Here is a 288,358-nt window from a genome sequence, read left to right as displayed (position 1 = left end):
TTCGTTTTAAGCGATTCCCAATATATTTCAGAATATTCACACAAAGTTCCAGAGCCTAATTCTCAATATTTCCGTAGACACAAAGCCAAAGGTAGGCGAGGGTTAGGTAGTTACGCTGTGACCGGACAGCTATAGTACAAACTTTATCTTCTTTCCTCGACTTTTCATTTTTATGATTTCTTTGAATTGGCGAACATGAAGGAAAAAAAACGAATGAACATTTTGAAATGAATCATAGCTTGTTCCCTTCAGTATTAAATTCTCTTCTATTTGAACTAACAAAATAGATAAAAAAAATTTTTCAAGATTTTTATACCAAGTTGAAGTGAATTTTTGTTTTATAGAAAGGCATTTTTTTTCTTTAAAACCTCCAAAAAGTTGAAATTTTGGAATTTCTCTCAGTTTTCTTAGTTCATCTAGAATAAAAAATCATGATAATTAGAAATCCATTTGAATTTTTTGCTTTAGATAATATAATAATTACGAGCTGTATCTTGTACGCCAGTTGGAAACTCCAGCGTTGCAGCGCTTTACTAATTTCTCTGTTAAACATTTTTTTCAACTTATTTTAACCAGTACAAAAAATTTTTATACTTTTTAAATGTTCATTAAAAGATAGAAAAAACTTTGCAGTGCTAAATTAATTTTTTCCTTAAAAAAAATCGCAAAGAGATGCAATTTTTAGACCTCATCAACCAGGCTCCCCCCTTAATGCAATGTCGGGTGCCTATTTCTTAATGCGGCATGTGTTTTGGTCGATTTATTTCTCTGAGCTTGCGATAAAATAGATTTAAGGCTCACCGACGGATCTCGAACAGTTTTTCTTGCCATCCATTGGAATTTAGATCACATGTGAGCAGCCTTGGTCTATAAATTACTGAAATATAGCAAGTTGTGTCCAAACCAAATGCTTTTACATATGAAAATAGGATTTGATTGCAAATTGAGTTGGCTAACTTAAATTAATTAATTACCAAAATTAAAAGTCTAACTTTTACACTGTACAGTACAGTACAGTACACTAAATGAAAACATAAATTTTATATTAAAAATTATCTTGTTATCATTATATAATATTGTAATCAATACCAAAATACACTATATTTTTATCACCTGTATTTTTCTTTAATATTATCATGCCTTCTACTTATTATGCCAATGCTTGAAAATGTAATATTAATTGCTAATAAAATCTGCGAATCGAATTTACTTATGTATATATTCACCCCACTGTGGCAATACTTTCTCTCAACTGCAATAAGTCTGCTCACTTTGCTGTAAACTGCTGAAGTCATTACATGCGTGACAAGCAAAAGTTTGCATCATTCATTTGCAACAAGTTCATTTCGCTCGTGCTGGATTTTGAACGCTTTCAAAGCTGTTGGCGTACTTGGAGTTGCTGTGAGTGGCTCAATTCCTTCGTAGCTGTCTAAAAGTACGTGGCCTAGTGTTCAACATTTTATAATTTTTTTTTTTCTCCAAAGTAAGTGAACAAGTTTATATTGTTGAATCCGCATTCATCAAAATAAGCAACACAGATTTTTTTATGTATGTATGTATAATAAACTTCAAGCAGTGAATATATTTAATTACGGGTGTGTAAGTTGAACAAAACAGGACAATAGCTAGCTATTCGTGGTTCGATTTATCCATTTCCAATTCCTTCATAATAACAGGACAGAAGAGTAGAAAAGAAATATCATTTTTCATCTGAAGATTTTTAAGACGGAATGTAGACGTGCCGCAACTTTTGTTATTGTAAGAAATTGAAGGATAATGAAAAAAACACAAAGAGATTTTGAAGGAAGCAAATAGTCATTCATTTTTGATAGGAAATTTTTCAAAAATGTCACATTAGGCTAATTTTAAAAATTTGAACATCTTAGTGGAAAACTTTGCATGATTCTTGTAACAAATGTCAGGCATGCGTTGCGCTAGTATTCTAACTTCTTCGGGACTGGCGCGATAATCGCTTACGCGATTTTGCCGAGTTTGACCAAGCGCGCCAGCCGTTTCTTTATTGTGCTAATCGGAGCCAATTGGAAACACCAATTGAAGCCAAGTCCTTCTCCGCCTGATCTTTCCAACATTAAGTAGACCTTCCTCTTCCTCTGCTACCAACAGTTGGTACCGCATGGAATACTTGCAGCATCGTTTGTTTCTATTCGGTCGACATGACCCACCCAACGAAGCCGCTGGATCTTTATTCGTTGCACTATGTCTATGTTGTCGTAAAGCTCATTCAGAATGTTTCTCTCAAAGTCTCCAAGGCACTCCTCATGGCATGTCGTCATCGTCCAAGCTTCTGCGCCGAATTCTGCAAGATCGTTTCACATGTCTTCACACACTCGTCCAGTCAGTCGTTGTTCAGATGGCAATGAAGTGGCATTGTGTTCATTTTTTCGTATATCACTAGCATCATCTTGGTATTTCCGTAAACAAACCGCTTCGTGACCCCAGTTAGGTCAGCCTTTTAGCTGGTTCTATCAAATTTGCTGAGAGCCGGATAACGGTGTGTTACTGGTCACACCTTCTCAATTCTTTTCACCATGGTGCCGCCTTAGGCTTCGGAATGATTTTATATAGGGTGGCGCAAAATTACACCCCATCGGAAGTTTTATAATTTTTGCAAATGGCGTCGTACGTCAATCATATTTGGCAAATCTGAACTTAACAGCTGCAGTATACAAACAAGCAAGTAGTGGAGCGCGTGAAGGTCAAAATATAGACTTTCGTCACTCAAAATAATTTTTTTTATTTAGTAAAAATAACTAAATTAGATAATTAATTTTGCGCCACCTGATATATTGAGTAGGTTTTATAAAAGTAGTAACGGTATAGTTATACGTATAGCGAAGGCGGTCGCAGTAGCCCAATGGCTTCGTGTGTGGCTACACTACTGTTCACAGGCTCAAAACCTTGGCAATAAGGTTATTCTAATGGCGGTTGCTCCTCGGTAGACAATGGCTAACCTCCGAATGTATTTCGGTCATTAAAAACACTGTTCCATGAAAAATCGGTGAAGCACTTAAAAAGGGTGTGTATACATATAATTTACGAACGATATCATTGGTACGGAAATGTTTGTGTAGAAGAAAAGTCCAACGCCTTTAGCTGCAGCACCACATATTTTAGATGTAGATACTACTCAAAAATATACTACTCAAATCACTTAAGAACACATTTTCTTTCAGCAAAATTTTAAATGCAGGAGAAATCTTTAAATAAACTGCATATAAAAGAAATGTAGATTATCAAAAGAAAGAAGCAATAAATAAGACAAAGAGCAAAGGTGCCAACAAACTTATGACGAGAAATGTTTCCTAGCTCAGGCACAAAAACATGTATTTTAAAAATTTATAAATTTATACTTCTCTTAGGGTATTATTGGCCTTTTTTGAATTGGCGTAAGCTTTCAGTTACCATCAATGGATGCCTAATAAGCATGTATGTATCGGGTGTTTTTTAAGAGCTTGAGAACTTAAAATGAGAATACAAAACCGAAATATTGTTCAAGAAAATTTTTTGTATTATAATCCGGTAGACGATTTCATAATTTGCTAAGCGCGCCGTCTTATTTCCGCCAATTTCCACAATTTAGAAGTGTTGTTTTAGCGTAAACGATTCATTCATATGATTCATGATGGCTTGCCAAACTTGCCATTCTCATCTGTCAAACCATAGTTGTTAATATCGATAGTTCTCAAGCAGCTAAAAAACACCCGATATATACATATATCTAGTTTTTATTGCGCCCTCTATCGTTTTTAATTCTTATGCACTTCTTTGAATGAGCGTTACCTTATGTCAGTAATTCTGAAACTGAAAAACACTGCCTTGACTTTTGCTGTTGTTATTTTATCGGATAAAATTAAGTGAAACAATAAACTAACGAATTATAAAACTTCTAATGCGACTTAGAATACTCGCACAGGTGAGATGAAAGTATAAGTCAGCACTACTGCCTTCTAAGTCTTGTGAACTCGAGTGAAAGAGGAGAAAAAAAAACCTTAACTGGTGCAGGCCAAATCTTGAGTTATCTAATAATGCCAATGATTTGGCCCATTTCTCGTCGATTGTCAAAGGGATTCTGCGATACGCCGTATTTGCTTTATCGCTCACCATGAGAACTTTATCTGTTTTCTATTGTATGGTCTGCGTCAAAAAGAAAAATATTTGAGTATGTTAAAGCTGTGATAGAGAAGGAGCTAATGGAAGCAGACTTCCAATACTGTTTGGAGCAGTGGAGTTTATAAGGTCACCACATTAATAAGTTATGTTAATATACATACACATATTTATATATACATACATAAATTTTTTTCAAATCAAAGTAAATTATTTTTTTCTATAAAGATTTATTTCATCCTACAGCAAAAACCACGTAAATACAAGTAACAACTTCCATAAAAACTTCACATTTTTCATTGAATGAACTAAATATACTAAAATGAAGTAAAAAACCATAACAATGAATATTAAAAAAATAATAATAATAGTAAAAAAAAGGGCTACATATTATTTTGCTCAAGAGTTCATATATTATATAAATTTAGCAACAACACACGTTCCACTTAAATCTTTTCTGAAGTAGCAATTTTGTTTCAAATTCATTTTCATACATACGAAATACGGAGAAATTTACCAAAAAGTGTGCGCCCTGCTTTGCCTGCCTCTTTCAGTTTATTCAACCGAACCACGATTTGTCGTTAGGGCAGCAACAATAATGTCGCACTGGCACACAGGCACACGCATACATGAGCATTTGATTTTCTAGCACCACGCTCTATTTGCGAACGTGGCGGCCAATTTGACCCAAGCCCTATTGAATGGGCTGCAAAAAAAGCACGTAGAAATAGAGAAATTCGTGAATTTTGTAGCAAAAGCAATATTCGCAAATTACTTTCAACAGTAGCAGCAAGTGCTAGGGTACAATTGCATATACATATATATAAAGTTACAAACATTCACAAATAGGTACACGCACTCGATCAGCGCGTCAATTGGTGGGGCGTGCAACAACGTGAAGAATTTATAACATTTTTCATCGAACGTGCCAACATCACCCTCCAACGCCCTTAAATGACGGCTGGCAATGACTACGAAATCATTGCTGGTCACTTTTTTCAAATGCAATCCTTATTTTTTGCGATTTATGCAGCTTATACGCTTTTGACAACTATTTTGCTCTTTTCTTTTCTTTTAAAGGACTTGCTTTTATGCATGCATTTGTGCAAATTGAGTTCTCTTGTATGGAATGCTTCTTGGGTGTCTTTTTTCATTAATTTAACTTCTCACTTGAACGAAATGAAATACAGAAATTTTTGTGCAACTCCGATCATAAACTTTGCACTGTGTTCCATCAATCTATGATTGATGGCTTCGGAAAATGTGAAAAGAAAGCGCAAGGAAATTTAGTAACCTCTTGTTGTTTCCGGTGTGGAACGAAAATCACTATTGCGCTGAATTCTCAGCACTTTATTTCAAGAGTTAATGTGTGGTGGAAAATTTAATGAACGATAACAGTACTTAAATTAAAAAGGTTTTTGAAATGTTTGAGGAATTTATCTGGATTTCCTTGGTTTTTTTCATGTGTAGGATCAATAAATTGGTTTGTAAAGCTTAAGGGGGAATTTCGAGCATTTTTTGACGATGAATAAAAAATTGATATTTTTACGATACATTTTTATCATTTATTTATTCATATATTAGGAGCACCCAAAATAAATTTGAAAAAAAAAATGAATTTTCATGGAGTTATGCGTCCTTGAAGTGAAAGGGGGGAAAAAAAGGCAATGTCCCCGTCGTCACGATTTCTACCCTTGTGGTCATCTGAAACAAAAAAAATATATATATAAATTCTTAATTAATATGAATGTCATTATCGTATGAACCTGAAAAAACGGAAAAAAAAATTTTCCATAAAATGGCGGCTACTCAAAAAATTCAGGTCGATTTTTCTCTTATTTTTAAGCTTTCTCGAATTGTTTACACATATTAAAAAATTGAAATTTCCAGTTTTTCGAGCTTCATACGATAGAGATATATTTAAGGAATATTCATGATAAATTTCAAGCACATCGGTTGATTAGAACTTCAGATATCGTGCCGACCGTATCGAAAGAAGTAGTTTCGAGAAAAACACGTTTAAAGTTCGCCGTCCGCTCAAACAAGTCTAGCTGTCGCGTCCCTAAAATAGTTGTAACTTCGAAAATAATTCGAATTTTGAAAAATCCTTTAGGGAAGATATTTTTGAATACTTAAACTATCGAATTTTGAAAAAAAAAAATTTTCGATTTTTTCAAATTTCTAGACTAGAATACCCCCTTAATAGTTTTTTCAGAGGTATCACACCTTATGAAAAAATTGTGTACTACTTTTTTCAGCACAACCGTCACAAACTTTTAACTTGGAAGGCATCAACGCTCGTCTTTCAAAAGGAATAGCAGTTGTCAAATTTCATAATTTTCTATTCTTTTTTCTATTTTAGTTTATGTAACATAAATGGTCTAGTGAAATTTTTCGAGAAACTATTTTCTTGATTATTGTAACCATCTAGTGAACTTGTAAATGCATTATTTTTCAAACATCTCTAAGCAAGGATCAAAAACCCCCCTATTTTGAAGTATCTGGATTAAAATATTTAAAAAAATATTCCTCGTTAAACTCTACTACATATTTATAACAGAGGTATTTCGCTTAATTCACTTTACCCACTTTTTCGCAAAACGCTCCGATTCATCACTAAAAAATTAATTTAGCTATAGAAAAAGAAATTTTACCTGAAAATGCGAAAAGCTTTGAGTTTTTTCGTATTGCGTTCGTAGCTTCATTCTGAGTTGGAATCATTGAACCCCCAAAACAACAACTCCACTGCTTAATTCGCTTAAATTTTGACTGACTGACTTTAAATTTAAATTGGAAGTATATTCATAACTAGCTTTAACCAGCGGCCCCGCTCGCGTAGGAGTAGTTTTGAGGGATTTAGAATATGTACATATATAAAAGAATTACAAACAATAATTTCATAGAAAATAATTTTTTATTAATAACCATAATATTACAATACCCGGCATCCGTTGCTATGCCTCGTTGAATAAAAGCAAAACAACCAATCAGAAAAATATCAAGCAAAATTATTTTTATTATTTTTCTATCTCAAACCGCTTTTGAACTTTGCATTTGGGTCATAGTTGAACAGCTTATGCGGATTATGAAGTCTAGAGAGTGCTATAAATAGTGGGAAATTGGAAAAACTAAGATTTTTTAGATTAAATTTAAGCAAATATTCGATTATTAGTGACGAATGAGAGTGGTGGCGTGGCCTGGGGGCTATGGGTAGGGAGTTCCATCATAAAAACATGCCTATAACCTTCATCGGGTGAAAATATGAATGTATAAAAATTTGTACGTCACTTGGTGCTGTCGTTTCGTAGTAATGCGCGGACAATATACAGACATTCACCTTTATAGTATAGATTACATTCTACTATAAGAGTACGGAAGAATTTTTTCCAATATATATAGTTTTTTTACAAAAAATTTTTGGATAACTTCGGTCTTTGAAATTTCAACCTTTTATTTAGCATGCGTGTTCAAAAAAATCGATACATAAAAAAGGTATACGCGCTTTCATAGATATTCACATGTTTAATGGAAAAAAAATCTCCAGTTGCAGTTGGTTCGGCTGCGCGCCCTGCCAAGAACAAATTTGGTCGCAGAAAAGCTATGTTGCCACCTCAGAATTTTAAAATATTTTTTTCTTTACTGGAAAACATCTAAAAAATATGCTTGCTGCTGCCACGGGGCAGAAAATTATTAATATAAAACTCTAATTTTCCGACGTTTCTCCTAAGAAATATTTATAAAAATGTAATATAGAATTTCATGCACTTTATGTGATAACTTTTTTTTGTATTCAAACTCCACTTAACCTCTAATTTGATTTATTAAGCACGATTTTTGCTGAACCATCGATGTGCCATTATTTTCGCATTAACACTCCACGCGCCCAAGTGCAGCATGAGAGTGTGTGTGTGTAAGTTATGATATATTGGTACAGCATCTGGTACCATTCGTCGTTTGAATCTATTTGTATTATATCTTTTTCTCATCTCAAGCTGGTCAATCTGCGTTTATAGCATCTAAAAAAACCCTCGTGATTTATTACAAATATTCCATATTGATTGAGATTAAGAAAATAAAAAGGTAATGAAAATAAAAGTTAATTGAATATTATTACTCCTAGGACCTTTCGCGCTCTAAGCTGACTGCCACAGAAATCGTTTACACATAAGTCAACCACGTTTATTAAACATCCGCAAGCTGTGGCAAAAGATGTTGAAACCACCTCTTATTCGCTGCATGTGGATGTATTGACTTGTATACATATACCATACATACCAAAACACACACAAGCACGCAGCGTACTTTCCTGAAGCGGTGAAAGAGCGGAATTTTCAATTTTCAGCTGCATTATGACACTTTCCTTGGCTTTTGTCACCCATTTATGTATCTACGCATATATATATATTTTTTTTTTGTTGGGAAAAATGGTGCAGAGGCTGCTTACGCGTCATCCATTCTGGCTGAGTTAGAAGCGTGGATTTTGCTTGTTTATATCTTTTTGTTGTCTTACTGTTATTATTTCTGCTGCAATAACTTTTGCTTTTCTGCTGTCAACATTTGAAAAATATTAAATTTATGTCACGCAGTTAGTATGGTTGGTGTAGTGGTTGCTTTTTTTGTTGTTGTTCCCGTTTGTGGCATTTCACAGCTGTCACCAGTGCGCTGCATTTGCACAATATTTCTCATGTTTCAAGACGTGTCTTCTAGCTTCGTTATACACTTGCATTTATCCATTTAATGCCAACCTTTTACTTGCTGTGTACGTTGGCAATGGGACTTTGCTTTAGATTTAGCAAATCCGATTTTGTATTATAAAGTTATTCATGCATGGATATAGTAATTTTCCGAGCTCGTCACATATTTCATTCAATAATGCTTGAGTTAATGCACAAGGGCAAAACCAGATCTCTCTCTCAGGAGCACACGTGTGACTTTCGATTACAGAAAATTTCAAAGTGAACCATAAGAGTACGATGTCTTCCAGAAATTCTAATCCACACAAATCCACTTGTAAGTGCTTAAAGTCACGTTTTCTCTGAACTGATAAACAAGTTTCTTGCTCAGTACTAGTAAGATTTCGCCATTTGTGAACCGCTGATTCGATGCCGTTACTCTCAACGTTAGTGTCAAAGGAGAAAATATCGTTGGCAGTGCTGAAAATTGGACATACCTGATAGTGCTCAGTCCTCAGTGAATTTGATGGACTAAACCATTCAGCTGACGTAATTTTAGATTTTGGTTAAACACATTTTTTCACAAACAACCATTTTCTTTTTATTCTCTTGTCCTGTTTACTCAATTACTTTTATGAAAGTATAAAATACATTTTTGTTGTATACGCTGGGCAAAAAGTAAGGTGAATTTGGTTGAAAAATGGAAAATCTTTATTTATTCTTTTAAATCAATTTCATCCCCTTCAAAATAATCCCTTCTCGATGAAATATACTTATGCCAACGATTTTTCCAATTCCCGAAACATGCCAAATAGTCCATTTCCGGTATAGCCATCAGCACCTTCTCCGATTCAGCTTTTATCTCCTCAATCGACTCGAAACGCGTTCCCCGGAGTAGTCTCTTGAGTTTTGGGAATAGCCAGAAGTCACACGGAGTCAAATCAAGCGACTACAGTGGTTGCGGAACGATATGCGTGGAATTTTTAGCGACATGGTCACGAAGAACGAGTGCAGTGTGAGACGGTGCATTATCGTGATGCAAAAACCAAGAGTTGTTGGCCCATAATTCTGGTCTTTTTAGACGAATTGCTTCACGTAAGCGACGCATAACGCTCAAATAATATTCCTTATTAACAGTTTGGCCAGGTGGAAGGAATTCATAGTGCACCACACCACGAAAATCGAAAAAACTGTCATCATGACCTTTATTTTTGAACGACTTTGACGTGCTCTTTTCGGTCTGGCCTCGCCTTTAGCACGATATTCGCTTGATTGGTCGGTTGTTTCAGGGTCGTAAGCATAAATCCTAGTCTCATCTCCCGTAATGATGCATTTGAGCTTGTCCTGATAGTCTGAAAGCATTGTTTCACACACATCAGCGACAACTTTTTTCCAAGAAATTGAGAGTTTTCGGTACCAAACGAGATTTGACTTTTCGTAGGCCCAAATGGTCTTTCAAAATGGCTTTCACAGATCTTTCTGATCTTCCGATCATATCAATAAGGTCTTTAACAGTCAACCGACGATTTTTGAGCACTAACTCCTTCACTTTATTGACGTGTTGGTCATCTGTTGACGTCGATGGTCGTCCGGAGCGCTCCAAGTCATCAACACGTTCTCGACCTTCTTTGAAGTCTTTGTACCACTAATAAACATTTTTCTGCGACATGGTGGAATCACCATTGCCTTCTGCAACATGCTAAACGTTTCCGCAGCCGAAATTTCATTCCGCAAACAAAATTTGATGGCACCTCTTTGATGGCACTTCTATGCTCCATCAAATCAGACATTGTAAAAATCGAAAAATGCACTCTTGGTCGTTTGGTAAACACAAGCGTAAATATAAATATTACTGATAATGACATTCACATGAAAGTTGGCCCAGATGTTATTAACAGTGACAAATAAATTCACCTTACTTTTCGCCCACAGTAGTAAATGGACATCACACTTGAGGCATCCGGTTAATGGAGTCCCAGTCTCCTAGAGTCGGCAATATCTTTTTTCACTAAGCACAACCCTCTGGCCGTTCTGATCGTAGCAATCAGTACTAGCAGAGATAAGTGGAAGTTTATACTTTTCGAGCTTATAGAATACCCAAGATATTAGAGATCAATTTTTTGTTGAAATTGAGGGATGCCCGCTTTTTCTGTAGCTGAATTCCGAGAATGGATCAAATTCAACCAACGGCACAATTTTCGATTTTTAGTTGAAATTACTTTTTGTTGAAGCTCACTCAAATATCTGTGTTAAAGAAGCTAGGAATTAAAAGCAAATATCCCAATAGCAGTTTAATATTCTTAAATTTATTATTTTACTGTTAGCGGTAGTCCTCTTTAACAGTGATTTTGATCGAAGCGATCTTTTTATTTATTTGACCTTTGCAAATTCTAATTTCTTAGAATTTAATTTAACACTTTTTATTTGTTCATGCAAAAGTCAAGATATTTGGCAGAATTAAGCACCAAACATCAAGGCAATTTTCTTATACCTATTCCATAAACAATTAGTTTTTTACTTTTCTAAAACAATTTTAAAACGTGCAGCCTAGCACAGCCTATACGTGCATGCATGTATTACATCGCCATAAATAATAATAGTACTTTCCTTTCAGTGACGCAGTTATAACGGACTTACGACTGGCAGGATTGCCTAATATATAAGCTGAAGGCTATATTCACTGAAACCCAAAAAAATATGCAACAATAACAAAAAAATATGATTCTTGCAAGTTATTTCTGCCATTCTGCTAAGTAATACACGTAGTGATGCACAAACGGAAGTGATTATAAAACGGATGTTATGGCAGCCCATGGCTGAGTGGGAGTGCATAACAATGAAGCAACGACGCCAAAACAATGCCGGTGAAAACACGGCTGAAAAACAAAAACGGGATAAATGGAGCACCAAGCTGAGGCAGCATTCGGCAAATCGACAGCACTACCTCTGAGAATTCAATAGAACGCAAAACACACCGTAAACACCAGAGAGCACAAAAGATAAAAAGAAGAAGAAGAAACACTGCAAAAAAGGCATCGAAAAATGGAAAGGAACTTCTTATGAAAATGACGAAGGTACTGTTTGTCAGCTCACATTCGTATGGATTAGTGGATTCTTGTCCCTTTTGCTTTTTTTTATTTATGTTTCTTAAAAGGCTGCAAAAGATAAAAAGCAACAAATGTCGCGTATACGGCAAGTAGGCTGGGTGAGTAAGCGAATATTCTTGTGTGTTAATGTAGGCAACAACTTACAGCCTCGCGCTGAGTCTATGCCAACACTACAGAACGCCACACAAGGTGTGTGAAGTTGTGTGACGATACCTGTGGGAAACAAGCACACTCATATACTCTCATATATACATCAGTGTGTTTGCTACAATGGAGTGATTTGCTGTGCCGCGCAAAGAAAGCCAAGAGCAATCGTCGACAGTCGACAATCGACAAGCACGCTGTCAGCCGATAGGCAGTGCAGTGCATTCAAGAGCAATGACACATATGTAATATAACATGTTATATAAGTACGTGTAAAAGTGCTGTGAGCACATACAAACGCGCGTCTATATTTAAATGCGAAAAGAAAGACACAAAAGCCGGCTGAAAGGGGTTTAACTGGCGCAACAACGATGTGAAGGCCTTTAAAAGAGTATCATGTTTTATTAAGGAATTAAAGTGCTTTGTCGGCTTAATAGACGTGTCGAAAGAGAAACATGTGTATAAGCATAGTATTGAAAATTGTTTTTGTATTTTTTTCTTGTGCCTTTTGGCATCCTTTCCAGCACTTATTCGTCTTCGACTTTTGTTCATTTTTTCAATGCTAACAAGGCATTATTGGCCGGTTAAGCGTATTTGCCATTTTACCGAGATAACGAAGTTTGAAGACAACCAAAAGCTGGCTGAAACAAGAAAAACTAAAACAATAAAAAAAAAAACAACAAACAAAAATTCGTAAACAATGCTACATAAGAAACACGGCAGAAGCGCGTAATAGACAGAAAAAAGGAAAAAGTAAAAGGAAAAGAAAACAAAAACAAAAACGAAAACAAAAACGAAAAAGAAACAAAAAAGAGGAATTCTAGACTTCTTAAAAATCGCACTTCACAAATCTACTTATGCTTATAATGAGCCTTTTTCAAAAAGCATTCGATGCAATAAATATTTCAAAGTTATTGTCTATAATTTAAACGTATACAATTTCTAATACAATATAGCGTTTGCTTTTTGAACCACCTATTTTTTTGAGAATCGTAACACAAATGACATGTCAAACGTGTTCATAATTTACTTAAAGGTTTGACATTTACGAAATGGAACGCTATACGCTTGAACAAAATTGGGAAATATTGAAAACCTATTTCCAAAGTGGTGAGTGTTCTTCTTCTTTTCTGATTAAGCTCATTTTCACATCGGTGGCTATGTCAATAAGCAAACTTGTCGGATTTGGGGCTTAGAAAATCTACACGTTACTGTAGAGAAGCAAATGCATCCACTACGAGTCACTGTTTGGTGCGGTTTTTGGTCTGGCGGCATCATCGGGCCATTTTTTTCGAAAATGAGCGAGGAGCCGCGGTTACAGTAAATGGCGAGCGTTACCGTGACATGCTCAACGAGTTGTTTCCAAAAATTGAAGAGGATGACATGGACGATATTTTGTTTCAACAGGATGGTGCAACTTGTCACACTGCCAAAGTTACACTCAAACTTTTTGCTACCGTTTTTCAAACCCGAATAATTAGCCAAAACTTCGATATCAATTGGGCGCCTCGGAGCTGTGATTTAAGCCTGTTCGACTATTTTTTGTGGGGAGCCGTTAAGGACAAGTGCTATGCGAATCATCCAGAGACGATTGATGCTTTGAACACGAAATCGAAGCTGCCATTCATGAAATTGCAGCCCAAACAATCGAAAATATGCTTAAAAATTGGGTTGATCGAATGGCCTACTGTAAAGCCAGTCATGGCAGTCATTTGAACGATATTATTTTTCATTCATAAATCACAATGTTCAATGCTCAAAATAAAAAATAAGTTTGAACAAATATTGATTACTTTTTTTTATAGCCGATTCAAAGAGCAATTTTTACATGGCCCTCCCTATAGTTATTTTTTTAAATGCTACCTAATGCCAACCTAGCAGCCTAAAATAGCGAAAACAAATACAAATGACAGAAAAACTTTAAATACTAAAAAAAGAGACGAACTTATAGTCAATATGACGTAAAAAAAGCAAAATTAAACAAAGAAAACTAAGGCACTGCTCGAATTGCAAAGTTTGCTCAAAATGTCGAAAGTGACAAGTGCCGAAGGCATGTCTGAGAACAATCGCCCTAGTCGGCTACAGTAAGAGGCTGTAAATTCACCGCTGCTTTTGCTTTTTCATTCACTTTTAGCAACTTTTTTTATGCACATGTGTATGAAGCAATAAATTTTCTGGTCAAAATTTTCCTTCTTTCCCTGTTGAGATTTCCTACAATTTGCTTTCTTTTGCCACCACCAGAGGTTGCTCATAAATAAAAAAGTTATGTGCAATAAAATGTATAGTTTATGATCCCTTGTGTGGCATCTTTATTTTCAATTTTTTTTAATTTTTTGTCTTTGTTTTTGCATCATATATTTTAAAGCTGAGTGAAACCTGCATGTGCTATAAAGAGCATCTACAGGGTTCGGCACTCGAACTGTGACCAATTAAAAAGGCCGTAAATTCAGTTTATTCAATTCAAAGTAAAAAATGGATGATAATAAGACAAAATGAAGAATCAATTTACTTTTTTATGATATGACCATCATTCTGTCTTGACTCTTGAGACTGTCCAGAAACGAATCGCAAGCTGCCCGAATGTGACTTCCAGGTATTTTGGCTTACTCGTGAACAATGGCTTTTTTCAGCGCCCCGAGACTTGTGAATCCTTGCTCTCCAAAATTGGCCAAAGAGAATAATCCATCGGATTCACGTCTGGTGAATTTCAAAGCCAATGTATGGACATTATGAAGTCGGAACATTGTTTTTTAGCCATTCTTGGTTCACTTGAGCTTTGTGAGACGGTGCCGAGTCCTGTTGAAATGTCCATGGTCTGCCACCGAAATATTTATCTGCCCACGGCTTCAAAGCAACCTTCAGAATACTTTCCCGAAAATATTTCGCATTTATCTTAACCGCAGGCTACGGTTACAGCGTCGCAAACCATTACCTATGGCGAGTGCTGCCTCCTGGTGGCCAATCGATGACTCAAATTCTCGTATGAACGGTCGATAAAATAAACCCTTTAGTTTTGGGAGTTTACGAATTGCTCAATTTGAAGAAATTTTCTCGTCAGGAAACACAATGTTGGGAAAATGACCGCTTTCGGTCAAGTGAAGTATTGCCTTCGCTCTCTCAAGTCTGACTTGTTGCTGCTTCGATGTGAGATCACGCACCTTTGGATCTTGTAATGCTTGTCTTTGAGATAATTTTTCAGTATGCGGCGAATGCTACATTAAGATATTTTCAGTTCTTTCGCCTTTGATTGGCACTTCGTGGGGGATTTCGCTTAAGTCGCTTCTTCACTTTGTCAACCATTTCACGTGACGTTGCAGTCTTCTGATGACCACCTCCATAACGTTTCGGATTGCTACCGGTATCATTATAACGAGTAATAGTGCGATAAACAATAATTTTATTTACTTTAAGGTGCTCGAGCTCACGAACAAGCGCTGGTTGTGATTTTCCAACCAAATGCAATAACACTACTACTTTTGAAATCCAGTACTGATTTTCTTTTTTCATGTTTACTCTCAGCAATATACTTCCGCGCGAATAACGTCTTGCGAGCGGATCGATAGTAAAAAAAAATCAATTTTAATTCCTTTTATTTTAGAAGTTACTTTATTGAACTCTAATTATCGATTGACTACAATTTATTTTTGGTTACTAAAATAACTTATTTTCTATGTCAGTTAAATTGCAGACATTGCACTAATACAAATAAGAATTGCCGTTATTGTTATTCTTATTTGTTTCTTTTTCTTTCTTAAACTTATTTGAATATTTTTGCTGCTATTGCTATTCTTATTTGTTTATTCCTTTTTATTTCATTCCAACACTTATTGCAATATTTTTCGTTTCGAATTTCTTTCCTTATGTTTCCCAATTAATTGGACTTGTGGTTGGCGTTTCATGTGACGTAACCCCTTCATTGATTGAGAAATTTCCTGAGTTTTCAAAGCTATATTTAATACAAATTTTTTGTTCTTTTTGTGTGGTAAGTGAATAAAAGTACTAAAATTTTTATTATTGTCAGAATGGCAATAAATGTTAGTAAGTTATAAGTAAGTTGTGCTGATTTTTTTGTGGTATTGTAGTTCTTCTATTTTCTATTTGTTTTAATAATTGTTTATTAAAATAATTTCATCAAAAGTTCTGAAACCAACTTTTATATTATTAATATTTATGTTGCTTAGTTCGAAATTTTTAATATATATTTCACAACCGTAAAAGAGTATTAGATAATTTTTCTTTTTGTACAATCAACAATATCAACCGTTTTTGATGCTTACTGTTTCCTCTTTATTATTTTTTCTTTTGCTAGAATTTTTATTAAAAATACATAGTTCAGCTTGTTTTAAATTATTTTTGTAAAAATCTTTTCCGTGTTTATAAAATGTATTATTCAGTTCAATAACATCTTCTTGCTCAAAAATTAGTTCTTCGTAGTTATCATTACTTATTGCTATTATTGCTTTATTAGGAATATTAATTGCGAACATTATTTTATTTTCCCTATATCAGACTGTTCCTAATTTTACATTTTATTACTTATTGATGTCTACGTTATAATTAATTATTTCTTCATTTCTGCGTATATTGTCGGACATAATGTTTAATTTTGCGGAAACTATATGTGACCTGGTCTACGAAAAGGTACCTTACGTGCGAAAACAAGTTTTCCAGAAAACAGCAGTTAAAGTTTAAACTTCTAAAAACCCTTGTAACTTTCTTAAATATTAATATTTTTCAATCCGGTTTAGCTTATTTTCTTCAGCATAGATCACAGCATCAATAGAATCACAGAAGCAGTGAAAAACATTTTTTATATATAAATAAATAAGAAAAAGTTAATGCAAATCGCAGAAATCGTTTTAAAAAATAAGTTAGCTTTTGTACCGACATCCATGTCAAAAAAAAACTTATAAGATCCAGTGACAAAAATTTTTCGAAGTACTGAATACGATTCTGGTGTCAAATATGAAAAAATTTAAATGGCATATCCAAGATGGCGCTCCAAACATAGAAAAAATAATTTAAGTTTTTCAAATAGCAACAATAACTATAAATAAGTGACACATGTTTGTAAAGGTTTTTAAAGCCACTGACTACGAATATAATGTCAAATTGACAATTTTACAGTTGACAGCTGCGTTACGTCTCCTTATTCTACTTCGTCGCTTTTCTGTTACTACGTTTGTGTTCACAGTCTTAGTCTTTTGTTCTCAAAATAGTGAAAAATGAGTGTTGACGAGGAGTTGAGTGCCGTTTACAGTAAATATTTTCCTAAAAACGATGAAGACGATGATGTTAGTTCGAATAGTGATGATGATGGTGAACTATATTTGACTCATTCAGAAGATGACATGGAAAAAGCTTTTGTTAAGATAGATTTATCTACTGTGGATGAAAAGGAACAGGAGCTGGTAACCAAATTTCTCTCTAACAATTGTTGTACTAACAAATGCCAAACAATTGTACCACGAAAAATGATGGAGAGTACGCGAAACAGCTGTTTAGAGTTATCAAAAATTTAGCTCGATTTATTAATACTAAGTCATATCGAAGCCGGAATTATGTGTAATGAAGAATTAGAAAGTGTTTATTCCAATCTTGCAAAAAATTTCAAACGAATCCGATGAATTTTGAGTTTGGCATTTTCCATATTGGATCCATCATTTAGAATCTTTTAAATTTGATATTGGATTCGCAATTAGCGACACCAAAAACCCCGAGTGTAAAGTTTCAAGCGGATCTGATGAATTTTGAAAAAATATGTCCGCCATCTTGGATCCGCTATATTGAGTTTCTGAAATCTGATATCGGATTCGTAATCAGCAACGCCAAAAACCCCCGTGTATTGTATCTCAAGAGGATCCGTTAAATTTTAAAAAACATGTCCGACATACTGGATCCGCCATTTTGATTTTAAATAATCTCACTTCATATTCAGCGACCTCGCAAACCCCCGAATAACAGTTTTTAAATATTTTAATTAACTTTTGATTTTGAAACAATGCCACAATTCGTGACAAAAATTTTGACAAATCTCTAAAAACCACCATTTATAAAGTTATGAATACATTTTTTGTAACAATTTTTTTGAAAACAGACTTCAGTATCGTATTCACTACACCTCAGACTGTCCAGGAATGGTTCAGTTTCTAATTTGCACAAATTATTGTCTTCGTTATTCTAATTTGTATCATGACAAAAAAATAAGTCTTCTTCGTATTTGTACTTTTCTTTTTTTTTACTTTTAACAACTTTTAAACAAATTATGACTTTCTGGTTTTCACCATTTTAAAGAGCCTTTCACACACTATTCGAATCCACAAAAAAGTGAAAAATGATTTTTTGACACGTAAGGGGTACCTTTTCATAGACCAGGTCACATATTGTTTTGTATGTGTTCGACATTGTCTTCTAACATTTTTATTTTCATTAAAGTATTAAGGTATGTGAGATAAACTGGTTACTCGGATTAGTGTATCCTGTTTCAATTTCGTTAAATTTACTTATTAGCTCTTTTCTGTCGTCTTCTATAGTGGTTTTTAATTTCTTGAAAGTTTAATTGAAATATCTGTTAATTTGTATATTTTTGTTAATGTTGGAGATAGTCATATGAGTGTTCTCGTCTATGATCTTCGATATTCTGTCTATCATTGTCCTCCATTGTTCCGCATAACCATTTCAAACCGGTTCCTAATATTTATAAGTCCCCTTTTCTGTCTGTTACAATGTGTGTTTGGTACAATTGTGTGTAATTTCATCCTTTTGGGTAGATGATGTGTAAAACAATGTCGTACTCCGTTACAATATTGACGTCATCTAATTTTATTTGCGCGAATCCATCGTTGCCGGTTATTTGTTGTATCATCAGTGTACTATTAGTTGTATGTAACGCCATTATCAGCATTAGTATCCAGTACACCTGCAAATTTTGTTGGTCGTTTAATGTTTATTGGGTATATATTTCTTAAATTCAGTTTCTTGTATTTCGGTTCCTTTTTGTGCCTTAGTGCTTTGTAATTTTTTACGTAATCTTCTTATTGTGATTGTTGATATTCTTTTCTATTTCCGTTCTGTTTTGAAATTCTTTTGTTTATTTTTTGTTTATTATTTTTCAATTTTTCGTGAAGTTTTTATCTGTCTATTCGTCCTTCTACTACGTCAATTAGTCTAGCATTAATGGTTGAGTGTATTGATTTGTTATACCATTCTGTACTTTTAAAATTTTTTCAGCTATAGAAATTCGTGAGTTTCAGCTTCTAAAACACGTATTTTTTCTCTGATTGAACTGTGAAATCTTTCGATATCCGAATTACCTGTATGGCTATTTGGCTTAGTAAAATGAACGTTTATTTCTTTCTATCTGAGAAATTCTATTATGTTGACACAATTAAATTCATTGTCTAATATTTAAAGTTGTGGCGTTTGACCCTACTAGGGTTACACTGTTTCTATCCGTTAACGGAAGTGTGATCGCATGTTTCGAAAACCTGTCAATAAATGTGAAGAAGTGGTGTTTGCTGTTGGTGTATGTGTCGCCATGTACGATCTGATTAATGTCGTTTTGGGCTTCTGTAAGATTGAATTTTGGTCTTAATGGGTTTCTGTCGTATTTCGATTTATTATAAACATCGCAATTATTAATAAAATTTTGTATTACTGTTTGTAGGTTTTTAAAATATATAATGATTTTTAAGTTGGTATAATTTTCATTTATATCTGGATGCCTGGTTTCATTTTTATGAAACTTAGCTATGTATTTTAGGGTTTCTTCTTCATTCGCCATGTCTTTAGCATGATATATATGTGGATTTATAAAACTTCAATTGTGTGTCAAACAGTTCTAAAAATATTTGTTGGACAAGATGGTATTGATGTTTGTTGAGTGTTGAATGTATTAAAATTTTACCTTTATACAAATAACGTCTAAATATATCTATCATAAAATTACTTTGTATGTCATTGGGGCTTATGTTAATTTTTCGTTTGTTGTTGATTATATCGATTTCCCTTTTTTTCGTCAGTATTAGTTGTGTATGAAATCTGTTAACTGATGTATGTATATAAGATTGGAAAATGATCGTTCTGTTCTTCTTCTTGGAAGTGAATGGTTGCACAGGTACTCATGTTATCAATTTGTTCTCCAGTGTATATTTCAAACGTATTTGTGTTGATTCTGCTTAAGAAGACTGCAGCGTTATTTTCTTTTCCTTTTATATAATTTATATTTATATTGTATTCTCCCAACTTTAAAATTCATCGCTGTAGTCTTCGGTTTATGTCTTTTACGTCCTGTTTACATTGGAGCCAGCTTGGTGCTTGGTGATCTGTTACAAGATCAAATGGCTTACCATAAATGTAAGGTCGAAATAGTTGAGTGCTCTACTGGGTCAACTTATCGGATGTACTTCATGTGTTTCGACGGCGCCTATTGCAAGGTCGCTTGCATCTGTAGCAATTTAAAATTTTTTATTAAAGTGTACAGTAGATTCCGTTTTTATGCGGTATATACGTTCCGCAAGAAACAGCATTAAAAAACAGCATAAAAAACAGCATAAAAAAAGCTACCAGTTCTATAGTAAAACTATAGAGAGGTTTCAAAAGTGCTAAGAACCGCATAAATCTGAAATAATGTAGTAAAATCGCATAAACAAAATATTGTATTTTTGAAAATTATATCTTTATTTAAGAATCGTTAAGGATTTGGCGTAAAATCTCTTTCGTCACTTGAGGAAATGTACACGTCTGATCTGGATGGTGATGCAGGCTGTTCCATACTGGTAGGGTTAGCATTTTTTATGTAATCTGTGATGAGTTTTCGCTTAGCTGGTTTAGAATTTTGTTTATATGTACAATTCATGATAGGTCGACATGCATTTTTTATTTTTTTTAAAAACCGCACTATTTCAAAACCTCATAAAAAAACCGCATAAAAACAGAATCTACTGTATTTTCAAATTAAATTCATCATTCTCGGTTATCTCGTTTAGCTTTCTATAATCGATTACTATCCGCCACTTCTTTTTCTTAGAATTGTCCATTTTCTTTGGTACAATCCATAATGGTGAATTGAAGGGTGAATTGCTTTCCTTGATTATTCCCTGCTCTAACATTTCGTTTATTTGCGTCTTTATTTCTGCTTCGTGTACTTGTGGATATCTATGTATGTATATATTTTCGCGTAAACTGGTTTACTAATTGTTGTAATAATTTCATGCTGAATTTCGTGTGTGTGAGTAAGTTTATCGCCTTCTTTAAAGAATAGAGCGGTATTTGTGCATATTATCTTTTCGAGTTGAAATATTTCTTCTTTATTCATTTCATTATGAATAAGTTTTTTATTATTTCATCATTTTGTTGACATTTTTCCTATTCACAGATTTGATCTATATCATAAAGGCAAGCTTTAATAAATTCAATTTTTGTGTTATGAATTTCTACGACCTCATTTGTAACATTTGTATTTGAGGAAGCCTTTATTTGAGAAGAAAATACGCTTCCACAGTTGGAAAGATATATAAAATGTTCCATTCAATATATCCTAAATCCTATTGCTTATAATATACTATACAAGGTGTTAATAAAGAATGTAAAAATTTTTTAGGTTTTGATGTATGGGCCAAATGAGCAAAAAAGTCATAATAAATTTGGGTTGTATTTCGAGATATGCCAAGCTTTTATTTTTTAGTTCGTATATTTTCTTACAGGCGCCGCTTAACTAAATATTCTGCAAAACACAATGATTGATCCTTTGGACGTAATTTCCTTGGAACCAAGGGTAACATATATGGTTCCAGTGTAACGCTACTCCAACTCATCTTTCGATAGCCAATAGTTAACATTTATACCACATTTTTTTACGTAGATCGGTAGGAAGGAGCGGGATATCCTTAGATGACGTGCCTACTCGGAAATAGAAAGAGGGCACTGATTATACTAAGTAACTTGTTATAGGTATATATAGTACACATTTTTAGAGGTGTTTTGCTTTATTTCAACGTTGAAATTGAGAATAGTTGAGACTATCCAATTAGGGCGGAATTTTTAATTTTATTGACTCATCTTCAGTAAAACTCTCAAATTTGCATGATTTTAATGGCACTTTCAATGATTAGTGCACCGCAGCGTGACGCATTTTCCACATTCATATTGCAAGAGTGGAATTATTGGGACCACCGCATTTCCATTGAATGCGATACTACGTTTTATCGCTTGTTTTGCCCGCCTTGCTTTAGCCGAAGTGGTACCGAAAAATATATTGAATTTTCTCTTTTCCTGTCACAGAACTTTCTTGAAGTGTATAGTACGACAGAATGCAATAAATAAGTACCTTGTAAGATATGGCAAACCAAAAGAAATTTTTAGAATATTTTTAATACGTCTTGCGTATATTTCTAATAAACTTGAAAAGTAGTGGTCGACTGATTTTGGTTAATTGTAGTATATTCAGTGGCTCCCGAGATAAGGAACAAAATGTGGTCAGACAGCACCTAACGATATATTTTCCAGCAAGTAAAAATGAAATAGGAAAAAGGGATGGGATATCGGTGGCATTAGGTGGCAACCTGTTTAAAAAACTATAATATAGAAGGCAGATAAGTAAAATATTGGAAACAATTGAAAAGAATCATTCAGCACTTCACGTAACAAAAAAGTTAATGAAGAATTTTAGCCGGCTAACTCCATAAAAGATATGAAAACGGGAGTGCATGTTCACTTCAGCTTTAAAATTGAATTAAAGTGGAATTGAGGCCTTCTGGTCTATACTTACTGGTGTGGATTTTGATATATGTATGCTTTCAACAAAATGGTGCGACGTGCTACACAACCAACAAAGCAATTAATTTATTCCAAACTAAGATCTCAAGGAAAATAATTTTATGTTATTTTTCAAATATTCGCCCAATTTAACTCTTTTAGGATATTTTCCGTAAGAGCATCGCAACGACTGAGTTTAAACGAGTAAGCAAGGAACAATTGAGTCTCCTAAAATTAATAACAGCGTGAAATCGTCTACATAGAGCACCAACTATGCCCAAAGACTTTCACCCAAAGAGTCGATAACTGCGATCATTCATGCGGGCGACATTTGGAAATAATAAGCTTTTCAAACATTCAATTAAATACTTAAGCTCAAATGTAAATGAATTGCAAGGAAAATTAGTTGAGAAAATGTAAATGTCTGGCCCCCTACTCAAAATTCAGGACAAATTTATTTTATAAATAAAATTCACAGCTACGGCAGCTTTTCGTGTTATTATTAACCGAACTACGTGCTTACACTTATTCACCTACCCACTTACTCAGTTATTCACGAACTCCATAAGAAAATGCTGGCAGACTTGCCTACAGATGGTGGCTGTGAATTGGCTGTCAAAATTTACAAGCGATTTGCAATGCAAATTAAATAATTATAAGTTACTTGTCTTATTTGCCCTGCTGACATTTTGAACTAGAAAATCAAGCAATTAAAAATAATTCCTAATGAAGATCAAATTAATAATAACCAAATGGAAGGGGGAATAGTTGTGTATGTGTATGTATGTGCGTAGTATGGTTGGGTATATGAAATACTGAAACAAGAATAAATTCAAGTAAATTAAATGCAAATCCTTCTAGCAGATGCAAACAAATTCGAAAATGGATATTAACAACAGAGAAGTAGAATGAAAGTGAGCTGCGAGTTTTGCGGCAGGAAATGCAAATTATATGATGCTGTTGAAAGTTTTAGCGCTTTCCTTAAACAATTTAAAATTATACGAAAATAGCTGCAAAAATAGTTTTACCTATTTAAAAAGAATCGATTCAAAAAAAAAAATAGTACCGCGAAATGGGTCATAATAAAATGTCAGTGGCTTGCCTTTACCCTTAAAAGTCCAAATGTACCCTATACGACGTAACGCGAGTGGGAGTATTTTGTTAGCTACTGTGAACCCTGCTGGTAAAAATTTCCTTAGGTAAGTAACTAAACAAACATCACTTGTTCTAACCTCTCATGCTGATGAAGCCTTGATGACGATGAGTGTCATCGCGAGACGCGGAGAATTGGCGTCACAATTCTTCCTCTTGAAGAAACTTTCACAGCCCAAGCTTCTGCACTATAGACAGATACTAGAGAGACTTATAAAGTGCTAGACTACGCACGATTGAAAAAACATTTTTTCTGCAAGAGAAGCATTCTGTTATGTTATAAGTAACCAAAACTTTACATGACCGTAATTTAGAAGCAAACACCACTAAAATCACCCTTCACCCTTTCTCTCTTTTCGAATGCGATCTCAGTTGCCGGTTGTAGTCTTAAAAAGCATAAAAGCATGATGAGATCCATCAAACACATGTTCTCAATTATATTCTCAATTATTTATGATATCCAAATCTGATAAGGCGTACCTACTGTGTGCGAGTATGATTGCAATCCAATTTTTCAACTGGGATGATAAGAATTCTAAGTCCCAGAAAATCACATGCTTCTGTTACTACCATTTTAGTACCCCAAATTCCTTTCTTTCAAAGAGCCCCGATATTGAATTCCTTAGTCGGTACTTTGATAAAAGGCAAAAATAACTAATTTCAAATTGCATTTCCTCGCACTTGCTATACTATCACATTTCCACTAGGTTTGCGTATTTAGATTTCCATGTATGTTGGTAATCGGATCAAATGGCAACCCGCTTATTAAAAGTTTTCCGCGCATATTTTACTAATTTATGAACTCCAATTTTCAGATCCATGAATTTTGACACATCCGCTAATTGATGTCTCCTACTAATTAGCAGCATGCACGTGTGTTAATATTACAAGCACAAAACACACAAACAACGAAAGACTCAAATAAAATTGTGGGCAAAATAACTGCAATTAGAATCAAACAATTTTGCATAATTAAATGTTAATTAAAATAAACAAATGAATGGCATCACTCATTCACCGCGAAGCACAGTCGATATCAAACTACTTCCATCTAACCAAGTCATTTTGTGAGGCGAGTTTACAACGTGTATTTCCCAAAAATATTTGCCACCATTTTAATGTTCAAAAGCAAAAAAAAAACAAAACTTGCTATATTAGTGCTGCGGTGGAAACCACTTTTGCTTGGTTGCCCCGCAATTTACAATTTATTGAAGCACAATTTTCGCAAAAACAGTGACAACCAAACAATTCTAAATAAGCATTTAATTGGCAATGAACTGTGAAATCATTAACACATATATGCGTAAACAAATAAAATGCAATCTAAAATCAACCAGCCGTTTAGCTGTCAACTGTCAATTGAAATTGCGAAAAATTTTAATGACGCTGTCCATCAGTGGCTGATAAGTACCATTGAAAATATACATTTAAATTGGAATTTAAAAACACGCCATGCATATGCGGCTGCCCTTTGAGGGGCTAATTTTCACTTATCAATATCACGGCTGAAGCAGGTATCATTTCAGAGTACTGGCGTTTGTTATTGCAATGGGTTGATAGGGGAAAAATATGCGTCCAGTGTCTTTGATAAACTGCCTTACCCGTTTTTTCAAGCCACCGTCAAGATAGCCATTGACCAAAGCTTTTTCCCTTTCTAGGCCAAAATTTTTTCAAAGTAAAACATTTTTTGCAAAATCAGGCACAAAGAAAATTCTGAACAAGTAACTAAGCACAAACAAACTCTTTTTTAAGACGCTAGTATCGGGTTTTTATTATCTACATGAGAACTATCGATATCGATAACTATGGTTTGACAGCTGCGAATGGAAAACTGTGAATATGAGCCATGCATGCTGAACTTTTGTTTTCAAAAATGTATCAGCAACTTTTCACACCGCGCTACTAAAAAAAAAAAAATAATTGGCGCGTACACTTCTGTTAGGTGTTTGGCCGAGCTCCTCCTCCTATTTGTGGTGTGCATCTTGATGTTGTTCCACAAATGGAGGGACCTACAGTTTCAAGCCGATTCCGAACGGCAGATATTTTTTATGAGGAGCTTTTTCATGGCAGAAATACACTCGGAGGTTTGCCATTGCCTGCCGAGGGGCGACTGCTATTAGAAAAATGTTTTTATTAATTTTGCTTTCACCGAGATTCGAACTAACGACCTCTCTGTGAATTCCGAATGGTAATCACGCACCAACCCATTCGGCTACGGCGGCCACCGCGCTACTACTATTCTAAAAATACGAGAGGTGCCTTTTATATTTCGGGATTTGGCAACCCTGGTGTTTCAATCTGACAACTGACAGCTGTATCACAAAGTTTGACATTTTTCGGCTTTTACGTACTCAGAACGTTTTGAAATACCAGCGCTATTTGTGTTGTTTACAGTAACTTAAAGGATTCATCTCGGTCCAAAAATGGAATTAAATCGTGAACATTTTCGTGCGATTATTTTTAACAACTTTCGACGTGGATTAACTCAGCAATATTGCATGGATGAACTTAATTCATTTTTTGGCGATGAAGCCCCATCAAGGACCAGTGTTTATCGTCCTCGTGGTCGTAGTTCACTCCAAGTCGAATTTCGTGAAGGTCGTCCAAAATCAGTTGTTTTTCCGAAAACCATTGATGCTGTGCGCGAACTGATATTGCAAGATCGTCATGTGACCTATCGTGAGATTGAGACAATCTTAGGCATTAGTGGGACCAGCATACATTCAATATTGCATAAACATTTGACTGTCAAAAAAATTTGTTCGCATTGGATCCCACACAATTTGTCAATCGCTCAAAAAACGGCTCGTGTCGATTGGTCGAAGGAAATGCTCAAAAAATACGATCGCAGGGCTTCGAAACACGTCTATGACATCGTGACAGGTGATGAATCATGGATTTACGCGTATGAGCCCGAAAGTAAACAGCAGTCGACTGTATGTGTGTTTCAAGAGGAACCAAATCCAACAAAAGTTGTTCGCGCACAAAGCAAATGGTCGAAGTTCTATTGTATATTTCCAAACTAAGTATCTCGCCAAGATATGTATTTTAACCGTTTTGTCTCAAATACTTTTACAGAAAGATCGATCAAAGCTATGAATAGGCGGATTACAACTAAATATATGGGTGGGGTTATTTACCTGCAAAACTGTAGAGATCTTGAACGAAAACAGCGAAGCATGAAATAACACTCTTCCCATCTTGTTAGTGGAAATATGACTGAAAGATGGGAGTAATCAACTACAGCAGACGTAGGAAGTGCGGTGAGCGAAGAGCAAGATAAACCTTTAATCAATTCTTGCGCTATGCACTGCGCTGCAAAAAAATAACGCGATAACGCGTATTTGAGGCATGACATATAAACATTTTAACTGAAAGCATGCTAAACACTTGAATAAAAACCAATTGTTCTATTTTTTTTATTTTTTATTTTAGTTAAAAAAAGTTCTTAGTGAATACTGCCTTACTGCCAATACAACTGATTCAAATTAATAAGTAAAAGGAAGACAGCTTGCCTTATAAGTCCATAGAAAAGGCAATTGAGTTTTCGAAGATGAAAACTCAAACGAAATGGAATTCGAGATCTCATTAAACTTGCAAAGAGCCCAAGCAATAGACTTTCAAAGCATTGGACTCGAAACAATTAAATGAAAAAAAAAGACAGCGAAGGAGTGCTGTCAAAAAAACAAGAAAAAGTCACATAATTTATAAAATCTTGGCCTTATTCAGCAAAATCACAGAGATAAATGCATTTCATTTGCAGCATCATAAAAACGAATGAGCATAAGGCACGTAATTGCATTAAAAAAACCGGAGTAAGAAGAAAATCTCTTCAAAATATTGAAATTTATACCTTACCTGATATTCCAATCAGATAAATTCGTAAATCAAAAACTGCTGCAAATTTGCTTTTTGGCACACTGCAATACTAACCAATTTACAATATTTCATAAATGTCACTCATACGCCTTGACGAACAGTGACTCAAAATGTCTAAATTTCCCGGAAATTTAATGATAAAAAGATTGAACGACAATTGCATTTTTTTTTGGAACTTTGGCGGCCGCCGTAGCCGAATGGGTTGGTGCGTGACTACCCTTTGGAATTCACAGAGAGAACGTAGGTTCGAATCTCGGTGAAACACCAAACTTAAGAAAAACACTTGTGCATTTTTCTACTAGCGGTCGCCCCTCGGCTGGTAATGGCAAACCGCTGAGTGTATTTCTGCCATGAAAAAGCTCCTCATAAAGGAGGCTTGAAACTGTAGGCCCCTCTATTTGTGGAACAACACCAAGACGCACACCACAAATAGGATGAGAAGCTCGGCCAAACACACAAAAAGGGTCTACGCGCCAATTATTATATATATTATATAAAGAAAAAGTACTGCTACACTGCACAAATAATAAATACAAAAAACAGCACTCGGATTATAAATCGTATTTTTTGTAAAAAGTGGGATCTATCCCAGAATGACATGCAGGCCATTTACTCCTGTTGTGAAATCATAGAGGCTATTGATTCTTTAGCATGGTGGCCTAAAACTAGGTGAAGGACCGCACGATTTTCATGGCTAGGATAATGCGAAACTGCCCCATGAATGCGCTTCTCGTGAGCATTCCCTACCATGATAAAGAAAAAGGCTACCTTAGGAGCACTAAGTCTTAATAATATTTCTGACCAAAGGATCGCAAATTTTAGTGGGCATATGGAATCGCTACGAAAATGACAAACAGTTCTGTAGTGCAATTGCGTGATGCGATACTTCCAGTACCAAAGATATGTACTTTTAATCTTCTACAGTTTCAGTGGTAAATTATGACTGTATCTCTCCTACAGACAAGTAACCTGGCTCGGAAATCTGGTACACAAATGGGTCAAAGCTTACGGCTGTTAGCACTAATATGGATGTCTTTGCATTGAACTATAAATGATCTATATTCATGGGCACTTATCGCGCGTAGGTTCACTCTCTCAGGAGGAAATCCATGGCATGGAAATATGTGGCGAGAATGCCTTCGAGGAGACACAACTTGGAACCGCATCTGTGCTGCGTCGCATGCCTCAATCTCTTCGATACCCTGCAACACCGTTTTGTTTAGCTTGGCTTGAAGATTATGATGGTAACAATTTAACGGACTGCCTAGCGAAATCAGATGGTATCTCACCAAAGCCACATAAAGCAATTTATCAAAGATTGAAGTTAGGAAACTCAGGCAACTCTGAATGGGGAGTCGAGGATAGATGCAGGTTAGGCAATTTAGCTTTCCTTCCAGCAAAGCATCAACAAACGGAATAGATGGGGTTTATAAACTCTCATTGGATCGTGCATAGGGCATTGTAGTTTCACTATCATTTCAAGTAAGTAAAATTAGTATAGGCAGTGTTTGTAAACTGGGCTGTGCGAATCTACTTGGATTTATAAGTTTTGAGGTGGCACTCAAACTCATCAGAAGCCGCTATTTAGGCTTACGGTCAAGCACAATACACCACATTAGAGATCGTGAGAGAAAGTGCATTATGAGAAAGTAATAATAATAATAAAAAATCGTCCGGTGTCCAAAACCTAAAGAAGAATAGTTTCAGTATAAAAATGAAAGTTACCTCATTCAAAATAATTAAGTCTTTCATGACCATAAACTCAAACAAAACATTTTTACTTTATACCTAAATAAGTCGGCTATAAGTTTAAAAAGAACTTTGAATTAATAATCCCTTATGCGAAGTTTGAAACAGGTATCGGGTCAAAACTAAGGAGTAATTCCAATTCAGTTCAGCCTTTTTAAGGTTATGTTGTATACGAAATATGCCCCTATCTTAGCGTATTTCTTCAACTTGAATGGATCTCTAACTAAATCTTCCGCATCCTCCATAACAGAGCAATTTTTCAAGGAAGAGAATCCTATAAATAGGTGCATGTTCAAATACGCTTGCCTTTCTCATTTACAGATACTAACGCAATTGGCTGTACTAAACAATTAGTTTTGTATTATTTAGAGGGCTAGCAACCCCTTAAGTACACCTTGACTTTTACTATATGCACCTAAACTCTTGACTGAGCTTAGCTTAAATCGATTGGAATCAAAGCTTGCTCTACAAATAACACAATTTTGTTTTCTCTAAACTGCTGTTCTGTCAACCTAAGAAAAGGAAATAGGTATTCCCTATATCTAAGAAAGCATGTCTTCAATGTAATTAAGCAGGTAAGTGTCGCGCATGGAAGACACAACTTCTTACTTAATATCCAACATTCCATACATACTCATATTCGATTAACTACAATGGGCGTGGTGATTAATCAACAACAGCTGTAGCTTCACTTTGCCACTCTTGGAAATCCCTTAACAAGCATCACATGAAGTCACGTCCACAAATAACGGCCACATTTTCTGCTGCCACAAAAATTAAACAAACTTTTCAGTAAAAAGTTTAAATTAATGTTTAATATGCATAAAATGTATAGTATCCACATAAATTACGGGTAGAAAAAGTAGCAGTCAAAAGGAGAATTCAAAAGGAAAAATAAATACAAATATCAATAAAAAGGACGGACAAATTAATTAAATGCGTTAATTCATGAAAATGTTGAAAAATAAAACAAAAGAAACAAATTAAAAAAGTCAAATAATTTTATTGTGATAACAGGCCTTCTACATGTAGATATAATACATACACATATATAGGGTGGCGCAATTACAAGCGTTAATTCAAAAATTAAGAGAAATGAAAAAAATCCAATTTATTTGGTATATTTGGATCGACCTTTAATGACAACTCCGAGGAGGCCAATTAACAGCGCAAACGCGATTATGAAACTTAGAGCGCAAAGTCTCAATTGAGTTTGGTAGTACAGTGCGCCAAGTTGCTAGAACGAAAAATCGAAATCGAAAATCTTTTCAATTCAGCGCAGAAGGCTATAGTCATAAATCGCTGTAGTCATAATGTCACATTTAATCAAAAATGTTGTAAAAAGTCACGATTATATTTGAGTACAACAATGACAATTAAGGATTATGGATGGGAAAACGATGAGTGGCAAAAAGAACATTTCGCAGGCGATAGCCCCTCGCCTTTTATATTTCGGGATTTGGCAACCCTGGTGTTGCAATCTGGCAACTGACAGCTGTATCGCAAAGTTTGACATTTTTTGGCTTTTACGTACTCAGAACGTTTTGAAATACCAGCGCTATTTGTGTTGGTTACAGTAACTTAAAAGATTCATCTCGGTCCAAAAATGGAATTAAATCGTGAACATTTTCGTGCGATTATTTTTTACAACTTTCGACGTGGATTAACTCAGCAATATTGCATGGATGAACTTAATTCATTTTTTGGCGATGAAGCTCCATCAAGGACCAGTGTTTACCGATGGTATGGTGAATTCAATTGTGGTCGTAGTTCACTCCAAGACGAATTTCGTGAAGGTCGTCCAAAATCAGTTGTTGTTCCGAAAACCATTGATGCTGTGCGCGAACTGATATTGCAAGATAGTCATGTGACCTATCGTGAGATTGAGACAATCTTACATTCAATATTGCATAAACATTTGACTGTCAAAAAAATTTGTTCGCGTTGGATCCCACACAATTTGTCAATCGCTCAAAAAAAGGCTCGTGTCGATTGGTCGAAGGAAATGCTCAAAAAATACGATCGCGGGGCTTCAAAACACGTCTATGACATCGTGACAGATGATGAATCATAGATTTACGCGTATGAGCCCGAAAGTAAACAACAATCGACTGTATGTGTGTTTCAAGATGAGCCAAATCCAACAAAAGTTGTTCGCGCACGAAACACTTCCAAGCAAATGGTCGCCTGTTTTTTCGGAAAAACTGGACATGTCGCAAGAGTACCACTAGAACAACGCGGAACATTAAATTCTAAGTGGTACACAACCATTTGTTTGCCAGTTGTCTTCCAAGAAATTAGGAAAACTAATCGCCAAAGACGGATCACTCTTCACCAGGACAATGCGAGCTCTCACACATCGGCTCAAACAACTGCATTTTTGAGCACCCAAAACATCGAATTAATGGGTCATCCGCTGTATAGTCCTGACTTGGCACCGAATGACGTACGTAAAAAACAAACTGAGAGGTCAACGTTTTTCGACACCTGAAGAAGTGGTTGCGGCATTCAGAATGCTTGTTTTGGAGGTACCTCATTCAGAGTGGCAAAGTGCTTCGACAATTGGTTCAAACGCATGCAAAAGTGTATAGATCTTCATGGAGAATATTTTGAAAAACAATAAAGTGATTTTTTTTCCGAAATATAAAAGGCACCCCTCGTAAAAGCAAACCTATAGCAGAATATTAGCTTTGCGAAAGCAATGCAGCTGAGTAATAGATGGTACAATGATTTCAATCCATTATCTTTTATACAGAACTTGAAGTTAAGGGTCTATTCGAATGGTTTCAAAACAGGCACCTACCACTGACAAGAGAGTTGGTTTTTTTAGCTTTAGAATCTTCCCTGTGCGCTCTCAATTCACGTCTAGCCAAAAGGACGCCTCACCCATTCTTTCCTTGAGAGGAAGTGAGTGCAGCGCCATAGCGACATCGGTAGATATTGGTGGTTAGCCTCGATTTTAACTTAGTGTAAAAATAAAATTAGTTTAAAAAAATTACATTTATTTGTAGCGCCCTGTATTGTACATCTTTTGTAGGTGGGCGCGCAATTAACGTGATGGTGAAATACTGTAAATGTTGTCATTGCAAACGTTTTATGTATACTTATATAGTATATTTTGTGTACGAAAAGCGTCCCTGCCGACGCTACAGGTACTTCGTTTATTATATTTATTTCAGCCGCATCGTTGTTTTTGTTGTTGCCATTATGGTTGTTATAACATTATTAATACGCTTGACAGCGCTTACAATGCCGCCAAGTGTGCCCATAATTTATGCAAAACGTGTGAAAAATTCAAAAATTTATAAAGGATAAAAAATCATGAGCACTGATGTATGTGAGCGATTGGGTACAACGTTGAGGTGGCAATATTAAAAACTCTTAGGGCAAAGAACGGGCATATGGTGATGCAAATTCATTAAAATTTCTATAATTGGAAGCGTCTGTATTGAACGTGTGAATTTCTGCCAACGGTCGCAAATGAAATTTAATTTAATTAAAAATGATTTTCAGAATTAAAGTACATTGAAGACAAAGGAAAACAAATATTTTTCTGAAAACAGTCTATATATAGTCTTCAAGTAAAAGATATTCTAGAAAATAGGGTGAAATAAATGTAAACATGCTTGGGTATGAATAATGGGTTCTTAAAAACGGTATTCCAACAGTTTTCTTCAAATTAGGTCATCACTCTGTGTGGAATACTTATAAGTCCGAAGTCAACTGGCAGAATTAATTTTGAATGTGGTCTTAGACCATATAATTTTATCGTGGCAATATAGTTGACTATACTCCGCGATGATGGAACTTGGTACCAAATACTCTTTATAAGTCCAAAGACATGTTTGTCCTATTAAAAGCCATCATGGATTATGGGCGAAAAGCTCATTTTCCGTTAACCAAAGTGAATAATGCAGACGTTGGAATAATTAACTATATATATAGACAGCGGCCGCCATAGCCGATTCGGTTTGTGCGAAAACTCATCGTGGGCATAAAAATTATAGAAAAAGTTGTTTCTACTACCGGTCGCCGCTCAGCAGGCCATGGCAAACTTCCAAGTGTTATTCTGTCATGAAAAACTCGTGAAAAAACGTAACTAAACCGTCATTTGTGGAACAAAATTGAGACATACATCACAAATTGGAGAAAAACTAAACATACAACAAAGGATGTACGTGAATAAAATAGACAATCCAGCTTAGAATGATCATCGAGCAACGTGTTGAGTATAAGTCTAAACTGCATTAGCTTTTTATTGACTTTAAAAATGGCTTCGGCAGAATCAATCGTGAAGCCATTTCGTGGGCTCTGCGAAGAAGAGGTACCCAGATATGGTGATTACTCTGATAAGGGAGAGCTACAGAGACGCCAGCTGCTACATCTTTCACACAGGTTTGCTTTCTGAGTCTTTCCAGGGGCTGAGCGATGTACGTTAAGGATGCATATTATCCCCAATGTTGTTTCTTCTTGTACTCAAGGACGTCAATAAAATCAGCATAAAGACCTTCAGTGGCAGATAAACAACCAATTTACTGGCTTATAAACCTTGCCACCTGTAACTGATAACTCAAGCTATGCAGGAAAGCTTCAAGGTACTGACCTCAAGACCTATGCTATAAAAACAAAGCGCTGAATATCAAAGAGGCGGCACAACGGTTTGAAAGTATAGACAAACTTTGCTACCTGGCTATATGGTCACTCCCGAAGGCAGCTCTACCTCAGAGCTGGAGTGTAGGATTAGCAAAGCTATTTAACTGTCCATTGGCGAAGAGGCTTCGCTGACGCCCTATGGCTCAGTCGTACGACACGAATAAACTCAAATGCTTAATAACATACTGGTGTGGCAATTAATGGGGAAGTTCTCCACTACGTTGGAAATAGATTTACTCTAAAAGTGTCTACACAAAATTTGAAATATCCATTCCCATATGCTTAAGCGCTTAAGTGAGGTACTTGTGAGCAAATTTGGACAATGGCGATATACAATTTTCTCGAATTAGAATATCCTTGAATAAACGTCTAATTCGGCGTTTCCTAAAAACCATATCATTCATAGATTTATCATTTTTGTTACACGTATTGGAAAAAATTGCATATTTAAAGGCATCTAGGCGGATTCTAAAAAACATTGTCGTCAACGCTGCTGCAGCTCTTTTTTAAGTTACACTTTAGGTGAGACACATTTCTACCATTAACATTAACGAAATTGCTCTCAATAAAATTTGTGGTCAAATGAGTTAATTAAAGTGTAACAAGTTGGTAAGACACAATCGATTTTTGTGACGTTATTAGTTGGTATTCTTGTAACAAATTATTTAGGGTAATAAATCTGAATTATAAAACTACCTATCTATTTATAATAATATATTAACACAATTTGTTCAAGGACAGCATTAATGCAGAACAGCATTGCCAGGCAATGGCAAGCCTCCGAGTGTAAGAAAAAACTATTCAATGCAGATTCCTCCATTTGTTCAACAACATTAAAACCCACACCACAAATAGTAGGAAGGACTAGCCCAACCACCCCATAAGAGTGTAAGTGCCAATTATATAAGGCATGATATGCGCTTATCTAATGATATAGAAAGGGAAAACTTACGTCTGGTAGCATCTTAAATGATGTAGCTGAACATATTTGCAGAATTATATCTAAAAAGCCATAACTTTTTCATAAAATAAAAAAATGCCACCAGAAAATCTCAACGCAGACGAGAACAGCAATAAAGAACAGAATATCAAAAAACAGCAACAAGAAAAAAATGTCAACCACACCGATGGATGCAATTTATAACCATAAGCACCATAGCATTCCCTGCAGTCACCACACTCAACCACTGTTGTTGCAGCCGTTATTCACACCATTGTTGTTGCGTTCGGTGTCACTGTGCTTTCTAGGCGCCGCTGCGCATTTTATGACATGACATTGTGACAAAAATCGCCAACACGTCGGAACAATGCAGTGCTACAAGAAAAATAACAACAAAAAATATAAACATCACTCAGGGTCATAACAACAGCAATCTCTGCAAAATATAACAAAAGCAAGCAGCAATTATGGCACAATAAAAGCTTGAACAGCAAAACAAAAAATACCGCAAAGTTGGAAGCAATGTAAGCAAGCTAAAACAGTGCAGCAGAGCAAACTAGTGCAGAGAATACCCAAAGCAAAAGCAGTAGCCTCGTTTTGCTCACAAACAACAGGACACAGCACATTGGGGTAGCATATGTCGCAATACTGGTATCACCGTTGCGACGACCACCCAGCACCTGTGGTAAGCTATTTAAATGGCTGCATTGGCTGACAGCCTGGATGACTTAATTATGTCTTTTACGAATATATTTTACATACGCACTCATACATACATATGCAGATGGCACTCGTATAAAAGTTGGAGCGTTCGTTGAACGCTATACCTTAGCTTTAATGGAGAAGTGCGTGTAGACGTGTGTAAGTTCATCTGCACTTTGTTTGCGCAAACGTCAGCACTATAAATAATTATGCGCACGAAATAAGGTCAACTGACCACATGCTTGGCCAGACAACACTTAAAATAAATAGAAAAGTACGTTTGTGTGTGTGAGTGTGCATCCAATACTTTGGAAACTCATTTCGTGTTTGATGAGTACCTACCCAGAAAATATTCGTACGAGAGTATTGTGTGGACAAGTGCAGCAAAGGCCATGTGCAGCACTAGTTGCAGCAAAAACATAAGGAAAACATGTGCAGTACCGCCACACATACTACATGTACCCCACAAACATATTCGGAGCACTAAGAATTTATTAGTTTGAAAAGAGTCCAAGTAAAATGAGTATAAAAAAAAAGTCATGTAACACGTATATGACACAATGACACCCGCCTTAGCCGAATGGTATGGTGCGTGACTACCATTCGATAACACCGGGCATGAAACACCCAATGAAAGAAAAAGTTTGCTTTTAATGCGGTCACCCATTCGAATAGCAAGCCTCGAGTGTATTTTTGATATCAAAAAGCTCCCCATAAGAAAATCACCCACCGTTCGGAGAGATCCCTCCATTTGTGGAAAAGCGGCAAGACGCCCACCACAAATTGGAGGAAGCCAAAACATCAACAAAAGCTTTAAGCACCTATTGTATATTTTTGTATAGGACACATATTGATGCAAATTATGAGCAGCCAATTTATAAACATAGAACATTATAACTTCGCAATTTGTAATGAAAATATTTTGATAAATTTTTTGTCGACATGGGCATATGAGCGGCGCCCTACTCAATCTCCAACTCTTCGCGAAGCAATTAAAAAATTGATAATTTCTAGAGTGGCACTAGAGTGGCAATTTAGTAACTGAATTTAGACACACATAAGTCTATATGTTTTCTCCGTTTTCTCTGAAATAGATTTCGAATATTATTATTCTTAATTTTTTGTTATAAGTCCCCAATCAACTTTTTTTACTTATGTTATATTCTTTTGCAATGTGTCCATATATATATCATACATAGTTTTCGGTTACGAAAAACTCATTTCGGATATTTATTGTGATCAAAGCTCTTCACAGTTGTAACCTTCAGTTTCTCACATTAATTATACTGAGACGCCAAAGTGCCAGTTGAAGTCTGTGCCCACGTGTTTTCCTATATATGTCGAAAAAGGTGCTCATTAAACTGTAAAAGGCAGAAGAACAAATGTAATGGTATCTATAACTCCTCTAATTACACTGCACAAAGCAAAAAACATGGTTCTGACAATGGGTTCTGGTAGAGGAGACGAAAAATCGTGATACTCGCATCAGCGATTTGAAAGTTTACATCTGAGTCAATTTCAACAAATAGTTCTGTATTTAAAAGTAGCGAAAAGCGATGTTTTTCTTTTAAAAACTGTCAATCCAAAAAACACATACTTATATTTTCTTCGAAAAAAATGTAAATAAATAAAAACAAAATTATAGGGAATTAATAAATAAAATCAGGAATAAGGAGGTCCGAAATTCATTTCAGAGCAAGCTTTTAGGGAGTTTTTGTCAAAGCAAAATCCGCTACTTTTAAGAGCAAATTAACCTGTCCAGACCATTTTAATAACTGGCTAATATGTGTGTAAAAGCAATTGTATATAAAAAACACCAAAACCCAAAAATAGGAAAAACAGTTTTCTAATAGCGGTCACCCCTCGGCAGGCAATAGCAAACCTCCGAGTGTATTTCTGCCATGAAAAAGCTCCTCATAAAAATATCTGCCGTTCGCAGTAGGCTTGAAACTGTAGGTCCCTTCATTTGTGGAACAACATCAAGACGCACACCACAAATAGGAGGAGGAGCTCGGCCAAACACCCAAAAAGGGTGTACTCGCCAATTACATAAATATATATGTATATATATATATAACAACGAAGACCCTTTTTGTGAAACAAAGTCATCAACGGATGGGCCTTTTTTTGTCTCTAACAAAATTAACCCTTAAATACATTTTCCACTTTGACTTTTTTCTGAATTTCGAACCTTGGTTTATAAAGATACTTATGGAAGATTTTTATAATACATCTTTTTTGAAACCTTTTAGTTCATTGTATCACTGTGTTATTAGTATTGGTTTGCACAAAAAATTAAAAATTAATATTCCATCGTTTTCCAATTTCATTTTCTAGAATATACCAGTTAAATTTTTTTATGATAAAAGAAAATGCGGGCTATAGTATTCCACTTCACTCTTTTAAATGTGTTTTTAATGTTAATGATGCGTCATCTATTTTATTTATTGCGTCCTTTCGTATACTTCAGGGAAGTATACTGAGTCCCCCCCTTTTTAAAATATTTGTTATTCGCATTTCCAGTTTTAATAACGGAAATTTTCTTTTATATGCTGCTGATTGAAAGATATACCCGGTGATTACAAATACAGGAGACTCTGTAAATTATCACTCTGATCTGACTTGTTGCTTAGTGTAAAGAAATAAGTGAAATTAAAATTTAAGCAAGTGTTCTTATGTCTCTTATAAATCTTATTGTCATATACCTACGTGCTACCGTATTGGTGGTTCTAGTTTATCCGATCTAAGTGAAATTATTAATCTTAGTGTGGTATTTGACTCCAATTCTCTTTTCAACTACACCATTTAAACTGCATGTTTAGCATTAATCTGTTTTTCATGGTTTTTAAGACATTTTTAGATTATTAAATGAACAAACAAATAAATATATTCAACCATCCCATATGAACAAAAAGTAAAGGCCTGTCATAGCCCTCGATTTCATGCTCAAACTCAAAAAAATTTAACATTTCTTCGCAGAAGCTATGGAAGTAGCAAACATCACTCCCTCTCTAACAAGAGGTACTAAAACCATACATAAGTAAGATTTTTTCAACCGATTTGCTCAATTAGGATATCGTCAGAAATGTTATAAGTCAAACCGTATTTCAATTTGATTATCTTCATAATTTGTCCCGCAAACTATTTTTTAGAAGACTCTAATTTCAAAGTTTCATTCCATATTTTCAAAATTTGTTTAATTGAACCTTAATCAGAGATAGAAAAATTACCTTTTATATAAGATATTTTCCGAGATGGACGGTGTCATAAATTAACAACTAACTATAAATGAACTTCTTTTGCCACACAGTGTAATATGTATAATTGTGACAAATGTAGTGAATAATGGGGAATAGAATTCTTTCTGGAGCATTCTACCTCTATTACTTTTTATCAAATATTTTTAGATTTATTTATATTATATTTTTTCTAATTTGAATGGCAACAAATAGTTCTGTATTTAAAAGTAGCGAAAAGCGATGTTTTTCTTTTAAAAAGTGTCAACCCAAAAAACACATACTTACATTTTCTCCGAAAAAAATCTAACAAAATAAAAACAAAATGATGGGGAATTAATAAATAAAATCAGGAATAAGGAGATCCGAAATTCATTTCAGAGCAAGCTTTTAGGGAATTTTTGTCAAAGCAAATTAAGAGCAAATTAACCTGTCCAGACCATTTTAATAACTGGCTAATATGTTTTAGCGGACTTCATTTACATTTTCATAGCGGCATTTATTCCTAAGAGAGATGACTCCAATTTGGTTAACATTTATTTTCATTTAAGTTGCCACGGAGAGACCAATTTTGGAAGCCACTGAGAGTCAGAAATGAGTTTGAAAATAATGTAAAGAGTAAAAAAGGGTGTTGAGCAAGAATCCGAAATAAGCCGAATATGATGGCTCAGATATGGCTTACTAGCGACATCAATATCTATAGAAGCCGTGCGTGCTGCAATATGCTGAATGGCCTAATCGTTTGAGGGCTTGTGTAAAAGCAAATGGTGACCATTTCAAATGAAAATTAAAATTGTTTCTTTTTAATATTTACATGATTAAATAAAAATAACTTGAATAAAAAAAGTATTATAATTTCATATCTATAACGGGCTTAACTTGTAACAGAACTTATGGAAACTTATGGAAATATTAATTATATTGAACCTGGTTTGATGAATGCATTTAAGCTCAAGTATGTGGAACCACCTTTGCAGGAAGGGAAAGACTTTCATCTCGAACTCTTAAATCAGCTCATTGTGAGCGTAAGAGCTCTGAAAATAAAATGAATTTAATGACTCCAAATGTTTGCTGGGTACACATTCGGGCACCTATATAGACACATATGCACAACTAGCTGTCACATTCGGTATAAACAAATTTGCCCATAACACGTAAATATTTAGATGCACGCCTGGTAAATATTTCAAATAGTTACTTTGCAATAACCACATTTACAAGTTGCAAGACCCAACGCTTTCCATTGGCGATTTTCCTAACTCCATCATTTTCTTATCTAGCACGTTAAACCCCTCTTCGCTTTCCATCTTCCCGAGCTGCGTGTAGCTTTCGATTTGTTAGTGGTTGTCATGTAAGAATTTATGTGCTTATGCAGCTTTGTGGCACGTTGTAAATTCAGAAATAACTTTGTATTTTCCTCTACAATAAATTTTATTTCACTTCATGCAAACATATCTATGAAGGCATACATATAAATATGTATAAATATGTATGTATGTGCACATGTACATACACTTTAAGTGCTGTAGTTTTTGCTTAGTTAGCAAATGGCACTGAGAAAGTGACTGCCCACACGTAAGTTTATGTGACCATACATTCACAAGAGTTTCAAGTTGAAAATCTATTTAGAAATTTATGCAAAAGAAACATTAAACTTCGGTAATTGTGAGCCGCGCCGCAAGTTGCATGTGACATGCAACACGACAATCGGGTTTTTGGACAATATGATCGTTTTTAGAAGAATGCTAGGACTATACCTATTCTCGCTCAACTGAAAAAATGTTTCTGCTGCATTGAGTCTACATGGAGAAGTGTACATTCCGCGCCTCAGACTGTTCCTGAAGCATAGAGCGATCCACAAATTCATTTAGGAGATTTATTTATTGAGGACTTGGATTTCAAATAGTTGTATCTTTTAAAGGCTGACTCAACAGTGATGCAGCAATAGTAGAAAGCAATTATTTGGAATATATTAATTTTTTCATTTCAACTTAGCCATCGAGCAATATTGAATTGAACAACGTGTGAAAGTGATCCGAAAGAGGCACAAATTAAAAAAACGGTCGTTCTTCCGGTCAATGTGACCGGCCATCTAAGTCAACAGTAAGAAAACTGCTCTATTTGAGGTACGAAAATCCACATGTAATTGATTAAAAAAGTACGAACCCACAACGAAGCACTTTTTGCTGTGTGAATTAGATGACATAGACTTTGATGATATGTGGATTCAATAGCTGCTGCCACTTAGACTTATTTCTCCTAGGCAACGAGAAAAGTGTAACCTACGCCAATAGCCCCGAGAGAATTCCAGAGCTAAAGAACTTATAATTTGCGGTATAAATGATGTTCAGCCCGAACTGTACCAAAAAGCCATGGAAAATTTTCAGTTGCGTATTCCAGTTGTCAAAGGAGTCGTGATGGGTATTAAATGGATGTGTCTTGTCTCCTATTGTGTTTCATGTCATAGATTTGAAATTATGATGAAATAAAAACAAAACATTTCGACACATTCGAAATTCTGCGAACTAATTAAGCCTTAACTTCATATATCCTTATACTTATATGTATACTAGGGCGGGACGATTTAAAAATCGCTCATTGCTCTGTGAAAATCGTATTCTAGGGATCAAAATAAGAAACTTTCCCGAAGGAACCATACCTCTAAAACGAATTCTGTTGTCCCCCAATTTCAAAATATCACCATTTTTGGCTATGTTTTTTCTTTATTTTTATTTATTTATAATACAATAATATTTATTATTTATTTATAATAATATCTATTTTTCCTCTTAAGAAATTTATTTAGTCAGAACATATGTAAATGAAAAAATTAATTTAATTGAGTTATAGAAAAGAAACTAAAAAGTTCGACTCAAATTGGGGGACATCAGAATTCGTTTTAGAGGTATGGTTCCTTCGGCAAAGTTTCTTATTTTGATCCCTAGAATATGATTTTCACAGAGCAATGGGCGATTTTTTTGCCTCGCCACAAAAGAAACTAAAAGTTCGACCCAAATTGGGGGATATCAGAATTCGTTTTAGAGGTATGGTTTCTTCGGCAAAGTTTCTTATTCTGATCCCTAGAATATGATTTTCACAGAGCAATGGGCGATTTTTTTGCCTCCCCACAAATCGACCCGGCCTAATATATACATATAATTGGTGTGTACAATATTTTTTCTCTGTCTGGTCGAGTTCCTCTTCTAATTCATGGTACGCGTCTTGATGTTGTCCTACAAATGGAGCTACCTACAATGATGTGGCAAAAGTACTGTTTCCAAAAACTTCTGAACAAAACAAATAAATTTATTTCTAAAAATGATTTTGTTTAAGCATATTTTACTCACAAAAATATAAAAATAAATCTTAGAAATGTTTTTTTTTTTTTTAATTTTCGCTTTATTTCTTATTATAGGGAAACTTAAGCTATTTTGAAGCATTGTACGTGAGGCAATGCTTAACGGCCGGGATGTGCTTTAGGTCGTTGTCCTGGTAGAACTAAAACGTTCTTAATAAGCCAAAATTTTCGGGACTCTGTTTCAAATTAATTTTTAGTTCATCGCCGATTCGATAAATTTATTCATCGTTGATTCAATAAATTCTAACTGACTCACACCACTTGCAGCTATACAATCCCCCTTTATAGAATAACTCCACCACAAGATGGTAATCGGTCGGTGCAAGGTCCGGAGAATACGGCAGATGTTGAAAGAATTCCCATTCGAACTCTTGGAGTGCGGCTTTTACAACTTGTGCAACATGGGGCCTGGCGTTGTCGTGAAGGAGTATGGTTTGACCATGTCGATCAGGTCTCTTCAGTCGAATAGCCTCATTTACGTGATGTAGCTGGGCAATATAGGGCTCCATGTTGACCGTGGCCTTCTGCTGCGGGACGTTTCATCGTCGTCAAAGTCGTCATTTTTAAACTTTACCATATCCGTGCTGTAGATTCACCTATAACAACTTCCCCATACACGTCGCAAATGTCCCGGGCTGCTTCAGCAGCTTTTTTACCTTGATGAAAAGCAGGTGTCGAAATTGTTGATTTTTGCCTCCTGGGTATTGTATTTCTAAACCTCAATAATAAAAAATTAAATAACTCAATAGTACAATTATCTAAAGCAACAGCAGCCTTTGAAACCACCGTACAATACATATACTGAAAAAATTCATAACCGAGCAGCGTTTAAAACTCATAAAACTGCATTCCTAAAAATTATGTTCAACAAAAAATATTCAAAGAGCGCATCGCCCAGTTTACGACATACTCATATCTGCCCAGTAAATTTGCCACATTTAAAGCGACACCAGTCTCACTCACAATCCGTGCAGACTAAAGAATGGACCATTTGATTAGTTTTGTTTTATTTATTTATGAATCTGCAGTATACGTGCCTTACAGACTAGACCAAAATTTAACAAAAACACAAAATGGGGGAGCTAAATATTAACAATTAAATTTATAATTTTTACAAAACTTTGATCTTGATAAAGCAAACTCAGTAAGCTTCGAAATATGTAGATAAAGCATTAAGTCCCCTAAGAGCATGAGCGATAGGGACCTTACTCGCAAAATAATTTTGAAATTTTTTCCCAGAAAAAGAGTAACAGTTGTCTAGACTTATCTTTGGAGCATTAAAGCCTATCAGCTCAAGTAAAACTTGTCAATAAAGGTACCATTATTAACGTTGAAATTACCTTCTCTTTTCTATCCTTCCTTAGCATTAGGCGAGAATAGGAGGGTGGTACAGTAGCCTCAGATGGCAGGGTAGGTAATGCATGTTTAAAAAGCATTTTTTAATGCGGTGGATACTACTTATCGAAAGTTGGTACTCCGTACTCCAAGTGAAACCGAACATGGGGTCTATACATGAAACGGATATACTACGACGAACGAAGGTCAGACTGAATCATTTTTGTAAAAATAAAATTAATATGACTACTGAACAAAAAATTAATGTCGAATATAAATCCAAGATCTTAAACTCAGTTACACTATTAGCCTTATAATAGGTGGCGCAAAAGTAACCCTTCGATGTTTTTTGGCTGTAATTTAAAAAACAAAATGAAAAACTTTGATTCTTCTTGTGGATTATTTTTATTTGGTCTTTTAATTTTTTTTTACATCAAGTCGAGAATATGATGTCATGTAAATGGCCGACGCCACAGTTGATTGCCATTTGAGCCCTTTTTATGGCATTTTCCATCACTTTGGCCAAAACTTCCGGCGATAGGTCCTCACATTCTTGACGGATATTGTCTTTAAGAGCTGCAAGAGTCTGAGGCTTGTTGACATAAACCCGCGAAACGGAACTCGTTGATCATTGCTCTGTAGCGCTCACCATTCACAGTAACCGTTTGGCCCACGACGTCTTCGAAGAAAAAAGGTCCGATGGCTCCTCCGGCGAAAACAGTACACCATACAGTGACTTTGAGCTGGTGTAATGGCTCTTCGTGGGTTACACGCGGATTTTCAGTGTCCCAGAAGCGTACATTTTGCTTATTTACGTACTCGCTAAGATGGAAATGGGCCTCATCACTCATGATTATTTTTGATGAAAAATCATCTTCCTCTTGGTGGTGATTAAGGATGGCTTGAGCGTATGTTAGACGCGATTGGCAGTCAGCAGCTAATAGCTGATGCACCGTCTGGACTTTGCACGGAAACATCTTGAAATCTTGTACCAAAATTCGCTGTAAAGGCCGTCGACTGATACCCATTTGCGTGGCACGTCGTCTGGTCGATGTCGACGGCGCTTCAATATTCCTACATCCTCGGCTACAGCAGCAATATTCTCTGCAGAACGGCTACTCCAGGGTCGGCCACGCCTGGCAGCATCTCGTGTTGTGCCAGTCTCTCCGAGGCGAGCGGCTAAACGTCGCAGTGTTTCACCAGTAGGCGTTGGACGGCGAGGAAATCTGCGACGAAATTCACGTTGTGCCAAAGTCACCGACCGATTATTGGTTAAATAAATAGTCAGCAATATTCCGCGTTCTGGAGCAGTGTGGCGTAACATTGTTTATTAACGTGTATTTCGCATATGTTTACTACACAAATGTCAAAACAGAACTGACATTAGGGGCCAATCGCAAAATTTATAGCATTTTCTGATAGGAGGATTACTTTAGCGCCACCTGTTATTTAGCTTACTCTACCAAATCTTGTCAAACTTGGCTATAATGAAGAGAAATTATTTTAACCTTCCTACAGCTTAAACAAACTTTGAATTCGCAATTGCATATATAAGTAAGAATATTAATAATACCGTGGAAATCGTCCTTGGTTCGAGATATTAGGTTAGGTTAGGTTAGCCTGCTTGGCAATAAGCCACGCATAGACCTTTTGGTCCCTAGCGATACCAGATGGAGACCGACCTCTATGAATCCCTAAAGTAGACATCATGTAGGATGTCAGCGCTTTTGGCGAATCTAAGTAGGTCTGGGAGCTCCGCTTTTGAGACGTCTTCCAGACCCTCAAACAGTGGGGCTCCCAGGCATCTTAGTCGCGTTTTTGATAATGCCGGACAAACGCACAGAAGGTGTTCTAAAGTCTCCTCAACATCCTCTCTGCATTTTCTGCATTTGTCCGTGTTAGCAATCCCTACCTTGTACGCATGTGCAGCCAATAGATTGTGACCTGTTAGCATACCTATGATAGTTCTGCATTCCTTTCGCGAGAGCGTAAGTACGAATTGAGTGAGTTTTTTGTCGTTAGTTCTACACATGAGTTTTGCTGTTTTGCATGTGGTCAGGTTAGTCCACCTAGCTTTCACTTGCCTTTTCATGTGGTCGTCCATTTCATTGTATATTGTGTTTAGCGGTCTCGGTATGTCGTTCTCTTGTTCAAATGGTAGTCTCACAGCACTTTTTGCTATCGCATCTACTATTTCGTTCCCTATAATGCCTTTGTGACCAGGTACCCAGTAGATATGCAGCCTACTGTTTTCGGCTAGCCTTTCTATGGCCTCCCTGCTCCGTCGAACATTTTTGGACTTAATACAATATGAGCTTATTGCTCTTATTGCTGCTTGACTATCCACGTATATATTAATTGTTGAGTTCTTTCTTGTTCTAGTGTAGGCTAGCTCCGCGGCCTTCCCCACAGCAAAAACTTCCGCTTGGAAAATACTGCTGTGGTCTGGCAGCTTGATAGAGTGCCTTATTCCTAGTTTTGAGCAGTAGATACCCGCTCCCACTCCGTCTGGAGTTTTCGAGCCGTCTGTATAGATGTAAAAGGTTCTATGGCCAGGCTTCGTGCCTTTGTGCCATCCCTCCTCTTCAATTGTAGTGCGGAACCTTCTCTCCCAATTAAAGTACGGAGTCATGTAGTCTGTGCCACCTGAGCTCCACTTTCCTATTGAGCTGTGACCGAAGGTTCTGCAGATGAATACCCCCGCAGCCATTAGCCTCCTCGCGGATTTCGCTGCCAGGTTTTCTGCCATGAGGTCAATAGGTGGCATGCTGAGTATCATTTCCAGCACCGCCGTTGGAGTGGTCTTCACCGCTCCTGTTATGCACAGAGCAGCGAGTCGTTCAATCCTTTCCAGCGGCATTAAGTATGTCAGTTTTTTTGTCGCAGTCCACCATACTAAGGTTCCGTACAGCAATATCGGTCTGACTACTGCTGTGTAGCACCAATGCATCAGAGAGGGTGATAGACCCCAAGTAACGCCCAGCATTCTTTGACATGCGTACAACGCATTACTGGCCTTTTTCACCCTCTCCTCAACGTTGTGCTTCCACAGCAATTTGCTGTCCAATATTACTCCGAGGTACCTTGCATAATCTTTGAGAAGTAATTCGTTGTTGCCTAGCTTCGGGAGGTTCCACGCCGGAACTTTGTACTTCCTGGTAAAAAGTACCATGTCCGTTTTTCCCGCGTTTATCCCTAGCCCTGCGTGAGATGCCCATTGGTGTATCGTTTTGAAAGTGCTGTTCATCACATTACTGATGGTGTCCAGGTACTTTCCTGTAACTACTATAGCTATGTCATCGGCATATGCCACTAGTTTAGGTGCCCCTCTGTCAAGTTTCTTAAGAATTTCATTTGCTACTAGTAGCCATAATAGCGGCGATAGTACCCCACCTTGCGGAGTACCTCTGCATGCATATTTGGTGACGGTCGCATCGTTCCACTCCGCTCTTATCTTTCTGCTAGCTAATAGCTGCCTTATCCATAGATAAACCGCGGGTTACACATTAAGTGACTCGAGATATTAGATTTAAAGAAAAATTAAAAAAAAAAAATGTTACTCTACACCCACATTCAATCCCTGGCAGATAAAAATGGCTGCTTGATCAAGTTGTGAATTTCGGATTTTTCATTAAGTGTTTCGTATTTCACTTCATTAAAAACGAACATTGTTTGGAAACTATTCGGCAAATTATTTTAGAAACAAGTATGTCTTTTGAGCTATTCAGAAAGCTATAACATTCTAAGAATAATGTAATTGAAGCACAGCAGGTAGATCAATTAACGAATTTTACGCGTAATCGTTTTTAGTCTGCTTATATAAGACGGCCGTCCCGGTAACCCAGTATAATAGAATATTATTTATAATGTAGTATACAGCCTTAACCATGTTTAGGCAGCGCTTGACCTTCAATTTTGCGGTCCGAGTATGCATAAATGCACACACAGTCTACATACATAAATATATATATATTTATATATACATACATATATATACATATATATATATATTTATATATATATGTATGTATGGATTTGTGTGTCTTAATTATGTGCTCACAACTGAATTGTATAACTTTACCAGCCACAAAATCCCTTTCTGCACTCTCCTGAATTATTACATTAAATTTACCCAAGTCTAAGACCGCAAAATGATACACTCACATTATTTCAACTTCAAGAAAGCACGGACACTAATATCCTCTCTATAAATGTGGCAAACTACGTACTATAAATTTAGGTTAAATAAACCCGCCATCAATATATGTTAAAATCATCACCATCACTATCATCATCATCGTCATAATAATCATCATCCTTATGAATAACAAACCAATTTCTATGCACCTCTCGATTTGCTTTGCAAGTAATTACAAATTCTCATTTTGATTTTGAATTTAAAATGCGGTTTTGCGGCTACCAGCTCAGCTTGCATTGCCATGCCATTACATAATCGTACATGAGCCGACAGTCTATACACCAGCACTTCCTTCACATCCTTTCTACACTCACTACCAAATCTGCTTCCCATTTTGCATATTAAGCAAGATTAAAGTTATCTTTGTAGCTCGAATGAGTTTCGCCAGCTAAACAATGAAAGCATAGAAATATTGCAGTGAAGTGAGTCGATACATAATTGAGTATGGCTGGCATTGACAAGTGAGCCAATGCACTAGCCGGCTCAGCTGAGAGCCTCACCACAGCTCATTAACTGCGTATCCGACTAACTTTTGTACGAATGACCGATTATCAGACCACACTCCATATTCCATTGTGATATTACGCTAACTTTGGTTTATTTAAATTATCTAACTTAATATTGCCTTTGTGGACATAAAATCCTTCCATTCACTTTGGAACTTCGTTTACTTTTGGTTTGACTCTATCAGATTTTCTAGCGACTTGTTTCATATGTTGATTATTTTTCTATTCCCCTGAGCTGTTCGTTGACTCATTGCAAGCATTGCAGACTTCACCACAGTTAATTAATCAACTCAATTGGAACTTCCTTCAGTTTAATTTTTTTTCTTTTGTTTTGCGGTAAAATCATTTCCTCGGCCTCTTTTTTGTCTCTTTATATTTAGAAATTTCATAGCTGAAGAATTCCAATTTGCATTTCAATTTTAATTTACAACTTTTTGCCGGGATTGAGTTTTCATATGCTTGAATATTTTAGTTTTTAATGTTTGTTTCTTAATTTGCAGAGTCAGTAATGTCTGTGAACTTATTAAAATGAAATATGGTATTTTATAACTCCGAGACTAGCAGGATAATTCAAAAAAATTATAGTTAGGTTAAAATTTGTTGAAATTTATTTAGATTTATTCATTTAATCTACGCTTTCGCTACGTTTTTTAAAGAAAACAAAAACGATAAACGTCGCTTTAAATTTTATAATATTATAAAGAGTGACTAGATAGCAGTTTTTTTATCAACTTTTTAGTTTATTATTATTAACTAATTATTATAATTCACTTTTGTAATTGTTCTATGAAAGAATCAAAAATAAAAACTAACTCACAGAAATTTCTGCTGGCATTAATAAAATTCGCTACTATCTATTGATAAAAACAATGAGCCATCTGTACATAATATACATATATAATATATAACATTATGTACATCTTGTTTCGTCGTGTCTTTCTCCTGCTAACCGGCACCACCAAGTCCTGCCTCACCTGATCTTTCCAACACAGACGAGGTCTTTCTCTTCCTCTGCTAGCAACAGCTGGTACCTCATCAAATACTTTCAGAGCTGGAACGTTTGTTTCTATTCGTGCGACATAATCTAGGCAACGTAAAGCTCATACAGCTCATTGTTCCATCGCCTGCGATGCTCGCCATTGCCAACGTGGAAAGATCCAAAAACTTTTGCAGAACCTTGATGATCTCGAACGTTGTCATTATTCAAGCTTCTGCCCCATATGATAGGACAGGCATGATGAGATCCTTATAAAGTGTTTTGTTCCTCGAGAGAGGACTTTACCACTCAGTTGCCTACATAGTCCAAAGCACCACTTGCTGGCAAGAGAAATTTTACGTTGGATTTCAGGGCTGGCATTCTTATCATTCTTTATCATCGTTAATGCTGGTTCCTAGATAAACGAAGTCTTCTCAAAACCTCGAAATCTTAACTGTCAACAGTGACGTGGATACCGATACGGGAGCGCGCCTACTGTTTGTTTGATAACAGATAGAACTTCGTGACGTTGGTCACTGGTTGATGGTGATATTCAGCCTTACATATAATATGCTCGCTAGAACCTTATAGGCGATATTTAAAAAACTAATTCTACGAAGATTGGCTTAGATTGCACTATCACCCTTCTTGTGAATTGGGCAGAGCACACTTAAATTTCAATCGGCAGGCGTGCTGATTCATTCATCCGATTCATCCGACCACATTTTGCAAAGGAACTGATGAATGCACCTTACCACCGGCAGTCCATCGGTTCCCGCGGCTTTGTTGGTATTTAGCCGCGTTGTCGCTATTCTCACCTCGTCATGGTCGGGTAGCGGGACGACATTCCCGTCGTCAACGATTGGGGTATCGGAATCTTCACATTATCAGAGACATGCACAGTTGTCACTATCATTTGTCACTTATTAACAAATCCGAGAAGTTAAGTTAAGCAGGTTCTGGAAGTCAGTCGCCAGAACCCCCTCTTTGTTCTTACATAAAACATTATGTACTTAAGTGTACTTATTATGAATTATTATGTATGCTAACAATTTGGCCGCCGCAGCCGAATAGGTTGGTGCGTGACTATCATTCGGAATTCACATAGAGGACGTTGGTTCGAATCTCGGTGAAAACACCAAAATTAAGAAAAACATTTTTCTAATAGCGGTCGCTTCTCGGCAGGCAATGACAAACCTCCGAGTGTATTTCTGCCGTTCGGAGTCAGCTTAAAACTATAGGTTCCTCCATTTGTGGAACAACATCAACACACGCCACAAATACGAGGAGGAGCTCGGCCAAGCACCCAGAAAGGGTGTACGCGCCAATTATATATATATATATACAATTTTGTATTATGTTACCTATAGATACCAAAACCACTTAGGTGACTTTTTTCATATTTAGATACGATAATTACTGTTCAAAACTGTTAGAGCTATTCTTCATTTTCGCATAAATAAAAATTAAAACTAATAAATTCAAACTAAATTGAAATTATATTAAATAGTATAAAATGGGTCTCCGAAAGGGATATCCGTGTGTTGTTTAAGTTCCGAAGGCTTGTATTAATTCCCGATATACTGTAAAAACATGCCAAAAACCTGCGATACCGGTCCTTTTTAGTTTACGAAAATCACGCAGTTCTCTTCAATTAATCCAGAAAACCCGGGATAATAATTTGAACCTAATATTTGCTTATATTGGTTCCAATTAAAGTGTTTGGAAAGCTTTATCAGACAACTGACTCCATACAGCACCCCGTTAGTTATAAATTAGTAACGTTTGGCGGCAAAAAAATTAAGGTAATGGGAGAATTACGAATTGAATGCATATAGAACGATGACAAATTTTAACCTTGCTAGTCGTAAAAGGTTTTTGACCCATAAGATTGTGAACCCATATTGGAAAAAAACGACTGCGTGACGACGACGTGAACGAATAAATATTTGCCACAGTAGGCCACGGTAAAGTAAAAAAAATACTATGCTGATATAGTCAAAAATCCAGCATTTGAACATTACGCACCGAAGAAAATTCCGCACACAATAAAGCATCAAGTAAGAAAGGATTAAACGGCATGGTTAAGCTGGCCGTCTCAAAGAAAAAAGTAAATTAAGACTTTGTATTGGTCCGACAGAAATTAACAAAAATATATACAGACGATATCATCCTCGACAGACGATTGCAGCAATTGTCGCCTAAACGCCTAAATATTTCACATTACTAGACTACAAAAAAGGTTTTTGACAAGTTTAAGTTTCCAACAGGACAAATAAATATCTGACAATGGCCGCTTCCTGAGGTTGGTATTCCTTCAAAAGATTACCACTTGACCAAGCATCAAATCCAGAGGTTTAGCAAATTATGATGTCACAGTTGTTAGATTTTTGTACTAACACGAAAATATCGATAGATGACGTTTTAATTCACGCCGAAACAAAAGAGCAGCTTTAGTGACTCAAAATACTTTCAGATGCAGGTCTTAAGCTAAATAAAGAAAAGTATGTATTCTCCACTAACAAAATAAAATTTCTAGGCCATACGCTCTCATCGGACGGAATTTGGGCAGATCCCAAAAAAACTGCAGCAATAAGCGAATTAAAACGTAAAATAAAAACGAGCTTCAACGTGTACTGGGGATATATGTATGCTATACAAGCGCTCGGAACGTTCGAAGCTTTGGAGGAGAAAATTGCCGATTGTTTGAGCCATCCCCCGGTGATCGTTCATCAATTGGCCAAAATGAATTGACGCCGTTTTACTATTTTATTTGATCACCCTGTATTTGAAGATAAATTTTAAACCATCAGCTTCGCCAGCTTTTCTCCTACAGAAGTGTCCAGACTACGCTCAAATCCTCTAGACAGAGTTAACTTTCTCAATTATAGTTTCTATGTAAATGGATGCACACCAAAGGCTTCTTCGCCTCTTTCTAGGGGCCTTATCTTAACTCGTTCTCTCATCACTCCCTTACCTTGAGAGTCTGTGGTAAGCCGATATCTCAGCCATTACTTTCCAAGTTAGGTTTATTGTTCCGCTATTTTAATTAGTTTCGTATCTACTTTCGCGAAGGAGAAAGATTTATTGTTGTGGTTTGATTCCAATAGTACGCCGAGCTTTTGCAACCGTATCTTGGCATGCTTTTTGTTGCTTCGCCAGAAATCTACTGCATATAATCAGAATTGGAAAACTCTTTTTGTAACAACATCTCAACTTGATAGCAATGTCATCGGCATTTGTAACTTGTGATAACGAGGCGACATTAGCGGTGTCCTTGTTGCTTGTTAAAACCACGCAGTTAGTATTTCAGTGCTAGGAGTATTATTAAAATGTTAGAACTGATCCTATGCTCTGTAATATGTTACGCCCATTGCTTTTTGTACTCCGCCATACACAGCTTTCCTTCTCAGCCTGCCACTATATCTCACCTCTGTCAGACACAGTGTAAAGAGGGAGTACCTAAGTTCGACTCTCTGTGCATGAAATAGCAAAATGATAGAAAAAGTTTTTTCTTATAGCGGTCGCTCTTCGACTGGTAATGGCAATTTGCCATTATATTTTTGCCATGAAAAAGCTTCTCGGAAAACCATCTGCCGTTCGGAGTCGTCTTAAAAACTGTAGATCCCTCCATTTGTGGAACAACATCAAGACGCGCGCCACAAACAGGACATTTAATATCGCATTGGGTCGTATAAAAATTGAATTTAGCCCTACCAATCTACCATCGACTAAATTTCCATTATACATCAAGGCTTCTCAGCTTTTGTTAAATTTTTTACTTCGTGAAAAAGTAAATTTTTTGTTTATAAAACTTGTGAAAACTTTAATAAGGCTTTTTTTAAAGTCAATTTAATATAAACTAAATTTCAAAGAAGTCTGCTAAGCACTAATCGCCAAAAATTCATGAACTTGAAGTTTGCGCATGGCGTGCTCACGAAACGATAATATTTTCATATATTTATATATCAAATATTATTTAATAAATTGTGTCTTAAATTAAATTTTATTAAATGCGTATCCACCTTTAAACTTTACAGTAATAAATAAAGATGGAAAAAGAGCATAGCAACGAAAACAAGTGGGTGGGTCAGTTAGTGCTGACAAGTATCACACAGTCGGTAAGACAGCGTTTCACTTAATACAGTAATTTTGCACAACAGAGACCCACACATATATACCCGTATATGTACAATAAAAACTTTGCAAGGAAAACTTATTAAGCAACGGCGATTTTTCAATATTGTGCAACAAATATTACTGAATAGCAACAAGTAGTCGCTTACTATTGGGAGTGCCTGAATTAACACCTTTCATTTAAGTGTTTATGGTTGATATTAGTCTACTTTTTCCACTCATTTGCTATTTATTTCATTCTCTTAGAAGTAAGTTTCCATTCTATTCCATTCTTCAAATACTATTATTGTTGATAAATGAATCCTTTAGAATCGGCTGCTGGCGGCTGCTGCTGGTTGCTTTTCAATATTCCTCCTCGCATCAGTCATTCAGTTATTCACTCAGGCATTTATTTGTTCATTTAGTATCCCATTCAGTTTGTTGTTTTCGTCATTCGCTTTTTTCCACTTCAGTTATCTCTATTTTCCTCAAGTTTACGGTTCGCTTTTAGGATATTGGGTTTCCTTTTTTTAATTTTGCTTTTTTGGCTTATTTTACTGTAGGTACATTGAGACGGAGTGGGCAAGAATGCATCAAATTTTTTTTCGCAATTTGTTATTTTCTCTTTTTGTATTATTCCTCTTCCGTCATTCCTCAAATTGTGTCTTTGTTTTATTTAGTTAAGCGTACTTTTAGCTAGTCGCATTTCAATCTCTTGAAGCGTGTCTTCAAGTGCACCAAAAATAGAAAATAACACTACTGGCAATTTTGAAAGTGGAACTGTTTTTGAAGGTGGTGGCAGCTGAAGTGCTTCGAAAGTTTGAAGGTCTATCGTATTTAAATTGAAAAGCGCTTAAGCGTTTATTTTTTTTTTGCTTTTATTTTTTCCCCACAATTTCGTTTGAACGTGATTTTCAAGGAACTAAAGCAAAAAGAAGTAAAAATTTTAGTTGAGAATGAACGGAACTTTTTTTAACTAGTACCATATGTACTAGAGATGAAAATCCCGAAATCTCAGCCTTTTTTGAATTCCAGAAATCCCGGGAGTATTTTCATTTGCAACATCCCTTTATAAAACAGCTGAGTTGCAATTTGTGGAGGATAGTTTTTCAGACAGTGCTTCTTATCAGTTGGGTTTCTATGCAATGAAGTGTGTGATAACGCTCTCAAAGTTTTGATTTCTTTAAGGTTTCAGTGAACTCAACAAAAACAATAACATAATCTCAAAAAGTAATTCACTAATACATTTTGAGTACAACAAACCCTACATTTCGTTTAATTTTGGGCAACGAAGATTAATTTAAGTGCCAGACTCTTGATTGACTGGGACATTATATTAGGTTGGGGGAAACAATCCATTATTTTTGCATAAAATTTTTGCGCAAATGCTTTAAAACTGTTTTATGAGCGATCTTTAGATCCTGGGCGATACTACGACTACTAACATGCCGGTCAACTTCGATTTTTTTTTTTGTGAAATGTCACCTGGACAACGAGCATCAACTTTAAATTGTTTTGTCCATACTTTAAGAGATATTGATCACTACAGCTCAGAAAATAATGGATTTATTTTTCCCCAAACTAGTATTTATAATAAATAATTCGGTTACAAGTATAGTTTTTTCAAAAACCAATCAATTTGTTTTTTTTTCTGACAGTCTTGACAGTTAATTATGAAATTGTAATCAATTCCTCAACGCAACAAGAAGTTATTAAAACTTATTCATAAAATCAGTCCCTGCTCACCAAACGTTCGGAAAGGAAATCATTGTAAGGTATAAGGCACATTTTTGAGACACATCATGCATTGAGAAAACGTTACTGTTTGTTAAATATTTCATCCGGCGGTATCACCCATCCATATTTATTCCAAGATGCCCAAGCAGCTGTGCTCACTAGAAATGGCGATCTATATTAGATGTGTTAACAAGCTTTTTGTGTCCCAGTATGAATGGTATTCATTTCACAAAACCATGTCTGGCTCCATATACCATCACTCATAGTATTAAAGGTACGACACCATACAAAAAAAAAACAAAGTGTGTAAAGAAGCCATAAGCGATATTAAAATAATTATTGAAGAGTTCATACACAGCTAACGTGGTCCAACAATTGGAAAATTGGATCTGAGAGAGAACAATGAGAATACTTTCAACAATCAACACCGCCGCGCAAACAAGGTAACACCGAGATGTAGCAATGATAACACAGGCCGACAAAATTTAACCAACATTCAGACCCAGAAACCAGACTATATATTTCCGAAGGTTTATGATGCGCTGAATCCAAAATTAAAGGATGGCATCTTTAAATACAATCCTTCTTTTTTCAAATGGCGTTTTGTTTGCTCAAATATCATTTTTTTCGCAGAGATATCGCATTTTGAAATTTTCATGTTTTTTTTGTATTTTTTGCACTTTTAGGTTAGGATATCTCGAAAACCAGAGCTGATAGAGCAATTCTGAGGCCAGATTTGGATTCAGCGCATCATAAACCTTCGGAAATATATAGTCTGGTTTCTGGGTCTGAATGTTGGTTAAATTTTGTCGGCCTAGTTCCATTAAACACGAAAGATACGATTATCGTAAAAACTCAAACTAATAAATTAATTTTAGTTATCAATCCGAATTTTGCATGGACAGAGAAGCAGATATTAGTTTAAATTATTTCGGATACTTTTCCTTGTAGACTAGTGTAATCAACGACGTCGACGCTCAATCCTATGCGACTCCATCTTTCCCTCTACTCATATACTTATTACTTACTCAATGATGCAGTATTCCTAATGCTAAAAAATATACCACATATGTTTTTACCCTAGTGCCAATCGCTACGAAATCTGATAACACGTGTCTGGTGTAAAATTGAGGCACGCAATGATCACTTCTAAACACTGTTTGAATGGTGGCAAGTGATTAAAATCGAAGTATGCTATATATAATATATAAAATATAGGAATTAAATGTACTGAGCTAATATCGACAAGGACATTGAAAAATGCATAAAAATACTCCTTGAACGACTATTTTGGCTTGGTCATATCACACGTATGGAAGATGATGATCCAATGAAGTAAAGTGTACAAGAAAGGCAAGATCAAGCCTAGATGAACCAAACTGCGTTTGTTATGAGTACCTCATGTTAATTGATGAGGGAAAGAGTCAACTGGCAAAATTTCTAGGGAACGCGCCAAATCGGTAAACAATAGACAAGCGCCTTAGCTAAAGAATACGGGGAAGCCTGAAGAGCTTACAAAAGCGGAATAGGTGGATATTTCGAGGTCAAAAGTGTCTGTCGTATCATATATAAGAATCATCAAAAACCTCGGAAGATTATTAAAAAAATTATAGAATACGTATATATAGAGCATAACGGAGAGAGCACACCGATGAAGTCTAGCCGAATTCGGTTAGAAATGCTTTCGACCGTTGGAGCAAAAAATTACTGCTACCATACTACAATAGTTAAGCATTTATGATGGGTGAAGGATCTTAATAATTGGGCATAACAAGACCACAGAAATTTTAAAACTAACTCAAAAATGTGGTTTTTTACATAAAAACGCTGCAAGTTTTTTCTCAGCTGAGTCTTTCATAAAAGCCCTTTTGGACAACTGTATTGTACATGTGTGAATTAATCTTACTCGATTGGAATATGGTGAGTGATCAGCAGGAAGGGTACTAGAAACACACACTTCATTTAAGATACTGTGCGGCAGGTCCAATATTATTAATTGGAAGATAAACTTGGGTGGCGCAAAATTAACCATTCAACTTTTTACTAAAAAAAAAAATTATTTTGAATGACGGAAATCTTTATTTTGACTCTTACGTGCTCCATTGCTTGTCTGTTTGTATGCTGCAGCTGTCTAGCTCACAAGTGTCAAATATGATTGCCGTAGGACGATATTTGCAAATATTATAAATCTTTCCATAATTGATTAATTTTGGGCCACCTGTTACCTAAGACCACAAAATTATTCAGGAAGAAAAAATTTCCATTTGTGCCTGACTTATAGAGCTAATGCAGTCACAGGCTTCTGTAAATGTTTCGGAATGAAAGTTTGAAGTTGATTTTACAGATTTTTAAAAATAAGGGTTAACATTTGATAAGAGATATTGGGTAAAATGTTCGACAAAAATATGTTCCATTGAATTCTACATGGCAAGCATGTATGTATATGCTTAAAGACAATATTAATGGTAAGTGTAATCTTATTTGAGTTTTTCAAATAATTTGGATCAACTTAAGACTAAGCTTGTATAACCTCAATAGACGTAAACGCCGTCCAAAAATGCACAAAATTAAAGAATATTTTCGCGTACTTTAGAAGAATAGTGTTAGCTGAAATTTTAAAACAAATTTACTTCTAGGTTGCTTTTTCTTCATAGTAATCAGAAGGTGCAATGTCTGGGGAATATGGCGAGTGGACCAAGATTTCCCAATGCAGTCCCTGTAAATATTTCTCGGTTTAGCAACGTGTGGTCTAGCGCTGTCAAAATTATGACAATAACTACAGTCTGTAACAATCGCCAGTGATGGTTTCAGATAGTTTAAGGAAATCACAATATATGACACCCTTCTGATCCCACCAAATGCACAACATAACCTTTGAAGCATGAATATTTTTTTTCGCTGTCGATGAACCTGGTGCACTTGGAAGGCTCCAATATTTTCAACGCTTAGGGTTATCATAATAAATCCATTTTTCATCGCCAGTGACGATGCGATAAAGAAAACCAAACGTCTCTCGATATCCCTCTTCTTCAATTGATGTGGCCCCCAGTTACCTGCTTCCTGGATCATTCCCATCGCTTGCAACCGTTTACCGACGATTGATCTCTCAACATCCAACTCTTTAGACTTACCATCGGGAGTCGACATGCTTCTTCATCCAATAATTGATGCAGTTGAGTATCTTCGAATTTGTTCGGTGCCTCTTAGCGATATTTATCATTCAGGTCGAAATTTAAACCTTGGAAGCGTCTAAATCATTCTTTACAAGTTGTATTTGATTCAACGTGATAACCGTAAATATTGATCAATATACGACAAGTTTCAGTTGCACTTTTCTTTAACAGGTAATAATGAAGCATGACTTCCCGCATATGCTGTTTTTTTTGGGACGAGCGAATACATTTTTGACGTCAGATAAAAAGGCTGTTTACGCTTCAAACGAATGTCAACTACTGCGATCGAGACCTCACACATACCCCTTCAAATTACAAGTATATTACTAGAGCGAACACAAAAATAGTATCAGCAGCGACACCTCTTTTGCGAGGGCGGAAACTTATTCCCATACCCAATAAAATGGAGCTCGTCTCGAAACAAGGTGTTTGTCATTTGCCAATTGAATTTCAATTTGAAAAAGAAATCAATTATTTGGGATAAAGTAGTGAAAAAAAATTGAAGTTCCAGATCTTTCCTCTACAACTAACGGGTGATTTTTTAGCTATTATCTTTTTAAACAGTTGGTTTAAACACCTGACGCAAGTTTCGTGTTTTGTTTCACTATCAAACATTTTCGGTTTGGTCTATAATTTAGCCATGAATCGTCTTACAAACGAACAACGCTTGCAAATCATTGAATTTTATTATAAAAATGCGTGTTCTGTTAAGAAAGTTTATCGCGCGCTTCTTCCATTTTATGGTCAGTTTAATCGACCCACTGAAGCGGCTATTCGAGCTATTGTGACTAAATTTAGAACCAAATTTACATTATTGGACATCAAACCACCAATACGCTTACGTAGAGTGCGAACTGAAGAAAATATCGCAGCTGTATCCGCCAGTGTTAATGATGACCATCAATTATCGATTCGTCGCCGTTCGCAGCAATTGGGTCTCTGTTACTCAACAACGTGGAAAATTTTGCGAAAGGATTTAGGTGTGAAGCCTTTCAAAATACAGTTGGTGCAAGAATTGAAGCCGAACGACCTACCGCGATGCAGAATTTTTGGTGAATGGGCTCTTGGAAAGTTGGCCGAAGATCCACTTTTTCATCGAAAAATTGTGTTCAGCGACGAAGCTCATTTTTGGATCAATGGGTACGTAAATAAGCAGAATTGTCGATTTTGGAGTGAAGATCAGCCAGAAGAATTGCACGAGCTGCCAATGTATCCAGAAAGGTCACAGTTCGCTGCGGTTTATGGTCTGGAGGTATCATTGGACCGTACTTCTTCAAAGATGCTGCGAATCGTAACGTAACTGTGAATGGTGAGCGCTGCCGTGAAATGATATCCAACGTTTTTTTTGCCCAAAATGCAAGAGCTTGACTTGCATGACATGTGGTTTCAGCAAGACGGTGCCACATGCCACACAGCACGCGTAACAATGGACTTGTTGAGAGACGAATTCGGTGAATATTTTATTTCACGTTCGGCACCTGTCAATTGGCCACCCAGATCGTGCGATATAACGCCTTTAGATTATTTGGGCTATGTTAAAGCTCATGTCTATTCACACAAGCCTGCTTCAATTAACGCATTGGAAGACAACATTAAAGCATTTATATGTGAGATACCGGCCGAAACATTGGAAAGAGTATGCCAAAATTGGACTAAGCGGATGGATGATTTGAAGCGCAGTCGCGGTCAACATTTGCATGAAATAATCTTCAAACATTAAATTACATGGACTGTACTATCGATTAAAATAAAAATTTCATGCATTTTTCTGAATTTTAAGTGTTTTTTTTCAAAAACTTTCCTATAGCTCGTAAAAATCACCCTTTATAAGGAAAGTATTGAAGTATAGCCGCAACCTTAATACAACAGATTGTCAGCTGAGCATCACCTACAGAGAATACACACTACAGAGAGAGTAGCATATATAAAAAGTTTAAGTTGAGTTCGATTTCTATGGTTCGCATTCACTTACATTTCATTAAACTCTCATTGATTTTTATTCAATTTCCACCATTTCATTTCATACCATTTTTAACCATTTTATTTGTTTTCCTTTAACTTAATTCTCTACTATCCCCTCAATTCAGTTACATTGCATTTATTTATCTCATTACATTTCAATTTCAGTACATTATATCAAACAAAATTATTCCCTTACCTACTGTAATCCTTTAACCACAAATCACATTTCAGAGCATATCCGTCGAAACTTATTCAATATTCTCTTTAGGCCTTTTTAATAATTACAATTTAATACTCTCTTGAACATTTCTCAATCGCTCAGCAGGGTGTCCATTTCAAATATTTCAAGTATTACAAATATCCTCCTCCTATTTGTGGTGTGCGTCTTGATGTTGTTCCACAAATGAAGGGGCCTACAGTTTCAAGCCGACTCCGAACAGCAGATATTTTTATGAGGAGCTTTTTCATGGCAGAAATAATAGCGAATGTTATTATACCCATATAATAATACCAGAGGGCAAGTTGGGAATTTATAGGAACAAACATACCTAAAGCCTCATATTCACATGCACACATTCTCAAATATGCTCGAAAGGGACGTAAAAGCTGTTGTCGCAATATGAAAATCAATACAAAACTCGCCACTTAAAATCGCTTCCGTCAATACAAACTAAATGAAGGTAGCAAACAAATTGTTCGTCAGCTGGGACCTTCGGCCTATCAATCGGCTTACTGTTGTAATAAAGATTAGAGGCACTGCATAATTGAGATATTGAGAAATCAAGCTACTGCGATATGTGTTGAATATCGTGAGCTAGCCAATATATGAATATCTTAGTGAGGCTCCTCACCCATGCCGACTTATTTGCCTTTGTGCAAGAGTGTTCATGTTGTTCTTCGTCAAGCCCACAATTCCCCTGATGACATGTGCATGAACACCATTCGTCATTTTGTTGTTGTTTTTGCTCTAAAACTGAAAATACGGTCAACAATGCACGCAAAAAAATATGTTTTTTTTTTGTTTTGTGTTAGGTTCAACTTTAGCTGGGGCATTTCACCACAATCTTCAAACGTTGACTGCGAATGATGGTGGCAGTGAATCAGCAAAGCCAATGGAGCACCTCTGCGCACTCGTATACTCGTATATACATAAGTACGAGTACAAGTGCATGCCTTACTTTGCACAGAAAATAGAGAAATCAAACGATTTTACCAAACCCGCTTATTTTCTATTGTGTGTGCATTGTTAGTTCAACATTAGTTTGTATATTGGTGCTGTTTGTACTCCCTCTTGCATTGTATACCAAATATTGGACGCTCAATTCGCAATCCCTTGCCTTTTTCTCTACACATATTTTCTTTTATGAAATCTTAATGATAACAAACCTCCAAAGGCATTGTCAGTGATGACTTTAACACTTGACTGCATCAATACAACCGTCAAGCTGGTCAATCAATTGGTCACTTGTTGGCCCATCTGATTGTTAGCCTTCGGCCGCAACATCAAACTCAAAGAGGATTACCTCTATTTAGCTTTAGCAAGTTAATACTTTTAGATAAGTGGTGTAGAAACAAAACAAATGATACAACTTTTCGCAAATAGCACCATTTTCAAAAGCAAACAGAAAGAGATTATACTCGTATATGAAAAACCATATGTTTAGAGCTAGTCTCATAAAATACAAAACGCTGACCGCACAATTTTACCCTCGTAAGCACGAAAATTAAATTACGACACACATCCTTTGACATATATTTATCAGTATAAGTATATAATACATAAGTTGGCATTAATGGTGAAATCGCTTAAGGTTATATAAGGTTTTCCAATAAGGGCTGATCGATATTGAAGTGGAATTAAAAGAATTTGTATGTGAGATATTAGCTAAATTGTTTTTACTCTAGAGATACATATATTCCTGTATGTACGAATTATAAAATCATTCAAAAGTTTGTGGAAGCTTCGCATGGTGACAGTGATATGAGAGATTCAAATTTCAATAGCTCCACTGCATAGCTCCGTTGAATAGGAGCAATGGCCTATGCTATGTTTGTATTGACGTCATCGCTCTATTGCGGCTTATTGGCACAGGCCCGCAACTGAAAACCTGATAAGAGAAAGTTTAGCGGGTCAAACTGCATGATCTAGATAAGCAAGTCCCGACACGTACGTGAGAGATAACCATAACTTCCAACTGTACATAATAAAGATTTAAAACGGCACGTCTATTTCATGCGTATAACCAGCCACTATGATTTGGCTGTAGTATTGTAATTAAATAACAATCTACAGAATTGACAAACACCGCTAAGCAACATGTCCGTCATAACCTCAACGCTGTCCTTTGGCATTTGACCGAGCTCCTCCAACAATTTTTTGCATGCGTCTTGAAGGCTTTTTAGATGCATGCCGCCTCTAAATGGCAAAAAATTTCTATTTAGAGCTTTTTTATAGCAGAAATATACTACACAATTAGAATAAACCTTTTCTATTGTTTGCTGTTTCATAGCCACACACTTACTAACAGGAATACAAATTTATAACGCATTTTAGAAACAAAAGCAAATGCTCATCAGAAGCATCAAAGGCATCAAAAGCTTTACAATTACAGCTTGTATAGAAGTGGATTGGAGACTGGCGAATTAAAGTGAATTAACAAAAATATAAAGGCAAACGCATGTTGCAAACGTTACCAAAGATAACAATTTTGTGGGCCTAGTTACACAATTCTACAGATGCTTTACCTGGAAAATAGCCATTCTTGGCAAAAAGGTACTGCTTTCGCACATACAATCGGCATATCACGTTTAACGCCCCATGTTCACTGGAGATACGTAGATCAAGAGCACACGCAGTTAAGTTAGATTAAGATTTGAAAACCTACTTAGCTTAAATTTAGTTAAAAGCGATTTAGCCTTGTTTTTTTACAAAAAAAAAAAATGTTCATAAAAAGGTACATGGTTCATGTACAATAGTTAATTGCTTCCTCCTTCTTTCGGCTAAAGCGTAGTAGTGTGAAGCAATGGATGTTTTTATTATATTGAATGGGATAGGAACTGCCACTGCCTCTGCTATATGTAGTGCCGAACCTTTTCTTGCTAAGGTCATCTGCTATCTCATTACCCTCTATATTCCTATTGTCGGGAACCCATATCAACGTAATTCGAAGCCAATGGCCAAGCAATTCAAGTTCCTCCCTACACTGTAAAACTAGTTTGGATGAAATGGAATTGGTTGCTTGACAGCTATTCTTGCTCCTGCTTATGTAATTTTCTTCATAAGTTTTGCATGACTATTAAACACAAACTATCTGCGACTCGTGGGTTTTCTAACTATTAAATCGAGGCAGTAGTTTTGAGTCATGCCCAAAGGCAATTTCTGTATTTTCATATATGTATGCATATGTTGAAAATTTATGGAATAAATTTGAATATGTTAGAGATGATTTAACAGATTTTTCATTTCTTATGTAAAGGTTCAAAATAAATTTTACGATGCATGAATTTTTATTTATTTTTTTGCATAGTTAGTTTTACTTAAATTTTTTGGCGTGAATTCCTTTCAAAAAGTTCATAGCTCTTCAATCTTTCCAACTCTTCACATAACTTCAGTAGGTATGCACACTGTCCTTCCAATTTGATTGCAACTCAACTACCCGCCGTATGTAAAGAGTGTTTTTTTTAGAGGTTAGGTTTTCAAGTTGGCACTACTTTTTTCGTAGATGGTCTTTTTGACAGCTGTCACTTGATTTATGCTCAGTTTAGTTTGCCATTTCATAATGAATAGACTTACACCTGAACAACGTTTGCAAATCGTGCAAATTTATTACGAAAATAATGGTTCGGTTCGCGCGACGCATCGAAGAAAATTTTGTTCAGCGATGAAGCTCACCTTTGGTTGAATGGGTATGTCAATAAGCAAAATTGTCGCATTTGGAGTGAACATAATCCACAAGCCATTGCTGAGACGCCGTTACATCCTCAAAAAGTCACTGTTTGGTGTGCTCTATGGGCAGAGGGAATCATTGGTCCATATTTCTTTAAAAATGAAGCCGGCCATAATGTTACAGTCAATGGAGAGCGCTATAGAGCCATGATTAATGACTTTTTCGTGCCTGAATTGGACGATGTTGATGTGGACGACCTTTGGTTCCAACAAGACGGCGCTACATGCCATACAGCCAACGCAACAATCGATTTATTGAAGGAAACTTTTGGTGAGCGCATTATCTCGCGCCGTGGACCTGTGGCGTGGCCTCCAAGATCGTGTGGGGCTATGTGAAGTCGCTTGTCTACGCAGATAAGCCCGAGACGATTGACGTCTTGGAAGAGAATATTCGGCGCGTTATTGCTGACATACGGCCCCAATTGCTGCAAAAGTGGTCGAAAATTGGGCCTCTCGGCTGGAATTTATTCGAGCCAGCCGCGGCGGCCACTTGTCCGAAATCATTTTTAAAACATAATGGCAAACCCTTATCTTTATAATAAAGCTAAATTCTTGGCCATAACATTAAATTATATACGTTTTATTTCATCTTGAAAACCTAACCCCTAAAAAAAACACCCTTTACTTTAAATTGTCACAGTCCCTTCGCTTGTTAGGCGCTGTTGATTGTTGGGTCAAAGCCATTAAGCCCATTTGACCAGCAACCGTAACCCAACATACTGATTTCCAATGTATGTAAATAAAAATATGAGTAAAATAAAAAATCATTGAATATTTAAAGCACTTCGTATAATGGAAACGCAAACAATATGCCATTAAAGCATTTTGGCATGAAAAAATCTTTCTCAAGACCACTTTTTATTCGATGTCGATGCTCGCAAAGCCGTTAACAATGTAACTATTTGCCCCATTTACAAAGAATAACATAGTCAAAAAGTCGTTCAACGACGCGGAAAAGTAAAAATAAAAGTTGAAGCATTTGATTGCCAAAAAACTTAAAAGTTACAAAAATGCTACTTCTTATTCGTTTTGTGCATGGTATTTTACAACATTTTCGAACCCTTTTTCTTTACACCTGCTTCTAAACACTTAAGCTATGATTGAATTTCATTTTTCCTCCTTCAACATTTGTTGCACCTCATTCTGGTTTGTTGTATTTTTTTTTTTTTTTTTTTTGTTTTTTTGTTTTTATGTATGTATTGATGTATTTCTACCCCATTTTCTCACCCTTTCTGTTTACACCATCTTCTAAACACTTAAGCTATGATTGAATTTCTTTCCTTCTTCAACATTTTTCTTTCCTCCTTCTGTTTTTTCTATTTTTACGTTTGGTTTGTTCAAGCTTCGCCACCAAACCAGCAGCAACAATAACAACGCGTCACCGCTTCGTGTGGTTCACATAGCAATCGGTGTAGTTCCTTTCAAATCGCACGTGCATAGCAACACTGCTATTTCCTATTTTATTTCCGGTAATTAGCACTTTTTAAAAGTCACAATGAACATTCAACCTGAATGAAAGAAGTGAAGTAGAACGAGAGCTTTCGGCACTCAAGTTTCAGCCCCAAACTTCAAGTAGATAAGTAATTGTGATGACGATGGTAATGCCACACGTAATGATGACGATGATGATACGCACATATACATATAAACAAATGCATTTATCTACATACTGATGTACATACATATGTATGTATCTATGCAAGAAGCGAAGTGAAGTGAAGTGAACTGAAGTGAAGTGAAGTGAGCTCCAAGAGAATACCAGGAATGTTATTTCTTGTAATGTGATAACGGTAGGATGCTAGATTCGGGAGTGAATGTGTGTGTGTGTGTGTGTGTACATATTTCGGTTTCTTGAAGGGATATTTCAATTGAGATAAATTTATTCCTCAGTTGAGGTTAATTGACTTGAGAACACAATACATTTCATTAAAATGTTTGTAAAAGCGGGACGACTATTTAAAATTAAATTCGAACACATTGATTTTTGGTTTAAAAGGTTGAGTAGATTTGATTTAGTTGTTACAAGTTACAAGTAAAAAATATTGGGAACTTTGTATATGCAGTGTATTGTTTTAGTAGATTTACGAGAAGCAGAATTAAATGTGTATTACATTTTAGTTTTTAGATTTTTCTGTGCATAAAATTGGTGGACTCTTTTTTTGCCAAAGACACTCAAAATTTTATATAACAGATATATTAATATTGAAAGCGACGCTGGAACTTAATTCAGTTTCTAATGGGGAAATATTATTCTTGAGAAATGTATGAGTTTAAATAAAATTTGCCCTTCTATCGAGTAGATATCTAGGTAGATGTGTACGGCTTGGGTCTTAACAACATGGAAAAATCGCATTTGTTTCAATTTTGAAAATTTATACCATATGGAAGACGGGCGTGGTTACTAACATATTCCGCTAATTTTTAATATCAAACATTCTTGAACCAAGAGAGGTCCAGATGTTATGATTTATCAGATATCTGAACTTTTTCTTAAATCACAAAAAATACATCCATTTCTATAGAAGCAACAGTTTTGGTGCGTCTACAGTAAATTTAATAAATTGCATATAATGTAAATACTTTAAGTATAATTACTCTAGACCTAAACTCAACTTAAAGATGTTTGCTTACGTAGCAATATCCGCTTACGTGTACAGCTTCATGCCAAACAAATAAGAAACGCAATTTTTCATATGTTTTTATTCTCAGTTTTATTGAGCTCGATGAATACTCCGAACAAAAAGTAATAATAAATAAATTAATAAATTTATTATTAGTAACGGAAACAGCATAGAGCAAAAGAACAAAGTAAACAGTAAATAAAGTAGGAAAGTAAAGTGAGAAGGAGAGAAAACAGTATACCTCTTTTGCGGTACTCTTCACTCATACTATGCAAAAACCTCCAATTATCTTTTAACATTTCCAAGGATATATTGGTAATAGAGACCTTGTTATCGGCGACTCTTTGTTCCCGCACAAAAATAACCATAAAAAAATATTGATCATATTTGCATAAACCGAATGTAGACACGTAGCCTTTTGGATGTGAGAAATAAAATAAGCGCCGACATTGCTTCAGATCACCATCTTGTGGTTGCAGAAGGCCGCGACAAAATAGCACGGAGTGATAAAAAACGTACTGACAAACTCGCAAACTCCCTCAAGTACGCCGTGAATTTGTGGAGAAATTTAAGCTTTGTTAGCAATCAACCGCCAATTCCAACGAATCCCCCGAAACTATCTGGAACGAAATCAAAACAACATTTTTAAATGCAGACTTAACAGTGTTAGGCAAAAGTAACCGAAATCTGAAGGAATGGATTAGTGCAGAAACTTGGAAAAAGATCGAAGAAAGAAGAACCGCTAAGGCCGCAATCGACCGAGATAGAACAAGACGCGAAATATCAGGAACCCAAAAACAATATTCCGTACTTAACATGTCGGTAAAACGACTGTGTAGACGTGATAAACGCGAGTGGACCAACTTAATCGCAGGTGATGCAGGAACAGCAGCCATATCAAGAAATCTAGAGGCTCTTTATGAATGCACGCGGCGGCTAATCAACAGGAAAATACCAACAAGCTCACCAGTAAAAAATTTGAGCGGCGATCTGTTAACTGATCCAAGTGAGCAACTTAAAAGGTGGTTTGAACACTTCCAACAAATTCTTGAGCTCGCACCCAAACTAACCCATCCATCTGATTGGTTACAGAGCGTACTAATCAAAATACTAAAAACAGGATCGTCAACTGATTGCAATTACTGGCATGATTCCCCTATGCTACTTAGCACGACATTGAAAGTCTTCTGCCAACCGCATACAAGATAGGGTTAAAAAACCACTCCAGAAGGAATAAGCTGGTTTCCGTGCCGCGCATTCATGTATTGACCATATTGTTTCCCTTAGAATGCTTAATCAACCACTTCAACTGTAAAGTAATGCCTGAAGCAATGCTCTCAGAACCAATCGAAACAGTTTCGGACCTCAGACAAGGATGCATCCTTTCTCCTTTACTGTTTTTGATTGTAATTGACGAAGTCGTACTCAATGCAACTGACAAAAGTCCTCGAAGAGGTATTGTATGGATTGTGTTGACGACATCGTTCTTTTCTAAAGTAAATAGTCTCATCTGCAATCAAAACTTAATGATTTGCGCGAGCACTCTTTAAGATACGGTTTCAAAATAAATAAGAAAAAAATCAATTAATATTTATAAATGCTACCCAGCCCAATAACACATATTACCATTGATGGCCAACAGATTGAAGAAGTTGAAGAGTTCACGTAACTTAGTAGCCAAATTACTGCAAATAGTGAGGCTTTCACTGATATAACAGCAAGATTAAACAAAGCAAAAGCAACATTTGCAATGCGCAAAAAGTGTAGTACTCCAAGCGGCTTATGGTGAAAACGAAAATATGATTTTAATTCTAATATCAAACCGGTCTTATTGTATGGTTGCGGATCCTGGCCAGCATCAGAGGAGATTGTGTTTAAACTGTAAACGATTGTAAATCGATGCCTTCGTAAAATAATACGCGCTTGGTGGTTAGAAAATTGGATAGCGAACGCTGAATTGCACAGAAGGTGCAATCAAGTTGCAATCGACGTCGACATCCGTAAGAGGAAGTGCGCATGGATTGGACACACAAAACCAGCCCAAGAAATACCAACAATGGCCTTAGAATGGGTATAGACGCAGGGGAAGACCAAGAGCGATCTCACCTGAACTCAACTGAGGCAAAATGCAAGCGACAGAAATCATTAACTTTGGCACTATGCGCCACATAATCGTACTTGTAAACTGATTCCCGATTTGCGACCATGGTTAAATCTGAGTCTTGGAGATACAACCTACCATGTGACACAGTTCCTTTCTGGACATAGAGGCTTTAGGAAATGTCTGCATAGGTTCGGGTATGATGACAGCCCCTACTACCCTGTGTGCATCAATGTAGAAGAAGAAGTGGAACATGCCAGTTTCCACTGCCCACGTTTTATAACAGGAAGAATAATTCCAAGTACAACTGACGTAGTCGAGTTCATGTTGCAATCGGAAGAAAAGTGGGAGGAGGGAGCTGCATACGCTACTAGAAGTCAAAAAGAGCTCAGATACATTGATCAAATGAGACGCATTAGCCGATAGACATTGACGAAGCTATATAGCTAACCAGCCCTGCGAAGTAATACGTTGAAGCAGTTCCGCTGGAGAGTGGTGGAGGAGACGGAGTTCAAGGGTTTAGTATGTAGGTGTACGTTTTGCAAGTCCAGACAGTATGAAAATTACTGACTGTGCGTGGTCCCGAATGAGGTGTAACCCTAGCAAGCAATATGAATCGTGCATGCCGTCTAAGTTGACGGTATCTATGAAAGATTCCCCCTTCGTTAACAAAAAAAAACAAAAAAAACAAAAAAACATGTGTAGACACCTATAATAAAAGGTAATGAAATCAAACAGAACGACAAGTGAATGTAACCGTAACACAACATCCCTCAAGGGAACTCACGGGTATACACAAAAGCACATCTAAAATACAAATCCACCCAGCAGGGAAATGCTTTGCTTGCAAACAAGTAAAACTATGAACAATTGTGTTTTCAATGCACTCAGAGTATTTTAGATGACAACGTTTTAAGAATCATTTAGTTTGTGAGATTACCGAACTTCCTGTCCAAAGATGTTAAGAGTTATAAAGCAACTACCCTAATGTCTCGCTCTGGCTCAGTCACACCAATACGCGACACTAATACTTGTATGTATGATACTTTGAAAGAGCTTTGGTGTATTTCATTCAGTATTCATGTATTCATACGAGTAGATGTTGGATATGGAACATAAAAAAACTTCAAAAACTCTGAATTCTGTGGCCACACAATGGACTAAATAAACTAAGTAAGCCTCAACACAAACAGTGTAGAGTGGTAGTCACTCTAAGACTGGCTATAGTAGATCAGAAAAAGTTTGACGGATATCCAGAAAGTACTTGAGAGAATCATTGTACTCTTTTCATAGCATCCCTCGAGATGTCAACGAACGAGCTACGACATTAAGTTTAATCCAAAGCACCTTTACATAAATGGATACACAAATGACAGGTTTTAAATAAATTCATGATCACCCTAGTGAATTTTGAAGAAAAGAACTGGCAAAGCTTTTTTGTCTGCTAAATTAAAACTTTGAAGAGGTACCATTCAAATCAAGAAGAGTAATTAGCTGAGACAGAACTGTAAACGAGATTATTTTCCCGGATTAGCTGATGATTATTCGTAATTATCAGGTCAAACCATAAGTTCGTGCGTATTTTCCCATAATTTCACTTTTGTATGGATTTTGCATACAAAAAATTATTCGCGGAATATAACGGAACTATTTATATTTTCTTTGATATATTGTGCATTCAACAAGTGATTTTAATCGCGGATAGAAGCACGTGTTGTTAAAAAAGAAAATGGAATCTTCGAACGCGTATAAGAAGCATATTTTGTATTTTTTTTATAAAAGTGGTAAAAATGCAACAACTGCTGCTGCAGAAATAAACACTGTTCACGGAGAGGATACCGAGGTGGTAACTGCGACGTGGAGGATGCCCCGCGCGCTGGTCGTCCTGAAGTCTTTAACTCCGACGCCTTGTTCGAACTCGTGGAAGATGAGCCAAATTTGACAGTCGATGTGATAGTTCAGAGGTTAAATTCATCGCATGGAACAGTTCACAGGAACCTGATTTAATTGGGAAAGGTTTCAAAGCTGGGAAATTGGGTTCTGCATATACTTTCCGTCGCCAACCTTCAGCAGAGAGTGAATGTGTGTTCTCAGCTGCTGCAACGGCTTGAAAATGAAAGTTTTTTGAACCGTATCGTTACTGGTGATGAAAAATGGGTCCTTTGCAGTAATTCTGTTCGCAAACGCCAATGGTTAGATAAAGATGAAACACCAGAACTGACCCCTAGAGATGGCCTTCACCCCAAGAAGATTCTTCTGTCTATTTGAATGAGTCACTTAACAAAAATCGACCGTCTTTAGTGAATAGACGCAAAGTTTTGTTTCACCACGACATCGCAAGATCTCATACCGCAAGGCAAACATTAGGCAAGCTGAACGAGCTCGGATGGGAGCTAATGCCGCATCCACCATACTCTCCGGATATTGCACCTTGTGATTATCACCTTTTCCGTGGACTTCAATCCCATATTAGTAACAAGAACTACTCAAAAGAAGCTATAAAACGGGATATCGAAGCGTATTTTGCCTCCAATTACAAAAAATCTTTTGAGCAGGTAATTAAAAATTTGCCTAAACGATGGGAAGACATTGTAAATAACGCAAGCCGACAGCATCTCAGACCCAGAAACCGGACTATATATTTCCGAAGGTTTATGATGCGCTGAATCCAAATCTGGCCTCAGAATTGCTCTATCAGCTCTGGTTTTCGAGATATCCTAACCTAAAAGTGCAAAAAACACCGTTTTTGCCCATATTTAAGGTTTTGTAGCCTTGAATATTTTTTCTTTTACCAAAATTAAAGGATGGCATCTTTAAATATAAGCCTTTTTTTTTAAATGGCGTTGAGTTTGCTCAAATATCATTTTTTTTCGCTGAGATATCACATTTTGAAATTTTCATGTTTCTAAATTTTCCTACACCTGAAAATCGATTGAGATAACATAGACATGATATAGTCGATTACTAATTTTCTTGAATTGAGTCTTATTTTTCTTTGCGTCTAAGTTAACGACGACAACTGTCACATGTTTGGACCTTCACCTCAGAGAGTGCGAACTTGCGTGTTTTTAAGCGATGACACCATTGACCCATTTTTTCTTTAAAAATGCTACTTTTCGGTCAACAGGAAGCGCTACAGAGGCAAGAGAAATGATTTTTTATGGCCCGAAATTGAAGACAATAGCTTGGGCAAAATAGCGCACCTGTGCTACACAGCACATGCCACAATCGACCTTTTGCGCGTCAAAGTCAGTAATAGTGTTAGCATCCGTCTCGGCTATTTCAATGTGCCACCGCGATTATTCACTCTTTCTAATAAAGCAATAATATACCGAGAAAAATTTATTTTTGTTAATTTTTTTTAATTAAAAAAAGACCACTATGTGACCTGGTCATTATCAAACTAGTTCTCATTCGGCGTAATAGCGCTACTTGGGAACTCCAAAATTTATTCTGCTAATTCAAATTCTCCCTACAAGGCGTGTATGCACAGGTATTTGTGCAATCGTAGATATGTAAATGCAAATGAGCGAATGCTCACAAATAAAAGGACGTAGCGCTTAAATATTTACCACGCAAGCAATGCCAAAGGCAGCTATGGGAAGTGGCCAGGCCTTAAGTGGCAAGGTGCTGGTAGTGATGGTAAAAAAGCTTGAGAAGTGAAAAGGTTAGCGAGGTGAATTCAGCAGCAGACAATACACAGTGTGGATGAGGTTTGACAAGTGCTTGGCTTAATGCACTGTCGCGTAGTTTATTTTGCACTGAACACACTGAGCACACTTACATGTGATACAGATATCGTCGTATGTTTGTATGTGCATTCATTTACTTGCGCTAACACAAGCACTAAAGGGACAGTAAAAGGATTTTTGCGCAAAACAATACACATAACTAACAAATAAACGAGTGCACAAGCGCTTCTTCACTTTCTGCTTGCTCAACCCATACATGCCCGTAAATATGTACATATGTATATGTATATATGTGCAAAACTGTGAAGTAAGCGCTCGGATGCACAAGGTATACAAATGGATACGCACATGAACTCATATACGTACATTATATTTATATGTACATATGTATGTATAAACTTGTGGTCTTTTGTGCATTTAGCGCTTGGCTTTTACGTTTGCTACTTCTCGAGCATCACCTGCTATTAACTCTGCTTGCTGTTGGCTGCAAAAGAAAAGCCACCTGCGTCTGTTTATTTTCGTACTGATGTTCACTTTTGTTTCGCCATTTTCTGTGTCGACTTTTTCCACTAGTATTTTTTTTTTATTTTTTTTTTCTATGGATGTAGACGGGTGTATGGTTATCACTCCATAAGGTCCCCAGTTCGATGCCCACTCTGTACATGAAAGATAAAAATAAATAAATAATTGGCGCGTACACTTCTGTTAGGTGTTTGGCCGAGCTCCTCCTCCTATTTGTGGTGTGCGTCTTGGTGTTGTTCCACAAATGGAGGGACCTACAGTTTCAAGCCGACTCCGAACGGCAGATATTTTTATGAGGAGCTTTTTCATGGCAGAAATACACTCGGAGGTTTGCCATTGCCTGCCGAGGGGCGACCGCTATTAGAAAAATGTTTTTATTAATTTTGCTTTCACCGAGATTCGAACCAACGACCTCTCAGTGAATTCCGAATGGTGATCACGCACCAACCCATTCGGCTACGGCGGCCGCCTGTACATGAAAGATAAAATTATATAAAATATGACTTTTTTATTGTTTGCCCCTCAGCAGGCAATAGTATGTGTCCAAGTGTATTTCTGCGATAAAAGGGCAATAATAAGGTATGCCATCTATATAGAACATCAATTAGGCATGCACCACAAGTTGAAGAATAAGCTCGGCCAAATACTTTACAAAAGATAATACCCCTATACATACTTATACATGTGCATGTATACATAGGTACATAAATATAGGACATATTGTTTTCCTTCACATTTAAAGGCAGGAAATTGTTGTTATTTTCGGATTCGTGCACGTAAAAGTGTACAACATAATTATTTATATTTACTATTATGTGAGTGTGCAGAGGAGTGCTGAACATGTTATTCCTTTGAACACACTTTCCCATACCTATTTCACACAATTTTTTGTTTTGCCAGCAGCGCCACTAACTGACTATGTTCAGTGGGAGCACGTACAGTATGTATGTACAAAAATGTTGACGTCAGCATAACAGTAATTAGTGTTCATTAAGACGATTCACCAAAATGTTATAATGCTGATATCCTAACGCATGTAGGCTCTCAAACACAAAAAAAAACAGATTAAAGCAAACTAGCTGCTGCGCACGTAAACTGAAGCTTAAGTAAACAAGCTTACCTCAACACAAACATATTGAGTTGTGAAGACATACACACATCTCTACGTATGTCTTGAGTATGAGGTTTAAAAGTACCAGAATATGCTTAAGTTAGCTTAACATGGATCCTTACTTATGAACTAGTGAACTTACTTGTGAATTAGTGTGCCAAATTCAATATATACATACATCGTGTGTGTGTAAATATAAAATACCTGTAACTCATTAAGCATCGGTAACTATGTTGCAGATGTCAGACCAATCAAGCAAGCAAGTAGACAAAAAATTTAGCATAAATCGATTGAGTAATTTAACTAGAAACAAATTTGGTCGAGATGTCGGATAATATTTGAGCAAATTAGGTATTTTTAGTCTTAAATTAATAAATAGAACAAACAGATCTAAAACACACTGCAACAACTCGATAGCAATGTTTGGATATTAGGATGATATATTAGGTAGGTAGGTGCGATGGTTGAAGTGCCAGTCTGACACTCCGTTTTGAAACGCCGTTTTGATACCATTATGAGACCTTCAACTGGCAGATATCTACAACCAGCCAGAGCTCTTGATATAATGGAGGAGATCGATTGGATTTAGGTTGACGCACTGCCTCAGGCTGTCGAAGAAAGAAGCACCCAGTGACATTAATCGTCTAGCTGCCAAACCCGGACATTTACAGAGAAAGTGCTCAACAGTCTCCTTTTTCTGAAAGCTCCTCACAGCTTAGGGGTTAAATAGTAGCCCTAGATTTTCCGCGTGTGTGCCGGTCGTCCAAGGACAGGTAAACACAGCTACGAGTTTGGAAATTGAATGGCGAGGAGTCCAAAGGACTTTCTGAGTCCTTTGTATGATATATCGTATTGGGGACAAAGAGTTTTCGAAATAGCACATGAAGGAATGGAGCTCTATCTTTTCTGCGCTTTCCTGAGAAATAATTTATGCAGTTCCCCTTTAACCATTGTCAGAAGGATGCCAAAGACCGGATAGGAGATCTCTGAGGCCAATTCAGTCCCTTTTCTGGCAAGCATCAGTAGTTTCATTCCCCTCTATGTTCCCAGATCAGAGAAGTGTTACCTGCGCACCCAAGAGATTTGATCTTCTCTTTACAGGAGCTTACTAATTCCGTTCTGCACCATGGTGTCGTCAGAGCCTTAATCGCGCCTTGACTATCGGAGAAAATGTTGTAAAGGTAAAGGTTGTAAAGGGTTAAGGTATGGCCCTTTAGCACTGCGACCATATTGATCTATTGTGCACCCTATGCTGTCTATTGACTGTTAAGTATGCTTATGAATTGTACCAGCTCCTTCTGAGGGAGTGATTGAAGGTCTTCATCTGTAAGCATGAACTTGTTTAAAAACCTTTTCCTTCTATGCGTCAACCCCGGACATTCGATAATGAGATGTTCTATAGACTCCTCATCTTCGCAGCAAAATCTGCAGGTGCTGGTGTTAGTTATGCCTAATTTATGTAAGTGTTTGTTGCAGGTGATGTGACCCGTGAGGGCGCCTGTGAGAGTGCGAATGCTCTTTTTGTTTAACGTGAAGGCCATGTTAGCTCTTTTAGCGTTGAAACTTAGGAACTTTTTGGAGTGTCTAAGACCCTCTACGTTGTTCCAATGCTGATTTAATAGAGTTTTGGCCCAGTATTTTACTTTTTGTTTCAGGCTGTTTTTGTTGAATCCGAACATGGGACCAGGTCCGATGAAGTTTTCATCTGCCCCTTTTTTGGCTTGAAAGTCTGCCTTTTCGTTACCGTCATATCCCTCATGTCCCGGTACCCAAATTAATGAAACATTGTTTTTGGATGACAGGTTATTGAGTGCCTTGTGGCATTCTAAGAGGGTTTTTGAGTTGTAGGTATAGCTATCTAAAGCTTTTAGAACTGATTGGCTGTCCGAGAGTATTTTGGTCTTTACTCTCTTATGGTTTCTACGTTGCATGATGTTTGCTGTTTCCATTATTGCGTATAGTTCCGCTTGGAAGATGGTGGTGTCCCTGGTGAGAGTGTATGATTTGTGGATTCTGGGCCCCACCACTCCTGCTCCTATACCATAAGGTGTTTTTGATCCATCAGTGTACCATTTTGTGAATCATCATTCATCCATTTCGGGTTTGTTTTCCACTCGATCCTCTCAGGAAAGGTAACTGTGTATCCTTTTGTGAAACAGAGGGTTGGGTCAATGTGGTCTGAAACTTGAGCCATGCTTATGGTGTTTTTGATTTTATTTAGGATAGTTAGGTGACCGGTGAGGTTGCCTAATTTGAAATTTTCTTTCATGTGTAGCATGAGTGCTTGCGTAGCTGCTTCCTCTTGGATTGCTATATGCAGTGGTGGGAGATTAAGGAGTGCTTCCATGCCAGCGTTGGGGTAGTTCTCATAGCCCCTGTGATGCATAGGCAAGCAAGCCTTTGTACTTTTCCCAGTTTAGTTATCGCTGTTTGTTGGATAGATTTGCTCCACCATACTAGTGCCCCATACAGTATGATTGGTCTAACCATTTGGGTGTATATCCAGAGGGCCATACTAGGGCTGAGGCCCCAGGATCTCCCTAGTAATTGTTTGGGGAGAAAATGTTAATACATATCTCCCTCGCTCCCGCGTTCCCTAAGCATTTTGCATGCTTGCAGGATCGCAAAGACTTCTGCTTGAAAAACACTAGCAGCATTCGGCAGTTTAAAGGAGATAGAAAAATTGGCTGCTTTAGAGAAAACCCCTGCTCCGACTCCCGATTCCATCTTGGAACCGTCAATGAAGACAGAGGTGCAAGCTTCAGTGCAGATTTTCCCCTCGATCCAAGATTGCCCTAGCACGACCCTCAAACTCTAGTTTGCGGATAGAGAGATCTGTTCGAATTACGGAGAAATACGGTGTTAACTACTCGAAAATACTACTATGTCCCTTGAGAGATTGCCTCCAGAGGCCAATCTCCTTTAACCTGATTGCAATTTGAGCTGCGATGGAAATAATGGAAAAGTCGATAAGTGAGTGCAAAACGACATTCAAGGTAGTTTTTCATGCTCCGCTGATGCCAATGCATGCAGTTCTCCCCAGTTTAGTGATATTATAGCCCTCCCGAAGAGCTTCCCACCAAATTAGGCATCCATACGTTAAAATTAGCAAAACCACTGCGTTGTACATCCTCAGCACGACCTGTGGTTTGAGTCCCCATTTATTACCGAACATAGATTTGCAGGAGTAGAAGGCTATACTGGCCTTCTTTACCCGATTTTCAATGTGTAGCTTACAATGAAGTTTGGAGTCAAGTAACACTCCAAGATACCTAACTTCCGATAAGAGAGAGAAAGCGTGGTTGTTTAATTTGGGAAGTTGAAAGGGTGGATGTTTAGATCATATAGTAAAAGCCCCCAAAGTTTTTGCATTCTCGGGTAACTTGTTTTTTTGTAAAGGTTAAATAATTTTTAACAAAGTGCCAGATCGCTTTTTGAAAAAGTGAAGAAGCGATTAATTTAAAATTTAATCCATTAGCTTAAAATAGGGTAGTTTTGTCCCTTTTATGGAAAAGTTTAAAAAACCATGCATTTGTAAGTAAACTGTTTTACAAAATTATGCCTCAAAAATTTCACTGTTGGTCCTTCCAAACAAAAGCTGCATAAGAATGCACCGCGATTTTTAATGTTGAATTTGTAATAGAGTTTCTTATGAATTTAAGCACTTTCTCAGGCTACTTCTTCCATACCACCGATTGATTTAGAGCCACACCATTGATTTAGAATCTTCACCTTATGAGAGCACCACATTTGGAGATGATACGCTCTGAAGTTACGTTATCCACTTCGTAGAAACGGGAGACACTTACTTTTACCAATCCCTGTTTGCTGAATTGATATCGAAGATTTCAATGTCCCAGTGAGTATTCAGTGAGAGTTCATAAGCCCTCTCTTTATAGGTTTTAGGAACCTACTTGATACTCTCCTGGAAGAAAGAATATACACTTTTTCCTGCCTCTGCCCAGAACTTTTCACTCATGTCGTATGCATTCCTTATCTTCCCAGTCGTTGCCCAAACTCAGTTTCACAAGGAAGTTTTAAATGGTGAGCGTGGCATAAGCAAGCCAATTGAGACTAACTGAAAATTTCTGTGAACATCCAAAAATACTTAATTTATCTAGGCGTTAACTTAACTTATGAAGAACTTAATTATGTTTACTCAAGCTGCCAAACCAGGTTACGATAGTATACATCCCCATGCCAAATAAATAAGAGCACGCAATTTTGTAAATGTTTTTCTTTCAGTTTTATTCAGCTTGAAACCCACTCAAAAAAAAGTACTCCCTACCTCCTGTAAATCGATCCTAACCCTAAACTTAGTCATATTCTTTCCTTTAACTAAAGCATTCTTTTAAATTTATAGTAAACCTGTCATGAAGTTCTTAAATAAGGCGGATGACCCATTAATTCGATAATTTGAGTGCTCAAAAACTCTATTGTGTGAGCTAGTATGTGAGAGCTTGGTGAATACTGATTCGTCTTCGGCGGGTCGGTTTTTCTTACTCCGAAGTAAGTAGAAATCTATGCAAGTGGGGAATGTTACTGATCGCCATTCACTTAAGAGTGGCCAGGACGATTCTTCTACATATGGTTCAAGCAGCTCACAACTTCCGGGGTTAGCCCAAGTATCCTCTGGGTAACTTCCGAACACCCGTTTTCCAGGGAGCTGACGTGAGAAGGTAAAGCATCCCAGGATAGCTGGTTGTGCGCTGGATTTGTTGCTGCCTATAGAGCCACGCTGCGATCGCGCGCAACGCGAGTCTTGTGGGATCGCTACCGGGAGCTAAAAAAGGAAGGGAGACGTATTAGCAGGCAGAAAAAAGAGGACGAAATACGTGAGTGCGTGGGACTTGGGATACTTCAGATGCTGGCGCTACCCGATCATGATGAGGTGAGAATAGCGATAACGCGGCTAAAGAACAACAAAGCCGCGGGCGCCGACGCTTCTACACAAAATGTGGTCGGATGAAAGAATCAGCACGCCTGCCGATTAGAATTTAAGTGTACTCTGCCCAATCCATAATAAGGGTGATCCTGAAATCTGTGCCAATTATCACGAGACTAGTCTTCTAAATATCGTATTTAAAGTTCCCACGAGCGTACTGTGTGAAAGGCTGAAACACACCATTAACCAACTTATTAGACCCTATCAGTGTGGATTTAGACCTGGAAAGTTCACCAAATCTTGGAAATCCCCATGAAAGCAGAATCGACACACACCATATTTTCGTCGATTTCAAAGCTGCATTCAACAGTACGAAAAGGAGTTACCTGTATGCCGCGATGTCTGAATTTGATATCCCCGTAAAACTAATAAGGCTATGCAAGATGACCAGCAGCGCCATCAGAATTGGGAAGGACCTCTCGGAGCCGTTTGATACCAAACGAGGTCTCAGATAGGGTGACTCGCTGTCGTGTAACTTCTTTAAACTGATATTGGAGACAATCGTACGAGCCGCAGAACTTAATCGCTCAAGCACAATTTTTTATAAGAGCGTACAATTGTTGGCTTATGCCGATGATATCGACATCGTCGACCTTAACAACCGCGCTGTTAGTTCTGCCTTCTCCAAACTGGATAAAGAGGCAAAGCGAAGTGCCTGCTGTTATCAAACAAACAGTGTTGACAGTTATGATTTCGAGGTTTTAAAAGACTTCGTTTATTTATGAACCAGCATTAACACCGAAAACAATGTCAGCATTGAAATCCAACGTAGAATCTCTCTTGTCAACATGTGCTACTTTGAACTAAGTAGGCAACTGAGTAGTATAGTCCTCTCTCGACGAACAAAACTAACACTCTACAAGGCTCTCATCATGGCCGTTCTAACGTATGATGCAGAAGCGTGAACGGTGACAGCGACGCTTGGAGTGTTTGAGGGAAAAATTCTGCAATATTTCCCGATACCATGCTGATATTCACGCTCTGCCAGGAATGGCAGGCAACTCATGGCATGGCCTAGTACTGTCAATCCGGAAATGTAATGAGAGTCCATTACATCTGTGACCACAGCCAGTATGTATTTAGATGCAACTTTTTTCAGGTAAAAATTCTCAACAAAAAGAAATATGTATTCAATATTCTTAATTTTATAAACCGACTTACGCTTGGTTGTCCAAATTAAAGTGATCCTTTAATGTTTTTAAGCAGCATTACGCTTTAAAGTTAGTGAAGTTAATAATATTGCATACTTTTCCATATTAAATGATTATTAGCAAATATCTACACACATTTTATTTAAGCTAACAGATTGCTTCATTATAAACTGCGGACAAGTTCAAAGACATATGTCCACAAGTTCGAGTTCTCAATGGCATTGTAATGTAAATACAAGCTTATCAGCTTTCATGCCACCAAAACCAATGACAACAGCAGTGGAAACCATAATTCCATAAGCCACAAAACCGTGAATTATTAATGATGAATATTGATTGCAAAGCAACAACAAAGTGAAAATAACCAAACTCCATTTTTGCTCAATAATATCGATTAAAGTTAAAACAAACAATGTTTTTGTAAAATGTGTATAGTTGTGTGGTATGTACGAAAGGTACCCCGTAAGCAAACGTTGCCAACATTTTTGACACTACGATTTTGATAAACCAATAACGTGCATTAGAGCAAGTGAGGTCCTCAACTTTTATTGATCTCCAGTGGATGCAGTGCTTGCATATAAACAGGTCCATCGCAAATCCAAAAACGATGTAAGTTTAGCCATAAGTGAGCATGGGGAGTACAATCTTTTAATTCACCTCGCATGCCCATAGCTTGGCTTATAAAATAACTAAAAAAGTTTGTATATCAGTTTTCGTTCGTTTCGAAATTGGTGTATTGTGAAGAACTTGAGGTTTCCATGAATTTAGATATCCAAAAAGCTTTATTCTAGATGTTTATAATAGCAATCAGAAAATCGGTCGTTAAGCTTTCAGGTTATTTTTCCGTCAGTTATTGACATTTTACCTTTATACAGCCTGTTTACCCCAACCATCTTTTCAGTATATAAACAGCTAAATATTCTGAAGCCATGCGCTAGACGAAAGATTAATAATGAAAGATCTCACCATCTCCATAAATATTACAATAAAACTTTCGTTCTTGTGATCTGACCCTGACCTTGCATCCAAAGAAGGCTCCATCCGAACTCAACTTAGATTAGACGAAATCATTGCCACGACTGAAACTACCTTACGGCCCTCAACCTCTACTTCGTGCGACGCGACGATGCCTTTTTAAAGCATCCACTGTTTCCCAGAGCTCACTAAAGGATGCTAACTCATCGTCTTTATCATGCTTCAAATCCTGACCACCTTCCCAACCACCTCCTGTCACAGACAAATAGTTTTAGCACATAATAATAAATTAGGCACTACCTTCCTATTATATACTTTTCACCGTAATTTATGCGGGGTCCGGCACTTGAAGTGTAACCAATTAAAAAGGCCATAAATTTAGTTTGTTCAATTCAAAGTAAAAAATGTGTGAAAATAATACAAAATTAAGAATCAATTTACTTTTGCTCAATATAACCACCTTCTGCCTTGATTATGGCCTTGAGATGGTCCGGAAACGAATCGCAAGCTGCTCGAATGTGACTAGCAGGTATTTTGACCTACTCGCGGGCAATGGCTTTTTTCAGCGCCTCGAGACTGATGAATCTTTTAGTTTGGATCTTGCTCTCCAAAATGGTCCAATCGTATTTGCGTCTGGTGAATTTGAGAGCCATTGTGTGGACGTTATGAAGTTCGGAACGTTGTTTTTTAGCCATTCCTGGCTCACTCGAGCTTTGTGAGACGGTGTAGAGTAGTGTTGAAACGTCCCTGGTCTGCCACCAAAATGTTTGTCTACCCAGCGTTTCAACCTCCAGAATACTTTCCCGATAATATTTCGCATTTATCTTGACGCCAGACTCGATGAAAACGATTGGAGAGCGCCCATCTACGGTTGCAGTGGCCTACCATTACCTGTGGCGTTTGCTGCCTCCTGATGGCAATCGATGACTCAAATCTTCGTATGAACGGTCGGTAAAATAAACCCTATCGTTATGTTTTGATGACCACCTCCATAACGTTTCGCATTGCTACCAGTATCATTGTAACGAGTAATAATGCGATAAACCAAAACGTTATTTAATTTAAGGTGCTCGAGCTCACGAACAATCGCTGGTTGTGATTTTTCAGCCAATTATAATGCAATCAAATTATTACGATTGAAATCCATTGCTGATTTTCTTTTTTCCCGTTTACTCTCGGCGAAATGCTTCCGCGCGCTTGTAAACAATACTCTGGACTGTCATTTAGCCAACCGTGCATCAGCTGCGTGAGCGGTTTGAGGTTGGTTCCACTTCGAGTGCCAGACCCTGTACTTGTACTAATGCACGTAGCGACGCTCCGATCGTCACATAAGTATGGCAAGCATTTTGTCGTAGTGCGTCCAATGGTTTCTGCTTAGTCCGCAGACATTCTGCAGAATATCTAATAGACTCTTTTGTGAGGAAATTATAAGTCGGCCGCAACAAGAAAAGGCGATCCCAAAGATCCAAATTGCCTACTCGGGAAGAGTTTCGTCAACTTCAGAACTCAACCGTAGAACTCTTACTGATTACAACAGGAAGGAATCATATATTTACTTACAAATCTTGGAGGCCTATCATTAATTCCTATCATTCAATTCCCACTAAAAATTTGAATCGATGCCATGCTGAAAGAATTTAATTTCGAAAATAACATAAATGTGAAATGTGTACATCGTCATCATATGAAGTATGCACTTTACTAATTAATTCAGTAATCAATAATTATGTGACATCCAGAATTATATTTCCGTGCACAAAAAATTCGAAGAAGACTTCAAGAAGATATGCAAACAATCCATGAGGCGCCTAGCTATGCCTTCCATATAACTCTGGTATTTATGTTTATTGAAACTAAAGTTTATTCGTAGTTCCAGCATGGCACTTGAATGTGTTTGCGTCAATATTTGTGTGTAGTGCTGGTTGGATTCTGCTATCATGGAGTTATTTACATGCTATGAGTGCACATATATCGTTCACATTAGCTACTTGGCCATTGGAGTCCCACATAAATTGTTATTTGTACGATTGGTAGCAAGTTTAGTATGATTTTAGTTTTGTGCTCCTACACTATTTACTCATACACCGTGATGGAGATGGCGCAGCTATATCGCTTTCGGTTTTTTGAATGTCTCTTTTATAGCAATAATAATTTACAACACTCCAATGTGTACACGACAAATGTCGATGGAAATAAATTGTTTTATCCAACCATCGATGCGACGAGTACAACAACAAATAGCGCAAAACATTACATGGAGTGAAATGGTGCAGAGTGAAGGCAGAGAATGGAAAGTAGCGGAGTAACTTTTAAATTGGCCCAAATGCCAAAGTGCATTCTAACTAAAAACACAAACTTACCACTTTTATACACACATACATACATATATACATATATAGGCACGTATGCAGATATAGTGTCGGTTTGACGTCATGCGCTTTGTGTGGCAATTTGATTGTTTGCATAGCATCGCATGACCGGCGGTGAGTCCAAAGTGAAATGTCAACCCTGCAGGCGATACAATTTGTCAATTTCAAATTTATCGTCAGAACGCATTGCACTTCCGCTCTGCCACTTCTCACATACAGTATTGCTTGTGATATTCGAGTTGTTTAAAATTTGCCGCCAGACTTTAACAACTGCACAATTTACTGATTTTGTGTGTGTGCGTAACCAACGATGTATTTATTTTACTACTATAATAAATATTATTCTAGATACATACATATATGCAGAGTTTTTAAGTCAGAAGTTTTATTACTTGTGTAATTCTCATAAGGTCAAAAGTTCAGCGTTACCCATTAACGCTTGAATAATAAAATACATATATGTTTAATGATTGCTCAAAATGGGAGAGAAAAGCAAAATCCTTAAAGTCAAAATTCTCAATCTAGACGAACTGGTTCGAAAATGTAGATTCCAGATAAGTGCATTGGAGCACAGAATAGCTAAATATGAATAAGAGAACTAAAGCACTACGAGTATGTGTGCTCTAGTGGCCAATCGCCCCGAGTGGCAGCTTTACTTCTTTCATGCACCCAATGTTTTATAGTTGTTCCTCTACCGCTGAAACGACCTTATAAAAATAGCTAATTCTATATTAATAATTATAACGTTTTCAGATTTTCGAAATTCGTTTCACAAATCAATTGCAATACGTTGTGATTCCGATTCGAAAGCTTTAGAATTAAACAAAATTTGTATGTAAGTGCAATAGCTCAATGATAAACGATATTAATATTTATTACATTTTTTAGGATAGAGCAAACTTTAAATATACAACGATTTAGGGCAAATATTTTCTGTGAAATCAATCATCAAAAAGGCAAGAAAATTTTTGGGTAGGTTTAATAAGAAATAAAAATTCTGAAAGTACGCTTTACTAACCAAGGCGATAAATAAATTGCTCCTCACTTCAAAGTGCTCTTTGGTCCTATTCGGTTTCTCAGCAATCCATAAAACAAACAAAAATACCAGTCTAACGGTTAGACTTGATAGAAGTGAAACCTTCCGTAAAACAAACTGAGAGAGAATGAGAAGAAAGCAGCATTAGGAGCGGGATAATTATAGGTTCATTATAATATTGCTATAAAGTTCATATTTTGTTTTCTTCATTTTATTATTATTCATCCTCAATGTTTTCAATTTCAACAAATGATACGAGTGGCTTATGATAGCTAAAATATGATACAAATGCTTTGGTTTCAATGTTGTCAACATATCTTTGAAATACCGCGTCAATTGTTGTTTTTGATCGTGTTGTCGATTCAGTGCGATTGTTACACATTTTTAAATTGAATGTTGTATTGAGAAAGTCAATTAAAGGAACCGCTGTGTCCAATGCAAAATTTGCGTTAAAATCGCCACTTAAAATCATTGGAACTTTATCGTAATCTTTTCTAAGTACCCGCGATACTTCTGGTGTATACTTTATTAAATTTTCGTGAATGAATTCCGTGATGCTATTTATTGATTGATTCGGTGAAATATAAATTGCCACAATTAAAACTGTTTTTCCATTGCTCAATCTGGTTTCGCATGCACATATTTCTCCCACTTTAGAGAGCTGAACAGACAGTGATTCTAGTTGCTGTGTATTCAGATTTATCTGTGGAGTTACAATACGAGCACCGTCATTTTGATTGTGGTATATTGCAACACCGCCTGCAATTGCGGTAAATATTTAAAAATGAAAATATTTACGAATATAAAAATACGGACGCAATACAGCACACGCGGTTGCTATTATGAGCGTCGTAACGCGTATAATACACAGACGTACTAACATACACACAAACATTCGTAGGACGCTTGGTCTAAGCAAGTATTAGGTAGTGTAGTATACATACTACAATACTCACTATACTAGCGTGGCTCAGCAGTACGCAGCCACACACATATACGTATATCAACATATTATATAACGCTTCGTAGTGTCGCTTTTTCGTTTCATCGAGTCTCAAATCACTGCCAACGATTCTAAAGAAGTTTTCACTTCAAAAATTTGTAAATTACGAAGCCACGGCAACGCGCGATTAATTTAGTTAAAAACTATCATTTAAGCCGAAACTTTTTGAACTTAGCTAGAAACTTTTAATGGAAATATGAATTGACCTTTAAATATTACGAGCCAGGAGTTTAATAAGCCCCTGAGAGAACGAAAATACGCTTATCGCCACGACAAAGTGGCCGTGGTTAGCTGAGAAAACGGCCCTGAAAGTGTAGGCTACATCTCTAAGGTATTTACTTCATATCTTCTGTTTCTATTACAACAATGCAGTCTCCAGTGAACTGAGAGCTTCTGTTCTTGAATCCATGGAGATATATTAAAAGAAAAATCTTTAAAGCTAAGTACCTTTTTAATAAAAATAACATTGCTTGACAAAATCCAACTATCATATTTCCAAGATAACAAGGAAAAAATACGGTAACGGCAATTTGAAAGTTTTTTTACTATAAGTCTCTTAATACCTCAAAGGTCGAAATTCAGCAAAAACACCAGATATAAAATGTAAAATGTGTATGGTAATTTATATGTATTGAAATTTTACCGAAATAATTTTTTGAATATACAATAACGAGGTTAACCCTTATTCACATTTTCTATTTTTACTTACTTCCCTTAAACTTTTTTCGTCGCTTGCAACTGAATCTTTGAATTGAAACTCGTTATTTTTTGTGGTATGCAGTGTAAATTAAATGTTCTTACGCTTAAAATGTAAGTAGTTTTGAAGCAGTGAGCCAACAAAGCTTACCTGTTATTTTCCAATAAATTATGTATTTTTCAAGTACATAAAATAATTTCCATATAATAATGCAACATTTGGCCTAAATTTTCATTGTAAAATATTGGAAATTGAGCGAATGGCAATGAATATCCGGAGACGCCGCAAAAAAATGCTGTTTTTGGAATACATCATAGCTCGCAATAGAATCATCTGAAATAAAAAAGCAATCAAAATGCATTTGATAAAGCAGAAGTTTCGCTTATTCCTGAGAGGAATTTTTTCTATTTTTCGGGCCATTTTTGATATGTGATATTAATAATGATTGAAACAAAGCAAAAAAGCTCCTAGGGACATCAGTTCTACAGAAATCAGAAACATTCTAAAATTTTTGAAAAGAACGCACTGGTTTTAGGAGAAATAGGGGCAAGCTCCCCCGCAGCATCACACTAGGCTATGACCATGAGTGTGTCCCACAGGACAACCGCTTCAATCTAACCTAACTTAACCTAACCTAACATCCTTCTGGAACCACATGTCATCCAAGGTTGTGATTACCCTTTCAACAATATTCCAAATGTGTCACAAAGCCTCTGCACGGAAAAACCACGGGCGCCCTGAGCGATAGTTTCCCTGTAAAATGAAAAGATTTTGTTCCGCGAAGTATCTAAACTTGCAAAGGTCGCGAAATCCTTCTGGCCACGGGTGGATCGGCCACCGATGGCCGTGGGATAAATATGCTTACTGTGATATTCGGCATTACTTCAAGTCTTTTTTTGAGACAGCTGCCTGGAGGATAAGGTGAAACCATAAATTATATCAGGTTAAATTTTATCCAGTTCCAATAATTGTTTTTATGGCCAAAATTGAAAGTAGATCTTTCCCGAAAATTTCAAAATTCTCAAATGCAAGTTTTATTTCATGATATTTAAAGAAACTTCAAACTAGCCCAATTGTAAGGATATAAGTATGTGTTTTTTTACTTTTTTTGCGCTTCATTGCCTCCGATTCCTTTGAAGGGTGAGATGAACAAAGAAGATATTTATACAAAAATTTTGAGTGGAAGTGCTATATTTCCTACTCCTCTCCTACTCTTTACTAATCAGGTGCCCCGCCTGATTTATTAAATAGCTAATTTTCTATACTGAATAATTTCTCAACCCATTTCTTTATTTTAAATTTCTCAAAAATATGTATTCGGTTGTTTTGTAGAGTTGAGACTAAACTCGTCTAATGTCAATTTTCAATATTGTGTGTTTAATTAATTGGAGAATGCAAGAATGCAATAATATGTATTGAGTGCAACAAAATCGGCAGCTGCAAAAATATATTTAAAAGTTAAAAGTTAAGGTGGGGCTGAAAACAAAGTAGCCAGAAGAAACGACCATAGTAATATTCACATGGAAATACTCGTACATGCTCAAACATCTTAAACCAATTTGCTTACATGGAATTGATGTAAAAATACAAAGAGAAATAAAATTCAAGGGCATAAAATTTAACCAAAAGTGACTATGGAAGGCGCATATAATCGAGAACTGGAAGAAGTTGTATACACGACTATAGTCAGATTTTTAATTTCTTACATTAGTCTAGTAGAACTGCAGGACGAAGCAATCCGCAATAAATAACAAGGTTATAAAGGCTTGCGTGTCTATGCATAACAGGAGCCATGAGTACATCTCCCACGGCATCAATGAAGGTTCTTCCAGAACTCATACCTCTTCGCATTTATAGGAATATTCAAAAAGGGCCATCCAAAGAATAACCATGGCCCAAAAACAAACTAATTATTGCTGAACCCACCCCTGAGATCTCAATGCCATAGGACATAATGCTACCGATGTTGAATTTTTTGAAACGCTTCAAGACTGTATTGGACAATAAAAAGCTTTAAGAAGATATATATAAAATCTATAGGATAAAACAGAATGTGTTAACACGAGGAAGACGAAGGGACAAGTGACTTCGGATCGGAGAAAAAAGACTCGGAAGTGCTAGACAAGAATGCAAGTATATTTCAAGCGGAAATCTGCGTATTAGAAAGATGCGTTCATTTTAACCCTGAACGCAATCATAACAACAGAAGCATAGCTTTCCTTACTGATAGCTAGACAGCAATCAACGCTCTCAAGGTGATATCAACCCTGGTGATAGAACTACTTGAGAAACTAAATATATATATAGCCCGAACAACCAAGTAGCTTTAACCTAAACCGATTAAAAGATTTTAGGAAAATAAAAAAGACTAATTTTAGAATCATCACATGAATTTCAACAGGGTATTGTAGATTAAATTATCATCTTACTAACTTGCAGATTCTGTAGAGAGGAAGACGAACCACCAAACATGTGTTGGCATCGTGTTCATTATACAGCAAGCATTGGAAACTACAGTATGTGAGATTGCGATCAGTTAAGAAAAGTTTGATATTATCGGCACACATTAAATATTTAGCAAATTTAAATTTATATGGTAGATGGTTAATAAATATTAAGAATAATAGCGGTTCACAGTGTGTCCCTTGTGGAATGCCTATTTTCGATTTGGTAGAACCAATCGGCACAAAGCTTACTGCCTTGCAAAAAGTTTGATTATAAAGGTAAATTTTAGCGGCATGTTTATCTCTGCTTTCCAGATAAACCAAGTTTAAGCGTTCTATTTTTGAAAGCTTGAAAATTCATTAGAGTTGAACCAGCACTGAAACCATGACATACGTGTCTGACTTTCATTAGAGAGTAAATGGGCCACTAAAGCGCCCCTCTTAGCTGGTACCCAAATGAATGTCACCTCTCTCAAGAAAACAAGCTTATGAGCTTGTTTCACTCCTCATGATAAGCGGTAAAAATCCTCTGTTCTAGAAGATTGAGGTATCCTTCTTTTTCTTATGCAAATAAATAAAAGAAAACAAAATGATGATTCCAAAATGATCTGAGTTTTAAGAAAAATGTATTATATTTATAAAGATATAAGACTTTAGGATGTCAAGCTGTTTTAATTGCTAAATTAGCTCCTAATAAAACATTTTGAGACAACGAAAATTTTCGGTATATGCTTTTTCTTAGCCGATTTTTTATGAATATTTATAGAGAAGCTTATATATATATTTTTTTTTTGTTGCGTCAATCGCCTTTGCTTTGAAGCGTTGAAACACCAAGGACGGTCAGGGCGTCGTCAACGTGGCCTTTCCAACGTAAATGAGGACGTCCTTTTTAGCGAGTTCCCCTAATGCATTTCGAAAAGAGCACTTTATTTGCTGGAGCGTTTTTGTCCATTCACTCAACGTGACCTAGCGAGCGCAACCGCTGAATATTGCACTTTACTACGTCGCTAGCAGCGTACAGCACATTTTATAAACGCATTTTTTAATTTTTAGAAACCTTTAATCTTTGACCCCAAGTAAGATCACCTAGTAATCGGAAGTTCTTCTTATAATACGTTCATTTATAAGTAGATGATCTACTTTTTCGCGCTTAACTCCCAATCCGTAATTAAAAAGTGAGATTTCCCATATAAAATTCCTCTCCCAAAATCTTAAATTATAAAAAAATCCTATTAATAACCATACTTTTTGACATACAACCTTGTGTTTTCTGTATATCTACTATTATTTTTACGCGTCTAAAGAAAAACGTCAAAGTAAAAACTAAATAAAAAGGATGCCGGCAAAGAAAACAGGTTTGTATTCATAATTCTAATCAAATGTTTGGTAGGTATTATTAACTATGCATTCATATAAAAGAAAAAAAGTGTGTGTCCATAAACGGGTGTCCTCATGTTACTTATTATAAAATATATATATATGTATAATTATCAAATTTCGAATGTGTATTGCTACCATAATTTGTTGAAAGTTCAGTAAACGTCGTTTACGAATTTCCTCCAACTGTTTATTATTAGCAGCCAATTGCGCCATTAAATTAGCTATTCCTTCTCTTTGTCTTTACTTCACATCGTAAGGTATAATTAAACAAACCAAAAACACCGAAATATTCCACCAAAATAATTTCTATCAAGAAAAACTTTTCACAACAGTATTGACAGCTGATTGTCAATTTTGCCATATGTGAACGGGTAGATTAATTTGGTGGGTTTATTGTTAATTAATTCATATGTAAACGTACTTTTACCTTCTAAATGACATAAATTATTTCATCCTTCTTCTATGGAAAAGAAAGCAAACTATTTCCATATCACTTACCATTTACGGGTATTTAAATACCCATTAAGGAAATTCTATGGGGTACAGCTCACAACGTTCGTAGAATATTTCCCCAAGACAAATATTACTCATATTCTTGATGTATCATTTTATTTTATTATTATTTTTTCAATATACTATATCTTACTTTCTTTCATATCGAGTGCAATCCATTGAATTGGCGAACTCCTTTTAAACGATGTAGTTCGATAGATGCAGAAAGCCATTCCCATGAAGCAACCAAAGCCCTCGCATAGCAACTCAGAGCAACCAAATACTACACATGCATTCAACAACAATATCTGCAGATCTTTCCTATCGAATTATGGAAGCAGCAGCTTAGTGACCATAAGCACTTCGAATGCTGCTGTTGATTCTCCCCGCTAAATTCATGACAATTCACCAAAACTGTGCTACACACTATGAATGCAATATAAAAGCCATGCCACATACATCACAATGTACATAGCACTGTGTTAGTTCCTTATGATGGCACAGTCTCTAATATGTAGAAAAAATGCACGCAATTGAAATAGTGTATCTTTGTGTGCGTATGTGTATTTATGTGCTTCCGGCAGCTTGAAAATCAAAGAAATATTTTCACAATTGAATGACGCACTGTTCGAACCAGAGTTGCTCGGCAAAATGTAAAGCCGCTAATGTGATTCACCTTCTCGCGTTTATCCTTAATTGACTTGCTGTGAGATTCATTTTAAAGTGCCCACTCAAAACAAAAGACTCTGCAGTACGCACACAATCATACACACTTATATTTGATGGGATTCAAATGCACACTCTACCATTTGCTGCTCAGTCAATTTCGATAAAAGCAAAATGGTATAGCATTGTGGATGTTACGCGAGCATTGCGTTGATTTTGATTTTTCGTTTGTGATCGTATGCAAGAATGATGGTGGTTGCTGGAAACCCTATTACAATGGGTGTTTTGCTTTTCTAATATCCCATACAGAAAGACACACATGCACATGTAGTCGTCCAAACGAGGTAACTTAGGCCATTTCGCGAATGACCGACACATATTGGTTACTAGCCTGCTGGGAATGTCTGAACTACATAGTGGCAAATATCTAGTTACAAACTAGTACGGTTTCGCCAATTGAGAAACAACAGGTGAAGCGCCAATTTAAACTAGGAACCAAAAGTAACAGTTATTTCAAATGTGACAAATAAAAAAAGTAGCTCCATTTTTAGAATTTAAACAACAATTTGTTATATAGCAGTTAGTGAAAAGTATGTTTTTCCTACTTAATTACATAATTAGGTCACTGTTGGATTTCAAAAAATCAATTTTTCCCCTTAAAAGGTGCCGATACTTAAAACAAATATATCATACTCAGCATTAAGCCATGAAAAATATCTTAATACTTCAATTTTGAACCTTTGACGCAGCCATCTCAATCCAGTGTGTACCGTGCCGAAAACTTCAGGTGCAATTCGGTTAAAACTAGATTTTTCAAGTCGTCTGTACTCATAACTGGAACAAATCTTTGGCGACTTGCTTTTAACTTTTTGCACAAAACGATGCATTAAAAACTCCTACTACTTGCAATAATTTTTCACATGTACATATATTCGAAAAAAAACCTAATTTCTAGATTACATAGTTCTTATTTTAAAAAAATTTCGCATAATTTTCTTTAAAATTTTTAAATTTTTAAGGCGATTCTTGCAAAAAATTTGTCTCCGGTCTAAAATCGTATCATGGCTACTTAGCCAATATACTAAATTTGATCAAGGCTAAAATCCTTGAAATAAAGTCCTAGAATCCTTTTAATAATAATCCAAGAATCGAACCCACTGATTGGTATACCAGCGTTTACTCTATCGACTATTACGACAGCGGCAGAAAGGCAGCTAGGTTATAATTTGGATTATCATATATATTATCGTATAAAATTTGCCTGTTGCGTATATGGAAAAAGGGCAACAGGAAAACCCGAACTAGTCACGCCTCTTAATTCACTGGTTAGAAGCGCACTTGTATCGAAAGATGGAGTATATGACCATGCCCATAGTTTATATAGAGTTTATATAGATGTGTGTATGTACGCAAATCGCCATCAGCCATATCAGCAGCAGTGATGAAGCGTATAACGGAAAATTGTCGGCTAGCTGGTGTTACGTTGTTGCACAGTGAAAATTTGTAGGCAATAAATTGAAGAATTAGAATTTGCAGAGTGGAAATGTACATGGTTTTCGAGAAATGAATGTAGGTATACTCAAGTGTTGCATTATAGCTGACTGTGGGGCTATACTTCAGAAACTTTAAAGAAAACAGTTATAATTTCTCCATCTTGTTTTGTTCATTAAAAATAATTTTTCTGGCTTATGTGAAAACTAGCAAAACTGCCTGGCCCAAAGTTCTTCTCTTATGCAAGAAAACTAAACAAATTTAAAAAAATACTTTTGGACCAAAAAGCAAAGCAAACTTGTTGTAAAGATTAGCAGTTGTAAGTGCATAAATGCTCATAAATACATAGCAGGATTTAATTGCAAGAGCCACAACTGTTAACACTTGAGCCTTGATAATTCTGGATATCACACTCATGTACATTGGGCCATAAATGCAGATTTTAGAAAAAAAAATCAGAAAATATGGCTTTAATTTTGAGATACTAAAACACTTAGAATTATAACAAACTTAAAAATAGATCCATGTAGCATTTTTGCCTCCATAGGTAGTAACAGAGATAAAAATTGTTTGAAACGGACAGAACATAAAGCTTTGAAAATACATACTCTACTTTTTTGCACACCCCTATATTTTCCTGTGCATGTCAACTACTGTGCGTTTAGCAATTGGGGAACATTCACCCCTCCATGCCACACATTTAATGCCGGAAATGGAAAATGGACCAACGGACTCTGCACTCTGTGGGATGTGTAACAAATGTGGGTTATTTACCCGGCAGTTTATACGGCGTTTTCTTATTGCAGTGCCGACTATTATAGTGCACTCGAACATATTTTGTTGCTGTCTTTGTAATTCCCTGCGCCTATTTTCGGTGTTGCTGTTGTTCCTACTGTTGTCGGCCATTTGATTTGCATGCGCTCCAGTCGTTTTTGGTTTGCTCTGCTCCGACAATGCCTTCACCGTATATATGTATGTGCCAAAAGAAACAACCATTCAATCTGGCCGCCTTTGCGTATACGTAATAATTTCAATACTGCCAGCTATTTTGCACAATTGAAAGCATACTGCGATTACGGTTATGTGTTGGAGTATTGTAAGTGTACCATTTGTTGCAGTGGCGGCGATTGTGAGGCTAAATTACATAAACATTGACAGATGGCAGTCGAGTACTTGGTGAAGTCAAAGTGTTCAGCAGTGCGAATGAGTAACTGTATTTATTCTCGCCTATGCGTACGTATGTAACGCGCGTAACAATGCTTGAAGAATTTGCGGAAATTTGTGTTGAATAGAGGGCACAAAAAATTTAAGCTTATTTCGGGAGAGAGCTATACTTAATTGTTTCACAGGAGATTGTAAAACAGATTGGTAGTGCTAACGGTTATTATTTTATATTGTATTTATTAAGATTTAAAAAAAATCTAATGTTTGTTTCAAAAAAACATTAAAACATTAGTTTGATTCCCTTAAAGGATAATTTAATCAAATTAAATAAAAATATGAAAAATCAAATCAAATAAAATAACAGAAATTAGAATTAAACGAAATAAAAAATATAAAATGAAATAGATTTTAAAAAATTTATGTCATAAAAAATAAGATATAAAACGATATTTCAAGATCATATCACAGAACTAGTGAACGCTTTGGAATTGAATGAAGATAAAAAGTTTAAGTCAAATATATTGAAAAGCAGTAAGAAATAGTAATAGGACTATGAATAAGTTCGTGCGGTTTTTTTTCGAAATTTGAAACTTTATTGACGTAAAATGGTTACAAATTTAATATTCAAAGTATTGTCCATCGCTTACTACTACTTTTTCCCATCTTTCTGGCAATTCACGGATTCCCTTTGTGAAAAATTCGGTCGGTTTTGCCGCAATCCACGAATCGATCCATTTTTTGACTTCATCGTAATTACGGAAGTGCTGGTCAGCCAGGCCATGTTGCATCGATCGGAAGAGATAGTAATCGGATGGCGCAAGGTCTGGACTATACGGCGGGTGGGGTAGGACATCCCATTTGAGCGTTTCTAAGTATGTTTTGACCACTTGTGCAACATGTGGCCGAGCATTGTCATGTTGCAAAATAACTTTGTCGTGTCTATCGGCGTATTGCGGCCGTTTTTCTCGCAGTGCTCGGCTCAAACGCATCAATTGTCGTCGGTAGACATCCCCCGTAATCGTTTCATTCGGTTTCAGTAGCTCATAATACACAACACCCAGCTGGTCCCACCAGATACACAGCATAACCTTCAGGCCATGAATATTCTGCGCCGACGTCGATGTTGAAGCATGGCCAGGGTATCCATACGTTGCCCGACGTTTTGGATTGTCGTAATGGACCCACTTTTCATCGCCAGTCACAATTCGATGCAAAAAACCCTTTCTTTTGTGCCGTTGAAGCAGTTGTTCGCATGCCATAAAACGGCGTTCAACGTCTCTTGGCTTCAATTCATACGGCACCCAATGGCCTACCTTTCGGATCATTCCCATGGCTTTTAAACGTTTGGAAATGGTTGATTGATCAACTCCCAAAGTTTTTGCAACCTCTTCTTGCGTTTGAGCCGGATCTTGATCGAGCAATTCCTCCGATTCAGTATCCATGAACTTTGGCGGCGCACCCTCGCGTTCTTCGTCTTCCAAGCCAAAATCACCACTTTTAAAGCGTGCAAGCCACTTCTGGCACGTTCGCTCAGCTAGAGCATGCTCACCATAAACTTCCACCAAGATACGGTGACTTTCGGCTGCTTTTTTCTTCATCTATACTAATATTATAAAGAGGAAAACTTTGTTTGTTTGTTTGTTACGAATAGGCTCAAAAACTACTGGACCGATTTTAAAAATTCTTTCACCATTCGAAAGCTACATCATCCACGAGTAACATGGATCATATTTTATTTTGGAAATAGGGCTCGAGATATAGGTCAAAACGTGGACCCGGGTAACCTTCGGATGTGTATGTACAATATGGGTATCAAATGGAAGCTGTTGGTGAATGCTTTAGTCCAGAGTATCTTTCATGCCGCTCCATGACTAGGGTCTCGAGATAGAGACCAAAACGTGGACCCTAGAATGTGTTTGTACAATATGGATATCAAATTGAAGCTGTTGGTGAATGCTTTAGTACAGAGTATTTTTCATGCCGCTCCGTGACTGGGGTCTCGAGATATAGGTCAAAACGTGGACCCGGGTAACCTTTGGTTGTGTATGTACAATATGGGTATCAAATGAAAGCTGTTGATAAGTGCTTTAATACGGGGTAATTTTCATACCTATTGATGACTAGGGTCTGGAAATATATGCCAAAACGTGGACCCGCCGTGTCTTTGCACCGAATTAAACCAAACTTACACACATTGTTAAGGAGGTATTGAAGATGGGTTTCGTAAAGTTTGGTTGTAATTCGGAGCACTGGCAACGGGTACAGCGTTCTTTTGAGCCAGCCATAATGTCGCTTACTTTTTTAACGCTTGGGGCGGAACTGAACTGTCAAATTGACAGTGTGAGTTACAATGTGTCAATATTTCTTTCTGATTTGGATGCCATAAGGAAAAAGCGTAAGTGCAACATGTAAAAATTGTTTGTGAATTTTTTTGGAGTGGATTTTGGAACAGTGAATAATTTCTTACGAAATTTGAGAATATAATGTGAAATCCGAATGAAATTATGTGTTCGTGGAAAAAACAATTTTTTTCGTTTTTTTTTTTTTGAAAAATATAAATGGATAATGGTTAAAAAAGCTCCAATGCTTAATAAAACATATAAATTGAAACGAAAAATTCATGGATGATCAGGAAAAAGACGGTTGTTTCTTAGTTATTCATTTGCGTTGATTTGAAATTTAAAAACAATCTTCTTTTTTCCTGATTTTCAATTTGTATTTTATTATATTTACCCAAAAACAAATAGAAAAACAAAAAATATTGTTTATGCCAAAGCGATTGAATAAAGAATAAAGAAATAAATAATATGAAAACCATATATTTTCTGTTCTAAACCATATCTATTCTATTTTAGTGTGCCCAGCGAAGGGGGCGGGGTTTGCTAGTATTAAAATAATGAAGAAAAATTCCCCGCAAAAACACATTATTTGGCACGAAATTCGACATTTTCAAGTGTGGTAAAAATATTGTTGTTTACGCTTCAAATAAAAAACTTATACTGACGTTTGTGCCTTACGACAGTAGCTCTCCAATGAATGTTTGGAAATGTGGATCGATGGAATAATAATCAAGTTACGCCATCTGTTGTAAAACCGCACGAACTTATTCATAGTCCTATTATATAAAATAAGATTAAATATAATTGTATAATATATAATACAATCTGTTAATATTAACAATAAGTAAAATTAAAATGTCCGTTCCCTTTGGAAGAAAACAGTGGTATTTATTTAATTATATTTATTTAATTTATTTATTATTTATTTATAATTTTACTAACACAACATAGTTTTCTATAATTTTATTTATATTACAGTACGAGCAAGATCTGTCGGTGTCTTGCGCTTTAGTCTTCTTGGGTGAAGTTCCATTTCAGGTATAAGTCTCATTTCATAGTTTTTGTGCTCTAATAGTCACAAGATATGCTTACTGCTGCTTCTTTTTACTGTTTCAGTGATAGTGTGTATGCCGAGGTCGCGGTGAATATCGTCATTTCTTATGGACCAATTTGCGTTTGTGATTGTCCTTATCATCTTAGATTGACTTCTCTGTATAATTTGTAGGTTTGACTGCCAGTAATCCCCCGAATTCTAGTCCGTAGGTCCATGCCGGTCTAATTATTGATTTATATATAATTTGTTTATTAAATAAGCTTAGGCTTGATTGTTTTCCTAGTACCCAGTAGACTTGTCGGAAATTGTTTTTCATCTCGTTTCTCTTATTCAGTATGGGATTTTTCCATGTGAGTTTTGAGTCAATCGTGATACCTAAATATTTTGCACTTAAGTGGATTTTTATGTCCTCTTCGGTAATTTGGATTGGATTTCTTGCAGATTTCCTCTTCGCGTATATTACATGTTGTGTTTTGTCTTTATTGACCTCAATGCCCCATTTTTCAAACCATTGTGTTGTAGCTGATAGCGTATCTTGCAGTGTTTTTTCTGCTGCTTCTTCATTGTTGTTAGCTGACATTAAAACTGTGTCGTCTACAAATGTAGCTATCATTGATCCTCGAGTAGTTGGCCTTGGTATATCTGCTGTGTATACTAAGTATAGTATAGGGCCCAGTACGCTTCCTTGAAGTACCCCAGCTGTCGCCATCAAGATATGGGAGCACTTATAGTCGTATTTTATGTAGCTTTTAAGGATATTAAATATGTTAAGTGGTAAAATGTTTTTTAACTTATGTATATAGAAGTCCTTTGTGCCATACTCAGCCAAAAGCTTTCGCGATGTTCAAATACACGAAAATGCAATATTTCTTCTTATCGAAGTCGTCTGTAATTTTGTTTACTATTCTGTGAATCTGTTGCACAGTTGAATGTTGTTTTCGGAAACCGAACTGGTGTAAAGGGATAGCGTATTTTTGTTTTAGAATCGAGTCAATTCTGTCAAGCAGTATTTTCCCACCAATTCGGGGAGGATGGACAGCAAGCTAATTGGTCTGTACGAGCTAGCAACAGTGGCGTTGTTTGGCTTGGGAATCGCTATAACTTGTGCAACTTTCCATGCTTTTGGAAAGTATTGTAGCCCAATTATTCCGTTGAAGAGGTCTCGTATGGAGTTTATTGTAGTATCGGGTAGCTCCTTAAGTATTTTTCCGTTTATTTGGTCATATCCCGGTGTCTTTTTGTCTTTAAGTTTCTCTATATAAAATTTTCTTTCTTCTTTTGTCATTTGTATTGCGTCGTCTGCATTTTCAATTAAGTTTGCTGTATTTCAGCCTTCTCTTTGCTTGTTGTTGCCCATGTGCTGGAATTTCTTTTATTGGAGGCTTGTGTATGGTTTTTTAGTGAGTTTTTTAGTTGCTTTCCATAGGGAATAGTTGGTAGCTGTAGTTGTTTCGAGACTGCTAAGGTACTACTTCAGTTAATTGTCATTATGTTCTTGGAGAGTTCATTTGGTGATTTGTTTAGTTTAGTTTTATCGGCTGGGTATTTGGAGCGTTGCCAGTATTTTCTAAGTTTGCGTTTTTGTCTGATTTTCTCTAAAATAAAGGCAGGGATTTTCTTTGTTGTTAAAGTGTCTAATATTATCGTTTAAGTATACAATTGCATAGTCCAGTTCGGTGGTGGATTTCAAAGAGACTCTGGTTACCATGTTTTCTTTTATGAGATCAAGAAATATATTTCAGTTCGTCTTATGGTTATATCGCAAGGTGATGATTTTTCCAACAGGTCTATCCTGGACCGTTAATATTATTGGTGAGTGGTCTGATGATAAGTCGAGACATAATTTTATTGCAATATTTTCATGATTCAGGTTTTTCGTAATACAAAAGTTGATTAAGTCAGGAAGTTTTTAGTGTCAGTTGGCCAATACGTCGGGTCTCCTGTGCTTGATATGCTGTTATTTGCCTTAATGGCCTTATATAGGTGCCTTCCTTTAGTGGTGGTTATCCTAGATCTCCATGTTACGTGCATTGTAGTCTCCTCCTGCTAGGTACCGGTTTCCAATTGATTTAAGATAATCGAGGTATTGATGTTTTGCATTATTATACTTGGGTGGACAATAAACAGCTCATATATTTATTGGGCCAGTCAAAGTGTTGATGCAGAATGTAGTCGCCTGCATATGTCCTGCTCTATATCTATCCAATTCTACGCATTTTATTGTTCTTTTTATTATGATAGCTCTGCCTCCATGAGCTTTGTTGTCATGGTGATTTGTATTATAGATATCGATGTTTGGTATGTTTATATAGGTATTCTCAGTGGCATGGGTTTCAAAAATAAGCATATCAATTGCATTGTCGGTTAAAAATATTTTCAATTCTAGTAAGTGGCGGTATAGTCCGCTAGGATTCCAGATGGCGATTATTAATTTATTGTTTGGCAATTTCAACATGATTATCATTCATCTTATCTTGTGCAGGAGGGGTTGATATACCATTACAAACAGCTTAAAACACCCCCCCAATCGCCGGACTTAAATCCTATGGCATCTTCTGGAACGGAAGATACAATCTCACCACATAACGTCAAAGGATTCTCTAAAAGAGGCAATAATTGCTGAAACCGAAACTTCAAATCTGGTAAATAGTATGAAGAGACCGTTATTCAGTCTAAAGGAGGGCCCACAAAGTATTAGCGCGTTACAACTGCAATGGAGCCAGCTGATTACGTTACCTGTGCCAATACTTTTTTGATGAGAATTTGTGCCTTATTTTACCTTTCAAGATTGAGCTTGGTACGTCGAAATTATTATTTTTTTTTTGTTCAGACACGTAATAAATAGGTACATTTAGAAAATACCGTTTTCTATTTTTTTATACTTTCATTAGAAGAAAAGTTATAGCACTGAGAACTTTGATTTTTCGAGTGTGCCAATACTTTTTTGATTTACTGTAGTTGTTTCATCATTTGTATCAATTCTTGTAAGTAGTCTTGTCGTTGTGTCTTAAAAGTGTATAAAGAAAATACGGTGGACGCTGTAGCGGAATAGGTCGGTGCGTGGCTTCCATTCGTGACCATCCAGCTTCGAATCTCCAAGCATGAAACACCAAATGATAGAAAACGTTTTTTCTATTATAATAGCGATCACCTCTCGGCAGGCAATGGCAAACCTCCGAGTGTATTTCTGCCATGAAAAAGCTCCTCATAAAAAATATCTGCCGTTCGGAGTCGGCTTAAAACTGTAGGCCCCTCCATTTGTGAAACAACATCAAGGCGCACGACACAAATAGGGGAAGAAGATCGGCCAAACACCCAAAAAGCATATAATCGCCAATTATATATACTATAAGTATATATAAAGATAATATAGAATAAAGAAGGCGAAACCTCAAACAGTTTTTCTTTTGAACAACTTGGCCAGTATTTTATTTTTTGATATTGCCTATTTCTCAAATGCACAAACTGGAATAATTTTTAATAAGTTACGTAAAGATCAAGAACCCACAATTATACACAAAAATGAAATAATTGCATGCCTATAAAAGTTCAGTATAATTGAACCATTGCGTTATATAATGCGTAGCTTTAATATTTTTATTTTCTTAATTTTGAACATAAAACAGGTAAATGGAACAGTTTATTTTTTCAGTTTTATTTTATTATATTGTACATATAGAACTTTATTTTAGTTTATAAATCGTAGAGAATTATCATAGTATAATGAAACTTTGCCACTGATGTAAATTTAATTGTTGCGCTTAAACTTTATATAAACTTAGCTGAGATATTGTAAAGTATGTATATTTTAGTTCAAGTTTAATTTTTTATATCTTACAGTATATCACACCAATAACAGTTAGCTTTTCATTACACATTCTTCGTCTAATTATTGTAACTGCCATACATAGATTTTACATGCGGTCGAAACATTTATGCTCACTGCAGCAAATCATTGTTAACTTAAGATACAGGAGATACTCTTCCCAGTTTTTGTGTGGTTTTGGTATTCTTTAGTATGAAACCGGAGAAAGAGAGATTTGTAGACCATGACATTGAATTTCTTTGTACGCAGTCCAATATTTTATTTATTTATAATGTAGGAAAAATATAAAAATAAATCAAAAACATTTGATTTTACAGCGTTTCGGTTGTAAGACTTGGTACAGGAAATATTGATAGTTTTTATATCATCCACTAATACATAAGGGAGATTCTCTTACTGTGCAATCGTGTTAGACATCGAGAATCCTTCTGTTTAGGTTTGGTTAAAGCATTCTTTGGTTAAGGTATTGTAAATAAAAGATATCAAAAATAAGGAGTGGAGCTAATTTGTGTATGAAAACCAGAAATATGAATTTCAGTTCATTAATTCATAATTTTACAATTTTACATATACTTCCTCTGCCATTGTGGAAATTTACACTAAATTTGAAATACTCTTCAGAAGACATACCTTTTTCGAAAACATTTGTGCATTAAATTTATGAATTTACTTTTCATGTCTTTAAATTTAATTTTACGTTTATTTCCTCTACCGTTTTAGAAATTTACGCTAAATTTGAATTGCTTCCAGAAGACATGCATTTTTCCAAAACATTTGTACATTAAATTTTGAAATTTACTTTTCACGTCTGCATTTTCCTGAATAGTCGCCCCGAAGGAAACTATTTATTTTCCATTGCATAGCATCGCATTCGCACATTTCTTATTCACTCCCTATATACTATATTGTTATCGTTTTTGCAGAAAACAATACTTTTAAAATTATCAGCACCACATGCGTTTGTTATATGGCTTTCTTAATAAATAAGTTTGTATATATTAGTATTTATCAAATCGACATGGTTTTGCTGTTCTTTGACAACAGTTTAACTAACCACGCCTCGTTATTCTAGTAGGCATTGTAGTTGGGATTGTAGGGAGCTTGTTTTTCGTAGCCGCTGCTTGCATTATTTGGTTGACCAACCCCTACACCTGCCACAGCGGCTTCATAGCTGGGTGGGTTCATAGTAGCCGTAGGCATTGGTGGATACGGTGCCACATAGGCTTGCACGCTGTAAAATAAATGTCAATCAGTAATCAGTTGTTGAAAAATTGTATACAATTACGAAAAAGTCGAAAATCACTACACTTACCCAGGCGCAGGCGATGTCGCAGCTGGCATCGGCATCGGCATTTGTCCGTGAGCGCTATGAAACAAGAAAAAGGTGGAGCGAAATTGAAATTTAAATACACTTCTGTTGCCATTGTAAATGCTTATTCAGCAACTTGTTTGAATTGGCGCTGATAAAATTGTTTATAACTTACGTTGCTTGTGTTGGATATGGCGGGTACACGGCTTGCTGTTGATAGCCGGTGGCAGGCGGCATTTGTGCGACCGGGTAACCACCCGGTGCGGTGTGCGTCGTTGATGTCACTACAACGGGTGCTGCAGTTAGGGAAAATAAGAGAGGGTAAATTTGATTGGTATATAAATATAAAATTGAATTTATTACACGATCTGAATTCGAAATTTGTTAGAAAGGCCTTTTTTTAAAAACATTTTTTAACAAAATGTTCAATTGAAATTGGGATCATATTAAATGTATTTTTTGTATGAAGCAATAAGCGCCAGTTTGAAATGCGCTTTTGAAATATCAGGTCAGTTCATAAGTTCGTGCGTTTTTTAAAGGTGGTTTTAAAATTAATAAAAATATGTTTAAAGTATTTATTAATCAATAATATATTTTCCTTCATTATTTACATTGTCTTCCCAACGTTTAGGCAAATTATTAATTCCCTGCTCAAAAGATTTTTTGCCCTTGGAGCCAAAATACGCTTCGATATCCCTTTTTATAGCTTTGAGGAGTAGTATTCGTATACGCTTGTGCGCTTCGCTAATGTAGTAGTTGCTCCGCTTAACAGCTTAAAATCATAAGACTAAATAAAGATAGCGGGAAAAACTTAGAGACAAAAATGTTCACGAAAGAATGCTCTATAAAAAAGCTTTGATGTATATTTTCCATAAAATCAATAAAAAAAAAGTTATTACGCTTGAAAACAATTCATCCCTTAATTTTTCGCGTGATTTTGTTTATAACTTTTTTATTATTAATTTTACAATAAAAAATATTGAATGAAAGTTGTAGATAATATTATTATCTACGAAAAAAGTATCTTACAAAATTTTCGTAACTATCGGAATTCACGAGATAAACGCAAAAAACCAGTTACACCCTTATTTCTAAGAGGGCGCCCGCAGGACACAACCCCCGACCCCGAAAACTCAAATTTAAGTTCACGGTGATGAGTTTTACATAATAAAACCATAAACTCGCATATTCCTAAAATTACTTACTTGTCTATTTTTTTGGTCTCCTTTTACTGGACTAATACGAGGGGTGCCTTTTATATGTCGGGATTAGAGAACAAAAACAACTTTTAATCATCGAAAATCACTTTATTGTTTTTCAAAATATTCTCCATGAAGATCTATACACTTTTGCATGCGTTTGAACCAATTGTCGAAGCACTTTTGCCACTCTGAATGAGGTACCTCCAAAACATGCATTCTGAATGCCGCAACCGCTTCTTGAGGTGTCGAAACACGTTGACCTCTCAGTTTGTTTTTTACGTACGGGAATAAAAAGAAGTCATTCGGTCAGGACTATACGGCGGATGACCCATTAATTCGATGTTTTGGGTGCTCAAAAATGCAGTTGTTTGAGCCGATGTGTGAGAGCTCGCATTGTCATGATGAAGAGTGATCCGTCTTTGGCGATTAGTTTTCATAATTTCTTGGAAGACAACTGGCAAAAAAATGGTTGTGTACCACTCAGAATGTACTGTTCTGCGTTGTTTTAGTGGTACGGTTGTGACATGCCCAGTTTTTCCGAAAAAACAGGCGACCATTTGCTTGGAAGTGCTTCGTGCGCGAACAACTTTTGTTGGATTTGGCTCATCTTGAAACACCCATACAGTCGGCTGCTGTTTCCTTTCGGGATCATACGCGTAAATCCATGATTCATCACCTGTCACGATGTCATAGACGTGTTTCGAAGCCCCGCGATCGTATTTTTTGAGCATTTCCTTCGACCAATCGACACGAGCCTTTTTTTGAGCGATTGACAAATTATGTGGGATCCAACGCGAACAAATTTTTTTGACAGTCAAATGTTTATGCAATATTGAATGTATGCTGGTCCCACTAATGCCTAAGATTGTCTCAATCTCACGATAGGTCACATGACGATCTTGCAATATCAGTTCGCGCACAGCATCAATGGTTTTCGGAACAACAACTGATTTTGGACGACCTTCACGAAATTCGTCTTGGAGTGAACTACGACCACGATTGAATTCACCATACCATCGATAAACACTGCTCCTTGATGGAGCTTCATCGCCAAAAAATGAATTAAGTTCATCCATGCAATGTTGCTGAGTTAATCCATGTCGAAAGTTGTAAAAAACAATCGCACGAAAATGTTCACGATTTAATTCCATTTTTGGACCGAGATGAATCTTTTAAGTTACTGTAAACAACACAAATAGCGCTGGTATTTCAAAACGTTCTGAGTATGTAAAAGCCAAAAAATGTCAAACTTTGCGATACAGCTGTCAGTTGCCAGATTGCAACACCAGGGTTGCCAAATCCCGACATATACAAGGTACCCCTCGAACATTTGTATGTATGTATGTACATCAGAAATTTGTAATACAAGGAGAGGCATTGTACATTTTTGGTAAAAAAACTAAAATTAAAAAAACAAGACACAGAAAAAGTAGTCAAAATGTCGGGTTTCTTATAATACGTATACGAAAGAGTTTCAGCTTGGTAAACACCGTAGTGGTTTGGAAGTCTGTAAACTTCCCACAGCGAGAGCTACTAAAAGAGATAAACATATGGAGGATGTTTAGACAGTGATTTCTGTGGAAGCTGCATTTGAGGGTAGACAGGAGATTATTCAACATTTCTTACTTACTCAACATCAACTACCTCTGGGGTGTGTATAACAAAGTCAATGTTTCATATCAGGAGAATGTTAAAGCAGAACTGGGTTAGTATTGACAAAATGATCTATTCCTCAACATCACAATGCATCTAATAAAACAGCTAACCTAGTAGTAGTATTTTTGTATTACAAACACATAAGTTTTGTAAATATAACGTCATAGCAAAACGTTTACTCTTGGCGCCAAACCCAACCCCTATAAAGCATATGCATATAAAATGCATAGCAATTGCAACAATTCAAAATAGTGATAATAAAGATTAGATTTATAAACATCATTTCAGCACATTCGTTTTATCTATTTCACACTGCGAAAACAAAAAACTCTACAAAGCACTACCAACTTCTTCACACTAACGGCAATGCGAATACTTGCGCAATAGTCAGGAACGCCTGCACTTTATTTTTCAGAAAATCCAATATGAACATAACCCTAGGGTCCGAAATTTTTGCTAAATACCCTTATTTCTGATTTACACCGGTAAATGTTGACATTCACCATGCACTAATGGTGAATGTTGAACATGTTGGAGATTTAGATTTTCTTCTCCGTAGTTCAGTCGCTATAAAACGACACAAGGATAACGTAACTTTTTCGCCTCTTTTTCTGAAAGGAATGACCAAGAATTTAAAATACGCGGCAGTACAGAAAAGAAAATAATGCTATTATAATAAAAAAAATGCTTACTTATATGATTCAAATCTTATTTATTGCAACAACTTAAACTATTATGAAACACTTTGAATTGCACAAGATTCCCTTGCTTTTACATTTATTTTTACATTTATTTGTAGAACACTTCATTTTGCAATGAAAGCGTCTATAACCTTGTCCATTTTTGTTGCATGCAGTAGTATATTTTCTATATTATATATTATATTATATAAGAGCCGTAGAACTTAATCGCTATCGATATTGACATCATCGGCCTTAACAACCGTGCTGTTAGTTCTGCCTTCTCCAAACTGGATAAAGAGGCAAAGCGAATGAGTCTGGTGGTGAACGAGGACAAAATGAAGTACCTCCTGTCTTCAAACGAACAGTCGGCGCACTCGCGTATCGGCACCCACGTCACTGTAGACAGTTATAATTTCGAGGTTGTAAAAGACTTCGTTTATTTAGGAACCAGCATTAACACCAATAACAATAACAGCCTTGAAATCCAACGTAGAATCTCTCTTGCCAACAAGTGCTACTTTGGACTAAGTAGGCAACTGAGTAGTAAAGCCCTCTCTCGACGAACAAAACTAACACTCTACAAGGCTCTCATCATGCACGTCCTAACGTATGGCGCAGAAGCTTGGACGATGACAACATCCGATGAAGCGACGCTTGGAGTGTTCGAGAGAAAGATTCTGCGTAAGATTTTTGGGCCTTTGCACGTTGGCAACGGCGAATATCGCAGACGATGGAACGATGAGCTGTATGAGCTTTACGGCGACATAGACATAGCGCAGTGAATAAAGATCCAGCGGCTACGTTGGCTGGGTCATGTCGTCCGAATGGATACAAACGCTCCGGCTTTGAAAGTATTCGATGCGGTACCAGCTGGTGGTAGCAGAGGAACAGGAAGGCCTCCTCTGCGTTGGAAAGATCAGGTGGAGAAGGACTTGGCTTTACTTGCTGTGTCCAATTGGCGCCGGTTAGCACGAGAAAGAAGCGACTGGCGCGCTTTGTTAAACTCGGCCAAAATCGCGTAAGCGGTTATCGCGCCAATTAAGAGGAAGAGAAGTAGTATATTTTCTTTCGGGGCCGCTCTTTTTGTAGAAATAAACTTGTGTTTTTCAGTCAGAATTTGATGTGAAGACGTTGTAGGTTGTGGGTCCTCTTCAATATTTTTCTTTGGAATACGGTTTTCGGTATGACTACCGCTCAATTTTTTTTTATAAGTATTAACAGTTTCTTCAAGCTGTTCTTCGGTTTGAGAAGTATTAGCAAATTCTTCAAGTTGTTCTTCAGTTTCAATATTTGCGATTTGTTCGCCAAACGTTTGTAACGCTAAACATGGCTTCATAAGGACTTTGGCGCGTTCCTTCGTGGTATGTAGTGTTCTTGGCAAATTGAACAAAGGATAAACCATCTGACCATTTATTTGTATCGTTATCGTTCATCCATGCAGTTAGCATATTCTGTATATCCTGATTGGCCCTTTCAACTGAGCCTTGTGTTTGACTGTGACAAGGCTTTTTATGAACTATTTTAACATTTCGGCCATTCACGGTAACATATATACATATAAGTACATATAGTACAACCATATTATCAGAACGAGTGCATACACATAAGGCCATTAAAATAGGTGGTAGGTATGTGATTTTTTTTTCATAGATTAACCTAACAAATATAAATAATAATTCAAGGATCTTTCAACACTGAAACTAGTGACAATCAAAACAAAAATTAAATTATCGAAGATTAATCAATAATCACTGTGTCCACCACGATTGTCAATGACGTTTTGTATTCGATTTGGCATTGAATTGATAATCCATCGGCAGGTTTCTGTATGAGTGGAATACCATAGGTTTTTGTAATTTTTTGTGATAATTCCTTTTTATTTTTGAATGCCTCCTTACCAATTCGCTTCTTTAAATATCCCCAAAAGTTTTCAACGGGGTTTAGGAGGTCAGCTGACTGGTTTGGCAAATCCATAACTTTAACATTATTTTGTAAAAACCGATCACAATCACATACCAACATTGAGTAGTGTTATGTGTAATTATCTTTAATGAAAAGCCACCGAAGTAGCATATTCTCATCAGCAAATGATAGCATCACTTTTTGAAGTATGTCCTTCTAAATAAAATTGTCCATTTGATTGGTTATGAGGTGAATTCTCCATACTAAGGGAAGCATGGTCAAATCATTATGTTGCCGCCACTGTGCTTTATTGTTTTTTTTTTTTTTTTTTTTTTGTGATCTGCGGTGAGAACTCTTGCCCTTTAGGACGTCTGACATGGCTTTACAACAAAATTTTGTTGGACCGTCCAAGTGATACATTGGAACGATTTTTTTGGTTCAAAGATTCACAACAAGTCTCCGCTTTTCAACTATAACTTCTGCTCAAATATGAACGAAACGGTATCAATAAAACGGTCCGCGGATGACATATGGCAAAAATAAATTTTTTGTTTTTTGGTAGGACTGTTATAAGCTTACATGGCAACTTTCAGCGTGATATGTCACATAGTTTGTTTTCAGTGCGACTGTAAACAAGTCAAGCTCGAGTGTGTTCTTCGAATTCTCTTTTATGACTTCAATTGTCTCAAAATGTTTTCCACGGAGCGGCAACTTGAGCTTGGGAAACAGGAAAAAGTCACATGGAGCCATATCAGGCGAATACGGTGCTTGCGGAACGATATTAACATTATTTTTGTTCAAATAATCGCGAACAAGACGTGATGTGTGAGCTGGTGCATTATCGTGATGCAAGAACCATGAATTGTTGTCCCACAATTCCTTCCTTTTAAGACGAATGTTCTCGCGCAAACGCTTTAAAACGTCTAAATAATATTCAGCGTTAACCGATTTTGCGATTTGTGCGATTTTCAAGCACAATTTCCTTTACTTTTCCGATGTTTTCGTCGTTTACTGATGTTGCTGGACGACGTTCATGAGGCAAGTTTGCAACCGATGTACGGCCCTCTTTGAACAATTTGTACCACTGGAAAACACGTGCTAGCGATAGAGCAGAGTCCTCATAGGTTCTCTGCAACATTTTTAAGGCGTCTGAAGCCGAAATTTTGTTGAAATAACAAAATTTCAAACAAATTCTTTGAATTTCCATCGTTAAATTCGAAGAACACACTCGAGCTTGACTGGTTTACAGTAGCACAGAAAACAAATTATGTGACATATCACGCTGAAATTTGCCATGTAAGCTTATAACAGTCCTACCAAAAAACAAAAAATTTATTTTGCCATATGTCATCCGCGGACCGTTTTATTGATACCGTCTCGTTCATATTTGAGCAGAAGTACAATGCACCGCACGAGTCATCTTTGAAATAAATGGATATTAATTATTAGTTATTAAATGAACAATCTAATTTGTTACTTACATTACATTCTTTTTTTTCTCGTTAAAATGCAAGAGATATCCGCAAGAAACTCATTTTAGTGGACACGGAAAATAACACTTTATGAAAATAACCGAATCTGTAGAACCAATAACGCAACTTAATATAACGGGCCGGGCGGCATAAGAAGAGCGAAAGATAATGGCAATATACCTATTTTAACGACCATATACGGTTAAAGACCACTCATTTGTATTTGTATTTGTAGCAGAATTTTCAAAACAAACAAAAACATTTTTATATTTCACTCATCCAACCTTTATGGGAAAGCCGTTCATTTGTGTACCGTTTGCGTCCACGCAAATAAAAAGCACCCCAGGCGGCCAAAATAAAGACGAAAAAGGTTATGAATAAAGTAAAAATTAAGCTATCGACGGGCATTACTGCAGCAGTTAGATCGATAATTTAATAGATAAGAATAGTAGCAACACCGACATGGAACCTAACACAAAAGTGGTTAAACTTGAACTAAAGAAAAACATTTATTTGTAAGTGGAAATTCGGAACATAAATCGCGTATTTATAAGCAAACAAACTGATAAAATTCATAATTGAGATTAGATCTAACCGCTCTAGCCGAAAAATAAAAAGGCAGCAAATTAGAGCAGGTATATAAAGGGTTTTTCATTTAGGGCTTTAAAATCGCGTGTTTAAATAAAACACAGATTAATAGAATTAGAATTAAGTTCGAAAATCGAAATTCTACTCAACCATAAAAAAGAATACATTTGGGTTAAATCGCATGAACAAGGTAGCCAATGGACGGAAACATTTTTCGACATAATATGATTTCTAAAATGTCCCTACAATTGATCAGTTGTCTGACCACACCATCTAGCTCGATTTCTGGCCCGTATACCAATTTGTCCTCAAACTTATTTCCCTATTTCGGCATTAACTTTTAATACTTTTTCCCAACGTTGCTCGTCGTGAATTTCACTAGAATCAAAATAGAATTTACCGAAGGATCGGAGTCGTGCCCTGGCTAGTCCCGGACATTCACATAAATAGTGGAAAAGACTTTCCTTCGCCTCTTCCGCTTGACAGCTTCTACAGATAGGATTGAAGGGTAGATTGAGTCTAGCTGCATGATCCCCTACTTTCCAATGTCCTGTAAGGGTTGCAGTGATGCGTGATATGTTTAGCCGAGAACATCCTAGCAGGTCATTCGTCCTTTGGATTTTGTATGACGGCCATGTGTTTTTTGTTGTAATACATGTAGGTATTTGCTTCCATCTTCTTTCGGCTAAAGCATGATAGTGTGAAGCAATGGATGCTTTTAGTGTGTTCAGTGGGGTGGAGACTGCCACCGCCTCTGCTATGTCTAGTGTCGAACCCTTTCTTGCTAGCTCATCCGCTATCTCATTGCCCCGTATGTTCCTATGACCGGGAACCCATATCAGGGTAATATCAAGCCAATGGCTGAGCAGTTTCAGCTCCTCTCTACACTGTAGGACCAGTTTGGATGAAATGTAGTTGGAGTCTAAGGCCTTAATAGCTGCTTGACTGTCTGAGAAGATAACTATTCTTGCACCAACTTCCTTGTAGAGTTCTAGGGATTTGCATGCTTCTCTGATCGCTAAGAGTTCTGCCTGGAACACGGTGGCATAATCAGGAAGACGAATTGATTGAGATAGGTTGAGTGGCTCCGAATGGAAGCCAGCTCCCACACCACAGTTCATCTTAGAACCATCGGTATAAATTTCGATGTCGTATCTTCCAATCACCTCTCCTTTGCTCCATTCGGCTCTCGGTGGAAAACGTACCGTAAAGCCTTTCTTGAAGTTTAGGTCGGGGATTGTGTAGTCTGATCCGTTTTTGAGCAGCGGGGGTCCCTGTAGGAGGATCTTACTGTGACCGTACGACCTTGTTGTCCAGCTTCCTATATCTCTGAGTCTCACCGCGCTGCAAGTAGCTATTGTTTTAATGTGTAAATCTAATGGCAATAGATGTGTTAGTACATTGAGCGCTTCGGTAGGACTGGTGCTAAGCGCTCCTGTAGTTAAGATGCACGCTGTTCTTTGTATCTTGTTCAGCTTAGTTTTGTTGTATTTCCTTTCTGTTGCAGGCCACCAAACCAGTGCCGCATATGTTAGTATTGGCCTTACAATGGCTGTGTAGGACCAGTTGGATAATTTTGGTTGGAGACCCCATTTTTTTCCCAACATTCTCTTACACGTGTAAAGTGCTATATTTGCTTTCTTCACCCTGTACTCTACGTTGGACTTCCAGCTGAGTTTGGACTTCCAGGAGATTAAAGTTTGGCACCTTGGTTTTCTTGGTGAATAGCATCAGTTCAGTTTTTCTCGGGTTTACACTTAAACCACAGTCCGTGGCCCAATTGCTGAGTAATACCAGAGCTCCTTCCATAATCTCCTGATTGTGGTTGGAAACATTCCTGAAACCATAAGCACTATGTCGTCCGCGTACGCCACCACTTTAATTCCCTTTCGGTTAAATTTGGTAAGGATGTTGTTGGCGACTAGTAACCACAGCAGAGGGGATAAGACCCCTCCCTGAGGGGTTCCCCTGTTGACAGAGCGTTTTATCGTGCTGCTGCCTACCTCACCGATGACTATTCTAATTTGGAGCATGTTCTCTATCCATTCGTTGAGACCTATGTCTATGCCTAGCATGTTGAGAGCCTCAATTATAGATCTTGTCGTAACATTGTTGAAGGCCCCCTCTATGTCGAGAAAAGCGACTAGTGAGTATTGCTTGTATTCTATGCTCCTCTCAATCGCACTTACAACCTCATGAAGAGCTGTCTCTGTGGACTTTCCTTTGAGATAGGCATGTTGAGATGGTGAGATCGTTGAGTCTGTAATCTTTTCCCTGAGATGTACATCCAACAATCGCTCGAGAGTTTTGAGGATGAAGGAGGATAAGCTGATGGGTCTGAAATCTTTCGCTGTATCATGTGTGCATTATATTTAAATACAAAATGATTACGTCCCCATAAAAACCCCCATTACATACATTCACACTTGCATGCACAAACATATATCAGCTTCGATAACATATACATATGAATAAGTTTTCTAAAAACAAAGAGATAAAAAACTCAATAAGCCAAAAAAATAATATCAGGTACATGCATACATATAAACATATTACATTAGGATGCATCTGGCATTTCACACTAATAAAATTATTTTTCTGTTTTTGAAGTGAAACTTCTTACGTTTTGTGCATCTTCGTTCCGCGAGAGAGAAAAACGACATAACGTAGAGGAAGAGGAGAGAGCTGTACCTTATATATCTTAGATACACTTTAGACTATTTTCCCTGAGTTTTTCCTTGTGGTTGCTTATTTCTAGTGAGAAATAGCACTGCCTACTTTTTGGCGTTTGTTTGTTAGAGCAAACTTGTAGGAAATATATTTTTGGCGTTATATTTCCTTGGTGCCTACTTTTTGGGGCGGTTTTTGGTCCCAATTTTTTTGGCGTTTCTTTTTTGGTGCCTACTTTTTGGCGCTTATTTCCTTTTCCTGGCTAGTGCTTGTGCGTACTATCCATTCCGGCGTCAGATTTATTGGTATTGCCTTGCGGTAATTTGCGCCGTTGCTGCGATCATAGAATCACTGCGTTTGTGCGGGTGATAAACGCTCGGAGTAGTGCGCGTTGTTGCCACGGTTTGTGTCCGGCGTTTACCTACACCGGTCGACCCTTCTCCGTTTTTTTGTAAATTTTGTCTATTTGTATTCTCTGCAAATGTTGTGAGTTTGTTTAGATATGTATTTTTTCTCTCTCGGGTCTCTCTCTCATTCTCTCTCGGGTTTCTCTCTCATTCTCCCTCGGGCCTCTCTCTCATTCTCTCTCGGGTCTCTCCCTCTTTCTTTGTCTGCTTTGAAAGTTCATTGGATAGTCACAGCTTCATAGACTAAAAATGCGGTTTGGTTTTTTAATTCAAATCGTGAAGACCGCCGACAAACTATTTTTCGGCGGGGGGGCCTGAATTGAATTTGTTAGCTTATATAGGAATAAATTTGCACATATGTAAGTATACCTAGTCGTCATAAGAAAGATTAGATTAATACTATAGTATAACACATGAATACTAACTAAAATAAAATTTATCCGCCTTCGGTCCGACCACCATGCATCCTGTCGGACAAAAACCCCATGCACCCCTTATGATTATAAATGTTAACATTGAACTTTTCCTCCATGTGTTTTATATGCACAACACCATTAACTAAAAAAAACAAAGTTAGGCACCGCGTTTTTTAACACTTCAAACCTTCACTTTATTTTATTAAAATTTAATGGGCTATAAAACTGCATACTCAAACGTAGTAATTCTAATTAACACGTAGGAAATTTTGATGACAATTGTATGGATTTTTCTAAATTTCGTTCAAAGCTTGGAATTTTTATTCAAATGGCTTTTGTTAAAGAATGAACTAAATTTTTAGTGCAAATAAGTTAAAATAAATTTTTGCGATAACCGCTTAAGCGGTTTTGACCGATTTTAACAAAGCACGCCGGTGGTTTCTTTCTCGTGCTACCCAGCGCCAGTTCGAAACACCAAGTAAAGCTGAGTCCTTGTCCACCTAATGTTTCCAACGCAAAGCATGCCTTCCTCTTCCTCTGCTACCACCAACTGGTACCGCATCGAATATTAAAACGCAAGATATATATAAGTTTTTTAAATTTGTTAAGAGAAATTAAACGGCGAGATTAAATAACATCGGTATGTAAGCACTTTAGACCATATTCACGGAATCGTGCATTTTCACCATGGGAATTCAACGGAAAATTTTTTAACCCATATCAGCAATATTTTTTAACAGATGACCGTAATATTTAACAGATTGTCACTGTAACGCTTATTATATGAGTATTGGCTGTGAAACATCAACGTGATAGGGTCTGGCAGATGGCCAATGGGCAAGCCTCCAAGTACTTTAATATAATAAAGAAAATCTTCCCTTTAGTAGGAAAGCAAACCTATGACCCACATCACTATCATAACACTATGCAAAAGAATGGGTCGGAAAAAGACAAGTATTCGGTATAGCAATTATGAAAGAAGAAGAGCTGTAGACTATTGAAAAAGACCCTCTACAAAAATGTTCCCAGAAATATTTTTGCGAAACATTTTAGCCATACAAACTTAATATTGGAAATAAGTATTAAAAAAAATATGTTCAAATAAATTGGGCGCCTTTAAATTTTATTACGATTTGATGTTTCTTTCAAATAATTTAGATCAACTTGAGACCAAATTAGGAAAATTTGAAACACTGCAAAAAAATAATTGCGACTTTTAGAGAGAATACGGAAGATGGTTCAATATTCCACAGTTTTTCCTCTTCTCTCACGGTATAGCTCTGTAAGTCACGGTTCTATACGAGGTGTGTTCAAAAAGTATCGCGAATTTTGTGTTTTTTTCAAAAATTATTTATTTATTCATTAATATCTATTTCGTCCCCTTCAAAGTAATCCCCGATGCCGTCTTTATCTCGTCAATCGTAGCGTAGCGTCGTCCTTTCGTGGGCCTCTTCAGTTTCGGGAACAAGAAAAAGTCACAGGAGGCCAGATCTAGGGAATATGGTGACTGTGGCATCATTAGTGTGTTGTTTTTGGCCAAAAAGTCGCGCACAAGCAACGATGTGTGAGCAGGGACGTTATCGCGATGCAAGAGCCAATTTTTGTTCTTCCACAAATCCGGGCGTTTCTGGCGGACTGCTTCGTGCACCTTTTATCCTGTGGCAAGAACTCATCATGCACAACGTCCCTGCAATCGAAGAAAACGGTAAGCAAATCTTTTACATTTGACCGAACTTGGCGCGCTTTTTTCGGTCTTGTTTCGTGCGGCAGCTTCCATTGATTGAGCTTTGGTTTCCACGTCATACCCATAAACCAACGATTCGTCACCAGTCATGACCCTCTGGAGCAAATTTGGGTCGTCGCCGACTGTGTACAACATATCATTAGCAATGTTCATGCGATGCTGCTTCTGGTCGAAATTGAGCAGTCATTGAAAAAAATCGAATGGTCCTCAGCAACTTCTCTAACGGTAATTCGACGATTGGCCAATACCATTTTCTTCACTTCATCAATTTTTTCGTCTGTTTTTGAAGTGCTCGAGCGTCCGTCGTTCACATCTTCTCAGCCTTCTGAGAAGGTGCAAGCAAAGCAGCTGTCAACAATTAACTGAACATTCAAAATGGCCGAACTCGTCGGCATGAGTGAGAGACATGAATACCAACATATCGCCACAAAAAAATCGAAATTCGTGTATACGTAACCTGCGAAAATTCAAAATTCGCGATACTTAATAATGATGTTCAGATCTGGCTCAGTCACAATTTGTGTAAATGAAATTGTAATGTTTAGAGCCACACTAGTCCACAGGCACCTTTGGCCTAATTTGTGTGTCAGAGGCACAATCTGGTCATTCTTGAAAATGATGGAAATCGAGCTGTCACCATCATTGGCTATGGATACCTGCATATTTATATAGTGTTTGAATATGGTCTATAAGAATTTTCGTTTTAGCCGGACGGTACTACATCCCACACCCCACGCTGCCCGCAAAATCATCGAGACTCTTCAATGATAGCTGGGCTTCTTTTTGTAGAACTATTTGAACTACTATAAAAGAAGTATAAAAACTACTATAAGAAAGAAAATACCGATATATACGTGATGACTTTCGCACAACAGTCGGTTCTACATTCCCGAAACCAGCCGAATATATATCTTATCAAGGGCTCACAACAAAATTACATATTTATTATTACTATTTATTTCTCAAACATACAATAGAATTTTTTTATCATTACTTATTTCAAATTTTAGCAGTCATTTTTGACCTATATTTCGAGTTGATTATTACAAATGCAGAGCCAGTTTCACACAAGTACGAAATATGAGATATAACGTGTTTTTCATTAAGCGTGAAAGGACATTCCAGCCATATTTAATGTGCCATATTTAATGTGCAGTACAACATTATCACGGAAAGCCATACGCCTCAAGAAGGTTTATAAATCATTCAACTCTATCATCAAACAAATTTTTCTCCTGTTTCAACTTTTCATACACTTTTGTCAACTTAGAGACGTAATAATCTTCCATTATTCCTCGAAGAGTTCGAAGTTTCGAGCGTTCCTTTTTTTTGTTTTTTGTATAATGTTCGAATGCCAATAAGACAAAGATCCACTCGAAGTAAGTAAAGTATAATTTTAAGTCTGGTGGAATTATCAGTCCGCTCTTCGTCCAAAATGCAACTAATGGCACCGTCTACCAATATAGAGCGGTATAGATCGATGATAACAAACTTTTTATGAAATTAACACATGAATTGAAGCCTCTTGAGCAATTGAAGCACTCAATTATTAGCTTATTAGAGGAGCTCAGGAGCAATATCGACCCCGAAATATCCAATATTTCTGCTGATATTTGTGGAATAATGATAGAATCAATAGCAGCAAACGTGTCGGAAATTTGCTACTTCAGCATAATTGTATATATTTCGGATGATGAACGTTGTTTTTCTCTTAGCAAATTCCAGCGACCCGAAAAAGGATTTGAAGAAGTATAGAAAGAATTTTCGAGCAAATTTTAATTTTTTCCTTAAAAAGTACCATTCTAATGGCAACTATGTCGTTAGAGTGCAGTTTTTAAATACGCGAAAAGTTAATTTTGTACCAAAAAAGGGAATCCCAAAAGCCTGCCCCAATATCGTCCATTTATAAATATACCAAGATAACAGGAGAGGTAAAAATTGTGAAGAAAAAAATAATATATGTATGTAGGTATCTGTAAACTAGACAAAAATCCTGTCGAGCGGTCATTCGAAGGTATCCTCACAAGGCGCCGACGTATTTTATGTAAACTTTCTGTGGAGAAATACAATAAATCCTTTTTAGAACGCTTTTGAAAAAGTGTAAATTTTTTGCCATTTCAAAAGCATTCAACAAGAAAAAAGCATGGATAGTAAATAAAAGTAAATAGTTGCACCAAATTTAAACAATCGACACAATCAGAAGTACTATACGAGTACAATAGATTATTTGATAATTCTATTGCTAATACTGTATAATCAATTTTAACCACTAGTCTTATTCATAACAATGATTAGATTAATAGGAAGCGATAATTCCTTAGAGATAATGTTTTGAGTGTTGAAAAGCTAGGTTATCTAAAACAGTAGATAGATGTTCAGAATTACGTATGAATGGGCAATTTCTAGCCCAATTATTTGCTAGTAAGTTTCGATAATTCGGACACTAAGTTGAATATCTCGTTTTTTATGCTAGTTGTGTTTTGTATATTCTTGTTAAAGAACGATAGTTTATCATTTATTTTTCGCAAGCACTATAGTAATAGGCAATACCAACATACGAGTAATAAAAATAGAATTTAATTAATTTTTTTTTTTTTTTTTTTGAGAAAAAATAATAATGAATATAATTGACAGTGATGTTCAGTTACGCACATAGATATTACAGCAATAATGTAAAAGTCGTAATGTTATCTCATAGCTTGACCATTAGGATCCCAGTAAGGGAAAACCAATTTGAAGAATATCGCAAAAACAAAAAAACGTCATTGCCGTGACTTTGTATTTACTCATTGAGCTTTTGGCCCTCGGTGAAGCTGGGCCCTTTGGTAATGGGTTGAAGCTTAATTTTAGGATCATAAGGAAAAACACCAAGATTTATCCCATATTATTATCCGTTTTAATAAATTTGGGTAATTTTTGTGTTAAAACAAACTATTTTATAAGTTTATTGGTGTGCAACCCGGAGAATTCCAGGCACCCAGTTACATTTATTCCGCCAAATAAAAAGCTACATACACTGATTTGTTCACAAAAGTATGAAGAACTGCATGCGGCCGCTGGCGTTTGGCGCCTACAGACTTCTTATATGTCAACGTTAACGTCGTCATTTACGAGTAATAGCTGCACCTAATATATACTATTACATATTTAATATAATATACTATACATATTACTAAATTTTTGTTGGCTGGTTGATTGAATTTCTTGTGTGATGTTGTCCTACCATTTAAGAGACCTACAGTTTTATATTGCCTTCGAAGGGCAGTTGTTATTTTACGCCACTTCATCAAGAAATTCATTCGCCAGTTTGTCATTAAATGCCTATGGGTGATCGCTTTTAGAAAAAAACCTTTTTATTAAATATGTTTAATTCCATTAGCACAAACATAGCCGGCTATCGCAATTTTCCTTACCTTTACCGCATGTATACATAAAGCTTAGTAAGGGTTTCCACTGGACCAGATTAAAAACTAAGAGAGTAAAGTCTAAGATTTTACTCACAATACCCATGAACACACCACAGTGTCATATAGTAAGCCACTAGCATAAAAAATGTGAAAAGTGAATGTAGCCGTTACAACATTTTCAGACAATTTAGACCATTTATAGACCTTTTTTAAGAGCTTGAGAACTTAAATTGATAATACAAATGAAAGGAATTTTCTTTATTATAAGCTGGTAGATAATTTCATTTATTGTTTACAATAATATTCGTTGCTACGATGCTCCGTATGCAGTCAATGTGACTTGAATATTGCAATAAATCTATTGTTAAGCGCGCTGTATGGAAATTGCGCCGCCTTATTGAGACCAAACGTCGATGCTTAACTGATTAATTTTTGAAAACAAAAGTTCAGTCAGTATTCCTTCACCACTTCGAAAGAAATAAGGACCTATGATGCAGCCAGTAGTTTATGAACTTCGCGAACAACTTTATGCTTTTAGGAAATTTCCACAATTTGGAAGTGTTGTTCCGCCGTTAAGCGATTCATAATGACTTTCCAAATCTTGCTGAATAGAAATGTAAACACAGATTGCCACCTCAGCTGTGAAACCATAGTTATCGATATCCATAGTTTTCATGCAGCTAAAACAAACACTCTATATATGTACTTATAAACAGACCAATTTTTTCTCTACTTTGTTTCGACGACTAAAGTATTGTACTGGTAATTCTGAACAAAAAAGTTCACGGAAGCTTTAAAGTGGAACTCGAGCTTCTTTATTTGTATTTTTAATTTTATGTTTTTAATTTTGGTTATTAATCGCCAATCAATTTTTTTTTCGATTTTGTTAAATTTGTTTGAGGAAATAATTATGCATGCATTTTTTGAGTACGGTAATGCCCACTGCCACGAAACACCAAAATAATTTTTTCCTAGCAGCGATCGCCACTCGGCAGACAGTGGCAAGCCTCCGAGTATTTCTGCCAGGAAAAAAAGCTTCTTGTAAAAATCCATATGCCATTCGGAAGCAGCGTAAAACTACATTATACCACAACCTAACTTAGCAACTACTCGAAATTTTTCAATGAATCACACTCTTTTTTAAGATAACTTTAACTAATTCAATTAATAAATTTTATTGATTTGTTTTTTCACTATGAAATCAAAAAAAGGTTTACGAACAATACTAACCAAATGTGCTTGGGATTTGTTGGTACTGGTGATGGGTATTACACCGGCGACACACTTTAAACATACAAACAACCCAAATAAATAGTATAAGTGAACCAGTGGCCAATTGCAAGTTAGCAGCCGTCTCATCATCCATGTTTATACGAAGAATTCACGAAATTAACTAAACAATGAACATAGGCAAAATCAAAAGAAAACACTTAAAATATTTGGTAGATAAGAAAACAGCAAACCAGTGAGTATTGGTGCGTTCAAAAAATAAAAATAATACGTATAGATACTGGGGATGTCAAAAATCGACTGGTATCAGCCAAAGTGATATATAATATTAAAGGAGATATCAACTGATTTGTTTTTTTCTTTTGCCGTCTACATTAGGATGTCAGTACAAACTGAATTGCCACTTCGCAGTCGCTCAATTCCCATCATCGTGGGCTGTTCAATGTAAATCGTCCTTTTCGCTTTCCTTTATACTTTCCTTTGTCATCGCATTCTAACGTACAAAATGTCGTTGTTGGCCTAGTGCCACCACCTTAACCGAATTCACCTTGGTGTTGACTATTTAAAATGTGACTTTTCTACTAACCGTTAGAAATGTAAGCAAAAAATATGTTTTTGTTTTTGAAATTAAAATAATAATGTAAGCAAAAAATATGTTTTTGTTTTTGAAATTAAAATATATTATATATTTATTTTTAGAACACAAAATATTCACATACGATCCCATTCAGATATGCTTGTGCAACAATCAACAATTAATAGTGACATTATCGTTTGCTTCTCCGAAGAACCAAATCTGGAACCTCCTTAATGTTATGCAAATGCTATACCATATCAGCTATTGCGATAACGAGCAGCAGCGTACCTTATATCAATTATTGAATTTAGTACTAGTCCTCCATTAAGGAAAAAGAAATGGAGAATTGAACATTTCTAAAGTATCGCCAACAGGTTTTTTATGGACAAAAGAGAAAAACTAGTCATGGTTATAATTTCATAAGACTCATACTATTTGAACACTAGTTAATTTTACCATGGGGCGAGTACAAACAATCAGTTTATTTGGCATGTGCGCTCACAATTAACTTTTGTGCATTTTATAAATTCCCAAAGCAAGTTGCCTGATCTCCCATTGGGCGCGTCTCAGGTAGTGGATAGGGAAGCCCTGGCATCACATGAGTGGCTGATGTGAAGGCTCGTGTGATGACTCAAAGTTGGCATAGAATCAGGGCGCCATCCGCGAACCAAACTGGTTAGGGAGGAGTCCCGAATTAAAACCTTCATCGGTAATGGACTTCAATAGGATTAATACTCGGGATGGGACCCACACAAGTGACAATCCACCCGCTTCTCCGGCAGGGGCATGGATTCTGGAGGCCCCAACTATTGCACAAGTCTCTCAGCTCTATGAGCAAGAGCGCATCCTGGAGGAGACGGAGGAAGATCTGCTGGTGTCATCCGGGGTTAATAGAGGCTGCCCCAGGGCGGTGTGTTGTCTCCATTGCTCTGGTGCATGGTGATCGATCCTCTACTAACCACCTTAAACGATTCGGGAGCTGCCTGTTTGGTAACAGGCCCTGACAGCCTTCTGGCAGTGCAAAGGTGTCTTTGGGAAAACATGTAGTCCTTCTCCTAGCAAGATCCTATGGATCTGCACGGCTGTGATAAGACCTATTATCACCTGATGCTAACATGAGTCCCGGGACACGTGGGTGTCGTGGGTAACGAGACTTTTGACTCCTTAGCTAGGATGGGCTCTGAGGCCAACTTCTTTGGCCCGGAGCCCGTTCTGCCACTCTCTTCTGCAGCCATCAAAGCCACGATTAGCAAACGGGTTACTCTAACCCAAAAGCGAGCTTGGCAAGCTAAGAGAGGCTGCAGATGGATAAATCTAATGTCACCTGTCATGTCCGACCGACTGTTGCAGTTCCTCCAGTCACTAAGCAGAGGGGACTGTAGGCAGCTGGTGCATGAGAAGAGGACGATGAGACGGCGGAACACTGCCAATCAGACAACGACTGGTTGCCTCCTGATGTCCCCCCTTCAACACCTTCACAATGAGGCACAGATGCTCCCTGTAATGGAGCGCAACAAACTGCTCAGCAAGCAGTTCCTGTTAGGGTGCTACCCTTGCATGCCGCCTCGCAGGCATGTCAAGAGACACCTATTAAACTACGCCGACGAGATCCAGGACAAAACTAACAGACATCTACTGGACCAGACCGTGTTTAGACAGACAAAAACGACATTCACCGGGAGACTGTTACGACCTCCAGCAGATGAAGAGCTCCAGCTTCCCCGTTAGACACGCGTAACACTGGCACAATTACGTTCTGGATATTGTAGCAGGTTAAACTCCTACATATCCAGAATTGACCCCGACATACTAAACATATGTCCGGCATGTGAAGGCACCCCGCACGACACTAACCACCTTTTCACATGCCCCTTAAAATTTACTCATCTAACACCCCTCTCCCTCTGGACCCAACCTGTCGAAACAGCATGTTTCCTGGGCCTACCTTTAGATGAGACACACGAAGACGACCGATGATATACCCTACACTGATGGGGCTTGTATTACTGCTACAACAACAACAACAACGGCGGACCACTTTCTGTGCGTCTGCACGGCCTTCGCTCGAATCAGGTTTGAGGTCTTTGGCACTGATGTGTTAAAAAGCGACCACCTTGACTTCTTCGATCTACTCAGATTTCTTCGGAGGTCGAGTAGATTTAAAGAAAATGAAAAAGAGGGCTGCAAGTACCTCACAGAAATAAGTATATGTGCAAAGTTTTTCATACCGATATCTTTCTTGATAGTAACGGGACATTTTGTTTGATATGCCAAAGTCTGTATTTGCAATCCAACTTAACTATTCGCTTGCAAAATTCTTCTTTAGTCATTATTCTGAGTACCGTTATTACAAATTTGTGTTGCGAGATTTGGTTTTCATATGACATAAGTATATGTGCAATCAAAGATCAGTATTGATTTGGTACGCATAGAGAGCAAGTTATCAAAAAATTTTGTTCTATTTGCATTGATATCTTAAAGAAAAATGTTAGTAAAATAGATTACTTCTTTTGAATAAATAATATATTAATTGAATTATTGATGGGTTAATCCGTAGAATGCCACGTGGAAGATATTTATCCGATGAAGAGCGTGGTCTGATTAAAGGGCTAAGCGAAAGTGGCAAAAGTATTCATGAAATTACTGCTTGAGTAAATCGGCATAGGAATACCATTAGCAACATTCTTAAAAATCCAGAAACATATGGTCAACTCAAACGAAGCGGCAGGCCAACTAACATTGACAGCAGATGCAAACGAGAAATTCGTCGTCTGGCTGCACAAAAAGAAATGGCTTGCAAGGAAATTAAACACCATTTAAGTCTTAAGGTCACCGATAGACGAATACATCAAATTTTGGTCGAGGACGGAACCTGAAATTTTCCATAACCGAATTGCAAAGTGGCTGCCCTATGTCCTCGATAGCCTCACGAATTCTATCCGGAATCTTTTCCCGTAAAAGATCAATGGTTTCGTTGCTTGTGTGGCACGTAGCGCCTCTTGTTAAAAATAAAAGTTGTCCAGATCAATACCATCCAATCCCGGCCATAAAAAATCGTTAATCATCTCTCGAAAGCGCAATCCATTCACCAATAACACCTGTTATTAGAAAACTCTCTATTTGACTAAATAATATTTGACTGTATGTGTTTCGTTATATCTTCATTTATATGTACAGTCTGTCTAATAGATGCGTGACCGTGATAACGTAGAAACTATTTGACCAATTCGATTCTAACAAACAGCTTGGAAGGGGTTATATTTTTTTTTTACTCAAACTATTGAACAAAAACGATTAAGTGTAATGGCTTCACATCTTCGAGCCATATTTTGTGTTAATTTCTGTGCAAGCTGTGGAGATAATCGGCTCCAAATAAGCCAAATTTACCTTGATGACTGTTTGACCGTCCATATTTGTTTTCCTTTGAGTTTTTGTTTAACTCTTGCCAAATATTTTAATAGGGTTGGCATTGGGCGATCATTTTACTGTTTCCACTCTACACACCTTTGACTTCGATGCTTGAGATTGTTATCTTCCAAAACCAAAGCTAATTCTTCCAAATATCTTCGCAGCAGGCGTTAATAATGCGTTTTGGTAAATTTCATTCATCAAAACCGCATTTAAGTTGGCGGTAAACACAAATAAACGGCCAAATCCTTTTTCGCAGAAGCAGGATGATTTATCCGTGAATATTACGTTTGCCCAGTTCCGTTCTGAATTTGCCTAAAACCACGGAAATTTCTTTTCAATGTGTGATAATGAGAGCAGCGGTTTTTTCAATGTGCTCCGAAGATCTTATGCATGTAAACCCCTCGGATCATGTATTTGGATACACTAACAATACTTTTCCTTAAAACTGCTCAGCTACACGCAACGATAATTTCAGTTTAGTCACAAGCAAATCAATCATCTTCTGATCTGAGTCTTCAACGTTTTTAACTTCGGTATACACCCATAGCGGCTGCCGTAGCCGAATGGGTTGGTGCGTGACTACCATTCGGAATTTACAGAGAGAACGTAGGTTCAAATCTCGGTGAAACACCAAAATTAAGAAAAACATTTTTCTAATAGTGGTCACTTTTCGAGTGTATTTCTGCCATAAAAATGCTCCTCAGAAAAATATCTGCCGTTCGAAGTCGTCTTGAAACTGTAGGTCCATCCATTTGGGGAATAACATACGCGTCAATTATATATAATATATATATATATACATATATATACCCATTTCGATATGCACCCATTTATTTATGAACATTTTCGACTTCCTCAAATATTTTGGTGCAGATACACCTGACTTTTTTGGACCTTTAGAGTATGCACAAAGGAATATTGCTTGAAATCGTTTTTAATTTGAGGAACTCATTTTGTAAAAATTACGTACGCTTCTAAATTTTTCACAAAATTAACAAACTGCACAACGATGAAATAGGCATGGAAGCATTTCAATTTGAATTGAATTTTACCGGTCACGCTTCCACTGGAGAGACTGTATGTAGGTATTTCCTTCGCACTCTTCCCTTAGTGCCTCTCTCCATAACATCATCATATTGTTCAGGTATGGTAACTGATTGTTGTCACCAATCACATTTTATTACACGCGCAAATAAATACAGTTAATAGGGAAAAAAAGAAATGTACTAACGACTTGAACACGTGGTGCTATTGTGAATATTTCGCCGTCTTCGAATGCCTACGCAACAGGCTGTGCAGATACAACACAAAGATAATGCGACTACGAAGCCACCCATTGTAATACTTATAATTATGCCCGTCTCCATATTATAATAAATGTATTCAAATTCGACAATATACTTGTAATATCACTAAACTTTACGAAAGCAAAACAGTTAATTTTTAATCCAACGACGCCAACATTTGAACAACAATGAGCAACAGCATTTTATTTTGTGAGTTTATAAGCCACTAGCCACTAGAGGTAAGATAAGTCAAATATCTGAAAAATGTACTGCTATATATATATGCTTATCAGACTTGCAAAAAAATAACACTCAAATATTATCAGCACAAATTGGAACAATTATTGAGTAGAATCATTGAGTAAGTAATAACGTATAATAGTAGCCACCACTCTTTTGTATGTGGGGTGCCACTACTAGCACCTGTTTCCACTCAAACATGCTGTGTGAATCACTTTAATGAAATATGACACGAGTGAACTATGAAAAGAAGATGAAAGGTGAATCATCGCGACGAATTGTAAAGCAAAACAGACACCGTTGCAGCGTATAAACCGAAAGTAAACGACGCACAAAGAGCGACGGCTTCATATAAAAAGTAAGCAAACATAGGGAAATGGGTAGATTTTGCTAAAAATGTGTTCCTTAGTAGACTAGAGTACTCTAATTCAAATTCTAGAATGCAAATTCCTTCTTTCATATCTGTTTTATTTTAGATGAAATGAAGACTAAGGTGAATATTAAAATGTTTCGAAACATTTCAGTGGAAGTATTTATTCAACTTTCAATTAAGGGGTTATATACCTTGTGTTTTTCAAAAACATCAAAATAAATTTTATTTCTTTATCGTAAAGTACAAACCAAAATACTTGGGTATGATTATAGACAATAAACTTAACTGGAAGTTACACATTGGACAAAAACGACGCGAAATCAAGACTAGGTTTAAACAACTTCATTGGCTTTTGGGAAAGAATTCAACGCTCTCACTAGAAAATAAGATACTAATATACAAAGTAATTATAACACCAATATGGAAATATGGCTCAGAGCTTTGGGGAACTGCCAGCAGAACAAATATAAAAATTATACAACAAACGCAAAATAAGATACTCCGTATAATATCAAAAGCAGAGTGGTATATACTAAATGATAACATCCATCGAGAACTTAAAGTAAAAACAGTCCATGAAGAAATACGCAACAACAGCTTAAGACACACAAACCGACTACTAGAACATTCTAACAGGGAAATTCGGCAACTTCCATTAAAAGAGGAAACCGAGACGAGGAGACTTAAGCGCAAACGACCAACTGACCTGCAGATGTAAATGGTGTCACAATTTTATGAATATATTTATTCATTAAATAATTGAATTAATTAAATATAGAGTTAATTTTTGTTTTTTTTTTTTTTCTTAGATAAATGTATATAGTGGTATTGGCTTCTAAATACTGTTGAAACCCAAAAAGAAAGAAAAATTGTAAATATTTTAAGTTGAAATAGAAACAATAATAAAGGGTATAAAAAAAAAAAAAAAAAAAAAAGTACAATCCCTTGAGAACATTTTCCAAAAATTTCATAGAGATCTGAGCAATAGATCGAAAGTTACAGCGTTTTAAATTGTGCGTCGTCACGTCCTGAGCGTACGGCCTCATATTAACGTAAACTAAACTTGAAACTTTAAACGCGATTATCTCAAAAACGTGTTTTTCCAAAAATGCTTTTGCGGTGGACGCGATTGCAAAAAAAGTATTCAACCGATTTTTATAATTTTTTTTTTAAATTGTTCGTAATTGATGTCGCCTCTTAGTGAACGATCAACTTTTTATGTATAAATTTTTATTTTGCAGATATGAATTTTTTAATGCCAATTTTAGGACTGTAGAAGTGGAGTTTTTTAAAAACATGTTCCTATTTTCACAAAAATCAAAATATTTAATATATTGATCGTTCACTAAGAAGATATAACCCTATACTAATGAAATCTTTTCGATTTTTTGATTTCAGTTGACTTGGTGGACTTGAATCGCGTCCACCGCAAGCCTCTTCCAAAAAAAGGGTCTTGGGCCAAAACGCCATAACTCCGCCATTTTTAAATATTTTTACACAAACAAAGCCTTTTTTTCTTTAAACATTGTAATATCCAATAATAAAAACTTTTATACAATAAAATTATTGCTACATATCTTTAAAAAAAACCCAACTTTCGCTAATTTCACCGGACCACAAGGTATATAACCCCTTAAATATTCAACCCTGCTACGTATTTCTCTTGATAATGAATAAATTACCTTACAACATTTTAGATTTTTGCTACAAGTTTACGTAGCCATTTGAGTTCATACGTCCTTAAACTTTGCATATGTGCATTCTGTAGTAACTTAAACCAGCCCAAATTATCAAAGAACCACCACCAAAGTTTTGCATGGTAGAAAAACCCTCCGGAGCCTTTCAAATCAAGTAGTAATTAAAACAATCACATTTTTCACTGATCGGCCCGCGAAATGAGCTGTTTTTAACTCGAAGTCGTTTGTTTGAGGTCGTTGCAAGCGAATGGTAAGTAATATACAAGCTCAATCGACTACGGCGCACAGAGTAACGTCACTATATAAGTTGTGGCGTAAAATAGTAAACATACTCCGATTTCAATGAAATGCTTTACTTTCACATGGGAAAAAGAAATGTAAAATACGGTAGAACCTGGCGCACTCACGCGTCTATCTCCAACCTTATGAGCGAGAATGTTAAATGTTAGGAAAGATGACGCCTTCCAAAAGCTGCTACTTTATTTTTGGAGAATTTCACAACCGAGTGACGTCAGTATAGAAAATAAGCAAACCTTTGTGCGCAAATTTATACAGATGCAAATGTATGTAATGTACTATTTATTCTATCTTTTTTGACTTTCCACTTACTTTCTATGCTGACGTTACAGCAAATGGAAAGACGCAATCTTATAATGATAATAACTCCACAACTTCTTCCCACGACAGTCGGTTCTACCTTACCGGAACGACCCAGATTTATATCCGATTAAGAACTGTCACTCAAGCAGCAGGTTTATGCTGCTAAAATAACTACAGCAACAACAACAACGCAATCTTTTATTCTATCGTCCTTAAAAAAAAAAAATAAATAATTGGCGCGTACACTTCTGTTAGGTGTTTGGCCGAGCTCCTCCTCCTATTTGTGGTGTGCGTCTTGGGTGTTGTTCCACAAATGGAGGGACCTACAGTTTCAAGCCGACTCCGAACGGCAGATATTTTTATAGAGGAGCTTTTTCATGGCAGAAATACACTCGGAGGTTTGCCAATGCCTGCCGAGGGGCGACCGCTATTAGAAAAATGTTTTTATTAATTTTGCTTTCACCGAGATTCGAACCAACGACCTCTCAGTGAATTCCGAATGGTGATCACGCACCAACCCATTCGGCTACGGCGGCCGCCGTCTATCGTCCTTGGGTTCATAAATATAAATTCTAAAGATGTTATATGTAGATTAGCCTACTACCACGCCCGCAAGCCAATGTTTATTCGTGGAGCCAGTTGCACTCCGTATCTTAAAATGGAGACTAATTCGTAATCAAAGTCCCACTTCAAAAATGATCATATAAAGGAAAGGAGCAAATATGCTTTCTTGCTAAACTGTATAAAGAATTTTGCGAACAATTACGGGAAATTTTATTTTTCTCTACCAAAATTTTACCCACCAAATCGTATGGTTTGGTTATTTCTAACGTCTTTTTAGTAACAGTACTTTCGTGCGGTCTAACAAAAGAGAAACAAGTAATGTAACTTTTAGGAAATACTTCAGGCTTACAAAAAAATTACACACTGCCACCGTTATATAGACAAACAAATCAATTAATTACATCATAAAATTACAGCCTGTAAACAGTTAAAACATTTTAATTCTTTACTTTGATGACCATAAAATGGAAGTAATTATTTCACAATTTTCAGTAACGTTTAATAAATTTAAGGTATTTAGAAGAAATCCCCCATCATTATTTATTTTAAAATTAAATTTGAAGTTTTTCGTCTAAACTGATCGTATCTTTCATATAGTCAAAATCAGGAACAATAGTAAAATAACGAAAAGGATAAACGTCTTGTTGAGATTTCCATCCTGTGGCTGATGCGGCATGTTCACAATAATATTTTCTGTGTGTGTTAATGTGGATATTTTAAGTTCCAGAAAAAAATCTGAATCCTAGTTCATTTGTGGACGGAACCACTCTTCATATTTTTTGCACTACTTATGTACGTACATAACACTAAGGATCAATAGGTCTATGTGATGGCTTTCAGCCAGCCAGGTCAACCTATGTACGTACATACATATATCAAGCTATTAAAACTTTATTATACTAAAATACTAAATGCCCAGAAGAGTTGGAACCCGAAACAACTCGTTTGATATTCTGAAAATGCGAATGTGATGTGCTCAATAAAGCTACTGGCGTTCCGTCAGTGGTGTAGCTCATATAGAAATGTTTATGAATCCTTACACATCAGTAGATACAATAGAGTTATTATTGTACAAATTAATAAAATTGATAAAATGCTCTAAGATACTTATAATATAGGGTGCAATATCATATTGTGGCAGGCTGCAAGTTGTATTAAAACTGAGATACAATAGAAATATTTACAATTGTTTCGAATTAAATCAGTGGGAGAGGATCTTCAGGTGTAATATCTGACCCATTGATGGCCCGTCTGCAATTATTCTGCTTAGGAGTGAATCAAGTTCCGAGAACAAAGAAAAAATATTTTTGTGTTTTCTATTATATATATATACTAGTATGTAACCCCCGAAAATCGGGTGGGCTTTTTTCCAACGGAAAGTAAACAGCATATGTGACACTTTTTTATATTAAAAGTTATGATGATTAGAAAAGTGTATATTTTTATTCATATGTAATATGTAAGAACTTATGCATATAACATTTTTAAAATTTTTTTCAGTTAAATCAGTAATTTTTTTTTTAAATTACTTCATTATAAACTACATTCAACGTCAAGTTTTCGTAATTGCCCATTTGAACTCGTATATTTTCCCAGGATCTAACCCGGCTTAACGCAACATAAAGTTGGCCGTGAGCAAAGCAATCCTCCTTTAAATGAAGCCCCACCCTTGATAATGCTTGGCCCTGGGCCTTATTCATTGTTATGGCGAAGGCTATTATAATGGGAAATCGCCTTCCCTGAGCCTCTCCGCATAACACTTCCGCGTGCAAACAATTCGGAAGCATTTGTTTTACAATATGATAAGTCGTGTGCCATTCACCAATCCTTCTACTGGGCTTAAATTGCAATCAACATTATCACTGTTCGAATTTTCAATTGAAGCTTATGCGGCGGAGTTCCACTAAAATTGAGGGAGTGTAAAACTTCTACAGGGAATCTTACCCGATCTTGTGAATCTTGTGAAACAATCGTATCAGCGCTGAGATATGTGCGCTCTTGACCAGGTAGCATATCGAGTTTATGATGACTCATTGATCATTTTTTGGACATAATATGGCTCGGTCTTTTAAATTTTCGATTTCTATTATTCCATTATTTGGTTGGAAACCCCCAGTCAATGCGGTTTCTGTTTTTCAAAAGAATTTGATCAGGAATTTTTACTCTTGATGCATTGTCTTGCCCTTCGCCGTGTCCTATGCGCAAAAGAAAATTACAATAGTCGGGTTCTTGACTACGTATATTGATTGTGAGCTTAAATGATTTAAAAAATTTCCACAAAGAGCAACGCTTTAAACAATTACCAACTATGCCAGTTCGCGTACTTCTCGGTACCACAGGCAAAACTTGCCTAAAGTCTCCACCCAGAATAATAATTTTCCCACCAAAAGGTGTCTCATTTTGGTGAATATCGCGCAAAAGACAAATTAAAGAGTTCTTTGCCATACAATGCTGTGCTCATTAGAAAGAGAGCTAAACAAAGCAAACGTACTCATATATATTCGTATATTTGTGTATCATTTCGCTTTGCATAGACATCGCTGTTATCAATATGAAAATTTTGATAACTTTACACGCAAATATTTCAAGAACAAATTAACCAATTTTAATTTTTATAATTCTCCGGAAATATGCTCATCAAAACCTTTCTTTTGTACATATTGTAGTTTAGTCAGAATAAGCGCCATGTTTTAAAATAATACTATAGATAATTGGCGCGTGCACCCTGTTTGAGTGTTTTTGTTGTTCCACAAATGGAGGGACCTACAGTTTCAAGCCGACTCCGAGCGGCAGATATTTTTATGAGGAGCTTTTTCATGGCAGAAATACACTCGGAGGTTTGCCATTGCCTGTCGAGGGACGACCGCAATTAGAAAAATGTTTTTCTTAATTTTGGTGTTTTCACCGAGATTCGAACCGAAGTTCTCTCTGTGAATTCCGAATGGTAGTCGCGCACCCACCCACGGCGGTCAAAAATTGCATGATCAATATGTAGAATTACAAGCATATTCACACTGATCATTTATATCTGGTATCGCAAATATTATTCTGCACTCACAAGAAGGCATAGCTGGACGTACTACATACAAAGCATTTTGCCATACAAGATATGACAATTCAATTCCAGTAATTTGTTAATAAAACTGAAGTAAATTAAGTTACAAGGAAAAATGTATTATCGACCTTCACACTGGTTTCCCTCTAACCCCACACAATGATCTCAACATTGATCCCACGATTGGAAGGATGCTTGATAATCTTCTGAAGTTAAACCATTCAGCACCGCGGTTACAGCTTCCTTGACATCAATTGCGTTATGAACTGCAGCCACACCCCCACTATTCCCCCGATCTGGCTCCCTGCGACTTTTCCTTATTCCCTAACATGAAGAAATGGCTCCCCAATGAGAGACATTAGTTGGATTTTCTTGTTGTTGTAGCAGCACATAGGGAATGTTTATATACAAGGTGAAGTCCAAAATAAACAAGACTAGCGTCATAAAAATGTTTTTGGTGGTGCCATTTTTTAATGAGCTTGGAAGCTACATCCCTAGCTGACTTCCAGTGAACGCCTGGTGGCATTTGGTTCAGTGGAAGCAAAGTTATTGGGTCTAAAGTGTCAGTGTGTTTGTGTCATCGGTACAAAAATGAGTTTCGAACAAAGTGCTAATATATATCAAATTTTGTTTTAAAATCGGTAAAACGTATACCGAAACATTTGGATTGATAAAAAAAGTTTATGGCGATGATTGTCTATTTCGTTTCATTGTTCATGAGTGGTTTACATGTTTCAGAGATGGTTGTGAGGGCATAAATGACAATGAACATACGTGCCGCCCAAAACTAGTAATCCCCGAAAACTCCATCGAAATTGTTCGTAAATTCATCAAAAATTAACCGAAATCATCGTTGAAATTCATGAAAATGGAGTTGAATATATAATAATAAACATCGATTTATCGCATTTTAACTGATCATTTGGGCTTACGAAAAGTGTGTGCATGATTCATTCCGCACAAGTTAACTGAGGACCAAAGTTCCGCATAGAAGGCCCCAGACGAGCCACCACCCAAAAAATCGCGTTTTCAGAAGTCAAAAATCAAGTCGATACTCATTTGTTTTCACGATTCCAAGGGTATTGTCCACAAGGAGTTCGTGCCAACGGGCCAAACCGTCAATGTAATTTTCTATCTTAACGTTTTGAAGCGTTTGTTGCGTCGCATTCGTCGAATTCGCCCTGAACACCGCGAAGGAGGAAGCTGGCGCTTAATGCATGATAATGCGATCCACTCTTGTGACCAATTTTTTTACTAGAAATCGCATTTTAACCATCAACCACTCACCGATTTCGCCTGATATGACTGATCCCTGTGACTTTTATCTATTCGGAAAATTGCATTTGGCCATAAAAGGAAAAAGTTTTGCCACCGTATAGGCCATCCAAAAGGCTTGTAACGACATCCTGAAAGGCATTCCGATCAATGACCTGAAACAGTCTTTCGAAAAGCTTTTAGATCACGCAAAACAATGTATCGAGGTCAGAGGGGGCGTGTATGTAAGACCCTGCGTTGTATGTAAAAAATTTTAGCTTTGCTGTGGCAATATATTTCTTTTCGGTCACTGTAAGAATACTACATTCCTAATGAATTGCCGCAAACAAATCTCCCGTTATTTCAATTCACACTGAAGGCTTCAAAGGAAAGCAGGCAGACGTAGCGAAATGCTGCAAAACATTTATTTATACACTTTCAGTTCATGATATTGTTGCTGCAAAAGTAACAGTAAAAATCGTTTGTGTTTTTACTAATATTGCTGAACACGAAATGTTACATAACGCTGGTATCATATCAGAGGGGCACACCACAAGCCCTACATTTCAGATATTAACCCTCCGATGTTCGGTGCCTTATGATGCGGTAAGTGCATCATAAGGGTCTGCCCAGACCCATACAAATAATGTAAGAAATACGGTTTTAAAAATAATTTTATTTATTTATTTGAACGGATTGGTATTAATTACGAAGAACAATTGGGTTTACAACTATATAGTTGCATGGAATGTTCATTAAGACATATGGGACGATTACATTTGCTGCAGTTATAACGAGTTTTACGTCGCTTTTTCGAAGAAGAAGCAGGACAATGGCAGCACGATGACCGTGTTGAAGCAACTTGAGCATATGATTGTTGCTGTGTTGCATCTGATGTCGATGGACAAGATTCCGGTACCTAAAAGTAGCGAAATAATTTATTTTAAATTAGTAAATATGAATACATGCATACACATACCTTTATACGCGGAGATATATGTAGGTGTGTATATAATTCATACTCACCGTGATATTGAAAAGATTCATTGCTTGTCTTATATGAGCAAACCTCTATATTAATGGGTTAGTCGGCCGTTTCGTCATATGTGGGATAACCAGCTGCCGTGCCAATTCAATGATAAATGAGCGCCTCTTATCACTCTGCTTTACCGGATTCAGCTCGTCATAGATGATGAATGAGGCCAAACGGGCAATATCAAGCATATTATAAAACATTCCCAGTGGCCAACGCTTTGTCGAGCGTTTGCACGAATAGGCAGTCAACATTTGATCCATTGTATCTACCCCCGCTTTAAATTTATTGTAGTCCAAAATTTGACCTGGCTCGAATCCTTTCAATGGATCGGTGCTTTGACGGTAATGGGCAGTGGATAACATAATTAATAGCTTTTTCGGCTTTGCCATATACGAGCACAGAGCGATATTATTATTGTGATAACAAAATAAAGTGCTTTTAACATCACGCTTCGGGTTAAGCAATCATGCGGGATGAAGGTCTTATTTTTTCTTACGGTACCGACGAAAGTCACTCTACGATCCATCAACATTTCTGCCAAGTTGTATGTTGAAAAAAAATTGTCAGCATAAACAGTCCTACCGCTGTCCATATAATTTTCTATCAATTTCATGACGACCCGTTCACCTTGATTCGTTTCTCGCTGGCCACCTGGTGGTTTTCCGGTATAAATTATACCTTTCAAAGGGTAGTTTGAAACAGAGTCACAAATCCACCACACTTTCATGCCATATTTTGCCGACTTACTCGGAATATATTGGGTGAATCGAGTGCGCCCACGATATGGAAATAACTGTTCATCGACGGTTACATGACAATCCGGAGTGTATGCTTTCTCTAAATTGGCCATCAGCATGAGCCATACATCGTCCAGGGCAGCAGATTTGCTTTGCTTCAATCTCTCAGCACGAGTACCACTGTTATCGAAACAGATGAAAGTAGTTAAGCTCTTGAACCGATTCAATGACATAGTGGCCTTGTAAATTGACATCTTATAACTGGCCCACAATTCTTTCGCTGCCTGAGAATTCGAGTGGAATACACCAGCAATAAGTAGCATCCCAAAAAAAGCATACATTTCGTCTTCGTTTGTCATTACCCAAGAACGCTGTTTATTACTGGGATGCTTTTCATTCCATAGGCGAAACGCTTCAACGGCTTTTCTGTTGGTTTCCCGCACAATGATACTTACGATTTCAGGAGACAGCAATAGCTTGAAAAGAGCTTTATGACTCGGTGACGCTCCTCGTATTGGCCCTTTACGAGTAAAAGTTGTAACATTGTGACAACGAGGCCTTCCAGGTGGTGGAGGATTTGAATTCCACATCTTACCATCTTTCGACTTGTATATAAGGCCCTGGGTAATAGATGTGCTGCATGATTCCATTGTGGTTGAAGCCTGAAGGGCGATAGCTTCTCTATCCAAATCCTCAGTATCATCATGGTTTTCATCCAGAACAGCCTCTAACTCGATTTCCTGTTCTATATCTGATGCTTCACCGAAGTCATCTTCATCTGGAAAATATTCATCATCTTCTACGTCGCCACTTGTTTCAAATGGATCGGACTCCTGTCCCATAATTTCTTCAATTTGTGCCTGAAGTCGTTGACGTTCTTCCGGACTTACATTTGCTGCACTTAGCTTACGAAGCAAACGCGTCATCACATCAACTTCATCCATATTTACTTGTTCCATTTTATTTAAAAAAACACTTCCCACTAATTAAAAAACACGTGTTCACTTTAATTTTCAAATGTCAACTAAAAAACTATCTCTGCCGCTGCCTCCGCTAACAGTTTAGTTGATTACACCTAACGGTTAACCAATTTACATGAGAACCTTATATGGGTCTGCACAGACCCATGTGAGCTTAATTAACGAAATTAGTTTAAAATTATTATTTTTACAACAAATAAAGCAAAAATCTTAATTTTGCTACTTCATTGTGCTTAGCACACTACATTTTAGGAAGTCATGGACTAAGAAGCCTCAGATATTAAAAATAAAAGATCTACATGCATTTAAAGATCGAATGGGTCTGGCCAGACCCATATGAACATCGGAGGGTTAAGAGAAAGAAGAGATTGGAGTTCGCCAAACGGTATGTAAATGAGCCAGATTTTTTTTGGGGAAAACGTCATATTCAGTTATGAGTCGAAATTTAATATTTCCGGATCAGATGGCGCTCCAAAAGTTTGGTGCAAAGAAAATACAGAACAGAATGAAAAAAATCGTATTCCTACCGTTAAGCATGGAGGAGGAAATGCAATGGTTAGTGGGTGCATAGCTGCATCTCGAGTAGGAAAAATAGTTTTTATTGATGATAAAATGGGCATTGTATTTAAGCATTTTAAAGAATAATTTGCATGATAGTGCCATTAAACTTGGACTGAATGCTAAAGGGTTCGTGTTTCAACAAGGCAATGGCCCAAAACACTCAATCTATCTCGTGCAAGAATAGCTTATTTGAACCATGACATTGAGCATGTCAGGGAGCTCTTAGAGAGGAGAATCTGAAAGCGCAAAATAACATCAAGGGCGTCATTAAAGACAGCTTTAAGTGTTGAGTGTGAGAAAATTGCAGCTAATGAAACCAAGGTATGCATCGACGTTTGGAAGCAGTTATTAAAGCTAAAGGCGGTCTAACAAAGTACTGAATACTCGTTTTTTTCTATTAGTTTTTAAATAAAATATTCTTTAAATGACTATGTACGAATAATATTTTTGCATAAAATAGTGTCTCATTTCGTTATTACCTTAAGTTCTCTAATTTCAGGTTTTTGTTTCTTAAATATTGAAGAAAAATGTTATTTTTTTTCGAATATATTAAAATCGTGTTCTTCTGTATAAATCGTTCTAACTATCATGTGAATCTCTTTATACATAAACTGCGAGTGTCCGCATAAATTGTGTGAGCACTGTACATATATGAACTTTTCCTTTGGCCTAACTAAAACAAAGTGTTCTCTTCTTTTCCAGATGGCATTGCATTAGAGAAGTAAATGCGTTGATGTCTCTAGGGATAAAGCTGTGCAGATAGCTTCACAGTTTACAATGGCCTGTGCGAATGTTTATAAGCATTCCCAATTAGTTCTTTTGGGAGGTACATAAGATGTTTAAGCCTTCTGATTTTGTAACCCCCCAATTAAGACTTTGTGTGATTGTAGTCTTATAGTGTGTTGTGCAGTGCTCGTAGTCATTCATCCTTTTTTGTTGTTGTAACAGTATAAAACATTTCCCATACATTTTGGGTTAAAGCTGCTGAGATGACACATCTTGATCGAGCATAGATAAATCCAGGTCGTTTCAGTAACGACAGTTGGTTCTACTGTTTTTCACCTTTTTTAGCTGCTGTTTTATGGTATTTTGCTCCACCGTCAGCAAGGGCGGTGTATTTAAGGGGTTAGGGGTAGTCAGAATTTTCAAAAAATTTATTTTTTTTTTTGCATTTTCTTAAAGTATAATGTTTTAAAAATATTGTGTAAAAATTTGAAGTGAATCCGACAAATACTTTTCAAGTTATTCAACAATTAACAAAGGGCGCTCGGCCGCTCCGGAGCCGATAGCAAAACTTTAAATGCGTTTTTCTCAAAACTATGTTTTTCAAACTGGTGAACACTGTAACTTAAAAACCGCTACGTAGATTTCAATAAAATTTATACAGCTTTTGAAAAACATAAAAAACTTGTGCCTGATCGAAGGATTTTTTTTTTTTTTCAAAAATTTCGATTTTTTTTTAACAATTAACTGTTGGTTTTTTTCTCTAAAATCTGGAAAAAATTTTCTGAGGCCGCCATTTTGTTCATTTTGAAAACAAAAAAAAAAGCTTCGATCAGGCACAAGATTATCTATTAATAAAACTAATTTTTCTTGTCCGATTGGTTTTAGATGAATCTGCAAGGACTTGTGATGTTCACCGCAAGGGACTTCTGGAGAAACGGGCTTCACACAAACAGCGATAACTTTTGCAATTATTAATTTTTTTTTTTTGAAATTTTGGTGAAGTCAAGTTAAAACATGATGTTTTTATGCTATGTTTTTATTTTTGTTAAATAAATTAATTAAGTAGCAAAAAAAAATTCGTGAAAATCATCATTTTTTCGGGCCTCTGACTACCCCTAACCCCTTAAAGTGAAATAAAAATTTTGATTAAATTTATGCATAAGTCCTTATAGGCTAGATTTCGGTCCAAAAGACAAATTTTTGTTTTATGATTTTAAGAATCAAGGTTAACTTATTAAATTAAAAAATTACTTCAAAGTCACATAATTTACCTACGTACGTGCATATGTATGTATGTATGTTTCGAGAATTTGTTTTTTTTTTTTAATTTTTACATTTTTTAATACATTTTTTAACATAATTTGGATGTTATATTTTTTATTTTAACTTTGATTTCTATTATTTTCAAACCGAATTTCTCTCGACCCTGCTTCTGCTAGCAGGCGGGTCTGCTGTTCGCACAAAGCGCGTATGCGCCGACGTCTTAAAGCCGCGAGCAAAGCAACTAAGAAACTACAAAATAAAACCGCAAAGACGATTAGTACTAAACCGAGGTAATAGGTCATAATTATTGTTATTTCCTTAGTTTAAAAACCAGCGCACATTATACACCGACAGCCGTAATAAACTAAAGCAAATTTTTGGAAACATTTATTAACTATTTTTGTTAACTTCAAACATATTTATTATCTATCGAAGTAACTAAGGATTACGATATGACAATTCGATGTGATAAAATTTTGTTTAAATACCGAAAATGTACTAACTAATAGCAAAAGGAAATTCTGTATTACTATTTGGCATGGGCATGATCTTTTTTAACAGATAAGACTGTGTACTATTAAATTCTACGACACACAGGTTTAAAGGTGCTTTAATGTTCTAATGTTTCTGTAGTAAATAACTTTTTTATGTATTTTTGTTAACCAGTGAATATCACTTACACCCGGTATACGTTCGCAGCACAACACCACGGCGACGACGTTTTAAACAAATTAATAGAACTAAGAAAAAAGCTAATAAAAAGAAGAGCACGGGACACCAAATGGCAACAAACACATAAACCATATTTAGTGATTGTTTATTAATTAGATAATATTTAAGGATATAGGCAAGTGATTATATAATAAAAATTGTCAACTCGCGACCTGTGCGTTATTAGGAAATAAAAATGCAACTAAGAGAAATTCTAAACTACTTGAAAAGCATTGTACAGACAAAGAGTTGTTGATTCACCCTTTCAAACACTAATCATCGTTTATCAATTTAATTTTTTTTCTCTTATTATTTTTGGCACGCATATGTATGTATGTACATTATGTACTTACATTAATACAACATATGCTATATATAATTGTTATCACGCCATTGTGAGCCAATTAATCCTCACCTCGCCGATTGTGCTTTATAGACGAAATTAGATAAGTAATAGACGACGCCATGAGTTTTAAGAGACCTAATTTAAAATTTGCAAAACATAGGCCCGATTAATATCATTAGAATATTGTTGGTTTCTTATGCTTTATGTAGTAGTTCATTAGTTTTTACCTTATTAGCCCTGAACAGGTAATATTCGCCAATTCGAGGACTACTGTTGCTCTTTTTCCATAAAGGTATATTTTAAAGGTGTCTTCACAGACATCACTTACGACGAGTCGTTCAGTTTCCTCATTTCCGAGAAGTATCAGTCCAAAAAACATATATCGTTACTTGAAAATTAAATAACATAATTTACACTAACCCCGCGCTAAGCTCGCAAATCAGTTCCGTCAACCATGCAATCGTCACGTTTAGTTCTTCCCTCAATGTGTAAGTGTATTACGAGGCTGACGAGTTTTTTATCTGTCTGGAAAGTGGTAATGATGAAAAGTTAATTGAATGTGTTCGAAAATATCCAGTACTTTACGATTTATCCAGTACATGGATATAACTTGTAAAAATGGTATATGCAACAAAATTGGTAAGGAAATAAATTTGGTTAGTAAGTAAAACGCAATCCTGTATCCACATCAACCTTGATTAATTTTTTATTCGTGTACGTAGTAATTAATATATTTGTGTACACTTTGTTATTGTTTCTTCTAACTCGCGACATTTTAGCAAGTTTTGGCTATTTTTCTCTTGACTATTAATGTTTATATTGTAATTTTGTATTGAAGAAAATGCGATACACCGCGAGCAAAATAAATGCCCAAAAATCAACGGGATTTTTGACCAGCTCGAAACTTCTATTTTATTATTCTATACTGCCATGAAAAAACTCCTCATAAAAATATCTGCCGTTCGGAGTCGGGTGGAAACTGTAGGACCCTCCATTTGTGGAACAACACCAAGACGCGCACCACAAATAGGAGGAGCTCGGCCAAACACCCAAAAAGGGTGTACGCGCCAATTATATATATATATATATAGAGCGCGTCCTACGTGCCAAAAAACTTGACATGGACAGAGATGCCTAACCGTCATGCTAATATATCTGACTAGAAGATAAGCCGACTACATGAAGCCCCGCCGATAGAGACACAAGAAGACGAGCCTATAGCATGAATGCTGGCTACAAATATGGTGGACCCAGACATGGGTGAATAGAATTGGTCCTTTTCATGGACACCGTTCTGGGCCCTCCCGAAGTAATGCACAAAGCAGTTCCGGGAGGGGAGTCTCCCCAGAAGAGGAGGAGGGACTGTTTTAGTGGCTACACCATACGACGCAGTAGACGACGGTCGCTGTAAGTGCGAAGGCATTTTTAATCCTACCTCACCCCAAAAAAACAAACAAAAAAACAAAAAATTGTTATTGTTATTGTAGCAGCATAACATTTCTTATGCATGCACGGGGAATGCTGCTGAAGTGACAGTCCTTGGCCGGATATGAATCCATGTGGTTCCGGTTACGTAGAATCGACTGTAATGGGAAGGACTTCTCTTTGCTTTTGTTTAAGTTTTGTTTATAAATTTTGACGTTATAGGGGCCAAAACCAAAATCAAATCAAAACAAAATACATTGCTCTTGTTTTTACCCTAATTCTGCTAAAATTGAATGTGACTTGGTTGAAACCAAAAAAAAATTTTTTCGTTTATTACTATAAAGATAATGTTGTAATCGAAGGTATTTACATATGTACATATATAAGAATTTCTATTGTTGAATATTTCCGTCTATTGTTGAATATTTCCGTCGTAAGAAGAGGTGCGGCTGTTTCAATTGATTAAAGAGGCAAGTGATGAAAAGGTGACTGGCCTTATGACTGCTATCTTCAGATACAAAGCATACTATGTATATGTTAAGCTAACAGCTTAACCTCCTACAACGTCCGGAACGTAATCGTGGTAGTGCCAACCGTTTCCAGCAGGGTAGCTCAAAGATACAGTAAGAGAGTAGACATGTTTTTTTGGCTTTCATAAATCATTTTGGTATATAAGTATTAAACTGGACTTGATCGCGGTTTAATGCAACAATTTAACGCTACCAGAACGACCTGGATTTATAATATATTCTGCCTATATCATGTGATTTAACATTCCCCAAACATTTGTCCAATAGACGAAGCTACATACCTGCCTAAATACTGCTATAAGGGAAGCTACGGGATATCTGCTAATGTTCCTCCTACAAAATCCACTCAGCGAGCCAATTATAGAACATAACACTATGCTCAGCAAGCAGTTCTTGCTGCGATGCTACTACAGGAACCACCCCTGCAGGCACTTGCAGACACAGGAGGCTGAGCCACCTTCTAGGCACGTCGGAATGCATCTCCTTAACCTTACCGGAACTTTATTCGACATCATCAACTTACCAGTTTACGCACATCGTCTATAAACGACATACGTTGGAAGTCCCTCACCACCTTCATGAACTGCCCATATGCTGTTATCGGAGTCCAACCACTTCCTATTGCAGACGAAAATCTTCTAAAGATAACCGCGTTACTTTGACACAATTACGTTCCGGAAATCAGGTAAAACTCGTACCTATTCTCGACCCCGACATACTACACAAATTACCGGTATATCAAGGTAACCCACAGAACACTAACCACCTATTCACATGCCCCTTAAACCTATTCATTTAACACCCCTTTCCCTTTGGACCACCCGTCGTAGAAGCATGCCTCTTGAGCCTACCATTAGATGAGATTAGCGGACAGGCCCGGTGAATTTACTGCGCCTGACAGGGCTTGGTAAGCTATTACAACTACCTCACAATACTCGTTCAGTACGGCGGACCTGAAGAGGCATTTCGATTTTTGAATTCAGTACTCAGATACTGATGGGCAAAAACTGATTTAGGGTTTATTATTTAGCAAGTTTAGAAAACCCTGCCTAGTTATATGTTCCATTTCAGCAAACGAGGGATGATTTATGCGTCGGTTTAAGTAGACTTGTGAAGAGGCGGTTAGTATTCTGAGTGTTATCAGGTGACAGGAAATACTTATACTTATTTTTAAAACACATCTCTTGAACAGAACTATGCCCTAACTTGTTTGGTTTTTAAATCTATCCGGATCAGTCATATATGCATTTCCTAAGTACAATACAGATTTTTAATGCTAATATTGATTTATGATTAAAAATCTATAACATCTACACTTAACGCTCAGCAGATGGAAATCACAAACCCAGTAAATAGTAAACCCCAGAAACACAAAACTCATATTTTATAATTACTTTTCCACTAAAATTGCATTATCATGACTCATGCCAAAAAAACGGCTATGTTTGTGAGAACAAGCTAGTGACAACTGAGATTCGACGGTTTTGTGCAAAGCATATTAAATTTATGTGTATGCATACATACATATGTATGTATGTTTACATGACATAGGCAAAAAAATAGTGTGTAAAAACGCACTTCAAAAGATAACGCTCATCAGTCCAATTCTGGTTACACTGTCCCCAGTGTATGTGAAAAACATTAATTTCGGTAAAATCAGCGAGACAAAATCGGTCATACAAGAAGGCCCACCACGTCTGTTATCTGATAAAATACACATATCTGCCATTTTCACATTTTTCGTACTCACTCGACAATACGACGCCACGTTTTTTTACAGTGCAGCAGTAGCTGCAGCAGCTTATAAAAAACATGACCAGGAATATGAATGTCAACAACCCCCAGAAATCCATTTCGTCAACGTCAAAATATTTAAACAGATCCAATATCTCCGTGATAAAGCTTGTACTACACGCGAAATTTTTCTAGTGGAAGAAAATTACTGTCACGTTCTTCCTTTACCACTTATCAACTTGTTGCAATCGTTTTATTGAAGCTGTAATAAAAGTAAAGACGTATGGCTCTCATAATTTCAGCTGAATGATTTAGACAACTTACTGTGACCTGATTGGGATTATGCACTGTAGTTATTTTGTGGGCAACTGAATCTGCAATTATAATCCGACCATTACCTTTTCACGCACCTATTTTCGATCAGATGTCTGTAATCTGATGCTGGTTTATTGCACCTTGTTTTCGGTTTTTCCCAAATTCACTGAAGCATAATTCTAGTTAGGAAGAATTTTTAACAATAGTTATATTTAGCTATGTTTAGTGAACAAAATGACATTTCTTTTTCCTTAAGCCGCAGTTAGAGACACGTACGATGAGAACGTAATTATACAATTAACTTTCGCTAATAATCGGGTTAACATACGAAACTGAAAATATTCGAGTGCATCTTATCGAAACATTTGGAATTTATAACGAAATAAGAGAATATTAGTGCGGCAACATGTTTTTAATATTTATTAGTTATCTTTCAGCCTGAAAAAGAATACGTTAAAAATATTATCATATTAACTTTCTGGGCTTAATTTACGGTCAGTTATGAATTTCAGATCAGTGTGAAAAAATATTAAGTAGGAGTTGCCATGAGTGCTTACTGCTTTCACTATAGTTGCGTTCGTTCAATCGAAATCACTCATGTTGTATTCAAGATTTAAGTGTGTTTTACGGCTGATTTTATATCAGCCTAGAAGAACTCCCCGAAGCAAAAAAGTATAAAGACAAAAAGTTGCCGTCCCGCTAACAAAACGATGGTAGGTAAGATTATGACCATGCATCTAAGTAAACTCGCCCTTAGTGATAGTTTATTTATGCTTTCCAGTAAACTAATAGTGTTTTCTTTTCAATTTCTTATATATCGACATTACAGAATTATTACCATGCGCCCTATGAAAATGTTTCGTATTTCATATGAGAATGGAACTAGAAACATGAATAACTTCCAAAAATTATATATTTAATTCAGTGGAATATATAGGTATGTATTGAATATTATAAAATATAATTTATTTTTTTTGTAATAATTAAAACTCTCGTACATTTATTTTGACGAGCTTGTCTATTCAGCTCACTTATACTTTTTGTAGAGAGTGAAAAACGTTATACATTCACCTGGTCAGAGTACATCAGTTTGAGAAAACAAATCGAAAATTTGACTGCTCTGGTGCAGGGTGAAATAAATACAATATAATTGGAAGAAAAGAAAACGAGATGAAGCGCCAATTTTCAAGTGTAAAGCATTGACAGACGGCGGCGTTAATCCGTATTACCGGATACTGCAATGATTGTTTTCAGTCCTTCTTTTTAGAAGTTTGATTATTTTTCATTCACAATAGATATTAATTGTCGTTTTTCGGTAGTGCTACCATCGAGAATTCCCTTAGTCCGCTTAAATTATGGGAATTATCCCGATTATTTGCAGGTTAGAGATTCACCATAGTTAAAAGCTGTTTACATCGGGCGATTTTTGATAAAATTTCCAGTTGAATACCTTCAATTCTGGTATAAATGGCCTTTTAACAAAGCTGACTTAAGCCATAAGATTGCTTACATTCTGTAATATGTTAGCATGAACCAATTATACACAGTTACGCATAAACGAGAGTGTGAATTTGCTATACAAACCGGGAATGTAAAAAAACTTAGTGTGTATTAAAACAAAACTAAGTGTGATATGGAAGTATGTGAAAATGAAGCTTTCCATTTTATGCCATAGAAGTTCACATACCACTAGAATTTTCCCTTTCAGTTATTACAAGAAGAGTTAATATCACACAAGATTGCTGCCATGATTTTTTTGAAACCTTAGTAAACGTCGTTTATGGATTTCTTCCAACTGTTTGTTATTAGCAGCCAATTGCGCAATTAAATCAGCTATTCCTTCTCCTTGTCTTAACTTCATATTGTTAGGTATAATTAAACAAACCAAAAACATCGAAATAATCTACCGCAATAATTTCTATGAAGGAAAACTTTTCACAACAGTATTGACAACTGATAGTCAATTTTGCAGGTAATCTGCCATATGTGAACGGGTATATTCATTTTGTGGATTTATTGGTAATTATGGCATGTGTGAACGTACCTTAATCGTAGTATGTACAGTTTTCAAATTCAATTTTTGAATAAGTTCATGCATAACAAATCGCTTAGGGAAGTTACAACTGTGAATGAGTCCTAAAAAAAAGAAGCATAAATCAGCTGTGAATTTTTATGAAATAAAGTATTTCCAAACACACATTTGTAGTTGGAATTAAACTTTTGCGTTTTTTATTCAGGTATTTAAAAATAATAAACTTCCATAATGTTATAATGCGGTCGGAACGCAAACAAAAACATAAACACGTTAGCCGACTCAGTGCTGTTGATTCCGAAAACATTGGTGTGTCCAAACCTTCATCCTCCCGCAAAGTGTGTAATAAACGAAACAAAAGGAAAGCGCGGAAAATATCTAAGCGGCAAACAAGAAAACAAAATCTAACTGTGCAGAAAGTTTTGGCAAACAAATTAAAAGGGAAGCAAAGGGAGGATATAAGGTTATGTGAAGCAGTCGTAGAAGTTGGCAACGGTTCAATGGTAAGTGTGCTGACCAAAAGATAAGGTGGCTATTTATTTACATAGATGTCCACGCGTCTGTTTATTATTATGTTTTACAAAGTTAGCAACATATTTTTCATCAACGTATGCAGCGCATGCGTCGTAGAACTGTCAGTGTCCTTCACCACCGATAAGGAATTGCCAAGCGATCCTAAATTTTAATATAAAAAGTGCGGCATCGCTTTTTAATTCTATGCTATTTCAATATAACTTATTTCTTTTAATTTGATCATTACAAGTTAAGTTTGGATAAACTTTCCATTACCATAAAGTACTATTTTATCCGGAAAATATAAGCAAATAATTTTATAAAAAAAATCGTGCTAGAACTTTAAAATATGAAATCCCTTTTTACCTTTTGTTGTTTTCATTAAGTTTACCATTAGGTTTGATCCGAGGTGTAAAAATGAACGTATTCGGAGAAAAGAGCATTTGAATTTATAAATTTAACATTAATGTTAAATGTTAAGTTAATGTTAATATTTGTCGAGTTTTTGTAGAAAATATGGTTTAAATATATTTACCTTGAGAAAGCAAAGTTTGACCCCTAAGTGTACAGTAATAACTTTCGTGTATATAGTGCTTGAAACGTGTTTTTTGTTAATAACTTTTGAACAGAGATAAAAAATCAGGTGATTAATCCTGGATCAGTTCGCGTCGATGGTACCCTCTTGATTTTTGCTGATCAATTTTTCCAGTTATTCCATAAAGTATATAATTACCATAAAAACTACTAAAAATCAAAAGGTTGAAATATCGATTTGTGTATAAAATATTTAAAATTAGGTAGACATTATACTCGTAAACATATCTTTCCTGGTAGTAAAGAAATCGTAAATACAGGCCTGTGAAAGGGCGAGTATGTAACCGCATTCTAAAAAAATTAAGTACGCTTGGCAACTCTAATGGCTCTTATAACGGTTCTGCATCCCATAATATACGATATTCCCCTTCAATAGCCCCAAGAATAATAGAATTCTGTATTCTATTCGCCTTGCAATGGCCCTTATCCACAGAATGAGCTGTCAAGAGGAAGACTGAAAATCGTTTACTCAGGTTGAATCATCCTTATTAGCAGCACGGCAAAAAGTCTTCCGTATTACAAAAAGGCATTTCTATTGATTTTCACAAGTCGAAAGTGCCGCGTAAATTTCGCTAAAAATTAAGTTACAAAAAAAAAAATAAGTGAGCATATAAATACTAGTGCATTGAATTAAGACACCAACAATGGAGGAGTTATGGCACAAGACATGCAAACACTTTGCAGTATCTGAAGATGTGGCCAAAAGCTGGTACACACGAATAAAACAACGTCTAAATGAAAGTCAATCCAAACGTTATTATCACAATTGGAATGAAATGATGCAGCATAAGCAAACACATTTGCAGCACTGTAAGCCTGCTCTTGTGTTGGCTGCATTCTTTCAATACTATTCTTACGATGGCGTACAACCTTGTGCGAAAGGGAATTGTGCAGCATTTGAAGAATTTTGTTGCGATGCATCGCTAGAAGACGTAAGTAGTTTATTCATATTCTTTAGAAGTATGAAATACCTTTTTTCTTGCAGACAGAGTCCAGGAATCTGATATTGAAACTTCTGGGTGATGAATCGACAGAGAACGAGCTGAACACGACGTTTGAAGATGATGCGAACTTACTGCAGGATTTGGATCTTGTTATACTAGCGTAAATAAACTTTAAAAGATTTTAATAATATCTTATACTTGGCCTTTGTATCAAGGAACTATAATTTTTATTTTTATAGCGCAAATGCGGAAGATTATAAACGCTATAGTCAACTACTCCGTAGAGAATATGAGCATATGAGCGATGAGGATTACAAAAACATGCGTTTAAAGGTACTCTAAGTTCTGTTGTTGTTGTTGTATTGTAGTATCATCAACATTCCCCATACATATACGGGGAATGCTGCTGAAGTGGCAGTGAAGTGCTGAAGTGGCCGTACTTTAGGTTCTATCATAGTTTGGTTTAATGTGTATTAAATTTTTAGGTACTTCAAGCATTGCTAAGTATACCAAATATATTTTCAACACCGGAATTTCAAGTTCGCTATGAAGCTGCAGCACGTTCAAATATGAAAGATGAAATAAACGCTCTAAAAGCATAGTAAAACTGTCGGGCCGAATGATTTTGTTAAAAAAACATACACGTACATAATGAGTGCATAGTATATATGAGAAATACAGAAATCAGAAAACAAAGTAACGTTTAGAAAATGCAACTCATCAAATGAAAGTTAACTTAATGCAAAACAATATGTTTATGTACATATATGCTTATACGTGCGATTTAAAAAATATTTAGCTATGCAATTAACATTGCATTTGTGGGCGGTGGTAATTTCCAAGATATACATTAGTTTTTGAAATGTATTTATTTATTATTTAAATGGTGCGAAATCTCAACGTTGTCAAATCGATATTAAACTACCAAACATTCAACCCACCTTGTAAATGTAGCCCGGCTTACTTTTTCTCAATTCTACGCCCCAACTTACCGTCAAATATATATACATGAATTTATTAAAATTATAATTGTGTGTGTATTTAAAAGAAATGATTGCAATAAATATGTAAAAAAGGAAAAAATGTGTTTTATTGAATAAACTATTATTTGGCATTTTGGATAAATTAACTAATTCGAAGAGCATTAGATGAAGGCAAATGCGTAAGCATATATTTTCTGCACTCAATGCTTTTCGACTTATTACTTTACCAAAATGGCAGAGGTATTATAAAATTGCTTCGATGGAAACCAAACAGGTATGTATAAGGGAACAAGCTAAAGTGAGAATCTAAAATTTGCGCAAGAATATACATATGTATGTTCATGTTTGTCCTCACATGGTATCGGTTTTTCCAAATTATAATTGCACTAAATTAAAGAAGTGTAAAGGATGTTTTATAAGTTTTCATATAATCATGGTATTTATGACAATATTGATTTTATATGGGAAAGATAAGAACTAATTTTTCCTAGACTGAGAACTTCGCTTTTTTTCGTAGTATTACACTATTTTCTTTCCGATTACGCAATTGCTTTTCGAACCAGCGCCTGCAAGGCATTTTTTTAAATTACCGTTATATGTATGTATGTCAGCTAAATTCGTCCAGTTTAAATTCGTCAAGTTATTTCACTTTTTAATTGAACAGACGAACGGACGGGCGGCAAAATTTTGGTTACATTTTGATGTTAATAGAGAAAATATTATCGCGTTTATTTAAAGAGGGCAGTGTCACACCTTTTTCTTAATATTTTTGAACAATCTTATTTATTAATTATATTTATCTATTACGTCTTTCGAACATTGCTGAAATATGTAATTTTTGAAAATTACCGTAATAACCCAAGAAAGCTTGGTTATTAACCGATTCCTCCTATACCAAATAGGGCGAGTGTTGGACTAAGTAAATAATTAAATCAGTTCAACTTTAGCTTGTTGTCGTTATAGGTAAGTATACACCGATGCTATATTAGTAATACCAGCTGCAATTATATTTAATAATAATATTTCTGATAAGTTTTAATAATTTTGACTCTCTTTTACATATAAATATATATATATATATATTCCAAGCCGAAAGTGATGGAGACTCCTCAAATTAGCCATATAAGAAGAGGCGGTGACTTTAAAAAGACTCGCGACGACAGGGTAAGCTTAAATTGCTAAATATTTTTTTATTCGCACTTAATCTTGTCATATTGTTTTAAAAGCAGCAACGTCGCTTATACCTACGTAATAATAGGCTTAATAATCGTAGCTCTTTGGGCAGTAATACGACGACGGCCAGTCAAAAAATTACCAAAAAACTTCTGCGAGCCATAAAGCGGCGCCAATTACAAAATGATAATTCAAAATATTTAGAACGAAGGAATAAATTAAAACGTAAATTAAATTTGACAAATAATTCCAAAAATGAAAGCGAAGTATCCACCTTACTTAATAATAGTCTCGAAGAAGGTGAAATAATCTCGGATGATGAAGTCAATAAAAGTCCTTCTACCAACAATTCATCTACAGTTATGGGTGAAGATAATGATGATGACTGTATTTGTATTGAACCGCAAATCGAAAAAATCGTTATTGATGACGATGAGCCAGTCACATCTCGCACAATAGCCAAAAATAACATTTCCTCTGGTTATGTTTCTATAATTCAGAGTGTAAATGATCGCCAAAGTAGACTCGCCGGCCAGTTACTCACATCAACCCCATATGACGAGGGACCCATACGATCGGTTGTGCAAAACTCTACACAGAATATTGAGCAGGATCACTTAAGTGATGTATCTAGCCTTTTTTATGAAGATGTTTCTAGAAACAACTTTCTAGAAAGCATCAATTCTGAAGACACTTTCATCAGTTATACTAGAATGTCGAATTTGGTTAGAAACCACAAATCGAAGGCGGGAAAACGAAGAAAAAATAAATCGCGAAAGGACACTTCGACTTCGGAAGATGTAATCATTTTGGAAGACATAGTAAACGATACAACACAAAAAGTAACCGAAAAGGAGAACGAAATGGATGACTCCGTAATATTTATAAGTGAAACTGTTGGAAAATCGGATAAACCTGCACCAATGCTCGATTTTGTGCCGCTGAGCAGTGATGATGTACCGAATGTAAGTTCTACAAAAATCAATTTAATGAAATCTCAAGCTTAAACGCATTTTGCAACTATGATAAATACATTCTAGGCCTGTGCCCATTATCGTCTCGATTTGTAGATATATTAGATATTATATTGCATTTTATTTCCGAAAATAACCGCTCCTCTATTAACTTTAACACTAAGATCACTAAACTTAAATCGGTTGATAAATCCAAGCGTCGTTATTGTTGTTGTAGCAGCATAAACAATCCCCATACATATACTGGGAATACTGCTGAAGTGACAGTCCTTGGCTGGATATAAAGCTGGGTCGTTCCGGTTACGTAGAACCGACTGTTGTGGGAACGATCCAAGCGTCGTGCTACCAGACGGTTGCACAATCTGCCAACTCACCGCTTCTTTCTGCAGCGATGCGGTCCAAGTGGCCATCAGGAAAGCAAATGCTTCCAAAGCCATTAAGTCCGCTGGTATCGACATGCTGATGTTGAACAATATGGGTCATATGGGGTAGACTATGTCATTAGGGTATTCAATTTGTCCGTGGCCACGCTCGCTCAAGTGAAAAGTGGAACTTGCTAAAACCCACCAACCTAGGGGAATCGTATCGCCCAATAACTCTCCTTTTCCCAGTAGTGAAGACTCTAAAAGTCCTGCCACTCCCGTTCTTAAGAAACATCCGACCCCAGCTACACATCTGCATGGGTTCTGCAAAGTGCATAGGACCACGACTGCACTTAACGCCATAAATCCGCAGATAAACCATGTGCTTAACCAAAGCTGCTCTTGTGAGGAAACGGCCCTAGTAGCGTTAAACATATCGATGGTTTCCATATAATCACTCATTCTACGCTACTAGATGATATTCAACAGTTGTTGATGTGTTTGTTTTAACAGTGATAGAAACCCCGTCAGTGTAGGTCATATCACCGGTCGTCATCTAAAGGTAGGCCCAGGAAACATGCTGTTCCGACGGGTTGGGTCCAGAGGGAGAGGGGTGTTAGATGAGTAGGTTTTAGAGGCATGTGAAAAGGTGGTTAGTGTCGTGCGGAGTGCCTTCACATGTCGGACATATGTATGCTTGGTATGTCGGAGTTAATTCTGGATAGGTAAGAGTTTAACCTGCTACAATATCCAGAACGTAATTGTGCCAGTGTTACGCGTGTCTCACGGGGAAGCTGCAGCTCTTCATCTGCTGTAGATCGTAACAGTCTCCCGGTGAATGTCGTTTAATGTCTGTCTAAACACTGTCTGGCCCAGTAGATTTCTGTCAGTAGCACCCCAGCAGGAACTGCTTGCTGAGCAGTTGATTGTGCTCCATTACAGGGAGTATCTTTGCCTCATTGTGAAGGTGTTGAATAGGGGACATCAGGAGGCAACCGTTCGCTGGCCGAATGGCAGTATTTTGGCCTGTCTGTAGCTTTGTCCACTGCGTGTCACTAGTTCCAGGCGACCAGACAAGCGCAGGTCTCTTCAGCGCTGGCGGGAGTGACGACTGATAAATATCATCCACTTGGTAGGCGGGTTTCCCTGGTTTCAGTAGTGGGACCACTCTCCCTGCTTTCATGGATGATGAGAGTGGCCAAGGACAAATTGAAAACTTTTTAAGAAATCCTACTCCCAATGGTCCCAGGTACTTCAACATCAGCGCGTTCAGTCCGTCAGGGCCAATGGCGTTTGAGGACTTTGATTTGTTGCCCCCTGAAACTCACCACAGGAGAAAGGGGTAGGGTGATATATTTTTCATGCCATGGGAATGAATGTTGAACAGTCAACCCTTCCGGGACTGAAGAGGTCGTCGGCAAATTCGAGGTGAGGTGAAGATAAAGCAAGTGGTGTCGCAGGGGGGTTGATGTTAGTGGTTGGACTCCGATAACGGCATTCGGGGGTCGGGAGCTTAAGAAGGTGGTAAGTGTCTTGCAATGAATGTCGTTTATAGTCTGTCTGTACACTGTCCGTTCCAGTAATTGTCGATCTGTTTTATCCTGGATCTCATCGGCGTAATTGAGGAGGTGCCTCCTGACGTGCCTAAGAGACGGCTCAGGGAGCATTTCAGCCTCGTCGAAGTGGGGGCATAAAGAGGCTTCCCATCGCTGTCCGAATGTCACGGTTTTGGCAAGTCTGAAGCTTCGTCCATTGTGAATCACTAGTTCCAGGCGACCAGATATTTATGAAAAAATTGTATGCTTTTACAACAACAACAACGACACCATCAACCATTTATTCACGTGCCTCGTTAAACCCATTCACCTAACACCTCTATCCCGTTCGACCCACCCCGTCGAAACAGCATGTTTCTTGGGCCTATCGTTAGATGATATCAACGGCAACGGCCGGTTATTTCACCGTGCCTGGCAGAGCTTGATGAACTGCTACATCAACAACAACATTCTGGAGTGATTTTTAGGCATATATTCTCTTGCAGCTTATGTTGCGTTACACCATATAACATATATACTACTATTTGATTTTTGCCACTTTGATATTTTTTAAATTGTTGTTCAATCTTTCATTGTAATATTGCAGCCAATCATCGTGCCGAAGAGTCCGCCACGTACACCGAGAAGAGCAGCTATAAAAAGTGGACTCTTCACAAATAGCGAGAGAAAAGAGTTAGTTGCTTACAACAATAATACGTACAATCCAAATGCTGATGATCCTAAAGCGGCAGAAAAACAATCAAAGAAGCGCTTAATACTCATCGATGGCTGCAACGTCGCTTTTAAGTAAGTTATTTTCGAAAATTTTTGTGCGTAAAATAAAAAATCTGTATAGAACTCAGTAGAACTGGATATGAGGAATACGTACAAATCCAACGAAATTTAGTAGTGGGTATTTTTTATTTAAAATTTACTTTTATATGAATATAAAAACTTTTTCATGGAGCGCCCTCGTACTTGCTACAAGCGTCTAAAGCATATTCTAAAGACTTTCGTGAAGTTTTGAATGTTATTGGTTTTATTAATAAATTAATATTTTACATTTCTTTAATTCTCTTAGTCATGCTCTCAACAAGGAATTTTCGGTAAAAGGTTTAAAAATATGTATTGAATATTTCGAAAAAATGGGGCATGAAGTTAAGGCTGTTGTACCACAATTTCGTATGCACAGATGTTCCGAATCTTCGGCAATGTTCGAACTACATAGAGCTGGTAAAATTGTGGTTACGCCTTGTAAAAACTTACCAGGAAAATTTACAATTAGTTATGATGATCGGTAAGTACAATAAGCTGCAGCGTATATAGACACGAGTGCGCCAAATTTCTTAAATTGTTCTCTTTTGTTTCTTGTAATGCAGTTTTATCTTACAATTGGCTTCCGAAATCGATGCAGCCATTGTTTCGAATGATAACTACCGTGACCTGATTAATGAAAATTCCGCCTTCAAAAAACTAATCGAGAATCGTGTTATTGGCTTTACCTGGTGCAATGACCTATTTATGGTAGCCAAAGATCCATACGGCAAATGGGGTCCATCATTACAAACTATTCTCAATCGGACGTAATCTAAACAATCGCCAAGTCTTTTGCACTCTAGTTTTAGAAAATGTAATATTTGTATACTTATCTTTTATAGCAACTTGTCCGCTTGTATATTCGAAGTTATCCTTTTTAGTTTCTTACATACAGTACTGTGCCTAAGCAAAGCAACTTTTTTGCCATGAGTAGAGATTAAACCTATATTTGTTTTAATCCCCGAACTCGGATTATTAATCTTTGTTTCTGACAATATAATAAATTGTTGTAATTAATTCCTAAATGATAAGCAGTCATAAAAGGAGCCGTGCAAATACTAAGCAACATTTGGTAGGCGATGGTGTCAATCTTACGCTCTTTTGTTAATAAATATGGAACCTGGAGTTGCATTTATGTTTTAAAATACGAACTAAGAGGCCGGCCATGATAAGTGAAGTCTAAAAAAATTTCCAAGCGAAAAACCGGGTTAAACACAAGAAATCGCTTAACAGAATAAAGTTTTTGAGGGTATTTGTAGCCATTTTTCGAATTACTGGCCTGTTAATGATTTTTAAGAAAAAATCTGAATTTTATTTATATGTACAGGTATGTATATAAAAATATTAATCCCTAACCCTGTTGAAATAAATTTTCCTAAACATGTTTCGAAGTATATTATGTATGACTATGCTTTAGAAAATATGCTATCCATGGCTGAAAAGAATTCTTTGCTTAGCTTTTGCGCAAGGCTGTATGTGTTTTCATGTATATGTGGAGGAATATGTTAATACAATACTTTTCGTTATTATTATTTATGTCTTTTCTTTTTTTTAAGCATGTGAAAAAAATATGAACTAATTTATTCAGTCACTTTTTTGAGGTTTTATGTCACGTGAATAAACTACTTTTAAGCATTTCAATTTCGAAATTCGAATACTGAGCACAATAGATCTAAAAAAATTCAAAGTGATAAAACAGATTAGCCACGAAAGACCTCATTACATGAAAAAGTGAAATTCAGAACTAATTTAATTACTCAGTTGCTTTTATAGCCAATAAACGGCCCCGCTTGTTGACATTTTGCTGCTAATATGATACTTTCTAAAAAGCTTGGCTATGGCTATGGTTATGGGTGCGGCATCTCTAATTGAGCTTTAAATTAAATTTTCGTAAAACAAGGTCTTCAAGTTACTAGATATTTTTCTTCGAGGCTTTGCAGATATACATAGGAAAAAAATGCAATTTGTTTGTCAAAAATATATGCAGTACCGATAGAATGAGTATACAAGGTGGCGCAAAATTAATCACCTTACCGAAAGATTTATTATTTTTACAAATGACGTCGTACGCCAATCGTACTTGACACTTGTCAACTAAAGAGCTGCAGTATAAAAACAGACAAGCAATGGAGCGCGTAAAGCTCAAAATAAAGATTTCTATCACACAACATCTTTTAATTTAGTGAAAAAGTTATTCAAAAACAAAATTGGATGATTAATTTTGAACCACCTTGTAGATTTTTATTATTATATCTTATTCTTATATTTAGCACTACAATGCAATCAATGGTTTAGGGTATAAAGGGTATAAACGCCGTCCCTTAAAAGATTTAATTCACTTTTGCTAATGGAGCGCTGGTCTCGGTGCTTCGTTGCTTGTGTTTGCCGCACTAGCGCAGTTAACGGTCAAGTCTGTGGGACTTGCACCTACTTCGGTGATACATGTTTCGATCGTTGTTGTGGAAGCTGTCATTGCCATGGCACCACCCATAGCACCCTCCTCCATCGCACGTAGCTGTTGCTTCGCATCTATGTAATTCGCCATAGCATTCTCGTATGTGGGTGGATTATCACTGATTGGCATGGATGTATCTGTGCCAACAGTGCTGCTCGGCGGTAAGCATATGTTTCCATTCCCTTGGGCGTGCAGACGGGCTGTGGATAAAGAAAAAAGGTAAGACAACAAATGAGTATGAAGGAGAACGCTACAATACAAATTCTACAATTTCATTTAAGGGGGTAGTATGGTTAATTCGGTGTAAAACAAGCATATTTTTCGAAATTTTTTTTGTCGACGCAGTTGATTTATTCAAAATTTTAAAATTACTTCATTATAAAGTCATATTTAAAGAATATTGTGTGAAATTTTCATTGATTTTTATGAAGAAATGAGTTGGTGGCAGCGAATCTTCGCGGACGTCTCATAAAAAAGTTTTATTGCGGTGTCCCTCAGAACTCATTACTGGATCAACTAAAATCAAAAAACCAAATTGATTTCATCAGCTAATAAAGTTTCGCAGGTAACAACGTCGAATTTTTTTTTTTTTTTAATTTTTTAAAGCGCTTTGAAGTCAAAACAACGATTTTTCATAAAAAAAATTTGAAAACTTTGTTGTTTTAAAATATGACAAAATTTAAAAAAAAAAAAACTCGACGTCATTACCTCGTGAATAAAGTAAAGAAACAAAAAAACCAAATTTGAAAAGAATCGGTGCAGTAGATATGAATCTACAGTGGACACCGACCGTAAAAAAGGCAAGTGTGAGAAAAACGCGTTTAAAGATTTGTGAAGATTGTGAAATCCGGTTGGAGAGGTAGATACTTAATCCTTTGTGTCTTTGTCAATTTTACTCTAATGCACTTCAAACTTTCACACAATAATCTTAAGATGTTATAGAATAATTTAAAAAAAAAAAAAAAAAAAAAAAAATGAAAAAAAAAATACCATACTACCCCCTTAAATATTGTATTGAGCTGGTTTCTGCAAACAATATTGGAAATATTGAAAAGAAAACTGAGTATTGGCCTCAAAAGTATTATTTTATAAAAACCAATTTTAATGTTTCCTGCTGAGTTCAGTTGTCACGTGTAAAGTTCTTGCTAATAGAAATGCTTTAATCTTATAAAGTTACTAAATTAAAAACTTATACACATAAGATAGGCTGGTTATCAGCTGTCAATAAATTCCGATGGATAAATTTTTAAAATAATACTATAATATCCAAGAGATATTGCTTATTCCAAAAATTTTATTTTTAAATAAACAATTGTAAATTTAATTAAAAAAGTATACCTAAGACACTAATATACATTGTGCAAATGTCGCTAGCTTTTAAAACCATGTTAAAAGCTTGTTAAGTAAGCGTGGCATACAGTTGTAATAGCTGGGATACGGTACACTAGACAGGGCTAGTTTACTGGGGTGGCAGCCCTTGGTCGGGAAAAACCCGAGATATTCCCGTAACGTAGAACCGGCTGCCATGGGAATGCGTGGCATACACGAGGACCCTTGTTTCAAACTTAAGTTACGAACATGCAATCTTCGTATATGAGCGGTTTGAAACAATATGCGTAATATCAGTTATTTTGTGGATACAAAAGAGTGCATACGGCATCAATCGTACAAATCGAGGATCGGAAAATTTTTGTTTTTTTGACACCTGGAAAGTTCTTCGAGAGTTTTGGATGGTCAAAAATTATGAATACAAAAACAAATTTAGAATAGAAAGGCTTTTGAAAAACTTCTTAAAATTTATATACAAATAGAACCAAAAGATTTGTTAGTTACGCAGTGAATGACAGTTTTAGTTTCTTTAGTAAATTAATACGCAAAAATTCAGCTCTTTTCAAGTAGAAATCTTGACCCAAATCAAAGTTAGTCCGTCATCGGGTATATGAAACGAGCCGGATTTGTGTATATCCGGCTTAGAATAAGCACTTCAGCAGCATTTAAAAAAAATTGATAAGGGGAATATTTTGTGTTTCATGATTTTAAAACAACACCAAAGAAATACCTTAACATTGCGTGTTTGTCCCCAACGCAGCTATCCTAAGCTAATTATCAGTGTAAGAACTTGAACTTCAGAACTTGAAAAAAATGGTTGCAAATTATCAAAACCGTATTGTTAGTGTGCTCGTTGAGAAGCTACCATGAGCTGACCTGATATACCATGGGCTTTTTGAATTTGCTACTTTTCTGCTTGGTGTAAAGATGTATAGGAGCACCCCAGTACTAAAAATATTTTTTTAAATTTTGCGTTTTAATATTTTTAAAAAGGGCTCGAGCTGGTAAGTCTGCACTATTTCTTTAACAATCTGTGTTTGCTTTCGTTTAACCAAATTACCCAATTCATCATCAAAATTCCTAAGTTATGGTACCTGTTGCACTACACTAAGGCACTTTAGTGAAAAGGTTTGTTGGAATGATAAGTAATATAAAATAGTAGAAATACATACACACATAAGTACATACATAGGTAAAATAAAAATAAAAGTCAAACGAAAACAAATACGCGAGAGAGTGGGCAGTAATACTGCTTCAATAACAGCAGCTACTCGTAAAAACGCATCCATAATACTCTACTCAGAGATGCGCCGCGTCCAACTCATCAAGAGCAAATCGTATAAGCATTGCGTTTGTTTGGCAGTCGGGTGTTGTTGCTCGCGGTAAGCGCATGTGTTGTATGGCTGTGTTAAGGTCAAAGTCGATGCCTTTATCGTCATGGTTGTTCCGTCATAAACATTAAAAATTTATTAAATCGGTGTCAAAAGTCATGTTAGGACTAAAGTTATAGCATTTCCACACGTGTTTGTTCAATACTTTACGAGCGTCTTGCCTGTGTCAAATTCTAAAGATTTCACAACTATTGACAAGACATCGTAGAGTTGTGGTGTAAGTGAAATTCGCGCTGCGTTGCCAAATGTGCTCTGCAAATATTTGTTTAATAGAAAATTCAATTAAAATTATACATTGTTTATGTAACCACGTCACACGTCACGGAGACGCACGTTTACACTTGGATTTCAAAGTTATTGAGTACCAAAGTGCTATTGCTTGCCGTTTTTTGTTGTTGTTTCTTTCGTTGGGGGCATAGGTGGGTGGTTGGTTGTATAGGCAGAGTGAAAGTCATGAAAAACAAATAATCGACAGCAACAGAGTGCACAGTACTCCACAGGTATTCGTCACAGTTCGTCTTGAGCAACGAAAAACGTTTAACACAGTGCAACGCGGAGGAGCGCGAGTGTTTCTTGTTTCTATTTAGTTTTGGTTTTTGTGAATTAAAATCAACTGTTTTATACGGTAGTGAGCCATACAGATATACATACATACATATTTAGATAAATACAAATTGGTGCTCTCAGATTTTTAGCACCAGTTTGCTATCAGTTGGTGGCACATTGAAAAATATTTCAAAGTTATAATTTTGATTGATTGATGGATTGAATAGTCATTAAATCATATGGTTTTTAAAATTTTGTGTTACTCATCTAGACTTAAAAAAAGGGAAGCGATACATGGTGCACGGATAGAACAGCGCTCCAAAAGATAAACTGGAACTGCCCAGATTTATAATCGTCCAAATACTTTCCATTCAGCTATATGACGAAACAACAAAAATAAAGAAATCATCCAACATTACTATGGCGTCGCTTATGCATAAATGCAGATATTTGAATTTTTAAAAATCGGTTATTAAATTAAGACTATTAAAAATAGATTGGAATTGTAGGGACATATAATTTAAAAAATTGTTTTTATTTTTTTGATTGTGGTGGTTCATTTTTTGAGATATTGTACGTATTAGCACGAGGGGCGGCTGATTAGTTCGCAACCTAGGCTGCTAAAGCCACCGCAACCTAAGTAAGATATTATATTTTTTATTTTTCATTTATTTATATTCTCTCTTTTATACTTTATTACTGCCTCAGTTAAATATACAGCTATGAACAGAGAAATAGCGCACTTCGCCACAATAACAATAAAAACAGTTATTTTTGCACAAATCTATTCTTTTATTCCGGTATTATTAAAAAATAAAAGAACGCTAAATAAATAATATTTCAATATCTAGAACTATGAGGAGTTCGAAAAATCGGGATTTATAACATTTTGAACAGGACACTGAAAGCAGTCTCAGTACATTTTTTTCTTAGGAAGTGGGTAGTTATCATGATTGAATAACCAGTTTACTGGCATGGACTCGATGGAACATGACTCCGTCGCATTTTTGAGAACATCAATATATGTATATGATATTATATATACAGCCATGGACAGATAAATAGCACAAATGTGAACCTTATACGTTAAGTTAAGTTTTTAGTACGAACTTTGCTTTGATCAAATAAATTTGGTTGTTTATTTATGCTTGATTGAAGTTGACACAAAAATAGCACATTGTAACTTGTGCAGCGGAGAATACTTGAATATTGTTTCAGAGATATTTAGTATATTTTTTTGTTTCTTAACACGTTGACTGCCGCGCCGGGCAATGGGTGCCGGCGCATTGTTTTTGGTGTGGTGGTGATGCACACTTGCGGCGCTGTGTGATAACCAGCAAATTTCGCTCGGCAGTCAACGTGTTAAATAAAATTTTAAAGTAATTACTAAAAATGGGTCGTGGAAAACATTGCACGAATAGCTGAAATCATGATGTTCTCTCGGAAAATGGAATAATTTAGTTCTACCTAAGCAAAAATACGGGAAAAAAACCAAAGCCGTGAAAAACTGATGTTAATGTAGATAGAGCTACAATATGCAAAAGCAATGCAGATCATTTTAAGTCGACACAGCAAATAATGCTTGAAATAAACCAAAAATCTGGTCTACAGGTGTCCAAAAAGCTTGTAGGTAGGCGACTTAACGCAGCCCAGTTGTTTGGCCGCATAAGCCGAAAAAAACCACTCCTCTCAAAAAGACATATCAAACACCGACTTGCCTTTGCAAAAACCCATAAAGACAAATCTATTCAGTTTTGGAAAAACGTACTTTGGACCGACGAAACCAAAATAAATAGGATGGGACCAGATGGGAAAACTATTGTACGTCGTCCAAAAAATCAAGCGCAAAATCCTAGGTTAACAAAAAAGACGATTAAACACGGCGGCGGAAGCATCATGGTTTGGGGAACTTTTTCCTGGCATGGTGTTGGGCCGATTGTTAACGTGGTTGGTAAAATCGATAGATTTCAGTATCTGGATACACTCCAGAATAAAATGGAGCCATTTGTGTTTGAATTTATGCCATTAAATTGGACATTTATGCAGGAAATGATCCGAAGCATGCTGCAAAGACATTGAAGCAATGGCTCAGAAGAGACAAAATTAATGTACTGGATTAGCCGAAGCAGAGCCCTGTTCTCAATCCAATAGAAAATTTGTGGAATGACGTCAAGATCAAATTCGCTAACAAAAATTTTAAAAATGTTGATGATTTGTGGGCCGCAGTTGAGCAGGCTTGGTACTCAATTCCAAAGGAAAGATGCCACAAGCTTGTAGAAAGCATGGAGCGACAGCTTGAAGAAGTAATCAAAAACGGTGGATATAGTACAAAATACTAATCTGGTAAAACAATATTGTTACTTAACTATCTGATTTATTTACTATTTTTGCTTTTATTTGGAATTTTTTAGGATGTGCTATTTATGTGTCCAGGAGATTTCGTGAGTTATCAACGTTCTCGTAAATTAAATCAGAACTGAAACTCTTTTTGACAATTTTTTTGTTTTAAAGTGGAAGTAAATACGGTTTTTTATTTTTTATGTTGCTTTTTCCCCAATAAAAAATAATTATTTAAAAACATATTCAACTCTTTGCTTTCAAAGTCTAAATGTGCTATTTATATGACCATGGCTGTATAAGAATTTCCATATGGTCATTTATTCTCATTATTGGTCCAACTCCGTTCGAAAGAAATGATCCCCAAAATTTTCAAGTAACCCCACCATGCATTACGGTCTTTGTTGTGCTTTACGGTGATTGAACTCTTGGGTTTTTTACGATGAATAAAAGTCCTCCCATCAGGGCCAGTCAGATTAATTTTAGTTTTTCGCCCGTAAAAGGTATTCTTTCCAGAATTTTACAACTTTGCTTCTATGGGCAATTTGCGAAAGGCAAACGTGCCGGATAATTTTTGTTGTTGTTGTTGTAGCAGCATAAACATTCCTCATACTTACATACGGCGAATGCTGCTGGAGTGACAGTCCTTGGCCGGATATAAATCCGGGTCGTTTCGGTAATGTAGAACCGACTGTCGTGGAAATAATTTTTGTCAACAGTAGCGGTTTATTTTTGCTGATACGCCCATACGTTTTTTTTTATTAAGGTGTCTTCAAACAAGTCTGCCTGATATATTCAAGCTACATTTCTCATTTATTTCCAGCGTTATCGCTCGAGTGGACTTTAAAGAACCACACTTCTTAAAGGTCCCAAATAATGTTTTCCTTTCAAGTGAGCAGTGAGGCCCTCTTCCTATTTTGCTGCCCAATAACGATTTTAAAGGACGCAATTATATAAGAATTTGCAATTATAAAAAATAAGAATTTACCGAAAAAATTATCTTTAATAATCTTAACTAATGATTGAAAGAGAACTGCGCTATTTCCTTGTCCACCACAATAATATGCATTTCGAATAAAACATGGTAAGAAGAAACATTAAAAAACTTAACGGGAGCTATTGTCCGATATTAGAAAGAAGTGATTTACAGCATAATATTGCCATAAAAATGTACATATACGATTATCTGTTAATCTTTTATTTTATTTATTTGTCGTTACTTTATCATTGATTCAAAATGATTAGAACTGTTTTTGAGGTCTCCAAATATTTAGTTTTCGCATTTTTATTTTGTGAGCCTCAAATAAATTCCCATGCAAATGTTACTTCATGAATTACATGCAACATGACTTCTTTTCTGTTATTTCTAGAATAAATTACGGTCTAGCATTTTTAAGACCAGTGGCAGTAAGCCGAGTGATAGCAGTGAGTGAGTTTCGAAGTATTTATTCACTGATCATCATTTCACTTCGAGCTTTCCAATCGGAGACCCTCCCCTTTCCACCAGAACACTATTAGGTTCGTAAATCATGGTTAAGGTAATGATGTAGGATTTTTTCTCAACCTTATTTCGAATTCAAAGCACAATCGTTGTTCAATATACCCACATAGTATAAGTATTTTAAGAGTCACTATTGATGGAATTTGCCGATCGGATGGGAAATGCACTTAGATGCATGTATTTACATATGTATGTCCGAGGGAGATCGATTTTAAATAAAACACGTTTTTTATTTAATCTTTCGCATCTGAAATTAGGCAAAGAGGCCGGTGCCCTTGGTTCGCACACGTATTAAAATTAAAATATGTATGTAGATGTTAGATTCTGTATAAATCTTTATATGTGAAAATAACATATAATTAAATAAAGTCAATTAAATCCATTTTTTTAATAAGGTGAATAGTTTAATAAAAACTATTGTGTATGTGAGTGTGCGTATGTATGTATAATTTCTTTCATTTATGTGCTTAACAGGCTCACTCCAGAATGATGTTATTTTTAGCTCTTCTCTTATACAGAAAATGTGAAAACATTAATATTCAGTGAAATGATAAACAAACATTTTTCACCTGAGTACGCCACAAGCAGCAGTTAATACCCACGCACAGTCACCACCCACCTAACAACCTATGTACTCCTCTGTCATCTGCACTCTATATATTTTTCATATCGCATTAATTGTTCCTTTCTCCCAAATTACAGCTACAACATTTATAATCCTTCGAACATTACACCACAACTGCTCTTCCAAATAAGTCAACAAAAAACAAAACAAGTGTGCCATAAATGTTTCGACGTGTCCTTTCATACAGCATCATTGGCGCTGGCGTCATCAGTACTGGTCTCAGTCTACACACCAACGACTATGATGTCAATTCCTTGGGTATTGTGCGTCTCGGTCGTTCAGCAATTACCGTTTTCGATGTGGCACTCACTTACAAACGCGAACTGTATTATCGTGAATGGGACAAAACCTCGCCCGAGTACAAAGCGGAAAAAAGTCGTGTACATAAAATAGCTGCCCAAAAGCTGCTAGACCTCATCTGTATTAATAAGGGGGTTTATATAAAAACTGGTCAACATGTTGGTGCGTTGGATTATTTACTCCCCAAAGAATTTGTACAAACAATGAAAATACTCCACTCAAATGCGCCACAAAATCCCGTCGAAGATCTATACAAAGTCATCCGTCAAGATTTGAAACGAAACCCGGACGAAATTTTCGAGTCATTTGAACCAAACCCACTTGGCACGGCTTCGCTTGCCCAAGTACATAAGGCCACACTAAAAACTGGCGAGGTAGTTGCTGTCAAAGTACAGCATCCGTATGTGAAGGGAAATTCTCGTGTCGATATGAAGACGATGGAATTGTTGGTGAAAATAATGGAACGCATTTTTCCCGACTTCAAAATACAATGGCTAGTTGATGAAAGCAAGAAGAATTTACCCGTCGAACTTGATTTTCTCAATGAGGGCAAAAATGCAGAGAAAGTAGCAAAACAATTTCAGAAATATACATGGTTACGTGTGCCAAAAATCTATTGGGAACTTAGCTCACCGCGTATATTAGTTATGGAGTACCTTGAAGGTGGACAGGTGAACGATCTCGATTACATTAAGAAACACAAAATCGATCCATTTACTGTGTCGAACAAAATTGGCCAACTGTATTCGGAAATGATATTCACGACTGGTTTCGTGCACAGTGATCCACATCCAGGAAACATACTTGTGCATAAGAGTCCAAAGGGTGAAGTAGAAATCATATTATTGGATCATGGTCTCTACGCGAATCTGACTGATAAATTCCGGTATGAGTACTCAAAGCTTTGGCTCAGTATATTGAATGTTGATCGCCAGGCGATGCGTGTGCATAGTCAGAATTTGGGCATTAAAGGTGATTTGTATGGATTATTTGCGTGCATGGTAACGGGGCGGCCCTGGGAGACACTTATCCAAGGCATCAACAGAGTCAAGTACACCAAAGAAGAGGTGAGTGGCAAGGCACATTAAACAGGTAATGGCAGTAGCAAAAGCAACAAGAACAATGGATTTTGTTTTTGCTTTTAGTCCATAGTCTATAAAATATAATTAAACAAAATTTGGAAATTTAGAGACCAAATAAATAGAAAAAACTCAAAATTGCTACCTGTTTAATGTGCCTTGGTGAGTAGAGGTGTAATTGTTAACTTTTTTTAAATACTAATAACTGACTTTCTGCGTCACTTAGAAAACTACGCTACAAGACAACACCTCGCTCGTACTACCGCACATAGCGGATGTGTTGGCTCAAGTTGATCGTCAGATGTTGCTCATACTTAAGACTAACGATCTTATCCGAGGCATTGAGGCTACGCTACGTACACAAAATCGCATGACTGCCTTCTGGGTTATGTCTAAATGTTGTGTACATTCGACCTTCAATGAGCAAAAATCACTCAAATCAACACGCTGGAGAGCTCTGAGGCTATTGATACGTGAGAAATGGGAAATATTCAAATTGAATATTTTTTATGTATACTTGGGGTTTATTAACTTTGGTTTCTTCGCGGCGTTGAAACAACTTTTATAGAATTAAAAATGCCTAAAGAAAATTTTATTTTATTTATTCTAATTATTTGGAAAGTTAATAATTAAGTAAGTTTTTGTTTGTATGTGTGTACATATGTAGTTATTTTGAAAATTTATTTTTGTAATTATAAAAAAATGGCCACCTTTTAATTATATAAAGTGACTAAAGGACAAATGAGCTGCAGCGTACAAAATATTTTTTTTAAGTGAAGAAAGTAAGAAAAAATACAAATCCAGTGAGCAAACTATTGAAATGAATTCATTATTAAATGCGTTAATTTAACTATTAAAATTTTATTGATCTACTTCAAATATCGAATATTATTTGTTGTTGTTTTTGTAGCAGTAACTTTGCTCTGTCAGTGTAGTGTAATCACCGGCCGTCTTCGTCTAACTCATCTAACGATAGGCCCAGGAAACTTGTTGTTTCGACAGGTAGCGTCCAGAGGGAGAGGGGTGTTAGATGAGTGGGTTTGATGGGGCATGAGAAAAGGTGGTTAGTGTCGTGCGGGGTGCCTTCACATGCCGGACATATGTTTAGTATGTCGGGGTCGATTCTAGATAAGTAGGAGTTTAACCTGCTACAGTATCCAGAACGTAGTTGTGCTAAGGTTACGCGAGACTCTCGGAGGAAGTTGGAGCTCTTCGTCTGCGATGGGTGGTAGTTGTACTCCGATGACGGCATTCGTGAGTCGGGAGCTTAAGGGTCTGTCTGTACACTGTCCGATTCAGTAGTTGTCGGATTGTTTTGTCCTGGATCTCGTCCGCGTAATTAAGGAAGTGCCTCCTGACATACCTGGGAGGTGGCTCAGGCTCAAGCAAGTGTCTGTATGGGTGAGACCTGCGGTAACACCCTAACAGGAACTGCTTGGTGAGCAGTTTATTATGCTCCTTCATAGTGAGCATATGGGCCCCGTCATGAAGATGTTGTATTGGGGACATCAGTACACTTCCTGTCGCAGTCCTTATGACTGTGTTTTGGCAGGTCTGTAACTTCGTCCACTGCGAATCACTGGTTCTAGGCGGCCAGAAAGGTGCAGCATAGTTTAGAACCGGTCGGCCTATTGCCTTAAAAGTCGATAGCAACATTTCTTTGTCTTTGCCCAAGTGCTGGCGGCAAACGATTTGAGGGCTTTGTTGCGATTCTGTACTTTAGTGGCAATAGCGGTTGTGTGTGCAGAAAAGGAGAGCAAACTGTCGAAGTTGCATGAACTGGTTAACTTCAAAAGTGGTAAGTGGATCACATTAATAAACAAAAAAAATAAATAAGAGTATTTACTTCATGCGTATTAAATTTTACTGTATGGGTATGGGAATAAGTTTCCGCCCTCCTAAAAGAGGTGTCGCTGCTGCCGGTAAGGTATAGCTTTCTCTCTTCTTTTCCTCTACGTTATGTCTTTTTTCTCTCTCGCGAAACGAAAATGCCCAAAATGTTGCATGACCTTAAAATTTTACTCACCATTCTCGCTCGTCTATCGACGCCTAACAAGTTTCGCTTCAAAAAATATTCATGCTTCAAAGGTTATGTTGTGTATTTGGTGGGATCAGAAGGGTGTCATCTATTATGAACTCCTTTAACCATCTGAAACAATCACTGGCGATCGTTATCGATTGCAGCTAATGCGTTTGAATCGAGCTTTCAAAGAAAAGCGGTCGGAATGTGACGGTAGACATGACAAAATGATTTTGCTGCATGACAACTCCAGGCCACACGTTGGTAAATCGGTTCAGAAATATTTAGAGGGACTTAATTGGGAAATCTTGCCCCACCCGCGGCATTCCCCAGACAGTGCCCCTTCGTGTCACCATCTGTTCCGATCAATGCAGTCAGCCCTTATTGGAGAGCTCAATGAATGGATCTAATCAATGGAACTCGAATTTTTCGTCAATCCGTATGCTGTTTGAAAGATAAGAAAAGGTTTTTGTTTCCAATGGCACATACTTCGCATAATATCATGTATTATGTAATTGTCTAAATAGTTCGTAACTTTGGCTAAGAAAGGACGGAAACTTATTACCATACCATATTTCGCACTTTAAAATTCTTAAGGCCAATTTGTTATTAGCTCAAATGGTAACTAGATTTATCAACACTAGGAGGGAGGAAGCTAATTCTTGAAAATATTACCTTTTCTAGCATGAATTTGCGGCCTCTCCTCAAAATTACATGTCACACTCTCTCTGGATTTCTTCTTTCCTTGCTAGTTTTTTGGTAAATCGGAGGCTAAATTCCGATAATTTATGATAATTAATTAATCAAATTTATTAGCGTAGTCTTCTGTTCGCACTAAAACAAGAAAATAAAATTTGCAAATACTAGCAAGTTTCACGTGCAGTTGACTGACTTTTTGTATATTAATTTGTTGGCTTTAATTATTTCAGACCTTACAATTTTAAAAGTCAATTAGTTTATTTTCTTAACATATAATCAGTTGTTGCAATCACATACTTTTCTTGCTGTTAAACTTTTGGTAATACAAATTTTCTAAGCAGCTACATACAGCCCTCGTATGTTACTCTGCAAGTTTCTTGCTTACGCAAACCAAAAAATTAGAACTTTGTCATAATTATTGAAAATTATCACTTACGCGAACAAACATATTTACGAATTGTTTAAACTTTAGACACATAATACATACATATGCGGTGTGTTTAGAGATTGTTATAAGGAGGATATTATATTTATATACAGGTATATTATATATAATTGGCGCTTAGACCCATTTTGGTTGTTTGGTCGAGCTCATCCTCCTACTTGTGGCGTGTGTCTTGATGTTGTTCCTGAAACAGGTGTAAGCCAACTCTATTTGTTTGTTTTATGAGGAGCTTTTTCATGGCAGAAATACACTCGGAGGTTTGCCATTGCCTGCCGAAGGGCGAAATTTACAAAAGAAATAATATTAATCTGTTTTCTTATACTTCCAGTATAATACAGGGTGGCTGATGAAAGGCGCTACCAAAAAAAAATTGAATAACTTTTTTTCTTTTTAAGTTATCTGTTCCATTTTTGTTTTAATTTGCAGATTGATCTTTAAAATTTATTAAAATGGATAACTGGGACACGCAAACAAGAATTTGGATAGTCCGCCGCTATCACGCACTGGAGTCCGTAGTTTTGGTACAGAGAGATTACAGGCGGATGTTTGGCGGCGATCCCCCGAGCAGATGGACCATAATGAGACTGGTGAATATGGAGTACTTCTAACCCACAGATACTCCACGAGACGGAATTGCATCCTCTTCGCGTGACAGTGTGGTGTGCGGTTTCTTCACGCTGTATTGTCGGGCCTTATTTTTTTGAAGAAAATGGTCACACCGTTACGGTTACTGGAGACCGTTATTTGAAAATGCTGAAAGAATTTTTGAAGTGAAACTTCTTTAGGCGCGTCGGGGGCCCCAAGGCAGATTGAAAATAGGCAAGTGAAACGGTAAGTTCGGAGCGTTACCGAAATCCGTCAAATGGCACTGCTTTGCCAGTAGTGGTTTTGTATTGTATTAAAGAACTGTTGCATACTTTTAGGCACTCATTAATAGCTTTTTGCGTCGATAATAAAGTGTATCTACGATATTTTCAATAACTTTCTAAAACCAGGGAATGTTAATGCAGGGAAAGTTAACGAAATGAGAAGGCGCAAAATTGAATAGCAGTTTTTCGAGTTGCAAATTGAAGATTCTGTTAATAAGGCAGTGTCGCCTATTCATGTTGCTGGTTTGCTAACGACTGAACGATGGAGAGTAAGAATACGTGTCATCAATTGATGTATGGGATGGACAGCACTGCTCAATTTCGCGAGCAAAGAATCGTTGGAACTTTTGAAATTTTTCAAAGAAGCCTTTGATCTAGATATTGTTAACGATATAAATGTTAGTACAACTAGACAGGGAACAACAATAGACGCAGTTTTCGCACGATTCATCAACAATTTGAACGCAAATGTATATATCTCCCACTTTAGCTATCATAAGCCGATTATTAGTATATTAGGAAATAACCATTGTGAGAGTGATCCTGAAAATTTTGCAATGTCATGTGAATAATTTGTGAATACAATCGATGTATGTATATACTAGAAATGTGTTGAAAAGGTGCCTATGATTCCATTGTAATTATAACTATATTTTATCAATGTATAATAAAAAATTTATGAGTAATATTTACGCTTTTCTGAAAAAAAAAAATGAAAACCTGAATTTAACACGAGAGAGGGGGGAGAGATCTAAACCGGGGCTCCCATGCATGGAACAACCAACTTAGAAGTTTCACTTCTACCGTGCGTGAGTCTGACAGACCCTAGTTTTCCTATCCAGAACTACGCCGAAAGAGAATTCCTTTCAACTCTGTGTGGTTTCAGCAAGATGGGGCAACGTCTCACATAGCCCAGACTGTTATGACAGAGTTGCGACGAAAATTTCCCAATAAACTGATTTCAAGAAACTCCGAATTTCGTTGGCCCCCCAGGTCGCCTGACCTTACTGCACCTGACTTTTTCTTGTGGGGTTTATGTAACAAGAAGTTTATAAAACAAAGCCAACAAATTTGGATGAACTAAAACAATCCATTCGGGCAACAATTGCGGCTATTCCTGTCGCAACTCTCAAAGCAGCAATGAACAACTTTTTACTAAGATTCCGCACTTGTGCCAACGAGCATGGGGGGCATTTAAATTCAATTATTTTTAAAACTAGTTAAGCTACATTTAATAAAATTTAATGACCTTCAACTTGAAAAAAAATAAATGAATTCCATACACTAAAAAAAAAGTTATTTGAGTTTCTTAATGTAGCAAAATTCATCAGCCACCCTGTATTATGGACATTTTATAGCAAATTTACTGAAAAGTGTGTTATTTTCTATGCTAATTCAATGGTAATCTTCAAATTGCTTGCGCACGGATATATATTAAATTACAAAAATATGGGCATTAAATTTTATGCCCATAGTTATTTGCTCTATATTTTATTTTTTGATAATCATAATGTGCTTGCATACATACTTTCACATGACAGTCCTTAAGTAAGAAATTAACTTGAAAAATATTTCCATTACCTCTTTTTTCTTCTGCTAGGCGTTTCCCACGTGCGATACCGGCCTTCCGTAGTAACAAAATGCGTGAAAAATAATAGATTATTTTCATTAGAAAAAACCGATTCACTGAACCATCGATATGTTCTTACACACGTACCATAATAAACCCAAAACAGACGAGAAGCAACAAAACCAAATAGAAGTAATACACACCGCTCCAGTACCAGTAATCATCAGTGATGATGATATCGTCTGGTGTGGATGTTGTCCACGGATTTAGGGTTGTCTCATTGCCAGAGGTAGTACTTATATCACGGTCAATCGGCTCGACCGTCGTTGTTGCGACACTTGTTGGGCCGGTTATATTGGTTGCCGACATTACCGACATTTAAATTATACCGTACGTTTCAGTGCAAAGGTATTCTTCAACTAATAATTAAATTTATCCGAAATTGCGGCACAAGTTTTGATATTCAATTTGTTGTTAAGAATGGGCTTTGCTTGCAGACTTGTCTGTACATAGGTATATATGTATGTTTATATGGATATTTTTAAAAACAATTACATGCATGCTTGTGTACGAGTATGTACTTACATATGTATATACTTGAACATGCAAACGGTAATTCAAACCTTTTGCAACAAATTTTGGAAAAGGTGCGCAAATTTTATCTATTAAATATAGAGGATTTTCTTCGATCAAGCTTTGACAAATTGCTTGATAAGATATTCATTCAATGCGTTCGTATATTCCTAGGCGATTTCGCTCATGCATGCAGAAAAGTGTACAAAGAACAATGTGTTTTCGAAATTCTCTTTGTTGGTCAAATTTTATAGCAATATGTGTCATATATGTATGCACATATGTATGTAATGCGCCAAGACTTTAGGGTTTTTGCTGTAATGCATTACAGCTCAAAGACAGCTATTTTCCCACTGCAATGCTGACATTTTGCATTTCTTTTTGACGCATTTTTCAAGCGTTCCAATCTACATCTACCTACATCTGATTTATTGATACCAATTTTAGTTAAAATTGAATCAACGGTTATATTCATGTCATTATTACCTAACATAATTTGAAGAACCTCTTTTTTCTTCAATGAAGTCATTATGAATTAAATAAGTTAAAATTGTGTGACTCTTAATACTTGGTTAACTTTTTACACCCTATTGGCAAATGATTGATATACAGTCAACTCGCGCATAGATTAGTAAAACTTCATTTTTTTTAAAAAGAAAATGAAAAACCGCAGCAAACCGCACCTTTAGCTTGTTACACATGAACTACTGAAGACGTTAATGTGAAGAAATTGTTAAGGGGTTATATACCTTGTGTTTTTCAAAAAAATCAAAATAAATTTTATTTCTTTATCGTAAAGTACAATCCCTTGAGAACATTTTCCAAAAATTTCATAGAGATCTGAGCAATAGATCGAAAGTTACAGCGTTTTAAATTGTGCGTCGTCACGTCCTGAGCGTACGGCCTCATGCGGCGCTTGAAACTTTAAACGCGATTATCTCAAAAACGTGTTTTTCCAAAAATGCTTTTGCGGTGGACGCGATTGCAAAAAAAGTATTCAACCGATTTTTATAATTTTTTTTTTAAATTGTTCGTAATTGATGTCGCCTCTTAGTGAACGATCAACTTTTTATGTATAAATTTTTATTTTGCAGATATGAATTTTTTAATGCCAATTTTAGGACTGTAGAAGTGGAGTTTTTTAAAAACATGTTCCTATTTTCACAAAAATCAAAATATTTAATATATTGATCGTTCACTAAGAAGATATAACCCTATACTAATGAAATCTTTTCGATTTTTTGATTTCAGTTGACTTGGTGGACTTGAATCGCGTCCACCGCAAGCCTCTTCCAAAAAAAGGGTCTTGGGGGAAAACGCCATAACTCCGCCATTTTTAAATATTTTTACAAAAACAAAGCCTTTTTTTCTTTAAACATTGTAATATCCAATAATAAAAACTTTTATACAATAAAATTATTGCTACATATCTTAAAAAAAAACCCAACTTTCGCTAATTTCACCGGACCACAAGGTATATAACCCCTTAATAGCTTCTGGAGTTTTGCGCAAGGCTCAATCGGCGTATTAACAAGTAGTAAAAAAAACAAAATTTTTCACAATTATTCTCAATATTTCTAACATCAGATTTATGTTTCAGCTATTGACTATTTTCACATACTACATGATTGCAATATAATTAATGACAAATACTACATTTCAGTAAAACAGTGACAGTTTAGAACAATAGCTATATGGTGATCATTTAAGCCTTACACTTATATTAACTTATTATACAAGCTTAAATATTTCATTAAAACTTATAACATTTACAAAATAACTACTTTCACTTATCTATATGATGATACTATATTGCATTTTGAAAAATCTTTCAATGACTTTTGGCCAAATTTTTTGGTCTTCTGGCCCACAGTGTAATGAACAACATACTTCTCTACTTTTAATAATAAGTTTCTTGAAACTTTAACAGAGAGAATTTCGAACGCTGGTATGACCTAGAACTCTGTTGCAAAATTATAAGACTAATCAAATATTGACTTCTACTGCTAGCCAGTAGGCACTTGAGCATTGATGGTAAAGTGGCAGAGGAAATGAATTAAACACATCTCGTAAAATCATAAGACTATTCGATTATTTGCCGATTTCACCTGATTTAAATGTAAAACAAAATTTATTAAATGTTTTTGCTTCAATAATAAATTTTCATCTCTTTATTTTTAATTCGGAGGTAACTGCTAGCTTTCAAAGAACCAGAGGTACCAAGGTAACTTTTCAGGTTAACAGAGTCACAACTCTGGATAGTGATGGGTCTCCTAACCGGCTATTATTCGATTAGGTTAAGTTAGGTTAGGCTCATGACCCATTGTGATATCGGATGGGGAGCTTGCGCCGACCTCTCCTAAACCAATGTGAATTCATCAAAAACTTTATAAGAGCCATGATTTCCACAATGCTGAGATCCTCCATCTCATTGATGAATTGTTTACCGAGATTGACAAATCTTCGTCTGGATAGAGCAGAACTGTGCAGAGTTCCATTACATTGAATTAATATAACTTCGAGTTCCAAACTCCCTAACAGTAACCCTACGCAACCCTCTTGGTCTTATGGATGGCATCCCTTCTGCCAGCAAACGAAAGGGATTTTCTTGCATCATGGACAAGTAGTGTGTTCTCAGCTGCCTAAATAAAATATTTCCATTGATTAGGTCAATATACGCTACGATCAATTAAATTTTGTTTTTTGATAAATTAATGGCACAATTTTAAATTAATGGACAACATTTATATCTAGTTTCATAGAGGAGGACGCTCTGGTACATCAGGAATTTTCTTACTTTGGGGCAGGTATATCTTTTTCACATTACGCAAAATCTGGCGCTTATTCTGGTCTATAATTTTCATGAATGTGGATGTTTTTATAGTCAGTCATATACAAGTCTTACTTATTTCAAGCTTTATTTGCTTTGTTATAAGAAATTATTAAATAAATGAATCTGCTTTCTGGCAGTTATATTCTCCAACGTTCAACTTTTGCTAAGTGTTTAGCTGAACTCCTCCTTATAAAGGGTGTTTAGATTGGAGGTACTTTTTCCAATAGAGGGTTTTTGACAGATCTCGCGTGACTACTGCCAAACTAAATACATAATTGTTTCAGTGTTCATTGACATTTCATCAAGGAAAAACTTACGCCTCAACAACGTTTACTCTCCGAGGAATATGTTAAACGAGGTTCTTTAAAGTGTCGGGAGGAATTTCGCTCATGCGCTGGTGATTCTTTCTTATATTCACTGATATTTTTAATGAACGGTTTTTCCATATCGAAATCTTTTCATGCCAGTGTTCCCCGCAAGTTTTCAATCGGGGTTCTTGTCTGGGCTTACGGCTGGTCATGATAAAACTGGAATACCAAAGTCCAGACGCAAAAGCAATATCTGGCCTAGATTAATTTCTTAATGCTGCCCAGACCACCTTGATCAAAAGGTTCCGGAATAACCGCCAGGTGTCGCTCTAAATCAGCTGTCTTGTTTTTTTTTTTGTTAGGTTGACACATCTGCGATTAACATTTCTACCAACATTTTTAGTTAGGTTATAGTGGCAGTCGGCCCGTACGACGAACTCACTTTGACCTCACAAGTCTACTGTGATACCACTGTGCGACACGGGACTTTATTTATTTATCTTCATGACATTCAGCAAACGCGCCATTAGCGGAGAAGAGACGTGGGCGTATGAGTATGACACGCAATCCAGACATCACGCGAATAGGCGGTGAGCTCCGAATGAACCAAGACCAAAAAACCTACGTCGTTCTTAGTAAAAAAAAGTGACGTTCACTGTTTTTATTAAGTACAACGGTATTGCACACCACGAATTTTTGAAAGAAGTTCAGATAGTTAATAAGAACTATTATTTGAGTTTACGTGCAGCAATTCGCCAAAAAATAAATGATTTATGGAAAAACAACTCTTGGATTTTGCATCATGATAACGCATCCTCGCACAGTGCCATCATTATCCGTGATTTTTGACCAAGAACTAAACGAATACAATCCAGCAGCCACCGAATTCACCTGATATGGCTCCCTGCGGTTTTTTTCTGTTTGGTCGAGTCACAAAACCACTTCGCGAAACGCGTTTTAAAGCCGAAAGTAAGTAATGGAAAAATTGAAGGCGGCTCGGATAGCTATACCAAAAATAGAGGTTTTGAGAGCTGGATCATACAAATAATATCACTTTTAAGAAATAAACTTGTATTTTGAGTTTTCTGAACATATTTCGGGAACTTTTTGATCAAGGTGTTAAATCCTCCTTATGTCAGTATTAACGACATCCCGCTGGGCCATCCGAATTGATGCCGTGCTTCCAAATGGTTCCCCTTTATGTACATTCTTCCGCAAATTTAAGTCTTCTCCCAAAGTGTAGCTTAAGAATGCATTATATTTAGGGTTTCCAGAAGACACTTCTCAAGGTTCAGTCTACTTCCTACTTTTGATAAAACAAAACAGTCTGAACGGAGCTGTTAATAAGTTTTGAATAGGTATAAACATAAGAGTATTCGAAAATTTTTGCCCTAAACAGGTTTTGAAATTGTTTTGTTTAAGTAGCGGAAAATTGTAATTGGCTGTGTGGAGGAAAATGCACAAGACATCCAGCAAAGAAATATTGTTAAAAGTCAACGCGATTCTTGAGCCATTTCAAACTTGCACTATATTTTGTAATTCACTTCCGACTGAATTTCATTGAAATTTTCTGGCAATGGCATTGAAATTCACTCGGAAGTGAATTACACAATCTAGCCGATTTTAGTAAGATTCAATGAGTTATAAAACTGCACATTCGAAATTTTTATAAAAATTATGATTAAACAGTTTGAAATTTTGAGAAAATTTGTTGAATTTTTTTTTTATTTGCACATAGTTTGAAACTTACATTTATATGGATTTTATAAGAGAATGGACGATATTTTCATAATATAAAATCTTAAATTTAAATTAAATGGAAAAAAATAAATAGTCAAACTAATTAATAAGTCTATGTGTTATAGATATTTAACACACAGTATGTATGTATTTACTCATGTATACACAAAAATAGTGAAACAAATACAACTTTCAAGACTCCTTGAAAAGCTCTCCCGGTGGGATACAGTAATTTCAAAAATTATTTAGTATTTATCTCTTTGCTATATGGTATATTTACCTGGTTGCAAACGTTGATATCGGCGGCGCCGAGCTTTAATGATCATCTTTAATAAATTTGAAAATTTCACTATATTATCAGAATCAACAAAACTACAATAAAAATATAATTTCTGTCACATTACCCTTCCAAACAGTATGAATAATCCCGTAAGGAGAACAAAAAGTACTACCAAATAATGATAGAGTCCAAACCAATTGCAACAATGGAAGTCGGATTGTGATTGTGTTGTTGTGTTGGTTGCATTTGTTACAGCACTGATTGTCGTGTATTTTGCCAGATCATTTGTAGACGTAGTGGTATCGAAATTATTGTACATTGCAACTTCTTTCGATTCCGGAAATATTATTTTTAAAAATTTTTGATTTATTTCGATTTTGTTTGGAAATTCAAAAGAAAATCATTCACAACATTTTTTGTTTGTTTGTTTATAGCGGTTACAAACTATTTGTCAACCGTTCGTTGTACACAAATTTTTCAACTGTTATTTTCTTATTTCTCATTCCCGATGTACCCTACGTATGTAGAGTTTAATCCTACGTAGAAAATGGGTTTTCAATTGAATTCAAATGAATGGTGAGTCAGCTGTCGGATATTAATTAAGAACCTGATAATATTGGATGGCAGCAGTGTTTTTGTTGCTTTGATTTGTTTATCATTAAGTTTTAAGTCAACTGGAGAAATTAATATGCATTCTTATGTACATATATATATGTATTTGCGTATGTGTATAATACTCCAAAGGTAAGATAAGATATATGTTTTTGATATCGGTACGGTAAGGGGTTTAATGAAAATATAGTAACTTTTTAATTTTCGTTTGTATGTAAGCATATCATTCGTGTGATAATGTATTTTTGGAAAAACATTGATGTTTGATATTTCTTCTTCTTTTCCTGATATTTTTGAGAAATATACACTTTTAGTGCAACATACACAAGTAGAGTTGGACGATATGCAAAATGCGTTCAAAGAAAGAGTGGGAAAGAGACGTTGTAAGACATATCGAGGCACAGTAGCCGATAACATCCAAGGCAGTCGTCAATGTCCCACATCTCTTAAAGACGACTAAGTCCGTTCACCCAAATGTATGGTAACATGAGCAAAATGCCGCACTTGTATGCAGGTACACTCTTACTAACATGCAATCCACTGATTTTCGAAAAATTTGTAAGAATAGTAACCAAAAGATGACGCAACGAACGCACCTGCAGAATCGTCCGGCAATTGTTACTCATCCTATATGATATATGCACAGAATCCATGCTGAGCCAAAATAAACATAGCCTTCTTATAACGAGCCACTCTCTAATAGGCAGACAAGTCCAGAGGCTAGGCGCGCAGACACTTGACTTTTGCATAAGCGGGTTAGAGGAAGAAGAGGAAGAGACGATTTTGTACCTTCTGTGCCACTGTCCTGCTCTACCCAGACGAAGATTCACCACTTAAGGTAGACAACCTTTAATGAGTTGAAAGATTTCAGCAAAGTGGAAATCAGTGATCTTCTCAAGTGTTTGATCAGTTCGTATTGTGTTTAGGAGAAATCAGGATAAGTTCGCTGTGGACTCTGAACCTGACTGCCTCGCATAGTGGACAGGCGCTAGAACCCAGCTTAATATAATGGCATACCCCTAATAGTATTTCAAAAAATATCCCGTCGGAGCATTGGAAAATAATTTAAGATGAATCATGATTTTTACAGTCATGAAAGATGTCAATGTGTGCCATATGCTGGCTCTGCGCTACCATTCTCAGAAGAAAGTGGTTATACCAGCCGTTACTATCTTAATGACTGCCTGGCTAGCAATGAAGATATTGAATCTAGGGTTATGAGCTTTGTAATAATAGATCTGTACTACGAGTAGTTATTTGTCAACTTACTACCAACTCAACTGTTGCAGCGCACATCTCGACTTAGAAAATACTTCAGTAGTCAAGCCCCTCCATTTTGTGGAAGAATATCAAGGCGAACCCCATAAATTTGACAGGATAAAACAGAATGTACGCGCCAAAACAAAATCCCGAAATACGTATGTAATGGATTCACTTCGCACATTCGCGAAAAGTGAACCTAATGTTATTTTATTTTTCCTAACAGCAAGTCATGATATTTTACAATTTTAAACAAGCCATTCACAATTCTCTTGACTACGCTCTTAAAGTATGTTCACATATGCATTAATTAGCTATAAATCCACAAAATTAATCTACCCGTTCACATATGACAGATTATCTGCAAAATTGACAATCAGCTGTCACGACTGTTTTGAAGGGGGTTTCTTTATAGAAATTGCTTTGGTGGAATATATTGGAGTTTTTGGTTTGTTTAATTATTATTAACGATATGAAAAAAAGGCATTTGGAAAAAATCCGTTAGCGACGTCTACTGAGGTTACAAAAAATTATGGCAGTAATACGTATGCGAAATTCGATATTACATTTTATAATAAAAAATAAGAGGGCAAAGCGTTTATGGACATACGCTTTTTCTGTAATATGAATACATAATTAATAATATTTAACAAAAATTTTATTAGAATTATGTCTATTTTCTGTTTTCTTTGCCAGCGTCCATTTTATTTAGTTTTTAGCTTTGACGTTTCTCCTTACATTCGTAATAATAATTATCGATAATACAGGGTTGAATTAAAAAAAGTGTGGTAATTAATCACGAATTGTTTTATAATCTCAGACTTCGGGAGAGAAATTTTGTATGGTTAATCTCGTTTTTTAATTACGGATTGGGAGTTAAGCAAGAAAAAGTGGATAATCTATGCACTTATATGTGAACGTATTATCATATCACTCTATGCATGTACTACTAAGGCGTTGGACTGGAGTAGGAGCTCCTGTAATATTACTACGTAATCTAAATCCGCCGGCATTATGTAATAGAACTAAGCTGCTATTTAAAGCGGTTAGAACGTATTTGATTCCGAGAGACGCGATAATACCGACGGATCTTCCATTTTAATTTAAGCGACTCCAATTCCCAGTCAAATTATGTTTTGTGACAATAAACAAAGCTCAGGGACAAACTATTACGGTGGCTGGTTTGGACCTTAGATCTCAATGTTTTACAATAATTGGTCATATATTATGTGCAACTCTATCCTATGTAACAAATAAATAAAGTTTATATGTCTCGGTTCTTGTTGGAAAAGCTAGGAATATTGTAAACACTGAAATTGTAGTAAAAATTTAATAATAAAACAAAAAATTTGATATACAGAAGTATACTCGTATATAACCACTTATTGGAGTTCATTTAATTGTGCATTCTGTCCATTCATTTGGCCATCGTTTGAAAATTTTATAAAAATTATTATTTTATTATATATATTACAATTCATTAATTACACAGGCCTGCGAAATCTCGCTTTTTTACAGTTTCTACAACCGCTATGGGTGTTTCTTCAAGGTTTTTTTATGCTGAAAACGAATATGACCTTGAAAATGCTCCAGCACGTCAGAATTTTTGGCAATTTGAGGTTAAATAGTCAAAAAATGCAGATTTTGGGCATTTTTTTAATTTTTTTTTGAGCAAGGTAATTTTTTTTTTTTAATTTTCCACAACGGCATCGTAAAGTACTATTCTTTAGCTTTAAGGTCCTTTCTGAAAAATATTTTTACTATTAATATAAAAAAAGTTATTCTATTTTGAATTGGAGACTTTTAGATATGCAAATTCAACCTTTCTAACTCTCTAACGCCCCTGTAAAGGGTGAATTCAAAATAGTATAACTTTTTTTATATTAATCGCAAAAATGGATTTTAAAGCTGAAGACTAGTACTTTGCGATGCCCTTGTGGAAAGTTAAAAAAAAAATTTATCTTGCTCAAAAAAAAATTAAAAAAATGGCGAAAATCTGCATTTTTTGACTATTTAATCTCAAATTGCCAAAAATCCTGACGTGCTGGAGCATTTTCAAGGTCATATTCGTTTTCAGCATAAAAAAACCTTCAAGAAACCCCCAAAGCCGTTTTAGAAACTCTACCTCGCAGGACTGTGAAATATATCCGATACATTTTGGTACATAAACTTTATTTTTACTTAATTGTAAAATGTGAAAAATTGATGGGTGATATAACTTTTTAATAATTTTTTTCGTAATCAGGACACCAAATTACAAAGTAATTAGTTAAAATTATCGAAAAAGTTTTTTGGTTGTTGGCCTGTGTTATTGTATAATTATTTTTTATTTATAGCACCTATTTTATGATATATGCTGCATGCTAGTATATTGATTTATAGTATAAATGTTTACAGTACTGCTATTAACGCATATGTAAAATTTCAAGTGATCATCTTTATTGGTTTCATTGTATCATTTATTGCTGCCGAAAGGTTGAGAATATTACAACAGGTGTTTATGGTACCGTTTCGTGAACCCATAGGAGTACTTCTACATGAATCACTTCCTTAATTGGGTTTAAAACATTTAAAGCGTACGAAATGGATTTGGGAGAATAAAAAAAATAAAGTTTATAATCAAAGGATACGAAATAGGTTTGGGATAATAAATTTGATCACAATAGTAGGTAATACAAACATGGAAACGATGTTTAGTTTAATTGTGAGCGCTTGACATAAGAGTGAAGTTGGTATAATATTTTAGAGAAAATAACTACGATAAATTGCTATTTGCTCTGATGCAACTAGATTAATTCTTTTTTGCTAATCTGGCATCTATTTTGCGGGACGCAATTTCGTTGAGCGTAAGAAACAATGAATAAATAGGTATTACTCACCTTCATTTTTTAGTTGGCGTGACAAAATAACGTTCCGCATTGATAAGGTAATTATCTGCAAGCAGAAAATATATTTTACTTTCAATTTTTTTAGTAAAAGGTGTGTTTTTAGACACTTTATTCAGTGAGTAACGACAGATCTAGCTGTTGAGCTGAGCTGCCCATGGTAACCTGCCTTATAGAAACAATATTTCTTATTGAAGTTTTTAATGGGGTATTGCTTTTCAATGAATTTACATGTATTTATGCGGAAATTCCTCTATTATTTAAAAAAAGAATATTTTGCAACATAGTCATTTTCTTATATTTTCCGTGAATAATTTCATAAATAAAAACCTGTATCTTTACTAGTTCTTTAACCCATGTCTTCCCACTGCTCCGTTTAAGGTGCACGTACATTTTATGTGACAAAGCTGAATTTTAACAAGTAGATGTTTTTTTTTATACTAGACGTCTTTAAAGTTAATCAAGTAGTACTTGACAGTGATTTTGTTCATTTGTTATTTTTTTACAAATGTTCGAATTTTAATAAATAGTTGCTCCTTTTCAACTGTATCATTTAAGCTGCGGGATGAATTCTCTTTTTGTTTTTTTTTTTTGCATTACAATGAAATGAATGGACACTTTTTTGTATTTTACGTTAAGAAATGAAATAAAACAAAATAAATAAAATATCCCATTTTCACGAAATATTATGAAATAAAGAACATTTTACAACCTTATCAAGAGACTAAAACCGACAATACCAATCCAAATCTTGGTGTAGGTGGTTCCGTCGGGACTATTTTGATTTCTAAGCTGCCAGCAGATGACCTACCTACAGCCTTTACATTGATAATGACTTTACATTTACTTGATAATGGGGCTAATAAAGTTGAAGGTGCGCCGCTTAAAGATGTAAAGGAAATGTTCTACGTAAATGTGTGTGTAAATAATGCATACCATAATGCATAACCGACTCTCTCCATCAAGAATGAACTGCCTGATTCGATAAGACACGATGGAAAGGATCACTACATAATCAGCAACGAAACTCAAATTTGGTGTCGTGAATGCCAAAAGAGTACTAAGTTTTGGTGCAGCAAATTCATCGACATTGGTCTCAATCTGTCTACACAATAAAATAATTATTTTCTCTGATTAATTGCGTTTTTCATATGTTGTTTATTGATTTTATATATTGTAATTACTTTTAAATAACAATTAATTAACGTAGTGAACATTATTTCTCTGTACATAATCTATGGGCATATTTTCCCTATGTCCCATTTAAAAAGTTGGAATCCGGTTTCAAAAAAACGTATAAAAATATAACGCATATTTTACTACTTATCAGCTACTTTTTTGATATATAAAGGGTGGTTAAGATTCAAGGGCCGGTGTTGATTTTGAATAAAATACAATTTGTTTAGGACATTTTTATCATTTCTCTTTATTATGATAATATTGGTATGGCTCAATTACGCATGGAACAAAATATCGGCCAAATAGCCGCCGCGGCCTCGGCGACCTACCTTCATCCGAGGGTCCAAATTTTCGATGACGCTGAGGCATAATTGAGATTCTATGCCGTTAATGTGCCGAATTAACTCATCGTTTAGCTCTTGAATTGTTGCTGGCTTATCGACGTATACCTTTTGTTTCAAATAACCCCAAAGAAAGAAGTCCAACGGTGTCAAATCACATGATCTTAGCGGCCAATAGACATCGCCGCGACGTGAGATTATTCGGCCATAAAATTTTTCGCGTCATTGTTTCGTTAGCTGTGTGACAAGTGGCACCGTCCTGTTGAAACCACATATCGTCCACATCCATATCTTCCAATTCGGGCCATAAAAAGTTCGTTATCATCTCACGATAGCGAACGAACACAGTAACTGCCTGACCGGCCTCATTTTGGAAAAAATGCGGCCCAATGATGCCGCCGGCCCATAAACCGCACCAAACAGTCACTCTTTGTGGGTGCATTGGTTTTTCGGCAATCACTCTTGGATTATCATTCGCCCAAATGTGGCAATTCTGCTTATTGACGAATCCACTGAGGTGAAAATGTGCCTCATCACTGAAGATGAATTTCTTCGAAAATTGGTCATTGACTGTTGCCATTTCCTGCCACCATTCTGACCATTGACGACGCTTGAAATGGTCAAGAGGCTTTAGTTCTTGAGTCAATTGCACCTTGTAAGCATGCAACGACGAGCGTGAGAGGTGCAATTAATTGTTGGGCCCGACGACGAGTTGAGGTGGACGGCACATCTCGTACAGACCCGGTTTGCTCAAACTTTTGCACAACATTTCCGATTGTACGCACATTTGGACGATTTAATTGACCGAAAAAATCACGAAGTGTGCGATATGCATTTGATTTGAACGCCTGTTTTTATAATAAGCCTGAATAACTTTAACGCGTTGTTCGATGGTGTATGTTTCCATGATTCAAATTGAGTTAGTCTTTAATTGAAATATGTTAAATGAAATGCAGAAAAAAACTTGACGTTTAGGTGTGGTTCACATTCAACATCGGCCCTTGAAATTTAACCACCCTTTATAACAAAGACAACAATTCTTTCTTTGCCTTGCGAAAATATGGGTTAACTGTTTGTGAAAAGTAATGGAATGGTTTAGTTTTTCAAAGTATTTCAATAATTTGTATTCTATGACTGTAACAGTTTGTTTTGGCAATCGCCCCAAAACAAGCTTTGTTTCAAGCCAAGAATTGAAGTCCTCATTATTTATTCATTACATTTGTTTTATCTTAAAAAATAATGTAATGAAATAAAATACTGCATATCAATATCAGTTAATTTAATTTATTTATTAAATAAATTGTTCATTTACTTCTAATTAAAATTAAACTTATTCTCCCTCACATACTCAAAAGGCACACAATTTCTTTTAAATGCTACCCCGCTCTTCAAAAAACAAAGATACAGCAGGATCACACTTTGAATAAGGTTCGGTACTATAAATTATACTTTTATATCACAACTAGCAAACCCGGCCCCCTTCGCTGGGCACACTAAAATAGAATAGATATGGTTTAGAACAGAAAATATATGGTTTTCATATTATTTATTTCTTTATTCTTTATTCAAGCGCTTTGGCATAAACAATATTTTTTGTTTTTCTATTTGTTTTTGAGTAAATATAAAATATAAATTGAAAATCAGGAAAAAAGAAGATTGTTTTTAAATTTCAAATCAACGCATATGAATAACTAAGAAACAATCGTCTTTTTTCCTGATCATCCATGAATTTTTCGTTTCAATTTATATGTTTTATTAAGCATTGGAGCTTTTTTAACCATTATCCATTTACATTTTTCAAAAAAAAAAACGAAAAAAAAATTTTTTTCCACGAACACATAATTTCATTCGGATTTCACATTAAATTCTCAAATTTCGTAAGAAATTATTCACTGTTCCAAAATCCACTCCAAAAAAATTCACAAACAATTTTTACATGTTGCACTTACGTTTTTTCCTTATGGCATCCAAATCAGAAAGAAATATTGACACATTGTAACTCACACTGTCAATTTGACAGTTCAGTTCCGCCCCAAGCGTTAAAAAAGTAAGCGACATTATGGCTGGCTCAAAAGAACGCTGTACCCGTTGCCACTGCTTCGAATTACAACCAAACTTTACGAAACCCATTTTCAATACTTACTTAACAATGTGCATAAGTTTGGTTTAATTCGGTGCAAAGACACGGCGGGTCCACGTTTTGGCATATATTTCGAGACCCTAGTCATCAATAGGTATGAAAATTACCCCGTATTAAAGCACTTATCAACAGCTTTCATTTGATATCCATATTGTACAAACACATTCTAGGGTCCACGTTTTGATCTCTATCTCGAGACCTTAGTCACGGAGCGGCATGAAAAATACTCTGTACTAAAGCATTCACCAACAGCTTCAATTTGATATCCATATTGTACAAACACATTCTAGGGTCCACGTTTTGGTCTCTATCTCGAGACCTTAGTCACGGAGCGGCATGAAAAATACTCTGTACTAAAGCATTCACCAACAGCTTCAATTTGATATCCATATTGTACAAACACATTCTAGGCTCCACGTTTTGGTCTCTATCTCGAGACCCTAGTGACGGAGCGGCATGAAAAATACTCTGAACTAAAGCATTCACCAACAGCTTCCATTTGATACCCATATTGTACATACACGTCCGAAGGTTACCCGGGTTCACGTTTTGACCTATATCTCGAGACCCTATCTACCAATAGGTATTCAAACTATACGGAAACCATCTTCAATACCTACTTAACAATGTGTGTAAGATTGGTTTAATTCGGTTCAAGGACACGGCGGGTCCACGTTTTGGCATATATTTCGAGACCCTAGTCATCAATAGGTATGAAAATTACCCCGTATTAAAGCACTTATCAACAGCTTTCATTTGATATCCATATTGTACAAACACATTCTAGGGTCCACGTTTTGGTCTCTATCTCGAGACCCTAGTCACGGAGCGGATGGAAATACTCTGAACTAAAGCATTCACCAACAGCTTCCATTTGATACCCATATTGTACATACACATCCGAAGGTTACCCGGTCCACGTTTTGACCTATATCTCGAGACCCTATCTACCAATAGGTATCCAAACTATACGGAAACCATCTTCAATACCTCCTTAACAATGTGTGTAAGTTTGGTTTAATTCGGTGCAAAGACACGGCGGGTCCACGTTTTGGCATATATTTCCAGACCCTAGCCGTCAATAGGTATGAAAATTACCCCGTATTAAAGCACTTATCAACAGCTTTCATTTGATACCCATATTGTACATACACAACCAAAGGTTACCCGGGTCCACGTTTTGACCTATATCTCGAGACCCCAGCCACGTAGCTGCATGAAAAATACTCTGTACTAAAGCATTCACCAACAGCTTCACTTTGATATCCATATTGTACATACACATCCGAAGGTTACCCGGGTCCACGTTTTGACCTATATCTCGAGCCCTATCCACCAATTGGTATCCAAACTATACGGAAACCATCTTCAATACCTTCTTAACAATGTATGTAAGTTTGGTTTAATTCGGTGCGGACACGGCCGGTTAGCGAACACACACAAAAAGTTGACTTTATTTTATATATAAGATTTTTTTCAGTTTGTGTCCGAAAAATCCAAATATCTTATGGAACCCTATTTTTTTCCAAAATAAAATGTAATCCATGTTACTCGTAGATAATGTAGTTTTCGAATGGTGAAAGAATTTTTAAAATTGGTCCAGTAGTTTTTGAGCCTATTCGTTACAAACAAACAAACAAAGTTTTCCTCTTTATAATATTAGTATAGATTGGCGTATTTATGGTGAAAAAAACCTCAATAAGCTAAGGAGGGAGAGGCCAATACAAATATTCTAAAGGCTAAATAGTTTCTGTAAGATTATGAAAAATGCAATAGACTGGATAATTCCATAAATTTATTGGGACGAAATTTTGTTGGCCGAATCATGGGAAGAAATTGGCTACTTTGGCCATGTAATTGGCTTCTTTGGGTACCTTTTATGGGGGTACGAGAAGTCACTGGCCTATGCTTAAAACTGCCTATGAATGACCACTTTAATACCGAAATTCAGTGTGTAATCAAGCAAATACATATCGATGGTTTTCGAGAAAAGCGACACAACTCAAAATTAACTCAAATTCGGAGGTTTGCCGTTAAAAGCAAAAATCAACTACAGAGTTTATATATTTTTATCTGGAAAAGGATCATAAGCGAATCTTGAAGCAATCCTGAGAGATGGCGTTAGTGTCGTTTTGTCAGGTGATCGAATTGGCGCGTCAATTATCTAGAAAACTGACCCACCTCAGTATTTTGTATTTTTGAATTATGTCACTTTTCTCGATGTCTAAAAATATTTTTAAACACTAAACCTTGTAAATTCTAAAGTTAAACCAATGGTCATTTTACCTATTTGCATATGTTTAATGTATACGAAAAAATAAGTTCCATATCCTAAAAACACCCGTTATTAATATGATATGATTTAAGGTTTTTGTTTTTAGTTTATACTCTTTCAATACTACTTACACGAATAATGAATAAGACAAACACAATTATCACTAAAGATATGATGCAAATACTGAGATCTTCCATGCTTGCCGAAACGGTTTGTCAGCTTGTACAAACTCTACCATTGGCAAGTGAAGTCAATTTAGGCAGGAGTTGTCTAGCTTTTATCACTTATTATATTTATATTTATATTTATATTACATAGATGTAGATCGACATCTATGGGTGCTATCAACACCTATAACTATATACATACGAGTATATTGTTGTACATATATAATGTTGTATTAATATCACTATTACAAAGGTTAATAACTTGTGGCTCTTTAAAAATACGTTTAATTATCAAGTCTCAGGAGATACGCGATCACTTTATAAGCTATAAATAAATCATTTCCCAGCTTATTTTTTTTATTTTATGATAAACAATCTGCAGTATATATGTACGTGTATATATTACACATATACTTTATTAATTGATTTTGCACTTTTTAACGTTTTATTAGAACTAAAATAAATTTTCTCATTTTTAATTACTTTTAGTCTAAGAATTTAATAACCATATTAATTAAGTTGAGGTTTTTGCTGCTTGTTGTTAATCACATTAAAGGAAATTACAACAATTCGAACCAAAATTCATTAACCACAATCATTCGCGTTCTTTGCTCCATTTGCGGCATTTCACAAAACATGCCTATTTTGCTCTACACTTTAAAGACGAATGGAGTGTTTAATGATCCAAGTTGAATCAAAAGAAAACTAAATGCAGACGTAATAAAAATAATAAAAGATTTGGGCCGTACTTCTTTCCAATTTATATTGCCCTCTACGAATCATATGTATGTATGTATTTAAAAAAAAGTGTTTGAACTCAGAAGTTTCCTCTGCTCTTCTCTTTTTTATGTGAGTGGTCTGAAAGGGCCGCCAGATAAAAGCAACGTATCCTCAATGGCGGCCGCCGTAACCGAATGAGCTGGTGCGTGATTACCATTCGGAATTCACAGAGAGAACGTTGGTTCGAATCTAGGTGAAATCAAAATTAGTAAAAACATTTTTCTAATAGCGGTCGCCCCTCGGCAGGCAATGGCAAACCTCCGAGTGTATTTCTGCCATGAAAAAGCTGCTCATAAAAATATCTTCCGTTCGGAATCGGCTTGAAACTGTAGTTCCCTCCACTTGTGGAACAACATCAAGACGCACACCACAAATAGGAGGAGGAGCTCGGCCAAACACCCAAAAAAGGTGTACGCGCCAATTATATATATATATATACTTTGGGTTTAAGTAAATGCATACATATGTAGATCATTTCCAGCAATGAAGCTTATCGGCAGCAATGTTATCTGTGCTCTACAATTATTTTCTTTTGCGTGTGCTCGTATTCAATAACATTAAATACTAGTAAACGTTAAAAAATACGTAGTTATAGAATATTTAAATGTATGCTTAGATCAAACTCTCAGTAATTATTATTATTAGAATTGGATATACATATATGTATCGCGTATATGTGAATATGGAGCGTTTGAGAGAAGAGTTCGACGGAAGAATTTTGGACCTTTTCACGTTGGCGACAACGAGTAACGCAGGTGATGGAACAATGACTGGGTCATGTCGTTCGAATGAATACAAACGCTCCAGCTCTGACAGTATTCGATGCGGTACCAGCTGATGCTAGTAGAGAAAGAGACTTGGCTTCACTTGGTGTGTCCAATTGGCACGGTTAGCAGAAGAAGAAATGACTGGCGCGCTTTGTTAAACTCGACCAAAATCGCATAAACGGTAAACGCGCCAATCAAGAAAAAGATGTTATGTGGATATAAGTGTTTATTTATATTGGGAATTACACGGACCTATTGAAAATGGAGTACAATGTAACTAAAAGATAAGATAATAAGCCTAAGCTTTCCGATCTAAAAATAATGATAATAAGAAGAAGGAAGTGATATCAATATTTTAAAATTTACTAGGTTCTGACCTAATACATATTATTTATTGGTACAAGCACTTACTATCCCTGCGGGGAAAATCACTAGTTTTAAACTATTTATGTACAGTCTAATCTTGGTAATTCGGACACTTGATAATTCGGACAGCGCGGTAATCCGGACACCAAAACGTTTTCTATTGAAGTCTCTGTAATCCGGACACCACGTATTCATGTACCTCTAAAATTCGGACACTTCTTTATTTTCCAGTGAATATGCTGAAATAAAAAGGAATTCCGTTATTTTTTATTTTATTTTATAAAGGTTACTCCCCTGTTAACCACATTGCGTGAATAGTGCGTTTAAGTGCTCGTCAGCCTCCTAGTTCATATTCATAAGCATATTTGCGTAACGTGTAGTTCAGTAGCTAATTTAAAACATTAACTCCATAATTTCTTTAGCTGTGGACTGTATGAATTTAACTATGGCACCAGCAGCTAAGAAAAAACATACGTTTTTAACGATAGACCAGAAAAAAGAAGTTCTTAAGAAACTAAGTGAAGGACAGTCAATTCGACAGCTAGCTGCGCAATACAATTTCGGACATAAAATCAAGTGGATTAAAGATTGATAGGTAAAAAACGAAAACATTTTGTAAGAAGAGTTTACACTCAGAATGTGGCCTTGGAAAGCGTAATACTATGCGACCTGCGGAGTTTGAAAAGATGGAAGACCACTTGTATAAATGGTTTGTAAACGCAAGACGAAACAATGCACCGATTTCCTCGGAAATCATCAATGGCTAGTAATGGTTGGTTTAGTAATTTTCGCTCCCGATATGGAATTAAATTCTTAAAAATATCTGGCGAAAAACTTTCACATGATTCTACTGCTGTGCAACCCTTTATTGAAAAATTGCTAAAGAAAATGGGCATTACGTTTGATCAGGTTTATAATGCAGAAGAGACTGCTTTGTTTTGGAGAAAACTTCCAAAAAAAACCCTTGCATTGCATAATGAAAAATCCGCACCCGGGCGCAAAATTGGAAAAGAAAGAGTAACACTTCTAGTTTGCTGTAATGCAACCGGAGAACATAATAGGGAAAGCCAAAAACCCGAGAGCGTTTAAAAAAGTAAACCTTCCGCTTGGGTACTCCCATACCAAAAATGCTTGGATGACAGAGCAAATCTTTAAAAATTGGTTTGAAAACTCATTCGTTAAAGAAGTAAAGCGTTACTTAAAGGAAAAGAATTTACCAGCCAAAGCCATTTTACTGCTAGACAATGCAACTTGCCATCCCCAATCACTGTCGGATGTCGATAAGGACATATATGTTATGTTTTTGCCACCAAACTGCGCGGCTCTTATACAGCCAATGGACCAAAATGCTATCCGAATTTTAAAGACAAACTATCGGAAGAGTTTTTTGTCTCTACTTTTGTCCAGCCCAACGAGCAATCTCCCGGAATCTTTAAAAAACTTTACATTAAAAGATGTGGCTTTTTTATCGTCTAATGCTTGGAAAAATGTGGATGAACGCTTGCTCAGAAAATGTTTTAACAAAATTCTTTATGACGAAGAATGGGACTCAGATAATGATTTGCCTCTTGCGATGCTACGGCCCACCAGCAGCTCATCTAAAATAATTGATCTTCTTGTTGAAATATCCCCTGATGCATATAATGATAACGAGATTACTGAGTGGTTGAATGACGACACTGATTTCGATATCAACGAGATTGAGGAAGAAGATAACGAGAACAGCAGTCTTGACGAAAATGAAAGTCAAGATCCTAAAATTTCACTCTCAAGCTATTGTCGCATTTGATAGTTGTATTAAATATGCAGAGGAACAGGAATTTTATTAGAATATTAATGAAATTACTGCTAAATATTTTCCATACAATTGAGTTTTGAAAGGTTCGCTAGTAAAGGATTTTAGAACACAGCCAATACGCACACCCCACTGAGTTTTACACCACACAAAAATTAAAACTCCACACACCTCCCTCCTCAACATTTCATCTATTACAGTTTTAACTATTTTCTTATTTTTGAAATGATAAATGAATAAATAAAACTTATTGTAGAAAATGTTTCCCCTTATATCTAAAAAAAAATTAAAAAAAAAAAAATTTGCCACGCAAAATTAATGATGAGACATACATACACATAGACTATAAAGTCTGGGCTCACCATATAAATATTTATAAGTTGATTAAAAACACAACATACGAGTATATTTATAGTTCAAAACAATATATTTCTAGTTACAAAAGCCAAAAAGAGAAAACCATCACATAATTTTTCACATAACGGTAAATATAATAATTGCAGCAGCATGTAGATAAATACAAGAACCAAAAAGTTTGCGTTCACTTTTTTTATTTAAATAATACCGTTATTTTATTATAACTTTTCTCGGTTTTGCTCACTTTTCATTATTTGTTATTAGCATATAGTTGATCGACTGGTGAGTTCAGTTGCAGGAAGTGCACTTAGGAATTGCTCTTGAGAAGCAAAATTTTGTTGGTAAAATCATACACGGGGGTAGAGGAGTTATGGTGTGTGGTTGTATGGCTACAAGTGGTGTAGGTCAGTTAGAATTTATTGAATCGACTATGAATAAATGGGGTATTTGAACATTTTAAAAAGAAATTTCAAACAGAGTACCGAAAATCTTGGTTTATCAAGAGCGTTTTGGTTCCAAAACGATAACGACCCAAAACATAGACTTGACGTTCACATATGCCATAATTACCAATAAATCCACATAATTAATCTGCTCGTTCACATATGGCAGATTTCCTGCAAAATTGACAATCAGTTGGCAATAGTCATGTTCATAGAAATTTTTTTGGTGGAATATTTCGGTGTTTTTGGTTTGTTTAATTATTATTAACGATATGAAAAAAAGACAAAGAGAATGAATAGCTAATTTAATCGCGCATTTGGCTGCTAATAATAAACAGTTGGAGGAAATCCGTAAACGACGTTTACTGAGGTTTCAAAAATATGGCAGCAATACGCATTCGATATTACATTTTATAACAAATAATAACAGAGCACACACTTTTTTTCTGTTATATGAATGCATAGTTAATAATACCTAACAAACATTTTATTAGAATTATGTTCTCTTTGCTGGCATCCATTTTATCATATTTAGCTTTGACTTTGACGTTTTTCTTTATACTCATAAAAATAATGATCTATTACACAGAAAACACAGGGTTGTATCTCGAAAAGTATGGTTATTATCTAGGATTATTTATAACCTCAGATTTGGGAGGGAAATTTTGTATGGGAAATCTCGCCTTTTAATTACGGATTGGGAGTTAAGCTCGAAAATATAGATAATCTACTTCTATGTGAACGTATTTTTAGATGACTAGATGCGAAACTCTTTTTCGCGACAGTGAATGTGCATTATTTATAACACTCGGCAGTAGTGCCACACCGGGAGAAACATAAATTGGGTATTTTTCAAACAAAATTGCTAATATCAGTTTCCTTACCACCATTGAGATTAGTGTTGAGCGCTCCGTTTCCCAGTAGGCTTATATCAGCAATCAGTATAAAATACGTCAGTAAGCAAAAAATTAAAAAAATACGAAGTGAATCTATTCAAAATTGAAAGTAGCATAAAAAGTGGGTAACAAAAATAAATTTGTAAAACAACGAACTGAATAAGTTAAAACAATATAAAATTAGTGATTAATTTTTTTTAGCTTAAAAATCTATATATATAAAAAGAAGTTACATTTCCTTGGTAATCTTATAACTCAAGAACCGCCAAACCGATTGACACAAAAATTTTAGAGTTCTTTTCTATCTTTGAGGAGGTGGTTTGTGTGAAGTTTGATTGAAATCGGTGCAGCCGTTCCTGAGTTATGACATTTTATGTGAGTAATGGTTTCCTCTAATACGAAATGCCTGTATGGGGAAAACAACAACAAATACACGCATTTAATAAAAGTATGTTTGTTTGAGATCACAACTCAAATTCAATTCCATTACCTACGCTTTTAAAGCAAAGTATAAAATATTTACACATACATGTTCTTGTTGTTGTACCAGTAATGTAAGCCCCGTCAGTGTAGCGTATATCACCGGTCGTCTTCGTCTGGCTCATCTAAAGGTAGGCCCAGGAAACATGCTGTTTCGACGGGTTGGGTCCCGAGGGAGAGGGGTGTTAGATGAGTAGGTTTTAAAGGCATGTGAAAAGGTGGTTAGCGTTGTGCGGGGTGCCTTCACATGCCGGACATATGTTTGGTATGTTGGAGTCAATTCTGGATAAGTAGGAGTTTAACCTGCTACAATATCCAGAACCTAATTGTGCCAGTGTTACGCGTGTCTCACGGGGAAGCTTCAGCTCTTCATCTGCTGTAGGTCGTAACAGTCTCCCTGTGAATGTCGGTTAATGTCTGTTTAAACACTGTCTGGTCCAGTAGATTTCTGTCAGTTTTGTCCTGGATCTCGTCGGCATAGTTTGAAAGGTGTCTTCCGACGTGCCTTACGGTAGCACCCTAACAGGAACTGCTTGCTGAGCAGTTTATTGTGCTCCATTAAGGGGAGTATCTGTGCCTCATTGTGAAGGTGCTGAGTGGGGGACGTCAGGAGGCAATCCATCGCTGTCCGAATGGCATGTCTGAAGCTTTATTCACTGCGAATCACTAGTTCCAGGCGACCAGACAAGCGCAGCATAGTTTAGAACTGGCCGGCCAATTGCCTTAAATACGAATAGCAACAGTTCTTTGTCTTTGCCCCAAGTACTTTCGGCAAGCTATTTGAGGACCTTGTTGCGATTTTGGACTTTAATGCAATTGTGTGCGCAGAGAAGGAGACAAACTATCAAAGGTTACACCCAAAATTTTGGGATTGTTTACAGTCGGAATTGGTGTGTCTTCGACTTGTACCTTGAGGGGCAGTTTGACCTCCTTTCGCCAGGTGGTAAAGAGGGTCGTCGTAGACTTAGTGGTCGGTGAGGTAGTTGTTCACTTTGGAGCACAGGCCATCGATGTCATTGCCCGACGCCATTATGGTGCAGTCGTCTACATATGAGACCAGGGAGACTCCCTCTGGTGGTTGAGGGAGTTTCGAGATATAAATAGAAATTGGACAGCAAGGGGGAAGGACACCACCCAGCGGAACACCTTGCTTGATCTTCCTCTGTTGAGATGTTTGGTCGCGAAAAATCACTGACGAGTGACGACCGCTCAGATAGTTGGCTGCCCACCTCTTCAGCCCTGACGCTAGTGTCGACTGATAAATATCATCTAGTAGCGTGGAATGGCTGACAGTGTCGAAAGCAGACAGATTAAAGGGGTTAAAGGGACAGATTAAAGACCCTTGTGAGAAATCCTACTCCAAAGGTGCTTTAGCCTCAGTGTTTTCAGTTCGTCAGGGCAATGGATTTAGATGATTTCGATTTGTTAAAGGGGAGCTCTCATCACTGGAGAAAGTAAGTGGCGCACTATCGTTCGTCAGTTTGTGCAGCCGTCTGATGGCACGGTTCTGTCGGCCGAAGAATGCAGTGTGAAAAGGCGGCTAAAATAGCTCGCGCATCTCTTCGGGTCCAACGAAGTGCAACCATTAAAGATGATGCCCACCTTGTCGTTGTGCTTCGTCAGGTTCGACAGCGGTCTTACGGTGGACCAGAGCTTACTCACACCAGTAGGGAAATTGCAGGGGCTCAACCCATTTGGTCCGCTTGTGTTGATTTACCAGTTGCCGGATCTTGAGATCCCTTATGCGGGGATCCCCGGGATCGATCTGGCGTGGGTGGTCACGCTCGATTGCTTAACTGGTTGCTTCAGCTGGGAAATGCTTCAGTGGGGATGGGAAGAGCGGTGAAAGTTTTTTGCGGTGAATTCTGCGAAGCCAGCTCAATTAGGTCTCTCGGCAGATCTCTCAGTCGAGACGATAATAAGCAAGTGGTCTGATGCAAGCGATAGCATAGGTCGCCAGGTTATGCTATTTTTCAGACGAGCGCAAGCTATTGTTATGTCAGGCGAGCTGCTACAATTGCCCACTACTCTAATGGGGGCGTCGTCGTTTACTGTGCTAAATGTCGAATGATCTATCTGCTCTACCAATAGTTGTCCCCTACGATCGTTTGGCAGGCTTGAAGTCACCTACAAACAATCGGTTTTCACCTCTGATGAGTGCACCTATGTCAGGGTTATATCCTGCCGAACAGCAGGCGTCAGGGTGTATGAATACATTAAAGATTTCGAGCTCGGCATCGCCTGACCGGAAAACTATACTTTGACATTCTAAGGTGCTGCCCATGCGATCGATGCCTTCATCGAAGAGAAGATACTGCACTGTGTGATGGACTATGAACGCTAGGCCTCCACCGTTGTCTCGCTCTCGAACACGTCTGTGCGCGTTATAGCCCTCCCTGGTGATCTTGTTTTTTTTTTTTTTTGCTATGCGGACCTTGGAGGTGGAATCTTCCAAAGATACGTATGTGCCGACTCATATGAATGCCCGATTCACATGCAAATTTCCCACCCGATCGCCTCGCTGTTCTGCTTTTTTCCCTCGGTACTACCAGTTAAGATATTCCTTCGAGGGGGCAGGATGTGTTTATTCACTCATGTATGCATTCATTGTCATTATGTCTCAGCCTTCGCATAATTGTTGAGGCTACGTTACAACCATAGTTCCACGTTTCTTCAGATTCTAGCATATATTGTACTAGGGTAGCAGCTGCCATGCTCTCGCCGATATTTGAGTGCCCCATGCTTCGTTCCCCATCAAATCGAGAGCATTCTAACAGGGCATGCTCAGGGTTTCATATTTTTCTTGGCAGTATAGGCAAAATGGGGAGTCTGTGTGCTTGTATTTGTACAAATACTCCCTGAAACAGCCATGCCCAGCATGAAGGCAACGTTTCCATGTGTTCTTCGGATCAATTTCTATCTCTCTTTAAAACAGTATCGACAGCTGATTGTCAATTTTGCAGGTAATCTGCCATATGTGAACGGGTAGGTTAATTTTGTGGATTTATTGGTAATTAATGCATGTGAACGTACTTTAAGACAGCAAATATAATGAAGCAGGTAATTCATGTCATGAAATGTTTTAAGTCATATGTTACCAACATCTATGAAGCAATGGGCAGTCATTTGGATGTTTAGCAGCCAATAGGTAATTTTTGTGACGCTCACATTAGCAGCATCTTTGATATTTTAGTTTTCCAGATTGTGATTTCCATTCCTTGCAAAAACGGATTCACTCAAAATCTCGACGTTCTTCTTACCTCTCCATCATATAAATCAAACAACCAAGAGCGCGAGCATAATATATTGAATTACTTGACGGCATTCTCAAGACGAGGATAACATAACTTGGCAATGCCAAGTTGTTGTTGACAGTTGCTTTAAAAGAAAAATTTTAGCATTTGGAGGCTTTATATTAATTTGTGCTTTCACAATTTAACTGTGACACTTCGTTTTCATAAGTTTAAATCTCACATATCACAATATCGCCATGCCATTCACTGAACTTTCACAAACATTTAATTTGTCCTCCTTTTGTTTGTTTTGTTCGTTCGTTTTGTATTCGAAAGGAGCCTGACTTCAGATTTGTCAAAATCGCGAAAAATAAAGTAACTGTTTTGGGAAGACGCCACCTTCAGTGTTCAATTCACCTTGGCTACGGCTTTATGTTAAGTCACCTCTACCTTGAGATTTAATTTTGCTTACTAATAATTGTAGACAAACATACCTATGCATATATGTGCTGCCAATAATCAGCTGCCCATTTTGGCTCGATTTGAATTAAATAAGCGGGAAAATAATCCATTTTAATATGGTTTGTATGTGGATTGTAGTTTAACGTATGGGAATAAAAAATGGGATATGAAGTAGGGGAAAGTTTGAAAGTTGTATTTCAGGTGAATTGCTAATGAGTGATTATTTAAACTGTCTCTGTTAAGGGAACGGACCTGGATTAATTTGAATTCTTTTATAGACCGTGTCCATTGCAATGGCATAGACTAAACCAAGTTTCTCGAAATTGCAGGCTATAGAAGAGAGATGCAGCAGGCCTGTACTTTATGACCAGTACGGGCTAGAAATGCTGTTGCGGAATTTAAGCCCCATTGAGCAGGTAAAAATATTATATATACCTATGTATATTTCTCTAAAGTTCCAAAAATTGGTATGAATGGCTAATTCCAGTTGTTGGTTGCACGGAATTTCTGCAAGTTGCCTTGGAATATAGGTAGTCTGCGTGCTTTAGCAGTGCTACAAGCTTCTAATGTCCTGACAGCAAGCAACTATGTACTCAGGTTGTTAATGGCATCAAAACACGTACATGAATATTAAAAATGAACTAATGTTTGCATTTTTGCAGCCAGGAAAATGTTGAAGAGCTGCAATTTATTCTAAATGATTTTCTCGAAGCTGAATTTGATTTAATCCGCGAGTTATTTGTTGCCGCCCATTATGGTAATACTAAGTTGTTTAATTGTAAAACTAATTGAGTTTGTCATAATACGAGAATTATTGTAGATAAGAATAATGGAATAAGATTGAATGATGTTCTCGATGAGTGCCTTCGCAGTCTCTATACTGATTTATTACAAAATCCCAAAATAAATGATCTGAAATACTTAAATAGTATTACAAGGCATGCTCCAGGTAAGATTCTTATACCTGTTCCTTGGTACAACACAAAACTAGATTTTGACGAAAGTGTGTTTATGTATGTCTTCAAATGAGCGACCAAAATTGTCTGCCTTCAGTACCCAAAGAACCCATATTGTAACAAATTGGCGAGAAAACTTGAATAGCCAATACTGTGTGAGCTGCCGGATGTAGAATTATTGCTGTTGCAATATGCTAATTAGAATCAGAATGGTGTTTTTGACATCATATTGTATTGTATCAAGGCTCAGGGGTAGTATACATAATATTCAGTTTTATTAAAATCTAAAACTTTGCATTTGAACTTTTCCTTTAGGTGATTTTGTAATCAGTTTGATCCAAAAGCATATACGCATTGTTTTAGAACTACATAAGAGCAATACTAAGTCAGCTTTTGCTAGTTTTACAAACTGGATAAACGAAGGCGTGGACAAAATTCATTTTACGAAGCGGTTGTATAACAATGTAAGTTTTATATCAAAGTTTTGTGCAGTTATTAACTCCATTTAAGTTTAGTTACTTCGATGTTCGGAACAGGAAGCAGTTTCCTATCTCTTTAAATTGTCCACGTTTGAACATTTTAAGGAGTGGAAGTTTTACTTTATTTTGCTACAAACTGTTGCTAGTAACTGCACTCACGAAAGCGCTGTGAGCATGAGAAGTAAGGCAATCCTCTTTTTAATATAAAATTTATTATGTAAATGCAAACCCCTTTCCCTCATATGTAGAATACTTCAAAGCTCGACTTGTTGAACTAGCTGCAATTCCTTCTCGGGAGGCTATGCTTCATTTACTACTGTCTGTTCGTGCTGCAACTGCCACAACAATGGATATTGATAAGAATATTACTGCATATGCAGATTGGTATAAACAAAACATTAGTGACATGAAATTCATTCTAAAAGTGGAAGAATTCCAAACTATAATCGATCTTTTGGAGCAATGTATACCTTACGAAGCTACTGAAGATTATATAGAGGTAAGATATATATATATATACATATATATATATTGTTTTTAAATTTGAGTTAGCTGTTGCAGTGGGCGCTCAGAACTCTTAAATATGAAAATTTAATGTCCAATAAAACTGAAGCAATTTTTTCCTTGTTTCATATTTTAAGGTTTTACTTAAATTTTCAAAATAATTTTTAAAGGTTCTTATTTCAACTACTAAAAAATTCTGAGCATCCACTGCACGTATTACACTAACTTCTAAAACCTAAAATAACTTATAGATTCATGCCACTTTCGCAATATCCCCGCATGTTCATTGTGGAAAATTGGTTCAAAGTTATAAAAGCAAGTGTAAAATGCAATTGGCAAAAATAAAGGCGGCGACAAAAGGTTGCAATGAGAATGATAAAAGCATACTTATCGAAGATAGTGAATAAAAACAAAACATCATTTTAAATGCAAGCAAAAATTGTCCAATTTATTACTTATTCCCACAGCCTACACTTGGATATACCTGTTATATTCCTAATGCTAGTTAATTTTAACACCACCTATTTGCTTCCTTCATAACTTAAGTGTACGGTCACCACCAGCTATGGGTTTGTTGCGTTCGTCCCATAGTGTTACACCGTCACATGCACAAATCTTTTTAAAATTTTCCAAAATTCCCGCCGAACGTGCAATAATTCCGCAGGCAATGCTATTAAAATAAAAAGGTAAAAATTAAACTTCTAAAACAATAATAGTAAACTCTTACCGTTCACCAGCATTTCCATCAATGCGACTCTGTGCGTTTCCACCTCTTCCCATATCGTCAGCGTTTGCTGTTATGGCCACCGAACGCCCAACGATATCCCACACGGCTAATACAGGATCAATAAAACGAAAAGTAGCTCTTCCACTATCATCCGCACGTATATTTCCCAAATCGCCTGCATGTCTTGCTTCTGGTACATCATCCGGACCACCATGAGGTGAACCACGTGGGTTATAGTGCTCTCCGAGCGAGGCACAACCTTTTGACACATCACCTGTCTCATGCACATGCACACCATGCAAGCCGGGTGTTAACCCATCCACAACACCGTCCACTACTATGCCGGGATGATCCTTTGTTAGCGCACTAAAACGCAAAATTCCTTGAATTGGTGTGCGATCAACATCACTGCCAGTTGTATTTATAATCGCCACAGCAGATTGCCCACCAAAGCCGACCAACACTGCCTTTCGTCCAGTGCACTCGATTTTTTCTTTTAAAACACACCAAGGTTCTTTTGTCTCTACCGTGACTCGTCCCTCAGTGGCATCAATGTGTACTTTGCCGCAATCTTTGAGGACATTGCGCACTTTTTCAGCGCAACGCTCGCCATTTATTTGAACAGCGAATTCTACCTGTTTGTTAATGAAGTAGTTAAAGTGGGGATTAGGGGGCTGGTAAATTCTTACCTTAATTTCGCTCATATGCTTAAACTGCAAGAGGATTCACCGTGTTTTTATTTAAAGTAGATTGTAGAGTAAGTTTGTAATCTAAAATCTCGCACGATACAAATGATAAGGGCACTGGTCAACAGCTGTTTATGGAAATATTATATTTTTTTGACAGCTTTTAAAAGGTAGAGCCATAGTTGCCATCTTAGACTTGAAGCATTACGTTTTTTGCAAGGCGAAGTGAGTATTTATCATTTATTCAAGAATGATAGAATACACGATTAGGTTGGTATGTTCATAGATAATAAGATGGGGAAACTCTTTCATTTTGAGAGAGAGCGCGCCCATGATGAGAACGTTTCAAAACTTGGCAGCACTCACACATTATGGGATTTTGAACAGCTGATAGGCGAAATGGCAGGCTGCCAGAAGAAACGCGCCAAAAATAACTGACGAAAACAGTTCGTTTTTGCTTAATGGAGAAATTACGTGTTGAAATGTTTATACTTACAGTACAATTCCTCTTAACCGGTCACCTCGGGACTGCATACCTGGCCGGTTGCCGTTTTGGCCGGTTAATCCGAAGTGTACTTGTATAATATATTGTATACATACATATAAAAAATGGAGAAGCATTTTTTACACATTTATGTATTTCATATTTACATATGTTAATGTGTTACATCAATTAAATATAAGTGTAATAATTATTTTTTGGAAAAGTCTGTGATTTTCTTCTGTTTTTTAACCTTCAGCGAATTTCTGAATGCGACATCCCTCCATTTTCTAATCACCAAAACGTCTAATGCTATTGACTCATGTTGCTGCTCAATGTATTTCAATGCAATTTCCATCACATTTTTGGCTTCATGAGAAACTGTTTTCTCCTCTTCAACGTCACTACTCTCATCATCTTCCTCTTGTTCTTTGTTTGCTAAATCTATGATTTCGTCTTCATTCAAAAATTCATTTTCAAGGTGGTCGTCACAGTTTATCATCCAATTTTCCACATCTTCTGCCTGTAATGATTCGTTACCCGATAACTTTTGAAGGTCTTGTAAAGTAGATTTGTTTTCTTCTTCTTCAGTCCCTGCAGTATTCGAGATCACAATTAGATTCTCAACATCTGACCAAAGTTTTCTCCAAGACTTAACAAACGTTGAAGAGGGCATTTCTTGAAATGCTGTAGCTAACATATAGATAACGTCCTTGATATTGATCTTTTTGATGACTTCTAAAAGGCCTTTGTCTTCACTCTCCGAATGTTGCAGAATTTCAGAAACAAGTTTACGCCTGTATCGTCTTTTTAAGCTTTCGATCACTCCTTGGTCCATTGGTTGCACTAAGCTTGTCACATTAGGAGGAAGATAAACTAATTTTATGTCATCTACAGCGCAGTCATCAGGATGGGTTGGAGCATTATCTAACACAAGAATTGTTTTAATGGGCAAGTTTACACTTTTTAAATGTTTTTTAACTTTTGGAACAAACTCCAAATTAAACCATTCTTTAAACAAGTCTGAATTCATCCACGCTGATTTTTGTGACTTATAATAAACCGGAAGGGAAGATGGATTCAAGTTTTTGAATGCCTGTGGTTTAGCAGACTTTCCAATAACGAAAAGAGGAATTTTATGAGTCCCTGCTGCATTCGAACAAACGGCCACTGTAATACGTTCTTTGTTCTTTTTGAAGCCAGAGCCAGACTGTTCATGACTGCCTAGAAAAGTTGTTTCATTTTAATGTTAAGCCCGGTCTCGTCCATATTATAGACTTGTTCTGGAGATAATTCCTCTGTTTTAACCATTTCACCAAACTTAGTCTTGAATTCTGTCGCACCAGAAGTATCAGCAGACATTTTTTCTCCACTTACATATGCGAAATGAATTCCGTGTCGCTTCTTCCATCGATTAAGCCAACCATCACTTGCCACAAAGTCACCTCCAATATTAATCTTCTGGTGGATAGCCAAAGCTTTTTCTTTCAAAATTGGGCCGCCAATCGGTGTACCTCTTCGACGTTCCTGAAGAAACCAGAGCCACAAAGCTTCATGGACGACCTCGCAAATTGGTTTTTTTCTCGTACAACGGCTACCCAGATTTCTATCAGATTCCATTTTCGGGCAAAACTCCTCAATGGAACGCCTATCTCTTCGTCAGTCATTTACAGTGCTTTTTCCAACATTAAATTCTGCACATATTTTCGCTACGGATTCACCATTATCAATCCGCCTTAGCACTTTTAAACGTGTATCCATCGAAACCACAAGTCGTTTGCGCTTTGCACACATTGTTATTGAAAGAAATATGTTATTCCGTACTCACAGCAAAAACAAACCAAATTGATCAAAACGACAAAGGACAAAATCCTAACATCGTTTATAGTTTACTTCGCCGCATCGCCTCGCCGATGAATTTCTTGGAAAATATTGCATTGCGCTCGGCTGTTGTAAACAGGCCGGTTAATCCGTCGACCGGTTAATGCGAAGCCGGTTAAGAGGAATTATACTGTATTTGTCTTAAAATTAATTCAATTGAAATGTAATAATTTGAATCGAAGTGAGTTTGTAGAATCCAAAGCTCGTTATATCCTTTTCGACTTCTACTTTTAATTAGTATTATGTACATAATGTAATTTTATTGAAGACTGTGTGTTGGTTTATGTAAATTTGTATATACGTAAATATTCTATGGCCGCCGTAGCCGAATGGGTTGGTGCGTGACTACCATTCGGAATTCACAGAGAGAACGTAGGTTCGGATTTCGGTGAAACACCAAAATTAAGAAAAACATTTTTCTAATAGCGGTCGCCCCTCGGCGGGCAATGGCAAACCTCCGAGTGTATTTCAGCCATGAAAAAGCTCCTCATAAAAATATCTGCCGTTCGGAGTCGGCTTAAAACTGTAGGTCCCTCCATTTGTGGAACAACAACAACAACACGTATTCACACAGTCCAATGGTAAATGTTAACATGATGTCCTCCTCATTATCATTGCACCTTTGAATGAACACCATTAGAAACAATGTTGAGTATGAAAGCAATACTTGAACTCATTCATAAATCTAAACTATATTTGAAGCACAGTCCATTTAACAGTCGCCTTGTTTACTTGTAATCGGCATATTAGCAGAGAAGCTGTCTGCGAAATACCCCTCGATTGTTTGTTAAATCTTCATCACAATTTATCCATTCATCCAAGTCTTGAAAATAACTGGATAGAGCTGAAATAAAAAGTATACTTACATTTGATGTTGCATATCGTTGCATTGCCATCAGTAAAAAAATAAACAAACCCAACCTTTCTGTGAAAATGTATGCCGTGGAGATGCAAGTGTGCACGATTTATTCTGCATATATTAGCTTTCCACTGATTTTTGCTTGTTTTTTCATTTTATTTTATTTTTATAGACGTCTTTTTTCCACTTGTACATACTTTTCAACTGGAGGTCTGTTCTTTCTCTTGCTTTCACCAGCAGGTACTGCATGAGGCCTTTATTCTTCGAGATATAATGCTTACATCCTTTACATGGAATTTGCCAAAGCTTCTTATTGATGTCTTATAAATGGAGGAACCTACGGTTGTGAAAAGTTTCGAACATCGAGCACGGAGCAAGCCTACGATAATTTAGTAGAAACCCACTCAGCTATAATAGCAAACTGCAGTTGCTTTATCAGTCCAAACTGTAAATTGTTACCAACGGAGGAGCGTTGAATCTTAAGACTGGCGTTCTTATCAGAGTTATCCTAGTAAAATAAGCGTAAAGTTATTGAGATACCTTTATTTTTACCAGATGGCCCTGGCAGCTAGTGCTGATCCCTCTGATCGTACGAAAATTCAATTGTAACAAAAACAATATGTTTGTTTATTTCATTGACCGAATAATATATGTATATGGCTGAAAGAATTGCAAACCCAAATCCATATTTTCTATGTTCCTTTAGAGTTTATTTGCCTCGTATATATAATTTTAAGACTTTCAATTTAAAATAGCTTAAGCTAAAATTGTAAAATGTATATATCTATTAATATTAGTTTATTTATAAAAAAAGATCACCTCTGTGCTCAAGTTCAATGTGAAAAAGTACTCGTTCTAGCACTCTTCGTCTACCTCTGTATATTTACACAATTACACTATGTAACACATACATATATACATATGTATATGTATAGCTATTTAAATTACTCACACTTTTTAAAATACAGTAATATAAGAGTAATTTATACACAAAAAGATAACTAGATAAATAAGCTCGTAATGTTCTTATACGGTTACGCAAAATACTTGTAAATACCACTCTGCATTGGAAATTAAATTACTAACACAGGATTTAAGCGAACCAAATGCTATTAGGTTGATATACTTGTTGTGAAACAATTTGAGTCCCAGCCTTATTAGCCTTATTTGTTTGTGCACGCTTGCATAACGCTTCCATCGAGCTTCATACACAGGAGCAGGAGGGCAGCATAAGTATAAACGCGTATATCACACGCTCGTATTTGACACCGAATTGGCAATGGTTACTACTGTAGTTTGTGAACCTGTAGCAGCAGCGGCAGCAGCTCGCGATGTAGATGCCGCTGTGACCCCTGCCGGCCGCACTGTAGCACCGGTATTCAACGTTGCAAGAGTGACAACAGATGAGTTGGCATTTGTGGGTAGTGGTTGTGCGGAATGCATCACACTTCGTTCGACTTCCGAATAAGGTGGCACCGTCGTATCCGTAGTGGTAACGGAGCTATTAGATGCCGTACATGGTGCCAATGAGCCGGCTGCCGTTTGTGCTGCACTCATGGCCATCACTTCCTCATAGGTCGGCAAATCCTTTTCATCCTTTTCTAATTGTGCCCGAATACGTGCAGCATCTTCAGTGGTTGGATCGACATAGTAAAAATCTGTGCAACGATGGGGCAACGGATTGTTGGCGGCCTCGTCGGCAATTGTGAATATGTTGCCTTGGCGATCTAGAAAATTGATGGATATAAAAGAAATTTTGGATTAATTTTAAATATTTTTACGAGTAAAAAAAAAAATAAATAATTGGCGCGTACACTTCTGTTAGGTGTTTGGCCGAGCTCCTCCTCCTATTTGTGGTGTGCGTCTTGATGTTGTTCCACAAATGGAGGGACCTACAGTTTCAAGCCGATTCCGAACGGCAGATATTTTTATGAGGAGCTTTTTCATGGCAGAAATACACTCGGAGGTTTGCCATTGTCTGCCGAGGGGCGACCGCTATTAGAAAAATGTTTTTATTAATTTTGCTTTCACCGAGATTCGAACTAACGACCTCTCTGTGAATTCCGAATGGTAATCACGCACCAACCCATTCGGCTACGGCGGCCACGAGTATATAGTACAAAAATGATTTCAAGTTGTACCCTTGACTGGAAGAGTTGTCCAAGATAATAGTAAATGCAAGAATTTTTTATTGATTCGAGGGATCTACAGATGGAGATGGAGATGAAGAGTTTTAATGTTAGAATTACACTTATACACATACAGGTAGTCACACACCAACCTATTTGGCTACGGTGGTCGCCTACGAGTAGAAAGTATCACAATTCAGCCTTTAAAAAGCTTTTCATAAATTCATTTACAGAAGGCATATTCCATGGCCCCATTTGTAGAAAAATATGGAGAGGCATACAACAAACTGTAGGGAATCCTAAATGCCTGTCAAGCTTGTAAGGGGGCGTCCATAAATTACGTGAGGTGTTTTTTTATATTTTCTGTCCCTCCCTCCCCCCCTGGTGAGATGTCGTGAGATTTTATTCAACCCCCTCCCCCATCCCCCAATCTCACGTGAGATTTTTCAAAATGTGGGTTTCTTATGTAAACGCGTTGGATTGTTATTGTAAAAAGAAAAAAAAATTGATCCGTGCTTTTATTTACGACTATTTAAGACTAGTAATCAATATTGCTGAGAGTTATAAGTGTAATAAAAATTTAACAATAGAAGACTTAAATCGTAACTACTGCGATTAAAAAAAAAATATCTACTCTAATTCAGTCCATGGAGAATCATGCGCGGTTTCAAGAGAGACTATTGGGACCAACATGTCCATATGATTTTCAGTAAAATCATCTGCTCCTTAAACTTCGTTCTGATCTAGCCACTCTAAGCCGTTGACGCTTGCGCACAGTAACTCATTAGCTCGTCTTGTGACAATCGGTGAGGGTCGCACTTTGCGGAACATACGCGCTTGCTTAGCTCGTCATGTTCTTTAAAGTCCGAAATTGTCAAACGTCCATCAACCTGAGTGATAGGGTATGGAGGTGGCAGAAAACGGTCGTGAAGAATCATATGCAGATCACTCCGGCGTACGCTGCAGCACTTAGGTCAAGCTCCATATGCAGCTTAGCAATCTGTTTATTCATAGTATCTTGTGCTGGAGTGGGACGTACGTTAGATGGTGTAGTGCTCGACATAGCTTCATCCACATCATCGCTGATCACAAGAAGCTGATTTTGAATTATGTGAAAACAGTGAAGGAAATGACCGCGCTAATATTTTGTAGTTATTATTTTAGCATATTTTATCAAGAATTTCACTGTTTCACTTTTTTTATGCTATTAAATGTAACAATAAACTTTATATAAAAAAAGTATTTTCTTAAAAACATATATATTTAACCTACCTTTTGAAGGAATGCTAAAGTAGACCAAACTTTTCTCTCAGTGGATTCCCTGAGAAGCCGTTCAATCTCATGTTTAATGTGATGTATTAACTCATGGTCGTGGCAGGACTTCTTCGCCTTATAGACGTATCTTTTGACGTATGCGTTATAAAAATCTGGATAACTCATTTTAAATTAGTAAGAGCATGAACTGAGTCGAGTAAAACATTTACAATAATAAACAAAGAAGGTTGGAACCTGTCCGTGTGTCGCTGCCACTCAGCTCGTACGCTCTTGTTCATTGAGTCACGCGTTCGGGTGATAGTGGCGCGAAAACAAACGACGGGCTACACTGTACTGTCAATTCAGATTAAATTGAGCTATTTGGTATAAAACAAATATGGTGGTTTGACAGTAGTAATGTACATATAACGTCGAAGTATGAATGAAATTATTTTCTTTCGAACGAATTAGTGAATGATCATAATCATACTACGATTACGCTTAAGATTAAATCTTAAGCATGTTCAATATGGATAATGGACCAAAATAATTAGTATAATTTTTTTTGTTTCAATCAGAAAAAAATTGCGTGATATTTGCCGAGACGCCCCCTCTCTCCAACGTAAGATTAGATGAGATTTGACTCGACCCCCTCCCCCCCTTAAACATCTCACGTAATTTATGGACGCCCCCTAAGCGTATACTACTAATAAGCAATGAAAGGCTCATCTTTTGTAGCGTACCTTGAATCCATACAAATGCAAACTTCCTCATCGAGTTGATTTCATACTCATTTACACAATGCCACATGAAAACGGGGGACAGGATATACCATTTAGTGTTTTCAAGTACACATTTATTCACCGGTGTTGCAACATGTCAAACACTATTCAAGCACTAGTTTGTTTCTATCCTATTTATTTTTCGTGCAGTGCTTTGCTCAAATGTCTGAGAATAGTCGGTAGCGGTCTCCCGTTTAATTCGGTTTAAGCAGCTCCATTGGCTCACCTATTATATTTTAGTTATGTACATGTATATTCGGAAATTATGCAGGCGCTGGAACATTTAGCTGTATGATTTTTCCGACTGTCTATGCCGCCGTAGTACAGAGAACAGAGAATGGATACAAATGCTTCAGAACTGAAAGTATTCGATACAGTATCTGCTGGTCGCAACAGAGAAAGAGGAATACCTCCTTTGCGTTCTAAAGATCCAGTGGAGAAGAGCTTGAGTTCACTTGATGTGCCTAATTGGTGCCAATCAAGAAGAAGAAGAAGAATATTTGGTTTTGGTGTCAGTTTTACAGATGTATGTATATATATGGTTCTCTATACATATATGTATATAAAGAGACTAGCAAACCCGGTCCCCTTCGCTGGGCACACTAAAATAGAATAGATATGGTTTAGAACAGAAAATATATGAATTTCATATTATTTATTTCTTTATTCTTTATTCAAGCGCTTTGGCATAAACAATATTTTTTGTTTTTCTATTTGTTTTTGAGTAAATATAAAATATAGATTGAAAATCTGGAAAAAAGAAGATTGTTTTTAAATTTCAAATCAACGCATATGAATAAACAATCGTCTTTTTTCCTGATCATCCATGAATTCTTCGTTTCAATTTATATGTTTTATTAAGCATTGGAGCTTTTTTAACCATTATCCATTTATATTTATCAAAAATTATATTAAAAAAAACGAAAAAAATTTTTTTTTCCACGAACACATAATTTCATTCGGATTTCACATTAAATTCTCAAATTTCGTAAGAAATTATTCACTGTTCCAAAATCCACTCCAAAAAAGTGCACAAACAATTTTTACATGTTGCACTTACGTTTTTTCCTTATGGCATCCAAATCAGAAAGAAATATTGACACATTGTAACTCACACTGTCAATTTGACAGTTCAGTTCCGCCCCAAGCGTTAAAAAAGTAAGCGACATTATGGCTGGCTCAAAAGAACGCTGTACCCGTTGCCAGTGCTCCGAATTACAACCAAACTTTACGAAACCCATTTTCAATACTTACTTAACAATGTGCGTAAGTTTGGTTTAATTCGGTGCAAAGACACGGCGGGTCCACGTTTTGGCATATATTTCCAGACCCTAGTCATCAATAGGTATGAAAATTACCCCGTATTAAAGCACTTATCAACAGCTTTCATTTGATACCCATATTGTACATACACAACCAAAGGTTACCCGGGTCCACGTTTTGACCTATATCTCGAGACCCCAGTCACGGAGCGGCATGAAAAATACTCTGTACTAAAGCATTCACCAACAGCTTTCATTTGATACCCATATTGTACATACACATCCGAAGGTTACCCGGGTCCACGTTTTGACCTATATCTCGAGCCCTATTTCCAAAATAAAATATAATCCATGTTACTCGTGGATGATGTAGCTTTCGAATGGTGAAAGAATTTTTAAAATCGTTCCAGTAGTTTTTGAGCCTATTCATTACAACCAAACAAACAAACAAACAAAGTTTTCCTCTTTATAATATTAGTATAGATATGATATGATTCTTTTTTGTTGGAATTTTAATTATTGGTTCCTTCGTCAGTGACAACTCGATGAAACATTAATTTAGTTTTTTGTTTATTACACTGCCCAACAGCATGTCTGATGATTGGGTTATGATACATGACCTTAGTCCAATTTTTTATGAGGATTTCAAATCTGTAACTGGAATTTCAATATCAGCTCTTGTTAAAAAATTATGACACACAAGTCTTTTTATAACAAAATACTAATATTTAAAGATAATCATATTTATTTAGTTTTTACGTTGATAAAAAATTTCTTTTGTTTAATTTTCTAACTTTGAAGCTGAAGGCAGTGAGCTATTCTGAAGGCTCCAACAATAGTGCGTTCCAGTAGCGTTGATAGCGTTCCTACATAGTACGAAGGTCCTGGTAGAACCGCTTTCCTTGTTCTTCACTTAGATCCCCAAGATTGTCAGGGAAATAGTCGATATGGTTATGAAGAGAGTGTAACTTGATGCTCATGTTACATACAAGATTTTGAAAGTGACTGTGTTGGGAATGATCAGAACTTTTTTATTTCCAACATTTTTTTGAACAAGCCAAACAAACCCATTCCATGCGTTTTTTTCGATCTCTGTCATAATGTCTTTTATTAAAAATCTTATCTGTGGACCATCAAAAATTCCCGCTTTTATCTTTTCTGCACTTAGTTTTGGAAACTTTTTTGATATACTCTCCGCAAATGAAACAACATTGATTCGGATCATTTACACAAACTCGTCGTGACGATGCTATGTCAAATTATAATAATACAACTTTTTTTTCAGCAAACGAGCAATAAAAACAATGAACTAGTAACGAACACTATGTATATCTCGTAAACAAAGAGCTGTCACAAATTAATTGAGAGTATATTTAGAATCAGCGACGTCAAATTAGTAAACATAAGTGATAAATCGCAATCATCAGGCAAAGTGGCCAGTGTTATGCACTTGATGATCGATTGATGATTTTACGTTGTTCATCGTCAAGTGAAGATGGAACTCGGAAAATACCATTTTTTCTATATGATGTATTTGTGCGGTTTTCAATTTTATCATTTTTTTACACTTTCCATAGGGGCGTTTTTATCAATTTCTTCGCAGTTTTCTAACAAAATGTTGTCTTGTTTTCCACAATTAGGGCTAACTCAATTAAATATGCATTTTACCGCCCTTGTTTACTCTATAAAGTGACAAAAGAAATTACAAAAACCTTCAAATTTCGTTACACACAGACAACCGATTCCAAACAGATAAATACCATTTTTTCTGCGTTCGACAGAGATAGTCATAATAAAGAGTAATTTTGTGCTTCAAAACCAATTTCAACAATTAGTCTCTTGCTTCACGAAGCGCACCATGGCTTTCGGCAACAGTATTTATGATAAAAAAGTAATAAAATGAAATATTTTTAGGTAAAATATTATAAAATGTTTTCAATGTAGCCTATCGTTGGAGTTGACAGATATTAACCACTAGCAATGAATCAATTGCACATACATATATAATATATATGTATTTAATACATGTATAATACAGAATATCATTTAATTTTAATACCATGCCTCCGTTCATTGATTGTATTTATTGCTGCACACCTGCGCACGGTTACCTTAATTATTGTTAAAAATGAATAACTATTTGAATAGGAAAATCACATTTTTTACAAACCACAATAAATTTATATAGTATAAGTATTAACAATACGACAACAAAATAAATAGCCAAATTCATTTGGAAATTTGCAGAATTTTTGTTCCGTTTAACTTTCAGATTAAATAAACACAACCGCTGGGCTAATGAATGTGAGTAAAATTGGGGCTCTACGACGAATAGTAGGGTATGTATTTGCTGTATAAACAAGAGTATTTGGTAGATAAAATATTAATAAAAAGATATGAGTGAGTGAGAAAGTAGATTAGCTGTAGAGTAAGTTTACCTAAGTAAATTGGTTAACTAAAGGGTGATTTTTTAAGAGCTATAAGAAAGTTTTTCAAAAAAAAACACGTAAAATTCAAAAAAATTCATGAAATTTTTAAATCGATAGTACAGTCCATGTAATTTAATATTTGAAATTTATTTCATGCAAATGTTGACCGCGACTGTTGGACCATCCGCTTTGTTTAACTTTGGCATCTCTTTCCAATGTTTCGGCCGGTATCTCACATATAAATGCTTTAATGTTGTCTTCCAATGCGTTAACTGAAGCAGGCTTAACTGAATAGACATGCGCTTTAACATAGCCCCACACAAAATAATCTAAAGGCGTTATATCACGCGATCTGGGTGGCCAATCGACAAGTTCCGAACGTGAAATAAAATGTTCACCGAACTCGCCTCTCAACAAGTCCATTGTTACGCGTGCTGTGTGGCATGTGGCAACGTCTTGCTGAAACCACATCTCATGCAAGTTAAGCTCTTGCATTTTGGGCAAAAAAAAGTTGGATATCATTTCACGGTAGCGCTCACCATTCACAGTTACGTTACGATTCGCAGCATCTTTGAAGAAGTACGGTCCATTGAATACTCCAGCCCGTAAACCGCACCAAACTGTGACCTTTTCTGGATACATTGATAGCTCTTGCAATTCTTCTGGCTGATCTTCACTCCAAAATCGACAATTCTGCTTATTTACGTACCCATTGATCCAGAAATGAGCTTCGTCGCTGAAAACAATTTTTCGACTTAAAACTTTCTTAACAGAACACGCATTTTTATAATAAAATTCAATGATTTGCAAGCGTTGTTTGCTTGGAAGACGATTCATTGTTAAATTATAGACCAAACTGAAGATGTTTGACAGTGAAACAAAACACGAAACGTGCGTCAGCTGTTTAAACCAACTATTTAAAAAGAGAATAGCTAAAAAATCTCAAAATAATGTTACAATGTTACTCATACGCCCCGGCATCTCTTGAGTATATCATATTAGAGGTTTTATTTGTATGAACTTTTATTTGCGGGGAGGAAAGGTTTTATAGAAATTTACTGTTAAAACCGATGAATTGCTATCGGGTTTTATTGAACATTATTAAGAGAAACTATTTTGTAATTATCTGGGGCATTTGAAATTCGACTTATAGTGTTGTTAGAGCAATGACGTCTTCGTCAATCCTGATCAAAAGTATATTCAGAAAATTCAAAATACAAGTTTATTTCTCAAATCCGACAATGTCGCCTTCAAGATACTACCCATTAAGGGGAGAGCCTGGTTTATAAGGACAAAAAAATCAATTTTTTTTTTCGTTTTAAGAGACTTTATCTTCTTTTCTCGACTTTTCATTTTTATGATTTCTTTGAATTGGCGTACATGAATGAAAAAAAACTAATGAACCTTTTGAAATGAATCATAGCTTGTTCCCTTCAGTATTAAATTCTCTTCTATTTGAACTAATAAAATAGATAAAAAAATGTTGGAATTTCTCTCAGTTTTCTTAGGGAGCCAATTAGGTGAATTCGATGGCTTTTGGATGGTATTCCTTTCGTTCTTGGTTTAAAATTCACGAATAATTGTGGCACTGCGCGACGTTGCGTTGTTATGGCGCAAATTCTTCCCACTAATTCTTTCTTTTTGGTGAATTGTTTCACCTAGTCTTATTAACTGCCTGATCTTTCGACTCATTAACTACCGCTTAACTCAAAAAATCTGCATTTTGGAGTGTTCGTTGGACCAAAGTAGCAATTGTACTTCTTTAAAATAAAAAAAATAAGCTATCGCCGTCATGATGACTGGTGTAAAGCTATGCTCAACAATTTTCAATTCCTAAAATGCGCGTATATGATCTGGAAGATTCTTATTTTCAGTTAAATGGCGCCAATTTTCAAACTACTCGTGAAATCATTAGGTTGAGATGAATTATTCGGTGATAAGATTATCTCTGAAAATAAAGTGATTTGAGGACTCTGAACTACTCCTTGTGGGGATATCTGAAGACAACAATCTCGCAAGAAAGCCAGTAACTATTACCACATTAAACGCCATTATTGAGTCATTTGGCTTAAAATCAAAGCAAAACCGATATGGTGGATATATAGTATGACTAAAATAATTGTCCACCATTAATGCGTTTCACATTAGAACTATTAAAAAAATCTCAATTTCTTAATATTTGTTTTCTTTTTATTTCAATCACCTTTATTTGATTAGCTGCTAAAATAGTACTCATAATATACCGCCAATATAATTTCCTGATAAGATAATCTATTTTGTGAGCTTTTGCAAATGTCAGGTATGTTGACATTTCCTTACCAACCATAAATCAACAAAAAGCAAAGTCCAGTTAAAATCAACATTTTGTTTGTTTGTTGGTGAAGGATACAATTTTAATCTTTATTTTAACATTTTTTTACATTATAAACTTGATCTGAACTTAAATCTTGACTGGAAAATGTATTTTTAAAAAGGTAGACCCCACCAATCCGCGGCATTCTTTGTTTGATTAACAGTTATTATGACATTTAGACGATATCACCAATATATATATGTATATGTATATATATATATATATATCCTGATAAGATAAGTTTATTTGTTAACGCAAATGTCACGTTTATTGGCGTTTTCTTACCAAGCAAATAATAAAAAATACTTACTCATGTTCTGAAGCAAACAACTTTGCTAACATTTGAGGAGTATAACAAATTATGTTTCAGTTTTAATAATTTTTAGTTAACACAAATAAAATTGAATACTGATTTTTTGGCGAAATTTGTTTAATTTTTCAAAGACTTTTTGCTGAGGTAGCGTCAGAGTTTCCTATTTATGAAAGTCTTGCCTCGTTGTAAATAAATTTAAAACTCGATTGGAATATCAATATTTTATTCCTAACATATCTGTAAGTGATACAATAGTAGCTGTGTTAGATTTATATCTAAATAATGCGAAATCGGCCCATGCTCATACACATACATAGATACTGTTTTCCTAAAATTAAAAATCAAGACTGCAAAATTTATACAGGGCCCGCCATCTATCGTTACGGATTTGAAGTAGGTGTTATTTGAAGAATGGTAACACTTAGCTGTCATCTGATTTGACAGAAAATTAGTTTTATTTTTCCGCTGAACGAAAATGGTTGTGTATACGCTCAAAGAACGCTAGGAAATATTGCGACATTACTTTGAAAATCGCATTATCAGCCGAAATTCTGATATCGTTTGGCCGCCTCGGAGCTGCGATTTGACGCCGTTGGATTATTATCTTTGGGGTGTTGTCAAAGACCAGTGTTATGCCAACAAACCAGCAACAATTGATGCACTGAAGACCAACATACGCGATGTCATAGCTGAAATACAGCCGCATACAATCGAAAATGTGTTGAAAAATTGAACCGATCGTATGGGATGGTGCATGGCTAGCCGAGCCAGCCATATGAATGAAATTTTATTCCATCATTAACCGGAAGGATTGTACTTCAAAATAAAAAAACAGTTTGGAAAAATATTGAGTAGTTTCTTTTTTATAGCATTTTTAATTCCGTAAAGTTATAAGGCGTAAGTTATATAAATCTGAGTAAACCAATTAGAAGGGGAGTGTCTCTTCAGGGACTCTCTCCCTACTTTCTTGTACTGTACTCATGTTTGAAGATGTGTTGTTGTTACATTAAATGTTATGGATGAGAAATTACTTCAAATTCGGAATAAAACAGTCAAATAGAGGTTTAGTCCTCTAACTAATTCCTGACTAATTTTTTGCAAAATTACTTATTCATTTTCACTTCGTAAGGTAGGACCGCTGAGAGGCACTTTCATCATTTTTGACGTTTGTAAACCATTCAGTCCCACACTCTTATTTCCATTGCCTGTTTTGCTTATGTATTCTAAATGAAATAAATTACAAATCCAAAATATTTGTATAAAAATGTAGTTCTTCGATGCCGCTAAAGCGTGTGAAATTCGGGTAAAACCATGATGTATTTAGGATTTACTCTTTAAATTGTAACATCATGTAAACGGCTGTGTATAACTGTGAAAGGTGAAAGCAAGCACTATTGAATACTTATACCACATCTTCACTTCAAAAATGGGTGCCTTCCTTCTGCCGAACCTTCATCTCGACAAGGAATCTAACCAGTTTCGAATAAAACTAGTGGATTACTTTAATAGAGTCCTATGCACTTATATCAAGTACCGCTGAATTTTTTGCTCACATCTTATCTTCTTATGTATTTTAAAATTTATGTGTGTTAGAATGTTAAGTATCCTTCAGAAAACATTCATTTCAACATTGCGGAATAAGAAGCGAATTTAATGATTTTAACAATGTCTGAATTTGTTAAGCAAATTAATTACATTAAATATTGCTCGTGGAATGAAATTTCTGCTGCAGAAACATTGAGAATGTAGCAGCAGACCTTTAGTGACGGGCTTATGTAACTAACAAATTTTGTGCTGGTGGTAAAAGTAATTCAAAGAATCTAGAGAAAGCGTAGAAGATGAATCTTACCCTGGACGATGAGTAACATCAACTGGTGAACAAGGAATTCAAACATTTGGTGCTCAAAAAATGGCGAATGATTAGAGAATTCACTAATACTATTACGCGTAGTTTGCATTAAGCAATTCGAAAGAGGAGCAAAGATTTTTGAGTAGCCAGTAATGGTTTCCTGCGCTATGATAATGCAACAGCCTTTTGCTCAAATATTTAACTCACATATCATTCCACATCTACCGAATTAGCACCGTGTGACTTTTGGCAATTTTCTAAGCTCAAGATTTCACTACGGAAACACCATTTCAACATGATTGAAAAGATAAAAACGGAAACGCTGCACGATTTGTGGTTCATTTTGGGAATCGCCTTTAGAAATTGCTTTAGGGTTGGAAAATCCATTGGAATAAATGTATTTTAGGGGACGGGGTGGAGTATATCTCAATGATGAAAGATTTTGAAGAATAAACATTTTAAATATTTGCTTACGACCTTTCCCTTTTTTTATGTTTTTCGAATATGAACTAAGTCGGCTTATGAATAATATATTTCAATAGCTCTACATTAGCGGGTGAAAAACTCATCATATATATCATTTGAATAAAAAATATTATTTAAGAAAGATACTGCTATCTTAGTATTTATTATTAGTTTCCCAATAGATATTCGATTTATTAATCTTCAAACATGTAAATTTCGATTAAGAATAACCGGTAATGCATTTTTCTTTATTAATCTTGTCATTATTTACACTTTACACACCATTATAAACACGAATTGTCTGCTGTCGAACTCTCCCATGCCGATTACGGTTGCCGTGTCGACATCCCTGCGGACACCATTTTGCTAAAGACTTGCTTTCAATACGCGTAAAAAAACAATAAACTGGTAACACAAAAAATGCAAATAGGAATATGCAAAATAGTAAAGCAAAGATATTCATTCTAAGATAGCCTAATCGGTCTTTCGATTTTTATTTGTTTGTTTAGTTGCACTGCATTTGTTACTAAAAGAAAATATAATTCGTGCGGAGTTTACTATTGAAAATTGACGTATGCGCGAAAAAAAAAATTGCCAAATATAGTATTGTTTTTAAAATCAATGTACTATGCGACTATTATGGCCGGAAATTCATCAAACACTAGTCAACAAACATCAAGCATAGAGAATATTTTATAGCTAAAGTTTCAAATGTTAAAAAATAACTTTTATATTATATTTTATTCAGCCATTAGAAACAAAGCAGCTAATAAAAAGCCTTCTTCTTCACAAAATGTTACTTTGTACACATTCGAATATATGCGCTCGCATTTGCCATGTGTTCTATGAGCACTGAAATAAAAGTCCAATCTACTTATATGTAGATATAAGTACATAGTTCGGCAAATTCGCTCGTACAAATTATATTTTCAGATAAGATTAAATATTTGCGCCACGATTTTGATAGCGCATACTTGCTTCTGTTATGATTTTAATTCGTTTTTCAAATAGACACAATAAGTCTGTGCGGAGTCGCTTTGAAACGATTAGTGGAGAAATCTGCAGTGCACTCCGCATAAATGGTTTTTCTACTTATTTTAATCAGACGCTTGGTTAAACAAATAAAGCAAGCACAATTCTCGTAAAGCCGTGTGTTATCGAAAAGAAACGTGCCTTTAAATTTTCCCGGTTAATCGATCAAGAACTAGTCAATAATATGGCATATGTGTTTTGCGGCATTCGGCAGCATTGGGAAACCTGTGATTAAAAATTTAAATATCAATGGCTGAGAAATTGCAGAATTAGCCGACGAACTGACGTAGAGTTGTTTTATTAACATTTTTTGTTTAGAAACAATTTTTTCTCTCTACTTTCATGTCTCTTATCTTCCCGTTTACATTATCTTAACCGAACTTTTCATTTTTATTTACAAAAGCTGCCTATTCCGACAGTTCCAACACAGAACTCATATACATATATACAATTACGTCAAGGCAAAAATTATGTCGATTTCTGAATCCCGCCTATAGAGCCACGCTGCGATCGGGCGCAACGCGAGCCATGTGGGACCGCTACAGAGAGCGAAAAAAGGAAGAGAGACGTATTATGCGAAAGAAGAAACGAGAGGCCGAAATACGTGAGTGCGAGGAGCTTGAGATGCTGGCCAACAGGAACAACGCCCGAAAATTCTACCAGAAAGTTCGGCGGCTTACAGAAGGTTTTAAGACCGGGGCGTTTTCCCGTAAGAACAAAGACGGCGAACTGGTGACTGATTCTGGATGAGCAATCTTAAATTATGGAGGGAACACTTCTCAAACCTGCTAAATAGTGATAGCTACGCATGTCACAAAGAATACTCCCGATATCCCAATCGTCGACGACGGAATTGTTGTTCCGCTACCCGACTATGACAAGGTGAGAATAGCGATAACGCGGCTAAAGAACAACAAAACCGCGGGCGCCGACGGATTGTCGCATGAAAGCATGCCTCCCGATTGGAATTTAAGTGTGCTCTGCCCAATCCATAAGAAGGGCGATCCTGCAATCTGTGCCAATTACCGCGGGATTAGTCTTCTAAATATCGCCTATAAGGTTCTAGTGAGCGTATTATGTGAAAGGCTGAAGCCCATCGTCAACCAACTGATTGGACCTTATCAGTGTGGCTTTAGACCTGGAAAGTCTACCATCGACCAAATATTTACAATATGCCAAATCTTGGAAAAGACCCATGAAAGGAGAATCGACACACACCATCTTTTCGTCGATTTCAAAGCTGCATTCGACAGTACGAAAAGGAGTTATCTATATGCCGCGATGTCTGAATTTGGTATCCCCACAAAACTAATATGGCTTTGCAAGATGACGTTGCTCAACACCAACAGCGCCGTCAGAATTGGGAATGACCCTTCCGAGCCGTTTGATACCAAACGAGGTTTCAGACAGGGTGACTCACTGTCGTGTGACTTCTTTAACCTGATGTTGGAGCATCGTACGAGCCGCAGAACTTAATCGCTCAGGCACAATATTTTATAAGAGCGTACAATTGTTGCCGTATGCCGATGATATTGACATCAGCGCAGAGGAAGAGGAAGGTTCATGTGGAGAAGGACTTGCCTTCACTTGGTGTGTCCAACTGGCGCCAGCTAACACGAGAAAGAAACGACTGCGCGCTTTGTTAAACTTGGTCAAAATCGCGTAAGCGGTTATCGCGCCAATTAAGAAGAAGAAGAAGAAGAAAAAGAGAGAATGACGGAAGCCTAATATACAATGGCTGGCTGACTTCGAATAGTTCCATTTTTCCTGCCCTGGCATTGGCTATCCTTCAAGCGTCAGAGTATGCAACAAATAATAAGAAGTAGAAGTTAAGTACAAGTTATAGAGTGAAAGATGAGTTGAAACCAATGTCGCAACTCACTATGCTGATGTTCATATGAATATGCTTCACCTGGCACTCAACCATCCCGCACAATCGACTATATTAATTCCAAGTGGATCTGTGAGATTCTTCACACATTCCCTCATAAGCTTATATAGGTACATACCTATATATATATAATTGGCGCGTACACCCTTTTTGGGTGTTTTGCCGAGCTCCTCCTCCTATTTGTGGTGTGCGTCTTGATGTTGTTCCACAAATGGAGGGACCTACAGTTTTAAGCCGACTCCGAACGGCAGATATTTTTATGAGGAGCTTTTTCATGGCAGAAATACACTCGGAGGTTTGCCATTGCCTGCCGAGGGGCGCCCGCTATTAGAAAAATGTTTTTCTTAATTTTGGTGTTTCACCGAGATTCGAACCGACGTTCTTCGGCGGCCGCCCTCATACGCTTACTTACCTGAAATTTGATAGTGGCGAAATCAAAAATACAGGTATAACTCTACAGGATCACACAAATTGAAATATGCTTATATATATACACTCACACAAATTGTATATTAATAGTATAATAGTATTATATTACACAATCACGACAAATTGATATTGTCTTTTAATCTTCATTCAATTGTTAATATGAAAATATACCAAGATACTGTTGATATTGTCTTTGTCTCTGTCCATGCCACAGCGTCGAGAGATATAATTCACGTTGAAACTCTTTGTATGCCAAGGAGCTCATTTTCATGCAAAACGCCACTACACCGCAGCCGAAGAAAAAGCATACAGTCGCCAATATCAATAGGTATACAAAATCCATATTCACAGTTCATTCAATCGAAGTTGCTTGGAATATCATTCGACTACTCGTGTCACACCAATAATAAGTAAGCTAGTTCTCACTTTGCGCCACTAACGATCGTTTACTGCATAATGACAATAGTTTGTGAATGCTCTTTCCCATACTTTTTTCTACAACAACATACATACATATACAAGTGCATATGTGTTTGTATTGAATTTTGCTTGAACAGGTGAATTTTAAGAATAACCCCTTAACGAACTCTGGTAGCACTCCGCTAATGCTTGGATCAGTATTATCTGTGTTTTGCAACATTCTAGTTAATTACGAAAAAAGCAGTAGGGGTGGTGTGTACGTTTATACATTAGGGTGGCTCTCTTGTATTAGAGATTTGGGAAATGGGAAGCATTAGTTAGTTCGAGTCGTACAGAAGGCTTAATTTATTCTTTGGAAACAGCAGACAGGGACGAATAAAAGCCATTTTAACACATCGTTTAAACATTGTCGTAGTTATTTTAACAGATGGAAGCTAAAGTGTAAACACATAACTCATACATACCAGTAGTAAACCCAAGTACTGAATTAAAATTTGTTGAATAAAACTTATCTTTCCAAAGTTTGCTGATGGACCTTTGATATTGTTTTTTTTTCATGACTTTTGCTAACAATTAAGCAGATGGAACAAAATTAAACCCAGTTGAGCTCTACACTGAGATCTGTTGAGATCTTAGCACATTCTAACAAAGGCGCATTTCCTTAAATATTTAAATATCACATAAACACGGAGACACTTCACACTTCACTTCACTTTTTTTGTAACTGGGTTGTTTTTTATAAAGTAAAAAAGCGTGTAATACTAGTAATTGTTGAAACGAGTGTAGCGTAACTTTTTTCATCTCAATCAGCAAGCACACGTTTCTGCAATTCGCAACCGAATTGTGAAATAAATAATAGAAAGTGGTTGTACATTATAATCAGGCAGTTGCTCTATTCATTCGAAGTACCGCTCCAGAAACATCGAGTGCACGATAACATCCAACTCGTTACCAAAAAAATATCGTTAAAAAAATTAAAAATATCGTGGAATTTATTTTCAATCTTAATATGGTTCGGGTTTTCTGAAAAAAAAAAGTATTTTCTTTGTCCTTTTTCTAAGTGAAAATTAAAAGCAAATGAAGTTATAAATATAAAATAAATCTACCAATTAACATATTAACATAGAGGAAATTCTTAGTTTTTGAAACCAAAAAACAATTGTGAAAATGAAATTATGTGTCATATCTTAGTTAGATGAAACTCCAAATATAACGCTTGGCAACCTTTATTTGAGAAGCGCTCGCTTTTTTTGGGTATGTGGTCATAATTTTAAAATTGTTATTGATCTAAAAGCTCGCTTATAATTAGAAAATCGTAGTCATACAGCGTGGCTTTGGGAAGTTTCATTATATTTCTCTTCTGCCTTTTCAAATATTGACATAACAAATTTTTATCGCATATAATTTTCCTGTATACAAGACTTAGGTACAAATACTCTTTATCGCAATTCTCATCACGCTAATGAAGCGAATAGTTTACCACCTCAAACCTTGATCAAAAAGACCTACCATTTTATCGCCATTGCTTGACATTTGTAAATGTTATACTGTCTTGTCCTCTGCATGTGCTTTCGATTTTTTAGTTTTAAAAATAGATTCTATGTTGCAAAAACCTTAGAAATGTTGGGAAAGTATTTCGATAATGATACTCTAAAGAAAACAGCTGTTTACGAGTGGCATGGACGCTTCAGAATTGATTATGAGTCCATCGAGGAGGGCAAACGTAGTGGCAGGCCGTCGACATCGAAAACTGATGAAAGCATCAATACAGTGAAAGAAAAGTTGATAAATGACCGTAAATTAGCCATAGAGAGGAATGTTGATGGGGTGTACTTTGAAAGGGATAATATCACTTTGGAGGAATAAACTTGTATTTTGAATTGTCTGAACATGTTCCGAGAACTTTTAGATCAGGGTGGTAGCTAATAAACCACAATCTCTAAACTCTTGCTGGCAGCCCGCATGACTTGGCGCCAAGAAAACGTGATAATCATAGTGATCCCCATTGGCATTAATCAACTCATAAGAGCCCACAAGAGGCTAAGCGCTGAATAAATAAATACTGGCTCTCAATGGTAATAGCTCACTTCACCAGTTTCATATTAGTCTTTATTTCTCACTTTCATAATAATATGCGAAACTGATATTTTGTTTTTTTCTTTACTAACTTATACAACCATACACCCAGGTATTAAATACTAGGAATGTTGAGGGAATTCTTTCACAAAGAAGGAAGTACTACTGTGTCCAAAAAATAAGGTGACATTGTATTTATTTTGAAAATTCTTTATTTATTCTTCCAAATCAATTTCATCCCCTTCAAAGTAATCCCCTCCCGACACAATGCACTTATGCCAACGTTTTTTCCAATTTTCGAAACACTGGTTGTAGTCACTTTCCGGGATGGCCTTCAGTTCCGTCTTCGTTGCGGCTTGAATCTCCTCTATCGTGTCAAAACGGTGTCCCCGGAACGGTCTTTTGAGCCTGCTGAACAGCCAGAAGTCGCACGGTGCCAGATCAGGTGAATACGGTGGTTGCGGAACGATATGGGTTGAGTTTTTGATGAAATGATCACGAATTACGAGTCCAAAAAATTCAATGTTTTCGGTACCAGTCGAGATTTGACGCGCTTGAGGCCCAAAACATCCTTCAAAATGGTATTGACTGAGCCTTTCGATATGCCAACATCATCAGCAAGGTCTCTAATCGTTAATCGACGGTTTTTCAACACCAAATCTTTGATTTGTTGGACGTGAGCTTCGTCAGTTGAGGTTGATGGTCGCCCAGGACGCTCTTCGTCTTCGACACGTTCACGACCGGCTTGGAACTCACTATACCACTTGTAAACATTTTTTTTAGACATAGCCTCAACACCAAAGGCTTTCTGCACCATCCTCAACGTATCCGAAAATTGATTCCGCAAACAAAATTTAATGCAAATTCTTTGCTCAACAAATTTCGACATTGCAAAAAACGAGAAACTCACTTTTAGCAGCTCACAAAACGACGCGTATCTCAAACAGTAAATGAATATTTCACATGAAATTTGACATAGATGTCACTCACAGTACTACCAACCTAAAAAAAAAAAGAATTCTCCTAATCCTTCAAAGCGCGCAGTTTAAAATCAAATGTCACCTTATTTTTTGGACACAGTAGTAAATAAAAGTAAACATGGTAAAGCTTTTTAGTCTGCTAGATTTGTTGATAAAGAAACAGTTTGCCGGCAGTGACTCACATATTTATTTTAAAAGAAACGAACTTTGTATCAAATGGTGTTCAGATATTTAACGGTGATCGGGACATCTGCTCTAGACTGATATATAAATTATCCAAAGTTCGTAATCATTTCCCAACCGATACTAATACGTAAAATATAAACTCTATGAGAAAAGTATTACAATTTTTAAAGTTCTTTATTTTCTTTTTAACAACATATTGTTATAAACGGCCTTTAAAAAATCGTTTTTAATTCTGAATTATTTTGATGTATCTAATATAGGGTGGGTCATGTAGAATTTGCTTTTTGAATCGGCTATAAAAAAACAACTAATCAATATTTCTTCAAACTTTTTTTTTTTATTTTGAAGATTGAACATTGTAATTTATGAAAGAAAAATAATATTGTTCAAATGACTGCCACGACTGGCTTTACCATAGGCCATTCCATCAACCAAATTTTTAAGCACATTTTCGATTATTTGGGCTCCAATTTCATGAATGGCAACTTCGATTTCGTGTTTTAAAGCAGCAATCGCCTCTGGATGGTTCGCATATCATTTGTCCTTAACGGCTCCTCACAAAAAATAGTCCAACGGGTTTAAATCTAGCTCCGAGGTGGCAATTGATATCGGAATTCCAAAACGGTAGCCAAAAGTTCGAGTGTAACTTTGGCAGTGTGATAAGTTGCATCGTCCTGTTGAAACCAAATGTCGTCCATGTCATCCTCTTCAATTTTTGGAAACAAAAACTCGTTGAGCATGTCACGATAACGCTCGCCATTTACTGTAACCGCGGAAGAAGAAGAAGACTCACCACTTTGGAAATAGGTTTTCAATATTTCCCAATTTTGTTCAAGCGTATAGCGTCCCATTTCGTAAATGTCAAACCTTTAAGTAAAATATGAACACATTTGACATGTCATTTGTGTTACCAGTCTCAAAAAAATAGGTGGTTCAAAAAGCAAACGCTATATGGCCCACCCTGTAGTTGTAACAAAAAAAAAAAACAAAGCAATTTATTAAAGAATCAATCAATATCTAGAGTGGATTGGTAAATAATTCTTTAGGTTGGGCAAATAGCTTTCGAAATATCCGTGATTTGGACAGAGTATGTAGGCCACGTATCTCATTACTACTTTTGCTTGATACAAATTAGTAATGAGTATGCCGTCAAAACAGACTGTGAAATATGCAAATGACCAATCTGCAATACTTGCATTTCCAAATGACACAGCAAAATATAGTGCAATTGAAAACGAAATGCATGATCCATCCACAAGTTCTGATGGAGATTTTTGTTGAACGCCTGCAAGACACCAGCCTCACGTGAAATTTTACAGAAAATCATAATTTTTCGTTTTAAAAAGTTTAGTTTTTTTTTATTGTATAAAACATAAAGTTACTCCCACAAAAAAAGTTATGGGATTAATTTAAAAAAAATTAAGATTAAGGAGTTGAAATAAAGTAAAAAAAAAACCCAAAAAAGTGCTTGTAACAAATTAAAAGTTAATTTTTGTCGATCAGTGTTATTGAACCAAAATTAATAAATGTTGTATTACAATTAATCACATTTACAATTACTGTAACCATGCTTTAAGCCATTAAAGCCACAGTCAGAAAAGTAATAAATCTTACGCTCACTGATAACTCAGAAACATTTTTGTGTTGTTCCCCATCATAGAAGGTTTAGTGAAGTTTGATTTATGACGGCTTGGCGAATTTGTTTCATAAGTAAATTTTCTGTGTCTTGTAATACCTGAAAACCTACACCGATTTATTCGACAATCAGATAGATTGTTACTGCTATTTTTACTGGATGAATGAAGTCCGCAGTAATCGAATGAGTTGGTGGGTGACTACCATTCGGAATTCGGAGTGCGTAGATTGGAATCTCCGTGAAACACCAAAATGATGGAAAAGGTATTTTCTAATAGCGATCGCCTCTTGGCAGGCAATGGCAAACCTTCGAGTTTACCATGAAAAGGCTCCTCATAAAAAACCATCTGCTTAAAACTGTAGATTTCTCCATTTGTGGAATAAAATCAAGACGCACACCACAAATAGGAAGAGGAGCTCGGTCAAGCACCCAAAAAGGTTGTAAGCGCCAATTATATATATTTATAAGTATAATGGTGAAATAGATTATGTGACTCCGTGCATACCTACATATACTCGCATATATTTGTTCATACATACACATACATATAGTTTTTTAGTGTTAAGCTGCTCGAGTTGCTGCTCAAAAAATATTTACTCTTAGATTAGCTTTGTAGTCGTGTTTAATTTACGATGATCAAATACGAGTAGTAGTAATTTATTCTCAATGGTGCATTCATCTGAAATTCCCAAGAATATTGTTTGTTTGTAAAATAACCCTGAAAATGTAGACGTTTCTCATGAAACGCATATGACTTGGGTATTATTTGTTGGTTAGCCCTTGGAAGATTTACGATACTCGGTATTCTACACGTGTTCCTTAAATGAAGTTAAACTTTCCATTAAAACTTTAAAAACCTATCGATTCTAGATGAAGGCATGCATATTTGATTTATTCAAACTTTAATCCTATTGTTGGCAGCTTTAAAGCCGTCGCTTAAGAAACATGCTATCGATTTCACTTAGTCTTCATACTTATAATTGCTGCATTAATCGATGGTAGCGGTGAGATCCCACATTATGAATATTATTTCGGGATAATTTCCTTTCAAGGATGTCCATGGTTCGAACCTCAACCACCCTATTATAGCTAAACACGGATATGACCTGCATAGGACATAAGTTGAGGACGAATTTGAAAATCTATTTGTAGCTTCTTTACCTTCCGCCATGGGAAGATTAAGCCAGTTAGTGACTTGCTGCTTACCCACAACATCAATTATGACGTTTCGATGTCTCATCATCAAACATACAAACCAACAAACCTACACATGTATGAAAGATGAGGTGGATTTATTGGGTAACTTTTCCCCAGCTGACCTTTTTTCTTGGAGTAGAGATTTATACGGATTGGCTCTCACTTCTTTGCTAAAGTAGATCTTAATTTAGTAAAATTAAGTGGAAGTTTGAGTCGCTTAAAAGTCGTGTTGGCTTTTCATAATTTGTGTTTTACATGCAATGCTGACAACTTTCATCGATATAAATATTTTTCATTGCTAAGTGAATTACAGAAAATAATGAGCGGAATTTTTACTAGAAAGTAATAATGAGCTCTACTTAAACCTCTAATTTGATACCGGATACTTTTACCAATTTGGAAGTATTTTTGTTTACATAGGTAGATAAGGCGGCCGCCGTAGATGCGCCAATTGTATATATGTATATATACATATTAATTCAATTCGGGCATGAAAAATCAAATGATAGAAAAAGTCGCACCTCGACAGACAAAGCCAAACCTCCGAGAGGCGCACACCACAAATTGGAGAAGGAACTCGGCCAAACACGAAATTAAAGGAATAGGCACCGTAAATATTATATATATTTATTATTCATACTCGTGTATGTACATAGTTTACATATACTTACAAAATGTTATTTTAGTCAATTCATTGTTATTTAAGAAAGCATATGACAATTTGATAAAAATTAAGTTGATTTTAAACAAGAATAAAAAAAATTTAGAAAATATGTTAACACAGAATAAGAATTGAATTAATAGGCAAATCATTTATGGCGGCATGAAGCGAAAGAGATGTAGAGTGATGTCACATACAAGCTGCTTTAAAGAACTTTTAAAGGAAAAATATATACATATACAGGGTGGCTGATGAATTTTGCTACATTAAGAAACTCAAATAACTTTTTTTTTAGTGTATGGAATTCATTTATTTTTTCTTTCAAGTTGAAGGTCATTAAATTTTATTAAATGTAGCTTAACTAGTTTTAAAAATAATTGAATTTAAATGCCCCTCCATGCTCGTTGACACAAGTGCGGCATCTTAGTAAAAAGTTGTTCATTGCTGCTTTGAGAGTTGCGACAGGAATAGCCGCAATTGTTGCCCGAATGGATTGTTTTAGTTCATCCAAATTTGTTGGCTTTATTTTATAAACTTCTTGTTTACATAAACCCCACAAGAAAAAGTCAGGTGCAGTAAGGTCAAGCGACCTGGGGGACCAACGAAATTCGGAGTTTCTTGAAATCAGTTTATTGGGAAATTTTCGTCGCAACTCTGTCATAACAGTCTGGGCTATGTGAGACGTTGCCCCATCTTGTTGAAACCACACAGAGTTGAAAGGAATTCTCTTTCGGCGTAGTTCTGGATAGAAAAATTCTTTCAGCATTTTCAAATAACGGTCTCCAGTAACCGTAACGGTGTGACCATTTTCTTCAAAAAAATAAGGCCCGACAATACAGCGTGAAGAAACCGCACACCACACTGTCACGCGAAGAGGATGCAATTCCGTCTCGTGGAGTATCTGTGGGTTAGAAGTACTCCATATTCGACAATTTTGTTTGTTCACATTGCCGTTTAAATCGAAATGGGCCTCATCAGACATGAAAAGGCAGTTTAACATGTTTTGGGCTTCTTCCACCATTTGCAGGATCTTCTGGCAAAATTCCAAGCGAATCGGCAAGTCTGCTGCATTCAGTTTGTTAACCATTTGAATTTTGTAGGGAAATAAGTCTAAATCTTTGTGCATTATTGTTTGCAAAGACTGTCGGCTGACACCAAGTTGAGCAGATAAGCTTCTTGTTGAAACCCTTGGATTGCTTTGTATAGCTGCAGCTACAGCAGCGATCGTTTCCTCCGTCCGAACTGGTGGGTTTCGATGATAAGGCCTTCTTGCGACTGTTCCTTGCTCAGCAAAATTATTCACCAGTCTCATTATGGTCCATCTGCTCGGGGGATCGCCGCCAAACATCCGCCTGTACTCTCTCTGTACCAAAACTACGGACTCCAGTGCGTGATAGCGGCGGACTATCCAAATTCTTGTTTGCGTGTCCCAGTTATCCATTTTAATAAATTTTAAAGATCAATCTCCAAATTAAAACAAAAATGGAACAGATAACTAAAAAGAAAAAAAGTTATTCAATTTTTTTTTCGGTAGCGGCTTTCATCAGCCACCCTGTATATAAAAGTATGAAAATAGGTCAACGCGGCATCAGATATTAGCATTCATAATTACCACATAGATCATTCTACTGATATCAACTTACTTTGTAACTCCATGGGCTTCAATAATATGAAAATATAATATAATGAGTCAATTCACTGTTCAAAGCAAATGATCTGTCATCATGGCATTTCCAAATTATGATGGCGAATACAATATACATATAAACTTATTTGTTGTATTGTCATGGTTCTGACTTGTACTGACAGGTTATTTACAATTAATTATGAACTGCTTTAATATATTTTCGGTAGCCACTCCCAGCTGTTTTCCTATCTTACATTATGGTACTTTTACTTGAATTTTGCAAACTGTAACTAAATTTAACCTAAATTCTTGAGATTTGTGTACTTCTTTCACTCTCTCATACATACATACAAGTATAGCATTGAAAGCAACATACCATATATATGTCCAAAAGTTATACGACGACGTAGTTGGTCACACTGATTTTCATGATGCGGTTTTCCGCAGCTGCAAACATCCAATATCAGCCATAGTATGAACTGAGTATTATAAAAGTGATTATTAATATTTAATTCGTTTCAAGATGAATGAACTGAGTTACCCGTAGTAAATAATACAGAATCGGCAAGAAGATGAAAATAATAAAAAATGTAAAAATGTAAGCCAAAAATATATCCATTGCCAAGAGTTTGTATTCGTAGAATTATTTGTTGGTTTTTTTATTTATTTTAAAATTATTAGAAAATTCTATTGGCACAACTTTTACGTTTTTTTAGCACATCTATTATTTTTTATGCGTCCGCAATCCGTCTACCCGCTTACCACTGGAGTGTGGAAATTTTCAAACAATTAAAATTGCGACTACTCGTATCTAAAATTTCTTTTTTGATCCGGTTTCATATCTACTAAAGTTCTTACTTTGTTGGCTTCTGCCCTATTTGCTTCCCTATTTTCATCAATTTGTTTCTTATAATACCTGTACATAAATTTAGACCGTTCGGTATTGTATATCCGTACTGATTGAGATTACCGAATGAAACAATTTGAAGACAAACAGGTTGTATGCGTACTTTCAGGCGGATGAAAATACGTCTCTCAAAGCATGTAAGAGGACAGCAGTCGAGACTGGCAGAAGGCAACACCAACAAAGATCTGAGAAACAAAGCCTTATCAGTCTCCTTAAACTGTGTGCTTATGCTGATAAGATTGTGCGGTGAGGTTTACGAACGAGTACGCGATACAGGAGAAAGGAGAATCATGTCGTAAAAAAGTACGCGTGTATGTATGTGACGAAAGCTGAAAACCCCTACTTATATTTATAAAAGTAGTAAGTAAGCGTGCACGCGCAAATAATTACGCTACTGAATGAATTCAGGTGCGATCGTACCTTTACCGATTATTGTTCAAAATGTCCTAAAGACGCGGGTACTTACATACATATTTTTGGAAGAATGCCCTAACATTAAAAATCCGAAATTCGAGAAAAACGGCTTCAAATTCTCAACATACTTGCTATGCCTACATAAGATACATTTTCATCCAGTGCGATAATGTAATAGATATTTTTCGCACAAAATAAAAATGAGTTGGTGGTAATTTCCGTATATGTACTTATTTAACCAGTTTTTTTTTTAATTAAGACGTTCATCTTGAAAACGAGCGATAGGTGTATACAGGAGTGGTCAAAATAATAGCAGCCCGAAATATTGCCAAATTTTGAGTATTAATGTTTTTCTTATTTAATTTTTTTTAAATAGTTTGATATTTGGATGAAAGTTGGTTGCAACTTTTTTTCCAATTTGGGACAAAGTTTTAAACTTTGAGTTAAATGGCAATTGTTGTAGTATGATCTACATTTTATAAAAATATAAAAAAATAGTCAAAGCTTTGCAGTACGTGGCGCTGCTATTATTTTGACCGCAAGTGCATATATGTGAAGTGATTTATATTCGTATTTGTTAAATGAAGGAAGCTTATCGCTTGACATTTAAGAAAAAAAAAAATTTTCACTTGATAAAAGATACTGATATGAGTTAATTCGGCAACGTTTCGTTTTTTGTTATTATTTGGCGTGAGGGGTTTGTGCTTTTAAGCTCCACCCGTTACTAAATATTGTATATCTACACAATATCCGCTGAGATAGCCATTTAATGAGGCGAAAATTGTTACTGCTGTGCGTCACTTGCGTTCAAACAATATCGCGGAAAATATTCAACGTTGATCGCTCACTAAATAAACAAAGAAGTACTGAAATAAGGCGAGTCACGTCAGCTAAATAAACCTACATCTGTTAATTTCGATACCTTCAGCATATAAAATAAACATATGTACATGCATATATATGTATTAGGCCGGGTCGATTTGTGGGGAGGCAAAAAAATCGCCCATTGCTCTGTGAAAATCATATTCTAGGGATCAAAATAAGAAACTTTACCGAAGGAACCATACCTCTAAAACGAATTCTGATGTCCCCCAATTTGGGCTGAACTTTTTAGTTTCTTTTCTCATGTAAAGGCCAAAAATGGTGATATTTTGAAATGATTGTATGGGGAACCCCCCAGGGGAGTTCCAGGGGGTGTGCCACTGGCATGGGTGGATCGGCCGTCCAAAGTTAGTGGGGGTCGGTCATACATTTGCACTCGATTGGAGTACTCTAAATGGGTCAAAGTGGGATTTTTCGTTCGACCCAAATTGGGGGACATCAGAATTCGTTTTAGAGGTATGGTTCCTTCGGCAAAGTTTCTTATTTTGATCCCTAGAATACGATTTTCACAGAGCAATGAGCGATTTTTAAATCGACCCGCCCTAATATGTATGTATGTATGTATTTAAATCGCTATTTCACAAGTTACAAACTTATTCTTTCACTTACCACTTTCTAAGCACACGGGGTAGTGCCGTCCAGGCAAGTGTTCATTTCTTATGTCCCTGCGGCTACCAGGTCGTAGCCTATTATAGTATTGCATATAAATCCATAATAAAACGCGTAAACACAAACTGAATACGACAAATGAGAGAAATACCATAAAAAATGCCGATAAATAAAGCAATACATTTTGCAGATCGGAAGACATCTTATCCATCAGTTGGATTGGTGATGAGCGCTCCTGCTCGCTCACAAATAGTTCGAATGTTTTTGGTTTACTCTTTTGTAAATTTTATTTTAGTTAAATTATTTTTATTTTTTCATTTTTGCTTTGTTTTGAAAATTTGTTTTTTATCATTTCGATTAAATTCAATATTTGTTTGTTTTTCTAAATTACGAAAATTGTTCAAAAATGACAATTTCTTCTTCTTCTGCCTCACAGTACGTCTACTATAAAGTTGAGCGCACAGCTCAAATGACTTTTCACAACAATTAACTTGATGGTGTGTGATAATATTTCGCAGTGAATATTTTAAACAGAATTTAGTGTCAATTTGGTTTATCTATTTTGCGCAGAGAGCGAATGCACACGTAAATGATATACTTGGTTGTAAAATAAGCAGATGTATGTACATACATACATGCGCTCGTAAGCGTGGAAGAATACTTATAGGTATGCACACATACATTCATATGTATATATATACATATACAGGTATGTAGATTTCAAAATATAAAATATTTTTGCTATCTTTATATAACCACGTTTAAAGAGAGAGGAGAGAAGGGCGGAGGGTGTGCTTCTTCTCAGAGTCCGAGCTCCCAAAAGAGTCCGTACATACCAAACCAGTGTTTGAATTAGCAGCAATATCAAGACGATTGTATTACTGAAAGGGAAAAGGTTAAGACCAAGGGAATTATCGGCGCAACCATAACAGTAAAAATTTAGATGTCTGTTGTCTGTCTGTACTTTCATGTTTTAAAAGAGAGCATTTGCTTGAAGTAAATATTAATCATTTCTGATATCTAGCTTGTTTGCATTTGTACACTGCTGCTGTTTGCTCAATATTTGAAAGCTTCTACCATTAAGCCATACTAAAAATTAAAAAAAGTTCAAATAAAACTCTGAAGTAGAAATGATCCCTTGTTTGTTTACGTATATACATACACATGTATATTTACCTATGATATATGTGATTTGACATATGTAGAATGTGGTATAGCGCTACTACTCTAACTACAGAGCGCAGTTAAAATTCTTTTTGACAATTGCTCTGAGTTACTAGCTGTAACGAAATGTAGGTCGAAGCGGAGCATAACAATTGATTTCCCGTTTTGCGCTACTAATGGTCCAGCATCATAGAGTTTCATGGCTTTCATAATTTTTCACAATCTTTCTTTGTTTTTAATTTAATACAAAAGATTTCACAACACACCAAAGATATATGTATGTATGTAGATACAAATTTTTAAAATTGAATATATGGCAATTCACTATTGATAAACGACGAGTAACTTTTAAAGTCACTTCCTAAACCTAAATTTTTGCTATTAACATTTTTGAGTATGTGTGTTTTTAAATTAGAGAATTAAATGAAAATATAAAAAAAACTATTAAAAATAGAACTTAATTTTTTTGTATTCAAGTCTAGCAACAAAGGTTTTTGTTCGTAAGGAATCCCTACAAGAGACTACTAAGCACTTTAGACAGTGAGGTGAAGTGTTTGTGATGACAACAACGAGCGGTTTTTTAGACAGGAGTAATTACATTGTAAGCATACAAGTCTATCTACCTATATATTTCATATATCTTTTCACTTATACAGAATTTCTATGAGAATGGAAAGATATTATATCACATGGGGTTAGATCCGAGGCAAGGTCAAAAATGTGTAGTTTGTTAAGTAATTTTATAATGAATGATAATGATAATATAAGCACTTATTCGATACTCGCTGTTGCGCAGGGATCTGGGGAAATATGGTATAAAAGTGTATATGTAAGATTGTATTAACGTTTTAAAGTTGGAGTTAACATTTTAAATTAAAAGCAAAGCTATGTGATATAATACAAAAAATCTTGTTTATTAAGGTTTTGCGGAAAAGTAAAGGTATTTTTTAGATTTAAATTAAATGCTAATTTCAAATGGAAATTTATCATATATAGCAATACAATAATCACAAAAAGTTTTAAAGTACTCAGGCGTAAAACTAGATTCTGGGCCCACATAAAGCAAGCGGAAGCAACTAAAGCATATCTATTCAATAGGTTGATTGCAAATATAGGGGGGCCAACTCAAAGCAATATTAAATTAATGATGGCTTCCGTATTCTCCGTTCTTGTTTACTAAGCTGCACTGTGTACAAATTCGCCAAAGGCAAATCATCAATGCAAGCTCCTGGCATCGCTGCAACGAAAGGCAGCTCTGAGATATCTCACAACACAAGTGGGCTAACCAACTTAACTGTTAACCCATCAACTCCCGTATCCCCTAGTTTCTAGGGGTTAGGGGATAGGCAGTTGATGGGTTAACAGTTAAGTTGGTTAGCTCACTTGTGTTGTGAGATATCTGGATAAATAAGACTTATTTAAAAAAAAATATGCGAGTAAAACGCTGTCCCCAGGGTTAAGTGGGTTAGCCTGCTTGCGGTATGATAGGGGTGGTTTCTAGAGGTTAGGGCTGTGTGTGACTCGGTACCCAAAGGTTAGATAGTGTAGGGGTGTGGTGAGTCAGCACACTTATGGTGTGAGATAAAATTTTAAGAAAAATAAGACTCAATTCAAGAAAATTAGTAATCGACTAAATCATGTCTATGTTATCTCAATCGATTTTCAGGTGTAGGAAAATTTAGAAACATGAAAATTTCAAAATGCGATATCTCAGCGAAAAAAAATGATATTTGAGCAAACTCAACGCCATTTGAAAAAAGAAGGCTTGTATTTAAAGATGCCGTCCTTTAATTTTGGTGAAAGAAAACATCTGCAAGGGTACATAACCTCAAATATGGGCAAAAACGGTGTTTTTTGCACTTTTAGGTTAGGATATCTCGAAAACCAGAGCTGATAGAGCAATTTTGAAGTCAGATTTCGATTCATCGCATCAAAATCCTTCGAAAGTATATAGTCCGGTTTCTGGGTCTGAGATGCTGTCGGCCTGTGTTATTGCACACCTAAACATGGTACTTTCTGGACATGGGTATTTCCAGAAATACCTTTTCATATGAAGATAACGCTTAACACACTTTCTGCAAATGCTCGGAAGATGTGGTTTGTCATATTCTTCAAATGAAAAAGTGCGACTTGGTCACAGGTAAAAACGAAAAAGGAATACCACTGTGAAGTAATGCGAAAACGGTTTTAGGTTGGGGGACGGCAGCTCTGATGGCGTGTGAGACATATTAAGCCCGTGAAGAAAAACAATTTTTATTCTTATGGTTTTTTTTTTCTTTTTTCTTTGAAATAGTTTGTAATACCTACTATTTATTGCAAAAATATATAAAAAAGTGGCTGTAATAACAAACATTATTTCCTAAGCATAAATTGCTGATTTTTAAATCATCACTGCCTTGTTCTAATAAAAATAAATTTGAAATAAGAGTGAAATACACAAAATTTTATAATTACTTAAACTAGTATTAAGAAAAAAAAAAAAATATAATAGGACTATGAATAAGTTCGTGCGGTTTTTTTCGAAATTTGAAACTTTATTGACGTAAAATGGTTACAAATTTAATATTCAAAGTATTGTCCATCGCTTACTACTACTTTTTCCCATCTTTCTGGCAATTCACGGATTCCCTTTGTGAAAAATTCGGTCGGTTTTGCCGCAATCCACGAATCGATCCATTTTTTGACTTCATCGTAATTACGGAAGTGCTGGTCAGCCAGGCCATGTTGCATCGATCGGAAGAGATAGTAATCGGATGGCGCAAGGTCTGGACTATACGGCGGGTGGGGTAGGACATCCCATTTGAGCGTTTCTAAGTATGTTTTGACCACTTGTGCAACATGTGGCCGAGCATTGTCATGTTGCAAAATAATTTTGTCGTGTCTATCGGCGTATTGCGGCCGTTTTTCTCGCAGTGCTCGGCTCAAACGCATCAATTGTCGTCGGTAGACATCCCCCGTAATCGTTTCATTCGGTTTCAGTAGCTCATAATACACAACACCCAGCTGGTCCCACCAGATACACAGCATAACCTTCAGGCCATGAATATTCTGCGCCGACGTCGATGTTGAAGCATGGCCAGGGTATCCATACGTTGCCCGACGTTTTGGATTGTCGTAATGGACCCACTTTTCATCGCCAGTCACAATTCGATGCAAAAAACCCTTTCTTTTGTGCCGTTGAAGCAGTTGTTCGCATGCCATAAAACGGCGTTCAACGTCTCTTGGCTTCAATTCATACGGCACCCAATGGCCTACCTTTCGGATCATTCCCATGGCTTTTAAACGTTTGGAAATGGTTGATTGATCAACTCCCAAAGTTTTTGCAACCTCTTCTTGCGTTTGAGCCGGATCTTGATCGAGCAATTCCTCCAATTCGGTATCCATGAACTTTGGCGGCGCACCCTCGCGTTCTTCGTCTTCCAAGCCAAAATCACCACTTTTAAAGCGTGCAAACCACTTCTGGCACGTTCGCTCAGCTAGAGCATGCTCACCATAAACTTCCACCAAGATACGATGACTTTCGGCTGCTTTTTTCTTCATATTAAAATAATGAAGAAGAATTCCCCGCAAAAACATATTATTTGGCACGAAATTCGACATTTTCAAGTGTGGTAAAAATATTGTTGTTTACGCTTCAAATAAAAAACTTATACTGACGTTTGTGCCTTACGACAGTAGCTCTCCAATGAATGTTTGGAAATGTGGATCGATGGAATAATAATCAAGTTACGCCATCTGTTGTAAAACCGCACGAACTTATTCATAGTCCTATTATATACATATTTACAATAATTTAACGACAATGGCATGAGCCGCCTGTCGATTTATTTTTCGTGCAAAACAATTCTTCGGTTTACGGTTTTTTAAAGCAGTTAAACTCTTTTATCTATAATCTTTTATTTAGTAATCTTTGTATCTGGGGACATATTTAATAAAACGCAAAAGCTTATCCCAATGATCATTTTCCCCATTGAGAATCCCAATCAGTTGTGAATCATTTAAGGTAAATTTTCCAAAAAAGAATTTTCTTTATTTTCTTAATATTGGGCAGCGCACCAAGAAATGTGCTATGTTTTCAAGCTCGCCTAAATTACACATTGAGTAAGTTTTATTTTTTGTGTCAAATCTGTTGTTATTTCAAATTACCATGTCACTTCTAGCCGTCATTATCCACATGCTTGATTTTCATATTTTTTTTAAATAAACCAGGCCTTTTGACCAATCTAATTCCTTATATATCCAACTACTATTTAAAGCTCTTCGTATGAGATGAATGTGTATCCTTGCCTGTTTGTGGTTTGTTAAAAGCAATTTTGCAACTTCTATCCAGCTTTTTTATTGTATGTTACCTATTCGCCAGATGACATTGTTTTTACTAAACATGGTTATTTTAATCTCTAATCTAGAAGACTTCTTTCTTTATAACAATTTTGGGCAGATAATGTGACAGCCGATTTTATGAGTATACAAACAGAATTATGTGCATATACGAGTACTTAAGAAACAGTTCTAAAGTGAACAACTGATTTTGTTGCATGCAGGTTTCCAAAAAAAGTATATGTGTAGGCATATGTGATGGTAGCTTCAGAATTCGCTTTACAAACTACTTTTGCAGTATATCAAATTCTTGGAACCCCCCTGTGCTGCGTATGACTGCATTGAACGACAAACTGCTAGAAAAAGTTGCCATTTAGCTTTAATTGAAATTTCTTACTTTTATAAAAGGCAAGTCCACGAAGCAATAATACCATTTTTGCTGCAGCTGTTCTGTTTTCAACATTCTTTTTTTAAATTCATCTGAGCTGTTATTTCCACTCCTAAGTAAGTATATCGAGACACAGTCTGTATTTCTTCCTTACCATAATACCATTTCTTCTCCTCACTAAGTTTTCCACCTTTTCTGAACACCATTATTTGTGACTTTGAGCGGTTTACTTCAAGGTTCCATACGTAGCAGTAACTTTCAAGGTTATTATCATCTTTGTATTGTAGTTTGCCTGGGTAATCCGCTAACAAAATGATATCATCCGCATACATTAGAATTCTAATATTTTTCCCTTCTATGTTTATACCTCCTTCTAAGCTTTCATGTAAGTCGTTTATGTAAAGAGTAAATATGTAGTATAAGCGAAAATAAGCCTCCTTGTTTGACGCCTGAGTTTTTTTTTTTTATTTACCTGAAATTTCTGAGCTGTTCCATACAACTGACTTTGTATCGCTGTACATATTCTCTATGAACTTCACTAGTTTCGTTGCAAGAACAATATGGGGCAGCTTATATATCAAGGGGTTTCTTGATGCTCTAACAAACGCCTTTTTTAAGTCGACAAAATACGCGTAAACCTTCTTCTTTTCTTCCAATTTTAAATGGACAATAGGGGCTAAATTTCGCTTAATTCGCTTTCAAATCATACTGGCCTGGATTTTTCTACAACAAAGAATCACTTCAAATTGGTACTAAATGAATTGTTGAACTAAATTCTTAGTATTATCTAATAATCCTCCTCTGTAAGTTATAAGAAATTTTATATTTTTCTTTTACTAGTTAATTATAAGTTTAATTTTACTTTGATTAATTAATTTAGCATTAATCTGTTTTCATAGTCTGTAAGAAATACTGTATTTTTTAGACTATTAATTGAATAAATAAATAAATTGAATATATTGTCGACTGTGGAGTAATTCTTTCTGAAGCCGGCTTGATACTCGTTTAAAATAATGTTCCTTTCAGTCCAAGAGGTTACGCTTTCGTTAATTATGTCCATCATGACTTTAGCAATGCAGTTCATAAATGTAGTTTCCTACTAGGGAGGGATCCCCTTTTATGAAGATAGGAAAAACTACGCTGGTTCTAAAAGCCTCGTCTACTTTGAATTTGTCGTAAAAATTTCTGTAAGCACTTGCCATAGCCATAATGAAAGTATCGGGGGCATTTTTTAAGAACTAGTAAGAAATTCTATCAATCCCTGGAGCTTTGTTTAATTTAACTTTGTTTAGCACACATCTACCTTCGTTTAGTGAAAAAGCTGCCTCAAGCAGATCGTCAGTGTCGAAGTTATGCGCATACAAAATTTCCTTGCCATTAGCAGTAGGGCTCAGCAGATTTTCAAAATAAATCTTAAATTTATGTGTTGATATGGCGGGACTTATTACTAAAGCTTCACCCTTCGTCTTCTTAACAAATTTCCACCAGCTAGCGCTATTTTTAATGTTGTTGATATTTTCTATAAGCCTGTTATACCATTCTTCTCTACTCCTTTTACGTACTTCTTTAAAATATTTACTTGCTTTTAAGTATAACAATTTATTTGTTTCATTATAGTTTCCCTAAGGAAACTTAAGCTTTGAAATGATGAGATTCTTGCTTCTTCAAATTCTTTGGTAAACTGCTCATTCTTGCCTAACCTTTTTGATTTCCTTTGGTTCCTTATCGACGACTATTTTATTGCTTCTTGGAGATCATGAATATTAGCTTCTTTTACTCTACTTATGTATGTTTCCTATATTCTTATTAAAGTTTTCTTGATATTCCAATTTTTGGATATTCCAATTCCGTTTTTTGGATATTCCAATTCAACTCTGGCAATAAGCAACATTTGGACATTTTGCTGGCTGAAATTTTAAATAATAGTTAAACCGTTATAAAGCACTACGTTACTACCTCCATTTCTGTTTACGAAGATTCAATGACGGTGAAGCCAATTTTACAAGCTCAAGTATTTTCAGAACTCATTAATCATAAAGACTTTCAAAGCTATCACTTAGGCAGAGTTCATTTATATTCCCTAATAGTTATTTGAGTACTTAGCTTAAAAAATTTGCTCTTGAACGCACTTTACATATAAGTCCTAACTAACTTTTTTCTGGTTTGTGTTTCTTTTTCTCATATAACGAAGAATTTTTATTCATGAATATATTAATCCAATTAGTTATATTCACTTAAGTTTTGTTGGAAAATTTTCAAACCAAAATGATACAAAGGCAAACCAACCTTGACAATGAACAAATTATGTCTAAGATTTATCATGACAATCTCACAGAAGTTCAGCAATTCACTGTCCTTGAAAACTTCCTCGCCCACGCTAAAACCTCAAAATATGCAACCAAATATTCTGCCAATTAGTTAGTTGTGTGCACATACACATCCACATAATTCTTAAATATCTACATAGCGTTATGTAAATGCAATAAAGTTAGTAAACAGTTAATTTCGGCTCCATGGCACCAGGAAACAACAAAAGCCTTAATAAGATTGTTCACACCATCAATACCAATAGTGATTCATAAATTAAATTAAAATAACCAGATCAACGAAACTGTAAGTTTTAATGAATAATAATACTAAGAGAATAATTAAAATGCTCAAATTTCATAGATTTAATATGCTACATGCAGCGCTTGTCTGCTAAGTAATTTATGTCTGCGTGTTATACTGTTCGCTTTGTTGATTTGCTACATAACATTAAATTCTATTAACGGCACTTGTTTCTGCTTCAAACTTTTTATGAATGTTGTGCTTAAACAAAAAACAATATAATACAAAAATAGTGTAATTTAAATCTGTAGTAAAGTGGCGTGGAGTTTGCACGATTCACTGTTGGGTAATTTTGCCGATTTGTTATTGCGATAATTTCGGCACACAGCGTGAAAAGCTACGCATTAAATAAGTTCTATTTCCAGTGGTCAAAGTGCCAAGTATATTTTATTTTGCTTGTGCTTGCGGCTTGGGCTAATTTAATATGAATTAACTGACTTATTTGACAGGTCTTTATTTCCGCAATTCATGCCGCCATTGGGGATGATGGCTAATGCTGACTTGCATGCAGGTATCATGACCATACATACCACATACATAATTACACATGCCTAAGTGTAGTATATAAGCGATATGGATATGCGCAGTCTAGTAATCAAATAGCCCCCGCTGCAGCTGGCAACAATCAAACGAATGAGCGTATAGAAAATTAAAATGTTATTAACTACAGCGTAAATTTGTATGTGAACGTATGTGTATATACTTATATTTATAGTATATGTAAAAAATAATTCAATAATCGTATTCATAAAATATATTAATTGAACGATAACTTCATTAATTATGTGATTTAACACATTAAGAACCCAAAGGCGGACTTTCAAAGCAGACGCGATTTTTTTCGACCGCCAACAGGTGTCGGCGAAAATGAAATAATAATTTTTAAAAGGCTTGCCTATTGCAAAACAACACCTTAATGTATTTTGAGATGGAAGTATACCTATATTATATTTATATAGGGGGTTTCAATAGCAGTATAGCAAAAGGAAGACAATAACAGCTTCGATGCTTCACATAATCAATGCCTTATTTCTGGGTTAATTTCAACATGTAGAGGAGTAGACCAAGATCTTTAACACGTTCGCTATCAGGCGTCACATATATGCGTCAGCTGGGTTTTCTCGTGGGACCGCCGACACAAGTTTGTCACGCCGGTTTACTTTAGTTCAATTATAGCTCCATTCGCCGCCATCTGCGACAGAGTGTTGTTGAATGCAGTATGGTCTATAGCAGGGGTGGGCAAAAGCCGGCCCGCGGGCCGGATCCGGCCCTCTTGCTAATTTTATCCGGCCCGTTGAAAAATTCCGCACATAAATTTTTTTAAACTCTTTTATGAGATTTTGTTGACATCAGCATTATTAGTGTGCGTACTGTATATATAATAGTCTTAATAAAATGGGCGGTCGGCTAACTACACTAGTGTGGACGATGTCGTGAGCTTGAAACAATGAAATAGTATCCTTCTTGTCGATAAAAGAAAAACTACATGATTTTCCTGAATTGCAAAATAGAGTTTGGCTAAACGATTTCTCATTTTTAGTAGATATCGTAAAATATTTGAATGAACTAAATATAAATCTACAAGGGAAAAAACAATTCGCTTTCAATATGCACTCAAACGTCAAAGCATTTATGACAAAACTAAGTTTATTTGCTGAAAACTTTAATAATAAATTATTAAATCATTTCCCCTCATTGCAAGCACGGCGAGAATCATTGAAAAATACAGATTTTTTTAAATATAGTACAATAACACAAGACCTGCATTCTGAATTCCAAAGAAGATTTCAAGATTTCAAAGCTATTGAAAAACCTTTATCATTAATTAGCCAACCTTTCAATTTCGATGTGCAAGAAGCCCCTGTTGAAATTCAACTAGAACTAATTGACTTACAATCAAATATTTTACTAAAAGAAAATTTTCACTCAAACGAATTGAGTGCTTTCTATGGCGCTTTGAATGATGAACATTTCAAACATTTTTTGAACTATGTTCAAAAATACCTTGTTTTATTTGGTTCGACATATATTTGTGAAAGAACTTTTTCTTTAATGGTTTCCACGAAAAATAAATATCGATCACAAATTACTGACGAAAATCTACACTCGGTATTAAGGATTGCTGCAAGTGATTTGGAACCCAATTTTGAAGAAATAATGTCAGATGAACATTCGAGATTTCACGTTTCGCATTAACTTTAAATATTTATTTTACCGTTTGATGTTTTTCTTTTCTTTTTTGAATTCTATTTACTATTATATTTACGAAATGCAATATAAATGTTAAATTGTAATAACTATGTGTCAATATAAAATAATTTGTATCATTAAGACATAAATAATTAACAAAATAAAATGTTTCATTGACTGGTTTATCTAATAGGCATTTATTTATAAAAATATTTCTTTAAAAATTACGTGACATATTTTATTCAAATTGAAATGATACTTAGTGTTTTTGTCAAAAAAAAAATTGGCAGGGAAAAAACTCCATCCAAAACATCCGCTTGTGCAAAGCATATGCGTTATAGTCCTCCGGCCCGGGAGACATTTTGAAAATTTCATTTTGGCCCGCGCTTTAAAGTATTTGCCCACCCCTGGTCTATAGGAAGGTCTGGGACACAAGTGGTCGCAGGATTACAGCTAACTATAGAGGTTAAGTATTTACGTTGAACGTGAAAAAGTGTTTACTAATTTTAAGCAAGAATAAATTAGCTTTATAGTGAAATAAGTTCAAAGACGAATCATCTAACGTATTAATCAACAATACTCGTTGTACAGAAAGACGTAATTTTGACATTGAAGATATAATCACTGAATCCAGGATAACCTGTGCAGTGAACACCTTTAAACCATTTAAATCACCGGGTCCAGACGGATTATTCCCGGCCCAAATACAACATTCACTCAATTTTATTATGGAGTGGTTAACGGCTATATTCAAGGCTGCTCTGAAACTTAAAAGTGCCCCTTCAGTATGGAAAGAAGTAAAAGTTGTCTTTATTCCTAAAGCGGGAAAAAGTTCACACACAACACCTAAGGATTTTAGGCCAATTAGCCTATCCTCTTTTTTGCTAAAAACATTAGAAAGAATAATAGAAGAGCATATTAAGGCTAACATCAGCCCTAATAAGCTTAGTGTCTCACAACATGCGTACTGTAAAGGGAAATCTACTGAAACAGCACTTAACTCACTTGCTGCAGAAATCGAGAAGTCAATTTATAATAAAGAATTCACACTAGTAGCCTTCCTTGATATCGAGGGCGCGTTCAAAAAGATCCTACTGTATACCATAATAAAGGCACTGACGGATTTCGGGATCTCTGGCGCTCTGGTTGAGTTCACCAAAAACATGCTCTTGAGCAGATTTGTGATCGCAACCCTGGGGACCTCAAAGATCAAGAAAAAAGTTAGCAGAGGAACACCTCAAGGCGGTGTGCTGTCCCCTGTCCTATGGGTGCTGGCATTAAACTTCTTGCTAAAGAGCCTAGAGAAGAAAGGAGAACACGTCGTAGCATATGTGGATGATGTTGCAATGGTAGGAAGAGGGAAATTTCCCCAATAAACTTAGAGAAGTCATGCAAGATTTACTAAACATCGTTGAAAACTGGTCAAAAGCAAATGGGCTAAGCGTCAACCGCAATAAAACTGAACTCATCCTATTTACCAGGAAACATAAAATTCCAAATATTAGCTCCCCCGACTCTAGGTGGCATGAGGCCCGCTACTTAGGTCTAATACTAGACAGAAAACTAAGTTTGAAGGTAAATGTCGAAGATAGAGTAAAAAGAGCGACAATAGCACTCTACTCTTGTAAACAGCTGATAGGACTAAGTTGGGACCTTTCCCCAGCTATCGTATATTGGCTTTACACAGCAATTGTCAGACCAATCCTAACATGCGGCATACTAGTATGGTGGCCGACTTTAGATAAGTTATACATTAAAAGAACCATGGTACATGTACAAAGAATGGTCAGCCTTTGCATCAGCGAGGCCCTTAGGACCACACCCACAGAGGCACTAAATATTATGCTTAACCTTTTACCAATAGAGCTATTCGGCAAACAAACAGCTGCCAAAGCAGCTCTCAGACTGAGAGAAATCGGCCTACTCAGAACGAACCAAAGAGAACACTCTTCAATTTCAGAAAAATTCCCCTGCATTCCTGGCACAACGGATTTCTGTAAGACCAAGGATATCAACTTAAATAAATCCTTTGTCACAGTATTTCCTTCCAAAGAGGAATGAGATGACGAACTTTTTTTAAGAAAATGATATAAACATCTACACAGATGGCTCAAAACTAGACAACAAAGTAGGTGGAGGGGTTTACTCCGATAAACTCAGAGTATGCCAATCATTTCGCCTACCTGATCATTGCAGTGTATTTCAGGCGGAAGTCACTGCCATAAAAGAGGGACTGTCGGTAATAAAAACGAGAGTATTATACACAAAAGAAGTCTTCATTTACTCGGACAGTCAAGCGGCAATAAAAGCGCTTGAATCTAAAACACACTCGTCAAAAACAGTTTTAGAATATTTTAAACTTCTAAATGACGTATCTAAGTGCTACAAAGTGCACCTTATCTGGGTGCCAGGCCACAGGAATATAGCAGGAAACTGCAAGGCGGATGAACTTGCTCGAACCGGTACAACGCTAGATCTCAAACCGTTTCCACGACAGTCGGTCTTACGTTACCGAAACGACCCGGATTTATATCCGGCCAAGGACTGTCACTCCAGCAGCATTCCCCGTATGTAAGTATGGGGAATGTTTATGCTGCTACAACAACAACAACATCTCAAACCGGATAAGGCGCTGATACCCATGCCTATAGCCACTTGTAAATTACTTATAGACAGGGAAACCACCAAAAAGGTAAATACAAGCTGGCAAAACCTCACAGCATGCGAACTAAGCAGACAGACATGGCCGAACTGGAACAGCGGTCGATCGAAGATCTTGTTAAGATTTAACAGAGAAGCTATAAGAAAAATGATAGGGGTATTAACTGGTCATGGTTTAATAGGCAGCCACGCTAGAATGTTAGGACTCCCGTACTTCGATTTCTGTAGAAGCTGTCTTAATACAGAAGAAGCGGAAACAGTCGGACACCTTTTATGTGAGTGTGAAAGCTTAGCTATGAGAAGGCTGCGCACTCTTGATACACCATTTTTAACCGAAGTAGCGGACATAACCCATCTAAAACAGTGCTGTCCATCCCATACATCAATTGATCACACGTATTCTTACTCTCCATCATTCAGTCGTTAGCAAACCAGCAACGAATAAACACCGAGTTTGTCCGCGACGCTTAGTGTATGCAATACAATGCCCTGTGAGAACTTTTTTATGCTCGAAAATGCCTTTGGCGACTTGGAATGCCTTTTATGTTACAAGTCGTTCAAAGGAAGCTATAGATGTAATATCAAAAGGCATTTCGATTCCTCCCACAAAAATTTTCTACTCCAATCCAATATTTATTTATTTTGGTTTAAATTTCCCACTGGGCTGCTCCCATTCTCTCGTTCTCACTTATACACTCACATTTATCATTTTGGACAGCACTGATCTAAAACTAACGAAGCTCTGCTTGTTTATTAAAGTTACCGGATGGTTTGAAAAGGAACACGTAGAGTAAGGCTTATCCTTACTCTGTATCACAGTGGTATCACAATGGACCTGCGAAAGGCCTAAGTGTGTCTGTACGACAACCACCCAACCTACCTACCTACCTAAGTTCAAAGACGACGGTAAGTACATATTTTTAGGCTTGTTTGAGCATTTGTAATAAAAATGAGCAGTAAATCTTATTTTTCTGTGTTATACGCATACCAATCGTTATACATATGCAATATATGTATGTATATGTAAAATATATTTTCTATTGAATCATAGTGAACCGAATTTGCAATAAGCCACTGGAGGCACAATCTTTTCTAAGAAGATGTTTCCATATCGTAGATATGTCAATATGGAACGTGTTAGCTACGTAATTATGAAATATAAAATAATGCTCTGAGCCTTCTTCAGAATAATGCTCAGCTCGCCAAATTGGTTAAAAGGTTATTAGAGAGAAGAAGTGGTTTCACCCCATTAGGAATTAGAGGTTCAATTTGAGCCCAAACTAGTGGTTCCATAATGGGTCTCCCGCCCACATGGAGAGTGGCAACCACCCTAAGTTGTGTATTTTTGAATAAAATTGAATTAGATAGAACCGTAAAGTTTAGTCTGTCAAATGTGGCCCTGATTTTGCATACGGCATATATCAAGTAATAATCAAAACCCAATTAAATGTACCAAGAGATTTAAAATTGTGATCACTAACTCAGAATTCGGTAATAATTTTTATGTATGTACATATGTGCATAGACATTTTTGTTCCTTATGGGCCATCTTAAAAGTTCTTAGCTATAGGGGAGGTGGCGATGATGTTTATAAAAATTAGTAGTGGATTAAGAAAAGCAAAAATAGAAAATAAAACAAATAAGCCAGTCGCAACCGAACTGTTAACCCTTCGGTCGCATTTTTCCGCTTGTGTTATTTCGTATTATTCGGACACAAACGCTTCGCGCAAACTAACAAAGCATCGTGCTTGATCGCTCGAAGTTTACTATTTGTACCTGGCCGCGTCCTTTTGTTCTTTTGCACATCGCACACGCTTCACACACACATACACACTCGCATGCAACTAACAACAACTACAATGCCCCCCGGGGCCAACAAACTAGGAGATCACTTTCCTATCCATATTAAAATATCCTCTCCCTAACCCTCACCCCTCCTTAAACCCAGAATATTCTTCAAAACAGACTTAGCGGACTGAACCAAATTTCAAAACTACTGCCTACTCTACTTCGAATCCTTCCCCTTTTCATCCAACATCAACCAGGAAAGTTCACGTGGTAGTCTAGGCAATGCAAAACAAATACATAGCATATGGGCACGAAGGGGGTGGTAGCATTTTTGTTTCTTTATACCCCACATTTGAGATCCTTAAAACAATATAGGAAACATTGAAGATCTTAATTTTTTTAGAAATAAAAATCCGGGGGTAGTTCATATATTTCAGCCATGTTGCATTAATGACTTTTTTTGAGTCTTAAATTTTTAAGCTCAAGTGCTACCAATTGTTTGTATTCATTTACAATTTCCACAGGCTCATCATCATACATGCAACTATAACAACACGGTATTCTATTACATTCTCTGAAAACTACGACTTTTGAGTTGGTTAGATTAACTTTCAATCTTTCCTTAATAGTCCTGTATTAAATTTCATGAGAAAAACGGAACTACTTAACAGGTTAATAGCATTAGCAATGAAATAAGGAAGACATTTGAACAAAAAGAGTATTGCTCGCAAACTTTCTCTATGATGTCCAAGCATTTGACAAGGTTTGACACGAAGGGCTTTTACGTTCTTGGTCCAAGGTTATGCCTTTTGCTTACGTCTGATGTACCCAAAGTACCGAAGCGAATGCCCAACTAAATCATCAAAAGTCTTCCAATGCCACTTAGAACTCGTAGAGGAGTGGATGGATAGGTGTCGAATTAAAGTGAATTAACAAATATGTAGACATGCGACATATACGCTCAAGCGAAGCACATGCCCATGTTGTTTTGAATAACGTAACCATTTCCCAAGATAACAACGAGCTGTACCTTAGAATAAAATTGAATAGACACGCCTTACCTGGAAAAGGTAGGTACATTATTGGCAAAAAGGTATGAATAAATTTGAGAATTTCAGGCATACACTGCTCAATGGACCGGGAATTTACATTAAAACCAGGCTGCAAAAGTGCTATTGTACAATGCCATTATAAATCCAATATGGATGTATAGTGAAAAGCTTTAGGGCACTATCTGATCTACTAAGATCGATATCATGCAAAGGGTAAAATCCAAGATATTAAAACCAATATCAGCAGTCAAACCATAGTATGCCCAATAAACGAGCATACATGGAGATCTTCCAATAACCTCTTATAATCAGCATATCACGTTATTTACAACGAAAAGATCGATTGAAGAGGGCTGTTTTAGGTTGTAAATAAGTAAACTTATGAGCATTATAAAATTAAATACAAAAAAAAGTTTTGTTCCCCCCACGTAAGAAATGTATGTGGGCAGCCGCCAGTGTCGCGCTTACCTCCTGCTGCAGTTCTGCTAGTAGCAGCGCCGGCACAACCTGCCTCCGTAGTGATATTGCTAACTCCTGTGGCTGTATTTATTACTGTTGCTGTGCCTTCAGCAACATTACCTGGTTCGATACGAATGCGTTGAACTACACGTCTGCGTACGCGACTCGTATTACTGCTTGTTTCTTTGTTTCCACCACACCATACTAATACACATATCTACAAAAACAAAAATATACGGGAGATAAAATAGCACAAACAGAATCCACGCGGAGTTCCATGCGAGGAAGAGCGTAGCGCTAACCTATTAACACACACTTACTTTTATTGTAAGAAAGATAATGCCAAAAACTATGATTATTAGGAAAGCAGCACCAATGCCATCCATTTTCAGAACATAAATGGGAAATTTCGATACACGTATTAGATAGGAAGTACTTAATAAAGCCGATATATTAATTTCTATCACAATTTGGTCGATGTTATTTCGATGTTAATAACCAATATATATGTATATATATATATTTTTTTTAATTTATAATTTCGCATTCATTTTATATAGGCCAGTGTATACAATTTTGGGAGAATTTTTTTTATTTTTTCTTGCATTCTATGTTAACAGCTGCATAATTGTATTTAATCAAAACACCCTCACCGAGTTCACTTCAAAGGGCCTGGTTATCGCGGCACAACTAAAATAGCATGCATGGCTGACATTTGACTTTGCTTTATGTTCCTTTACAAAGAAATTGATAAAGCCAGAGCCCAATGAACCATAAGCGACCGCAAAAGCCACCAGACATATACAAGTAAAATACTTTTTATTGCCTTCTTCCTTTTGCAGGCAAGAAAAGCATATTGAAATGTCGGTTATATTTTTTGTGGTCTTGTTTTGTAGAATTCTTACTTCTTTCTTTCTTGCAATGCAATTTCATCAGTTTCATGTTCAGCTTACTCTATTTGGCAAATATCTGAATTGTGCAATACATTTCGACGCTGCTCAGGAATTTTGCTCTCAATATTTTTGATTCGACCCCAAAACTTAGACTATTAACACTGGTCTATAAAAATTTGCCACGAGTAAGTGCTAATCGATCCTATAGGGGTTTATATGATGATTACGACACACGAATACTTAACGACCTCATTTTAAGAAAATCAGAACTACAATGTCAAAAAGTTGGTTTTGGTGTTTTTCAGATTAATATAAAAAGCAATAAGTATGCGATAGAAAGATAATGGCTGAAATGAAAGTCTAAAGATTAAAAAAATTAAAATATGTATAACTACTAAATGAAGTCGAAATATCAGCAAATAAATTGTAGCAATAATTCAATACGTTGTTTTATTGTTAAACAGATTTTAAGCTAGCAAAATTAAAATAGGAATTCTAAATATTTAGAAGTCAATAAAACATTTTAAATTGTGCTTAATAATCAAAAGCAAAAACCGATGGAACTTCGAGGTGAGCTCGTTTCCGTTTATCTCAGCTTGGTAGCACGTAGGTTTTTTATTTAAAATTTCATAATCCCTTTAGAGATGCATCGATTTGTTCAGCAAATGAAATGATAAACAGAAAGCTCAACTCGCTGCGTACTTACAGACGAGAAGAGACTGCATCATAGCTCGCTTAAAAAAATTGTTCTGCGATTTGAGGCATATTTTATAATAAAATATTGTTAAGTTCACCTGGCGTTGACGGCGTTTAATATTCTGAAGAAATTTATAAAATAAGTTCTGGCCAAACCACCTGCAGATAGCTTTCAAGATAACTCTTGTTACCGCAGCATCTAATCTTGTACTTATGGTGCATGCAATTTTCCTTTGTAGTCTATTATCATAAAAGTCATGTATTATTAAATCAAAATTCTTCAGCAACGCCGTAATACCGGATCTAGCCCCGATAAGTATCTCATCTAAATAAGCCGTTCAGTTTTCAAGTAGAATGCGTTCAATAAGTGCAGTTTAACGTTCCCACGACAGTCAGTTACATATTACCGGAACGATCCGGATTTATATCCGGCCAAGGACGGTCACCCCATGAGAATTCTCCGTACATGTTTGGGAAATGTTTATGTTGCTATAACAACAAGAAGCATACGAAAATGGCAATAAAATGGCGCAACTCATCAAACGGTCGTTGGACCCACCGTTGCGTATGCGACTTGAAGGTCTGGATGAAGAGAAGACATAGCAAAGCGAACTTTTACCTAACCTAAATATTGAGCGACCAAATATCTATGGCCGACCTCAAATTATAACATCCTTGAATTCTTCAAATTTTCACATGAGAGGGAACTACTCCGCGACTATTGCAGAAACGGGAAGAACGCGGACGCCTATCATGCCTTTTATGAATGCTCGCGCCTTATAGCGAACAGGAGCTTCAAAAGGAGATTTTGATACACAATATGATTGATGAATGATGAAATAAAATGGCTGGCAGCGAACGATATTAAAGCTAATGAAATTAAAGACCAGAGCAAAGTAGAAAAAGCGGCGGCAACTAACTAAGCGCTACCTCACCCATGAAGTAATGCTTGGTAGCGATTCCGTGAGTTGAGGAACCAAAAAAATACATTTTTTAATGATGTATGACTAGGAAAGTCATTGAGAATTGTAAATTTATAAAGTATTTTAAAAATATTTAATTTTTAATTTGATTTTAATTTAAATTTAATAACGTAGTTAAAAAAAAATTCATCAAACATACTTATAAGCGTAATTTGTTGACTGGGTTACAAAATAAATTTTATTAACCCCTTTGCTTACATATACATACTTATATGTGCGTTCATGTATATTGAACCCAAGACCTTATCTATCTATAATGATTAGTGCTATTTTGTCAAATGACAAACACAGCACAACACATTGCTAACTTGTCTCTACCTGGTACAAGCTTATTTCACAATTTAGATATACGAGTATAAGTATTTAGTAAATACATATGTACACATGCACGCACTTGCTCGTCCGTTCAACAGTAGCTTGCGAAATACAATAAATTATGTCAACTGATAAACTGATAAAAAATATAATAGTCCAAAACCTTAATACAAACTTACTGGGTACTTTACTTTTTTGGCAACCACTGGAACATCTTTCTAATATTTTTTATTAATATTTTGTTTTTTTTTTTTTTTTGTTTTTCAAGGTCCTCTTCCTATCTGGCGGTAAGTCAAAGCCAGTGGCAGGAAGAGCGCAAAGTTCATATCCGCTAAAAATTCAAAATGAAAACTGCATTTAGGAAAATACATACATACACACATGCATATGTACGTTATCTTAAGGAGTGGAAATGATAAGCTGGAAAAGTTATATATATATAATAAACTCATGTACATATATAACACATGTATGTAACACACTCACGCAACTTATATATATATAATTGGCGCGTACACCCTTTTTGGGTGTTTGGTCGATCTCCTCCTTTTATTTGAGGTGTGCGTCTTGATGTTGTTCCACAACTTCACTTTTAGATTATTCAAAACGATTATGTGGATTTTTTTGATGTTTTCTGATGCTACCGCCTCATTTGTTCGTCCACTGTGTTGTGCATCATCGGTATCCCTACGGCCACGTTTGAAGTCAGCGGAGTCCCTATTATTGGAAATATTTTGTTCTTTCTTTGGCATTCATTTACCCAAAAAACTGCTGTGCAAAACATAAGAATTTGATACTTTTAAGATTTCCGCAGTGTTTTTTTTTTCACAATTTACCTTAAACACCTCACTTAATCCATATTACAGTCAAATCTTACGAGCAGTCAAACTTTTTAACGTTAACGACAACGGCTTTGCGCAGAGGTGTCCCTTCATTGTGAAAAGGGGGGCGAAAATAGCGAACGAAAATAATACTATACAAAATAACTGATAAGTGTAAAACACATCAAAACTCGTAGAAAGAGTGAGATTGAGCCATCACTTTCAATAGATGGTCGCAAGCACACCCGATACCAATCCCAATGAAAAGATTTGGACACAAAAAAAGTTGAAGCTTCGTAAAGGGAGTCGTGCAGTTAAATAGCTCATTAAACGAATTCGGTGAATTTTAAAGTGTTTTCTTAGATAATATACCGAAAAGCTTCTTGTAAGAATGCACCGAAGATCATAACAAATATTGAATGCAGGAGTACTATATCCATAAGTAGTTGTTCTAATACTACTTATGTATTTCTACATATGTACACGCATTGTATATGTACAGGTCTGTCCATGGAGCAAATAATTTGTAACAATTGTAACCACAGTTTGTCACAATTCTTACAAATTATTAAGTTCTGATGTTCATCCAAAAAACTTGTAATGTAGGGGAAAGTGAGAGAGCAAAATGAGAATGAGGGGAGTTGTAAATTTATATTGGATACATTTTTAGTTGGAGAATTTGCAAGTGAGAAAAACAGCTGAAGGCAAAGTAAAAAGAGACACGAATTCGAAGTTGCGAATTGAATCAAAGTTCTAAATTTAAATAAAAGTGGTGATAAAAATGGAGAATGTAAGTAAATACATATATTTCAGTCAAAATTTATAAAGTTTATTTGAAGTCATACTATATATTAAATACGAACCGACCAATGATGTAGAGGTATGTATGTACCACAGCCTTCAATTATCGTTGCTGCAGTTTCCGAAATACAAATCGAAAACATTAAAAGTACATATATTTTATGTTCTACGCTTTTACTTCTTGGTTATTAACTAAATTAGAAATATATATACATACATGCAAAGAAGCAAGAAAAATAAAAAAGATGTGTTTCCACAACAATACTATTGCTAATGGGATGTCCTTCCACTGACAGGGAGGATGAAATGGAACAAATTATTGTGGACAAAATAAAATATTGTACCTTCTACTCAAATAGAACGAGACGTTATCAATAAAACGGTCCGCGGATGACATATGGCAAAAATAAATTTTTTGTTTTTTGGTAGGACTGTTATAAGCTTACATGGCAAATTTCAGCGTGATATGTCAAATAGTTTGTTTTCTGTGCTACTGTAAACAAGTCAAGCTCGAGTGTGTTCTTCGAATTTAACGAAGGAAATTCAAGTTGAACAAAGAATTTGTTCGAAATTTTGTTATTCCAATAAAATTTCGGCTTCAGACGCCTTAAAAATGTTGCAGACAACCTATGGGGACTCTGCTCTATCGCGTGCACGTGTTTTCCAGTGGTAAAAATCGTTCAAAGAGGGCCGTACATCAACCCAAAAAACCACGCCAAAGTCGCTCAAAAATTAAGGTTATGCTGACTGTTTTTTTCGATTACGAAGGTGTGGTGCACTTGGAGTTCCTTCCGCAAGGCCGATCGGTTAACGCTGAATATTATTTAGACGTTTTAAAGCGTTTGCGCGAGAACATTCGTCTTAAAAGGAAGGAATTGTGGGACAACAAGTCATGGTTCTTGCATCACGATAATGCACCAGCTCATACATCACGTCTTGTTCGCGATTATTTGAACAAAAATAATGTTAATATCGTTCCGCAAGCACCGTATTCGCCTGGTACGGCTCCATGTGACTTTTTCCTGTTTCCCAGGCTCAAGTTGCCGCTCCGTGGAAAACATTTTGAGACAATTGAAGTCATAAAAGAGAATTCGAAGAACAAACTCGAGCTTGACTTGTTTACAGTAGAACAGAAAACAAACTATGTGACACATCACGCTGAAATTTGCCATGTAAGCTTATAACAGTCCTACCAAAAAACAAAAAATTTATTTTTGCCAAATGTCATCCGCGGACCGTTTTATTGATAACGTGTCGTTCATATTTGAGCAGAAGGTAATGCAAAGCTCGTTATTTTGCATTTTATTTGCTTTACTCTTTCTAATTTAATACAAGGTAGCTCAACTGAAAAAAATTTACTTTTTGTGATTTACCCGCCAACAACTTAATCAGCTGCTCGTAAAACTTCCAAATTGTTACTGATTTTACGTTTATGTACTTTTTTTTATTTTTCTCTTTGAGAGCGAATTCTCGGAAATTAAGTTATTGGCAAGTTACTGGATAATTTTTACATGAACAGGCCTTATATAAAAGCTGCGTTCTATTGGTCAATAATAGGAACCCAGATAAAAAATTTTCACATAAATGCAACAACAATGACGTCATCTTGATAAAGATCTGGTTTAATTTATGATCCATTCAGTTCAATTTTTTTTTTTTCGTTTTTAGTTTGGCAGCACAGTATTTTATAATCGGTCGCAACGACAAGTGAATGGATACGGAAACATGAAGTGAATTAAAAATGTTTCTTTTTTTGTGTATTATTTATAGGAATATATACAATCAGCCCTATTATAGTCGTAGAAAACTTTCGAATACGAATGCCGACTATGAATACGAAAAAATTGTAATCGTGGGTTCCATGTGAACACGAAAAACATGCTGCCAAACTCAAATGTCAAATTTTGATATTTCGAATAATAAATAATCTTTAAGTTTTTTGTCAAGTTAGCTGAATTTTCAAATTAAAATGTATTCGTTGACATGTGCGGTTGTGTTAATACAGGAGGAAAGTGAGAGAAGCACACGGAGTCTCAGAATTGAGCGAATAATATTGAGTCCATAACTCCACTTCTCAGACTATCCTTTGTTTTACGGTTTCTTGCGGAGGCAGTCTATCAGCACAGAGTTGGCAAAGATTTCGTGGTGCCAATGGGGCACTCGACATTTAGCTGTGTACTAAAATACGCATTGGCGTGACTACAAACACATTGTGTCCTCAGTGGGTAAATCACGATATGACTGCTAATGAAAAACGGCAAAGCAAGATGAAATTCTATCAAAAATATATATTTCCTGGCATCATTTTGAGTGTGGATGGGACGCACATAAAAATTATTTCTCCCACTAAAGAAAAATTCCTCTACTACAACCGGAAGGGCTACTACAGTATTAATGCTAATGCACCTTTTTTTTTTTGGTTCCTTTTAAAATCTTTTTTTATTACACTTCTAATTTTTAACTGTTAGTCAAAAATTGTACAAAACTCTATGATTTGACGTTACGAATGCATTCAGTGAATGCCACTCTACGAATTTCAAATGTACGTTCGGAGCTATTCGAATTGTATGATTAAAATTTCTTAGTTTCTACGAACAACAATCGACGTTGAATTGCATGACAGGGCTTAACATAACCATAAAAAGGCCTTCGGTGCTTTTATTTCAGAGAATTTCATTATTTATGCTGAATTTAAAAATTTGTTATGCTATGTCATTAGGCATAAAGTATTACAGCAAACGGTTCTACGTTACCGGAATAACCCAGATTTATATCCGGCCAAGCAAAGTTTTGGGGAATGTTTATGATGTTACAGGTATAACAACAACAATAACGGCAAATTGGTAACATTAGAATTGAAAAATTATATTACACGGTTGCCAATATTCGACGGTCCCATCTGGCAACCCTGTATCTTTTGACAGAGACGTCAGATCGCTTAATGACATACCGCGTTGGAAGCGTCAGTCCAAGCAGATTTTTACCATGGAACAGTACACGCCACGCGAGCGCTCCCAAATTGTTGAAATTTACATTCAACAAAAGAAGTCAATTGTGAAAACTCAACGAGCGTATAAAAAATTAAATAATGTGAAAAGTGCGCCTTCTAAGAACACCATTAAACGTTTGTACGAAAGGTTTTCGACTGGTGATGCTCTTTCTAATCCAAAGAGGCCAAATCAAAACCGACCAAGACATCCCAAAATCGCCGTTCTCAGCAGTTGGGCATTGCTCGGACCACTTTACAAAGAATCATCCACATTGATTTGCATTTATTCCCGTATAAGATTCAATTGACGCAAAGATTATTGCCTGCGGACAAGCCTCGTCGATTGGAATGGGCCCAAGGAGTCATCAAAAAGCCGTCGGGTCCGTCGAATATGGGCAACCCTGTACATCAATTTTCAGTTGAAATATTGCTCTCTTGAAAATGTGTATTATTTATAGCTCCTTAATCTTCTATCAATATTTAATCTGTCTAAAAGAAGCGTGTCGATTCGTGTCTTTAAACACATTAAGACTAATTTCCCTTAAACTGCTTCAGCTTCACGCAACGATAAGTCCGGCTTTGTCACAAATGATTCAATGATCTTCTGATTTTTTTTACTATATTAACATATTTTAGGCATTTTTTTTTCAGGAGCTCATTTTGGCAGTATACATAGAGACATTGGTTCAAATCGTTTTTCATACGCGGAGCTCATTTTGTAAAAACAACGTAAAAAATTACTGTCCCGATTTTATAACCTTTTTAGACCGTTGGGAAGCCATGTTTCGTATATTGTTTGTGTAACACTAATTTTAGCTGGGTGTTACTACCCGATATATTTAAAAACAGCAAAAACAGCAAAATTCGGCCGCCGTAGTCGAATGCGTTGGTGCGTGACTACCATTCGGAATTCACAGAGAGAACGTAGGTTCGAATCTCGGTGAAGCACCAAAATTAAGAAAAACATTTTTCTAATAGCGGTCGCCCCTCGGCAGGCAATGGCAAACCTCCGAGTGTATTTCTGCCATGAAAAAGTTCCTCATAAAAATATTATATCTGCCGTTCGGAGTCGGCTTGAAACTGTAGGTCCCTCCATTTGTGGAACAACATCAAGACGCACACCACAAATAGGAGGAGGAGCTCGGCCAAACACACAAAAAGGGTGTACGCGCCAATTATTGTATGTATTTATTAATGTATTTATTTCTTAGGTATCTGAACAAAAAAAAATAAATAAATATCGACATGGTTTACAAGCTCAACCTTGAAAGGTAAAATAACGCACAAATTCACATCAAAAAAGTATTCGATAATATAAAGAAGCGTCTATTAAAAATATAAATTGCTTGCCTTTACCTGTGAAAAACTGAATGTGGTTATGTGTTTCGTTTTATACGCAGGCGAATATAATAAACATGTACGAATTTTTAGAATTAAATATTTTGTAGTATCCCAGTAATCACTAGTAAAGATTTTGTGTGACGAAAGCTAATAAGTGCATATGTACATATACACACGGGGTACGAGTACATACATATATAGCGCTTGTTTAATGGAAACACGGAAGCAAAAACTCAAAAATTTGGAAATTCGAAAAAAGGGATTCAAAGGTTACAATTTACTTTAAAATGTGGCTTAGAAGTTTTTTCGCAAAAAAATGATTTTGTATTTTTGTGTGTCATTTACTTGTGCAGGATACTTCAATGCACCTTCTCCTTGAATGTAGCGCTATAGTGCGTAGAAGGTTAAGACACCTCGGCCAACTGCAGCCAGAAGAAAGGCACATACGCTCAATCCAACCCAGCTGTATCCTGAGTTGAATAACGGAACTGGGTCTAGATGAGGCACTGTGATGAGCAGAGGGAAATCTATCTATCCATCTACATATCTATACTTGTGCAATTGCGAATGAACGCCATTATAAACTAAATCAAGATATAAAATATACTTATATGCATTCTAAAAGCAAAACCCACCCCCTAAGTAGATAAATAATTTCCTTATCTGCATTAAATACGTCACACATCCAAAGTTGTTGTTGGCGCCCACTAGTGCTATACATTTATGACATACTATGTGTACGAGTATATGAATTTTATCACTAACCTGCCTGTCGTATATATCGCGGAGAGCGACGCGCATGTGTACGTCGACGCACCTGATAGTATAAATGCGTTTCCATTGTACAGAAGAGTTTTATCATCCACTACGAGGAGAATGAGATCCCTTTGTTAATTTTTATTAACAAAATCGATAAGTGATAGGAACAACTCATGTAATTATTTTGCGTATTTTTTACGTATATTTGCACACATACTTACATACGTACTTTTAGTAATAACGCAATGGCAAAAAGGCCCAACATGGAATAAATATAGCTGAGCTCATCCATAATGTGAATAAATAGATTTGGATTGTACGAGACAAATTTAAAACGTATGTATGTAGCTAATTAGAATTTTTAAACGTTGGAAATTTTGTATAAATTTTGTTTTGATATTCGATTTACGCCATAATTGAAATAGACGTTTGGCGTTTAACTTTTCAAATCTACAAGTATTTATTTACAATATTTTTTTTCTTTCTTTTCTTTTAAAAATACGAAACAAATGATATTGTGGATGGTGATTGTGAATGAGACTGATAGACGTTGAGTAAAAGGAGCGAAATAAACGTTCCACCTGTTATTATTATCGTTTTCAAATAAGTGGATACTTTCTGAGCAATCTAGTACCAAGAGAGAACCCAAGCATTTAGCCACTGACTCGTAATATTTCTAGACCATTCTCTTTGGCCCTTCGTGGATCTCAGAAAGAATAAATTCATAAAGCGAATTCATTAACCAAGGCGTATCCATAGAAGGTGATTTAATTAGAAGAGTTGATTTCCTCTTCTTCAACTCGCCTTTAATTTAGAAGTGACAGAAAAAGGGAATGACGGAAGTGGAAAGTTCTATTCTATTTCCCTTGACAGTTCTAATTTAAAAAATGTTGTTGTTGCTCGAATGCTACTTTGAATAGATTTCTCTTAAGACCAACAATATTTTGAACATTAGAATGCCATGACAAAAGAAAGTAGAATAGAAAGAGAGTGAACAGCCGACATGTAGTTGGAGCTAGAAGCATACGACGATGGTGTGAATAGAACAGCTTATGCTGACATCTTAATGTATACGGCGTGAAAAAAAAAACGAAACAACTGCAGAGAGCTAGTCGAAGCAGCGTTGATTAACGAAGAGCGGTCGTGTAGGGTGAGCAATTATTCGTAAAACAGGCCACTTGAGAGTAGTGCTTTATGAATTCATTCTTTGCTATTTGAGATCCACGAAGGGCCAAAGAGAATGGTCTAGAAATATTACGAGTCAGTGGCTAAATGCTTGGGTTCTCACTTGGTACTAGATGGCTCAAAAAGTATCCCGGTATTTGAAAACGATAATAAAATTTCATTTGACAGTTAGTGTTTTTTTTTTTGCATTTAGCAGGAGACAGCTACAAAATTTGTTTGGTTTCAAAATATAGATATATCGCAACTCCATAAATTATGTGATTTCAATATTTTTGCGGAATTTCGGAACGAATATCCAACCAACAAACAATTCAATGCCTGGGAGCATCCAAGCTGTTAGGGATAGTCTTGAGGAGCCATCAAAGAGTTGTTACCAAACAATTTAAGATGTTTCAGATGAGACAATAGGTGCAATCTGCTGACCTTCGTGATTTTGCTGAGTGAATAATTTCTGCTTGTTCAACTGACGCTGAAAATTCTGCTAGATTTCTCCAAGAAGACTTACCTAGAAACCTCACATCATTCCTACACTAATCCCTAATTTTATGTATGTAGATGGTATACTTTGCCGTCTTTTCACACTTGGAGAGTTATAGAAGAAGAAATTCTATATGCAGTTATTAAATCTTTAAATCTGATTAAATCTTTCTGAAATATCAATGGCGGAATCCGTGCTGACCAGTTTATCGGCAATTTTATTATCGTTCATTTTTCTATGGTCCAGCTCCCCCAAAAGAACGTTACGCTAATATTGCAAAATAGTCTACTATATTATACATATATCCACGATATACAGATTGCAAACATTAAACCATTAATCAGCTCTCAGCGAATTTACTGCGTTGTCGTCTGAACAACGACTGATTGCAAGAGCGTAAGAATACGTGTAAAATGTGTCAAGCCCACTATGACGTCGCTACCACAATAACTCTAACAATTTCGCTTCGGATGCTTCGATTGCTTGCAATCTAACGTTCTTGCACGTATCGACATTTCGTTAGGAATATTGCCATTCGCTCTATGTTAATTATTCTAATTTTTTTTTATTTGTTTTTCAAATGAGTGTTAAAGTACGTGTATCTAAACGTCATCCATTCTCTGACCTCGGTCAGTCAAAAACTATCTTATATTTAGAACAATTTAGAGACTAACTCGATTACTTAAGTTACTCATCTGATTATTTTCGAGAAAGATAACAATGTAGCATGGAACATATAGGGTGGGCCATGTAAAATTTGCTTTTTGAATCGGCTACAAAAAAAAAAAAAAATAATCAATATTTTTTCAAACTTTTTTTTTTATTTTGAAGATCGAACATTGTCATTTATGAATAAAAAATAATATCGTTCAAATGACTGTCACGACTGGCTTTACAGTAGGCCATTCGATCAACCCAATTTTTAAGCACATTTTCGATTGTTTGGGCTGCAATTTCATGAATGGCAACTTCGATCTCGTGTTTTAAAGCATCAATCGTCTCTGGATGGTTCGCATAGCATTTGTCCTTAACGGCTCCTCACAAAAAATAGTCCAACAGGCTTAAATTACAGCTCCGAGGCACCCAATTGATATCGGAATTTCGGCTGATTATTCGGTTTTCAAAAACGGTAGCCAAAAGTTGGAGTGTAACTTTGGCAGTGTGACAAGTTCCACCGTCCTGTTCAAACCAAATGTCCTCCATGTCATCCTCTTCAATTTTTGGAAACAAAAACTCGTTGATCATGTCACGGTAACGCTCGCCATTTACTGTAACCGCGGCTCCTCGCTCATTTTCGAAAAAAATGGCCCGATGATGCCGCCAAACCAAAAACCGCACCAAACAGTTACCCGTTGTGGATGCATTTACTTCCCTACAGTAACGTGTGGATTTTCTGAGCCCCAAATCCGACAATTTTGCTTATTGACGTAGCCACCGATGTGAAAATCAGAAAAGAAGAAGACTCACCACTTCGGAAATAGGTTTTCAATATTTCCCAATTTTGTTCAAGCGTATAGCGTCCCATTTCGTAAATATCAAACCTTTAAGTAAATTATGGACTCATTTGACATGTCATTTGTGTTACCATTCTCAAAAAAATAGGTGGTTCAAAAAGCAAACGCTATATGGCCTACCCTGTATAATACTTATACTATCACCGGCGATATGCAAGAAAGATATGATCTGACACGCAGAACTCTTATAATCTCTCTGGAAGCAAATTTATAAAGTTATATCTAACATCACATACGTACCTATATACATATGTATGTATATGTACTTATATTCTGTAAAATTTGGACAGATTTCCTCAACTGACTGTTTTACCGCCACCACTAAGTGGTTTTCAAAGCAAAAATTGTGTACAAGAGCATTTTGACAATTGCTAAAATTCATGAATTAAAGTTCGATACAGTGCAACATGTTAAGTTATTTAATATATTACGATCCCTTGACATTGAGAAAAAGAAGTTGCACTGTATAAGAAATCTATATTGGAACCAAATCGCAGAGGTTACAATAAATAACGAAAATACAACCGAGATTGAAATATTGAAAGGCGTTAGATAGGGGTACGTATTGTCACCCCCTTTATTCAATATTTATCTACTCTGAAGCAATTTTTCAGAAAGCACTTCATAATTCCCAAGAAGGCATAAAAGTAAATAGTGTGATTATTAACAACATCGGGTATGCTGATGACACAACACTTCTTGCGGACAGTACAAAAGATCTGCAAAAGCTTTTTAGACAAGGTTAGGGAATGCAGCAATAAATACGGCCTCAAGATGAATGTCACTAAGACTAAATTCATTGCTGAATGTAATAAAATATTTATATTTACATATATAATCTACCTTATCGATACAAGGTGACCCCATAGGAAAGGTATACAAATTCAGATGAAGGATTAATGAGAACTGGGACTGCACCGAAAAAATTAAGACAAGAATAGAAATGACAAGATCAGTATTCTGCAACTATAAAATTGCCTCGTGTGGTCAGTACTTTTGGTAAGGGATCTGGACCCTTAAAGTGGCTGGCATGAACAGCATGTATGAGGGCAATGTGGATATAACAGGCGAATGTTGAAAATCTCATGCACTGATCACGCTTCCAACAGTGAAGTTCTTCGCCAGATAAACCAGAATAGGCGCCTAAGTGAAGGAAGACGGCTTACTTAAGGCATATACTACGAAACCGCAAGTATAAAATGTTGCTACTCATACTGGAAGGTAAACTACGATCCCTTACGTTCGAAAACGAACATGCAAATAAAGAAGAAGAAAGTTCGAATACTTTGGGCATCCTAGTGACTTCTACCTGTTTCCAGATCTAAAAAAATGTATGCGTGGAAAGTGTTGTCCATCAAATGATGCGGTCATAACAGCTGTGGGAGCATATTTTGCAGCCCTTCCACATTCTCACATCAGCGATGGAATTCAGAAATTGAAATCTCGTTGGAACAAGTGTATTGATGCTCAGGGAGACTATACTGAATAATAAAATGTATTTCAAATCAAAAAAATGTTGTTTTCTGATCGAACCGCAAAACTTATTGAACAATCTTGTATTGGATTTCAAAAGAGAGCTATTTCGTTGCTTTGCGAAATAAATTTCAGTAGCTGTCAATTGTCTATATTTTATTTTATACTTAAACTTATTAACTATCTTATTTTATGTGTAATGTAACTAAGACTCTGAGTGGTTGGGTTTGATTTTTTTTGTCGGAACGGACAAGTGCAGCACTCGGACACCATTAAATCCATTGGGCTGCACTCGGATTCCCTTTTTAATACTCTTTAAATCTACCCTACCTCCGAAGAAATCTGAGTAGATCTTGTGTCAAAGACCTCAAGCCTGATTCGAGCGAATGCGGGGCAGACGCACAGAAAGTGGTCCGCCGTCTCAACGTCCTCTCTACATGCTGGGCAAAGTACACTGTCTGAGATGCCTACCTTTTCAATGTGCTTTTCCCATAGAAAGTGGCCCGTTATCAGTCCAACCAGCCTCTTACAGTCCCCTCTGCTTAGCGACAGGAGAAACTGCGACAGTCGGTCGGACATGACAGGTAACATCAGTTTTGTCTATCTGCATCTTCTTTCAGCCTACCAAGCTCGCTTGTGGGTTGGAGTAACCCATTTGCTAACCGTGGCTTTGATGGTTGCAGAAGTGAGTGGCACCTCCTAGCTAAGGAGTCAGAGGTCTCGTTACCTACGTTAGCCACGTGTCCCGGGTCCCATGTTAGCATCAAGCTATTATGTCTACCGACATAGTTTAGCCTGGATTTACAGGACTCGACTACTCCTGATGTGGTTGGGGGGCTGTCTAAGGCCATGAGCGCAGCTTGGTTGTTGCTGCAGACACATATGCATATCTGCCTCTCCATCTGTTTCCCACAACAAAGTTCATCGCTTCTTGAACAGCATACACCTCCGCTTTAAACGCAGATTCATGCATTCCAAGTGCAAAGTGCAGTTTTGTCCCGCTGGATTTCACGTAGATCCCAGAGCCGGAGCCATGCTCGGTCATGGAGCCATCCGTGAAAATGCGAAAACAGTGTTTACCGGGCTGATTTTCAGAGTTTGACCACAATTAAGCCTCTGGCAGCACCACACTGTATCTCTTTTTAAGTACGACTCTTGATGGCATGGAGTCAAGGGGCATGGAGACAATCGTTGAATCGAAGTCCATCGAAGTTCTCTGTTTTCCAATGCCGGACAGGGGCCGTGCCAGCCTGCAGATGGCCTCTAAGATCTCTCCTTGGATGAAAGCATCAAGAGGTGGTAGACTAATTAGAGCATCTAATGCCGGGCCTGAAGTAGTCGGGAAAGCTCCGACGCAACAAATGGCCACAGTGTGTTGTAGTCTCGATAAGGTCCTCCTGACTCCCACGAGAGGGTGGCGTCCCACTTTGTGGCGTCACGTCAATGTCCCGCAACGCTCCCTAAACTTTTGCCAGCCTTTTTTCTGGGGTTTCTAGAGGCCAATGGCATTTGTGCCTCATCGCCACACTGAAACTCAATGCACCTGTGGTATGAGCATGAATCTTCGGCAAAACCTCTCCAGTTTTTGATTGACCACCCAAGTTTTGAGTTTGATAGGGTGAGATCAATCACCACCTGCCTTCTAGTAGTTGCAAATGTAGGCTGTGTGCCCTTGATATGCATGTCTAGGCAAGAGGACGCGATAAATTCGAATAGCCGAAAGCCCCGTCCATTGCACTTGCTGCTGCCCCAGATTGTATGCTGGTCATTAGCCTCGCAACATAGCAAGGCCCAGATTGCGGCGCTCACAGAACCTCGCGAGACTAGTGGCCTTCCCAGGTGGTGGCCCTTCCAGAGCATCGTAAGGAAAATAAGCAGATGCAATCACAAGGGACGTCAAGGGAACGATAGCTGCAGGAACCATCCGAGCCAATCATTTGAGAAAGACGGGGAAACTGACCGTCCCAAAGAAGAGACTCAGACGGTTCCCGTACCGTGAGCCCATGACATCGGCACTGGCCTAATATTTTTCTTTCAAAAATTCTTGGATCACTTGAAATGGAATCGCTCAACTCTAAAATCCTTTCTCCATAAATTTCAACCCGACCTGAGATTTTTACTGTTGTTGAGAGATGTGTTAGCTTTATTTAAAAACCGTTCAGCATATGTAGGTATTAATTTTAATTATGTTCAATATATTATAAGGGCGTAGAAATGAAGCAAAAACGTTTTCAGAGTGAAGTTCAAACAAAAACAAACTCGATTATGAAGATGCAAAGCACACAATTTTAATTAGACGCTAAATGGATTGAAAGGACAACAAAAAATCGTTCCTGTTTATATCTGTATTTTCATTTACGAGCTTTCTATTTCCTTTAATTGTCGTATTAGTCACTTAATTTAAATTTCAAAACTAACCTGTAACAGTCATACGTCGCCTTTGCCTTCTGGTAGTTGACATTCCATAAAGATTGCTAACCTCGTTCTTCGCTTGATGCTTAAACCCCTTATAGATTATCTTAATGTTGAACGAAAGTGAATTTAGCACATGTCAAAAACTTCATGAATAGCACTGCGAAACTCGGCTTTCTTACTTACGATAAATAGTAAAATCATCAAAAAAGATAAATAGATAACGTCCGAAAAATACATTTTTAATTATCTGTAATTCAATTTATTGATTTTTCAATTATTAAACACTTGATTAAATACGGCGCGTCTCTCAACAGTATCGTATCAAAAGTATTTGCCAATTAATAACTTGAATGACAATAATGCGAACATTTTTTATCTTATCATTGCTTAACGAAAGCTCTGAAGCTTTAGGAGCGCGCTAGCAGTGAGATAAAAAAGACTGAGCGTTAAGTATTCTGTGAGATCCGAGAATTTGCTTTAATTGTGTATAAGCCTATGCATGCACATTAGAGTGGGTCCCTCTTTAAAAAACTTATTTTAAGAAGATTTTGAGGACATTGTTGTCATTGGTGAGTTCTAACAGCCCCAATCGAGTTTTCGGCGTAAGTCCCTTATTTACTACTCGATTCTAAGGTTTGATAATTTTGAGTACTGTATATCTTTAAAATATCCTAGAATGCCGCTTTAACCTGCTAAGCTCATTGACCTTAATTTTTCCGCCATTAAATACAACTTCACTCTTCATTTCTGTCTTTGGAATTGTAATAAAGAATTGCGAAAAACCCTTGAACTAGTGTTTAGGACTAGCTATAAAAAAAAGTAGGCTTTCAAACTAGGCCCCGGAGGAGTATTGCAAAGTATTTTCTATCGTATGGGGCTCGCTCCGATCTAATGTTCATTCATTTGCCGTACACATGTGAAAATGACACATCCAAGTGTAGTTAGGAGATCACTCTTGGTAGGGTAGTAACTGTCAACAGTTGTACAATATTAACTGCTGGTATTACCTACTCGTATAAGTTCGAGTACGGGTACGAGTATAAGGCTTTCATATTGTCGTGATGACCTACATATCTGTTTTCAGTCTACATGTCATACAAAAAAGTCATTCTTTGTATGTGACTTCAGTTTCTCGGCTGCCATCAGATATTATACAAATAGAATAAAAAAGGTAGGGCCACTGTTGGATTGAAAAAGATTAAGAAATTTTAAACTGCCGCACTTTCTGGCAAAAATTCTATAATATTTTCTTATTAAAGGTTTGCTCACTAGTGACACTCCCTTGTCAAACTCCCTTGTATTTAAAAAGATGAATAAAAGGGAACAAATTAAATCATTTTTGGTAAAAATAGTAGCAAAAAAGTATTTTTTTTTTACTTAAATGGAAGCAAACTACGAACGGTTTACAAAATAAATTTTAATTAATATTTGAATGTATTAGAAGTTATTAGGTGAAATTGCCAAGTCTAATACTAAAACAAGAAATTATTTCACTTAATCTAAGATTTTATTTTGTGAATTAATTTTTAAATTTAAATCCGATCGCGAAGTTGCAAAGTTTCGCCAATATGAAACTATTTCGTTAAAAATAAATAAATAATTGGCGCGTACAATTCTGTTAGGTGTTTGGCCGAGATCCTCCTCCTATTTTTAGTGCGCGTTTTGATGTTGTTCCACAAATGGAAAGACCTACAGCTTTAAGGCGAACCCGAAAGGCAGATGGTTTTTATGAGGAGCTTTTATATGCTAGTAACTGTACTTCGCTAAGCCTCCTCTGGGCACTTCATCCATCCATTGGAAACAAGTTCCGTCAATATCACCTTTCTTATAATGAGGCCTGCAATGTTATCGATTGCGTCGGCACTATCCTATTATTCTCCCTGTCGTAACTCTTTGGGAAATGCTCTTTGCAAAACATGAATTCCTTCTAAATCACCACATCATATGAAATAAAGCTTTTTAAATTCTCCATTTATCGATATCGGATTGCCTCAATTACTCTATCATGTCCTGACTGAAGCGGTATGTACTCTGTACCAATTGACTGGTCCCGAGCGTGAAATAAAATGTTCACCGAACTCGCCTCTCAACAAGTCCATTGTTACGTGTATTGTGTGGCATGTGGCAACGTCTTGCTGAAACCACATGTCATGCAAGGCTCTTGCATTTTGGGCAAAAAAATTCTTTTTAAATATGTAGTGTGACTTAATTCATTTCTTTTCATAATAATTCTTCGCAGCTGTTCGTTTTTTTTAGAAGAGTTCTACGCAAAAATACTGTGTGGATTGCGTAGCCGGAGTTGGACTGATGAGGGTTATTTTTTTGAGCGCGGCCGAAGGCCGCCCACGCGAAAAGAAGTTCTACGCAAAAATACTGTGGATTCTATCGAAACTGAAGAAAAAATTATTATTATTATTATTATTATTTTTTATTTAATATCTCGAATAATAATAAAAAAATAATAATAATAATAAATTAAATAATTACATTACCTCTTTAACACTGTTAACATTATATTTTAATACAGAATTTTGTAATACAGAATTTTGAAAGCAGAATTTTAGAAAGCAGAATTTTAAAAAAGCAGAATTTTAAAAAAGCAGAATTTTAAAAAGCAGAATTTTAAAAAGCAGAATTTCGACACCAACCCATTGGTAGCTCTTGCAATTCTTCTGGCTAATCTTCACTCCAAAATCGACAATTCTGCTTATTTACGTACCCATTGATCCAAAAATGAGCTTCGTCACTGAACACAATTTTTCGATAAAAAAGTGGATCTTCACCCAACTTTCCAAAAGCCCATTTACCAAAAACTCTGCGTTGCGGTAGGTCGTTCGGCTTCAATTCTTGCACCAGCTGTCTTCACACCTAAATCCTTTCGGAAAATTTTCCCCGTTGTTGAGTAACAGAGGCCCAATTGCTGCGAACGGCGACGAATCGACGATTGATGGTCATCATTAACACTGGCCGATACAGCTGCGATATTTTCTTCAGTTCGCACTCTACGTAAGCGTGTTGGTGTTTTGATGTCCAATAATGTAAATTTGGTTCTAAATTTAGTCACAATAGCTCGAATAGTCGCTTTATTGGGTCGATTAAACTGACCATAAAATGGAAGAAGCGCGCGATAAACTTTCTTAACAGTACACGAATTTTTATAATAAAATTCAATGAGTTGCAAGCGTTGTTCGTTTGTAAGACGATTCATGGTTAAATTATAGACCAAACTGAAAATGTTTGACAGTGAAAAAAAAAAAACACGAAACGTGCGTCAGCTGTTTAAACCAACTGTTTAAAAAGATAATAGCTAAAAAATCACCCGTGAGAAAGTTGCTTACTGAACAAACCCTGTATCATTGAATCATGCATTTGACAATGAAATTCCCTCTCTAAAAAAAAAAATAATAATAAAAATAAAATCTCAAATTCAAATGCCGAATGTTTACAACTGGGAAAATATGGAAAACAATTTTAACTTTCGCAACTGATCCAGCCAGATAACGATTTTTTTTTTGTTGTAGTAAAGTATCAATCAATAGTTATTTGTTTGAATATATTTTGAATTGAGTATTTTTTTATTTTGTATATGAAATAAAGGACTAATTAATGCATACATATATATTTTTTTAATATAAACATAAGTTGTCGACCCAGGTGAATGTATAAGTAGTTTTCGACTCAGGCTTCTCGTTTTAATGATCCCTACACTCGGAAAGTACAACAGACAATTGGCGATCTCGCCCTTAAGCCTTTCAATTTCTCTGTTGCGATACCATCTTACTATTCTCGTTATGTCTTGTCTCTAGATTGATTGATTGCCCAGGGATTTTTGAGCAGAAATGTTTCAATGTAATATACATCTTATGATTGTTACTAGAGCCAACTACCGATAAAAAAAAAAAAGTTAAAAGAACTAAAAAGAAGAAAAACGATAAAAATTGGCCCAAGCGCGAATTGTAACAGTAGACTAATTTTTAATAGTTTAGCCCTTTTGAGCTTATTTTAACCGATATTACGCATCGTCATTTTAAGTAATATTTTTTCGACCAATAAAAGTAAAAACTTTTTTGCTGCTTAAATAAAAACCTCATCTATATATATAAAAAGAAGTTACATTTCCTTGGTAATCTTATAACTCAAGAACCGCCAAACCGATTGACACAAAAATTTTAGAGTTCTTTTCTATCTTTGAGGAGGTGGTTTGTGTGAAGTTTGATCGGTGCAGCCGTTCCTGAGTTATGACATTTTATGTGAGTAATGGTTTCCTCTCATACGAAATGCCTGTATGGGAAAAACAACAACAAATACACAGCCGCTTATGAGCGTTTCTGTTGTACTGTTGTGGTTGTAAGTATATTATGTTAATATTAATTTTGGACGAAAATATAATAAAAACTGGAGCATTCAAGGAACTGGAAAAACATTTTTAACTTTATTTATTTTAGCATTATTTATTTAGCGTAAAAATTGAAATGGAAATTAAAGAATCAAAGTTTAATTACAAGTTTTTATCGGCTCTTTCACCTTACCTGTATATAGGTGACCACCACAATCAAATTTTAAAAAAGTACAAAAAAGGCTATTGTGACATCTTTAGAAAGTATGTTGAATGAAAAAAAACAACTAATACAACTGTTTAAACATTTTACGAGTTCTATAAAGAAAACTTAATATGAAAAATTTCTTGCGATATAAAAAAAACATTTTATGTATGGTGGTGCGAAGCCCACTGGGAAATGCTAGTTGTTACATATAAACAAAATATTTGTTATATGAATGAGAACGAAATGTGCAGTGATAAGCTAATAAACCATGGAATAAAGCAATATTAAATTGAATTCCGAATTATTGCTGTCTAAAGTAGGATGACCTAATGTTTAAATTTAAAAAGTTAGGAAATATATTTACAGAAGATCAAAAGTTGCAATTACAGATTAACTGCATTTCTTACTTTGTTATGAAAATGTAAACTGCTAGTTTTGATCCAAACATTTTACCAAAAAAAAAAAAAAATAAAAGCAAAATTTTGCTTTTATCTTTTACTGAAAATTTAGTACGTATGATTTTAATATGAACTGAATTTGATGCACCACACCTATTCTTGCTGTAAAAGACACTGCGTCTAGCAAAAGGTTAAAAAACAAAAGTAGAAACGGAAGTCCCTTTTTTCTTGCATGATGAGCCCTCCATATTTTAGTTGTCAAATGATGACAGCAGTTTTGTATACCATTAAAAACAGGTGTCGATTTTTTTGCTATTGCTTTTCTAATTATATGTTATACTACATTTCATTTCAATTCTTATTTTTGTATCAAAACTGTTATCCCAAAACATTATCAAAATTAAAAAAATCGCCACCAAATGTAAACAAATCTCGTTGAAAATCTAACATCACCACACTTTTTCTCAGACGCAATAATAAATATACAATGATTGATTTATTGAAGCTGTCTCGTGCTCGCCATGTGATAATTATTTTATTGTTTTGAAATTTCTTTCCCTTTCCCTGGCGCGCTATTTTGAATATCTCCCGGTAGTTCTGGATTTTCGAGCATAATTTCCAATCGAGCATAAATTCCAACAAAAAGTTTATGTTGGACTTCAAGGGTATTGAGTAGCACACTTAGATCCTATGGTTAATTCTTCTGGTGACCCCATGTGTATTCCTATTCCATTGATGAAACGTAAATATCATAGAAGTCTAGTTGAGCAAAGTTTTATTGAAACTTGCAATAGCCATATCATTGTTTAGGCAGCTTCGGGTAATGCAAGAGGCCAATGCTCGTCGCGTTTTACCTCCCTACCTTACTGCATTTGCGACAAAATTCATTTGTGAGAAATCTCAATCGCTTCTCAATTTTTATACCGATTGATTAACTTCGTTGTTAACACATCGTCGGCGCAGTTTTTTTACGTATATTTTGGCAAGAAGCTTCTATTTTCCAATAATTAAACTCAAATATATAATAGAAATTTTGTAAAGTCGCTTGAAATTTAATTCGCTCGCAGCTGATTATTAAGTTACTGACTCCACACTGTGTTTACGTACTCACCTGCTACCACTACCCCATTTCGATGCCTTGGCGTTGGTCGCGCTTCCGGTGCTAATGTGAATGCTTTAACAAGCAGCTGGAATACCATAAAAGGAGGGAAACCAGTGATAAAATAATGATAACTTCCAATAGAAATATTGACTTACGTGCATACATATGTACATATATTTTGTATTAACTACTTATGTATACAGGCTACTTACCCTAAAGAGCACCAACATCGAGATAATCATAATAAAATAATAGAAAATGTCTATCATGGCCATTATTCCAATACCGATTTGTTTGAACAATACAACTGAACTGCTACAAATATACTAAACTGTGTTATATCAAATGAAATTTAAATAGGCTTAACTTTGTTAAAAACTCTTGAATGGTATTTATACGTCTATGTCTATGTCTATGCGATACTGTGCAATTACCTTACTTATATATGTATTGAATACCAATTTCGTTGTAGACAATATTGTAATCTTATCATCCCCTGCAAAGTGGAGAACAATACATAACAACTCTAAGGTTTATAAAATTGTGGTTTATGATTTTCAATACAACATACATATGTACATGCATAGGAATATTTTAGCTCCACTGGTTTCAAGTTCTCTCATTAATAGGTTTAAGTACAAGTACAAGTGAACCTCGATTGAGAGGTAGTATTATCGTATTTGTACGCCAAATAATTTGTTAGTATTATTTAACCAATAATAATAACCCAATAAACAATTAGAATTGCAATCAACCTGTGGTTAACGCCTGATTATTACAAGATTATTCTCATTAAAGAGGACATTTTTTGTATAAGAAAAATTGTGTTTCTCAACAAGGATTTCTCAATTTAGCTCTCATCAAAATGGCCTGAGTGAAATAAATACAAGTTATTATTAATGCCATTTGAGTATTCTCCATGTCATCCGGTAAACATTTGTATTATTAACTTCTTCTCAACCTGCAAACCAATGTTTGATATCAATTGACGACAGACACTAAATATCAACTTGAAAATTATGTTTTTCATAAATCTTCAAAAAAAAAAAAATGTTTGGCGTGTTGAATAGTGTATGTGTATGGCGCCTAGAAATTTGCTCTGGGCTCAATGAATAACAAGTAAAGGATGATCAGATTGGACGTACTTTTTCCAATAGGGTTTTTTGAAAGATCACTCGTGACTTGTCAAACTAAATACAGGGTGAGCCATGTAAAATTTGCTTTTTGAATCGACTATAAAAAAAAACTAATCAACATTTTTTCTTAAATATTTGGAAGATGTACATTGTCATTTATTAATGAAAAATAATATCGTTCAAATGACTGCCCCGACTAGCATTCGATCAACCCAATTTTTAAGCACATTTTCGGTTGTTTGGGCTCCAATTTCATGAATGGCAACTTCGATTTCGTGTTTTAAAGCATCAATCGTCTCTGGATGGTTCGCATAGCATTTGTCCTTAACGGCTCCCCTCAAAAAATAGTCCAACGGGCTTAAATCACAGCTCCGAGGCGGCCAATTGATATCGGAATTCAAAAACAGTAGCCAAAAGTTCGAGTGTAACTTTGGCAGTGAACTTGTCACCGTCCTGTTGAAACCAAATATCGTCCATGTCATCCTCTTCAATTTTTGGAAACAACTCGTTGAGCATGTCACGGTAACGCTCGCCATTTACTGTAACCGCGGCTCCTCGCTCATTTTGGAAAAAAATGGCCCGATGATGCCGCCAGACCAAAAACCCCACCAAACAGTGACTCGTTGTGGATGCATTCGCTTCTCTACAGTAACGTGTGGATTTTCTGAGCCCCAAATCCGACAATTTTGCTTATTGACGTAGCCACCGATGTGAAAATCAGAAAAAAAAGAAGACTCACCACTTTGGAAATAGGTTTTCAATATTTCCCAATTTTGTTCAAACATATAGCGTCCCATTTCGTAAATGTCAAACCTTTAAGTAAATTATGAACACATTTGTCATGTCATTTGTGTTACCATTCTCAAAAAAATAGGTGGTTCAAAAAGCAAACGCTATACGGCCCATCCTGTACATAATTTTTTCCGTATTCATTAACATTTCATCATGGAAAGACTTACGCCTCAATAACGTTTACAAATCGTACGATTGTATTTCGAAAATGGACCCTCTGTGAAAATTGTTCATCGCGCGCTTAGGCTGACTTATGTATGGTGTACGTTTTTTCAAAGCCATTTGTGGCTTACAGGCTACGTCAATAAGCAAAGTTGCCATATTTGGACTTAATAGTTGCCCGAAGCTATTCAAGAACAGCCATACATCCATTGAAAACAACCGTTTGTTGTGGGCTGGATGGATCATGGGCCCATTCCTTCAAAGACGAGGCTGCCCGCAACGTAACAGCGAATGGCTAGCGCCAGAGCGCCATGATAAACGACGTTTTGATGCCGGATGAACGGAAATTGAAGCATAATGGAGTTCTCATCAAAAAATGAAAGAATGTGCTACTTAAGATTGAAAGGAAATTTTCAAAACTTATCCTTAATCAGTATTTATGCTCCCACTGAAGAAAGCGCGGAAAGCGTAAAACAAGAATTTTATGATCTACTAGAACAATTTGGAACAAAATTAGTAAACGTGACTTGCTGCTTGTCATAGGTGACTGTAATGCAAAAGTTGGCAAAGAGGGTTACACTAATCATAGTGTTGCAGAAAAATTTTCTCTTTTTTCTTAAAAATATTCCGAATAATGTAAATTTAGCATTTAAATACTTAGTTTTAAGTTCGCATATATTAAATTTAAATATTAAAAGTTAAAAAAAAATCTAAACTATCCTTAAACGTATTTTTTTTTTAATTTAATTGCAAACTGGCGATAATTGCATTCCTTTGCTTCTTTTCAAACTGCATCGAAGGTTTCAAGAATACATAGAGTGTGTACCCTCGAAATTTATTACATATAAATCACAAACCTCTAATTGCAAACAATATTTAATATTATAATCTATTTATTGATTCCTGTTTAAATTATTCCAATTGTTTTCAAATTATATTCATCGCCGTTGGCGTTCTTCGCAAACAATTGTTTACACATACCATACAACTACATACCTGTATGTATCTTATTAACCATTCGCCATCCAACTGTGCATTTTAGGCATTCAATGTACATATTTATGTATGTATGCTACTGTTTATTTCATTTTCATTTTTCGACATCAAAGATATTCATTGTATTGCATAGCATTGTATTGTTAATATTGCAGCTGCCAGAGCGTGCAACGAGCGAGCAACGGCAGCCAAACCCACAAGCGGTCAGACACCTCACAAGCTTGTACGCGTTCGATTATATAGCACTAGCGGGCAGCTCACACACCATCCATACAGCTCGGCTAACCCATTAACGCAGTTGTCAGTTGGCCCGTTAAGCAGTTAGCCAAAAATCCGTTCAATTTACCGTGGCACGCAATGCTTCGAGGTGCGCTCACGCAAATGCGTCACTTGGTCCATTAATTTCATTTCAAGGCTTCTTAGTTTCGACGCCTTATTTTTTTACTTCGTTTAAGTTCATAGCATCTAAATTCGTTGAAACATTGCATTTAAATAAAATCTTAGAGCTGTTTGTTGAATGTGTGTGAAAATGTATTGTAGTGTTGTTGCTTTGCTTATACCGTCGCGATGACGGCCACAAGTCATAGGGCTATAATGGGATGAGTTCATTATTCCTTTTTTCGTTTTTGCTAGCTTTGTTTGTTCGCTAGTTTAGCGTAACTGTATAACAATAGAATGTAATAGGTATTTTGTTGTTTTTTATTAGCTACATTTGAACTAAATAATTTGTATTTACTCGTCAGTTTGGCTACCTTTTGTCTTCTTTCTAAGACCCTCCAAGTAAATAATTTGCACCCGTTAATTGCTTTATTTCAACAATATATTTTTAGTAAGAGGTTCAGTTTCACTTTTGTTTTACATTTTCAAATTGATGTTTATGCCGCAAACTGTGCATTTAATGCCGCTATGTGTTGTACATGTGCGCGTACAACGTCAATTGTTTTGCATTTAATAATTAGGTCAACTACACACACGCAGATGAAGACTTACTTATAAATGTATACATTAGGGCGGGTCGATTTAAAAATCGCTCATTGCTCTGTGAAAATCGTATTCTAGGGATCAAAATAAAAAACTTTGCCGAAGGAACCATACCTCTAAAACGAATTCTGATGTCCCCCAATTTCAAAATATCACCATTTTTGGCCTTTACATGAAAAAATCAGCTAAATGGCTATGTGTTTTCTTTATTTTTATTTATTTATAATAATATTTATTATTTATTTATAATAATATCTATTTTTTCTCTTAAGAAATTTATTTAGTCAGAACAAATGTAAATGAAAAAATTAATTTAAGTGACTTATATGTAGAAAAGAAACTAAAAGTTCGACCCAAATTGGGGGACATCAGAATTCGTTTTAGAGGTATGGTTCCTTGGGCAAAGTTTCTTATTTTGATCCCTAGAATATGATTTTCACAGAGCAATGGGCGATTTTTTTGCCTCCCCACAAAAGACACTAAAAGTTCGACCCAAATTGGGGGACATCAGAATTCGTTTTAGAGGTATGGTTCCTTCGGCAAAGTTTCTTATTTTGATCCCTAGAATATGATTTTCACAGAGTAATGAGCGATTTTTTTGCCTCCCCACAAATCGACCCGGCCTAGTATACATGCATGCCATAGTTATGTACTTATATATATGTATATATATGGATGCATGTATATATGTATGGACATACATCTATATATGATACATGTATGCATCCATACGTACAAATATTTGGGCACTCTTTTATGAAGGCGCTTATAACTATTGTATTTGGATATGTATCATATGAGTACATACTTATGTAAACATTTGACTCTTAAAGTTAATTTTAATTATTGCTTACTTTTTATAGTCCATTTATCTTTTGGGTTGCTAATTTTTAGGGCGTTGTTGCACATTTTGCAATCTTTCTACCCACTTGTCCGATTGTGTGCTACATCGGCTGTCTGTCTTGCATGTCAAGATTTTGTTGGCCAAAATTGGGTTTGACCTTCCTTGCTTCCCAAAAGCGAGCTTCCTATTTTATTATTAAATAATCAGAATAACGCACGTTGAGAGAATATGCAAGCAAAGCCGTATTTTCTTGGGGTTTACGTGGAGATAAAACGCTTTTGGATTTTCAGATGTTATGAAAAAGCTTTAAAATGAGTTTCGACCATATCTTCGAGGCATTTTTCTTGTTTTTCGTGCTAATAATTTAATCAAAGTATATATCGGACAGAATACGAACTCGAAATGGTGCGAAACTGAGTCCCGCTGAAATTTAAACTGAAATTTGATTAGGATATAAGGCCTTATGCATAATGCAGCTATAACTTCTATCACTTTAAAACGTTAAAAATTCAAAAAATATATTTGTGAAATAACATTAAGACGCACACCACAAATAACAGGAGGACCCCGGTGAAACACTTAATAAAGGATGGAAGCGCCAATTATATATATATATACTATATATTATATATATATAACAAATGGAGAGAGCTACAGTTTTAAGCCGACTCGGAACGGCAAATGACTTTTTGGGCGGAGCTTTCTCATGGCAGAAATGCACTCGGAGGATTTTCATTGCTTACCGAGGGACGACCTATCATTCTATCATTAAGTGCACTACCGAAACTGTGCACAGCGACTAAAAAATGCGTACTCAAGTATTAAAAAGGGAAGGACATCTAAATAGCTATATATGATATATTACATATTTTGAATTCTGACACAATCTTGCCAGTTGACTTGATATTTTAACTGTACATTTATTACATTATTCTACATTCTGTTAACTGGAGAAAGAAAACGGCGCTCAGCGTGCACTTTTTTACAACATATAATTTAATAGTATACTTACATGTACTTGCGTTCGCAGAGTTATGCGAATTTCTCCGTCAGTCAAGGTGAAAATAAATTTCATAGAATATGCCAAAGCAGCTAGCCGCATAGGCGAATGAGGTTTAGCAAAGATCTTTATTTGTAGTCCATAACCCTGCGAGCATAAACGGTTCACAATAAGTTATTTGTAATTAAGATAACCTTCGTGCGTTAACAACATCCATCTAAGAAGTACTTACTCATAGATTTTTTCGCCGTATTACGTATTTTTTTATAAAAAAGCTTTCGAGCAATTTTCCAAAATTCAAAATTTTTTGAACCCACTGCTTACGCAAAAATCGGTACATAAAAATAATCTAACGTACTTCCAAAACTATTCACAAGTATAATCAAAAGAAAAAAATTCCTAATTGCAGATGCAGTTAGTCCGGACACCCGCCCTTCAAAAAAATAAATAAATAAAACGACTTAATCGGAGAAAAGCTATGAAGCCGCATTTTTCGTTTATATAACATTACTTAAAAACAAAAAAAAAAAGCAATTATTTACATATATAACATAATTTTTAACATGTTGGTACCTTTTTCAAAACTTTCAATTTTTCAGCCAATACATTAGTTTTGAACGCATAAAATCAGTACCTACCTATGTTGCACGTTGTTGTGTTGAGGGGACTACCAGTAGTTTTTCCATTTTTTCTTGATATTCAGTACATATTCCTCATTATTTACTGTTTGATTTGGCGGAAGGATTAGAACATGGCAATTTCACAAAATATTAATTTTGAGTTGACTTTTTGTTTTGTGACTTTTGACTTGTGGAAAATAATTGTTAATTGCCAATTTTTTCGATAATCTTTTCTGACTTTTTGGGTACTGCAATAATTTTACTATGCGACCGCCGGAGCCGAATGGGTTGATGAGTGACTACCATTCGGAATTCAGAGAGAACAAAGGTTCGAATCTCGGGGAAACATCAAAATGAAGAAAACGTTTTTTTAAAAAAGCAGTTAATGGCAAACCTCCTCATGCCGTTCGGAGTCGGCTTGAAACTATAGATCCCTGCATTCGTGGAACAGCATCAAGACGCACACCACAAATAGGAGGAGGAGCTCGGCCAAACACCCAAAAAGGATATATGTATATATATATTACATATAATTATTTTATTAGAAATGTAAATGCTTTTTATTGGCCACTTATTTTAATGTATGGAGCAAAATAAATTATTTTATAACCCCTTCAACAGAATTGCAGTAGACAACGGGTAACGGGTTGAGGGGTACCCGCTGTCAAATTTAGAACACATTTAATAGCATGAAATTCCACAGAATAGCGGCGGGGCCGATTTCTTGCCGTCGATTATTTTTACGACGGCAAAATAAAATGATTCATTTCTATTTTGTCTGAGGTTTGCTTTTCTGATCACTTGATGATAAATTGTTTGTTCGTAAGTAACAGTAGCAAATAAAAAAAAATTATATTCCATCTACACAAGAAAACACGCAAAATATGAATATTTTAGAAAGAAGTTGCTTTTTGTAAAAATAAGCTTCAACGAGTTGCTTCCCAAATATAGCAAACGAAAATATTTCACTACAAAATTAATTTTATTGTAACCACAAAATGTCAGCTGAAAACCGTCCCATCGCAATAGTGTTTTCCGTCTCCGTCGAAATTGTGTTTAACCGATTGAATTTCCTGGCGGAAGTGGGTCACCCATCATTGTCCCGCTGCCATTCTGCTTCGGGCCTGAGACTGCAAGATTAGGACTACGAGTATGGTTACGTAATTGCACACAATTTTTAACCCAGGTTAAATGATGCTTACTCAGTTATGCTGTGATAGTTTCCCCCCTGATTTCTACAGCTCATATGAGGTAACACCCCCGATTCCATAGCAATATGAGCAATAAATATTTGACGAAGTGGAATATGATTTCTTATTAAAAAAAATTGCAAAGTTCTCATAAGTTCAGCTCAGTATCCATAAAAGAAGTCATATTAAAATATAACTAAAATACTTCGCCAAACGTGTATGCAGAAATTTTAAGATTGATAAATAACTATTTATACTATTTCAATATGTGCAATCATGCCGTGTTGTATACAGGGGAATTACGCCCGACGTTTGCACGTTTAGAAAAGCCATTCATTGGGAAAGGATATCTGTTGTAGCCCTTGCTAATGACTTCATTCAGAAATGTTAAGTAATGCAAGCCAGCGAAGAGCCGTGCAAAATATTATTAAAAAACAATTCTGTAATTAATTGTTGTTCATATTTTCAATTCATATCTAAGATTTAATTAAACAATACCTCTACAACTTTGTAACATATTGCAGTAAATTGTATGCTCACTTAAATATGTAAGTGCATCCTATATGAGCATACAAACAGCAAGAATACTGCAAACAAGTGTAATTGATACTAATCTTTGGTTTTATATAGCCTCCATCCTCATCCCCCAATCCAAAGTCCCTTCTTCTTTTTCCCCTTATTTGGTTCTTCTCTCACTGTTTTTGCTCAACATGGCATCACAGTGGATGAATTTGATTTTTTGTTCAAGTGGGCAGGCATTTATCCTACATGGCGTAATCCGTGGTTGGGCAAGGCAAACCAATAACGCTTTCCGGTTTAAAATAAGAGGCAAAAAGTAAAGTTTCATAGATTACAAAACTCTAGACCAGCTTTTGTAAAGCTTTTGTGTAAACAACTCGAGAAAGTTAATAATTTGAATAAAACCCGGCAGATTGTGGACTGCCCATCTCTGACTTAGTATCTAGCATGTCTACTGATGATAGCATTTTTAGTCCAATCCATAATAAACGTGCACGATTGTTATCCAAAAGCGATAATTAAAAAAAAGGGAAAACGAGGTGTACTTCTCCTAGCAGGATCCTATGCATCTACACGGCTATGTTAAAACCTATTACCACCTATGCATCAGTGGTCTGGATGAGCAGACTCTCTCGAGAGAGAGTCAGGAGGACCTTATCAAAACTACGACGTACATTGGCCACTGAAGGTGAATCGTGCATTGAAGATTTTTCAGCAATGCCGTAGAGCTTTTTGTAAAACCTGGGGGGTCTGAAACCTGCTGTGGTGCTATGGATATACATAGCACCTATCAGACCAATCATCACTTACGCTTCTGTGGTCTGTTGGCGACGGAGCATGGTTAAGTCCACAATCCGGGAACTATACAGGCTGCAAAGAAGTGTATGTTCATGCATCACGGGTGCCATGAGTACAACCTCTGGTGATGCCCTAAATGCTATGCTTGATTTGCTCCCCCTAGATCTTAAGATACAACAGGAAGCAATAAAAGCAATGTGTAGACTCCATAAATATGGATTCTGGCACGAATATGGAACTTCGGGACACAGAGAAATCTTTCAGTTGCTATCGGAGCAGTATCCACTGTTTTTGGCACCTAAAGATGACCTGATACCCACAGTTTCATTTGGAAGGAAATTTGATGCTCACGCAATGGAGCAATCCAGAATGCATGCAGGGAGGTTTGACGGATATTTTCTTTACCGATGGGTCCAAGAATGAAATAGGGTCTGGAGTCGGATGGTACTTAAACGATAGTAATAAGTATCACTATACTATGGGGGAAATGGCAACTGTTTTCCAAACAGAAGTTTTTGCCATCCTGAAAGTAGCCGAATGAATAATCGAGAGGAGCGAGAAACAGATTGGAGTCTTCAGTGACAGTCAAGCTGCACTGAAGGCCCTGGAGAACGCGAAGCAAACCTCAAAGATTGTTCAAGAATGTAAGAAGAAGCTTAATTCTGTCGCAAGACAAAACAGGTTTGTACGTATATGGGTTCCGGGACACTCCGGTGTTCAAGGAAACGAAATTGCCGACGAATTGGCCAACTGTGGATCAGCGGTGCCCCCACAGGGGCCAGAGCCCATAATCGGAATCAGTTCCGTAGGAATCAAGAATTGGATTAGTGATTATGTAGGCGATCTACATAAAGAGCGATGGTCCGGTCTGGAACGCTGCAGAACTGCAAAGTGTTTTGTGACAAGTCCGAACAGAAGGAAAGACATTCGGTTGATGGTCGGCATCATTACAGGACACAACCCATGGGGTCAGCATATGACCACCATTGGAATCATCGAGGACCCGGTATGCCTCTCATGCTTGGAGGAGGCGGATAGCACTGAGCACTTTCTCTGTGAGTGTCCTGCCTTTGCTAGAGCACGGCTACGAGTATTGGGTTCCGATGTCATGAGAATGAGTAATATTCGTTCCCTAAAACTGGAATATCCTCCAGATTTGCCAAAGAATCTGGAAAATTCTCACAGGACTAACTATCTCTATCTCTGTCTCTATTCTTTCCTGTCTCTTTCTCTGATACTTTTCTCCTTCCCTCCTTGACTATCTACCCACTTTCCAGAGCTTTAAATACAATGGGCTTTTTAGCCTGAGTGTTTTAGGAGCCACCAAAACTTCTGGTGCTCCTTGGCTCGACCTTTTCAAATTTCAATTTCAACATGGGTGCCGGAACACGTGGGTATCGCAGGTAACGAGACCTCTGACTCCTTAGCTAGGATGGGCTCTGAAGCCAACTTCTTTGGCCCGGAGCCCGTTCTGTCCCTTCCTCCTGCAGCCAACAAAGCCACGGTTAGCAAATGGGTTACTACAACCCACAACCGAGCTTGGCAGGCTGAGAGAGGCTGCAGATGGACAAAACTGATGTTACCTGTCATATCCGATCGACTGTCGCAAACCCTTCTGTCATTAAGCAGAGGAAAGTGCAGAAGGCTGGTTGGACTGATGACGCGCCACTTTCTGTGGGCAAAGCACCTGGAAAGGTTAGGCATCTCAGACAGTGTACTCTGCCCAGCTTGTGAAGAGGAGGATGAGAGGGTGAACCACTTCCTGTGCGTCTGCCCCGCCTTCGCTCTAATCAGGCTTGCGGTCTTTGACACTGATGTGTAAAGAAGCGACCACCTTGGCTCCTTGGCACCACAAGATCTACTCAGATTTCTTCGGAGGTCGGGTAGATTTAAAGATAATTTAAAGGGAATTGTGTCTGAGTGCTGTACTTGCTAAGGAAAGTTGTGGAGCATATCCCAAAAATTACCATATGTTACATTTACAAATCAATAGATACAAAAGACGTCATGTACTAGTTGGTATATTTTAATTTTCATATTCTGCCGTCTAAATTTATGAACTAACAACAATATTATTATATGGTATTCTTTTATTAAAAGTATAATTTGCCCCTAAAAGTAATGCCTTGTTAATTTATCTGTTGTTGAATTATCTACCACTTTACGGTAGCCTTCATATTGAAGTACGTAGCGTCAGATACGCCCTAATTAAAACAACTAATTGTGACATAATTACCAAAGAGCTGCTGTCATTGCCTAAAATATAAGAGCATACATATGGTATGTATGTATATACGTGTTCAAAATCGAGTCACTGGACATAAATACTACAAACGTAGCAGGAAGTAAAAGAAATTTCAAAAACCCAAAGCTTTATATGTTTCTTTTAGTACGCTTTTACACCTTTACTATAATAGGAATATGTATGTATGCATTATGGTTCAAAATAAATTGCCCACTCGAGCCAATTAGCCTTAATGCTCTATTAAATTCGTAATAAATTCAGCTTTCAGCTCACAAAGTTGCATTAGCGACAGCTTAAAGTGCATAAAACGTATGAAGTTGTTGAATAAAGAAATAAGGCTTATAGTTTCATTTTGTGGTAGTAAAACATGATAATTCAAAAACGTGTACTCATACGAGTATGTGAGAATACATCATTAGAAGTTGAGACAAAAAACTGTTAACTGACGTACATACGTACATACATATTTAGGCAAACAAATATGCATTTTGAAACCTGTGCAATATATTTTAAAATTTACAAAAATTTGCGGAACCTAATTTTTTGGCACTGCTAACACCAATCAAGGCAATTCGAAATTTGTTATACCATTATTACGCAGGCACGTGTGTATATGCATATAAAAATATACTCGTATGTACCTACATAACAAACACAAATAGGTATATGTGTCGAAATCCGCATTCCATTATAAATGAATTTTCGACAGCGTCACAAATGGTAATTAAGTTTCGTTTTTAATTTCAGCAAAAGATTTCATATCCCTCACTTTAATATTCTCTAATGTATGTAACTTGCTAAAGTTACCCGAAAATAATGAAAAATAATTGAAACAAAATTAAAAGCGACATTGTTGATTGGAATAATCAATAGTAGTGAGTGCTCGCTATCAACAGGATTAATGAATTTAATTATTGAATTAGCCTTGATGGAGAATGCACAAATGATGTACTCGTATTGAAGAATGGCACATTTAATGTTTTGCATATTCTTCAGTTGAATCAAATGCTAATAATCGTCATGCATGTACAGAGGAATAATCGCAAACTCATGTATGTATGTGTTTGTATGTATTATACTATATTTAAGACTTTTATGAAAACTTCCAAAATTTGTCTTAGCTCTGGATTATGCGATTTTGGTTGGTTATTGAAGTTGAAGCAAAAATCCATTCTAATTTCTCATATGATAGTTTAATGCAGTTTTAACATGCAACTAAAACTTAAACACTTACATATACGAGAACTTTTTGCTTATTCATTCGCCTTTGCTTGTAAAATTTTTCCCCCCAATTCTTTTTGGCTTTACATGGTTTTTGATCTTCTAATTGTACTTGCGGCCGCCGTAGCCGAATGGGTTGGTGCGTGATTACCATTCGGAATTCACAGAGAGAATGTTGGTTCGAATCTCGGTGAAACACCAAAATTAAGAAAAACATTTTTCTAATAGCGGTCGCCCCTCGGCAGACAATGGCAAACCTCCGAGTGTATTTCTGCCATGAAAAAGCTCCTCATAAAAATATCTGCCGTTCGGAGTCGGCTTGAAACTGTAGGTCCCTCCATTTGTGGAACAACATCAAGACGCACACCACAAATAGGAGGAGGAGCTCGGCCAAACACCTAACAGAAGAGTACGCGTCAATTATTTATTTATTTATTTTTTTAATTGTACTTACCATAGTCATAGGTAATTCCTGCACTTAACATATTTGAACATAGAATGAACGATTTTTTATTGAAGAAGGTTAGGTTAGGTTTGGCAGCCGCATCGCACATAGAGACAACGATGCCACTTAGACCACGAAATGGGTCCGTTGTGAACCGCGGGGGCTGAGCTACATTTCCCTCTCCATATTATGGAAACCATCCTGAGCTTTTGACAAAGCGTAAAAGGTTGTTGATACCTAAAATGTATAGATTATCTATATTCGTTAAGAAGTAGTTAAAAATCGGTTCCTGCTTCTGGCTAGAGCTGGGCATGTGCAAAAAAGTTGTAGAACTGTTTCCAACTCCTCCTCATTTCTGCAGCTACGACAGAAATCATGCGTGTAAACGCCTAAGGAGATTCCTTGAATGATTTCCTATGAGACAATGTCCTGTGAGGGCCCCTACTAAGGTCCTGATTTGAAGTCTATTCAGCTTTATAATACTCTTGGATAGACGTAAATTTAGCCTTGGCCATGTTTGCCTAGCAATTTCACAGGTGTTAACGCTAATCCATCTCTGATTTGTATGCGTCCTTAATGAGAAGCTTACAAGTTGCGAGAGGTATCTCCATAAAATTACTTATGTCTGGCAAACAGGTGCCTTCTCTTGCAAGTTGGTCTGCCCTACAGTTCCCTGGTATATCTCTGTGGCCAGGAACCCAGCACAAGATTATACGATATTGTTTGGCCATCTCATTTAGAGATTGGCGACAACGTAAGACACTCCTTGATGTTGTTTGGAATGCATCCAGGGCTCGTAGGGCAGCTTGGCTGTCTGATAGAATGCAGATATCCGTTGATGATTTTCCGTTTATCTTTAGCCATTTTAAGGCTTCATGAATAGCGTTTATTTCCGCTTGAAAAACACTACAGTGATCCGGTAGTTTAAAGGATTCACTAATAGAAAGCTCTTCGCAAAATAACCCTGATCCTACACCGGTATCCATTTTAGACCCGTCCGTGTAGATCTTAACGGGTGTGTTGGGTGTTGGATCTTCTTCAAACCATTCCAATCTAGAAGGGATTTTCATTAGGAACTTCCTTTCGAAGCAGAGAATGGGAGGGTGATAATCACAGTCACTGGGTATATCCGTGTAGGAGTCTAAGATGGTTGAATGTCCATGTGTGACAGTCTTCCATTGTGAGCTCGCTTTGAGCCTTGCAGCGGAGCAGGCCGCTAAGTATTTGCAGAAGAGATCTAGAAGAAACAATATAATTTTTTTAAAAACAGCTGTAAGGGAGTCTAAGTTCAAATAAATATAATTGGTTTTGTTCATATAAAGCAGAGGAACGCACGTAGTTGCCATTCAATTAGCTTGACGTGGTGTTTATGGAAAATGTTGAATGAATTTTCTCCAATTCATATAATTTTGAAAAACCAAATTAATTTGTACGGTGAAATCAAAATTTCAAATTTCATTATTTACAGAAATATCACGGTTTTGGCGATTTCTATCGAAGATTACCGTGGTTGAAATCCAGCTGGCAAGTTACTGTATTAAACTTCAGTAAGATATGGTATCTCAAAATTTTACTTGAGTTTAATACTTGATAGACATTTTTTTATTAATTTTTATTTTTACGTAATTGCGTCTTCCGTTCTATAAAATATTACTTTATGATATTATTGTGCTAATAAAAAGTGTTTAATAAATGAAAAATTCAATGCAACATTTATAAAACCTTAATGGTTTCGAGGTGAGCGTATGTTTTGTCAGCTTTCAATACTTTTTTCACTTTTGTTTGTAAAAGTCCTGAGGAGCTGCTGACTGACTATGAATCAATTATCTCCTTCGATTGATACAATTCCAGTTTGATTTTAATTAATTTAAAGTCTTCCGAAAGTAAAAGTTCTATATTATCACCGTCTTTTGATTTTTGGGGCATTCACGTTCATAACCCTACTAGAACTCTATCCAGCACTTACCCAGGTGTTTAACTCAAATTAGGCGCGTCATGCACCAATTGCCAGTTCACATAGAGAATTTAATGAGATTTTAAGGTCTACTTCTCTTGTCTCTTCAGTATCAAAGAAGGAATTTGACGTTTTTTTTTATCCCTGTTTTTAATTTATTTAATTATTTTCAGTAATTCAAACTAAGTATTAGACTTGAAATAAATGAAATGAAGTGAAATGAAATGAAATTATTCCAGATCACGTAAACAGAAGACCATGTATTTGTGATCGAGCTTGCTGCTTCTATTTTGTGTACATTATTTATTAGCTTACATTTTTGGCTTTGGTTTGTTTGCTAAAAGTATGTATTAAAAGCTAGTGTGCAGCGTGAGTACTCATAAAAATAATTCAACCCAGAGTTTAGAAGCAATGTTTTACTACAGGGTGGGCCATATAGTGTTTGCTTTTTGAACCACCTACTTTTTTGAAAATGGTAACACAAATTACATGTCAAATGTGTTCATAATTTACTTAAAGGTTTGACATTTACGAAATGGGACGCTATACGCTTGAACAAAATTGGGAAATATTGAAAACCTATTTCCAAAGTGGTGAGTCTTCTTCTTCTTTTCTGATTTTCATATCGGTGGCCACGTTAATAAGCAAAATTGTCGGATTTGAGGCTCAGAAAATCCACACATTACTGTAGAGAAGCAAATGCATCCACAACGAGTCACTGTTTGTTGCGGTTTTTGGTCTGGCGGCATAATCGGGCCATTTTTTTCGAAAATGAGCGAGGAGCCGCGGTTACAATAAATGGCGAGCGTTACCGTGACATGATCAACGCGTTGTTTCCAAAAATTGAAGAGGATGACATGGACGACATTTGAATTCAACAGGACGGTGCAACTTGTCACACTGCCAAAGTTACACTCGAACTTTTGGCTACCGTTTTTGAAAACCGAATAATCAGCCGAAATTCCGATAACAATTGGCCGCCTCGGAGCTGTGATTTAAGCCTGTTGGACTATTTTTTGTGGGGAGCCGTTAAGGACAAATGCTATGCGAACCATCCAGAGACGATTGATGCTTTAAAACACGAAATCGAAGTTGCTATTCATGAAATTGGAGCCCAAACAATCGAAAATGTGGTTAAAAATTGGGTTGATCGAATGGCCTACTGTAAAGCCAGTCGTGGCAGTCATTTGAACGATATTATTTTTCATTCATAAATGACAATGTGCAATCTTCAAAATAAAAAACAAAAGTTTGAAAAAATATTGATTAGTTTTTTTTATAGCCGATTCAAAAGTCAAATTTTACATGGCCCACCCTTTAACTTTAGACTTTACATAATAAATATTTTTATTCAGGCATTGAGGAATCACTGTTGTTTTCCTCGTAGTGTCTTGTTTTAAGACGTAGATCCTGTCAACAGCAAAATCATGGCGTCGAAAAAGTGTCGTACCGCTATTCCGCTACCATCACTGAAATCGTTATCGAAACGAAACGAAGGCTCAAGAAAAAGGAAAACTCAAAGTCAAGTTGCAGTAGCACATAAAACGAAAACAAGTAAATATTAAACGGTAATCGACTATGTATTTTGTTATATGATTTCAGACCTCTCCCAATATACAGGGTCTGAAAAATGTTTTTCCCCGCCAGGTCAATACTGGCCTCAGCAAGCACGACTCCGGAGGTGATTTTATCAGGAATGGGAACTTTTGTCCTATATCTCGTATTCTCTGCTCTGTCAGTCCATCATCTCTCTGTTTGTGAAAATGATACTTGAAAACTCGAAGAAGGTAGTTCACAACTCGAAAACGTTGTCACACAATTCGGGAACGCGAGGTTTAAAAAACGCTGTGAATTAATAAAAAAATCGGTTTGTTGAGGTATACATGATTTGTGACATCCAAGAAAGAGTTTTCTAAAATAAGAACAGATCGAAGGTACAGGACGCTAAAGTTAATGACTTCCAGCTTTAACCCTAGACTTCTAATGCTATTTTTTATTTGGAAATGCTGATTCTTAGTCGATTCGACTAACGTGTGTTTACACTGATTTTTTCGTTTTTTAGGCATCGATCGTCAATAAAAATTTTATATATTATTACATATTACATTTAAATAATATATTTATTATATGTAATATTATAAAATATATTATAATATTATATAAAAATATTATTATATTTTATAAGTATTTAAAAATGTTGTATAAATTTTATTTATTTATTTTATAAGTATTATAACACAAAACAACAACCATTTCTGGAACAATGCGCCTATTTACAACAAAAGTGCATCGCAAAGTGAAGGAAAAAATTTACAAAATATATAAACTATATAAGTTACATTAGTGCTCTAAGGCTAATATCCATATTTATGTAAAGCTTGTTTTTTTACAGTCAACAAAATAGGACTTAAAGTATCGGTTAAAATTTAAAGTCATACTATTTCAATACGAAACTTTGTTATTCTAAATTTTAAAAGTCTGATAAATTTCAAAATGTTTGGCGAAACCGGGCAACTAAAGCTTTTAAAATTGAAATGTCTATACGATTATAAATCTAGGTCAACAATTAACAGGGTGGCCCATCTGACGTTTGAAATTTAATTAAATTCAGTTATAAATAAAAGATGGATGGAAAGATGGCAGAAAAAAATAGTAATTACGAACTATTAACTAAAATGTCACGAATATAATAGGTAGTAGAATATAGTAGGTAGGTAGGTGAAATTGTTGAAGTACCACTCAGGCTGTTGTTGTTGCATAACAACACTGGCACTCTCCAAGTACCACTAAAGCGCCGTTTTGATACCATTATGAGGCCTCCAAGAGGCAGATATCTACGGCCAGCCAGAGCTGTTGATATAATGGAGGAGATTGATTGGATTTAGGTT

General features: G+C 36.2%; 9 protein-coding genes across 22 annotated transcripts; 5 read left to right on the top strand and 4 right to left on the bottom strand.

Moving 5' to 3' along the window:
• Positions 1-101,226: 101,226 nt before the first annotated feature.
• LOC129245246 (protein shisa-5) lies at positions 101,227-143,839 on the bottom strand. 3 transcript variants are annotated; one of them, XM_054883295.1, is made up of 5 exons: positions 143,621-143,839; positions 143,313-143,558; positions 102,989-103,109; positions 102,817-102,870; positions 101,227-102,735 (listed from the first exon to the last, which is right to left on the bottom strand). In XM_054883295.1, the coding sequence occupies exons 2-5, from the start codon at positions 143,413-143,415 to the stop codon at positions 102,573-102,575; spliced, it is 441 nt and encodes a 146-aa protein (XP_054739270.1). In that variant the 5' UTR covers positions 143,416-143,558; positions 143,621-143,839; the 3' UTR covers positions 101,227-102,572. The 3 variants fall into 3 exon arrangements, with proteins under 3 accessions (XP_054739270.1, XP_054739268.1, XP_054739269.1); XM_054883293.1 differs by lacking the exons at positions 143,313-143,558; positions 143,621-143,839 and adding an exon at positions 125,410-125,564; XM_054883294.1 differs by lacking the exons at positions 143,313-143,558; positions 143,621-143,839 and adding an exon at positions 110,013-110,187.
• Positions 143,840-145,755: 1,916 nt separating this feature from the next.
• Positions 145,756-155,069, top strand: LOC129243630 (uncharacterized). 2 transcript variants are annotated; one of them, XM_054880800.1, is made up of 6 exons: positions 145,756-146,146; positions 149,767-149,841; positions 149,904-150,815; positions 153,329-153,528; positions 153,803-154,018; positions 154,101-155,069. In XM_054880800.1, the coding sequence occupies exons 1-6, from the start codon at positions 145,883-145,885 to the stop codon at positions 154,306-154,308; spliced, it is 1,875 nt and encodes a 624-aa protein (XP_054736775.1). In that variant the 5' UTR covers positions 145,756-145,882; the 3' UTR covers positions 154,309-155,069. The 2 variants fall into 2 exon arrangements, with proteins under 2 accessions (XP_054736775.1, XP_054736776.1); XM_054880801.1 differs by having other exon boundaries at positions 145,757-146,146; positions 149,907-150,815.
• Positions 146,511-148,686, top strand: LOC129243632 (uncharacterized). The gene is made up of 4 exons (XM_054880802.1): positions 146,511-147,682; positions 147,736-147,854; positions 147,934-148,027; positions 148,180-148,686. The coding sequence occupies exons 1-4, from the start codon at positions 147,395-147,397 to the stop codon at positions 148,294-148,296; spliced, it is 618 nt and encodes a 205-aa protein (XP_054736777.1). The 5' UTR covers positions 146,511-147,394; the 3' UTR covers positions 148,297-148,686.
• Positions 155,070-155,834: 765 nt separating the features above from the next.
• LOC129243629 (uncharacterized) lies at positions 155,835-187,397 on the bottom strand. The gene is made up of 3 exons (XM_054880799.1): positions 187,261-187,397; positions 181,189-181,243; positions 155,835-156,192 (listed from the first exon to the last, which is right to left on the bottom strand). Exons 1-3 carry the CDS (start codon positions 187,324-187,326, stop codon positions 155,882-155,884), a joined length of 432 nt encoding a protein of 143 aa, XP_054736774.1. The 5' UTR covers positions 187,327-187,397; the 3' UTR covers positions 155,835-155,881.
• LOC129243628 (aarF domain-containing kinase 1) lies at positions 158,616-165,986 on the top strand. Of its 3 annotated transcripts, none has more exons than XM_054880798.1 (3): positions 158,616-158,703; positions 163,799-165,088; positions 165,327-165,986. In XM_054880798.1, exons 2-3 carry the CDS (start codon positions 163,883-163,885, stop codon positions 165,666-165,668), a joined length of 1,548 nt encoding a protein of 515 aa, XP_054736773.1. In that variant the 5' UTR covers positions 158,616-158,703; positions 163,799-163,882; the 3' UTR covers positions 165,669-165,986. The 3 variants fall into 3 exon arrangements, with proteins under 3 accessions (XP_054736773.1, XP_054736771.1, XP_054736772.1); XM_054880796.1 differs by having other exon boundaries at positions 158,678-158,929; XM_054880797.1 differs by lacking the exon at positions 158,616-158,703 and adding an exon at positions 159,167-159,337.
• Positions 187,398-190,344: 2,947 nt separating the features above from the next.
• On the top strand, positions 190,345-190,998 carry LOC129244221 (jerky protein homolog-like). Its single transcript, XM_054881835.1, has one exon. It carries the CDS (start codon positions 190,345-190,347, stop codon positions 190,996-190,998), a length of 654 nt encoding a protein of 217 aa, XP_054737810.1.
• Positions 190,999-196,884: 5,886 nt separating this feature from the next.
• Positions 196,885-199,247, top strand: LOC129245605 (uncharacterized). 2 transcript variants are annotated; one of them, XM_054883874.1, is made up of 9 exons: positions 196,885-196,994; positions 197,205-197,291; positions 197,363-197,472; positions 197,538-197,632; positions 197,696-197,824; positions 198,147-198,295; positions 198,347-198,491; positions 198,559-198,809; positions 199,066-199,247. In XM_054883874.1, the coding sequence occupies exons 1-9, from the start codon at positions 196,992-196,994 to the stop codon at positions 199,219-199,221; spliced, it is 1,125 nt and encodes a 374-aa protein (XP_054739849.1). In that variant the 5' UTR covers positions 196,885-196,991; the 3' UTR covers positions 199,222-199,247. The 2 variants fall into 2 exon arrangements, with proteins under 2 accessions (XP_054739849.1, XP_054739848.1); XM_054883873.1 differs by having other exon boundaries at positions 196,924-197,076.
• On the bottom strand, positions 199,235-200,370 carry LOC129245606 (copper chaperone for superoxide dismutase). Its single transcript, XM_054883875.1, has 3 exons — positions 200,231-200,370; positions 199,542-200,176; positions 199,235-199,484 (listed from the first exon to the last, which is right to left on the bottom strand). Exons 1-3 carry the CDS (start codon positions 200,243-200,245, stop codon positions 199,349-199,351), a joined length of 786 nt encoding a protein of 261 aa, XP_054739850.1. The 5' UTR covers positions 200,246-200,370; the 3' UTR covers positions 199,235-199,348.
• A 3,861-nt stretch (positions 200,371-204,231) lies between these two features.
• Positions 204,232-264,796, bottom strand: LOC129245764 (uncharacterized). Of its 8 annotated transcripts, none has more exons than XM_054884141.1 (3): positions 264,707-264,796; positions 264,527-264,626; positions 204,232-205,175 (listed from the first exon to the last, which is right to left on the bottom strand). In XM_054884141.1, the coding sequence occupies exons 1-3, from the start codon at positions 264,758-264,760 to the stop codon at positions 204,697-204,699; spliced, it is 633 nt and encodes a 210-aa protein (XP_054740116.1). In that variant the 5' UTR covers positions 264,761-264,796; the 3' UTR covers positions 204,232-204,696. The 8 variants fall into 8 exon arrangements, with proteins under 8 accessions (XP_054740116.1, XP_054740115.1, XP_054740117.1 ...); XM_054884140.1 differs by lacking the exons at positions 264,527-264,626; positions 264,707-264,796 and adding exons at positions 257,465-257,564; positions 257,688-257,870; XM_054884142.1 differs by lacking the exons at positions 264,527-264,626; positions 264,707-264,796 and adding exons at positions 257,465-257,564; positions 257,680-257,767.
• Positions 264,797-288,358: the final 23,562 nt, after the last annotated feature.

The sequence above is a fragment of the Anastrepha obliqua genome, chromosome 4 (genome assembly GCF_027943255.1).
Source record: "Anastrepha obliqua isolate idAnaObli1 chromosome 4, idAnaObli1_1.0, whole genome shotgun sequence".
Taxonomy (NCBI): Eukaryota; Metazoa; Arthropoda; class Insecta; order Diptera; family Tephritidae; genus Anastrepha; species Anastrepha obliqua.
The sequence above is the reverse complement of the archived record's forward strand: the minus strand, read 5'-3'. Positions and strand labels throughout refer to the sequence as shown.

What these genes read in the sequence shown, in the direction of transcription:
- LOC129245246 (XM_054883293.1), bottom strand. Translation starts at nt 125,545, where the DNA reads ATGGAGACGGGCATAATTATAAGTATTACAATGGGTGGCTTCGTAGTC. An exon ending in TAGCACCACGTGTTCAAGTC is followed by an intron (nt 103,110 to 125,409) that starts GTTAGTACATTT and finishes CCCTAACTGCAG; the next exon opens with CACCCGTTGTAGTGACATCA. An exon ending in CCATATCCAACACAAGCAAC is followed by an intron (nt 102,871 to 102,988) that starts GTAAGTTATAAA and finishes CTTGTTTCATAG; the next exon opens with CGCTCACGGACAAATGCCGA.
- LOC129243630 (XM_054880800.1), top strand. Translation starts at nt 145,883, where the DNA reads ATGCGGTCGGAACGCAAACAAAAACATAAACACGTTAGCCGACTCAGT. An exon ending in AAAAGACTCGCGACGACAGG is followed by an intron (nt 149,842 to 149,903) that starts GTAAGCTTAAAT and finishes TTGTTTTAAAAG; the next exon opens with CAGCAACGTCGCTTATACCT. An exon ending in GGCTGCAACGTCGCTTTTAA is followed by an intron (nt 153,529 to 153,802) that starts GTAAGTTATTTT and finishes TAATTCTCTTAG; the next exon opens with TCATGCTCTCAACAAGGAAT.
- LOC129243632 (XM_054880802.1), top strand. Translation starts at nt 147,395, where the DNA reads ATGGAGGAGTTATGGCACAAGACATGCAAACACTTTGCAGTATCTGAA. An exon ending in GCGATGCATCGCTAGAAGAC is followed by an intron (nt 147,683 to 147,735) that starts GTAAGTAGTTTA and finishes TTTTTCTTGCAG; the next exon opens with ACAGAGTCCAGGAATCTGAT. An exon ending in ACAAAAACATGCGTTTAAAG is followed by an intron (nt 148,028 to 148,179) that starts GTACTCTAAGTT and finishes TTAAATTTTTAG; the next exon opens with GTACTTCAAGCATTGCTAAG.
- LOC129243628 (XM_054880798.1), top strand. Translation starts at nt 163,883, where the DNA reads ATGTTTCGACGTGTCCTTTCATACAGCATCATTGGCGCTGGCGTCATC. An exon ending in TCAAGTACACCAAAGAAGAG is followed by an intron (nt 165,089 to 165,326) that starts GTGAGTGGCAAG and finishes TGCGTCACTTAG; the next exon opens with AAAACTACGCTACAAGACAA.
- LOC129243629 (XM_054880799.1), bottom strand. Translation starts at nt 187,326, where the DNA reads ATGGAAGATCTCAGTATTTGCATCATATCTTTAGTGATAATTGTGTTT. An exon ending in TTGTCTTATTCATTATTCGT is followed by an intron (nt 181,244 to 187,260) that starts GTAAGTAGTATT and finishes TTCTGCTTGCAG; the next exon opens with ATAATTACCTTATCAATGCG. An exon ending in ACGCCAACTAAAAAATGAAG is followed by an intron (nt 156,193 to 181,188) that starts GTGAGTAATACC and finishes CTTTATCCACAG; the next exon opens with CCCGTCTGCACGCCCAAGGG.
- LOC129244221 (XM_054881835.1), top strand. Translation starts at nt 190,345, where the DNA reads ATGACAGAGCAAATCTTTAAAAATTGGTTTGAAAACTCATTCGTTAAA.
- LOC129245605 (XM_054883873.1), top strand. Translation starts at nt 197,035, where the DNA reads ATGGGATATGAAGTAGGGGAAAGTTTGAAAGTTGTATTTCAG. An exon ending in GCAAGCAACTATGTACTCAG is followed by an intron (nt 197,473 to 197,537) that starts GTTGTTAATGGC and finishes GCATTTTTGCAG; the next exon opens with CCAGGAAAATGTTGAAGAGC. An exon ending in AAGCGCTGTGAGCATGAGAA is followed by an intron (nt 198,492 to 198,558) that starts GTAAGGCAATCC and finishes CCTCATATGTAG; the next exon opens with AATACTTCAAAGCTCGACTT.
- LOC129245606 (XM_054883875.1), bottom strand. An exon ending in GATGGAAATGCTGGTGAACG is followed by an intron (nt 199,485 to 199,541) that starts GTAAGAGTTTAC and finishes TTATTTTAATAG; the next exon opens with CATTGCCTGCGGAATTATTG.
- LOC129245764 (XM_054884137.1), bottom strand. Translation starts at nt 231,442, where the DNA reads ATGGATAAGATGTCTTCCGATCTGCAAAATGTATTGCTTTATTTATCG. An exon ending in CCCCGTGTGCTTAGAAAGTG is followed by an intron (nt 205,176 to 231,231) that starts GTAAGTGAAAGA and finishes TCAATTTTCTAG; the next exon opens with ATCGCCAAGGCAACATATTC.